The sequence below is a fragment of the Onthophagus taurus genome, chromosome 7 (assembly GCF_036711975.1).
Source record: "Onthophagus taurus isolate NC chromosome 7, IU_Otau_3.0, whole genome shotgun sequence".
In the NCBI taxonomy this organism is placed as follows: Eukaryota; Metazoa; Arthropoda; class Insecta; order Coleoptera; family Scarabaeidae; genus Onthophagus; species Onthophagus taurus.
In genome coordinates this window covers 10,198,026-10,486,383 of record NC_091972.1, presented here as the reverse complement: position 1 = coordinate 10,486,383, position 288,358 = coordinate 10,198,026, and the positions used below count along the sequence as shown (strand labels likewise).

At 32.7% G+C, this 288,358-nt stretch overlaps 14 protein-coding genes across 22 annotated transcripts in view; 7 read left to right on the top strand and 7 right to left on the bottom strand.

The window, feature by feature from the left end:
- Window positions 1–56,075: 56,075 nt before the first annotated feature.
- LOC111423826 (SERTA domain-containing protein 2 taranis) lies at window positions 56,076–72,718 on the top strand. Its single transcript, XM_023057200.2, has 3 exons — window positions 56,076–56,219; window positions 64,376–65,168; window positions 67,365–72,718. The coding sequence occupies exons 1-3, from the start codon at window positions 56,202–56,204 to the stop codon at window positions 67,616–67,618; spliced, it is 1,065 nt and encodes a 354-aa protein (XP_022912968.1). The 5' UTR covers window positions 56,076–56,201; the 3' UTR covers window positions 67,619–72,718.
- A 2,691-nt stretch (window positions 72,719–75,409) lies between these two features.
- Window positions 75,410–80,863, top strand: LOC111423785 (U3 small nucleolar RNA-associated protein 25 homolog). Its single transcript, XM_023057137.2, has 3 exons — window positions 75,410–77,386; window positions 80,411–80,587; window positions 80,640–80,863. Exons 1-3 carry the CDS (start codon window positions 75,479–75,481, stop codon window positions 80,805–80,807), a joined length of 2,253 nt encoding a protein of 750 aa, XP_022912905.2. The 5' UTR covers window positions 75,410–75,478; the 3' UTR covers window positions 80,808–80,863.
- On the bottom strand, window positions 80,854–83,837 carry LOC111423788 (trp-interacting inaF-D). Of its 2 annotated transcripts, XM_071197211.1 has the most exons (4): window positions 83,658–83,837; window positions 83,323–83,604; window positions 82,688–83,133; window positions 80,854–81,081 (listed from the first exon to the last, which is right to left on the bottom strand). In XM_071197211.1, the coding sequence occupies exons 3-4, from the start codon at window positions 83,106–83,108 to the stop codon at window positions 81,023–81,025; spliced, it is 480 nt and encodes a 159-aa protein (XP_071053312.1). In that variant the 5' UTR covers window positions 83,109–83,133; window positions 83,323–83,604; window positions 83,658–83,837; the 3' UTR covers window positions 80,854–81,022. The 2 variants fall into 2 exon arrangements, with proteins under 2 accessions (XP_071053312.1, XP_022912911.1); XM_023057143.2 differs by having other exon boundaries at window positions 83,323–83,837.
- On the top strand, window positions 81,852–86,151 carry LOC111423787 (transmembrane protein 192). 4 transcript variants are annotated; one of them, XM_071197209.1, is made up of 5 exons: window positions 81,852–81,884; window positions 84,960–85,205; window positions 85,258–85,537; window positions 85,663–85,811; window positions 85,861–86,151. In XM_071197209.1, exons 1-5 carry the CDS (start codon window positions 81,867–81,869, stop codon window positions 85,969–85,971), a joined length of 804 nt encoding a protein of 267 aa, XP_071053310.1. In that variant the 5' UTR covers window positions 81,852–81,866; the 3' UTR covers window positions 85,972–86,151. The 4 variants fall into 4 exon arrangements, with proteins under 4 accessions (XP_071053310.1, XP_022912907.1, XP_071053311.1 ...); XM_023057139.2 differs by lacking the exon at window positions 81,852–81,884 and adding an exon at window positions 84,785–84,876; XM_071197210.1 differs by lacking the exon at window positions 81,852–81,884 and adding an exon at window positions 84,799–84,876 and having other exon boundaries at window positions 84,977–85,205.
- An 88-nt stretch (window positions 86,152–86,239) lies between these two features.
- On the top strand, window positions 86,240–91,076 carry LOC111423786 (uncharacterized). Its single transcript, XM_023057138.2, has 5 exons — window positions 86,240–86,905; window positions 90,026–90,196; window positions 90,252–90,458; window positions 90,515–90,721; window positions 90,772–91,076. The coding sequence occupies exons 1-5, from the start codon at window positions 86,836–86,838 to the stop codon at window positions 91,008–91,010; spliced, it is 894 nt and encodes a 297-aa protein (XP_022912906.2). The 5' UTR covers window positions 86,240–86,835; the 3' UTR covers window positions 91,011–91,076.
- Window positions 91,051–91,590, bottom strand: LOC111423789 (ribosomal protein S29). Its single transcript, XM_023057144.2, has 3 exons — window positions 91,479–91,590; window positions 91,230–91,329; window positions 91,051–91,171 (listed from the first exon to the last, which is right to left on the bottom strand). The coding sequence occupies exons 1-3, from the start codon at window positions 91,538–91,540 to the stop codon at window positions 91,163–91,165; spliced, it is 171 nt and encodes a 56-aa protein (XP_022912912.1). The 5' UTR covers window positions 91,541–91,590; the 3' UTR covers window positions 91,051–91,162.
- A 1,299-nt stretch (window positions 91,591–92,889) lies between these two features.
- LOC111423877 (uncharacterized) lies at window positions 92,890–97,264 on the bottom strand. Of its 2 annotated transcripts, none has more exons than XM_023057260.2 (7): window positions 97,151–97,264; window positions 96,912–97,092; window positions 93,981–94,698; window positions 93,613–93,928; window positions 93,339–93,560; window positions 93,195–93,291; window positions 92,890–93,138 (listed from the first exon to the last, which is right to left on the bottom strand). In XM_023057260.2, the coding sequence occupies exons 1-7, from the start codon at window positions 97,218–97,220 to the stop codon at window positions 92,913–92,915; spliced, it is 1,830 nt and encodes a 609-aa protein (XP_022913028.2). In that variant the 5' UTR covers window positions 97,221–97,264; the 3' UTR covers window positions 92,890–92,912. The 2 variants fall into 2 exon arrangements, with proteins under 2 accessions (XP_022913028.2, XP_022913029.2); XM_023057261.2 differs by having other exon boundaries at window positions 93,981–94,695.
- Window positions 97,265–97,462: 198 nt separating this feature from the next.
- On the top strand, window positions 97,463–108,974 carry LOC111423909 (proteasome activator complex subunit 4A-like). Its single transcript, XM_023057293.2, has 11 exons — window positions 97,463–97,847; window positions 98,218–98,358; window positions 98,412–98,573; window positions 98,634–99,479; window positions 104,405–105,538; window positions 105,607–105,784; window positions 105,839–106,090; window positions 106,141–106,646; window positions 106,702–107,260; window positions 107,316–108,476; window positions 108,529–108,974. Exons 1-11 carry the CDS (start codon window positions 97,639–97,641, stop codon window positions 108,886–108,888), a joined length of 5,508 nt encoding a protein of 1,835 aa, XP_022913061.1. The 5' UTR covers window positions 97,463–97,638; the 3' UTR covers window positions 108,889–108,974.
- Window positions 108,975–110,440: 1,466 nt separating this feature from the next.
- LOC111423910 (cytochrome c oxidase subunit 7A, mitochondrial-like) lies at window positions 110,441–111,153 on the bottom strand. The gene is made up of 3 exons (XM_023057294.2): window positions 111,044–111,153; window positions 110,745–110,873; window positions 110,441–110,680 (listed from the first exon to the last, which is right to left on the bottom strand). Exons 1-3 carry the CDS (start codon window positions 111,056–111,058, stop codon window positions 110,549–110,551), a joined length of 276 nt encoding a protein of 91 aa, XP_022913062.1. The 5' UTR covers window positions 111,059–111,153; the 3' UTR covers window positions 110,441–110,548.
- Window positions 111,154–111,648: 495 nt separating this feature from the next.
- Window positions 111,649–130,490, bottom strand: LOC111423844 (dentin sialophosphoprotein-like). 2 transcript variants are annotated; one of them, XM_071198232.1, is made up of 3 exons: window positions 130,401–130,490; window positions 117,039–117,363; window positions 111,649–116,190 (listed from the first exon to the last, which is right to left on the bottom strand). In XM_071198232.1, the coding sequence occupies exons 1-3, from the start codon at window positions 130,467–130,469 to the stop codon at window positions 111,740–111,742; spliced, it is 4,845 nt and encodes a 1,614-aa protein (XP_071054333.1). In that variant the 5' UTR covers window positions 130,470–130,490; the 3' UTR covers window positions 111,649–111,739. The 2 variants fall into 2 exon arrangements, with proteins under 2 accessions (XP_071054333.1, XP_022912994.2); XM_023057226.2 differs by lacking the exon at window positions 130,401–130,490 and adding an exon at window positions 117,530–117,708.
- On the top strand, window positions 117,808–232,086 carry LOC111423845 (uncharacterized). The gene is made up of 5 exons (XM_023057227.2): window positions 117,808–118,064; window positions 121,701–121,735; window positions 203,793–204,041; window positions 213,190–213,289; window positions 231,368–232,086. Exons 1-5 carry the CDS (start codon window positions 118,007–118,009, stop codon window positions 231,997–231,999), a joined length of 1,074 nt encoding a protein of 357 aa, XP_022912995.1. The 5' UTR covers window positions 117,808–118,006; the 3' UTR covers window positions 232,000–232,086.
- Window positions 232,087–235,430: 3,344 nt separating this feature from the next.
- LOC111423850 (G protein pathway suppressor 2) lies at window positions 235,431–237,342 on the bottom strand. 2 transcript variants are annotated; one of them, XM_023057231.2, is made up of 4 exons: window positions 236,902–237,342; window positions 236,620–236,849; window positions 236,400–236,444; window positions 235,431–235,999 (listed from the first exon to the last, which is right to left on the bottom strand). In XM_023057231.2, the coding sequence occupies exons 1-4, from the start codon at window positions 237,213–237,215 to the stop codon at window positions 235,617–235,619; spliced, it is 972 nt and encodes a 323-aa protein (XP_022912999.1). In that variant the 5' UTR covers window positions 237,216–237,342; the 3' UTR covers window positions 235,431–235,616. The 2 variants fall into 2 exon arrangements, with proteins under 2 accessions (XP_022912999.1, XP_022913000.1); XM_023057232.2 differs by lacking the exon at window positions 236,400–236,444.
- Window positions 237,343–262,807: 25,465 nt separating this feature from the next.
- Window positions 262,808–271,560, top strand: LOC111423942 (adenosine receptor A2b-like). The gene is made up of 3 exons (XM_023057334.2): window positions 262,808–263,461; window positions 269,108–269,369; window positions 270,964–271,560. Exons 1-3 carry the CDS (start codon window positions 262,887–262,889, stop codon window positions 271,489–271,491), a joined length of 1,365 nt encoding a protein of 454 aa, XP_022913102.1. The 5' UTR covers window positions 262,808–262,886; the 3' UTR covers window positions 271,492–271,560.
- A 4,616-nt stretch (window positions 271,561–276,176) lies between these two features.
- LOC111423917 (uncharacterized) overlaps window positions 276,177–288,358 on the bottom strand; it is a 20,204-nt gene continuing 8,022 nt past the window's right edge. The window contains exons 1-3 of one of the 2 annotated variants that reach the window (XM_023057302.2): window positions 283,056–283,334; window positions 277,027–277,177; window positions 276,177–276,843 (exon numbers count right to left, since the gene is read on the bottom strand). In XM_023057302.2, coding sequence (XP_022913070.1) covers window positions 276,706–276,843; window positions 277,027–277,177; window positions 283,056–283,108 — 342 coding nt within the window. In that variant the 5' untranslated portion in view covers window positions 283,109–283,334 and the 3' untranslated portion in view covers window positions 276,177–276,705. Of the gene's footprint in view, window positions 276,844–277,026; window positions 277,178–283,055; window positions 283,335–288,358 lie in introns of those variants that run through there. The other variant, XM_071197740.1, reaches the window with a different exon arrangement.

Genomic DNA, 288,358 nt, shown 5'->3' with positions numbered 1-288,358 from the left:
AATACCCCATAATTTGGAAATAATTTAAAAAATATTTTTAGTATACAAAAGAAGTTTGAGTATAAACGTATAGATGGCAGTAGGAGTTCTCGTTTGAAAATAAAATCGTGAAAATAATTCATTGTACGTATGTAGACAAAATCCGTGTGATTGCGCTTCATTAATTCTCATTCATTATTTTAGCGGTTTGAACTGAAACAGGTGTAATAACTATAAATATTTAACTTTTATTTATCAGGGTTCGCTAAGCGGAAAATCATTAAATATGCAATCGGGTGTGTTAAAATTTAATACAACCCTTTCAAGTTTATATGATTTACGATAAAAAAATAAAACAAACGTTATCTTCTATTTCCAAACGTTCATTGATAAGTTCTAAACTATTAATAGATTTAGTAAGAACTTTTACTGTTTGAGAAGTTTGAAATGAACTGTAACAAAGTAAAAGTGATTCTCTTCAATGGACGTGAGATATTTTCTGGGCGCTAATTCTACTCTTTGAGTGATTATAATATTAATTGAGGCGCGCCACCCGAAGGGCACTTGTTGCGTCAAATTAATTGGCCGAATAAAATTTCCACGGAGAGTTAACCACGCTTGGTGTTCGTAAAACGAACGGGAATCCCGGTTGTATTAAATAATTTAAAGTTCAGCAATACCACTTTTTTATTTCTTTTTATAGGCTCATTAATAAATGAGTATTATCAAATTTCAAAGCACTTAATCAGATCGCTTCTAACTTCAAACAAGAGTACATACTCGAAATAGTATTGAAACAATAATTCCGTTTAATCAAACACATATTCAGAGAGCGTAGTGTGGTTATGTCGATTGTCGAAAATAAACTCGACGCATTCAAAAGAGCGATAGAGAGATAGACAGAGGTAGATAATTAGGGATGCGTAGTAGTACGGGTTGTTGTAGTACGTTTCGCGGGGAACCCACTTGATGCATAAAGTATCGGTCGACGAGCAGCAGCAACGACTATCCGTGACATTGACCCAGATGTCGCCCGCGTTATTTGTCTCCGGCGTCTGTGCGGATATCGCCCGCCAAACAGGGAATTCCACTACGTGCAACCGCCGCCGTCACCGACGCCTCCCGAGATTCCCCCCTTTCCCCACAAGATCCCCTACGACGTCGACGACGACGACGTCTACACACGGCCGTACGTCCGCTTCGGCCCATAAACATTACTTTCGATTTTCTTTATGTTTTTACCACGTCGACGTAAGGCAGCTGTTTTTGTATTCGATTTTTATTTGTGTTTGTTGATGTTTTGGTGAAATTTAAAAAAATTTCAAGGTTTTTGGCACCTAAAGCTTTTTTGACAAAAAATTTATTATTTGAAACAAAATAATGCAAGATGTCTACATACTATGAATTGGCTGTACTTCGTAATCCTAATTCTGCTCAAGAAATCAAAATGCTATGTGGGCTATTAAATAAATGCTTTTCCCATGCCAACTCACCAGATACGTTCTGCCACCAGTTAATACCATTTTGATGTTTTCAAATGATTTCAGCTTAATTGAGATGAAAAAACTTTAATTCCATGTTATTAAAAGGTAGCTTGCGGCCGCTTGCGTTGACTGCTTTTGGATATCATATACTGTTAATTATATCATAATCAGGCGAAGTCATGAATTGCTCGTCTTGATTTTAGACTCAGAATGAGACTAAAAACACTTTTTGGTCGTTTTGGATTGATGTAATAGTAGTTCTACAGCTTCGGTCACAATACAATTAATATCAAATCAACCCAAATCTGACCAATAAATTGTAGCGTCTTCGTACCATCGTACAATATTGGAAAACATATTGTAACGTCCCGAACATAAGTATCAGCCAAGTTTAGAGCAAAAAATCCATGACTCAGCTAAAGCTAAAACAAAGAATCTAGTGCTACGTTTAATTATTTCGGAAATGATTAAGTCCAATTGCTTTTTTCTACTGCTTTTGAATATCATATACTGTTAATTATATCATAATCAGGCGAAGTCATGAATTGCTCGCCTTGATTTTAGACTCAGAATGAGACTAAAAACACTTTTTGGTCGTTTTGGATTGATGTAATAGTAGTTCTACGGCTTCGGTCACAATACAATTAATATCATACCAACCCAAATCTGACCAATAAATTGTAGCGTCTTCGTACCATCGTACAATATTGGAAAACATATTGTAACGTCCCGAACATAAGTATCAGCCAAGTTTAGAGCAAAAAATCCATGACTCAGCTAAAGCTAAAACAAAGAATCTAGTGCTACGTTTAATTATTTCGGAAATGATTAAGTCCAATTGCTTTTTTCTACTGCTTTTGAATATCATATACTGTTAATTATATCATAATCAGGCGAAGTCATGAATTGCTCGCCTTGATTTTAGACTCAGAATGAGACTAAAAACACTTTTTGGTCGTTTTGGATTGATGTAATAGTAGTTCTACGGCTTCGGTCACAATACAATTAATATCATACCAACCCAAATCTGACCAATAAATTGTAGCGTCTTCGTACCATCGTACAATATTGGAAAACATATTGTAACGTCCCGGACATAAGTATCAGCCAAGTTTAGAGCAAAAAATCCATGACTCAGCTAAAGCTAAAACAAAGAATCTAGTGCTACGTTTAATTATTTCGGAAATGATTAAGTCCAATTGCTTTTTTCTACTGCTTTTGAATATCATATACTGTTAATTATATCATAATCAGGCGAAGTCATGAATTGCTCGCCTTGATTTTAGACTCAGAATAAGACTAAAAATACTTTTTGGTCACAATACAATTAATATCATATCAACCCAAATCTGATCAATAAATTGTAGCGTCTCATCGTACAATATCGGAAAACATATTATAACGTCTCGGACATAAGTATCAGCCAAGTTTAGAGCAAAAAATCCATGACTCAGCAAAAGCTAAAACAAAGAATAAGGCTACGTTTAATTATTTCAGAAATGATTAAGTCTAATTAAGGCAAAATTGCTTGTATCTATTAGTTTTGTGTTGATTAAATATTTATTATTGAGCCTCGCCCGCAAGCGACCTCGGCTTAATAAGGAGATACCATGGAACTAGGAAATTCCGCTGTTTAAAATTAATATCATATAGTCCCATAAACGAGTATCACATTGTAGCTCCTCGGCCACAACATACTTAATCACAGCTGAGGACTCTTCTCCATAAATTTGGGTTGATGTAATACTAATTGTACAGCCTCGTTCGTAAACGACCTCGACTTAATCAAGAAAAACTATGGATGCCATCACCTTTTCCAAGGTCATTTGCGACTGAGATGATGCGTTGTTTTATCATCTTAGGAATCCTATGATGTTCATTATAGAGTCTCGACCGCAAACAACCTCAGCCAAATTAAACAATAATCACACGAAGTTATGGATTCTCCATCCTGAGTTTTACCAAGGTCCTTCGTGGCCGAGACCCTACTATAAACCCCAATAAAGTGTAGTTTTGGGTTGATGTAATATTAATTGTAGAAGGATTTCCTCATGGTGTAAATATCACAAAGCGGAATAGGTTATCACTTTTAAGGATTTTTGGCATCCATCAGCTATGGATGAAGAAGTTCAAGCCGTTTTAAAATCAATTATCATCTGAGGTAACTTGCTTCACTAGACTTGCTTCATAGATGCGTTGGCGCGAATACCCAAAATAATAAAGAAGCATGTGAAAGTATGCATGTGTTTGCCATTTGACTCCTAAACATATATTTTCTGGGAAACACATAATTGAAATTGCTGCTTATTGTGCTTTCTGCAAATTCAATGAAGTATTAATACCTACCATTTTTGAAAATCAATTGTTGATATTATTATTGGCAAAGAAATAATAGAATTCGAACAGCGGAGTGATCAAACAGAAGTTGAGTTGGCTAACCCACGTAGCTCTATCCAATTGAAAGAAAGCTAAACTGACCATAGAAAATTAAGATTAGGAGAAAACAATGCTTATAAAGAGGCAGAGATGGTCCCGACGCGCTTTTCTCAAAACAGCATTTTTTGACCTGGTACTCAAGATTAAAAACCAATCAAGCTAAAATTTTATATATTTCGATGACAATCCTGGAATGAAGCCATGGAATGAAATGTGATAAATTCCAGAAAAATACAACTCGGTTGATGAAATCATAATCATTTTCAAGGAATGCTCCCCACCTTAAATGTTTTTCGGGCAGGAACAGAATTTGGTATTAGGGTCTATTAAAACAAATAAACTGTAAGAATGAGAATTATAAAGTGTGATATGATAGCTTTTTTACATTGCCAAATTTATTTATTTGTCTAAAGGAACACAGGAACAATCAGAATCCTAAACTGCACTCTGAAGTCTGATAAAGATCTAAAGAAGATTGTCAGAAACATATACACAATCTTATTGTAGTGAAGAGATATGGCCATAAAGTTCTTCCTATGATGTTTTCACATAAGGGCATAAAACTGTTGGTACAGTGTCATTTGAGTGTGGTTGATAAATGAATATTGATGTAATGTAATATGAGAGGTGTTCATTTTCATGAAACATGAAAATATATCTATATTTTTTCAAAATGGTGATACGAAGCAGAAAATGGAAGAAAGGTGTATTCTCCTATGGATTTAACAACATTAAACCATAAAACATGATCTGAACAATATTTTGATTCCAGTGTAGAGAAGATAAAATTCAATTATAAATCTAGTTCAATAACGTTACATTGGTTCCTTGTTTAACGATGCATTATATAACGACGAACTTGATTGACCACTTTTAAATAAGTTACCTAAACTGTCCAAGCTAGTATAATAGATAACTTTATTCGTAACTCATTTGACTGTGAAGAAATTCGCTGCCAATTAAACATACTTTGGTTAACGACACTTGATTAGAATCGGGCTTTCCATTCTCAACAAACCCATTTGATGCACGAAATATAAAATGAATTTGGAACAATCTCAAAAATTTTTTAATTTCAGAAATGAATCTCCAATTACTGCACTAGATATCTTAATATTGTTTTTAAAATGTTTTGAAATATAAATCTGTCAAAAGAATTCTCCATGAAATGTTAAATCGACCACAATTGAATGTATAATATATATTCTATTCTACCTGGACAAATTTAGACTGCTATACAAACAAGATCAAGATTTCCCACCGTAGAACAACTTGTAAATAAAGCTGAAAAACAATCCCCGACACACACTGAAAATAGAAATTGAAAATGGACAAGAAACCACCGTAAAAGGATAATCTCACGAACGGACTCAATTGGCACACACACACAATGTACTAAGAATGAAACGAAACGGAACGGCCGCTGAGATTGTAAATACGAGTCTTTGGATTCGAGTCTTGAACAGAACACAGTTGGAAAATATTATTCATTGACAATGCTGTTGAGGAGCCGATCCATTCTGTACGGTGTGTGTTGTTAGTTGTTGTCCAGCGTAGGTTCTCCTTCGGCACCGTTTCAAGTAAAGTCGCAGCCTGAAACGTGCCCCGTTCGACCCGTTCGTCTTAACCTACATCGATTTCAAAACACTACGGCACCGCTCGCGTACGGTAATAGTAGCGAATTAGCATTTACCGAACGACCGCTATTTTAACGCTTCAAGCGTTTTCTTTCCGTAAATACATACCTAACTTAAGATAATACTTAAAATGTCGCGAATTTCACCACTTTTTCTAATTTCGCATAATATTTCAATTAAATATGTATTAATACGCTACTATCATAGCCAGAAACATTTTATCATTACCAAAAAGAGTGTTAGCATTAAGGTCATCACTTCGAGAAGAATACATTATGTGCAGAAGAGAAGTATGAGATGCAGAAGTCATGTTATAGTTATTTCCAGAAGATAACATCATGGGCAGGAGCAAAATATTATAGCCAGAAACATTTTATCATTACCAAAAAGAGTGTTAGCATTAAGGTCATCACTTCGAGAAGAATACATTATGTGCAGAAGAGAAGTATGAGATGCAGAAGTCATGTTATAGTTATTTCCAGAAGATAACATCATGGGCAGGAGCAAAATATTATAGCCAGAAACATTTTATCATTACCAAAAAGAGTGTTAGCATTAAAGTCATCACTTCGAGAAGAATACATTATGTGCAGAAGAGAAGTATGAGATGTAGAAGTCATGTTATAGTTATTTCCAGAAGATAACATCACGGGAGGCGAAAAATATCATAGCCAGAAACATTTTATTATTACCAAAAAGAGTGTTAGCATTAAACTGATCATTTCTAGAAAAATACATTATGTTGATATAGCAATCAAATATAAAAATTAAATGATGCGCTACATCGAAGTTTTACTGTACCTTGAAAATTGTCCTATTCAAAAAAAAAAGATTTGGAAACTCTTTCTAAATTGACCGTTAAAGTTTTATTACCTCTAAATCATTTAACTCTTTCTAGCTTTTAACCTTTAATCTCTATCTAGACAATTAATTTTTTTCCATGAATTGTTTCTATTTTAATTTTGTGGTCAATTATTTTTTATGGTTTTTCAAAAGAATTCAGATTTTTTAATTTGTTATCAATGAAAAATGGGATATCCTTCAACGTCCTTGGGATTCTAAAATATCAACTTCCCTTTCAACTACTATTAAAATAATTACCTTTTTTTAATTAATACAAAAAACGTTAAGGTTACAAAAAAAAAACAAGATACATTTGCATGCAACAAAAAAGGTAATAAGCACTTGGTCTAGAACTAAAAAAAAATTGTGTGTGGTTAGAATCAATATTTCGTTTCGATCTTTTTCTATGATAGTCCCCTACACGGTTACGTCTCTTGCAACCCTCCCAGTAAAAATATCGATTTCGCGGGGCAACCCTCTCTCTTTCTCTCTCCTGCACCACCACCACCACCAACATTACACCACGGAGAGAGAGTTAACTTTGCTACGGAACCGTATCGCCACGTCGAACGTCGGAAACAACGTCCGTAATTGTTTTCTCTCGAAACAAGTTATAATTAAGGACTTTTACCCCTCATCCCCCAAAACAGACAACGATGTACCTAGTTTTTACCCCACCAAAAAATAAAAGGAGGTTATTAACCGAGATGTAAACAACCTCAATTACTAACTGTAAAAGTGGTAGTTTTTTATTCCGCCTGTTATTGTTAGCTTTTTTTGTGTTGTATCTGTTGTTTTTTTTTTCAAGAAGTTAAAATGGGGTTGATTAATTCGAGCGAGTTAATAATAAAAGGAACAACGGTCGTAGATCAATCGCGCAGAATTTGAACAGCGCGCAATTCCACGGATCCCGTGGGCGCCACGTACAGGATCCAATTAAAATCATGAATATTATTGTTCCTAGCTTACAATGGGACTACACACATCATATACAAAGTCGCTGTATAGACATATTTAAGGCTTTGGATTTCAATCAGTTAATGAACATATACTTTTTTAAATTATAATTATATTTATTTCAGGGTGGATGAGATATAACGATCAATTAACTGTAATGGTTAAAAAACAAGGCATAAACAATTTGTTGCAATTTCACATGTATTTGAGTGATGTAACCACAACAATTTGTTTTTCCACAAACTCTGGTGCATGTTCAAAAATACAAATCTTTTCTGGGAACGTTCCTGGAAATACAAATTCCATGAAAGGATCGAACTAGTTATCCCAGACTTTTATCGAAACGGGTGGGTATGTAGCTCTCTTCTATTAAAAGGTGCTATCATCGTCTTCTGCAACTTGATAGGCGGAAATCTTTTATATAAATTTTACCACAATCGCAAAGAAACATCTCTCGATACTATTTTAACAATTTTTTTGCCAAAAACAATATAAAGGTTGTCGAAATGTTGAAATATGTTGGAAGAGTTGCAGGAGAATTTTGGAAAAGGGAATCTTTGAAGAGGCAGAAAACTGAAGAGTCATATATGAGCTGCTGTATATTACAGAAATGAGTCTAGATGCATGTAAACAGTATGCCACAAAAATAGTGGTGAAACATTATCGAAATAAAAAAAGCGTACAAAAAATCAAATATTCTAAACGTAATACGAAGCAATCTGTGGTGAATCTATTTAAAAGTTAATTTAATCGAAAGGCAATGTAACATCATAAGGAGGGAGGCAAAAGCATCAGTATCAAAAAAGATATCTTTTCAACTTATACATCTATTAATAAAGTAAAGGAAAGATGTAATTTAAGATGTTAAGCTGAATGTTATATGAAATTTAAAAAACCGGCCAATAATTCCAAAACCAAATAGAGTTTGACAAGACTAGAATAGCTACCTGGAGCAGCTACAACTACTACAGGATGGCAAACCTATTGCCACAAAAATAATAACAAACAAAGTTTCAACAAAGTAATAGTCAATAACGTAATATGAAGGTCAGATGAGGCTGGAAAACATTGGAGTCGATGAAGATATAGCCTACTCAACAATACATTAAAAGTTTCGGAACCAAAACTAAAGTTATGAACTTTAAACTCCTGAGATTACTCCTCGTTTAAAATATCAATACTTGATAGTTGCAAAAAGATTATTATCAATACGGAAAGTTGACCGAGTTGTTCGAGTGAATGCGTCGCGATTTCTGTAACTAGAATATATGAAATAGCCTAGGCAATAAAAACGATTTAACATCCAAAAATACTTATATTTAAGTCAGTTATAGGTCTTACCGGAATCTAAATTGGCGGATATGAACGTTATGCAGGTAATATTATAGTTGACTAAACAGAAACCTATAGGAATTCCTATTAGTTGAATAAGAAGGGCTTCATTTTATTAGCTCTATGATTAAACTGTGGGTGTATCATAAGTATTCGTTATTTTCTAAAGAATGCTCAAGAAAGTTATTAGACAGTTTAATTATTTAGTTTTAAAACGAGCAGTTTCGTTTAGCAAACTAGATTCTAAACGTACGTTAAATACTACTTTATTATAGTAATTCAGACTTGTTTCTACAATCTTGTAAAAGTTTATTGAACAATTGAATTCAATGAGACCACTTACTACGTATGTAATCATGGCAGCTGGAGCCTCCTTCGTTAGAGATTAATGAGCCAAGGTAGATGAACGTATTGATTGTGTCGATATTACCCATCTACCTTATTTCAGTTATTTTATGTCAATTATCATAATTTTAGTTTTCTTTTTGTTCTAGTTTAGACCGTTTTCATTGCTGCTTAGATGACTCGTCCGATGAATTCATTGAGTTCGTCTTCTGATGCTGCAATTTTTACATCACCTATTGTTACCCTCCATTCCAATCTTCCAAGACTTTCCCCATGGTCTACTCGCTCTAGATATTGAACCTTGCTTTATACCTTCTTCCACCTGGAATGGGTCAGTTAGCTCATTCTTAACTCTTACGTACGCTGTGTTCTTCTCGTAGAGACATTTGATGATGGTTATGAGGTATCTTGGTACGCCCGTTTCATCTAGGATTTTCCAGAGATTGTGCCATTGGACGCAATAGAAGGCCTTTGTGCATAAAGCATAAATAATCATATTAAATTCTCTGGTTTATTTTATGATTTGTTTTATGTTCAATATTTGTTCCATCCTCTAGCATAAAGTCTGCTTGCTCCGGCGAGTTTTGACAATATGTAGTGCTTTAGTCGTTCTGCTATTATTTGGAGCATCACTTTGCTTGCGTGCGAGATGAGGGCAATTGTTCGATAATTGTCATATACCTTTTTTATGGAGCGAGAAATATATCGATTTAGTCCAGTTCTCGAACAATCCACCCTAATCCCAAATCACTTGGCATATTCTGCGCATAACGTCTATTCCCGGGTCTCCTAGTACTGCTATCATTTCGGCCACGACGTTATCTTCCCCTTGTGATTTGCTGAGTTCTAATTTTCTGAGTGCAGTACTTACTTCCTCTCTCATAACTAAGAGCTCCCTTTCTGTGTACTCTATTCTTTGTTGTTGGTTATCTCGGTTACTATTTGTTGACATTAGTTGCTTGCAATAACTTTTCTATCTTTCCTTGACCAGAAATTTGTCAGCCAATAAATGTTTTTAATAACCTATGTTAAACATCATGGAAATAGGTCAGAACATTGAAATGAAGTATTTTGGGTTGTAAAGCAAAAATTGTCCAGAAAATTGAAAGCTTCTAATCTCAATTTTTTCCTTCTTAGAAATTTCAAGTCCTATTTAATTTGTTTGCTTCTTTTTGACCTAAACCGTTAGAAATCATAATTTGATAAGTTTAACAGGAAATATTGTCAAATTAAGCTTACTAAAACGTTTTTTAATCTTTTATATGACCTCTATACTCGATATATGGAAAAAAATAATAACCGATTTTAGTTTTTTCCATTTCAATAGAGATATAATAAATTAATAGGGGTGACTCCTAAAATAAAAAATCACGGTCAGGGTTAAAAAGGGGATGGGATCGGGTTAAACGCAAGGGCATCACGCGAGGATTTACGCCGGATGGAATACCGCGGTGGTGCTTTTATTTTTTTTTTTTTTTAATTTCGGGTACTGTTCGTAGCGGGACGTTTTCAGCCCAGTTTACGACCCGATTTGATTCCGCTAATGTAACCTGTTGATATTTTTACGAATTCTTTCCTTTAACGTCCCGTTAAAGGTAAATATTGAGACAACGTGCGTTAAGGAAATTTACCTCAAAAAAGTTTAAAGTTTTAAAACACCTTTAAAAATAAAAATAAATAAATGAATAAATAACTTTGTCACTTTGACTTCGTTGTTTTTAAAATTTACAACGGCGTGGTACAATAACAATAACGTGTGGATTTAAAACCGTTCGTAATATCGTTGTTGAAGGTTGTAACGGGTTTTATGATGTGTCTGACATTTTCGTTTCACGTTCTTTTGCATTTTTCTCTAAGAACTTAAAAGTAATGACAAATAAATATAAATATAACAACCAGTAAACCAGATTAATGTATTTTTTTTTGTTTTCTTAAACTTTTCTTTTTCTCGCCGGATAATAAAGAAAATATTTTCTGGTTTTGGCTTAAAATAGGTCTTTAAAGGAGAAAATACATTTTTTTTTCCTTGGTTACAAAGCTCGACGCTAACGCCTTCACGGTCTTCGTAGAACGGTTTTAAAGTTTCTCTCTGCCTCTGTATCGGGTCTCTCTTGCGGGACTAAGGAAGATTACCGTTAGAACGGTTTTAATGAAGCAGCAAGAACTGATGAACGCCTGAAAGTGGAGATACGGTAGATTCCGGAGACCGGCAACATCATTTCATTTTTTACATATTCGATGCGATCAATAATAATTATTATCTATAGATTATTATTAGTTAGTTAATAGATTCGTGGATAAAAAATTGACTAATAAAGAATCAAATTACATTTAGTTTTCCTATGTAATAAAAGAAAAATTACAACTGAATCAAGCGCATTTAACAATTTCCTTCTAAACTCGAACTAGTCCAGGCGTTTTTACCGTTTCTACCAAACAGCATCCAGTTCTCTGGCAGCTGCAGGAAAGCAGCAGCAGCGTCCTGCAGCGGCAGCGCCGGTCTCCACGGAACGTTTGAGCGATAGCAGGCTATTTTTGCGTTTAAACTACTGACGTCACAAGTGCGACAAAGACAAACAATACTCGAATCCACCGCGAAAGACAAGGATAGAAACGGACGCCGCTGCTGTGGTGGTCATATTGTGAAGCGACGCGGACGTAGTCCGCCAAGTTAATAGTGGACCAGTCCGTTTAACCAGGAAGAGGAGCGCATGCGCCACCTCTTTGATTTGCAGCTACAGTCGACGCCAGCGCCGCCGCTACCATCGGCGGACGTCGACTTTCTAGGTGGAAGGGGATGAGATAGAAACTCTCGTATTTTCGTAGTTTGAACGGTGGTTTTACAACTTTGGAAAAGAGCATTTCAAAAAATTTAGATATATATAAATTAAACTTTCTCTAATTTTATTATATATATTAGAAAAAAATGTCATAACAAAACATTATAATTTTGACGCAAATGTATGTCACCGTTTCGGAATTATTCTTCGAAATTGCAGTATCATTAGCCATTAACTGCTATATACTATTCGCCTTGTGTAATCTAAACAGCGTGCAGATGACTATTTGGAACGTTATAAATGACATCATCACTAGGTTTCTGCTGAACGATTCGTAATATTCCATATCGCTAAGATGACGTGTCTTCAAAAATAAGATTGTAACGGTGTTTGTTGACCAAGAGTAAGTGTAAATTCTGGGAAACTATATTGTAACAAACATGTCTTGTAAAATATTGAAGATTAATAAAAATTGAGAACTAAAATTTGTTTCAATCACATAATATAGATATAAATCAGTCAGATATAAACATTTTATGCCTCGAATTAAACTCTGGAAATCGATTTATACCACATAATCTCCTAAAATTTGTGCTCATGCTTTCCTATCGTATGATATTTTGCTTCTGCACATTATATTTTATTCTGTTCATAATATTATGATATCTTTGACGTACCTACTGTTCGATATGCTGTTGTATCATATCTTTATTGCTTAATCATATTGAACTACACTACACGATAACAACATATTTATAAGGTACAAATAATTCATAAATAAGAATACACTATTTCTATTGCGTTTATACGATACTTTTGAGCATATCTTTTCGATAAATTGAGATACTGATGCTTCAAATTTTAATATAAAGCTTAATTAATAAGATTTTCAACATGATATGTTTCCATTTCAACATTTAGAATAATTATTATTAGGTTATTAGTTATGGGTTGAAATTGAAAAAATCAAGATATTTTCATGCAAAATTTCTTAAGAGAAAGCTTAAGTACTAAGAAATTCAAAGGAATGTGGCGAGTTACATTTGAATGACTCAATATTGGTAAGGTCAGGTTAGTCAGAAGTTGGCCTATTCCATCTTTAGGATCTTTAGGAAATTAAAATACCTCGACTACAAGTTAAATTGACGAATATCTGGTTTAAGAAAAAAAAAATGATAAGTACACAGGTATAAAAAGAAACCTAAAAAGTCTAAAGAAAATCCAGAAGAATCAGCACCAATAAATTTTTGAAAAGTTCCAGCAAAAATTTCAACAGATTCAAAACATAAAGCAAAAGAGAACAAAAATCTGAAAAGAATTTCCAACAGCATCCTCAGTGGGATTAGATAATATTATCAAAGAATCTCCGGGAAATGAGGAAATGGATATGGCGCAAGAAGAAATTGAAGAAAATCCGAAGCCGAAACAGATTAGGAAATCATAAAAATTTCTTTGGGGAAAGAACCTCAAAATTTAAAAAGTAGCATTACCTGAAATTCTATTCAAATATTAACAAGGATCCAAATGTGATGAATAATCTGAAGAATTAACACTGAAAACCACCATCCGTGCCAAAAAAAATGTCTAGAGCTATGCGAAGTTAGCTACCAACACTTACTATTCGTGCCAAAAGTCATAGCCCCACTTTATAGATTAATATTTTCGCAACCGCTCTATGAAAAAAATTGTGGTAAAGTTTGTTGTAATCACTTAACATTTCTATGTAAAATATATGAATTTGAATGTTCGGCCCGACGGTTTTTTTTATTGCGAGTTAAATAAAAAAATGACCCGATTTTTGAGGTTGCCGACAATTTTGCCAAATTTACGATTTTTTTTCTCAAAAACTATATCACGAAGAAATATCAATTTTGAACAGATGGTAGTCTAATGTGTTCTCAATGAAGGATATATTTCATTTTTTCGATATTCCATATAGTTTCGCGGAAAATCGCGGTTTAGTAGGATGCGGTTATGTCGAAAACGGTTGGGTGTATTCTAGACCGGACGTCGCGCCTTTAGTTTACTTACATAAAGAAATGATGAATTGTAATATTCCATATCGCGGCGATGACGTGTCTTCAAAAATAAGATTGTAACGGTGTTTATTGACCAAGAGTAAGTGTAAATTCTGGGAAGATCTATTGTAACAAACATGTCTTAAGGTGCAACAAGAAATTGAAGAAAACCCGAAACAGAATCGGAAATCATAAAAATTCCTTTGGGGAAAGAATCTCAAAATCTAAAAAGTAGCTTAACCTGAAAATCTATTCAAATATTAACAAGGATCGAAATGTGATGAATAATCTAAAGAATTAACACTGAAAACCACCATTCGTGCCAAAAAAAATGTCTAGAGCTATGCGAAGTTAGCTACCAACACCTACTATTCGTGCCAAAAGTCGTAGCAATTTCCGATTTTTGAGGTTGCCGACAGCTTTGCCTACTTTACGAATTTTTTTCTCAAAAACTATATCACGAAGAACTTTCAATTTTGAACAGATGGTAGACTAATGTGTTCTCAATGAATTTTTCGATATTCCATATAGTTTAGTAGGATACGGTTATGTCGAAAACGGCTGGGTGTTAGTGTGTGTTCTAGACTGGACGTCGCGCCTTTAGTTTACTTACATAAAAAAAATGATGGCCTTTTCCCCCTCTGGGAGAGGACTTATTTCTGTTTTCTTCCAATTTATAATTCGCGTAAATCGCTCTAAAAAATTAGAGAGACACAAATATTCAAATTCACAATTTTAAAAAGATTGGGTGATTACAACAAACTTTACGTCATGTTATCAATAGTGATAACAATATAGTTCATATATGTACTGATAAAAAACTATAGATTAAAACAATGTTTATTTGTGATTCTTTCAAGTACTGCTTTTCTGATATAATATATTGCATTATTTCAAGTAGAAGTTTGTACGAAAAATGTTCAATATGGGTTCATATCTAATTCGCCCAAAAATGATACAGATCTACAATTTCAATGCAATAACCACATGCCTAATTTCGTCACCGCAGCTAATCAAAACATACATATGTACATGCGTACATACAAACATAATGCTGAGAGTAGTCGAAATGGGTTCATTGACCCTTAAAACGTTGAGCCAATAAAATTGAGTTTTTGTATCGATTACATAATAATTTCTATATACATTGTATGTATGTATATAAATGTGTTTCAATACAATATTAAAACAATAATATCCACAAACAATGTTTTCCATTACAGTACTATTTTTTTGTTGCAATCAAGGATTTGTTGAAATATTTCTATTAAAGTTGATTCAATCATATTTCCAGTGTTAAGATGAAGATCGTGATTTGACACAAATTTGACACGCAATGAGTATAAACCATCCAATAATTCAATTGCATTCCTCTTAGTTCCTAATCTATTATTGCAAAACAATCAATAGTCAACGTAATTTGTTGAGTATTCACGCAAAAAATTTGTATATTCTAATACAATTTTAGTAATTGATAGATTGCAGCTTTTAGGTCATGCATCAATTGTCATATGTCAAGACAACCAACACAAAAATAACAATGAAATTATGATTCCTAATCCACAAGTTGTCTTTTAAATAGATATTATCAAGAAGTTTTATTGATCAACAAAAGTATCTCTTTTAATATAATGTATGGTTATTGAAAATTCAAGATGGCTTCAGATAGCAGCAAGAGCAGCGGCATCATCAAGCGTTGTATCATTCGTTGTTTTGTCTTTTAAGAGTAGAAGGGAAGTGTGTTTTTGCCGGCTGCGTCCGTGGCCGCCTGCAACTTCTTTGCTGGCTGGGTTGTGTGCGCAGCAGAGAGCCTCCTGCGAGCGTTCGAATGAGCCAGCACCAGGAGAGAGTACGGGGAAGTGAAGCGGGCGTGAGAACGACGTGAAACCGGCTCCCGCTCGTTCGTCGAGAGACTCTGCCTTGCCTCGTCCCTCGTCGTTTCGATAGAGGACGCCACAACGAAGAAAGACAACATCGTCATCTCTCTCGCTTCAACCAACACAACGTGGCAAGAGAACGAACCAAATCTCCTCTTTCAAACAAAATGAATATAACCGAGAGAGTTGGTATACGAAATATGGCAACTACGCAACGATTTTAATTATTTCAACAACTTAAGTAGTTTATTTTAAATAAAAACTTGATTTTAAAAGTTAATCGATATTAATAATAAATTATTTAGGTTTTAAAAATTTGATGATGTCGATTAGAATAAGATATTTTAGAAAGTGGAACTCCATGTTGTAGCCCTTTTGAATGTAGAGGGAGCGATCCACGAGCGTCGCGACGCGAGACTATTTCGGGAGGATGTTAAATTATAAACTAGACGACTATTTACGTCTTCAACGCAGCCGGTAGCGTACCCAGTTTACCGGTTTTCCTACTACTATTTCTCTATATCATTTTCTTTCATTTTTGAATCCAATTTATTAGATCCGTACAACATGATTAGAACCGAATCAAGAATTCGACCACCCGCATCGCGAAAAACCCACAATAAACCCCAACTAAGCGTTAATTACCACAATAGATGATGATGATTAAGAATCACCACCGAAATGAACTCTAAAACACCTTTTGCGTTGCGGTCGTGATTGTCCATGTTGTCGTTTATCGTGTTTTCTTGTCTACTCAAAGAAGATCGTCTTCTGCTTCTTCTGAAAATAACCCGGGAGCAAACCTATAAACCGCCCCAACAATAAAATTGCGAAACCAAACATCCTTTTGTTTTGGGTGTTCATCGGCGCCGCTAGGGGCGTACTATACCACTTGAGGCACTGAACAGATATATAGACTTGAGGTGAAGAACTCTGCGGTTTATAGAAGAATCGTGTCTCGTCGTAAAACCTATTTTTAGATTTCAAGTAGATTGCGGACTTGTTTTTTTATTTTGAAAATTGCCGCGGCTTAATCTCGATGGAAGAAAATAATTAAATGCCGGTTATTAGATGTTTTTCAAAGGATCTAAGAACTAAATTAGTTTTTTTATGACAGAATAGGTTGATTGACATATAGTTGTAACCAATGAATTCTTGAAGTATCCTTCTAAAAGCCCATTAATATGACCTTCATCTAAATAACCAAGCCTAAAGACTTGCCGATGAAAATGATCAGGTCCAGTAACTATGTTGTGTCTTTCAACTAAAACATCATGGAGTTCCATTCATTGCTTCATCGGGTTTTTGAGAACTTCTTGAAGTTAAATATCTCCTGTTGCAGTCTAGGATGTATTTATAAACATCAAAACCAAATCCCAAGGCTAAAAACTGGTGAAGATGCGGTTCTTATTTTGAAAATTTTGTTGTTGAGGCAATCGTAATGGAAGCAGCATGGACAAGTTTCGTGTTTTCTGTCTTTTTCTCGAGAACTCGAGACCTCAGCAATGATAAAGATTGTTACATTTGTAGTGAATCACTTTGTATATTGCAACATTGCTCTGTGCAACTCTAACCAGCTTTGGAAACTCAAAACTCAACAATTACTATGTTACATTGAATTGGTACTGAATTAAGGTTCTACCGATTTTGTAAGATAGAGGTGATCGATTCAATTTCCATTAGGTACATACAGTAAATTTCACTTAAAAAGCAATATACAAAGATATATTTTGATAGAAACCAGGGCGTACCTACTTACTTTGTCCCACATAAAATGATACATGTCTGAATGTTTCTAGTTCTAGGTCTAGTTTTACATTATAATAATAATAATCTTTATTAATGAAAATATGCTATTAAGCATTATCACAAGTCAGTAGTACAAGATACAAAATGCTGTATAGTAATGCACATTACTAGTCATAAATAACCTACTTATATAGATACAATATACAGACTTACATAACACGAGACTACTAGAACGCGAAAAGGAAAGCAAAAACACCACATCAATATACATATAGAGACCTGAGGAGTACAGGCAACGGATAACAAAAGCAACAAAATTATACAAGATCCCTAAAATCATTATTCCTGTATTCATCTATGTGATAAAATATTTTCTTTAAGAAATAGTTTTTAATCTTCGTTTTGAATGTGTTTGTACCCAAGCTTTTCACGTGATCTGGTAATAAGTTATAAAAATGTATGCCGTAATAGTTGATTCCATAATGCCATTAGTTTTGTAATTATTAACTATTAGTTTTATGTCAAAACATAAAGACAAGGAAATGTCAATGTTTTGAAATTCAGAAACTCATTTCTGAAGCATTGTCTGTACCCAATGCCACTCATCACTCTGAGGCACCTCCTTTGAGTTTTTAAAGTGGTAAGAGTCGAATGACCCCAACATAACATGGCATATGACATATGACAGTGGAAGTGGCCATAATATGCAACAAAAATATACTGCGATTTAAAGTCTTCTTAAGACTAATTATATGGTCCTTCCACGTCAAGCCCGGATCAAGAATAATGCCAAGATATTTAATAGAAGTCGTTTTAGCTGACAAATTTCTCAAGGTGAAGTTTACCATTTGAGTTTTTGTTTTACGATTATGGGAAAACCATGTCTTGTCATTATGGGTAGACTCATCGACTTTTTGCTTCAAATCAGCTTCTGATGTCGCACTACTAAGAGTACACGTATCATCAGCAAATAAAATAAATATACTACTATTAGGTACATAAAATGACAAGTCGTTTATAAAAATGAGAAAAAGTATGGGACCCAATACTGAACCTTGAGGAACACCATATTTTATTGGTAGTTTAGAAGACGTTAGATTCTTATAATTTACGTATTGTTGCCGATTTGTCAGATAGGATTTTATTAGTATATATATTATTAGGTTTACACTGTCCGTGGCGAAGTTAAGCTTATGCAACTATCGCAATAGCATGCTGTGTGATACACAGCCAAATGCCTCGGTTAAATCATAGAACCTAAATCATAGACCTGTGCATATGATTTATCCTCAAAACAATCCTGAACATAACCCGCCAGACAGTTCACCGCAGATGTAGTAGAGCAGTTCTTCCTAAAACCAAATTAGCACTATCATTACAACTAACACAAGACCTAGAACTAGACTAAGCTAAACCCGAATGTTTCTAGTTCTCGGTCTAGTGTTAGTTCTAGTTTTGCACTAGCACTATTAACAGAACTATCACAAGTCCTCGAACTGGAATCATTCGGGTTTAGTCGTCTTGAGAAACCGGCCGAAAACTCAGGATTATCATAAGGACGTCACCTTTTTCCAAGCAAAACTTTTCTTGTGCAAAACTACTCAATGCCTGTACTATTAAGCTATGTTGAATTTTATGTGAGACAGTGCAAGTGCACAGTAGGTTTGTAATTACGATTACTGCAGTCATATATTGCGAGTTATATGGAATTCCCGGTATAAGTTTTAGTAAAGAGAAGGTTAACATAATGGCACCATAACTGAGATTCGTATAGTAAGAATCTGGTGCTAATACAAATCTGCGAGCAATCTACAGCTAGAAGTGTCAACGTGGAGTGAAATTGCACAAAACTTAATCTTTACGCATACAAAAATATTGATAAGATGGCTAAAGGCTGGTGATCAAAGAAATTATGTACATTCTGTACTGTTAAGTATACAAGTGTACCTTAATTGGGATTGGCGAGGAATTGGGTAGTCTTGGGGTTTCCATGTTGAAGTAGCCGTTGTTGATGATTTCCTGTAAAGTTAGATATTGACTTATCAACACTTTCTACGTTAAGATCATCCGACTTAATATACCATCTGCTGATTGAAGTCTTAATTTGGTCTATAGATAATCGCTCACTGAGGCCATATTTCAATTTTGAGAAAGTCTCATCAATTTTGTCCATTTTTGCTAGGAATCTATGAAGTCTCTCATTCATTCAGCGTCAATACGTTTTGCTTTTAAGGGTTTGCAATGGCTCCAAATTGAATTCAATGTCTTACATGTTTACTGGCTCCAATACATTACACTTTTAAAAACTCTCTATATTTGCCACTGGCTCTGAATAACTTGCAATAGCTAGCAAAAGCTGTCAATACTTTACATTATATCATCCAGAATCTGGCTATAAAAGCCAATAATTATGGCAACACATCCAGAAAATTTTTCAAGAATGCAGAAATATTACCTGAAATAACCTATATTTAATGGAACACCTGCATGGTAATCTCCAAGCCATTTCTAGTGACTATGAATTCTTCTCATCTATACATGTAAAATCAGTCTACATTTAAGTGTCTAGAGTGAAGAAATGCTCCAGCATCAGGAATAAAGAGTAAAAGGACAACATTTTGAAGACAAAAAGGAAGAAGAAGAAGTATATGGATTGATACGAACTTGTCGATGATGATGATGATAGTAATGATGAGGTGATGTCGAGATTGTAGTAAAAACAATCAGATCGTTTGCCAAAATTGTGCTGCATGTTGTATGTTGCATTATACTAAATGAAGATATAAATAAATATAAGTATAGATTTTAGTAAAAAAATATTTATACAATTTTTTTTTTATTTTGTCTGTTAAGGTCCAATTTCAGACGCCTATTTTTATCCTGTTTTAATTTGATTTGGGTTGACTACTTAATTCCATTCTCTATACGTCACCGTCTTCTCCCACTCTCTCTCTCTCTCTCGCTCATTGTTTCCGACGTTCATTATAGACATTATCATGTGTCGCCGTAACGTGCGAAATCAGCTTGTCGACTCCGATTCCTGATGGACGTCCTTCGACCATTTTGACACTTTACCCGGTCAATTTCCCGCCCTTTTAACAGCGCAGTGGTGCGGGTGCGGTGTCGGCCTGAACTTAATTCGCTTGAAAACAAGTTGAAATCGAAATTAGGAAAAAAAAAGGCAAAATTTGTTTATTAACCATTTGGATAAAATTGTCATCATATTTCCCCGTTTCCATACGCGGAAACGAAAGAAGTGGCAATTAAATTAGAAGATCCCATTTTCCTGCACACGATTTTTAAACAACGATGCCACCACCACGGCAGTTTCTCGTATAATAATGATAATAATAATACGCCCACGAAAAGGATTCCCGAGAAAATCGGTGGGAGTTGGAGGCGTAGGATCCCCTCGTGCGGAGTCTGCGTACGGACAAAAAAACACGTGACGAATCATCAGTAGACGTAGCGGAGCCACCCTTCGGAGGAAACAAAAACGGGGGTTTCCCCTTCGGCAACGTTCGTTTTCGGGGGACGCTGCTCCTCTTCAATGTTCATTTAGCTCGAGCATCGGAGAGACAACCTCACCCTACTCACACTCATTTTTCCCTCTCTCTTTGAGCACTTTGCATTTTTAATTATACAACTTCGCTATACCGGAAAATTTTAGTTGTTTTTTTTGTTTGTAATCTCTTTACCTCTAAAAATTTTTGAAAAATTATTTTATTTGCATTAAAAGTTTATTGTTAAGGAAGAGTTTTTTGATTCGCAAAATTTACTCTTATAGGTTGACATGGTTTGATACACTTAATTAATATTCTGTATTCTAAGAGCTTTTCAAAACTTTTCTGCTCTCACCTAATTCTATACCGCCCGTTGGCTAAAAGTTCAACATTCCGCTATGGAAACAAAGCAATTACTTTCGAGCAATACTTATTTATGCATTTAGGATATAATTATGAAATTTATGACACGAGGGTAAATGAAGCCCGACGCAATGCGAGTTGTTTTTATTTGTAGGAAGGCTTTTGCGGGGTGTTTATGACCATGTAGACACAGTGATTTATTTTGTTTTTGGTTCGTTAAATAATAGAAATCATATTTTAAATGAAACTTGACACAAACTGTCAATGTAATTAATTTCATTGTGATATGTTGGTGCATCTATATGGTAGAGATTGCTTCTATTACGTTCTATATAGACTTTATAGTTCTTCCTGGAAATTGTTTCGATGATTTCTTTTCATTTCACTTCAGTAATCTTTTTTATTACTCGTCACATTCGTTTATGAATGGGTAGGTTTAAAGTGAAAAAGTACCGTATTTTCTTTAGAGAAGGATTTCAATTATAAATCGTGAGGTTGATTGTGGAGAAAGCGTAAAAAAGCTTATGAATGAGTGTAATGTTAGTGAACACCATGCGTGAATTAATTAGAGGAAAACATATTTTCAAGTATTTGTGTTGTCCTGAGTATGTTATGAAAAAATCTCTTTGCTCTCTTTGAATGTGTTTGAATCTCCGATGTGTTTTAGCAGCTGTATCTTCAACAATGCCTACATTTTTCGTCTACGTTGCAGGTTTTATGCACAGCTTTGTCTAAATCCTTCATATCAATAGAATTTCTCACAGCTTATTTGAAATGTTAAGTAAATTAAGTCTGGAATTAATAATGACTAAAATAACTAAAATCATACCACTAAGAAAAACAGTTCAAAAATTGGTCCAAATATGTTGATAATAAAATATACTGCCTAAGAGCAGCAAGTAAGCCTAAGAGGCGCAGATGTGGCTACAGACCACTTCTTAGTCATAGCCAAAGTGAAAGAGCGAATATCAAGACAAGGGAGAGAAAAACACCTAGATAGCTTGGAAATGGAGGAAGATAAAGGACAATATGACAATGTCATAACTGAACGGTTGGACCAGGAACTTGAGGAAGATACCAGTACAGATGAACTGGTGGAAGCAATGTAGAACAATATAAAAAATGATATATTATAATCTGCTCAGAAGACCATAGCCAAAAAAAAAGCAAGCAATCCAACAAGGAATGGTTTAATGAGGAATGTAGAGAAGCAACCATGAAAAAACAGAAAGCAGGAACTAAAATGTTACAGAACAGGACAAGGAATATATTTAATGAATATATGCAAGATAGAAGAAATGTGTATAGGGTATGTAAAACGATACCAGGAATATGTATAGAACAGTAAACGAAACCAATGGCGAATTTCAGCCAAGAAACAACATATGCAGAAACATAGAACATCTAAAATATGCGATAAAAGCGAAATTAGCAACATACGGGCACAATACTTTCAGAAGTTCCTTGATGAAACTGATGAGACCGAAGTAAATGCCGATGAGGGCCGGACATGGGAGGTCTCCATGTCCGGCACGCGAGTGGAGGTAGTGCTGGAGAGAATGCAACGAACATCATGAGCACTGAGGAACCTTCCTTAGAAAAAGTTCGGGGAGCGGTTAAAAAACTAAAACGCAACAAAGCCGCGGGAGGCGACGAAATTCCAGTAGAACTAATACAAGTCGGAGGAGAGAACTTGTCGAAGGCCATTCATGAATTGTTTGGGAAAATATGGAAGACGAAAAAGTTCCCTAGAGAATGGAAAACCGGCATAATTTGTTATGTATTCAAAAAGGGGGATAAACTAATTTGCTCGAACTATAGAGGAATGAACCTTGCTTGTGGTTATCTACAAAGTATACATGCAGATTGTCCATAGGCGGCTACTAACTCCAGTGGTAGAAACGATCATAGGAGATTACCAGACTGGGTTTAGAAGTAATCGATCCATATCCGATATTCATAATAACACAAATTCTAACAGTTTCAACTACAACAAATTTGAAAATACCGGAAGAGTGGCAAATACCTCTAAAAATATGAAAACTGATAAGAACTGCAGTGGAAGAAACGAAGAGTCAATGTAAAATAAGTAACCTTCTGTCATAGGAGTTTGAAATTAAACACGATCAGAAGCATGGGGACGTCCTATCGCCGCTATTGTTTCAAAATATGATACAAACCTGGGAGCATGGAGACAACTAATGAACTACGAGATAAGATAAGTGCAAGAAGGACCAGAACTATCAACATAGATTAAAACCCAGAGACTGAGATGCCTGGGACACGTTTGTTAATTCCGACTCACTCAAACACCAGATGGCCGTCGACCAAGAGGAAGGCCAAGGGGCGATGGATGAACAATGTTAAGGAAGACTTAAGCGCCCTGCAGGTGCAGAATGAAAGCCAACCTTCTGTTACCCATGATTTAGTAAGAACTGTTTTTATGAGAACTGAAAGTTATGTTTGACTTCTTATGTCCTTGAGAATTGATTTCAATCAAGAACTGAACTTGTAAAATTTCTGTAATTCCTAAGACTTATAGATGATCAATCTGCTTCATCTTTTGTAGAACTCAATCAATACTCAACACTGATGAAATATTTGACATTTTGTTGGGTGTAATCCTTCCATATGAAGACGTACTCATGATTACGCATAATTATTATTTATTTTGCACGCCTCAGTATAAAACAAGTATTAGTTGCCTTGGTCACGAAGTTTTGCCTTCATCGACGGAAAGACGGGCAGTTGAGAGATTAGTTTATACTCATCACATTTTTTTAGAAGACATTAATCACAAATTGTTAATATTTTCCAAAATATCCAAAATGTAAAATACCTCAACAGCGTTTTATGCTTGGCAATCTTGATTGTAGCTCCTCGGCCAGGCGGAATCCCAATTATAATGCATCTATGTCATAAAATTAAAATTATGCGATTTTAGTATAAAAATAACTATTGATTTGTAGCTATTCGGCCCCATGCGATAGTTTTTTTCTCCTCGGTATACAATAATTAGCATATCAAGGTCACGTAGTTTATCTTCAACGATAAAGAGATCGTAGTCGAGGACACTTACGGCCGAGGCGCTGCAATTGAGATGTTTCGCATTATATATCAAACATTAAGTACAAATTAATGTCATGACCAGTTATTGCGACTTTGATATATGTACGATATACAGGGTGATTTATTAGCTCACTATCAAACTTTGACATATGATAGCTAATCCAATTACCAAAAAAATGTTAATAAATATATGTCCTATTTCAATTATTTACGAAATTATAACACTTTAAAGTTTTAATTTTTCATAATTAATCATATCATAAATAACTGCCACATTTTTTGTTTAAACACATAAAAATTATAAATATTGTTCAAAATAGCCTCCTTATACATGCTTCACAACGATGAATTAAAGAGTTCTTCAGCCGAATTAAAATGTCTGGTTGATTTCTTATTTCAGTAGCAGCCATTTGTATTCTGTTTAATAAGTGGTCTCATGTGTTAATTTCCAATTGGTACACTATTTGTTTCATTTGACCCCATAAGTAGAAATCCAATGGATTAAGGTCGGAGGATCAAGGTGGCCAAGCAAATGGACCATTATTACTCGACAACTACTTTTCCGCGATGAGGTGGGGCAACTTCGTGCTGGTACCCCATATTTTGAATTACCTTAAGAGTAAAATCAAGTAAATCGAAAAGTTTATTGTTCAAAAAAGATCTGCAATTTACAGCGTTCAAACGTCCATTAAGTACATGCAAATCTAGTAAATTGTTGTTAAATATTCCATCCCAAACGTTGATGCTGAAACTTTGTTGAAAATTCCTTGGTCTAATCGCATGCGGATTTTCTAATGTTCAGATATGTTCATTATGGTAATTATTTATGCCATTTCGTATAAAACCTGATTCATCTGTCCAGAGAACATTTGAAATGAAGTCATTATTTTGGACATTTTGACTTGCAAAATTTTGACTTACATGTATGTTGTGTGCTACTCTTCGAGTGCTGATGGAACGATTATCAATGACAGCATTAATTACAGCTTCTTCTACATTAACTACATGCAGTCGAATAGCTTTTGCTGGAGCAATATTACCTGTTTCTCGAAATCTACTGAAGGAATCGCTAAAAACTGAATAATATGGCAAATGACGCTGTGGAAATCTTTCTTGATATTCTCGTACTGATTGTCGATTATTTCCATTGCAAAAACCATACACGAAAATTATATCAGCATACTTTTACTTAAAGTGTTATAATTTCGTAAATAAAAACACATATTCATTAACATTTTTTTTTTGGTAATTGGATTAGTTGTCATATGACAAAGTTTAATGGTGAGCTAATAAATCACCCTGTAAGTTCCGCATACTATTCACAAGGAAGAGTGTTAATTTTGTAGTTATTTATTTTCTCAATAACAGTTTTTGAGGATATAAAAATTATAATCCTGCAAGAAATGTTGTTAGATGAAGATAATTTTCCTGGTAAAATTATGTACTGTGTCAAGTTATAAAATACAACGTTCAAAAAAAAACATTGTAAAAGCGATGAATTTTGGATTAATTTGTTAGATTAATGATGCTCGCGCTTTGTTGGTGTAACATCGTTTATTCGCCAATTCTAGTTTGTTTATTCGACTATATATACGAATAATAGGCGTACTCGTTTCCGTAACTCAATCCATACCAATAATGGAATCTGTCCAGTAAACTGATTTCCCTTTTGCGCAATTTTGAATGTTTCCTCTTAAATTATTGTCTAATAACATACACGCGAAACGATCATTATTTTAATATGGCTCATTAAAATTCAATATATAAGTCAATTTATGATTTACGATTTCAAATAACATCATCTTAGTTAGCATTTACATTTGAAAAAAGTTGTAACAAAACTGTTTTCGCCTGCTTAATTAATTTTAATTTTTGTAAAACGAATTTTGAGATGACGAAAAGTTACAAGTAGCGTCTAACTACTACTACTAATACACTAATATTAATTTACGGACACGCGGAAAGTTCATATAGAAGAAAAACGGGTTTGCTGACGGAGGAGAATGGTTGGAAGAGAGCGCCTCGGCAATCGGGCCATATAATAGTACCGTCTCTCTTCATCCTGTTGAAACCGGCTCTCGAGGCCGCCGTCGACGCCGCCGCGCGCGGTAATCGCGTTATAAAAAGATCCAGCAGCGTTGTGCATCGATCGACGACGGTGGAATTTTTTAAATTTCGCGGCTTTCCTTCGTTCTACCGGACGCTCACAACGCCGTGATCGAGAAATTAGCGCGATTATACATACATCATTCCTGTTTTATACACTTCTTATAAATTGAAATAAAATCCGGTTTAAAATATTACTTTAAACATTTTTCTCCTTCCTTTCTCTCTCTCTCACTCCAATTTAAACGTTTTAAAATTACAAAATCATTTAAGTTACGTAACGAAAAAAAAACAATAATAATAATAAAAACAAGTAAAAAGTATTCGGATAATTTTACTACAAGTTCATTATCACATTTTTTTACTCATTCATTCATAAAAACAGCTGTTCAGTTGTAATTATAGTAAAAATGTCGAATGGTTAAATGAGGTAATTAAGTCGCGTTAAAATCCTTTTTACAAATGACCCGGTTAGTTTCCATGAACGTTATCTAATCTTGGAAGTGTTTACTTTACAAATTGATAAGGAGTACGCGGTATTATTTTATCCGGCACGATATAAAGCGTATAATTTTACTTGCGGCATGTTTCATTAAAATTATCTTGTTTGGATTCGTTTATGCACAGGTTGGTTACGAACAACGAAAATGTTTCATTTTAGTCTCAGTTAATTTTGTCTCATTTGGTTATGACATGATGTTTTTAAGAATGTATACACGTGATTTAGTCCACTTAAAGAAATTCTACCACAACCATATTTATAAAATAGTTTAACTACCGCTGAATATTTGCAACTATGCAGGTTCGAACACAGATCGAATTTCAATTCATAAACCATCACCACAACTAATACACGTAAAATAGATAAAACGAATTTTATTCAATGGCAACATTGCTATTTTAGACTTACATTAAGTATTGTATAAATTTTAGCACTGCAAATGAAACCATCCTTAAATTTTACCTATCTTGAAGATCACTTTCTTGAATTTTTGTGCCATCTGCAAAAATTTTGTATTTTATAGATGAAGAACCGTACAGTGGATGTAGCAGCAACGAGTATCTTCTGCCAACATAAGAAAAGAAAGTAATTCTACTTCTGCGTCACCATCTAAACAACAGATCGTTGATAAAATGGATATTAATAGTTAAACTCAGCCAAATGCATTTATTTCACAACCTAACATAGAGATGTTGCAAGAAATCCAGAGGCTGCTACGAAATTTGTTGGAAAAACAAGAAACCGTTCATCAGAAATATAGAAATGTAATGATAATGTAAGATTAAGTATTCGAAAAAAGTTTGTATCAAATTGTAGATGATGATTTGAAAACAACTAAAGAACAAAACTTACATCTATGATGATGTTTATGAGTTAAAGATGTTGCACATAATGATAAGAAAAATACAAAAAGACGTGGAAATTTCGAATATTCTGATTGGGCGCATAGTCAACATATAAATGTATGCTAGTCTGCATTTCTAACCATTCTTGGAATAAAATTGGTAAAAAAGTCTTCAACCCATTGCTAATCATCTTAGAGGTTGACATAAAAATCGTACTTATCCTTTATCATCTGAGATTTTAGCCTCAATAAGAAAGACTTCCCATCAAGAGAGCCTGACAATAAACTCGAACAATACTTAGATTCTTTTTTCTCCAAAGCACAACTTCACAAGTTGTGTAGTAACCAAAACCCACAATGAAAGAGTCATACGGGATGTTGTGTAAAGTATTTTTATAAAACTTTAATTATTCCTTTGGAGTATTTTGCAAAAAGTTGAATTAGTAGAAAAGTTCTGACGTGATCATAAAGCTACATCATTGAAAAGTCGAAAACTTCATCACAACCATTTTAGAAGTCTGACAGATGTCAGGGACAATGCTAAGAGGTATATTAGAGACTATATTAAAAGATGTCAGGAGAAATGTTAATAAGTGACTAGACATGAACGAAAGTCAAGATACTGTGATGATGTTGAGGGATTTTATTAGCGATGTTGAAATATAGGTAAGTCAGGACAGCATTTCCAGATCTCAGGCACGATGTTAAGAGGTATCAGATGTAATGCTAAGACATATCAGAAAGTATGGTGAAAGATGTCAGGATTAATAATGTTAATAAATGATGGAAAATGTATTAAGGTAAGCCAGGACACTATTGAGTGATGTCAGAGATGATGTTGAGAGATTTTAGTAATAACATTGATATGCATAAAATGGAAATATATTGAGATAGGTTAGGACAATATTCAGCAATCTCAAAAACAAACTTCAAGTGTTAATCGTTGCTCATTTGTTTCATGAAATAAAAACAATTGAATTATTATGGCAAATAAAATATTAAACAACTTTTGTATAAAATGTTTTTTATAACGTTGATACCTACCAAGATATATACTATATTCCATACATAATGGGCATCCTGTATGTTTATCAAAACCAACCCAACCTAACGCAACCCAACCCAACCTAATGCAATCCACCCCAACCGATTTTTTCTCGATGGAAGTAGGAAATCTGCTTAACGGACATCCGGCCTTTTAGTGTTATCAGGTCAAATAATGTCGGGGTTGCTTCCCTCTTGGGATCGCAGACCGACTACAACCCTTTCTTGGTCTCTCTCTGCCTCTTCACTCACACCTGACAGCTTTTTGTCTATCACAGCGGAATTACCATATATACGTCCTCTCCATGGCGAATTCCTCAAGGTGAGGTTCATTAGCTCCCATTTTCTCTCACTTTGCAGAATGAGTATCATCATATTATCAGAATTTAACGTAGCCTCGCACTTCCCGTGCCCACTTAAAAGCTTGTGCCAGAAAGTGGTCCACATCGCCCCAATCTCTCGACACTCTCATCTGGAATGAGCTCTTTGTTCATCCTTCCCAATTAATCCATTTCACCTACTATTTTAACACCAATCTCATTTTTTCTATACTGTAATTCTTTCTTCTCCTTCTAAAACTTAGGAATAATACCAATGTGGAAAACCTATCTAATTGAGACTAACACCAATTACTGTTCCTCTTTTGAACAGAGGTCGTAGCGTTAGCCTACGAAATCTATGGATAACAGCAAAGACAAGATTTAGTGTTGTACATGGATACAAAAATTTTACAAACCTATTGACCAACAAAGCAGAATAGTAGCTAGAATGAAGCACAACTTTCTTTTTGAAATAAATAAAGCAATGCGATTATTATGTCATCCTTCAACCATTTAATGTCCGTTAAATATTTTGATCATATATTATTGTGCTACTTTAAGATGTTTTAGTATATGGCTGAGTTGCAGAAAGATATCTTTGACATTTTCGCATCAAAGACCGTCTCAAGGACTCATCAAAGATATCTTTCCGCTAAGACTTCCATAAAGGACACCAGATCTACTATAATTACCGAGTTATAGCAGAATATTGGCAAACGCATTAATTTAGTGTGTTTGAGCTCTCCTTTTAGTGATTTTCTTAAAGATATTGCATTGTGTCCACCATTATGTTACCCATGTATCCACTGAAGCAACTTCTATAATGTAGTTTATGCACAATGGTACATAAGTTTTTAAACATAACACATGGATGTCGCTGAATTAGCTTTTTCCTCATGAAATATGAGACTACATGAAAAGATTAGAGTTCGGTGGTCAATGTAAAAAAGATTAGATATATGTATCTCAGGGCAGTCATTTTTAGCAGTGTGCGTGTATATTTATAGTTTGTTTATCGTTTCTTTATTTTCATAACATATCCTAAATTAAGAAAGAAATATTTTTGTGTTCGAAAAGCTTTAATAGACTTGTTATTTTCTTGTACGATAAGAATCGTTTAAAATAACAATAAATATTGCTTAATTAGCAGTTAGATATAAAAAAATCTTAAAATAACCACACCAAAATCGCCCCTCGAATTTTTATTCAATGTTTAATAAACACTTGAATAATGTACAGTAAAAGTATAAAACGGCGTAACGTTTCATATATTTCAGTATAACTCTTTAAAAAACAATGATTTCGTTTTTGAAATCGATACGAACACACAATTTTCACACCTATAAAGTTAAAATACTATGAAAGAAAACAAAACAAGAAGAAAAATATGACCCGTGATTGCAAACCTATTTTATTTGTTAATTTTAATTTTAATCATTTCTGGAATTATGACAAAGTTTCTATTTCAGGATCATTTCGCTGATTTGCTGCATCATTCTAGACTACGAACATTGAACGGGGAACCAACTGATAATTTCTCGCGTATTCTATAAAATGCGCTAATCAAGACACAAACAGAACGCTTTAAATCAAATTAAATCAACATAATAAAGTAATAATTTCATTCAAGAAAGTTCATTTTTACAAATCTTTATTATTGAAAATTGTATTTTTTGATTAATGTCATTTTTAAAGGAGATTTTAAAACTGTGTTAGTTTATTAACATTTATTTGTATAGATTACAAAAAATGGGAAATAAAAAAAGGAATAGTTCACAATTTTTGGAATATATTTTATATTGACGTTCGCGTCGGGCTGTTTAATTTGCGGTGTGTATTTATTACCTGGTGATTGATTGCATGTCTATAATTCGTTTATTTGGTCATTTGTAACAAATTTATTAGCGAAATTGTCAAAATCAACGTTGTTCTGAATATGATTTACAATCGAACCAGTTTGAATTTACTTACTAATTAATGTAGAAAATTAAAAATAATTAATTTAAGATCATTTATTAATTTTAATATGCTGTATCAGAAGAAATTGCCTATTTTATAGAAAAAGTTTTCTCTTATTAGATTGCTGAACTACTACAAACGCTAATACATTAATTAACAACCATTATGACAAAACAAAAAAAAACTGATTGAATGATTTGATTCGATATTCCGATAAGCGTGCAATCGATCGATTATACATCGTCGTAAAACGGTAGTACTACTACTAGTATTTGGTTCGAGTTGGCCGTTGGAGCGAAAAATGCTCCACGTCTCCGCTATTAACATCCATTGACTCGGCTCGCGGATTGATTTATGCGTCCCGATCAGCTGTTTCATAAATTAGCCGGCGGCTGCGGGGCTTTTTACGGGTCGTCGGTGGCGCCTCCGGCCTCTCGACCACGAAGGAGTGAGTGAGAGAGAGAAAGAGAAAGAGGCGAGGTGAAAAACGACCGAGCATTGTTTACGAACGTAAACATTGGCACGCGACCAGCCGATTTGATCGCTTAATGCTTTCATAATCGGGCCGGGCCCCACAGTTCGCAGACGTTCCGGCGTCCGTCGTGCGACCTTCCACAACCAACAGATCTCATACTTTTATCTACTTAAGATCATCCTCTTAATCTTTTGTCAGATAAATACGTACGTTTTTGGTAACTTCTTTTCTTGTTAATATCTAATTTATATGAACGGTTTATTTGTTTACTTTTGACTTTTTCAAAATACTTTTATTGTTCCTTAGGCACGCTTGGAGTCATAGTTGCCTCTGAACATGGAATTAATTCCAACTAACTTAGCCAACCAGAACCTGCAGCAATAAGTTCTACTGTAGAGTCCTAATAGTCACAAGTAATATATGTTTACCAATACCAACCAAATATTCTGATTCCTGGGTTATGGAAAGATGCGAAAGTGTCAAAGATACTTGGATACCACAAAGGACGCCAGATCTACTAGAATTACCAAGTCATTCCAGAATATTGACAAAAGCATTAATTGCTTTTGAAGCGATAGCGCTCGTATCCATATATGTGTGTTTAAGCACTACTTTTACTGACCAATGTGGTTCATGCACGATAGTACATAAATTCTTAAACACAGCACACGGATGTCGCTGAATTAGCTTTTTCCTATGAGACCACATGAAAAGATTAGTATAGTTTTCCAGTCGAAACTAAAGATTTGAGAAACCGAATGATTGGATGGGTACAATGGACTCCTCTGAACATGGAGTTAATATAAGAAAACTTATATTAAGAATTTGTTACTCCAACAAACATGCTTGACTTGACATTTCAACTGACGTGACCAACCACAGATTGCAGGAACAAGTTCTTCTATAGAGTCCTAATACGCACAATTATTAGCAGCTGTCTGTTAGCAGATTATACCCTACATCGTAAAAAAAGGGTTGGGTTGCGTTAGATTGGGTTGAGTTTGGTAAACATATATTAATTATTAAGGCCTGGGGTGTTGGGCGGCCAGATAGTGTGGGGTTGGGGTCGAAAACCCCGACCCACTAAAAACCCCTTTCCTCGTCTTCTCCGGAATCCGCCGGGAGGCATTTCTTTTCTCTCATCTTCCTCCAGCACGAAGTACTACTTCTCATCCCTCAGTGGTAAACAATGACATAGGATTCCCTTTAACTTTTTGCATGTTACATTATGTAATACATACCGGGCAGGGGGGGGCCGGTTTGGCTCCCTCTCCTCTTCACGTTCCATCACCTTCTCTCGCCCATCAGCCTTTTTTCTCCTTCCTTCGTCTCTATCAGTTTTCTCATGTATTTCTCAATTGCCTTCCAGTTTTCTTTTTTGTCCATCATGGTATTTACACAGTTTTCCGGTGTTATTATTTCCCGATCATTCTATTTACCATCGTCCTCTCCTCCCTCCATCGGGTACATCTGAAGAAAGTGTGGTCCACGTCTTCACAGTATAAGCACCTATCATCGTTTGCTCTTTTGTATTTGAAGAGATATTCCCGAAAACAATTTGCTGTACCCGTGTCTTCCCTCCATCTAGATTCCCAATCTTCTATTAGTTTAGTTGTTGTTTCTGTCTTTTCGGTCTGGGTTACGGTTCTTCTTTTGATCATTTGGTCTATTGGTGGTGTACTTCCCATCACGAGTAGTGCTTCCGTAGATACCGTCCTCAAAACCTTACCTAACGTAATGCAACCCAACCTAACCGTTTTTCTTTCGACGGGAGTAAGAAATCTGCTTAACGGACATCCGGGCTTTTAGTGTCATGAAGTCAAATAATGTCGGGTTTTGTTTCTTCTTGGTCTCTTTCTGCCTAGTCACCCACACCTGATAGGTTTTCGTCTATTACAGTGGAATTGCCATATATGCGTCCTCTCCATGGCTAGTTCTTCTAGGTGAGGCTCATTAGCTCCCATTTTCTCTCACTTTGCCGAATGAATATCACCATATTATGAGAATTTAACGTAGCCTAGCACTGTCCCCGTGCTCACTTAAAGCTTGTGTCAGAAAGTGGTCCACCTCGCCCCAATCTCTCGACACTCTCATCTGGAATGAGTTTTGTTGTCCATCCATCCCAGTTTTTGCATCTCTTCTACCATTTTCATCAATCTCATTTTTTCTATTCTGTAATTCTTTCCTCTCTGGTATAGATCCGTTCTGTTTTCTATCAGTAGGTCCATATACGGTATTCACGCTATAACCTCTATAGCTGCCATGGAATCCGTTCTATAAGGATATGCTATTCTTCTGGCCAGTGTCCTATTAATTGTAACTAACATGTGTCATACTAATAAAGCTGTATACTGCCAATGTCTACATACGGACTTGAAACCATGTCCTTGACCAGGAAAACTGCAGAACAAGTTATTGTAACCCAAAGAGCGATGGTACGAGCAATGCCGAGAGACGAGATTCGAAATAGCGACATTCGCAGAAAAACTTAGAAGAACAGAAGTGATAGATGTTATGAGTGGAGTAGCGAGGTTTAAGCAGCAATGGGTCAGACATGTGGCAAAAGAAAAAACAGAAAAATGGACAAAAAAGAGTATAATTTTGGAGATCACGAGAAACTAGACGAAGTGGACACAACTTAATAATCACAAAGATATAGAACATTAAAGTTGAATTAATGGCCGAGCATTTCTTACCATATACGGTATTACACTACGGCTATTTAAAAATTTGTTACAACTCTCAAACGCTGGTGTTTGTTTGCTGAGAATCGCTGATTCTATGTTTTTATTGATGCCAATCCAGCTGATTTGGTTACTTAGCAGCGGACAAGTATTTTAATTGTTCTTTACTGAATATCAGTGGTTCTCAAAAATGCACATTAAGTTATTTAAAAAATTAACATGCTATATCTAAGTAACTATTAAGTTTTTAACAAAACGTTATTAAGAAAATCTCTTCAGTTTTACCTCTAGTACCTAGCCTTTTAGTCTGCTCCGTATGTTATAAATCAACCTGTATAGTTAGTAGTTTAATACTGATGAAGCACACCACATTGCCTATGTTGCTGTTGTCAGAACCTCCAATATTTAGCATCACTCTCGTCAGCATGATTACCATTAACGAGGTTTTATTCACGATCGCAGAGATATGTTTTATCATTGTAGGTAGACGCCAGATACTTGATTGTGTCGGCTATGATCACCATCGACCTCCAGGCTCATATCAAGCAGTTGAAGTTCCTTCGGCTACGATCCGTTATATTCTGTTTCTCTGTTTGTTGATCGACTGAATAAACGATTTGATTCTCTGATTGTGAGTCCTATTGCCATTACAAATGCTAAAACTTTCTAATTTCCGAGCTAAAGTAGAAGATAAGTGTCAGAACAAGGCAAAACGAAAAAGTACAATTGGACGTCCATGTCAGGCCGCTCAAAGTGATAAAGCTGCTGCTGTTAGATGGCCAATCAATACCAGACAAAAATGGATATTTAGACATATTTTAAACATAGTTGCTATATACAACTAACTATGCTCATTTGTTGATTAAGCCTGTTCCGTTAACTTTAGATTCAAGTGATATTCAATCTTAAAAAATAGTCATGGTAGATGAGACTCTTATTGCTGCAGAGATTCTTGATTATTGTAAACGCTTTCCCTTGGTAGAGAAACTTTATTTTTAGAAAAATCTCAATCTGAAAAAGAGAAAACGTCAAGTTTTTGAAGGGTGAATATAGTTTTTCGTTATCTTTCAGAACAAGATATGAAAAACAAGAGATTAAATTTGTTGTTGAGCGGTTCGTTAAAACTTAGAAAAAGGTAGGAAAGGAAAATGAAAGTGAACCAGACGCCGTCAACCACGTGATGAAAACAAACAAACAGTTATTACAATTTATCAATCGTGTTACGTAAGGTCGGATCATGGACGTCGTCGTCAATTAAATTGAACTGTTGTAGTTGTGACGGAGCCCCTAGCGGGCTTGGTTTTTATTGTCGGTGTGCTTTATTAATTTATAGTTACTTAATAGTGCACGTGCGGCGCACCAAACCAAACAACGCCAACCACACAGGGCACAACAATATACTACTACGGCAGCTACTACTACGACGGGTCGGGTTCATTCATAAAACTGGCCGCCCGTCGACATTGTGTATTTACGAGCGTATTTAGGAAACGCCGGTAATTACGGGGACGGCCCGCGACCACAGCAGCACAGCGCCGCGCGACGGAACCGCGGTGGTTCCCAAAAGTAACGATACGACCGACGAGGATGGCACGAACGAGGAACGAAGCTAACGATCGATTTTACCCACAACGAAACTCTTTTTTCCGCGGACGCGTATTACGGGAGAAGGAAGCGCCTCCGACCAACTGTAATTAAGTGGTTAATTAATTTTCGAAGAACCGGACGCCTTGTTATCGTTTTCTTTTGGAGAGGGGGGTTTAATTCTACCACCGATTCGTCCTTCGTACCAGTAACACAGTTTTATCCCTTTAAAATTACCTCGTTTTTTTTTCGTCCATTCATTTACTCGCCAAAACAAAAAGCAACTTTTTAATAGTTTAATGAACTACTTGTTGCTGTGATGTTACTTGATTATCAACACTTATCCATTCATTAATCATTTTGTACAAACCCAACTCCAACCTCAAACAACCTAACATTTAGTTCATTTCAAAGGGGGTGTAACCATTTAAAGCTTGTTATTAAGGGTTATTACACTGACTTCCGGGTTAATTACACCATCATCTAATAAACTTGTGTTTTTAACTTAAACAACTTCTTCTTATGTAACTATATTAACTGATCAAATTCAATCCTTTAGTATAATCATATAATCCTTTAGATCCACTTGAAAGCACCACTTCTCAAAACGCCCCATTTTACCCCTACGACTCCCAAAATAAGGATTACCGTCGTCGTCGTTGCTGCATGTCGAGAGAGTTCCAGTTCGCAAAACTTCCTTCCTGCTTTTACCACCAGGCGAATTCATCCATTCATCCCTTCAAAGTACACATATCATTCGGGGACCGATACCCCGCAACAGGTAGTTCCATAACCGGCAGACAGTTTAAACACGTTTTATACACAGGTGCGCGATGTCAAACGGGGTCTCGAAAATCGCGTGCACGTGCCCCGAGAACACTTTTTTTTATTTTTGCTTTCCCTTTTTACCGGTAACCATCGTTAGATTCTTTCAATTAAAAACAAACTAAAAGAATTGATATCGATCTCGATTCACGTTTCCTTATTGCCACTATGAATTGAATCGACAACGAAGTCCGTCTGGCATGACTCGAATCTGGGTTAGATAGGCATCGACCTTGCGTCAAGGTCAAGATTTCGATAGAGGAAAATTGCTCCGGGTCATTGCCTGATAACCTTGCGACATCTGGAATTGTCTCGCGTTCTTAGAAGCACGTTTGCAAAGTTGTTTTCAAAACTTGCTGCTTTAAAATACAACATACCAAGAATTATGAATCTTTCTTAAAAAATTCCATCCTGTAGAATTTAATGAAACTCAATTTTGCAAAAAAATAAAGTCCAAAATAAAGTTCAATCGTCAATAACAAACTAGAAGCTAAAAAATAATAAACAAGATTTTTTAGTTTGTTATTGACGTAAGTTCCTGATGATGATTTTGTAAAATCGAAACCGGTTAAACTTTATTTTAGAAATATATCCATACAAAAAAGTACACAGTTTGATTAAATAAAAACATTGAATTCCTAAAATATTCTGTTAATCGATTTAAAAAAAAATGTTAAAACTATTAACATAATAAGGAAGTAGTACACACCTAACGTTTGTAAATAGCATGTAAATATTAAAAAGTTTATCGTGTGACGAGAGTCATTCATAAAACAAACGGTCGAGCGCGCGTTAATAAAAGTGAAATATGCCGTGGATAAAGGTCTATTTTTAAAGAGACGGGCATTAAAATAATACCCGTCCTTCTAAAAATAACTCAATCACAGGAGGGACTATGACCTACGGCACAGCGATCGTAATTACGTGTGAGAGTCGAGTCATAAAACCGATAAATAAAAATAGTTATCGAGGCGGTTTCGGTTTAGTGACGTAACATTAAAATACAACAATTAATTTTGCGTGTAATGTATTTAGTCGCAGTTTGTTATCACCACTTTTCATGCTATTCGAGATATTTGACGGGAACCTGTCGACGAGTTTATTTACGATCGTATGTAAACATACATTGGACGGGATTCCTTAAAAAAATGTTTATACATTTTTATAATAACCTGTTTGTTTGCAAAAACAACGTTATTTAATATAAATTGTTTTTTCTTACTTTTTGTTTTTTTATTAACAAATTAACAAAAAAAAAAGAAAAGTTATTGTTTAAAACCAGGTATGAGCATAATAAAAATACATAAAGGAGAGCAGATGGAGAACCGTGCTGATATTTTACCTGGAAGCTAAAATCGAAAGGAAGGGTCTTACCTGGGCTATTGTGAGTTCACCCTAAGTGTAGGGTCGACCGGCAGTCCCTTTAAAAAGGTTCCCCTTCGTTTTCAGAAAATCGCCACCAGTTAGCTAAACTCACGTCTTTGGTTCTTTTCTAAAAGTTAAAACAAACAATAAAGCGTTAGTAAAGAAATCTACCTTCTTTTTCAAACAATTCAACCCAATTTCAAATACTAACACTAATTCATAATTAACTAAAGATACGTTTATTTAATTAGATTTCAAATTTGGTAACAAAAAATCAACATCTTGATATATTCTTTTTGAAGATGTTACAAATCTAGTTTTAATATCTTGTTAAAACGATACTTAAAATTAATTAGTTTACTTTTCATCGAATTTGGTAAAAAATTTTGTTTACCGGCCAAAATTCGTTTTAGCTGTAATCATGAAATTGGATATAAATTCTAGAAATAAAACATTTTTTTATATAAAATTACGTCACTTATATTTTATACATTGCCCAAATGTATTGGGTTCTAATGCTTTTAGGTACAACTACCACAAAATGGTTTGTTTACATATGAGTTTCCATTGCTGAAAGTTTAACAATTTGTGGTCGGTAAAAAATGAGGGCAAAATTTTGGTGCCCAAATTTTAATCATGTAAAAGCTAGTAGTAAAACAGCAATTATATATCTATCATTTCTGAAGTGATACCCTACATTGCCACATTATTGCGATATTTGAATAAAAATGAAATTAATAAGAAACCTGATAAGATATGTTAACTTATTTGGATCCAAGATACAAAATGAACTCTTTTGATGCTGATTTAACTAACGAAGCAACTCTAAAAAGGGGATACTTTAATTAATAATTGGCGATATTTCCATAAGAATCCTTTAAGAAATTAATTTTATAGAGAATTTTGAAAATTATCGATGAAAATTGCAACATCGCAAACTTTATCAAAACTTCAAATATTGTTTTCTCAAAAACTAAAAGTTATTTTTTAAAACGGGTTGGTTCACTGGAAAGAGGACACTTTTATTAACACCTTGGGACATTTTCATACTCATATTCCAAGAAATGGATTTTATACGAATTTTTAAAACTTAAACGGCGAAAATTGCAAAATACGAAAAAATTGTAGATTATTTCAAAAATTTATTTCTCAAAAACTAAAAGTGATTTTTCAAAACGGCTTCTTGCATTAAAAAGGGGATACTTTAATTAATAATTGGCGATATTTCCATAAGAATCCTTTAAGAAGTTAATTTTATAGCGAATTTTTAAAATTATCGATGAAAATTGTAACATCGAAAATTTTATCAACACTTCAAATATTGTTTTCTCAAAAACTAAAAGTTGTTTTTCAAAACGGGTTGGTTCATTGGAAAGAGGACACCTTTATTAACACTTTGGGAAATATTCATATTCATATTCCAAGAAATAGATTTTATACGAATATTTAAAGTTAATCGACGAAAAATGCAAAACTCGAAAAAATTGTCGATTATGCCAAAAATTTATTTCTCAAGAACTAAAAGTGATTTTTCAAAACGGCTTGTTGCATTAAAAAGAGGATACTTTAATTAATAATTGGTGATATTTTCACAAGAATCCTTCAAGAAATTAATTTTATAGCGAATTTTTAAAATTATCGATGAAAATTGTAACATCGAAAATTTTATCAAAACTTCAAATATTGTTTTCTCAAAAACTAAAAGTTATTTTTCAAAACGGGTTGGTTCATTGGAAAGAGGACACTTTTATTAACACTTTGGGAAATTTTCATATTCATATTCCAAGTAATGGATTTTATACCAATTTTTAAAACTTAATCGGCGAAAATTGCAAAATACGAAAAAATTGTAGATTATTTCAAAAATTTATTTCTCAAAAACTAAAAGTGATTTTTCAAAACGGCTTGTTGCATTAAAAAGAGGATACTTTAATTAATAATTGGTGATATTTTCACAAGAATCCTTCAAGAAATTAATTTAATAGCGAATTTTGAAAATTATCGATTAAAATTGCAACATCGAAAATTTTATCAAAACTTCAAATATTGTTTTCTTAAAAACTAAAAATTATTTTTCAAAACGGGTTGGTTCATTGGAAAGAGGACACTTTTATTAACACTTTGGGAAATTTTCATATTCATATTCCAAGTAATGGATTTTATACCAATTTTTAAAACTTAATCGGCGAAAATTGCAAAATACGAAAAAATTGTAGATTATTTCAAAAATTTATTTCTCAAAAACTAAAAGTGATTTTTCAAAACGGCTTGTTGCATTAAAAAGAGGATACTTTAATTAATAATTGGTGATATTTTCACAAGAATCCTTCAAGAAATTAATTTAATAGCGAATTTTGAAAATTATCGATTAAAATTGCAACATCGAAAATTTAATCAAAACTTCAAATATTGTTTTCTCAAAAACTAAAAGTTATTTTGCAAAACGTGTTGGTTCATTGGAAAGAGGACACTTTTATTAACACTTTGGGAAATTTTCATATTCATATTCCAAGAAATGGATTTTATACAAATTTTTAAAACTTAATCGACGAAAATTGCAAAATACGAAAAAATTGTAGATTATTTCAAAAATTTATTTCTCAAAAACTAAAAGTGATTTTTCAAAACGGCTTGTTGCATTAAAAAGAGGATACTTTAATTAATAATTGGTGATATTTTCACAAGAATCCTTCAAGAAATTAATTTAATAGCGAATTTTGAAAATTATCGATTAAAATTGCAACATCGAAAATTTAATCAAAACTTCAAATATTGTTTTCTCAAAAACTAAAAGTTATTTTTCAAAACGGGTTGGTTCATTGGAAAGAGGACACTTTTATTAACACTTTGGGAAATATTCATACTCATATTCTAAGAAATGGATTTTATACAAATTTTTAAAACTTAATCGACGAAAATTGCAAAATACGAAAAAATTGTAGATTATTTCAAAAATTTATTTCTCAAAAACTAAAAGTGATTTTTCAAAACGGCTTGTTGCATTAAAAAGAGGATACTTTAATTAATAATTGGTGATATTTTCACAAGAATCCTTCAAGAAATTAATTTAATAGCGAATTTTGAAAATTATCGATTAAAATTGCAACATCGAAAATTTAATCAAAACTTCAAATATTGTTTTCTCAAAAACTAAAAGTTATTTTTCAAAACGGGTTGGTTCATTGGAAAGAGGACACTTTTATTAACACTTTGGGAAATTTTCATATTCATATTCCAAGTAATGGATTTTATACGAATTTTTAAAACTTAATCGGCGAAAATTGCAAAATACGAAAAAATTGTAGATTATTTCAAAAATTTATTTCTCAAAAACTAAAAGTGATTTTTCAAAACGGATTTTGCATTAAAAAGACGATACTTTAATTAATAATTGGTGATATTTTCACAAGAATCCTTCAAGAAATTAATTTTATAGCGAATTTTGAAAATTATCGATGAAAATTGCAACATAGAAAATTTTATCAAAACTTCAAATATTGTTTTCTCAAAAACTAAAAGTTATTTTTTAAAACGGGTTCGTTCATTGGAAAGAGGACACTTTTATTAACACCTTGGGACATTTTCATACTCATATTCCAAGAAATGGATTTTATACGAATTTTTAAAACTTAACCGGCGAAAATTGCAAAATACGAAAAAATTGTCGATTATTTCAAAAATTTATTTCTCAAGAACTAAAAGTGATTTTTCAAAACGGCTTTTTGCATTAAAAAAAGAATACTTTAATTAATAATCGAAAGTGATAAAAGCGACAGTTCTGTTAGTAATGAATGTGATGATGAATTACAAGCGAAGAGAAGAAAACTAGACGAAACTGCAACAAGAGATTTTATATATCGTATTGAGATTGTTACAATGAGGTTGCTAAAGACAAACCTGATATAAATAAAGTTGTATTCAATGAAAAAAGTCCTATTGGAGTTGAACTTGATTATTATCTGCAGTGTCCAACACCTAAAAGAGATACTAATTATTGTGAATGGTGGAGTACTAAGTAATAGGTTTTTAATATCCGACCAAAGCCGAATATTTGGTAACTATCCGGATAGTTGCCGGAAATCCGTTCCACCACTAGCTAAAATATAAGCTCATCATAGCCATTGCTCCAACGTTATTAAATAGAATGAGTTTATAACTTTACTATCCAGAAAACTAACATAATATAATTGAAGCTTAACATAACAAAATGATTATGAAATCTGTTTTAGGTTTAATATTTAATGGTTATTCAACTTAAAGTTTTCTGTAAAATTTAATTTCATTTACACTACAAATATAAAAGATGTTTTTACCTATTAAACTTCAAATAGTTCTGTGAGTGTTTAAAGCACGTGACTATAACACGTTTGTACTACAAATTGAGGACATACAAAGCTCATGGGAAAACTTACGAGCTTTAACTTCTCCCCAAAAAAAAAAAAGAATAAAATAAAATAAAAAAGAAACCAACGAGCTACTCGAAAACTTTTTAAACGTCCAATGTCACAGTTACGTAGTTGCGCATAGCTCGATATTAGTAAAGTTTCCGTTGCGACCTCAAAACTGTTTCACATTGGAGGACTCCCGCTGACTCTTTCTGTACTTTCCGTCGCGTGTTTTGCATTAACCATGCAAAAGGTGAACTCGACTTTACTACTACGTTCTTATTTTTAAAACAACCATTATCAATGAATGAAATTGAAGTTTTAATAAAGTTAAAAGAAAATTAAATCTTTATTTAGTTCTTATTAAGTATGACTTTTTAATAAATTAAAGTTAGAATGATTTTCAAGTAACAAAGTATCATGGAAATTCCCGCGGGATTTGTTAGGAAATAGTGAGTTCCGAGAAAGGAAACGAAACCGAGCGAAAACAACCGTTCGGTTTTAAAGTCAACAAGGTTCAAGCTAAATGTTTGTGCAAAACTATGTTAAGTTGAGTATCGTTTTAATATTTGATAAGAAAATTTTGAAATTGAATAAAGGTTCATTTAAATTTTTGAATCTTAGTTAGATAATATCTTTAGTGCCGGTAGCCTTTCATAAAATACATTTTTGAATGAACTCACTGAGTGTCGCCTCCCGCAGACATAGAAAGGCCCACTTTCACTTACCGAATGATACAATAAGAGACTGACGCATAATGGTTTCCTGCTGTTAAACACGTCAACTCACTAATTACTGGCAATTTATCCAAAAATTATATTCCAAACAAGATTTCCCATAAAATATTTAGTGGTTGACCATTTTGACTGTTTTTGTCAATCATCTGTCATTTTTGACAACTGTATAGGTTAGAAAATAACGTCAATAATGACAAATAAAATATTAAGCATTTAATAGTTTATACATCAAAGTATTTAACCATTTTATATCTAAAAGTATAAAAGAAATCTTATATTTTTTATGAAATCGTTTAAAGTTAATTGATTTTATCACGTATAAAAACATCTGTCAATATCGGCGTTCCTACTTTACCTACATATTTTACACTGTTTATAAAATTTTTGCTTTTTTGCTGAAATAGTTTATAACAATTATAACAAGCATATATTTATTTATATTTATAACAAGCATCGATTTATTAGCAATTTTGATAATTTCATCGAAATAATATCCATTTTGCCTTTTTAAATTTTATTTATTTATTTTGTAAGCTGTCACTGTCACCTACATACAAATCTATAAGTGATACCAACCTAAACAAATTGCAATTCAATTAAATTATCAATTATCAACGGTTTATATTGGTTTTAACTAAATTACAACCAAACCTCACTTTTAGCAAATTCTATTCTATTTGGCGAGTATTTTGACCAGCCGTCCTTATCATTCCAATCATCTTCTCCCAGTCCTCTACTTTTCATCTGCAAATTGATATCCTGGATCCATTTATTCCTAGGGTTACCTCTTTGGTTTTTTCTGCTGGACCCCAGTTCCAAACCTTAAGATGGGTTTTCTCTTTACTCATTCGGCGTAGATGTCCATACCTGTCCATTCATTTATAGTGTCTATTATAGAGTTTTGTGTCGTTATTCTTTCAAATTCAATCTTCATCACTTCATAAAAACTCACATCAAAACTACCGACTAAAAGGAGGGAATATTGAGTGTACTGATTTAGCGGGAAATTTAAATTTTTTTAAAAAAATTTAAATAAATTGATTGAATTTTAATAACAATTAATATCAAATTAGATTAGAATCAATAAAAATCGATAAAAAGAACAACAGGAAACAATAATACACCTGTTATTATGTTTTGAACTTAATAATACGAAACAACCTGTAAAGTACCAACCAAAACGCGCCCTCGTTGATAAATGGCGATAACCTACAGGTGGTCCATTGACATTGTAAGGTACACATTAACAGGTAGCGCACACCACACACACGCACTCACTCACTCCAAATAAAGTGCACAAAACGTATACGGAAAATACGCATGGTACCGTTATACGTACAAAAAAAGATCCAGGGGCATCCTGCCATCCATGGTTTACGTTTTATATACACCGAGAGTCTTTTGTTCGCGATGTCAGGGTGACGACAGCTAACGTCACGGCGGAATACCACAACGGTGTTTATGAGAGGACACAATAGGGTTGTTATTATTTTCGACCAGAGAGGATTGACAAAACCAAAATTTACAACAGGTGAGAAGAAAAAGTCAATATATGGTATTGAATGTGGTTACAGGTTAAGAAGTTTTAGGTTAGAAAGGATGGTTTGTTTTGATTCGGTATTGTTATTATGACAACCGTCAACTCCGATAAACCAATGATACTAATGTTATTTTATTTTCGCAATCTTTAAACTCTATTAGAAAACAAACTTTTGTGATTATTGCTTTCGTGAAATCCACAAATATTGTTTATCTGTGTAATATGCAGGTAGGTAATAAATTGTTTAAAAAGTTTACCAGAGATGTACTTTTCCCAGATTACAAAAATACGGTCCAGCTGTCAATTTCAAGAGTACTTGAAAGATTTACTAGTTATACAAGAAGTGAAGACAAAATGAAAACAAGGTTTCTATGTTTTTTTCCATGTTTGCAAGATATTGCAGAAGACTGTGTATGATGTTCAAAAATAAGTTGAAACTGTAAGTCGAAACTATAGGTCACACTGCTATCGTACGATGACGATGCTTGAGACGAACCTGAGGCTAACAACTTAAAAAAAATTACTAGCTAAGTATAGCTAGTAACATCTCGGCAGTGAGATGGTAGAGTGGGAATTACCAAAATGTTCAAACGCTGTAAAAACAAAGATTGAGACTAAAATTTTCAAAGAATTACATTAAATCGTAGAGTCGAGAATCACATCATTAAAACCAACATCAACGCAGAGGTAACGAGGGATGTGATGAGATATCTATGGCGAGATACACAATGTTATATTTACATTACCTGGTGAGTTAGATGAACTGGACGAGTCATTCTAGGTGGTGTTTCGATCTCGAGCAAAAGCGGAATCGACTTGCTAGGTCGTTGAAAACGTTGCTGTTAATGATCAGTTGTTGATGTTGTTTCTGATTCTGTTGGTTGAAGTGTTTTAATTAAAACGACTTCATTTTACAGACGAATCAATTATAAACGTGTATCACTTGTATCAGCCTTATCTCATAGTGCGCCAGAAAATAGAAACCATAAAAACCAAACATCTATCTAATTAATAATTATGGGCTTAAAGACTTATGTTTAGGGCTACAATTAATGTAAATTTTTTGCTAAGTTGAAGAAAACAATATGAACAAGTAGTCGGTAGCTTTAAGAGATAGATTTTATGATTAGTTGAGAAATGTACGTTAATATTATAGCAATGAAAGTGTTATTAAAAAATCTTGCAGTCCAGGTTCTCACTTTCTGCATAAAAAATGGACTAAATTTTGTTGCCTTTTTTCTACAGTTCTTTGATATTGGTGATCTTGCTTAGTTACGAGTTATTCCAAATAGCTTAACCGATGTTATTTTAATCTTATTTTTACTAAAAATACCTTAACCCCATTGTTATGTTTAATATAAGTATTTACAAGAACTTCTAATTTAGATTTGGCAACCATCTCGCTGAAAAATAAGCGCATTAAGTATTAAACTAATTATAAGCATAATGTTATTGTTAAATATTGGTCGGAGTAATAACGTCAATGATCTTTTATTTTTTAAGTTATATCAAATATATATGTATGTATTACAACCACTTCACATATTGGGCACTTAGCTCACGAAATTATTTATTGTGATTATCACTGTGATTCCAACGATAAATACTATATAATATTCTGTTCTTTATTTGCAGAAAACCTGGAAAAAATGCAACATTTCGCCAATACATACCATATAATTTTATTGATACTAGAAGAGGAAATGGAAAGAATTAAAAAATCGCATATAAATACATTTTATAATGAAGTAATATCTTAATTGAATCAAAAGATATATTTTTTAATTAAAATTATTGATTACTTCTTGTAACTATGTTCCATGATATAATATAGTTGGTTGTAAATTGCGCGCAATCCAGGTTAAAGTGCACCAAAGTGCAAACCTTTTTAGAGAAGATCTTAACGATCACCTCGATAATAAGTAAATAACTCATATTGAAAAGAACATTACACTTAGTAAAACCTGAAAGTCTTTCAACATACAAAACAGATTAAAGTAACTTGTGATGAAGACCGAGAGGTATCTGCGTTCTAAAAGCACTAACCCAGATTTGGGGAAAGTTAAAGCCGCGCTACGCGACATATTTAAAGTAGTTAGCTAACGGAGCGTGAAAGGGGGTTGTCTTGTTTACAATTATTATGGTCAGTGGGTAAAATTCTCCACTAAAGCTACTACACACACAAAGATCCATTCACTGCGTTGGAAACGTGTCACCAGGATTTGCAACTCGTTCTCTCGAGGACCTGTTGCTACCCTTCCAAACGCTTAAAGAGATTACCAAGAATTTGCCTATTTTAGATTTGTACTGTGTGTATAATCGATACAGCGCGGTTCGTTTTGAGCGAATATAAAAAGGATTTTATCGGCGGGTAAAAGTCATCGTATCGAATCGACGGCTTCCTTTCACATTTTAAAAGGGATTTGCAAAATTACTTCAAGAGAAATTTTTGACACAATTTTTATTACCAATTCGGACTAATTAGTAAAAAAAATAAGATTATATTAAATTTTACCGAAAATAATATCATTTTATACTATTAAACGGACATTAAACTTAAAACGGAACGAAACACACGCGATTTCAGCGATGGTATTTAGTTCCTCGGACGAGATTCTTAAGACCATTGTGTGGTAAACTATCACCGATTGCAATGTGAGTAAAAGAGGTAATTTTACAGTTACCCATTGAGGTAGACCGCACAGATTCGAAGTCTTTTTTTTTGTTTATAGCAATGGAAAACTGGAATGCCAAAACTGCGGTTTATGATTTATGTGACTTATGGCATATTATCTTTATTTTTAATGTAAAAATTTAAATTCTACCGGTTTCGCCGAAAGAACATCTTTAGGGTGTCTTGATAGCGCTAATTTTGTTATATATATAAACCCGAATGATTTTAGTTCTAGGTCTTGTGTGTTAGCTCTAGTGATCGTGCTAGTGCAATACTAGAACTAACACTATACCGAGAACTAGAAACTAGAAACATTCGGGTTTAGCCGCACGTCTCTCAAGACGGCTAAATCGGAATGATTCTAGTTCTAGGTCTTGTGTTAGTTTTAGTCATAATACTAGTGCAATACTATGTACATAGAACTAGATCGAGAACTAGAAACATTCGGATTTAGCCGCACGTCTCTCAAGACGGCTAAACCCGAATGATTCTAGTTCTACATCTTGTGTTAGTTCTAGTGATAGTGTAAAACTAGAACTAACACTCTTTAGACGCACGGCTAAACCCGATACTTTCTAGTTCTAGGTCATGGTGTTAGTTCTAGTTTTAATTCGATAAAAGTATGCAACATAGTAATATCTTAGAACTAGAAACATTCAGACATGTTGCATTTTATGTGGAACAAAGTAAGTAGGTACGCCCTGGTTTTTCAGTCAATGTATATGTCGTAGGCAAATGGTTAATTTAGGTAGATAGCATTTTCCTAGTCAGATACTGTCTGCGTAGGCAAACAGTGGTTCGTTACAGTTTTGTTATTAAATGTCTAGACAAATGCTATTGGACAAGACAAATAGTTTCTGTCTAAGCTTGTTTTAGGCAAATACCATTTTTTCGATACAACAATGCAATATAGAGTAGGTACCTGTTCACAATAAAATAAAGTAGTTCCTATCGTTATCAACCTAGTTTTCTTAAATTGAAGTTACTTGAGTGTCAAACGAGTCAAATTATTTGCGTATCATTTTCAAATAATATGTAAAAAGTATAACAGTTTTATATACTTTAGATTAAGTTTAATAAAGATACAAATAAACGATTTATTTCTTGAAGACTTAAATACTAAAAACAAAAATTTACTTCTTTTGACAATTGTTGCTGGAGTGGCATCTACTATTGCACATCATCTTATTTTTACACTTTTTGCACACTTTTTAAAATTTCGAAGGCTAGCACTGGCATTTTGACATCGCTTGCCCAGAAAACAGTGACTGTGAAGTGCAGACCTCTCTTAAAGAAATAAAGCATTCCTGGGGTTGGGTTGGGTTGGGTTGATTTAAAGAGCTATTTGCCTGAAAATATTTTAGCCATATGCTATTTGCCTAGAAAAGTAGAATTTAGGCTGAAATAAATGGAATAAAACTATTTGCTATTTAGGAAAAAGCTATTTACTTGAAACAAGGATTTGCCTGCGACATATACAGGGTGATTCAAAAAACCGCTGACAGACTTTATACATGGGGTCGCAAATGCCTCCTTAACGAGATATAGCGGGTCAAAGTTTCTTTAAAATAAACATTATTTGCAATGAAAAGCTCAATTATCTATCAGTTGGTCTCTTACAAAACTTTGATTAAAGCAACACTTTTCGATTGGATTAACAAATTTTCTACAAACGTGTTTTTCTTAAAAACTAATGCTTTGATCAAAGTTTTGTAAGAGACCAATTGATAGGTAATTGATCACTTTACACGAAAATACTGGCCGTTTGACAAAATTAGCAATGGCGTAGACAATATTTTTAAAAAAAGAGCTTTTTATTACAGATAATGTTTAATTTTAAAGAAACTTTGACCCGCTATATCTCGTTAAGGAGGCATTAGCGACCCCATGTATAAAGTCTGTCAGCGGTTTTTTGAATCACCCTGTATATTAACGTAACGTTTTAGTGAAAGTATTTATCAGTCATAGAGTGTATACATTTACTAGTGAATGTGTACATAAACTAGGCAGCGTATGCATTTGTTAACAGATGTTAGTAAAAGTTATAACAAAGAAAATGTACGGTATAACTTTTTTAATGGAAGAGATTGCATGTGATGCAAGTAGTAAGTAAGTAAGTATAGTAGTAAGTATAGTAGGTTGGGTTGGGTTGGGTTGGGTTAGTAAACGTACTTTAAGCTTTAACTGGGCGTCATTAGTAATTGTATACATCAACTAGTAAAAGTTTACATTTCGTATTTTATATATACATTAACTAGATAAATTAGTTAATCTATGCATTGAATAGACAATGTGTACATTCACGAAATGAATGCTTTAATTGTAACATATACAACACATACTTCTCCATCCGTGAAGCACTACGCATTAGATATATAATAAACATAAAAACATATAACATAGATATATATATGTATGTATAGGTTTAAGTCATAATATATACATATATATGTAGTTTTAAGTTATTATATTCAATATTGATGATTCTCAACCTAAATTTCTAAATTCGTTTGACCCATTTTTCGTATAAAGATAACCTCAAAAGAGTCTCAACATAAATATCTAATGTGATATTGGTGTGAAAGTGGAAATAAAAGATTTTTTGAAAGAATGAAGTAATTTATTGAAGGTGTTGTAATATTGGGAATTTAGGCGCGAATAAAAGAAGGGGGTAGATTTGAAAGTTTCGAGTAACCATCGGACAGTTGAGGCGGAAAATACTGCGCGAACTTTGAGACGCCCTCTTCTTTTCTGAACGTGCATTTCTTTATTCGGATAACAAAGAGAAGAAGGCGTCGCGACGCCGCCACTATCCTCGTCGTCAAGAGACGCGATCAAATACATAGACAAATAAAATAGAAAAATATATAAACTACGACGTTCGGGCCGCTAATTCTCGCGATCGCGGCCGTACGCGCGCGAATTTCGATTATCTTATTTCCATTATTATGCTTGAAATACAGAGTAGAAGTTTCGAAATTATCCATTCCATGGTTATATGTAACTAGACGTAACGACCATCGATCGCGTCGACGTCGACCGCTTTGTTCGTCGCGACGGTGACGTTGACGATTTTGTTGGTCGATTGTTCGAGTGAAATAGAGTGGAGGGTCGGAGCGCGGGTACGTTCCGTGAAAGCAGCGCACGGTGTAGCCGAGCGGTGACGTCAGCGGAGTGAGAAGGAGCGAACTATAACAATATAGGAGCAAGCGAGATGGATACAGAAGAAACTTGGAGGAGTGGGGAGACCGAGGGACCCAACCTAACCATACCCCGGCCGGTACGCGAATCGATCCGAATGCCGGAATAGAGAGAGAGAGCGAGTATGTTTTATGCATGGTACCGCTTGGCAAACCGGCCGCGAACGACTGAGTCACTGTAATTGATAATAAGTTGGCGATTGCCGTATATACACACGTATAGGACGGTTGTGTGCGAGTGGGGCACCAAACTTGTTCGATATTTCGCGTGCACACAGTTTGAAACACGCTGACCACGGGTCTTCAAAGAAAACGATCGGAAACGCTGGGAAAACCGAGGGGGCTTTGGAAAAAAATGTCACCGCGAAAACGATGGTGGCGCCGCACCTACACATTTCGTATCATCATCAATTTTTAGGGAAATTCCCTAAAACTAACCTACGATTTTAAACCGATTTAAACCAAACTAATCGCCGATAATTATAAAACAATTAAAATTAATTTGTTTACCACAAAAACCATTTTCAAGAATTTCAACAATTTAAGAAAATCACCTAAGAAGCTTAATTCTAAATTCATGGTTGATTAGAAATCATAGAAGCAATAAACATTTTTTGCTTCAATTTTAGCTAAGCCAATAATTGATTTTACCTTGATTTAACTTTTTATATCGTCTCGAAATGCGTCAATTTAATTTATAAAATCATCAAGGAAAGTTAGACTTAATTAAAATCTCTTCTAAGTTTATCCAGAAATAGTATTACTTCAAAACATTATAGAAACTTTAAACTGTTTAATCGAGCTTAATCTTAAAGATTATTGTTGGGGTTATTTTTATTAACAAGTTGGTACCACCATAATTGTGCAACATAAATAGCTGACGTCAAGGACTTTTCTATACTACGCGTTTAATATTTTCTTAAAAGGTTACGCAGCCGTCTTGCGATAGATTTAATTCCGTGTTAGTTTTCATAAACAATATCGCGATGCTTTTAACTGTCCCTTAACTACGCCTCAAAAGTGAAGTCGTTATAACCTACTAATTCACCCCATTACCGTGAGGGTGAGGAACGGTCGTTACGAAAGCGATCGGTCCGTCGCTTGTTTGACGACCATTAAGGTAAAGCAGCGACCTCTGCGACGGCCTCTTGCCTAACGACGACGACGAGTTTCGGGGAATTTGCTCTTATTTAGTTTCCCTATCGGCCGCGGCGTGCGCGAAATCAACTACATACCCAACTGACCAACAACTACTTTAGCATAGGGGGTACTTTGAATCGCAACGAATAACGACGCACGTCGTGACGCCTTTTCATTTCGTGACGGTTACACATAAAACATATTCAAAGAACTAACCATCAACTATAAAAAAAAATTAAACCGTCTTTAAGTCTTTCTTAAATCAATATTTTTTTATAACCATCACTTTAATTTAGGTAATGGATGATTAAGAAACGTAAATGTTAAAATGGCTTTGTGTAAACACCTGTTTGGTAGTTCGTCAGTAGTTTTGCATGCATACATATGTCGGAACGTTCGTAGTCAATCGACGACTATTTGAGACCGGCGAAGACGAAAAGGCGTCGCGACGGCACGCGAAACGTCCTGTGAGAAATTTGAACCATTCGAGTGGGTACCTTATCTAATCGTCTTATCGTGGATAAAGACTCGAAAATATCTCGAGGCTGTCGTCAGCTATTTTTTAACCACTTGTTGTTGATTTTTGTTTTAATTGTTGCTATCATGAAAAGCTTTTTCTATCAAGAAAATCTTGTCAATACAAAAAACCTGGAAACATTTGAAACTTTGATTATATTTAGACACTATTATTGGATATACCAATAAATAACCACCGACTTTTTTCACTACGATTTCAATTTATGATAATGAGTCTATACGCCGAATATAAGAAGTGGAGGATGCATATAAGCTTAAAAAAGACAGAATATCACTAGATAATAGTATATACACAAAAATTAATCAACTTGAGGAATTTAAGTATTTGGGAGTAATTATACATAAGAATGGTGTAGGGGAAAGAGAGATAAAACATGAAACTGAAAGCAGGAAAATTATAGGTGGGACAAGAACATAAGAAAAGGAACCAAAGAGAGACTAGGAAGAACACTAGTAGACTCAGTTCTGGGCTATGGTAGTGAGATATAGGTAGTAAATGCAGTTCTAGAAAGACGGCTTCAGGTGGTGGCGATGGACAACTTGAGAAGAAGCGCCAAGGTGTCAAGAATGCAACGAATGACGAAATTCGAAATAATAAGAGATTTACGGTGGTTTGGACACCTGATCTCGCACCTGTTCAATGCGAGAAAAACAACTCAAGGTATGGGATATGCAGGATAGAGAGATGATGTAATTTGATATGTAACATTTGTTAATGTGTACCATCTGGCTTAATATATATTACTATTATTAATTAAAAAGGATTTGTAAAGATGAGATATGTGTGGAAGAGATGTCATGATAGATAAGAAATTTGCTAAAATGTGTGTAGATGAATAAGGATTGAGTTAGTACACGTATGTATATGGTTTTGGCAAAATTATATATGATGACCATAAAAGTAGCAAAATACTAATGCTGAATGGTAGAAATGTTGGTTCTAAATCATTTTTACCATGTTCTCTTTAAGCTAACTGATGATTACTGCTTTACAACAATTAATCACGATCAAAATTTTTTTGTTCGAAAGCGTTTTGTAAATGTTATATTCAAGTTGTGTACTAAAGAGTGATATTACGCAATGACTTTTTATAGTCCTGGTAAGTTGAAGAACAAGTTGTAACCGCATAGATCGTTTTTGACAAAGTGCGCGCAAAACATCAATCCGATGTTTAATGCGTAGGATAGTTTATTTGAATGATAAGGAGTGTGCTAAAATGTGCGTACGATAAATAAGGAACGTAAATGTAGTAAAATTATTAAAAATGGGTGAAAAATGAGGATGGCGTCGAAGCCAGGGTGGGAAAAAATCACGATTTTTTTAACCTTGGTTTTGATCTTTTCACGTAAATACGAACGCATCATTCAGGGTCATTTCTGGGGAAGAAAAAATAAAGTGTTTTGGAAATCTTTAACAATAACTAGTGAAGATGGAAACGCATTCTTATATGAAACAACAGATAGATCTGGTAACCCAAGCGATTACTTAACAAAAATTGCTTATGAAATAATTTCATCTTGTAAAGCAACATATAATCGTAATATAAAGTCATTTCTGACGAATATGCGCAATATGAGAAAACAAATCAAAAGCTTAAGCTTTTTGCAAAGACCTTAATTATGTAAAGTCAAAGAGCATGTGATCCAAATTGTGAAATATTTGAGAAACAATCACCTGGCTAGATCTAAGTATATGGCTTGTATATTGTCTACAAATATATTTAAGTCAATAGGAAAAACTGTCAAAAGTATGCGAAGAAAATAAAAAGGAAAAAATTCCAAATAATATACCAAAAAGTATCTAATATTGATCTCAAACGAAGATCAGAAGATTTAACTATCTTAAAGGCAATATCCCGGGGAATTGACAAATTGCAAAAAAGGTGCTTCTCTACATGAAGGACTCTAGGAAAGACGAAAATTAAGTCCAGTTAACGAAAAATTGGAATTATCACTGTCTCAAAAACAAGTTTATCAGAAATTTTACAAACAGAAACTTACGCCTTACCATTCACTTGTATTTACTTTCGATGTAACTAACAGAAAATATAAATTGACGATGGAACACACTAAGGGATATGTACGCTAATACTGGATTACTACTACTAACAGTTAAGCTAGAAGCGAAAATGGAACAATTTTCTGCAAAGAAGTTATATCTAGATTTCACAAAATAACCTTCCTGATATAAACTTCTTCCAACTGTAAAACAATTGTTATGTGTTTTTTGTTCTTCAGCTTCAATAGAGAGGGGTATTCATAACATTTAAGCTCGTCCACATCAATGTGTGCAACAAATCAACTGATTTAAATCGGATGAACTATGGTCGAAACTAATGCTAAATCTTCTCTTTGAGTAAAAACAATGACTTCACTATCATTCCACAACATTTTCATAATAGTTAGTGTTTCATAAGTGTTAATTAATCAAATATGTCAAAAAAATGTTTTTCAACAAATATGAATTACATGATATTGTGAGTGTTGTAGTGATATGTTTTGTTATTGCCGGTTTGTTATGGTGTACGTGGTGATTTTTACTATTTTTAAACTTCTACCTTTCTTTATTGGACCAAGGGACATTACAAAACATTCTCATTGAGTAATAACATAGACTAATACTATCATTCATAATAGTTGATTAATCAAATATGTCAAAAAAAAGTTTTTATTTGAAAACTTTTCGTAAAGACTATACTTAAGTTGTTATAGTCCTGGTAAGTTGAAAAACAAGTTGTAGCCGCATCAAAAAACATCAATCCGATGTTTAGCGTTTAGGAAAGTTATTTGAATGATAAGGAATGTACTAGAATGTGTGTACGATGAATAAGAATTAAGAATGGTTTTATAACGGTTTTGGCAAAATTACGTATGATGATGACCGTAAAAGTAGCAAAATCATTAAAGATGGGTGAAAAATGAGGTTGGCGTCGAAACTAATGTTAAATGATAGAAGTATTGGATAATTCTCTTTACTATCATTCCATAACATTTTCATAATAGTTTATTAATCAAGTAATATGTCAAAAAAAATTTTTTTTGTTCGAAAACTTTTTGTAAACATTATACTGAAGTTGTGTACTAAAGCGTGATATTACGCAATGACTTTTTATAGTCCTGGTAAGTTGAAAAACAAGTTGTACCCGCATAGGTCGTTTTTGACAAAGTGCGCGCAAAACATCAATCCGATGTTTAGCGCTTAGGAAAGTTTATTTGCGTAGTTAGCGCGCGCGATTTAAAAAAAAACCGCTGGTACACAGCCGAAAATAATTTCGGTACGTGGTCGTGATAAAATTATATCTACACGCGTTGTGTTATATTATTAAATGCGGTTCGTTCGTTGGGAATATTTTCTGCCAAGTTTTCGTTTCGAGAACGAGCGTCGACCGACGAACGAACGACGCCGCTACACTCTCCCCACCTCTCGGAGCGGAGCGTAACCGCTCGCTCACTATTTTAAAATATAAGTAAGTTGACCGTGTGGAAAAAACTTTATAGAGGTCCTCGAATGATAAAATTCATTATTAGAATGATATTTTAAAGATTAACTTGATAAATTTATATTTGAAATTGAACGATAATTTGAAATTATAGCTGTAAAATAGAAAAATTTGAAAACGAAAGAAAATTATTTTTGTTAGCGTATACTGAAAATAATACGAGTACGAACGAACTGCGCCAGCATATTTCTAGAGAACCTAACCTTTCTGTTAAATGCAGGTGGGGCGAAGCGGTCCGATCTGAACCGATGTTTCACGAACGCGCACAGACCGGTCTTGAGCGCGGTCGGGCTTTAGACCGTATACTGCTCTGTCGCACGATAGTTGATGTCCCGTGTGAGTGACAGTGGATACTTCATGTGACATGTTGCACCACGCAACAATGACTACCCGAAGCCTCAACTAATCATGTGGTTTGAATCGCAGGTAAGCAATTTTTGATACATCTCGGTTCGTCCTAAATTTACCCTAAAAATAATCGGCTCGCTCGGGAGCCCCGATTTGCCCGTTTTAAACATAGAAGATCCGTCCGAAACCGACACGGATCCGTTGTGGAACGTTCTCGGAACCCTCTCGAACGGAAATCTACGCAAAACTTAACAGTTTTCATTTAGAAACAAACACTTCTTCGCTACACGTGACAACTGTCAAACTCGAGCTCGTTACCTATGCTATCTCCGCATGTGTTTTGTTTTGAAACGCGGGATCGCAGTGCATTGAAATGGTTTTGTGCCCAGTCGACCAAACGAAATAATGCGCGTCGCCTTATCGACGCTATGCGCACAACTTCGAGCCCTCGCTTTGGCCGACTATACATTTGTCTTGCGACCGAAGACGAACGATGGTGGTGGGGGAAGGCGCCAGTCAACTGTTTACGATTCCCAGCGCTTACCGCGATTTTCCAGTTTTTGAAAATTTTTCTGAAAAACTTTATTAAATTCATATTAATTTTAAGCTTTTCATATTTTTCAAATCTCTATATATATATATATGTTTTTTTTTTTTTAATTTAGTAATTCATATCTATAAACGCTTACGTACTATACACAGTCGTAGATAAGATACCGAACGAGGATCGTCTCGGAAAAATAAAATAAGCTTCGCGTCTCCTTTCAAAACTTTGTGCGTTTTCCGCCAAAACGAGGCGCTTTCGGCTTCTTGAGGTTGCCATGGTGACGACCCGGCGTAGGTGGAACCTATTCGTAGCTGACTCGAGCGGCACATGTTTTCAGATCACCGTCGTGGACGGAAAGCCCCCAATGTGAATGTCTATGTACTAAGATGACGCTTACTCGGGCTATATATCCTGGATCGTTCCAGTCATATACAGGGTGATTCATAAATTTGTGAATCAATTTCAATCTTGTTTTGGAGGGAAATTTTATTTATTTTATGATTTGTTGTTATTACAAACATTTTATTTGACCAATCAATTCAAAAACCGGGTTTCTCGCTTATTGGGACAAACTTACTGTAAATTATAATGATCGATGGAAAAAATCCCATGTAACAGTACTTCTGATCAAGACCTCACATTGCCTTATGTATTCTAATAACATAAAATCGTGTTGTGATAATACACGATGTTGGTGGTGGGGGGGGATGGTTTAGTTGAAGTCCGCGGCATGCTCTCCTGACAAACGGGGTGGCTAATTGACGCAACTGCTCCGAAACTCGCCGCGAAGTTCATTGAGAGCAGCACACCGGCTGCGTAGGGGGAATGTGAGGGGATAGGAGGGCGCGTAGTAGTAAGTAGTAAACAGAAGTTGAGCGAGCGGGTGCATGCATGCATGCACGAGAGGCGCGCGCTTTGCACGTACATATATCCCCGGAATACGTTTCGTATCTTTTGTCGCGCCGGAATTTCATTCACAAGCCGTCGAGGCACGGCGAAGAACGCAAACGTAACCCCTCCACCACCCCCACGGCGGGGGTTTCCCTTCGGGGTCGTCGCCTTCTCATCCTTTTCGATTGTGAGCGGTGTGCATAGATGGGTATGTCAATTCTCCACTTGCCACTATAAACTGGTGTGAATAAATCGAAATTGCCTTTCAAGTATCGTTTGAATTATATAGGGCAATAGTGTCACTACAATAATTGTATAATGAAGTTTATATTATCATAATCATGGTGATTTCACCACCAGTTTCGATCGCGACATTACCGGCCGGAACACGAAGGAGTATCGTTCGTCTCATTCATCGGGGCGGGCCTTGGGTCAGGTCAGTGTCGACTTTGATCCCGGTGATTGATGGAAGCCGCCGCCGGATCGCCGATTTATGAGATGTTTTTTATTATCGCCAGCCGGGGTCTTTATTTACCTCCCGCCACTGTCAGGGACCCGGTAGTAGTAGTAGTAAACAAACTGTACGCACTCGATTTGTGCGAGTTTCGTAGTCATTACGTCATACGCGAAACGAGGAGGGAAAAAAAGAAGCGAAATGTAATTAGACTGCTGACCCAGTCGCGCCGCTGACATCGTAATAGTCCGTTCGTTGTAATCGCAGGAACTCAATTTGTTGTCATTTCACTCTTTTTTTCCTTTTAAATGTTGAATCCACGTTAGTCATGAAACTGGTTTTGAAAATTCTATGGTGACTCAAAGATAGTTCATTAACATTACAAAGATCACCTCTACAAAGAGAACTTATCAGTTTTAATAATAAATCCAGAAAAGTGTTAGTTTGTAATTTTTTAACATTCCATTGCAAGAAATCCGATTGCAACACGTTAAGTCCCAAGTTCACTTCAATTTACTATTCTTTTCGTATTCGAGTCTCATTGAGGCCATGGCCAACTTCGCCGTCCGTGTACCGCTAGACACAACCTCTCTCTTTTGTGCTTTTCAACATTTTCCAAATCTCTTTTACTAAAAATACTTCCATATATAGTATGTAGAAAAAAAAAAATTATTCGTGGATGGGAATTCCTAAGCTTAGAGACTAAAAAGAATACTTCGTATTAATCTTATTAAAAACAAATTCGAAAGGTTTGAAAATTTTCCATTACGCGAGGCGTACTCTAGCGGTGAGTCGAACAATCGAAGCAGCTGTCATGTGAACCGAGAGAGGCAGCTTGGAAAGCCACGTGGTGTGGACGTCCAACATCCAACTCGGTCGAGCAGACGACTATCGGCCTTACGATAATAGCAGCCGCATCATCCCGACCAAAGTTATTTTTAGGTTATGAGTCTCGACGCTAACGGGCAATGAAATTTCGTTTCTCTTCGAAGCCCGTAGATGCGGGCCACCCAATCAACCGCAATTAGCAAAACGCAGTAATTCCCCCCGTACTTTGTTATCTACTCGTCGTCGTCAATCCGAATGCGGACGATCGAAAATCCCATGAAATAACAACAAAAACAACGTGTAGAAATCGATCCGGGGCGCTGCTGCTGTTGGAACTTTTTTGCGCTACGACGACGTCGGATTCGAGCGAGGAGGAAGAACAGGAAAGCTGAAATAGGCGACCATCTGCGCACTGCGCGCAACGTCTCTCTCTACACGGTTGAGAATCGCTCGCCTCGCGCATAAAACAATTGTGAAACGCCGTTCCCCTGCTCGGGCCCCACGGCACGCCGCGAGATAAGAGAAAACGAGGCGGCGTTTGCCTTGCTCAGTCGGCCGCTGGATGGCGACGCGATCGCTTCCGAACTCAGCCGATCATAAGATCGTAGAAACGTTGTATAGGAAAAAAACAACTGCCAATCTGTCACTGCCGTCTATGATGTCGAGAGGCGCTGTGGAACGTCACGTGACCTCTCACTAACTCACTTGTTTGAATGCGTACACGTGGATTGGAGCTTGATGTACAAACACGCATATTGATAATATGATTTGAAAATATGTTGCTCAATTTGGAAAATTTTTTAGTAAATACTAAATAAACTTTTTGTGACGAATTAGTAAGCATTGGAACAATGGCTCTAATTATTACTTTATACAAGTTCTAAGGTTTTATGTTATAACGTAAATGTTTATAAATTCTTTATGCTTCGTTAGCTCTTTTATAAAACAACCCATTTTGTTTTCATGGCGGTAGACCAAATATAATTTTATATGTGTAATTTTCATTTCGGACAAATTGATCATCAACAGGATGATTAAATGATAAAAAATCAAATTAGTAAAGCAATTACAAAAAGTGAGGTTATGTGATAACCGCGTCAATTAACATCGGAAATTTTTGAAGTTGATTAATCGCAATCTCCCTTAGTTTTTAGGGATACTTTTACAATCTTTTTTTGTGTCTATCTTTTTGTATGGTGAAATAGACGTAAATGGGGAACTTCATTCTATCCACATAGTCTAACTGTGGTATGTTGGTTGTTTAATGTTTCTGTTCTATTCCGTTTTCCACAGTTGGAGGGTTCGGCAGTATTGATATCGGATATTTTGGAGCGAGTAGGCGTAGCTGCGCAGAACATAGACGCAAAAGCGGCGTCGCTACGCCGACGTCGTCATGTACACTTTGAAAAATCCAAAAACCACGCTTTCGAAAGGATGTGGTGGTCGTCTAGCTTTTTTCCAGAGGGATCGTACCGTTTTTCGAGGACTACGTCGAAAGCGCCTTATTATTTTTCTCGTCCGATAGACGCTAAATAAATTAGAATCGCGACGACCGCGCGGCGGCGTTACTGGCGCCGACGCGGCGTTGGTGGGGGGACGCCGACATCGCCATTGGACGGTTGCCATGGCGACGCGCCTACTCGCAAAAACAAAATCCGGCCCTGGCCCGCTAGATTTTCTCCGTTCGAAACGTTCTACACGTACGGAGCGCGCTTTCCTCCTTCTTTTTTTCTTTTTTTTTACGTAATTACTTTTCGTTTATCTTTCGTGCGACGTGGGAGACGTTTTTGCCGCGGAGGGGAAGGATAGAGGGCGCTCCGAATATATTTTCGGACTCACTCTACGACGACGCTGTCGTCCCTCCTTCTCGTACACGAATGGATTAATACATCGAAAATAACAACCCGTGGCTATTGAGAAAAACTTTTTTATTATTCACTTCGACTTTAACCTTTTTTTATTAGAATATGTCATCAAATATATTGCAGCTAATCGCACCTCCTCTACATAAATAAAAATCATATTGTTTATGATTAAAATGAGAATCGATTACTATATTATATATATTTTTTTTCTTGTTAGTCAGCATTACAGAGAACGTTGTTATCGACCGCTGAAATCCATAACCTATTTTTACACAGTACACAGAGCGGTAATCGATAATATTAGTGACGTAATGTTGGTTCAAAAATTTAAATAAATATAAACGAGTACAATGAGAAGAGGGTTGATTCGATATTTTTCTGAAGATTCGAAATATGACGAAAAACAACGGAAAACTTTATTAATTTATGGAAGGAGCGTCTCGTGGAAAATTTCCACGGCTGGCAACCCTCCGCGCATAAAGCGCATGCGCTTATTTTACTCCTCCCTCTTTGCTTTCGTGGGTTTCTGCTACCCTTATCTCCGTCGGTAGTCCCCAAACTGTGGAGCCTCTTCATCGTGGCGGATCGGAGGGCCGTAAAAACGGTTATTGCCGGAGTTTTTGTTTTGTGTCTTGAAAAAAGTTTTTCCGGCACGAAATTGAATCTTAGTCGTCTACCGTTTTAGTTTTATGGACAACATGAAAACGCCAAATGAATCCCTTCTATACAAGACTAAAATGGCTTTTTAATTACTATGATGAAGAAACTATGAATTTAATATTTTATGACAATCTTGTAAATAAATAAACTTAATTCAAACAACTTATTAATGACTCCATCATTCAAAATCTACTGGAGGGTGAAAAGATCTTCAATCCCTTGTGATTATAAGGGCGAACTGTGTAGTTCAAAAACAGGAAACAGAAGTCGGGAGGGGTTCCCCTTTTTGAGAACCCCTGTACGATTTAGAGATAGAGGACGTCGGTAGAGAGAGGAAGGGGGCGCTGTCGGGGAAAAGGGGGCGCGGACCCCTCGTAACCGACTGCCGGGAGGGCTGTCACCCCAACCAGGGCCCCGGACCTGGGCCCCAAATGTTAATCCCTCTCCGCTGCTCCCTCTCGTCCCTTATCCGCCACCGCCGCCCCCTTTTCCCGTCGCGCGTTTCCCTCCCCGTTCGACCCCTTTCGCGCGCGCTCTCTCCCCCTTTTCACCCCTCCCGCTCTTCGCAGCCCCGTAATGAAAATACTGTATTTTAGCTTTGACTCATTTCGAAATTCATCCCTCGCCCAGAGTTCTGGGGACGCGTTCTAAAATGTATTTTATTTCTGTAATTCGTAAAAAGACACCGCACCCCCATCCAGAAACTGGGGGGCGCTCTACGTAATTCGAGAAATAGAAAGGAGGGGTGGATTAGGAAAAATAAGTTTTTGTTTGATGGATAGTTCTTTGTTGCCTATGCATATATTTAATTTTCAAAAATTATTTGGATATTTATTCGAATAGGTGTAAATTTATATTATCCATAGATAATTTTGAAGTCATTATAGATCGTTTAGTTCGGTTAAACTCAAATTACGAATTGGTTTCTACGAGTTTAACGCATGATTAATTTCGTATCATCCCTCAATTAGCTCATTTAAGATAAATGTTCCGCTGAAATTTCTGTTGGAACTTTTAAAAAGTAAAACTGGTTTTTGAATTTTTTTTTGGGTCTGAAAAGGAAAAAGGCTGATTGTTGCTATTTTCGAGCAACCCCTATATTTCCTGGTGTGGCATATGGCCTGGGGATTGGGAAGAAGAGGGATCCTTTTTTTTTTTGAATGACACTCCGTATGGGCCGAGGCAGGCAACAACTGTCGTCGTCCTCGACGCCTGAGGACGACGTCCCGCTGAGAACGCTTCAGAAGCGGGTAGAAAAGGGACAAAAAATGTTTTCGGATCCCAGATGCCTATGCGGGCCTCGGTCTTCTCTCGAAAATTACCTGTAGCCTTCTCTCCTCTTTTGACCGTCTCCTCCTTACCTGTGGCTTCAGGTAGAAGAAGATTTTTTTTGATACGCCGCTTTTACAGTCGCCGGTTTGGGATTTGAGTAGGTTTTGGGGTACACTTATAATTTTTCTTTAATAATTTTATAAAACCGTTACATCATTAGGGTTTTTCAGAAAGTTTTCAGAAAAGCCCAATTTTATAAAATTAAAAAGTGAATAAAATTATAATAAAAAGAATAAATTTCTATATTAAAATATTTTCTCATCGTTATCCGAAAATCTCTCCAGGAAACTAAGACTTCATCGTTTTATATATAAATGAAGAAAAAGAGTTGTTGGGGGACCTGTACGTTTCGGTTGGTTGAGTCTTCGTCGTGCGAGAGAGAGAAAGAGAAAAGGGGGGTCGTCGGTCTCCCTTTGGTTAAAAGAAGAAACGTAGTTCGGTGTTAAAGGCAAAAGACGACGAACGAAAGAACGAAACGAACGCTGGCTGCTTCGTTATAGAGCTATAGATAATTTCACAAGGTGTGCTGGAATAAGCAAGCTAACCTTGGACGGTTTCTCAGGCGGAGTGAGCGGCCTTCGGTCGACCGGACATCGCATCGCAGTCTCGGGCCACCGGCAGGAAAACAACTCCGAATAGAAAGCTGCGCCATTATATAAAGCCGTGGCAGCTAAATCCAAGTCTCTTTCGTTGTTGTTGTTGGTACAAGGCGGCCCACTCTACTCTCTAGAACGACTTTTGCCGTTTCGTTCGTTCCTCGGAATCACATTACGTTGATTTCGTTGTTTATTAGAAAATCAATCATGAGATTAATTTCTACTTTTATTATTTATTCGCATATATTAATTCGCTTTTTAGTACGTTTTATTAACATGAGTTTAACGATCTTTTGGAATATTAATCTATATTAGAATTTACTAGTTTTACTTGATAACATTGTGGTTGATAAGCTATAAATAACACTTCTAAATTATTGTTAATTGAAGTTCTACGTCCATTTTTGAAACATTTTCAATAACATAAAGTAAATGTTATTGATCCTCAAACGACTTAGTTAACATGAGTTACCAAGGAATGTGTAATGGTTAAGAATTCAAAGGATTATTTTTAATATAATAAAGGAAGAAGATAGAGATCATGAATTTGGTTCTAGATACAAACCCTCTCTTTACCTTGGGAACAACTATATGCTTGGACCGCACAATTAATTGCTGGCGTTTATATCTTTAGGTTTTTAACCATTAAATATGGACTTACAACAGTTATTTAGCATAAACATGTAACACCAAAATACTTTAGTGACACCAAATATCAAATATCACCAAATACTAAATCGAAAATTTTATGCCTATTTCAAACTGCTTATATCAAACCTTATTTCCTTGAGAAGTTTCATCTTAAGTTGATTTCAGAGTTTTTGAAAGTTTTTAATCAATAAAGAACAAATTAATTAACGCTGAAATCCGCGAAATCGATATCGGCTTAATAGCTGTAATAGAATAATAAACACACTGTGTAACGCAAATAATTACTCGAATTTAGATCTAACGTCAACTGGGAAAAGCTAATAATTATTATATCATTTGTAATGACTGACCAGTTTTCTAGGGTGTTATGCTAATGAGGTTGAAGTAATTATTTTTGGTTTTTTTTTTAGAATTGTGCCATGATGGGTTTGCAGGCGACAACAGGAAAACGCAAGTTAGAAGCAGCAACAGCCCCCGGTGAGTCAAGTCCAGCAAAGTCAGGACGATGGGAAGTGGAAGATTGTATAGCAAGGCTACAAGCGGTGGCCGTACCGAGCGACCCGTGGCGTTCACCAACGCCAGCATTGGCGGCCACCCTCCTTTCCAACGACGACTTCGACGACGAAGACGAATTCGACGACGAGCTTTCGGACGATGGTACCAGCGTACCAGATCCGGCCCATTACAATGCTCAGCAACCAACCCCAGCCCCGTACCATCGATACCATCACCATCATCCGACCAACGATTACTACCATCAGTACTACCAACCTCCGCAACAAACGATACGTTGCGAGGAAAACGGAAAATCGTACCTGGAGCTGGGCGCTTCGCCTCCGATTAGGACGCGGTGCTGTGACGGTAGGACGCATTGGTGTCATGTGCCCTGCTACCGTCAGCGGCGGCTCGCTGTGTTGAACCTTTCGATGTGCAAACTGGCGCGGTTTAGACAGTGCACGGACCCGTCGTTACGACGATCGGTGCTCATTTGCAACACCCTGAGGAAAATCGAGCGCGAGATGGAATCCGAACCACCCGAACCATCTTCCTGCTATCAAACCCTTCCCGAGATGACGCCGCCGAGTCGACTATGTCCCGTACCCGAAGTTAATCTATACGAACAAAGTTTAAGGGAAATGACTTCTCAATCTGGACGGGCAACACCTTTTCCACAAAATACAACTGATACAGATTCAGGAATAGGTAAGAATCAAATAATTTACTTTTTAAAAATAACTTGTAAAGTAAAAAATGTTACATTTGAATTACTTATATCAATAAAAAACAGTTTTTTGAACTAGATTTGATTCAGTAATGCTAACATACTACAACAAAGATATGCTATGATATGCTATGTTTGATTTCCAAGTTCTAAGCGCTTAACGCTGTAAATAATGTATCTAAAAGCTTTATATGCTAACAAATCAGTCCATATACTAATGAAAATAAAACATTAAAAATTACATGTAAAAGAATATCCAAAAGAATTCTCCATAAATTTATCATCGTTTATTTTCACATTACGAGGGGTAATAACTACTAATGAGATACTAATAATAATAGTGGTTTTAAGAATACTTGTCCTTTTTTCATTATTTAAGAAAAATTATAAGAAAATCAATGCATTATGTGTTGCCTAACCGATTGATAGATTATTTAATAAAAGTAATTTAACATTTTCTAATTAAAGATTTAAACATTAATTCACTTTAAATTGTTAGTGTTTATTATTTATAATACTAAATATAAAAATGAGTATGAAAAAAGTAAAAATTTAAAAATTTGAATTATTAGTGCGCCATCTAATGTTTCTTAAACAAACTACTAAACGTCCTTTCATTTTTAATAATTACTTTTTATGTATATTAATTATTTGTAATATAAAGGTAATTAAATCGATATCGAAAAATAGAATTTTTTGATTTAAATAAATATATAATTCGTTATTTATTTCTATGTGAAGATAAAGTTTTTTTACGTACGCCATCTGTCGTTTTATGAACAAACTCCCACGCGTTATTTATTTAAGATTTTTAACATTTTCTATATTTTTTTTAGCTTTTTATTTATGAACGTATTTAGTTATTGCGCAATCAATACAATTGTGTATAAAAAAGTTATTAAGCGGAGTTATTAAATTTAAAACTAAACGTCAATTCATAAAATATGAAAACACACAATACACAATTTAAAATTTTTTGATATTCAAACTTTTTATTTATTTATGTACTCACAATATTTATTATAAAATTATTCAATCAAAAAAAATGATTTAGTAAAATGAAGTTTTTTAATTCAATGATAAATATTCAACAATTTAATGCTGAATAACAACTAAAACTAGAACTAACACTATTAATATTAGACCTAGAGAAGTACAGCTAAATCTGAATTTTTCTAGTTCTAGGTCTAGTTTTAATTGTTATTAAGCGCTAGATATTCTAGATTCGAAGAGAATACCTTCGTATTGATTAATAATTTTTTTTTAATTTTGTAAATTTCTTCTTTATGGCACATTACTCACCCCATCTAGCGGCAACCACCTATAATATTAAATAGTATCTTTGACAGTTTAAAATCGCCGTTTGTATTTCTTCCTAAAATAGTGAATTTTTAAAAAGATAAAGAAAATGAAGAAAAATTTTTAAAAGAAAAATGTTATTGAATCAAATCAACCCATCAAAATACATTTTTGGACACACATACTATTTATTTAAAGTGATTAAAGTTCTTGGTAGAAATTATTCTCAAATTTGTAAGTAAAGAAAACATAACCTCCCGTCAATTTGAACTATTTGCGGATTTAAATAAACAGGGGTGTTTATTAAAACAAAAATACAGTAAGTCGATTTTTTCTAAGCATAAAGTGTTTATTTATGAGTTGTGTTTGGAAACAACATTGATAATTAATTTTTTTTCTCAATTTTTTATATCTGTTAGTCACCCCATCTAGCGGCAATCATATCAAGCTATATTAATAGTATTTTTGACAGTTTACAATCTTCGCTTGCGATTCTTTTTAAAATAGTGAAATTTTACAATTAAAAAGTGTTATTGAATCAAATCAACTCATCAAAGTACGTTTTTGGACTTTTCATACTGTTTACTGAAAATGATTTAATTCGGATTTAGCCGTTTTAAGAGAGACATACGGCTAAACCCGAATGTTTCTAGTTCTAGGACTAGTGTTAGTTCTACTTTTAGTAGAAGGAGAGGATTTATGGTTAGTTCTAGTTTTAGTTCAATGATAAATATACAACAATCTAGCACGGAATAGCAATTAAAACAAGAAATCTTCTCTGGGAATACCCCAAGTTTATCTATGAACTGGGAATAGGAACAATTTGAGGAATGACCTAAGTTGGATTCTACCTAAGATAGAACTTTTTCATTTTTCAGGTGATGATGAAACAACTAGACCTATAAATTGGAGTTCTGTCCTAAATTTAACCTCACAAACAGACCTCGAGTCTTTGAACAACAATGATCTGTACGCCGAGTTGGGACTCGGCGGAGATACTCAGGAATGGTCGGCGTCCAGCGGAAGTCATCTGATGACGACGACGACGACGTCCACGACGATGGTAACGACGCCGAGTCGACAGGAGTACGAATGGGATGGTTTTATACAGGTCCTAGTAGGTGGCTCGTAGCGCCAGCCGTTTTAGAGCTATTCAGCTCTCCACTCAGGTTGTGATTTAACTTAATATTACATACTAAAAAAAGACTAGTGCAGTACAGGAATTGTGCAGCTAATTGTTGACTGTTTTTATTTTTATAACGTTTTTTACGGTAGAAGGAACGGTCGGTCATATTTGATGGTCACTTTAACACATTGTGTGTGTAACGCACTCGATGATTTAAAAAGAAACCCAAGAAACCTTTTAATCCATTTAAGCATTAGATTTTTTTAAGAAATTCTGGTGCACTGGTGCTACGAGACGCATTTTTCTTTAACTTTTTTTGGTTCTTTATTTTAATTTTTGTTTCACTCTCTGATCTCTAATTATTATTGTTTTTGTTTATAATCCTTAGATTACACTTTTTAAATAATCTTAATTTGAATATAAAAGTGTTTTACTCAAATATTTTTTTACATTAAAAAAATTTACACTTTTGTAATCAAATTCAAACAATTCTTTTTAATTTTATACTTTAAAAATACTCTTTGAAACTAAAAAATAAACAGAAATTACAGTAGTAGTAAAATGGCTGTGTTTTTGTATAAAAAAATTTTAAAAAAACCCAAAAAAAATTTATTAAAATTAATTAATCTAAGGGTTATAAACATTTTTCTTTGTTTTAATTTAAATCTTAAATGAGTAATAATTTTTTTGTACCGTAAAACCCGCTCAAACTTGGAAGATGATATTTAAAAATAGTGGTGTTACTTGACCCATCCTGGGCATTCCTGTTGTACATAATACTGTAAAAAAAGTGAGAGAGATTTGTAAAAGTTGTAAATAAGAGAAATGGAAGAAGTAAAAAAACACTTAATAGGCTATATATATATGTATATAAATCTATATGTTACGATATATATTTTAAATTGTGTGAATTTTATCGTTACGGTAAAAAACGAAAGAGAGAGTAATGAAGATTATACAAGTTAAAACAATTAATGAAAATCATTTTTTTTTTCGAGGAAAATCTGCGAACAGTACCCCCTACTTTTTACTCCCAAGCTGCCAAAATCTTTGTTGTCTTATAGCTTAAATGAAAAAAAAAGTTTTGTTTTAAATAATAATGTAATGTCTTCCGTAAGTCAACATTGTGTTCCTGAACTTAATTTTTTTGTCACACTATTTTTGTAAGATTTTTTTAAGGTCGATAAATACTTACAACAATCCTAAAAAATAATGTTCCAATACTTGATCGATTTAAATAACACAAAATTAAATTAGAAGTGATCCTTTAATACCATTGAAATTAAAGTTTAACAAAAAATGTAATGGTCATATTTCAAATACAGTTATTATTTTATACTTTTGATGTTTATGTTAAATTTCGTTTATATTAAAATAGTAATTTGATTATATTTTAGGAAATTTAGATTGTTTAAAAAAACGAAAATAAGTACTTTGTACATAAAGTAAGGAATAAATTCGATTAAAATTCGCGGAATATGCGGACAAAAAAATCCTCAAACAACCAAAAGAAACCATTTTGAAACGGCATATGGAGTTGATTATAAAGCTCAAAAAATGGTTCAACAATATGAAGAGAAACAAGTACTCTAGAAGTTGAAACTTACACAGTAACTGTATTAATCAATCATCAGTAGAAAGTGGAGAACCAGTGTTGGTGAAGTTAGTTTCATCAAATTTTAGTTCGTTAGAACGGGATTTATGCAAAAAGAGGAACGAAGGGAATTTGATACAAATTTAAAACGGTGGTAAAAACAACGAAGGAAGATATTTATATATACAGGAGTTTCTAAATTGATACGAAAGATTTCAAGGGTGATCTTTTTGTTCAAAACCCCTCCTTATCCAAGTTATAGCCCTCTAAAGTTAAGGGAAAAAATCTGCAACTTTCTTGTCTCTTGACATTTTACAACTAACAAATTGTTAGTTTGATCAAAAAATAAAATAATGCTGAGATTACAATTTGACATAACTTCATTTCTTTGAACCAATCTCTGAATTAATTCACTTGAGCCTATTTTTTTCTAATCAAACTAACAATTTTAGAAGAAAATGTTAAGACACAAATAAGTTGCATATTGAATCCCTCTATTTAAATCAAAAAGTTTTTAAATAGCAAAATGTAAACGCATTAAAAAGATGTGATGCGAAGTATTATAGGGCTTATTTTTTCAGCCCCTTGTAATAACATTTTCCGGTTACAAAAATCGTCAAAAAGTGTCATTTTCTTAGAAACTAAATTTCATTCTTCTAAATTCCTCCACAGTGGATTTATTAAATAAAAACAATTTTTTCCCCTTAACTTAGAGTGCTGTAACTCGGTGGGGAAGGGGTTTTGAACAAAAAGTTATATGAAAGACACCTCTTAATTTTTGCTGAAAAGTCGCTCCTTGAAATATGTTATTTTAATTAACGCTTATTTTTTGAGATAAAATTGGAATGTACAGGTATCCCAAAATTGAGTTACATATTCTGAGTGTTTTTCATGTAGCACACCCTATGTTGGTATTCAGCTGTCTTTGAAAAATAGCTGTTAAAAAACTACTGTTATTTTATTTCAGTTAAAAGATAACATTGTTTTATCTTAACATTCTAATTTTCTACTAAATTAAATGCTGAAATCGAACCCCTCATGCCTGGTGGTATACCAAACAATCAAAAAAATACATGTTGGACCCTAATATTGGTTCTTCTAATTCTACTTTTTAAATCGCAAAGTACTTCAGGTTTAGTTTTGTATACAATATTTTTGAGATAACCCCATAAAAAATAATCCAAAGGATTGAGATTGGGGGACCTTGGTGGCCATTCAATTGATCCACAGTTTCCAATCCATCTTTTGGGAAATGCTACTTCATCGAAATATTGCTTAATCTTAACTGCATAAAGTGGTAGTGCATCATTTTGCATTAACCTTAAATTATTGCCATTTTTTTCAAAGACAGCTGATTATCGATATGATAAATCATTCTCATTTAAAAATTTCAACTTAACTCAATTTTATCTCAAAAAATGCGCGTTAAATAACATAACATAGATGTCTGTATGTTTTTTGAAAGAATTTTCCCCGAATTTTAAACAAATTTATTCCTTACTTTATGTATACAATGTATAAAGCGGTAAATGTCGTTTTTGATGAGTCATCAAAATTAATTCTATGGTTATCAACAATATTCCCAGAAAAAAAAATTGTTGTGGAACACTTTACACAAAGTACTTTGGTTTATTTGTGTTTTTTTTTTAATTATCATCAACTTGGAAGTGATGTCACACTTTATGGCAATAAGTAGAGCGACATATCCGCGAATTCGTTCAACAATCTAAGTTTTCTTTACACACAGTTATATTATTAGATAATTTAACTTTTCTTTTTGCTTCTGCCAGAGCTCATACACATTTTCCATTCATTTCTTGCTAATTGAACGTTCTGACCAAGTTCACAGTACTTTAGGTAGATTCTTCAATAAAAATCGTAAAATTTTTAGATTATTTCTTTAATTGCTAATAAAGAATCACTTCAAATACTTTTTAGTGTTATTTAAATACAAGATCTTGTATAAATTAATCTTAAATCAACCATTTAACATAGTCACCATTTACTTTATCACAACCTTACCAACAATTTTTTTTTAATTTGATTTAATTAATTTTTTGCAGATTGTTGTAAGTGTTAAAATTGTATCTTTAAAGTTACCGTCAATTACTACAATCTTTTTTTATGTGTAACTTACAACTTTTAATAAATGTATCCTGTAAGGCAGCATGGGAGCGAGCAATTCTAGTCCTTATCATTGGCCATTAAAAGCTAAGAAGTAAGTGAGCCAGTATTATTTTGCTAATAAAAAAGGGTGTTATTGAGCACGCCACTTTTATTTAAATAAGAAGGGGATTGTCTATAACGTTACTTAAATTATTTTAGAAAGTAAATTAATTACAAATGATACTCGTTCAAAAAAACCGTCCTTTAAAAAAAAACTTCTTAGATAAATGGCGTCAATGATTTTTTTTATTAAGATGATGAAATGAAATAAAAAAAGTAATATATCTGATAGCGTACACCATAGGTAGTTAATTTTTTACGTTCGTTATTAATTAAAAAAAAATTTGAGAAAAAAAATATTCATTCTGTCTTGCCATGACCACATTATTTCCTAATTAATAATAATTGATAAGAATCGGAGATGTTTTTTTTTTAATGTTTTAACACAAATTTTAAGTTCTTTAAAAATATCTTCGATTCAAAAATATTAAAAGGCTATAAATAAATTAATTGAATCAAGTAAGAAAAATAACAAATAGTTTAAAATAAAAAAAAAACATATTTTGGAATTGCATTAAAATAAAAAAACGAAAACCTACTTTATAAAACAATTAAAGAAAAAGAAAAACAATACAAGGGCACAATTGAAGTTAAAAAAGTAAATAAAAAAGAAAACTGTTAATATATAAGAAAATAACAAATTGTTGTGGTGCATTAAGTAAAACTTTACTTTGTTGAGATTGCAATTTTATTATTACAAAAAAAAATAATTATAAAGTAATATGGAAATAGCTTGGAAAAGAAAATGATAATGGGAAAACATAAGGCAATCAATTATTATACAGTTTTTTAAAGACAAAAATAGCTGTGTTTTTATTCTAAAGATGCGAATATGAAAAAAAGGTGAAATAAAAGTGTGGAAATGAGAGAAGAAAAAAATTAAGTAAAAAATTAAAATAATATATGCACAGAAAAAGTTTTAAAATATTTTGATAAGATTGCAATAATTTGAAACGATTGTTTCTAAAAAAAAGAAAATGGAAAAAAAAGGCGTTGCGTCGAAAGAAACGGTCCTGAAATCGGGAATCCGCCCCCCAACTTTTTAAACCAAATTTATTTATTAAGAGATATAGACACAACGATATTCGCACGGCGGCAATCTTTTCCGGACCGTTTCGCTCGACCGTGGCATTTAGGCGTTTAAGAGAATTAAAAAAGTACTTGTACTTCGTCCCACATCGACGTGAGGTCAATAATAATTACGTACAACACTCAATGTGTGCAAGTAACATGTGATATCATGTAATATGTTAGTGTTAAAAATAAATCGGTATATATACATATTATCTCAAAATTCTTTTTATTAACCTTAATATATATCAATAAGGGAGTGCTTTCACCTTAACAAAAAATTGATTCATGATTCAGGTAAGTATGACACAATCATAACCCAACTAATACAGAAAGCCCTACTATTTACTACCACTTGGTGCAGAAGCAGAGGGCTTGAAGGCAGAACGATTAACCTCAAAACAGAAGTCAAATATCTCGGGGTAATACTAGACAGGTGAGGAAAAAAGCCATTATTGTCTAAATCTGCCGGAGGTCTCTTGGGAATACGTAGCAATAATCAGACCCTTGGTCGGCTATGCCTCACTTGTTTGGTGGCCAAAAACAAATCATAAGACAGCACAACAACAGCTAGCAGAAATCCAGCGGTTAGCATGTTTTAATATAAGGGGTGCAATGATATCTTGTCTCACATCATACTCGATCTCATATCACTTCATTTATACAAAAGGACGCAGCTTTAAGTGCCTTATCACTGAAAACATGGTCTTCACTCAAGTTGATGCAAGGTAATCTTCCCGAAATTCTCAAAAACCCATGTCTAAACCACTTGATTGAAATTGAAACGTCGTATAAGGTCATATTTAGAAGCAGGGATGATTGGACGAAGGGTGAGTCTCAACTTAAAAGAGGAGTCCTTGTCTGGTACACCAATGCTGCAAAGACAGTTGGATCTGGAGTAGGTATGGGCATTAGTGGACCAAATAGTCGTATTAAATTGCCCCTCTGTTCGGACATAACCATTTTTCAAGCAGAAGTTCTGCACCGTTTTGAACCTAGAAAAGGAACTGATCAGAAAGTGTATCATATCAGCAAAATGAGAGAACTCGCTAGGGGCGATGTTACTCTGTGGTAGGTTCTAGGTCACAGAGAATTGAGGGCAATGAAAAGGCGGACAAGCTGGCCAAAGAGGCAGCGAAAACGTCCTTTATAGGACCACAACCCGCTTCATCAATAGTTGATCAAGGTCTCCCATCAATAGTTGGGAGACCTCAAAGGTAGCCTTACGCTGGAAAAAACTTCCAGCTTCCAACTTCCGGTGAGGAGACGGTTCCACTCCCGGTAGCAATAATAATATTATATCAATCAATTTAGTTAATTATTTAAAAAGAAATTCTTCTTTAATGCCTTAATGACTTTTTTCAAAACGTTAGCAGACATTTCCGAAATTCTAGAATGAATAACATCATTCCACAAAGAAACCGCTTCAACTTTCTTTCTCTGATCATTACACATCCTAGTTTTACGATGTTTAGTACACAAAAACGTTTTCATCTCCGTACTAGTGTTACTTCTAGTTTTTATTGTCGGAAATGCTAAGAGATCTATAAAATTCGTGTTCTCTTTCTTGGGTTGGGTCGTTAGCTTATGTTCTAAAACTTCTTCTAGATCTGAACCTGAGAAATAATGATTCTCTCGATGAAGAAGACTTGGAAAGAAACCGTGAAGGTAGTTTAGAAGTGGACGGTTCAGGGATAGGAGATGGTGCATGCATATACTATGTATAAGCTTGAAGAAGAATTGTTTGCAAGAAGAGTCATAGCCAGAGTGTTGTATTGAATATTTAAAACATAAGTATTTAACAAACTTCTTTTGAATTCTTACAATCCTGGATATGTACGTTTGTTACTGCGAGCACCAAACGACACTGCAATAGTTAAGAGTACTGTAAACGAAAGCAAAGTGCAGTATTTTGATTGTAGTAACACTTGTAAAAGAACTTGAGGATCTCTTCACAAAACCTAGCATTCGCAAAGCGTTGGATATCATCAAATTGATATGTATAGGCCTGGACTTCTGCAGTTCCGAACAGTTCTGAAGCAACATTTAATAAACTCAACATTTCTTCTACTCTTGTATGTATGTAGTTTTACGTGGGGGTGAGTTTCTTCACAGCACTTAGGCCTCAGCGGGCCCTACAGTTACTGTTCATTCAAGGTCAGAAAACCAGCCCAATCTTTTCATGAACGTTAATATAGAACAGAAAGATATGTTCCTTATATCCGAAATTTGGAGCCATGGTACTCAAAAAATTGATTCCATTAAGTACGCGAGGTTGGTAAAGTCACAAACAATCTGTGTATTCGCCAGCTTTATGTAATACATGTGCTTACGTAACCTGCAGTGTCCGGTCAGGAAGTGGATGAGAAGCATCAAGTCACTTTTTGATTTTCCCAGAAATTGAGTAGATCTCTTCCGGTCAGGGTAGAGCAGAGTTTTCTTAGCAAAGACACCTGCTGCTGTCCCATCCCATCTGTTGCAAAAAGCTCGATGGGAGATGGAGTTTCTTCTTCTACTCTTTACAAGTGATCAAAACTAATTGGGATTGGAAATGATGGTATTCTCAACATCACGCAGATAATCCTTGTAATCCAATTCAATGAGTACTTAGCTCTATGTCTTCAAATAGAAAATGTTAAATAGTTAGATTTATTCCATCGACCAAAAAACATTTATAGTTTCCTTCGAAAACGTCACAAAAGCGAGCTTTATTAAAGTTGAGTATAACTTGATCCTGCGGCGGTAAATTGCTCGACATAGTTATTGAACACGTTAATAACACTAAAAAACGTAAACGAAAAAGATATTACGAATTAAAATCAAGATTTGAAAATATTTATTTTTTTTAACAATTAAGTTCCACTACTCAATTGTAGATGGCGGTTAAGGTTATGAATCAAATGTTGGTATTTTAACCTAACCTAAAAGTCATCACATGTCAAAATAATCAAATAAACAGTACATTTTAAATCAAAATGGGTAAAAATAAGTTTAATAATCGTAAGAAAAAGCGAAATCAAAAAGGCAAACCTAAAAAAGAACGAAAAACCTATAGTTTATACTCAAATAAAGATCAACGTCGAAATTTTGGAACTAAACGAAAAGTTGAAGAGGTTAACGAAGATGTTAGAAATGAAAAACGAAAGAAAGAATATATCGAAAATACTCCAGAAACATTTTCTTCGGATAGTGATGATAACGTTGATAATATGCAACAACTTTTATCAACATTTAAACATTACTCAAACGAAAAAAAAATTGAGAGTAACGAAGATGAATCAGGCGATGATTTAAATGATAGTTTTGATGAAGAAGATTTTGTAGAGGAAAGTGATTATAAAGATGAAAATGAATTGATTGAAACGAATCAAGATGATGAAGAAATTGAGATAAATGATGATGTTGAAACACAAAATGAAGACAATGATTTAGAGTCATGTCAAGATCCGTTTAGTAAACATTTATTGTTTGAATTAAGCCCTAATTTATTAAATTCAGTTCAAAATCTTCCTACTACATCAACAACAACCATAGAAAATTGGTCAAAATTGAATCGATTAATCATTCAGATACCACAATGTAATGAAGAATCAAAAAGTGATGAAAATGTGACATCAAACACAATCCTTGAACAAAAAATATTTGCTTTACCAGGTGAAATCCCCAAAAAAATTAATTTAAATAAAGAAACATACGAAACTTTATTTATAAAATCACAAATTAAAGATAATTTAATTAGAAGTAATACTTCTTTATCAAGTAATGATAAATTAAAATCAATACCTTTAACTTCATTGCAAGGTGAAATTTTTTCTATAATAAATAATTACCAAGATTTTTATTTTCCTGGGAGAACTTTTGATAATGCAGAAGAAATCCGATTTGTTTATTGTTTACATGTTGTGAATCATATTTTAAAAACGCGAACGAAAGTTTTACATCATAATGCGAGGTTGTCTAAAAAAGATGATGTTCCTGAAGAATTTAGAGATCAAGGTCTTGTTAGACCTAAAATTTTAATTATAGTACCATTTAAATCATCTGCATATAAAATTATTCAATTATTAATAAATATTTTAATAACTGAGGATAAAGGAAATGTTATAAATAAAAATCGATTTATTGAAGACTACACAGGTAATGAATTACAAATGCCTAAAAAGAATCCAAAACCTGAAGATTATGAATTAACATTTTCTGGAAATACAAGTGATGATTTTAAGATTGGAATCACAGTAACAAAAAAGAGTTTAAAATTATATGCAGCTTTTTATTCTTCTGACATAATAATAGCGTCACCTTTAGGTTTACGTACGATAATTGGAGCTGAAGGTGAATCAGAACGAGATTTTGATTTTTTAGCTTCAATTGAATTATTAATATTCGACCAAATGGAATTGTTTCTTATGCAAAATTGGGACCATGTTCTTCACATTATGAATCACATCCATTTACAACCAAAAGATTCACATGGAACAGATTTTTCGCGAGTTCGCCACTGGAGCTTAAATGGTTGGGCAAAATATTATCGCCAAACTTTAATTTTTTCATCGCTCATTTTACCGGAGATAAATTCGATATTTAATAAAAAGTGTTTTAATTATGCAGGAAAAGTTAAAGTGGTAAATGAAATTCAATTTGGGTCTATTGGCCAAGTCTTTGTTCAATTACCACACGTTTTTCAAAAAATCAATGTTAATAGTGTTGAACATTCGATTGATGCCCGATTTGATTTTTTTATTAATAAGATTTTACCACAACAAAGAGATCCCTTGATGAAACAGACAATGATTTATGTTGCCAGTTATTTTGATTATGTGAAAATTAGGAATTATTTTAAAAAGGAAGATATTGGATTTGTACAAATTTGTGAATATTCAAAGGTAAGTAATGAATCTTTGATATCTTTATATCATTATATTATTTTATTATAATTTATATCATTTTTGACATCATAATTAACTTTAATAATCAAAAGAAGATTTTTTTATCCTCATCTAAACTTATTAAAGTCATAATACTAAAAGCTTTCTCATTTTACAATGTTTGCATCATATACTTAGGACCAGTTCCACAATACAGGGTAATTCAAATTCGACCCCCACAAATTATATATAATTTTTTCAAATTGTCATCTGGTTTATTTTTTTTTTTTTGAATAATTCAATGTTTTTTTAAATGAAATACATTGTGTGACATATCATTGAAATCGGAATTAATTATTCTATTTTTTGGTGTGAAAATCAAATATGGCGTTCATAAGAAAAAGTAAACCTGATGATAGTATCACAAAAACGAAACGTCTGAGTAAATTTGTGGTTGTGTCATTACATTTTTCATAAAAAGTTGCTTTAAAAATGTTTTTTCAGATTCACGAAAAAAACGAAAAATAAAGAAGTTATAGGCAAAAAACGAAAAAGTCGCTTTTTTGTTTTTCGGCCATATTTTAAAAATTAAAACGGCTGGATCCAAAAACTTTGTTGAAAACTGATGAGCTCTAAGATACAAAACTTTGCCCCCATTTAACCATTTCTGTATCTCTTATGGTTTCTGAGATCCCAATGGTGGGGGTCGAATTTGAATTACTCTATATACTTGATAAATCTACCTGACAACCATCCGGCGGATAAACTTATCGGAAGGATAAATGAGGCCGTCAGCGCAAAATGGGGATTTTAAATTTGATAAATATTTTTTTGAATTTAACTTCTTTTGTGAACAGTATTTTAATTGTTTTATTTTTAATTTATAAAAAGAAGTTTCAAATTTACAATTTCTGTGTATTTTTGTATTTATTAAGTTAATATTATAGGAAAAAATGTGGGTAACATCACTTCTGCATTTCTAATATTTTGGTTCAATTTAAAATAATAAACAAGTTACACCACTTTAGGACAAGTTTATACAAAAATCAATCAAAATACATAGTACAAGAGCTATTCATCATCTGTCTCATCATAATACACCTCTTCTCTGTCACTGTTGGAGCAATTCAGGTTGTTATAAAAAGTGCGGGATGAAGTGCAACTTTTTCTTTCAGCTATGGTTGATTTTTCGAATGCATATAGTTGTGTTATGGTTACTGACTGCCTTTTTTTAACACTGACTTCGTTAAAGAGAACATCTTCATTGTTAGAATACTTGTAAAAAATTGAGAATTGATGAATTTTATGGAATCTTCGCCACTGAACTTTTAACCACTCCATCTTGGTGTTACTAACCGAAATTTTTCTGTTGGTTATATTTTTTCCAGCTATTTGGAAGAGAAAAAATCACTTCCACTCATCCGTATTATCTTGAATGATTGCTGTTTTAATTACTTCGAACCAGTTTTCTGGAACTTATATTTCTGTGAAGAATTTTTTATTTTTTTCTATTAGACCAAAATCTTGGTCACATGGTAAATATGAATGTCCACTATCCAAAAATGTATGGTCTATTTCTTCAATAGTAAAATCCGGGTGAGATACAACATACTGACAGAACAACGACATCTTTATGTTTCTATTCTGTCCTCCACTTTGGTCAGAATACATGACTACTTTTTAGTAGCCACAAATTTTTAAAAAGGTAACTTGTTTGATTTACTAATTTCTTGGGGTCCTCGCGAAGCATCAGATTCTTTCCAAACAAGCATGCAGGCATCATCTGTCCCCATGTTGTGAATTCCAAAGCAAAAAGTCCAAAGCTGTCTCTTGTAATACACTATTCCAGTACTCAACACATGGGTAGGTAGGGTTTTCATTAAGTCAAAGGTGATTACAGTGACGTCAGATGATTTTGCCAAGGTCGTATCGTCTTTTAATCCTTGTCTGGCATTTCCTCTGGTGTAATTCTTGTTCACGTTGCAATTCTTGTTTTAGCTGTTCACTCACAGCACATTTAATTTTCTTATGAAAGAGATCACATCTTTTCCAAGAATCACTGATGGGTGCATGGAAACGTAGGTAAAAACATTCATTAAAAATTCACAGGTTCAAGTGTATTTTCTTTATAAAGAGAATACGTTCGTCCAAGGGTCAGATCCAGTGAAAGATATCTCCTATCCTAGCCGAGATACAGGAGGTGTCTGAAAATCTGAAAAAGGTTTGCGCCATTGTAAGTTTCACAAAAAAGTAACTCAGGTTCGCGAAAGCCGCAACTTTCTATTTTTCATAATAACTGAGATGCCCTGCAAGCCCATCGAAATTTGGACACCCTGTACTGATTTGTATGTTAGTAAGTTGTTTCTTCCCACTAACATTTTTATTATACCGCATTCTTCTCCTGTTGAAAAGAGTCTGCACTAACCCATCTCCTTGTTTCAGACTTTGTGTTATTTTAAAAGTTGCCTTATAGAGCTTCTTTCTGTGTATACTGTCGTACGCCTGACGAAAATCAACAAAGCTTCACGTTGCCAGTTTTCCATAATCGCTTAGCCAATCTTGAAAACACTTCTCGAGAAAAATGTCTTTCTTTGTGAAAATTGCATCATCAAATATGATACAATTTCATCATATCATCAGTATACTATATAATCTAAAATATTTTGATGGTTATTTGTATGGTTAATCATATATCTTCTTGCTTTCTTGTACAAGGTCCGGTGAAACTTTCTTATTTCAATGAGACGTGCATGACTGCAGCTAGTTGGAGCACGGTAATGTTTTTGTATCTTAAACATTGTTAGCTGCCAAAATGTTTTGGTTGAGAGCTTATCGTGGGTGGAACCAGGACCACCGTTAGAACACATACAAACATCAACGCAGTCCGAGCTTCATACTGCTCTAGCATATAACATAGCACATTAGTGTTTATACAACAAATTCGTGTTATTCCTTATTTAAAAGATAATTTTCCTTATGTGCTTGCAATAATCCATGCTGCAAAAGTTTATAATTAATTAGATTATCTCTATTTCTTTGTAGGAGGCTAAAATAGCAAGAGCAAGAGATATTTTCTTCCACGGTGATGTTCAATTTCTCTTATACACAGAAAGACATCATTTTTTTAATCGAATTCGTATAAAAGGAATACGTCACATCGTTTTTTATCAACCACCAACTTTTCCACATTTTTATTATGAAATATGTAATTTTATGCAGGTATGTCTTAGTGTTTTAAAAAAATGTTGGAGTAATGTGTTAATGTTTTCAGGAAGCTAATATGAATAAAAAGATTGGAAGCATGTCCAACATGACAGTAACAGTTCTTTATACAAAATATGACGCCCAACAATTAGCAACGATAGTTAGTACAGAAAGAGCCGCGAAAATGATACAATCGGAAAAAACGGTTCATATGTTAGTAACTGATGGAAATTAAGTTAAAAATATTAAAATGTTAATGTAAATAAAGAAAAATAAAGACGTACATTTTAATAGTTATAATTTAATTCCTATTTTCTACAATTAAATAAATACAATAAATAAGTTACTGAGTATCAGTAAATATAATGACAAAATAATGATCAACATTTAGTTTTTGGTCTCAAATTGTTTTTAGACCTAGATAATGTTTGGTTTGGAAGTGTAGATTTTTCAATTGGTGGTACAATTTCCTCCAGATGTGTCTCTTAAAGGTTCGTTTAAATTACGCTCTATAAAAAAGAATATCTCATTAAATTGTAAAAAAAAAATTACACATAAAAATAGGTTAAATGTTCTCATTAGTGAAAATTTATTTAGAAATCTGATCGTTGTACCTGATTGGCGATCATAACCGACCTCTTTAGGATAACCTTTCCACAAAAAAATATAATACAACGACAACATAATCGCGGCCAACGATACAAAAAAAACGTACGCAACAACTGTTAAAACCCTCACTAATTTTTTTTTATGTTTTGGTTCATATAAACGATCCTTCGCCTCTTCACCAGCTAATTTTACACTTGTATCAACCGAACCCGCTTTCAACCACGCACCGGGTGGGTCATTGTTCATTTTCAAACTGTTATTAGATATCTTTCCCGACATTTTATCTCTTTTAAAAAAGTTTAATTTAAAAAATTTTAATACTAATTGCGGAGCGCGAGCTTTTGCGACGCCGATCGTCCGAAAATAGGTGAACGTTTACGTTTGTAGCACTTCCAGAAATATGGTTTAAACATGTTCGATGGGTTGTGTCGATTATTAACGTTTCTACGAGGTCAGTACGCGAATTTAGGCCGCATTTATTTTCATTCTTTTTTTTTATTTTTATTTCCAACCTTTACGAATCGATAATTCCTCGATGTTCTTTGTGCGCAATTCCTCTTGAGGGACATTTCGAATTACAAAATTCAAAGTGTTTTAAGATTTATTAACTATTTCAAATTATGAATTAAAGTTTATAACATACAGTTACTTTGAAATTTAAATTTTTGGTTTGTATAAAAGATTGATGAAAATAAATTTGATGGTGAGTAATTAATTTTTTGGAAAAGTTCCAAAGAAGGAAAGGTTTCTAAAAGGTAGATACAGTAAAATATTTTTAAGTCATACTTAACCCGAATGTTTCTAGTTCTAGATCTAGTGTTATCTAGTGTTGATCTAGTTTTACACTATCACTAGAACTAACACAACAGCTAGAACTAGAATCATTCGGGTTTAGCCGTCTTGAGAGACGTGCGGCTAAATCCGAATGTTTCTAGTTCTCGGTCTAGTGTTAGTTCTAGTATTGCACTAACACTATCACTAGAACTAACGCTAGACTTAGAACTAGAATCATTCGGGTTTAGCCGTCTTGAGAGACGTGCGGCTAAACCCGAATGTTTCTAGTTCTAAGTCTAGCGTTAGTTCTAGTTTTAACTGTTATTCAGCGCTAAATTGTTGTACATTTTTATTAAACTAAAAGTAGAACTAACACTAGATGGCTAAATCCGAATGTTTCTAATTCTAGACCTAGTGTTAGTTCTAAAGCTAGAGATATCCAGAATTAATCCGTTATAGCAAGGATTTATTGTATTAATAAATTAACAAAGTGATTCTTTACTTTGTTTGATTTGTTTTATAACTCTTCAAAAATAAATAGATTTGTTTGGTTAGGTTAACACAAAGAAGGTAAAAATATAGGTCAACGGAACTCGTACATATGTATGTCAACCCTTAATTGGATTGGCATTAAAACACCTCTTTTTATTCCTGCCACAGGTTTCCCTCAACCGTATATTTGCCATCAAATATTGACTTTCGAACTTTAACAGCACCAAAAAAAAAGCTCACCTTTTTTATTATCTTGTTGAATACCTTGGGTTACATCATTTGTTAAAATATCTTTTTCCGTCTCTCTTTCACGTTCCGTTTTTAATGAGTCAAAAGTAACATTTATATAGTTTTTGGTAAACTCCTCAATATTCGCAGCATCAGATTTATTTTGCTCTAATTGTGTTTCTTCGCGAATCATTGATGAATGACCAATCATAGATTCCATTCGAGGATCAGTTCTCCTCGCTAAGCTAGGTTGTCCTTCCCACATAAAAATGTAATAAATCGAAAGAAGAATTGCCGCCATTGAAACAGACGACATGTACGCAAAAACTGTTAAAATTCTAATCAATTTTGGTTTTGATTTTGGTTCGGAATACAAATCATCTTCATCTCCTTCGTTTGTCTCTTTGTTTTCATTTCCTTTTTCTTCAGGCATTTTTATTAATTTTTATCCCAGTTTTCTTCAATTTATTTAAAAATTATTATTAAAGCACATAAGTCCAAAAAATAAACAAAATAATATTTTCAGCTTAAATTAGCTTAATAATAAACAGTTATTTTTTATTATTATCTATAAAATGCATTGAGCTTCAATAAAAAAATAATTTTTTTTTTTTAATAAGCCAAAATGAAACTTTTTCGAAACTTACTTCTAAATTGAAATTTAATTTTCTTTCGTTATTATTTATTTTAAATTCAACAAGCGGTATATCTTGCGTTTGTTGAAGCGCACCATCGACTGTGGACAAAAACAAATCGCGACACTACATCGAATTTTTCACCGAGGCGGAATGAGTTTGTGACGGCGAAGACATCGTCAAAGCTTTTGGTCATGCGTTTTGCGACCTGGAAAACCATATCAACCCACTCCTAATGTAAACTACTCCGGAGACAAAAAAGTATTTATTTTTGAAAGACAACATGTTTTTCTCCTAGAAAAAAGCGTGGTGTAGAACATGATATGTTATTTAATCAATTTTCATGCCTGCAGTTGTTGTTTTCTTTTTTGAGATCTTTTTTGATCAAAGAAGGGAGTTTATGGCTTTTGTTATGTTTTTGCCCCGTTGACTATAACTTCAAATCTTCCATTGTGGTTCATCTTAGTCCCAAAATAAGTGCACACTTCGCATCCTTTAATTAAGATCTTTTGTTTCTCCCCCCATGCAAAGATACTGTGTTTTTCCTACGTTCGTAACCAACCCCCATAGGTCGTATACTTCGATTAATTTTTTTGCCATATATTCAAGGTCTTCTTCTTCTTGAGCTGCTACCTCTTGGTCTTCAGCAAAATGTAGGCTATACAGCGTTGTTTGTTCATCAAGTTCTACATTTCTTTCTGCATTCATCAAGAGCAATCTGCACATATATGTTGAATAATGACGATGTGCATCCTTTTCAGAGCCCTTTGGTGATGTTGAAACTTTCTGATATTTGTTTATCTTTACTGCTGCTTCTGTCCCTCTGTATAATAAAATTCTTGTACCGTCTTGATTAACGTGACATTTATTGACGTTTGCGATCAATCAACAATTTGTCATATGCCTTGGTGAGATCCACAAATAAGAGATGTGTTGTTCTTCCTGTAGCTACTAAATAATTAACAAATATATAATTGCATAAAAGTAACGTAACACAAAAAAATGTATAAATCGTTAAAATGAATTAAGCTAATTCATAAAAATTGCATCAAGAAAAACAATAATTTCTATTAGATTAAATTTAATCATATTAGATCACCCTTCAAGGCTAAAACTCTTCAATATTGTCTCAGCAAGAGACGTATTACGCAAATAAAAATCAAATCGATACTTCCATAAACGAAATTAACTCAAATTGCTTCAATTTGTAATATTTCGAAGTTCTCGTTATAAAAGCTCAAAGTCCAAGATAATGAGGACGACGGAAAACGTTTATTTCTGCCTTTGGATGGCGATTAATTGTTATGCAAGTACCCAACGACAGCTTATATCATGATTATTTTTAAACCGATGCATAAACACGGACAAAATGCATTGAAATCCACCCATTACAAATTTCAAGTCATCAGAGTAGTCATAGCAATACGAAGATTTCTTTTTTCTAACAAAACAGATCATTTTACAAGAAATCTAACATTATTTTATCTAAAATAAAGTTTTCATGATTTTGATCCGAATAATGATAAAATGGTTAGTTTGACGCGTAGTTTAAACACGAATTCGGGTGTAAGTAAAAAAAAACTGACTTCGTTTTTGACAGTTCCAAAAGTGAGGTTAGGTTTATTGTTATCTTTTTGTGTTTGGATTAGGGAGCAACGTTTTTCAGTGAATCGCAAAATATGGATGAAAGGGAATATTTGGAACCGATTTTGGAGTCTTATGGTGTTTTTAAACCGTTGAGGAGTATCCCGGTAATAACGTTACATCTAATTACGACTTTAGGACTTGAAATAACAGCCATTATTTATACTATAATTCACCCGGAAAAAGATTCTAATTGCCGAGAGTACTTTACGTTGATTTATATTGAACTAGGATTATGGCTTTTAACTTTAGTAAGATTTAATTAGCTAAAAAAAAATTTTTTTTTTAATTTTTTTTTTTAAGGTTATTGATCAAATATTACGAATGAAACATTATGCTTTACGAATGAATGGTTATTTGGATTTTTATAAGAAAACACAAGTACTTTATAGGTTACCATTATACATGGTCAGTTTGATGGTTGCTTGTGTTGCATTATTGCAAACTTTGATGCAACATTATTATGGAGATAATTTCACCAAAAACTGTTTAAATGGAACTTTTTTTTCACCTATTGGATATATTTGTCTTACCTTGACCGTTCAGTTTTGTGTTATTGCTTTAATTGACATCAGATACATTGGTAAGTCACTTTTAAATTTGACAGTTAATTAATAGTGAAGTTAGCATATTAGGCAACTTTGAAACAAGAAAAAAACTATTTAAATCAAAATATATTTTTATTAATAAATTCAAATTTATTTTCAGTTCTTGTTGCTAAATTTAACGTTCAAAAACCTCCTCCTGATGTTCAAAAAGAAGAATGGAACGCTTGTTCATCAGTTGATTCTTTTGCTCATGGTGAAATAGGTTATAGACAACGAGGGGATAAGTTTTTTGATTTCATTGAAAAACAGGTTTGTTTCATTCATTAATTATAAAACATTACTTAATTCATTGTTTTAGGCTGATTTAATAAGACATTTAAAAGATCACAACGCGAAATTGGGAGAAAAGCTGATGATTTTAAACGCCCAAATGCAAAATAGGGCTCGCTCTGGAACCAGTAATGCTTAAAATCCAAATTTTTAACCATTTTGTAATTGTGATATTCAAGTTGTTTCTTGAGTGAATTTGTATTGATTTTTTTCAAATTGAACATAATTTATTGTATAAAAACGTAGCTATTTTCTTTAAATGTTTGTAACATATTTATACAGATGTCATGTTAGTTAATAAAATTGTAATTATAATTAAGGTTTAAATAGTAATGGGGGGTAACACACAGATATTTTAAATTAACTGTATAATATATCCGTTTGTTGCCCTTGGAGGAAGGTTTAATTTTGAAATAACACCCAATTTTAAAAAATTTCAAAGAAACGCTTCGTCATTTTGTGGTGATATAGTTTTGAAAGGAACACAAAAAAAAAACGTTACTTGCGTATCTGATGTAATAAGCTTAGCGTGGCTTGGTGAAAGTTTTGAATCATTAGTGTTAAGATTATGTCTTTCAAAAGACTTCCTATTTTAAAGAAATGTTCAATCTTTCTATTTTATAACCACATGACACAGAGAAAACATCGTCTATTATTCTCAAAAAATCTTTGAAAACCACGAAATTAATTAATTAAGCATTAAGCAATAAAAAGCTTTTTTATATAAATTTCAATTTAAGAAAACAACTGACCTTAGAAGACCAAACATAATCCATTGCATAATCGACAAGTATTTACGGTTGGTTGGACGTTTCTTAAATTGGCTGAATACGGACAGTTTCTTCAGAGAGGTGGAAGATAAGAGGTGCGTAACAACGTCGCAATTTCTCGCAAATAGTTCTTCGTAAATAAATATATAGTTTTGAGTGAGCGCGAAAATTTATCCTATATTTATGGATCTTCGAAACATTAATAAATTTGCTTTAATAAATTTACATTAATAATGAATTTCTGTGAACTATTTTTCATCATTTATTTTAGTTTCGAGTTATGCGCCAGAGCACTATCTAAAGGTAGGAAAACTATTCAAATTATATAATATTATTTTATTAAATAGATTCAATTAAGAAATATTAGGAAGTGTTACTTCCTTGTTAGTGTTTAATAAATAATATACCTTTCCTATTTAGATCAAGGTAAACACGGAGGAGATACATTGCATACTTTTAGTGAATGTATTCACCTCCAATTCATATTTTTATTTGATAACGATAAAAATATTTAAATTATAGGTAAGTATTAATCAAATGATTTATCGAGGAAAACTCAATTACTTTACTTCTCAATTTAAAATCGCCATTTATATAATACGCTATGTACTTATATAATTATTATCGGTCTATATTTACTGCTCCGTGTGGCATAGAATTTAGCCATTCTGGTTTTTGTCGTTTACCTTTAAATAAAATCATGGGTGGAATGGCTTGTCTTAACGCATTTCCACAAGCTACTACCGTCTCATTCTCAGCATGCTCTGGAGCAATGATGTGGACTCTTTTTGAGTAAACACTTGTTGCTGTTAATCAATTGGGGTTTATTTGTAATATTTAAATTTATTAGACTTTGTTTCAATTTTTGAAAGATTTAGCTACTATAGTTTTGTTTACTTTTTAAACTCTTGTAGGATTTAATAGAAAAAAAAATTAATTAACATTCAGTTTGTGAAGAAAAACAATGTTTTAACTTAATTTGTTCAGCAAATTTTTTATCATCACATTCATTACTAACAACTGTCGCTGTTATCACTTTCGATTATTAATCAAAGTATCCTCTTCTTAATAAAAATCCGTTTTGAAACATCACTTTCAGTTCTTGAGAAATAAATTTTTGAAATGATCGACAATTTTTTCAATTTTCGTCGAATAAGTTTTAAAAATTCGTATAAAATCCATTTCTTGGAATATGAGTATAAAAATTTCCCAAAGTGTTAATAAAAATGTCCTCTTTCCAATGAACCAACCCGTTTTGAAAAATAACTTTTAGTTTTTGAGAAAACAATATTTGAAGTTTTGATAAAATTTTCGATGTTGCAATTTTCATCGATAATTTTAAAAATTCGCTATAAAATTAATTTTTTGAAGGATTCTTGTGAAAATATCACCAATTATTAATTAAAGTATCCTCTTTTTAATGCAAAAAGCCGTTTTGAAAAATCACTTTTAGTTTTTGAGAAATAAATTTTTGAAATAATCGACAATTTTTCCGTATTTTGCAATTTTCGCCGATTAAGTTTTAAAAATTCGTATAAAATCCATTTCTTGGAATATGAGTATGAAAATTTCCCAAAGTGTTAATAAAAGTGTCCTCTTTCCAATGAACAAACCCGTTTTGAAAAATAACTTTTAGTTTTTGAGAAAACAATATTTGAAGTTTTGCAAAAATTTTTGATATTGCAATTTTGATCGATAATTTTCAAAATTCACTATAAAATTAATTTCTTGAAGGATCCTTGTGGAAATATCACCAATTATTAATTAAAGTATCCTCTTTTTAATGCAACAAGCCGTTTTGAAAAATCACTTTTAGTTCTTGAGAAATAAATTTTTGAAATAATCGACAATTTTTCCGTATTTTGCAATTTTCGCCGATTAAGTTTTAAAAATTCGTATAAAATCCAGTTCATGGAATATGAGTATGAAAATTTTCCAAAGTGTTAATAAAAGTGTCCTCTTTCCAATGAACCAACCCGTTTTGAAAAATTACTTTTAGTTTTTGAGAAAAAAATATTTGAAGTTTTGATAAAATTTTCGATGTTGCAATTTTCGTCGATAATTTTCAAAATTCGCTATAAAATTAATTTCTTGAAGGATTCTTGTGAAAATATCACCAATTATTAATTAAAGTATCCTCTTTTTAATGTACAAAGCCATTTTGAAAAATCACTTTTACTTCTTGAGAAATAAATTCTTGAAATTATCGACAATTTTTTCGAATTTTGCATTTTTCGCCGATTAAGTTTTAAAAATTCGTATAAAATCCATTTCTTGGAATATGAATATGAAAATTTCCCAAAGTGTTAATAAAAGTGTCCTCTTTCCAATGAACCAACCCGTTTTGAAAAATAACTTTTAGTTTTTGAGAAAACAATATTTGAAGTTTTGCTAAAATTTTCGATATTGCAATTTTCAAAATTCGCTATAAAATTAATTTCTTGAAAGATCCTTGTGGAAATATCACCAATTATCAATTAAAGTATCCTCTTTTTAATGCCACAAGCCGTTTTGAAAAATCGCTTTTAGTTCTTAAGAAATAAATTTTTGAAATAATCGACTATTTTTTCGTATTTTGCAATTTTCGCCGATTAAGTTTTAAAGATTCGTATAGAATCCATTTCTTGGAATATGAGTATGAAAATTTCCCAAAGTGTTAATAAAAGTGTCCTCTTTCCAATGAACCAACCCGATTTGAAAAATAACTTTTAGTTTTTGAGAAAACTATGTTTGAAGTTTTGCTAAAATTTTCGATGTTGCAATTTTCAAAATTCGCTATACAATTAATTTCTTGAAGGATCCTTGTGGAAATAAAAATCAAAATCACTATCCGTTCCATCACTAGTTTCCATTATAAATCAAGAATATGGGGATGCTAATTTCCAAAGCTTGATGGTAATTTGATCCCCAAATATTACTAACTCATATCTTTGCCTCATGAACTGTATAGACTTTCTTTTCTCCTTGAATGGGAGATTTTAGCAGAGTACCAGAATAAATAGAATATTCGTTTCTTTATCTTGCAAACTCCTCTGAATAACATGAGTATTGTGCTATTTGCAGTGATTGATCGAAATTACAACTTTATACATGGAAAAGAATGTGAATATGATCTATTTACTTCTACCACCAAATACCAATTAATAATTGTTACTAAATGCGAAATCTAAGCAAAAATTCACTAATTCTAAGAATATGCTGAACATTAAAATGAAAATATAATTTTAAGAGTTATTAGAAAATGTTTATCATTGATTCAAAAAATTACATAACTTCCTGTACAAACAATAAAACAAAGCAACACTCTTTCAAAAAGATGTTATCAGCAAAAACTTCACTTCAAACAAACGGGATTAGCACACATAACTGAAAGGCCTCTTCGTTGTTTAATTACTCTATCTAACAAAAACTTTCTCTTTTTAGAAGAACAAAATGAAGCAATTTCAGATGTAAAGCTAACATGTCCAAGTAGAAAGATACCAGTGCCCCTTTTAGCATTACCATGCGATAGCAACAATGATTGTCGAATTATGGGGGCTGGCCCAACATCATTGTGCTGCAGAACTAGGTGTTTAGACGGAGTTCCATTAGAAAGTAATAAAAAAAAAAGAAAAACGTTAATCAAATAATCTTTAATTTCATTTTATAGGTAAAAATAGTATAAGAGATGCTGGAAGATATACACCAAAGAACATTAAATTAGTTTGTCCAAATCGTTCAGCTTCATTACCATTTTTTGCTTTACCATGTGATACAAATAAGGATTGCAGTACGCTTTTAGGACTAAGTTACGTTTGTTGTAAAAAAAAATGTGTTCTAGGAGTTCCACCACCGGAAGTTGAATTATCACACGAACGTACACGAAAATTAAACTAATTCTGCAAATATTGTTGTTAATAAATTTGTTTTTAGCGATTTTATTCGGACTTGTCGAAAGAATTTGTCCATCAGATCCAATTCCTGAATTATCAGAAATTAAGGAATGTGGGTCTGATCTAGATTGTGACCCAAGAATTTGTTGTCCAGAAAAACCGAATGTTAATGGAGAAGTTAAATTTTATTGCCGCACAGCTGCCCCTGATTTAGATAAAATACCAGCACCTAAATTAATTATTGATCGTAAGACAAATAAAATCCCCCCAAATAAATCTTTTATTTTAATTTTTTAGCTTTAAAAAGTGCTGTAAGTTACATGCAATGTACTCCACCTCCACCACCAAATCTAGATATTTTCCCAAAACCCTGCGAATCCAGCTTTGACTGTTTTCCAAATTTATGTTGTCAAGAAAGTGGAAGGAGATATTGTAGACCACCGAAACGGTCCCTACTGGCTTTAGTAGCTGATGTAACTCAACGACTTGGAACATCAGAATTTGCAAAGAAAGCAATAGAACGAATCACAACTTAAACTACTTATTATTTGTCAAGTATTAATGTAAATAAAACAATTATTAAAGTTTTAACTTAAAATAAATGGTGTTTTATTGTGAATTTCGCAATTATGAACCTACAATAAAACAATCATAACATCTTAATTGTGAAATTCTTGTTGGTGATCACTTAATCCAACTGAAACGCAAACAAAATTAATTAATATCTTACATGGGAAAGCAAAAACAACCCTTACCTTCTTAAATCCAATATCGTTGGCGTACTCCCTGAAGCACTGCCTGCAGATATTTAAACCGTATTTACGGATTAATCCGTGTCTATTCGAACATGCTCGGCTGAAAAATAAGATTAAAAGTAATAAAAAACATCGTTTTAATATGAATCCACGTGTGTTGTTCATTTAGAGGTTAGGTTTTTTATGTTAAGCTGTTTACATTATTAAATCGTTTGTGGGGTGAAAATAATTAATATAGTGGTAACTTACCATGATCTGGACCCTTGTCCGTATTTTCTGGGGTGAGAATACCAAATATTTTGATGACCCATTGCGAACTTTGCGAGCTACAACTGGAAAAGAAGGAAATATGGCCGCTCGGGAAACAAAATTGTCGATGCCATCTATGATGAATTATTGGAAGTTATTAAAAAAGGAGAAGGGGGTGTTTTTAAAATATTTTTAAATAAATTTAAATAACTCAATATGGTTTAAATTATTTCGTGTGATTTTTTGGGTGGAATTTATAGTTGTTTTTGAAATTTATAGTGATTTATAAAAAAATGGTAAAAATTAATGATAAGGAAATAACATCGCTCATGCCATCTATTATAAAATATAGGAACTAATCAACGTTTATGAATTTTTGTATGGTATTGATATACAGTCAATATTTCTCAACTAAAAATACCAAATTAAGATTAAATTTAAAAAATGTTCATTAATTGCAAAATAAGTTGGGTGGACTAATCCGCCCAACTATCCAAGGTGAAGAAATCTCATTCTTAAAGGAAGTCAAATATCTAGGAGTAATACTAGATAAAATCCATGGAATGGACATTTGCAGGGAGTTCTACCAAGTTCTACACAAAGCTAGATTATCCTTGTGGACTTGTCGTAGTCTTTGTGGAAAAACTTGGGGTTATTATCCCTGAAAGCCTATACTGTCTCTATACTGTGATTGTGGTTGGTGATGAAATTAGATAATATTATAATATAAATCCACGTGTATGTAGTCCCTCAGAATGATTTTGAACCATTTCCACTTTTGTATTGCACGCAGTTACAACCACCACTGTTTTATTGTATTATATTGTACCATATCCGGCTACTAGAGAACGTAATATTAAGCTAAGAGAGCCAGAATTATAGAAGTTACTTTGTACCAAGTCCAACACAGCCTTATTATGTGCAATTATATTGTACCAAGTCCTCTGCCACTGCTAACAGAGCATGCAACAACATGACATAGGGCTTGGTTCAAAATAATAGTTCCAATTAGTTACTGATGTATCCTGTCAGTACAAGTTAATGATTGTGTTTTAGTGGTAATTAGTGGAAAAACTGTAAACGTATTGCGCTAGGTGCGGCATTAGATTAAAGTCGTTGCCATGAACCTCAACCAGAATGTTCCTGGAATCGCCTTCTCGGCAATCAAATGAGAATCGAAGAGGTTTGGGATCTTCTTCAACACACCCTTCTTTTTGGCGCTTCAATTTGAAAACTAATAATTTGCTACTAATATTTCAATATTTTCTTTTTATATAATTTGTATATGTGAAAAGAATTTTACTATAAAATGTTAATCAAATATTTACTCCATATAGGAGGTTATTTTTTGATAATTAAATTAAAAAATAATTTTATTTCAAGGTTAGGTGTCATATTAACGTATAAAGAGTTGCCTATCTTAACAACATTTTATTATGAAAAACTCGATATTTCTTCCATATAATTTGTTTTTAATTTAATTTGTTCCATAATATAAGGTATTTTTTCGAAATCCTGACAATTTTTGAATACTCCTAAATCAATCGGAACGACGGCATAACCTTTATCTTCTAACATTTTAATTGTCAACATTGTAGATGCTTTCATTATTTTTGTTCTTACAGAATATCGTTGATTAGAAAGACCTAATATTAAAATCCTGAAAAAAAAATTAAATAATAAATAATAATGCGTAAATATATTTTATATTAGTACATTTGGTTTGATGAATCTATTGGTATATCTTCTAAATCGAGACTTGATTGTTCTACATGAACTGGAAATCCACCTTTTCTTAATACAATAACATGATCTAAAACATAATTGTTTAAAATTTTATGAGAAATATGTGATTATTACCTATCATATGATGCATTTTGCTTGTTACGTTAGTACGAACAAAATTTTTCCCTCCAAAAACTGTGTGTAAAACACCTTCTAAAGGAAACTCATTACCAAAAAATGTATTATTTCGTAAAGTTCTCAACCATTCATTATCAGGTAATAAATCTTTAAATTCCGGTTTATACAATTTTATAAGTTGAGATAAAAGAATAATATTTTCAACATCATGAACAAAACCTGAAAATACTTTATTAATTCATTTTATTTAAAGAAATAAATCGAAACTTACGTTTTTGATAAATTTTATCTAAATAAACTGGATTAAAAATCTTTTCTAAAACAACCCGTGAGTAATTACCTAAAATACACAAAGAAGTCGCGTATCTTAGTAAATTTTCACGTTCTGGAAAATTTTTTAAGAAATATTTATGGTTAAATCCCATTAAAATTTTCTTTAGGTAGTCTACATTTTCTGATTCATAATCTGTCAAAGCAGCCGTACAAATTAATGTGTAAACATGAAGCGGATCCCCTAATTTTAATAAATCAGAATTTTCTCGACACGATTTTAAAACGTATTCGAAAATATTTGGATTAAAATAATTCTAAAAACAAAGATTAATAATAAAGTATATTTTAATAATAATTTTTTCTTACGGTTTTTAAAACTTTTCTTAAAAAGTGAGTACCTTGTTCAAATCCAGTATCATTATCTATGATATAATTAGCACAAAAATCATAAAATTCTTGATTATAATAATACGGATTTCTGTTTGAAAATCGATTTGTTAATTTTGTAAGAGTCGATTCTAATTCATCGTAATTATATTCACCCAAATTAAACATGATATTTTTTAAAAGTTTTTTCAATAACGGTTCAGTATAACTTGCGGGTTGTAAATCACATACAGACCAAATAACACTCAAACTAATTCTTGGATTCAATTTTAGCCTTAATAAAGCTAATGCTATTATTTCAACACATTGATTGCTTACGTTATTTCTTGATGTAAATTGTAAACAATCGGCTAACAGTTTTGTATTGGTCCTATCTAATTTTAATGGAACCATTAATTCGAAAGCCATTGGTAAAGCCAATAAAAACGCTTCAGATAAAGGAGTTTTTTCAACTTTCGTCAATAGAAAATGTAGGAAGATTATTTGATGTAAAGAGAACTGATTTATGCTGTGTCTTAATAATTGAAGTAATGTTTGATAAATTGTACTATTGGATGGTACATTTAATAAAGTTAATACTTTTAACGCATCTAACACATCCCCATAATCAATTGTTCCGGCGAAAACTGTTAATTTTGAACAGAGTTTTTCAAATGTTGGATCTAATAAAATCTTATTAGGAGATGATTTGAATCTTCTAAAACAAAGAAAAAAGTTTTGAATTTATTTTTAATTAGTTTGATTTCTTGCGACATAAATATAGTACACTTGCGAAATAGCCCCAGTAAATTGATGCATAAGTGGTTTTAGAATTCGATAACATAATTATGTACTGCAAATTTTAAGGTGATTACACTGCTATAGATGTAGAAGATTTGGACAAAAATGAGGCAGTAGATGTGTTTCCGATGCAATTCAAGTATTGAATGTAGCTGCAGAATGGTCAAATCAAAATTTGACCTTGAACCTCAATTCCAGAAAAAGCAGTTATGGTCAAAATAATCCTTCCATCCAATGGCACTACAGTCCAATTCTGTCGTCTGTCCCTCGCTATCGCTTTCCAATTATGCACCTGTAGTATAGTTCGTCCATCTCCACTTTATTCCGCCAGCAATCACCTGGTCTCTTGGCCCAATCTTGGCACTTTTTTGGTCACTCTTGAAACGTCTATTCTTTCTATATAACCAGCCCATTTGAGTTTTTGCAGTTTCATATACGTTGAAACGCTAGCTTCATTGTTCGTCTTCTTTGATCGGACCATAGATTTTACACAGAATCTTTCTCTTGAAAGTATCTAGGTTTAATTCGGGCTTTTGTGACAGTGTCCAAACTTCACTACCATAACATAGGGCTGGTCTTATAAAGCTATATCTTTGTTTTTCTTTAGTGGTGCCAAGATATACAAAATCATTCACGACTTCAAAATTCCACCCATTTGAGTCTTTTTTTAGTTTTATACAGGTGTTTCTGTAAGTCGTGGCATAATTTTAATCACAAATACAAAAGTCAAAATGATGATGTTTCGTGTAAAAATGTTTGGCCTAAACCCATAAATGGCTAAGATATGGACCTTCAAAGTTAAGAAATTTTTAAATACTTTCAATGTGGTTTGTGTTAGAAATATAATATATGGCAAACAGAGCAATGTTATCATCAGAAATCGTTTAAGATCACTTTTGAAAATATGCAATCACGGGATCAATGCTATACAGGCTATTCACAAAGCCTATATCTTTATTATGTCGTAAACCCTTAAATTTTCCAACTGATTCTATAAGCCTATTTCATTTTAAAATGATTTTCACTCTTAGAAAATTTTGATTAGTCGATACAATCTTGATTTTGAAATGTTTTCATTAATGTTTTGCCATAGTATGATGGAAAGATGTACAACTGATGCTGAATTTTTAGAAAAAATGCTTTTACTGATGACCATTAATTTGAGAAATTGGATTGAAGAAAATTCAGATTTTACACTACGTTGGCTAATAACTCTACAAACTGCTTTGCTTACGATTTTTTTTCATGGGCACCCACAATTTATGACAGTATTTCAAAAAACGAGGTTGTATCTTTTTGCGAATAACTCGAAAACGATAATATCTGTTCTAATTGTCTTATAAAGCTGTATCTTTGGTTTTGTATGGACGTTTCAGACTAGAAAAGGTTGGACAAGGTGTAGTACGTCTTCTTTGTGCTTGTAATTCTTCTGCGTAATTCTTTCATTTCGTCCTTGATATTGGGTATAGTGGTGCCAAGATACATAAAGTCATTTACGCCCTCAAAATCCGATTTCCAAACGTTAGATCTTGCTTTCTCATTCTGTTACTTCTTCATTGTATGAGCACCTTGGTCTTGCTTTCGTTAATCTTTAGGCCCAACTCTCCTGCTGCTTTTTCCAGGTCTGTGGTTTCCCTCATTCACATTCTTCCCCATTATGTTAATGTCATCCGTATATCCTACTAGTTACTTTGACTTATGTAATAGTGATGAATTAACATCAAAAATTACATTAATTAATTATCGTATCCGACGTCATCATTGCAAGTATGCAACCAATATCACAGTATTGGTATTGCAACACACAAATCGCGTATTATAAAATAAATACTGTGATATTGGTTGCATACTTGCAATGATGACGTTGGGTATATTAATTAATATGAACATTACTAAGAGTTAAAAAAACACCCTTATAAATATGAACGACCCACTATATTTTTGTGTCCACACTATCGCAAGTGTAATATATTAAGAATTCAAAAAATGTTGTTGAAAAACAACAATGTTTTTATAATCTAATAAGTTGAAGACGGTTTAACTTTGTTTTTAAAGGATAAGGTCAGAATCAGTGCCAAAATAACATCTATTTATAAGGAACAAAGACCATTTCCTTCTGAAATAACCTACCTTTCCTGTTTTTGTAACGTAAATATCGTATTTAAAGCGTGCATGACATGGTGCGCATTCATGATGGTATAATGGCTATTTACCAAAGAAAAAAGTTCATCGATCGAACTAGATCCTTTGAGATTATTCTCCAATAAATCCACATTTTGATTATTATTTGGATTACTAGCTTTGATAACACCTAAAAAATAATATTAATCAACACTTATAACTTAAAGCTTCTTAAAGGATTTTTTTACCTTTATTAATCGAGGATGATAATAGTCTCAAATTATTATAAAGTTTTAATCTTTTCAATAACATAGACATTTTTATTGATATCTGTAATAAAAGAAATTAAAATGAGTAACATATTTTATTTTTATATTCAAATTGATTATTCAACAATAAAAAGTTTGTGCAATAAACATTGTTTAAATTATATTCCGAATTTGTACGACCTTCGATACACATGTTTAAATTTGGCGCTATTCCAGCTTATACGTCATTGGTGGAAATCCAGCGCCAGTCTTTCTGCTGTTTCATTTAATTGGTGGATGAGAAACATGACTGTTGGAATAAAGTATGTCTGCAAATGACTAGTGCAAAAATTGAAACGTAACATACAACACCTAAATAAGTTCAAGACATCTTTATACATACAATAAACAAGTGTCAAGTGTTAAACGTATTTGTATGTGATTGTTTTTGTAAAATTTAATGTTAAAAAAAAGTGATAAGTGACGCAATGGAAAATATGGAAAAAGATGAACGGTTTCGAAAACTTGGTTTCATACCGCAAAAGGAAAACGTTTATAATAAACTCTTACCATATGCTGATAAATTAGACGATGAATCAACTAAACTATTTCAACAAATCAAAACTAACCTAATCAAATCGATTTTGGCTAGGGAAATGAGACCAGGTTGCGCTTTGTGGACATCCAGATTAAATAGGTATAAAATGAATTAATCAATTTCTTTAATTTAAATTATTTCGTTGTAAATCTTTGTTAAAAATGAAATTCATTTTTTCACTATATGAATATTGACAATTCACTCAAAGCCTCACTGACCCTCACGTGGTGACGTAGAGGGCGCTGTACGAATCTTCTGTCAATTTAAAATTTAATATAACTAAAACTTAATAATAATAATAATAAATTACATCGAATAAAACCATTTTAAATTACTAATAAATAGTAAATGTGTTAATAAATATTTTGTAAAAAAATGTATTTGATTTTTAGAGAATTTAATTTAATAATTAATATCAATAGATGGCGCTGTATACAAATATTAATTTTTAAAATTTATTTTTTTTCAGATATTTAAAAATTTATGGACTAAAGTTTTCGAAGGAAGATCATGTTATTTTAATTAAACTTTTTTATGAACTATTGACTATTCCAAATTTGGAACCAGCTAGAATAAGTAAATTTGCAGTTACTTTAAATCTACTGTTAAAGTAAAATTTAACTTAAAACATTGAAATATGAATATTAATCAATTCTTTTGTAGAAAATCGTATCTTTTAAAACAAGATGACTTGCAATTAGAATGGAGACCATTGTATGATCTTTGTGTAAGGGTTTTAGAACAAGGGAAATCTGGAATAGGGATGTATAGATATTCGTCATCTTTAGAAAATTCGTTGGAAAATGTTATTCGAGCGGCGAGATTGTGAGTTTATGATTTATTTATTATAATCTGAAAGTTTTTGTTTAAAAAATAATTTATTAGGTACTTTCCGGTGAGTGCAACTCAAGAAATTCTCGACGAATTTCGACCAAAAATGTGTCCTTATAGCAATAATTTTATAAGCGATGCAATTGGTTATTTAGAAGTTTTTTTACCAGTTGTTACCAAGCCGGAGGAAGCACATTCCGGTTATAATTTATGGTTTGAAGAATTTATGAATCTATGGGAAGTTTGTCACAACGCAAACTTATGGGAAAGTGATATGGCTGTTTTAATGGGCAGATTAGCAAATTTTAATATAGGTTATATTGATTGGGAACCCTACATTCCGATAATGTATGTTAGGTTTCTGCGTACTTTACATTTACCTGTAGGATACAGAAAAAAACAATCTATGAAGCTTTATAAAATTGACATGTCAGCAATGACTCTTTGGATCGTCGCTACTTTAGGAGGAGGAAGCGAAATAGCATATTTTCATTTAGAAAAGTTTATGCAAACGCTCGACTCTTATTTCCACCCAGCAAACGCAGGAGTTTGGACGATGAAAATACGCGAATTTCTACGCAAAATTTCGTTTTATTTCGTAGAACGCGTTCATAGAGAACGTTATAAGAAAAATGATTGGAGACATAATTGCCGACCATCACATAACCTCACTAATGATGATATCGATAGATTTGTAAACATTTTAAAACCAGCTTTGGAACAGGCGATTTTTTGCAAACAAGGGATGCAAGATATTATGTTAACCTTGAATTATTTAGCTGCTTTAAGACCAGAAATTATTGTTCCATTGACCTTGGAGAAATTAGATGCCTCTTTGTTTAGCGTTACAGAACCACATAAATTAACTAGTTCAATGATGAGTGTGGTTTCAGTTTCAAGGTAAGTAGAAAAATCATTGATTTCAATTAACTTTAGAAACCAACCAAATGAGAATGATTCTCAACGTAATTTGGACCGAATCTTCAATACATTTGTCAAATTTGGTTCTGGAATTTGAGTTTTTTAAATTGTTTTTTTGTAATTCGCTACGGTAATGAAAGCTATAACAGCACTCAAACGGGTGCAAAATAGAAACTTTGAATTGACAATTAGAAACTGTCAAAACACAAAATATATTCACCTGAAAAAAATGTTTGATGTACACCTCCCAAAATAAGTGAAATTGTTCAGAGTCAATGTCCTCATCATTGTAGACCTTGTATTCGATGCTAAGAACGTGTTTAAACATCCATAGACAAAAATTGTCACATTGACAACTAAAAAAATTAATGATCCAATGTCACCAACTTGAACAGGTTCCATAAAATGTTACTAAAATCTCATTACAGCATCGGATGCTGTAAGGAGTCTCATTACAGCACCCGTTTGAGTACTGTTAGAGCTTTCATTACCGTCGCGAATTACAGAAAATATATTTTAGTGATTTTGCAGTATACAAAAACTTTTGTCCACGACTACCTTATAATATATACCTTATGAATGAGTTTTCTAAAACAAAACGGTAGTTATTTTTCACGGAGTGAATAATAGCGGTGAATAATAATTATTCACGGACATTCACAGGTACCAACTTGACAGACTAATAATAATTATTTAAAACGTTAAAATTTCAAAAAACCTCCATTTAACTCAATTTTTTAGGAGTTTCTAAATGTTTGATATTAAAAAAACCTAAACACATTCCCTTTTTCGTATGATTTAAGCATAAATTAATTAATTTTCGTAAAGAAAACGACGTTTTATAAAATTGACTTTTAGTTTTGACAAATTGTTGTGAAGTTGGTTACAGTTATACTCTGTTTTTAAACCAGGAGGAGTAAACGCGAAAGTCAGATTTACACTAGGAAAAATCACCAGAAAATATCACTAGATATTTTGGCGGTAAATTTAAATTAATAATTATTATTATTTATTTATTTACTTATTATTGTATTTATTTTCGTTTGTTATCGTCAACACTAAACATACAAATTAACATTGAAGTTATGAGTGTATTTATTTCAAAATATAATAAAGAAGGGTTTAAGAACACAAAATTTACAATAATGACACGAAACTGTCGAATTGTCAATAACCCTTTGATTATATATAATATGGATTGAGCCAACGAGAGAGATAGCTTGCGCAAGGTGATCGAACCGAGATAGACATAGAAGCGTACTGCCATATAATGGGTGTACTGATAGAAGTGAGATAGATATAGAAGCGTACTGCCATATAATGGGTGTACTGATAGAAGTGAGATAGATATAGAAGCGTACTGACATATAATATATCTATCTTTGTTACACTTTCACATTATCGCTTTCCATCTGCGTCTATTCACCTTGAGCAACATTTTTGTTAGTAGATATATTCAGTTAGCTCAATCCATATTATATATAATCAAAGCAATAACCTAACCTTCAAATTTAAAATTGCCTGTGTGTGAACCTTCCTCGCATTCAACCAATTACGTGCAAGGTCAATCTGGTGACAAATTTAAAATACTCCTGGTTTAAAAACAGAGTATAATTGCCAAAGAAAACTTCAAGGTATAATTAATGTTTGTAAACCATTGAGATCGTATATATAATCTAGAGTACGTATGCTGTTGTCCCCACCACGCCTAAAATGAAGCCAGAAAGGTCGCCATATTAGATGTACCAACTTAGCGGGAAATTCGAAATTCTTATATATAGTTATGCAGAATTTACATTATTATAAACTGGAAAGACAGAAAATAATAACCAAAACAAAATACATTAATTTTTTATTAATAAATAATTATTAATTATATAATATTTTAAAAGAACTTAATAATCTTTAACAATAACCCTTATAATTAACATAAACTAAGAAGAAAATATTTAAAACAATTCTGATTGATCACGTTAACCTTTTGCTTATAAATAATTGTTAGTTTATTTTAAAAGAACTGAATATTCCTTAATAATAAACTGTACTTGAACTTCATTGTTAATTTCAAGTCAACTAACCAGAAACATTTTATGGACTGTTGTAAATAATCTTCTAACTTACCAAATTATAAAAAACATATGTGAAACAAAAAGAATTCGAAAACCTTCAACAAAAATAAAATTTTAATAAAAATAACAATGTATTTATGAGAATTGTGAGGTTATAATTGCAGGTACAATAGAGACTTGAAACTATAGCTAAATTCAGGTCGGTACATCCAACATGTCTGACTTTCTGATAACCCCCACCACCACCACATACGCACTCTAGATTATATATAAGACCTCAATGTTGTAAACAAAACTAACCTTACCCTTTGATTATATATAATATGGATTGAGCCAACGAGAGAGATAGCTTGCGCAAGGTGATCGAACCGAGATAGATATAGAAGCGTACTGCCACATAATGGGTGTACTGATAGAAGTGAGATAGATATACTGTACTGACATATAATATATCTATCTTTGTTACACTTTCACATTACCGCTTTCCATCTGCGTCTATTCACCTTGAGCAACATTTTTGTTAGTAGATATATTCAGTTAGCTCAATCCATATTATATATAATCAAAGACCTTACCTAACATAAGGAAGGCCAAAGAAAACTTCATGGTATAATTAATGTTTGTAAACAAAACTAACCTTACCTCACATTCCTTCACGCTATAATTGACATTACAAAAGAAAACTTCACGCTATAATTGCCATTACAAATTGCCAAAGAATACTTCATGGTATAATTAATGTTTGTAAACAAAACTAACCTTACCGAACATTCCTTCACGCTATAATTGACATTACAAAAGAAAACTTCACGCTATAATTGCCATTACTAATTGCCAAAGAATACTTCATGGTATAATTAATGTTTGTAAACAAAACTAACCTTACCTCACATTCCTTCACGCTATAATTGACATTACAAAAGAAAACTTCACGCTATAATTGCCATTACTAATTGCCAAAGAAAACTTCATGGTATAATTAATGTTTGTAAACAAAACTAACCTTACATCACATTCCTTCACGCTATAATTGACATTACAAAAGAAAACTTCACGCTATAATTGACATTACAAATTGCCAAAGAATACTTCATGGTATAATTAATGTTTGTAAACAAAACTAACCTTACCGAACATTCCTTCACGCTATAATTGACATTACAAAAGAAAACTTCACGCTATAATTGCCATTACTAATTGCCATTACTAATTGCCAAAGAATACTTCATGGTATAATTAATGTTTGTAAACAAAACTAACCTTACCTAACATTCAGCGTCTGAAGACACAGGGCTAAACCCGAAACTTAAAAATATACAACTTAGTGCTGAATAACAATTAAAACTAGAACTAACACTTGCACTAGAACTATACTCTGTTTTTAAACCAGGAGGAGTAAACGCGAAAGTCAGATTTACACTGGGAAAAATCACCAGAAAATATCACTAGATATTTTGGCGGTAAATTTAAATTAATAATTATTATTTATTTACTTATTATTGTATTTATTTTCGTTTGTTATCGTCAACACTATACATACAAATTAACATTGAAGTTATGAGTGTATTTATTTCAAAATATAATAAAAAAGGGTTTAAGAACATAAAATATACAATAATGACACGAAACTGTCGAATTATCAATTACCTAACCTTCAAATTTAAAATTCAAAATTGCCTGTGTGTGAACCTTCCTCGCATTCAACCAATCACGTGCAAGGTCAATCTGGTGACAAATTTAAAATACTCCTCCTGGTTTAAAAACAGAGTATAGTAACATTGAATTTATGTCACATTGACGTTTAAACTTTATTCAAAAATTTATTTAAAAAATAAATTTATGGAATCAATTTCAATAGTCGTGGACAAAGTATAGTATTCTACTTGCATATAATGAGCTATTATTCACTCAGGTTAATTATGCCTGTCGCTACGCTTGTGACATAAACTTAACCTTCGTGAATAATAGCCCTCATTATATGCTGATATAATAATATACTATTATTGCTAATATAAGAATAATACATTTTTTATTATGTTAGAAAATAAGTAACACTTGTTTTAGCTAAATCACATTACGAATTATTCCTTTGAGTGGCGTACAAATTACTTTGGAAGGTAATATCTTTCATACAGTTACCCATCAATGTTAGAAAATAATCTGTAGGATTATTGCAACTTGCAAAAGTATCACCAATTATTCACTTTGGATAATCGTATCCTAGTATTTCAGTCTGTTTCTCCCGTTTTCTCCATTTTCTATCAATTTCTGCCTTGTTTTTCTTCTTGGGCCCTTTGTCACGTATATATACTATTTCTCATTTTGATTTGTAAGTTATTCTCCTTCTCCATCTTCCAGCATAGGTACCTCACTAGCACTAGTAGTAATAATGTCATCTTCTTGATTTTCTATGTTTGTTTGTTCAGAATTATCCAACGGGAGATTTTCTAATTCAACACAAATTTTTTCAGCCTCAACCAAAAGTTCTTCATCAGTCAAAGCTTTGTTCAAGTACCAAAACGTATCTGTATTATTCGTTTGGCACATTTTTACATCGATCTCAATATTGTACCTGTTATTATCCTGATGGTACGAAGCTGCAGGCTGTAAACAATACACAAAGCTACTTACAAATCACACCTAATAACCATTTAATAACCATCACTTTAAGCTTTGTTGTATCACATTTAAGTAAACATCTCAAAAACTAGAACTAATCTTAAAAAACGAATTGAATGAGTTAGATTCGGATTCCAGTTTCCTTAGGTTACTCAAGTTCAAAACCATGTTTTAGAAAAAAATAATAATAAACTAATGTGGATAATTTTATTTTAGATATATGGTTCAAGGACCTAGAAACAAATATCCTGATGGTCCAACACACGTTATTCCACTTTTAATGAATATTTTACCAGGAATTGATCCAAACGATATGAGAAAATGTTTTTTAACATTTAATTTCATAATAAATTTTTGCACTTTATGTCCTTTAGTAAACTGTTCCGAAGCAAGTACATATTACGATGATTTAACTGAAGAGGAGCACATAGTTTGTGAACAAACAGCGGATTTTGAGAATTTTCTCATGCAATTTCTCGATAAACTGTTTATGTGGATCGAATCGAATTCGTTAGAATTTACAAGAATGGAGTTGAGCGACCAACATTTTAACGATGTTAAAAGTAAATCTGAAGGTTTAGCTGAAAACGGTTTAATACAAGTTATGACAGCGGTTTTGACTCAATGTCCGACCGATTTATTTATAATGGCATTAAAGAAAACGTTTAATTTTGCAACAACGCGTATAATGGAGTTAAATATTTCCGCGAAATTAGTTGCAACGCTTTGTAGATCTTTTTCTAAAGTGAACGCCAAAGAAACTTTAAAACTTTTCGTTCCATATCTTTGTACTACTTTTGAAAGTTTAGCCGCAGAACATGGCGATGTTAAAAACGAAGAACGCCTTAATGGAGAACTTCTTTATAACTTATTGTTACTGTCTGAAGTTGTTGACGGTCGCGGTAATTTATTACCATACATTGATGATTTAACAAACATCTTAGATCAAGCTTTATACATAAAATGTACTGAAGCAAATAAAACAGCTTCTCATTTATTATACATCATTGTTAATTCTCTTTCGACAATAACTCCCGAAGAATATCGAAGTTTAACTCACACCTTTGACACTCCAATAAAGGATTCTTTAACTGTTCGATTATGGGGTTGTCCGGGCGATTTAAATAATCTTAATTTGAAATGGTACGTTCCTGGTGAAAGAGAAGTAAATACCGTGGAGATTTTAATTCATAAATATCTGATACCGGAGTTGGAAAAAATGGAAAAAGTATCGAACGGTGAATTGATTTTAACAAGAGATGATTTAAGAAAAAGTTTAAAAATTGTTATGGCTCTTCTTGGTGCACAATCTCTTATGCCAATTTGGAATGATGAACCAACACTGAAATTGTTAGTAATTTTATTAAATATTTCACAACTGGTAACACAATACTTATTAATTTATCAATATTTTTAAGGGGAAATACTTGTTTGGAATTATTACCTTTTCAAGTAAACATTGGTTATGATCATGAAATAAAAATGCCAGATGGTTCAAACGTTAGAAGAGCTATTCTTAAAACCATTCGTAAGCTTCAAAATTACATACAAAGAGCTGATGAAGGAGATACAAATAGTTTAAAAACTATTGTTTACGTAAATAAATTAAAAATAAATGTTTGTATTCTTATTTTTTTCTAAATTTTGTAGATTTACGATGTTTTATTATTCAACAAATATAGAGGTAACGATTTTGAATGGCACTGGAAATCATTCCACCTTTCAAAACGAACCATGGAAGATCGACTCCATCAAAATAAGAAACATATGAGACATATATTAATTGACAGAGTGATGTTACATCAAGAGTTTAGAAATGAAACGAGATTACGTACTTTTACAGAAACGCATAAAGAAATTTTATTGGCTTTGTTTGATCTTAGTGTCTCGCGTTATAGCCAAGTAAATAATCAGTTATTTAAATATAAACTTAATACATATTATTTTTTTAGGTCAGATCATACGCTCAAAGTAAACTATTCCTCATAGTTACAGTTTACCCCCTTTCGTGTGATATTTTAACTCCTTACATAAAAGAAATCCTCGAAATGGATAGCACAGAACATCACGAGAAATTCAAAGGTTGCTTATACCTTTTAAATGGGCCCAAATCAACTCCAATGATAGCAAGACCTTATTGGGGGTTTTTAAAGGAACTTTGGCCCGCTTTGGTGAAATCAAAACCTTCTGAAAAAATTTCTATAGTTAACTTAATGAGTAGTATAGTTGATGGGATTAATAGACATTTTCCAACACTCGCAATCAAAATTGAAATGTCGGAAAAATCGCGAGAATTAGCTCACCATCTTTCAAAAACAATAACTGACTTTAACCTGAATGGGTTTCAATCGCATATTGATAATGGGGCGAATAAAGAAATTGAATTAGTAACGAATAATACTAAAATATATAACGAACTTTTAGAGAATTTACTTCAAAGTATTATTAACGGGTCTTTGTAAATATTTTTAACGTTTTTATTAAATATAAATTTTATTTTATGATTTTTTTAGACATTGGAGACATCATGCAACGTGTTTAACAATGATCCAATTCTTAGTTCACCCTGATATAAAATATAATTCAAACGTGATAAAATACTTCTTAACAGCTTCAATCAACGATTCAATAATAATAAGACACACCGCGATTCGCGTCGTTTTATATTGCATGATTCAAACTAAACCGAAATTTTTAAAAACCGATTTAGATCCGTGGAGTTTTGCAAAAACGAAAAAGAATAAAGTGATTCCCGGGATTCGTACAGATAACGAGTGGCTACTTTATAACGGGAAAACTTTGCCGAAAAATGAAGAATCTTGGAATGAATTAAGATACGTTCATGACCCATACACCGGTTTTTATAGTTGGCCAAAAACTCTTAAAGTTTATTTACCACCTTCAGAACAGCCACTTTTTGAAACCAGACGAAATCAAATGAGTGAACAAGAAAAAGAAATTTTGGATTTTTTTAATAACAAAGATAATGTAGATACGTTAATTAAGTTTTGGTCGATGGAAGAAAAAAAAGGGAAGGATACATTTAACATGCATCGATTTTCTGTGATAAAAGTAAGACGAAAAAATTTTGTTTAATATCGATGATTTTAATTTTATTATTTTTTAGAATATTTTTAAAATATTCGATGATTCTTTATTAAACTTATTCATTCCACATATAGAAAGATTAGTTAATGATAGACAAGAACACAATCAACGTTGCGCTGCCGAATTATTAGCGGGAATTATTCAAGGCTCAAAACATTGGCCTTTCGAAAAAGTTGAAAAATTATGGTCAATTTTACTCCCAATAATACGCACTGCCTTCAATAATATGACTGATGAAACGGTGATGGATTGGAGTGTTTGTATATCAGTTGGATTGAATAAAAGGGATCCAAACAGATTACATTGGCTTTTAGAATATCTTATGAACGACCCATTAAATGAACCAACATCTTTCGTCAGTTGTTCGAGGATTTATCTCCTTCAAATCGCTTTGAATCAACAACCATGGCGAAACTCAGAATTAATTAATCGGCTGTTGGAATATTTTAAAAATCATTTATCGCATCCGTTTCAAAACGTCCGAGAAAAAATTAGTTCTTGTTTGGTCAGTTTGTTTTGTAAAGATATCGTTTTCCCCGATGGGAATTTCACAAATTGTCCAAGAGTTGGAGATTTTTTCGATCAAATCATGCCAAAGTTAAACCAATTATACACAAACATGTTAAAAAATTTAGATCATTCCAATAAAGTTAATTCGAATGATGTTGAAATCGCGACAAATCGTATAGAAAAAATCGATTTAGAAGATAACAAAGAAGAATTTATACGCCTCTTTAAAACCGTTGTTAAATATGTAACTGGAAGCGTAGCTCGAATGAATTACTCAGCAGTTACAGAACATTACAATTTATTACCTTTAGCCTGTATTTTACAAAGTAACGACACCGATGATGAACTTAAAAATTTATGCTGCAATTTATTAGCTATTTTGGGTTGCACAATAATTTTAAATAAATACCTACCAGCGGCTTTAGAAGCTGCAAAAATTGTCTCAAAATGTCCGTTTTGGTCCGCAAGATCTGTTATAGCCGAGTTTATTTCTGTTTTGGTTTTCCATAACATGGCTATTTTTGTGGCAAATAACGAATACATCATGGAAGTACAAAGTATTATTTTAAATTTGTTAGAAGATGTTCAACCTGAAGTTAGAATTCAAGCTGGAAAAGTACTTACTGGTTTATTACATTGTAAATTTATACCTGATCCTTTAAAGTTACTTGTAAGTAAATAATTTAATAATTTACAATTATAATAAATTATTTGTTTTCTAGCAATCGTTCAAATTAAAAGCGAAAACAAAATTAAAACAGTCCAAATCTAATTTACAATCTAATGGTAATCAAAAAAGTTATTCAAATGAAAGTTTAAGTCAAAGACACGCTGGCGTGTTAGGATTGTGTGCTTTTATAAGTGCTCATCCTTACGATTTACCTGATTATATACCAGGAATTTTTGATGAATTGGGGGCTCATTTAAACGATCCTCAACCCATCCCCGCAACGATACGAAAAACACTGGGAGATTTTAAAAGAACCCATTACGATAATTGGGAAGTGCACAAGTTGAAGTTTACTGAAGAGGAATTATCAGTTTTGAGCGATTTAACAGTACCTCCAACATACTACGCTTAAAATTATTGTTTTTTTTATTGTTTAGTGTTTTTTATGTCTTAATTTTTATCTTATGTTGTTGGTTTTTTTCATTTAATGTATAAGTAGTTTCAATTGACGTGTCACAAAAAAGGTGTGGGTATTTAATGTACCATGGTTTTTATATTTTATTAGTGACTAATTGGAGTGACTTGATATTTATCCAAAAAATGAAATATGCACTTTTATATATTATTACTAGGTGAAAATAAAATTATTATTTTCCAATTATTTTAATCATTTATGTGGTCCTACGAGTTTTTCCGTTTATTATACAGGCAATTATGGCAGTGTACATTGTAAACCTCGCTTATCTGCGAGATAAAGAATAATAATAATGAAATAATAATAAAAAGAGGAGATTTGAAAATAGTGCTAATGGCTGAGGAAAATATTCCAGCAGATATTCCGCCGGTTGCGCTCAAATTCTACTAAAAAATTTTAGAAAAACTCAGAGGAACAAACGGCGTTCAGAAAAAACAACGGACAGGAATAAGAATATATATTAGGCCTTCCTAGACCTAAAAGCAGCTTTCGACCACAACATATGTATATGGGAAGCTTTAAGCGAACTGGGGACAAGTCCAAAACGAAGAAGAGCAGTCAAAAGCGTATACCATAACGTAATGGGAAGGGTTAGACTGACTGGAAAAACGTCAGAAGAGTTCAGAAAGGAAAAGGGAGTGAAACAGGGTGACAATTTGAGCCCACTACTCTTTGCAGCAACATGGACAGAATAATAAAACAAGCCAAAAGACAAACTACGCAGACGAGATTGGGGTACCACAACCTAACCTCGCGAACAATGTTCTACTAATGTCAGGTAGAATAGAAGTCCTACAAAGAACATCCAAATATGGAATATCTGGCTATAAGAAGTATAATGGTAATAAACAAGAAGAAAAGTAAGATTCTACACATCACAAAAGAAGAAGAAACGGGAGGAAGAACGTATTGACGTAAGAATAGAGGGACAACGACTGGAGGTGGTAGAAAACTACGAATATCTTGGAACCATAATAAGTAAGGTTGTAAAGATAGATCAGGAAATGCGTAGCAGAACAGCAAAAGCAAGTGCAGTCTACTATCAAATAAACAACACCCCCATAGGCAAGAAGGAACTGAACACTACAGGAAATATAATATATCAAATCATCTATATACCCACACTTGGAAACTTTGATGATGTTGGACAAGCACAAATAAAAAATAACAGCAGCAGAGATGAAGCACCTACACAAGATATTTGGGAAAACCAGAAGATATAGGGTTGCGAACAAGAATATCAAGAATAAACAAAAAAGAAGAACTAAGCATAAACCCCCTAGTACAGGAAATAGAGGGAAAAGAACTAAGTTGGTATGGTCATCTGAATACCTAAAAAAATATTCAACATGAGGCCAGATGGAAAAAAAAGTGTGGTAGACCAAGAGCCCAATGGGAGGGGGAGATTCAGAAGATGGTTGAAACAAGTGGGATATAAATGGGGGCAAGAAAAAGAAGAAGACATTGTATATCAAAAAAATTAAAAAAATCAAAATAAAAATAATTTATTTAAACGAACCACATTTAATAAATTGTTAAGCTATCACTGTTCTGTTTTTTTTTTACATCTTTTTACTACATTTTGTCTTTATTAATATTACTTAAAAGATAACTTATACAACACTTCACCACTCATACCCAAACCAAGCAATGTTAGCCCTACAGTAGCTATATAAATGATTTTATCTCCCACTCCTCCTTTGAGGTATACAGGGACATGATCTTCAATCTAAATATGTTTAATTAAAAAAGAAATTACACAAACTATCATATTTTTATATCTCATATCTTACCCCAAAATGTTTTTGGGCTTGCTTTAATGCTGGGAATTTGGTAGAGGCGGTTTCACCAGTAACGCTTGAATTACGGGCAGCCGTTTGTCCGAAATGACGAACAAATCTTTGTGCTAACACCAAAGTTTTCTGAAAAAGAATTAAAACTTAATCTGGGCAATGATGTATTATGTAATTGATCCTAACCTATACAAAATTATGGGGATAAAAAATTATTATTAAAAAACGTGAATTAAAGCTTATTTTTTGAACTTAAATTCTTTAGGCAGTTTTGAACTTCAAAAATGAACAATACTTACCCCGGAAGTGTTCATGGTTACTTAAATGCGAATTCTAGCCAAAAATTACTTTATCTAGGATTTGGGAAATTCCAATATGGTGGCATTCAACGTGAAGTTAGTTTCATATTAATCAATATCTTCCTTATTTCTGATTGGTTTAAATTTAAATCAACATCGTGAAGTTAGTGGTTATCCAAAATATGGATTGTTGGTTGTCAAATTATCGAAATCACTTAAGTTTAGAAAAGATTATTTACGAGATATCACTATGATAAAATATGTGCAATTGATGAATATCTAATGATATGCAACCATTTCAAGAATTAAACAAATTGTTACGTCAGTTAGATTAGCAGAATTTTTACTCACAAAAAATATTCGTCACTGGGACTATAAGAAGCTCTCAATTGCTTCTTATAATGCCTAAAAAATGAACTTGAGACCAAACTTCTATATTAATCGTGTTTTCTCTACCATTTTAAATAATGAAAATTGATACATATACAGTCTCTTCAAACTTTTTGTACGTTTTTTTGATATCTTGTACCACAGGGGAGTATTTAAGATTCCTTTAGTAATGAGATTTTAACAGAACACAACAAAAATAAATAAAACAAACAAAATAAGCATGAATAATAATATATTAAACAAAAATGAAGTAAGTATAAGTATTAGGAATGACAGGTTAATCTAAATAAACGAAACGCTACCATTTTAAACAGCTCTCTTGCTCCTCAAAAGAATCTTGGAATCCATTCGATCAACCCGCCCCATACAATGAAGCATTTGATTTTTGAAGTCTTTTGGATGAAACGAAGGAACTTTAGAAGATCCAGCATTCTGATTTCCCTTCTTCTTAACAATATCCATCTTATTACTAACACGTTCTCTAGGAGAAATTGATTTCATCTCCCAAGAATCTGTACTGATACTAGGTACAACTCTTTTAGATCTTGTTGCAGTTTTAAAATTACGATTGGGTAAAAGTTCATTGTGAGAACTTGGTTTCGCTTCCCAAGATTCATCTTTAACATTTGTGTAAGGAAATTGGAGTTTTTTAGATTTAGTTTTGTTTTTATTGTCAGATTTGGATAAAATATCTTGAAATTTTCTTGGAATTTCGGACAAAGACGGAACAATTTTATCCGGACGAACTGACCAACCATCGCAAGATTCTATTTTTTGTTGTTTTTGTTTTGGTTCATCTTCGATTGGTTTTTTTATTTCTCGCTGTCTTTTTTGAATTGGCTTTTCGTTATTATCATTTTTATTTAAGATTGCTTTGCTTCTAGTTTGTATTGGGGTCTTTTGTTTGTTTTCTGAGTCTTTTTTAACTTTTTGCTTATTTTCATTCATAGATATTGTTTGGGATTCAGTTTCATTTTTGTTGATTTGTTTTAATTTCTTTTCCTTTTTCGGTTTTAACTCTTCTTTGGTAATTTCTTGATTATTATCATTTTCTTTATTTTTTTTAGTTTTATTTCTTAATTTTTTCTGTTTAGTTGGAGAAGGAGACTTGTTATTTTTCTTAGGACATAGTATATCAATATTAAATTCATCTTCTTTTACATCAAGATTTTTCTTACTAGGTGTTATTTTTGTTGATGAACCAACATGTTCTTCAAAATCATCTTGAGTTGGGTTAGATTTAGATGGAGACAATGAAATTGGTTCAACATTAACTTCATCATCGTCAGTTTCAGTAACTTTTCGTATTTTTTCAGGTGACATCCCTTTATCAACATTCGCAGGTTCCGTTGACTTTCTTTTATTAGTTACAAATACTTCATCATTTGGGTCTTCTTCATACCCCAATGAAACATTTAATGATATATTACCAGTTATTTCATTACTGCTTTTAATTCCAGTACAAAACATTTCAACAACTTTAGATATTCTTTCAGAAAGATTACCATGTTCAGCTTCTTGAAGTGAAATATTTTCTTGAATAGTAATTGATGATTTCCTCAATGAATTTCTTCTCGAAGTATTCATTGATGCATTAAAATTGTTTGTATCTTCAGTAACAGTGGCTGCTGGCTCATTTTCACTTTCACTGTCATCAACGCAAATAGTAAGAATCTCCTTGTCTTTATCATCTTCAGCGGGCTTATCGACCGTTTGTTTTTCAACTGGAATAAGTTCAGGTTCAACTTCTTCACTACTTGAATCATCATTTTTAACAATTCGTGAATATTTCTTATCAACATCTCCTCTCTGTCTTTTTTCTTTAATTTTAAGATTATCATCTTTGAAATACTCTTCATTCCCAGATAATAATTCGTTATTTTCTTCACCATCATCAATAAAGGAATCATTTCCATAACAATCACTTTCTTCATCGGTATCTCTTTCAGTTGATATTGTATTTATTGATTCACCATCATCTGGTATATCATTACTATTGTCAAAAGCATCAATTTCTTCATCATCTACTTCTTCAGCCATATCATCAATAAATTCATTTTTGTTTAATTCTTCTTCATCATTTTGTGTATCATCTTCATCATCATCCTCTTCTGAATTTTCATCATCATCTGTTTCGACATCTTTATTCTTTTCTGCAATATCTTTATCATTCGTTTCAACATCATCATCAAGTATTTCAACATTAATATCTTCTGTTTCATCACTTTCTTCATCTGATTCGTTATCATCAGAAACTGATTTTTTATTTTCTCTAGATTTACGTGAATTAATATCTTCATTGGTACTTTTTAAAGTCGATTCTTTATCATCAGAAATTGATTTTCTATTTTCCATAGATTTACGTTTTATTTCTGAATTCCTATTTTCTTGAATTGATTTATTACCTTTATCTGGTTTCAACGAAGATCTTCTTTTCTTGATATCATCCTTAGTTGCTTCAATATCAGTAGCTGCATTACCTTCAACTATGGATTCTAATTTATTTTTATTTTCGCGAACAATTTTACCATCGCCCGACTTTGTTGATATATTTTCTTGAATAGATTTCAATGAAGATCTTCTAGGTTTGTTCAAACCATGAGAAAAATCTTTCATAAATTGACTGATTTCAGCTAATTCGCTTTCATCAATTTCTGAACTTAAAAGAGATTCTTGACTAGAACTTTTTAATGATGTTATTGATTTATTCGATGGTTTTCCCTCATCTTTTGATTGTTCAGAATCGTCATTCTTTGAAGTTTCACCAAACGATTTTGATGTAAGAACATCATCTTTTATAGATATATCATTTTTTGTATCTTGTGAAACATTTTTATCTATCTTTGGTGATTTAAAATCACATTTTGAGACAACAACATCATCTTGTGATACATTTTTTTCTATTTTTAGAGTTTCATCATCTGATTTTCCACCCGCTTTTGTAGTTTCATTATCTGATATCTCAACTTCTGACACAAAAACATCATCTTGTGAAACGTTTCCATCCGTTTTCGAAGCTTCATTATCTGATATTTCACTTTGTGATACAAAAACGTCATCTTGTGAAATGGTTACGTTTATTTTCGTAGTTTCATTGTCTGATTTTTCACTTTGTGATGAAAAAACATTATCTTTTGAAACATTTTTAGCTACTTCCATAGTTTCATCAATAGATTTTTCATTTTCAGATACAAAAAGATCTTGAGAATCAGTATTTTCACTCCCCTTTTCATTATTTTTTTCAACTTCATCTTCTTTTGATTGATCATCAAGAGATTGTGATTTTTCTTCAATAGTATTTGATTTAGAATCAGCAATATTTTCGGTTAATATTTCTTCATTGCTAGTATTAACTGCATCATTAAAAGCTTTCTTTTGCAGTTCCAATTTCTTTGATTCTATCACTTCTTTAGACACATCTAGGTCTTTTTGAACATCAATTACTTCAGTTTCAACTTCTTGTATTGAATCTGCCAAAGATTTATTATTTTTTGATGATTTATCAGTTTCAGGCGTTTCAATATCATCAACACATATTGTCGACATATCTCCTAATTTTTTGGATGATTTATTCGGCGTTTTGTCTTCATCACATTTTAAAGGTGGTTTCATTGGAGTTATTAAATCGATTATTACCGGTGATGTTAAAATTTCGCTTTTAAAAGACTTCTTTAGATCACTCTCATCTTGGGATTTATCCATTTTTTCAGATTCTTTAGTATCAGAAATAGATTTTTCATTTGGTGTAACGAAAGGAGATTTATTATTAATTTCTGTCGATTTTTTATTTCTCGTCATTGGCGATTTATCAATATCTTTAGGTGTTTTCGTTTCAATATCTACAGTTGATTTTTTTAATGGAGATTTATTAATATCTTTTGACATTTCAGTTTCAACACTTTTAGTTGGTGTTCTTTTTGGAGAATTATTAATTTCTTTAGATATATTATCTTTTACAGTATCTGGCGTATTTACAACAGATTTGGCTTTATTTTCATCATTACTTTCTGAATCAAAAGATGGGCTAATGGATTTAAATCTTTTACGAATACCATCGTTATTATCAGGTTTAGTACCACCTTCAGACTTTCTTTTTGTTAAGCTTGGAGACGAATTAGATTTGTTGGCACTAAATTCGGATGTTGAAATATTAAATGTTTCTTTAACGTTAATATTTTCTTTATCTGAAGAACCACTGTTATCAAGTTTCTCCTTTGTTTCTTCATTGTTATCAATTTTAAGTTCTAAATTTAAATTTGACACCTCAATATCAGTTTCATCCGCCACGTTTTCGTTATCATTATTCTCTGTAATTTGAACCCCCAAAAATTCAATGGAATTTTCCTCTACAATTACATCTCCTTCTTCAATTACAACATCAACAACTTTATCTTTGATACGTTCCATGATTACAACGGGCGATAGGCTTTGCATTTTACCTATCACTTCATCTTTATTAACTTCTTTAGTCGTCTTTATTTCCTGTTCTTCAGTTGCAGTTTCGGATATTGTTTCCATATTGGTTGTTTTTCCCTCGCCTTTTTCTTCAACCACTTTTTCTAATGTTGGTTCAATTGAAGATGATCGCTTTCTGGTCGTTCTTCTTTGCGGTTTTGGAGGTTCACTTGCTTCCTCAATCTTGTCTAATTGCGGAGGTTTATCGCTGGTTATAGAACTTCGACGTGTTACACGACGTGTTGTGGGTTCAGTGGATGTTGAAGGTGGGTTATTTTCTTCATCCATACCAGATCTAGAAACTAAAGGAAAAAAAAACGTACAGACTTTAGTTTATTAAGAATTTGAGGCATTACTTATCAATAAATATTTCAATTCTTTATAAAGTTATTTAGTGGTAAGAATTTAATCATATAGTTTCAAGATATACAAAATTTTAGTTTTTACCTCAATTATGTGGAAGGTGAACTGTGCAAAGAGAGTCAGTGATTGGAGTTTTTGACATCAACACAGCATTTGAAGAGGAAATTATGGGGGGGAGTAGAAAAAGTGGGGTCAGTTGGACAACTACTCCCTCTAACATTTAACAAGGCATTAAAATGATATCAAAGTGAAGCAAATTAATCGCGGTTTTACAACTTTATTGGAAATTAGATAATTGATGTTGATGTGTATAGTCAAGCTCACATAATATTCCTGTCTTGATCCAAATTATATTTTATAACATAGACTTAACACAATCAAACAAATCAACATGATCCAATAATGAGCTACAAACAAAAGGAAATTCAAAATTAATCCAAAAGAAAACCACTTTTAAAGTACTATATGGTTATCTAACTAAGATATTTGATTTTATAATCAAAGATATAAACAATGATGTTGATGACTATATAAAAAGCAAATGGCATTTCTTTATCAATAATTAATAATTTTTAGATTGGATTTAAAAGAATTGAATCACATTGTAAAATATATAGATTGTATGGAAATTTCCACCAAACCAGGTGTTATCACCCTTCTTTTCTATTTACAAGAACCCTCATTGAATACACAGGTAAAAGAAAGGTGACTCAAAAAAAACAGCTGTTCTATTCTTATAAAAAGTATAACATTTTTGGTGTTATTTTCTTATAAAAAAGATTCTAACCTCTCCGTGTTCGGGTGGTGACAACTGGAGTTGACTTGTGACTATTTTCCATGAGTAGAGTCGTAGGGGACTTGCTCGCAGATCTAGTGCTTCTTGATGGAGTGTGTACCTCCTTATTTTCTTGCAATAATGTTTTTCGCGATAATGATTGACTGCTGGAGTCGCTGCTGTTAGAATTTCGTCTAGTAGTGATTTTTCCGCCAGTTGAAACACCAACTGTTGGGGTGCTGGTGGCTGCAATGCGCGTGGACCGTCTGACGGGCGATTCCACGACATGTTCTTCATCTAAAAGCTCTTTTACGGGAGTCCTTCGACGCATTTTAACCTATAAAATCGCACAGAATAAATAAAGACAGTTGTTATGAAGTAATATGTTCAAGTTTCAATCGATATTTTTTTGGAGACCGGTAGACATTGTCTTTTTGTAAAGGTTAAGCATGCGGTTTTTCTAAAATAACCCGTAAAATAGGATAAGACAACTTATAAATTACCTTTAATTACTAAAAAAACTATATTTGAGATTAATACAAACAGATTAAAACCGATGGACTGTTAAACAATTTCGACACAACGATTTTACAAACTGTACGTTAACGTTTACAGAAATTACACGTGCACTGTGAATATTTGAAATGACCGTTGACTGTGGTCGGGTGCTGCGCTTGCGTCTAAACGAACATATTTTCTACTGCTGGAGCCTGCGCATAAAGTAGTTGTAAAATATTGGTGTAATAAGGGTTGCAAGACTTGCAAGGAAAGGCGCACGTTTAGTCACGTTTTGACTACTATTGGGGTGGTATCTCGTGAGCGAATTTTTGAGAGTGAACTCTCGCGTTCAGTCGCAGTTCGTGTTGTCTAACTATTTGCGCCGCGAAATTTAATTATGTTAAAAAATCGAATATAAACATTACTCATTTAAAGCTCATTTAATATTCTTCCCAAAAAACTTTAAAAGTTTATCAAAAAAAATGTATTTTCGATACTTTGCGGTGGTTTGTTTTGTGTTTGTAAACATCGTGAATAGAGGTATGTATGTTTGTATTTAATATTTAAACTATATTTTTCTTATAAATTGATTTAAAATTTTAATTTCTTTGTATTTTTAGTTTTTCATTTACTCTGTTTGAAAAAAACAGTGTAAATAAAAAAATAGTTTTAATTTAAAAAAAAAATTTTGACGGCTATAATGACAGATGTCAAAATGAGGTTAAATATTTTTGAATCTATAGTGATACAATAAAGTCTACATACACCCCAGAAAATGATAATATCTCAGCTTCTGAAATGTAATTTAATCAAATTTTTAAACGAAGGATTTTAAGTATAAGTCAATATTGTTTTAATATTTTACATAAAAAATGGTATTACTTAGGACCTTTATAAAATTTATGTTGTTTTCCTGATATTTAGTAACATTTTCAGTAACTAATGCAGTACATATTCATTATAAAAACTTGATACAAACTAATGAAATACAACAAAACACTTTTTCTAGGTAAACAAATGGCAAATAAACGCAAATTTCTTGCGATCATTTCGTCAATGTGACATATTTATTTCAAAACATGATAAAACAAAACTCCCTGTTAATTTTGCCAACTTTACAACAATTTGACAGGTATTATAGAGAAAAAACGAAATGTATAACTTATTATTTATGATGAAAAACATAAAACATTATCATATTCAAGGAAGATTGGTGGCTACATTTTATCAGGGAATTTCAAGATATTAAGATTCTAGAAATCGCAGGAATAGTTCATAATCAATTATACCATGATAGCAGTGTTCCACCAGATTATGACCCGTCAGTTGATAATCTCCAAAATGGTAATGTCATCAACATCCCTATCCAATCCAGCCATGGATATACATAGAGGCTACAGCGCAAGGCAGGCGAGCCATAGGGAGACCGAGAAGAATATGGGAAGAAACAGTGATGTAGATTGCGGCTAGCCGAATTCAAGCGTCTTGCTGGAGAGAGGGAAAACTTCGGAAGAAGGATTCGAGGACATCTCCTAACCACACGATAAGGGCACTCTGGGGAAGAGAAAGAAGAAGAAGAATCACAAACCCGATCACAACTCAGGCCACATAATAATGTCAAAATTTAATTGTTCAAAATCACAACCTAACTTATGCCAATCCAGATTAATTCCACCTGGTCTAAACACATCTGCGATATTCCTGAAAACCTTGAGAGAGTCATAGTTGCAGTTCTTAGAAACCTTCCATTCGTTTTCAAGTGGTAATAAAGCAAATGTTAGAACTATTCACACTACCATCGTACACAAGAAATTATAAAGACATCATGGGGGTTTCTACTTAATGACATGAACGTATAGTTGTTTATTAACTAACTACATTTTATTGTAAACCTCATGCTTTAATAGTTTGTAGTAAATCGTAATATATCCGTTATTCTTAATTGTACGAATAGCAAATATCATTAGTTGTATCGTAGTTACCAGTATTAAATTAGCTACGACGCGACGTTCTGGTTCCTATTAACACAATCATGGATAAAAATCATCCTTCAAAATGTATACAAAAGAATAAAATGTAAACAAATTTTATTAATAAAAATATAAATATTAATTTAACATTGCTACTATAAATATAGCATATTAATTTATTTTAAAACAACATTTGCATCCATATTCAGATGCGCATACACCGTTATTAACAATATTTATCTTCAATAACTTGATTCCTCTCTGATAAAAATAACCTTCAAAAATGCTTTTAATTTAATGAAAACTTATCGTTATGTTATATGTCGAGCATGTTGTACTAAATCGTTTAACCCATTCTTTGATGTACATGAATATACTCGCATTGTGGTGAGCTGCCATCGAATACATTCACCGGTCTAATTCCACTGCTCGAAACGGAAATTTTCACGTGCGATGTATCATCATGATGTCCATTACAGGTTGATTATTATTTGTCACCTCACTCTATAAGCAATGAATTTATGAAGCTTTAACTGTTAAAGACGAATTCATTCGCTGATAATTGATTTTATTTATTAATGCACACGAATAAATTTTTCAAGAAGTCGTTGCTTCTTTATCTCGTAAAAATGTTTAAGTGTTAGAAATCGATGATGAACGAATAGCTTTTAGGAATATTGGTAAACAGTGACAGTGAAGATGTTATTGCTAGTGGTTATAATTTTATCAACGAACATTGCATTTAAGTGTTATCAAAAGTTAAAGCTTCACAATAATACATATAAGCCCATCTTGCTACTGGTCATGGCGATAGAAAGAAACACAGCATATCCAAAAAAGGAGTTTTAAAGCAAATTTTTATAGTGAAATGAACTCCAAATGCCAAATGACCTATTAAACATGCAGACCAACAGCATATCAAGATCAACTAATCAAATTTGTAATTCTACGTCCTCTTTGTATCAAGCAGACTGAAGAAGTAGCTTATCAACTAGATGATATATTCGCCTATTTGGAGCACCTAGTAAAGTACATTCTGATACAGGTTGGGAATTTGTAAATTTTGTTGGTTTTTTCTATGTGGAGTGATGTTAAAATGGCAAACTTCGACATAGCCAGTCACTGAGGTCAGGGGAATTTGTTAACTAAGATATTCAAAATATGATCACATCTTACAATTAGATCGAAACCAAAAAGAGATTGATCCGAATCCCTAAGATTTATTCAAGCAATCAAAAGCAGACTCCCATGAAGTCATAAAACGTTTACCTTACGAGGTAGTGTTTGGATATCCAATGAAACTGGGTCTAACTAGTTCAAAACAACCATCCACCATACTCAAGAGCTTGGAAAGTGTTCTGACATATGATTCTGGAAAGGTGTTTTGCCAGCTGATACATTGAAAAATGTATAGCAATGACCATAGGCTATAGCGGGACATTCGGTTTATGGATTTTATGTTATCCATATATCTTGGACAACCTGGTTTAATATTTCTAAAAGATTAGATAGAACCATTTTTATTAATAGGAACCTCCACGCTTTATCCTCCACTAATTGAAAACGATTTTTCTACCTTTTTTGCATATCAAAATTGAAAATCTTTAACATTTACATCGAGCTTTATTCCATTTATCACTTTGATATCTTTTCAATAAACCCAAACTCGCACATCCACACAGGATTTGCTCCCACACGACTGCCATTCGTTGTAACACGGCATTTCGCAAAATTAAACGTACACGATACGCTTTGTCCGAGATTGTAGCTCGACGCGAGGTAATTGGATTGGAACGCAATTACGATAGCAATTACCGGAAATAGCTCGCGATTGTTTTGCGAAATGACTGCAGAACTTCCGGTTCCCTGAACCACCTCTATCTGGTTGGCGTTCGTATTGCTAAAGTGTTTGTTCGGAAGCACGATCCAAAGGTTCTGCGGAGTGGGCGACAAGGAGGCGGGAAATTTGAAATTAAACAAGTTGCTAATGGTGTGTGCCGTCGTTGTGTTTGTTTAGGAGTGTTTGGAATTACCGGGGACGGCTTCTCGACATATAGGTTACGTATACAAACGCTTTACTTAGGGGGATACAAGAAGATTATAAAGCAATTTTCATTAGGTAATCGGATTTTTTTTACTTTTCTTTTAATCTTTTTAAATTTTATCTTTATGTTAATAATATATGTTTTTATTTTTTGTATTGCAGCTGCGTACGCGGATAAGGAGGATGCAAGCGAGGAGGTAAGTAAAATTTATTACCACCGTTGGGATAATTAATTTTTTAATGTGCGACGTCGTTGCTTACGCCCGAGAGCACATTAATTACACATACTATGGCGGCAACGAAAATATTACCAAGTTCATAATACCGGTACAATCGAGTTAGGCTCAGATAAATTAAAAGTGAGGTTCATGAGAGCTATCAAAATAGATCGTGTCAACTTTACAAATTCAATTATGACAAAACCTATCTTTGTTTATCGGCTACAATCATATTATGTATAACTACAGCTACAATCAGTTTCATGAAAATTGATTTTCATGGAAAAAAACACCGAAACTGGAATTACAGTACATATATAATTTACCACAATATTGATAAATAACATATTAAATGTTATTCATAAAAGTATTGCAATTAATTAGCCGAATTAATCATTAGAAGGTTTTGATTTGCCATCCATTGAACTTTTCGAACGAATGCCCAACCTTTGAACTCAGCAAATATGTTAACGCTAAAGCATAGAGAGAATCGGGGAATTATCCAGCGTAAATTAAACCGACGTAAATGTAAAGCTACCAATATTTTCAACAAGTATTGGAACACACTTTATTTAACATTGTGTGCAGATACGAGATCATCCTATCGCGTGTCACACTGGATACCAATAAAAGCAACAAGTCAAACATGTCTATTGTAAATTCTGAACTATTTTTAACCAAATAATAATATGTCAAAACAATTCGCTATTCAAACATTTTTGTTAGCTCGACAATCTGACACCAACTTGTGCGGAATTATGACTCAAGGTGTGTTTTTGCTCTATAGTTTTCGTAGTAATTCTATCTGCATGGAACTTCCAGTGTGAGGCAATTGTTGATTTGAATTGACTCTTGATTTGATTATTTTGGTCTGTAATTAGCTGAATTGGTGTTGGCTCGAAATGAGGAAATTGGTTTAGTGGCTTTAGGCGTTCTTGAAGTAAAAATATTAGAAGCAACTAATTCATTCAATGTTCGCTCTGAGGCAACATCACATGGTGAATACATTCCGTGGGCAAACCATAGACTGCATAGATGAGATGTAAAATTGAGGTTGGATATCAAATTTCGAAGCTAGAACTGTTATGGTTAAACAGAATGCCTGAACATGAGAATATCAATCAGTTGTCAATTATACCTTTGGTATCTTTACACAAAATTTAATAATTATTTATGTGTCGACATTATTTATTAACGTGATTCTTGGTTTCTTTTTTCATGTTTTGTCTTTTTTCTTATCAATTTCGGTGTGTCTTATAATGCCACATTTAATTATGTTTAAGTTGAATAATTTAGTTTTATCAATTCGATTTATTGAATTTATAAATTAAATTGTTATTAACTTCATCATCTCTCTGTAATTAATTTAATGTAATTTTCCAGATTAATATAGTATTTTCGTAAAACTTTAAGATAACCGTAAAATGCAGCAACAGATAGTGTATAGAATGAATATACTGCGAGCAAAGAGCCACACGATAACATCTCGTTAGGGGCAAATAAGATGTGCAGCTACTATAACGAGCGTGATGTTACCAAATGGAAAAAGAAAATCCCTTTGACAAAGATAAAGAGATGGTATCAATGTTACGTGTGTCGTTATGGTTTTATTATTAAATGGTGAAATTGAAGTAGCTGTTTGAAAAATATTTGTTGGTTTAAATCGGGTAATGAGAAAGGTAATTCTACGATTTACAAAAAAAAGTTAGAGTTATATTGATTTTTATATTGTAAAATGCTTCACCTAACCTTAATACAGTATAGGTAAAAAAAATCTATAAAGACTTCTAGGAGTCATTATTAAACATACTACGTGAAAATAAGACGGAGATCAAGTAGATCAAATATTCCTTCTATCGCTACTTCCGGAATTTAAGAAATTCGGCAAAGACTAATAGAAACTTATGGCTAAGACAGAAATTATGAACGTAATGAGTTTATACCGTTCTATTCCGTCTTCATCGCCGAGTCAATAATTACCAACCTCAACCATGCACTTCTTTTGCTAGTTAATTAAATTAAGATGTATTACCATTTGCAAGATCCGCATCATGGGATGATGAAACTTCGATATCAAACGTATCCAAATTAAAGTCAGAAAGATATAAAAACTCGTATAACTTATTGTAATGTAATTGAAGAATTTCATATGTTGGTCCTTCAATGATTCATAAAGTTTATAAAATTGACCATTAAATAGTCTCTGACTGATAAAGGCTAAACCCAAAAATGCCTGCATTTCGTTGTTCTTCTTTTGATAATAATCAACGCACAAACACATGTGAATCAATTATCCAGTCGATAGTGTGAAATCTCATGGTAACTGTTTAATTAAGCGATTTGAAAGTTGGACAATAATAAAGTCGTTAGTGTACAGGTGTAAAAATTTCGATGGGTTTGCAGGGTATCTCAGTTATTATGAAAGATAGAAAGTTGCGGCTTTCGCGAACCTGAGCTACTTTGAGCTACCCTGTACATTGCTGTAAAGTGAGAAAAACGGTCTATCATCATCATCTGATAATCTAGCTATAGATAACTATCATCATCTTTTTGTTACGAATTGGTTCGCTTTTGCTGGAATACATGATCTATTGTCTTTGATCTTGGTAATTCGTGACATATAAAGGATTTTCTTGTTGCTTTTTCTTCTCTGCATGAGCTATATACTTTAATTGGAAAAGGTATATAATGCATATATTGTTCTGATAGATGCCTCAATTTTTTATGGCAGATTTCGCCTGTTCTACATTTCCCTGTGCCTGCTATTCTATTTGATTTTCGCCTTTTTTTGTATTATCTTCATTTATATTTGTGACTTGATCGCTCTGATCCCTCTTTTATTCTTGTTTGCATTCATAACATTCTCCTTGAAATCCTCCTGAATAAAAAGAGTAATTTTAATCATCTGTATTTTCGTAGATATTTCAATTCAGCATCAAGAAGGTGTCAGCCGTTGCAACAGCAGTGATTATATTATCATATTTTTCAAGTATCGAGAATAATCGATATTTTATAGAAATAAGATATCTTGTTTGACTCATCTAATGTTGCACCTTCTGCTTTCAACTCTCTTAACAAATTTTCTACTTTTATGAAATAATCTTGTAAGTCATCAAACGTGCATTTTAAGTTTAATGTCCTTTTAATTATAAAAGCTTCCAAAATATACTGTTACGTTCGAAGACATCTTTTATAGTCCAAATATTTGTTGGGGATACATTAAACTGTAACATATCTTGCTTACGTGTCATTTTTAAGTTGTGCCCTAAAAATTCTTACTCTGAATTTCACAAATTATTTATTTGTATTTGTTAGTTAAGGAACAGGCAAACTTGACGAAAATTTTTTTTGATTCTTCATAATTTAACGACCTTTTACTAACTTAACTTTTCTCCTTACAGTTACATTTCTTATTTTTTACTACTTCGAAAATATTCTCTTATTGGATAGGTTAATATAAAAGTTCGATTTTCTACGGGTTTCTGTGTAATTCTGTCCAGAAAACCATGTCTTAGGGTTTTCTTAACCATAAGATGGTTTTTCTTCGGTGAAAAATGAAGGTATGTGTACACCCAGGTTTATTCAAATCAAGAATTACTTCGCTTCAAAGGAGGTGGTGACCGCACATCTTGACCCTTCTTAAATAATTAAGGAACGCTTTCTATTAATTGATTACTTGGGATGTTAACTACATATATAGGTATTAAGATGGTGTATTTATCTGACAGTTCAATATTTGCATAGCTAATTTAATTATGGGAGATTACAAAGCTATAATACACTTACAATGAATTATTTAACCAATAATATTAATAAATAATTAATGTGTAGATTGGATTCAGTAAAATATTCAGATACTAACAAGTTACAATTTTATTATCGTGTTTTTCCACCCTAATTCCCATCGTGTTACACAACGATCGGGATTTTCCGTAATTATATCACACACTACACGAACGGACGTTTCCAATTATCCAATACCAACAGATGTGATGCCATTTTCACTGTATAATTACAAATATAAAAGACAATATTTTATTGGATTTCTAGTATCAATACTATTTAGTAAATCCACCGCAATTCCAACAATATCCATAACTTTTATTATTCGCTAATACGAAGTCTGTAGTCTAATAGGAGTCGTTGTAGGTTTGCCAGGTCGTGTTAAAACCGAAATTATCCTAAAACTATCACCTATTACCGTGTGGTAAAGCTCGACGGCAAATATCTCGGGGTTGTTGAAAATACGGTTTTGGTAACGTTATCGCATTTGGCCCCACTCGTCGTGCTTAGTACACAATTGCGTTAAAGTTTCTCGCTAGAGAGAAATTGTATTCGTTAGTTTTAGAGGTCAGAGTTTGTATGTTAATTTGACGAGGGAGAAGGATCTTTACACGAAACTAAAACAAAATTTGTTACCATAACTAAATGTATTTGAAGTTTTAAGTGGATTTCGTAAAGTTCAAGATGAATGTATTAAGGATAAAAGCAACACGATTAGGTTTTGTGGTGTATACTTAGATATATTTTAAAGTTTTCGCCGAATGTATTCGTTAAGAGTTTGTATGTTAATGCGAAATGTTTGCGAGAAGTTTGGTGAATATGTTTCAAACTCAAACAGGCCCAACTGAGTATATTGAATATATGAATGAGAATGTGGGATGGAAAGTTTTTGGAAGTAATCGGTAAATAGTTGTTGAAATTTAAGGTATTCAAAAAAAATTTTAAGAATTTTAATTTAGACTATGTATTGGAGATCACGTTACTAAGAAAAGAATTTTATCGATGGAAATCGTTTTAGGTTAAAGCTTTGGCTTCATTCCAAACGCACTCAAATTGATTTTAAACGGCCATCTACCTGAAGCCAAAGCGAAATTTGCGTCGGTTACAGCAAGCACGTTGAGATGGGAAATTGGAAACGCTTCAATCGCCTTAAACGTTTTGAGATCGTGTCAAGAACGAACTCGGAAGTTCCACGTAATGGATATTGGATTTAGTTTGTTCTACAATTTTTAAATGCCAAATTCACACTATCATTAGGTCACCAATCATTAATCATAATTTTTAAAACATATTCTATCTGCACTCACAACAAAAAAAAAAGAAACAAGAACGTTATTGAATTACGTCGTTCTCCCGAAAATGTATAGACGGCAATAAAACGTATCGGCCCAAAATCGAATAGGAGGGTCAACAAGCCGTATATAGTCGGCTTGAACCATCAATCAACGTTATTTAAAACCCTCAGCAAAAAGAATCGACGACGAAATGGGGAGAGTGCGGTCGTGTTCGAGCAACAATTAATCAAACCTAATTCCCCTTTCCGCGTGTTACGTACATTGTTGTCGAAAACCCCGGTTTTACACTTACGAAATCCATCTATTTTGGATATTTTTCTATCTCCAACCCAAGTTGTTAGTGGCTTGGAAAGTTAGAATCGACAAAGCTTACGGATTCATTTGTCAAAAATGATCTGAAACGAATCGGTAGGAAATCCTCGAACTTGAAACGGAGTTAAAAGCTTTTCGTGTTAATAGATGTTTAAAAAGGTCCGATAAAAGAGACTACTTAAAGAGGTGTATGTATAATAATGTTTAGGGATGTAAAGAATGTTTTCTAGTCACGTGTCGCTTTCCACGTGCTATTGTTGAAGGATCGATACTGGTTGGGACAAGTTTGCAAACTCCAACCGAACGCTAATACAACTTCGATTGCTATTTCGTGAAGGTGAATATTATAAAATAGTTGTTGAAGTTCATGTTGTTGAGGTTCTGAGAGAAAACGGGTTTACTATTAACTTAGTCGTTTAATTTCGACATTGTCTGTAGTTTCATCAGTAACGAGCTTTCCAATTCGGTTTTGCTTGATGAAGCAAAATCTGGAATAACTTTCCGCATTTAAAGTTTAAAAGTAAATTCAGATAGTGCAATAGAACTTGATGGTGTGAAGAAAATTGGAAGACTCTCGCCCAAATAAAATTTGTAGGCTTTAGAATTTTCAAGTAGTAGGTAACATGTTTGGGGAAGAGTGTTTTCCGGAAAAAGTGTAGTACAAGTTTACGAACGGTTTACTGTTCCGACGTACTGAATATTTCAACTGCGATCTTGTGTTTGAAATTCAATGACAGCGCTATTTTAGGGGCAGGGTAAATGCTTCCGTCGTCCAAAGTTTAAAGGGGGGCCCGAGCGTTCAAAGGAAAAATACCGGAACTTTTTCGTGGAAACTTCGCCGAACCACGTCCTCTCGTCGTCTTGAGCGTAAAATTTTACCAAGTGTAGTGTGACCGAGAGCACTAGTTCCGCAATCAAAACAACAAAGATTTTCATTCTGAATACGAAGTTTTTTGATGCATATTGAAATATAGCTTTAGAGCATTATCGATATTGTCCATTGACAAAGAGTGATTTATCGGGATGTAATCTAAAATAATTGCAAATAATTAATTGCTATAGCCGTGGATATAGAGATACCGTTTAAACTAATGGTCGATCGACGTATATTATTGCTGCAGTGCATACATGAAATTAGGCATGTTATTTATTACTAGAATAAATTAAGGTACCTATTTCTGATTTATTGTTATATCATCCATTTGAAATATTATAAATATAATTCTTTTCATAAAACGTCGATTTAAAACCGTTATAGTTTATCAACAACCTGAGAAGTTCTTTCTCTCAACACTTGTATCAACATTTCATTCGTTTATAGTCCATTTTTAATATATTCCGCAGCTTCCAAGTTTCCATCACTTTCAATATTTATACTGCATTTAAATGGGTTGTAGACAACGTAGAATTTTACAAAAATCAAAAAGATGTTCGTATTTTTGAATAATGTGATGCTTTTCATATTTCACAGCTGTTTTAAATTAAACTTCTAAAAGCACCAAACGCTATTTTATGTGCAGTCTAAGAAGCTTTTGAGATCAAAGTGTTTCGGGTGCTAACAAGATTCTACTTTACTAGGTGTAGGCAGAAGGAAAACGGAAACTAGATTTATCTGAGAATGTGACTACATCTATATTATTACGAATATTGTTTGTTCTTTATATTTTGTTTTAAAGATTCAATTATGTTAGCATGAAATTTTAGAGACATGGGGGTTAGATTTGGATTTATAGGTTAACTGTATTGAACTTTCCTGGTGAGTAATCGATATAAGAACAGTTTTACAAAGGACTAACCTCTGCGGATAAAGCGGTTAGGTTAGGGGTCAGGTCCTCGAATCCGATCGGAAATTTATGGCGTGAATCCAGGTGAGGTCGCTGCGGTATCGAAAATCACCGTCGGCTATAATAAACAGGTTTACGTAAATTGATAGCTTGGCAAGTCCTTGGGCAAAGCAAATACGTCCCATTCAATCTTCCCTATGTCATAAGCAAATGCCATAATCAGAATCATCCTGTATTGTATACCAAACGTAATGCTAAATCTGTATTGATCTAATTATGTCACATACGAATAGTTAATTAAAACATAATATTTTTTTATTTTTTAAATTATTTGTTGTTATGGACATAGCGGTCGATAGGTAAATAACAAAAAAAGTCTGTCCTTAAGCTTTTGAGAGGTTTACCGAGGGTTCCTCTCGTGGGGAAAAGTAGTTTCCGAATAGACTACGTGCTCGATAATAGCATTGTCCGTGGGCATTTTCTGACAAAAGCATATTTCGACCTATCGATATAACGATGGCAGCTTGGAGAACTCGTCGATGGCGTTCCGATGGTTTTCCCTTTTTTCCCCGCGTCGACGTGATCGCCATCTCGCGGCCCGCCTGACAGAGACAGAATTAGGTGGAATTTAGCCCTTCGAACTGTTCCCTCAAAGCCGCCGGGAACAGACCCAATTTCCGCCGCGGTTACTTTTTTTGTGTGTGTGTCTGTATTTTGCCAATGTGTTTGTAGATTGCTGAACTTTTCAATTTACCCACTTCGAGGGAATGAACTGGTTTTCACTTTTTTACCTTAAACACTAATCTTTATTCTATATTTTATTGTCGTACCAAAACAAACAAGAAACATTCAAATTGATTACATTGATGTCAAAGCCTCGATGGTACAGTGTTTTTTTGGCGAAACCCATACCGTAACGATAATTGCGTGTCGGTATCGACCTAACGACCCTAAAGGCCTCGTGTGACAGGACCCCCTTTTTCGTTCGATAGCTAACCCCCCCTCAACGTCCCCCAAAACGCGATCTCACCGCTCGATGAAGCGTTCCATTGAGTGAAAAACCACAGTTTATTTCGTATAAAGTTCCATAGGGAACGAGGAGCACAAAATGAAGGTTTCAGTATCAGGCGTCGCGTCGTCCATCGATTACCTACCTACCCTTCTGTCGCCGACCGCGACGGTGTGTCAAAGTAACGAAAGGGATGTCGCCGGACCCAAGGGATTAGATAAAGCGGTACTTTTAGCGGTATTAGGAGGATTTTGCTATCACTGTTTTTTTCTTTTTCTTCTTTTGAATCTTGTATGTGAGTGGATTGTAACACCTCTACTACATTTTCCCATACTAATCCTTATCAAATCTGAGTGAACTTTTTGGATTTGAGAGAAATTTTTTAAATTTATCACAAAAAACACGTGGTATTCACCAATAAAAAAACAACACACTCAAGCACTTTTACTTTTATTACTTACATTATGTTCATCATAATTTTGACAAAGATGACATTTTCTGCACTTCCCTACACTACTCCGCGTATTCATTTAAATGTTTTTTCTAATAAAAATACAAAAAGATATCAACATAACCTACACGATATACAACGATTGTGATGATTCACGTGGATAAGTGGGAAAACGTGACGTCATCCAGTAGCGTAGATATAGCAGTGAGGTTATTGAGTTGCATCACTCCGTTCTCCTATAAATAATTGCGGTATTACTAATTTGGAGAGTGGGGCTATGATGCTCGGAGCTTCGAGGTTGGATCTTGTAGCTGGTTGAATTGCCACGTGACGAATCGTATCGATGAAATCTTAACCAACCTGCAAATGACAGGCTATTACAGGTTGGCGTAATTCAATTAATTCATGTTCAAATTTGTTCATTTATAAAAGAAACTTTTCCAATTTATTCTTCGAGTGCCATTATTGACTGTTTTGAAGATTAGTATACCAGTGAATTAGCATAAACATATCAACAAATAAATTATATTGTGTTTGTCGTCTTTAACAAATTATATTTATAATTCAAATATTTTCTAACTATTTCAAAGTTTATTTATTGCTGAAAATCCAGTTTCACAAAGATAGGTAAATGGGATTAGGAATTTCAACTCTTTTTCAATAAGAATTCAGTCAACTCTAATTGGAGAAACTTTATTTTCACGTTTTTATCACAAGATAATTCTATTAAAGATTCATTTTCATTCATAGATAAGTTCTTTGGAGTACATTATGAACAAATTGGTTTTTATCCAAAGAAACTGAAAATAATCTTTGCGTTTTTCGTTGCAACCTCAAATTTAGGATTAGAGTAATTGAAAGTATTGGATAAATATCAATAAGTGTTTCCATAAATTATATGTCATTTTTTTCAATTTTAACAACAGAACTTGGCCAGTGGTCATTTCTGAACATAGTTTTGACAATAAACGAAAGTTCAGTGCACGAGATTTTATACAGTTCACTACGAAACTTCTCTGTGAGTTGCAAAATATGTAAAAAAACAATTTTTATGGTTTCACGTTTTTGTAAGAATGAAATTGATTCGATCAATATTTCATCAGATATTAAAGAGAAAGAGCTGTAGCAGTCTACGTTTTGTAGCAAGAACGAGACAGCTATCAGAGCTGTCCTATTTTTGTGTCGGAAGGAGTTCCCTTTTTGCCTTTTTTTTTACATCAGAACAACACTCTTGCTAGTTTTATAAGGTTGTGTTATTTATGCGTGACTCAGTTTGCTTCAGTTATGAGTGTACCCAACCTATTTCATTTTGAACGTGATTTGGATAATACAGATATTGGTCCAAATAATATCTCGGAAAGCGACATAGAGGAACATAACTCTTCAATTTGTCATCATGCAGAGTGCTTCAATACATATTTTATAGTTAGTGCATATAGTGAAAATGCGTTAAGGGGGCGAGAATATCGTATTTCAGGCAGTGTGTTTCAGGCACTAGTCTAGGTGGAAATGCTATCACTGACGCTATTAAGGCTATTCTACTTAGTAGATTTAATGTACTGGTAAATAAGAAGAAGCAGGACATCCATCTTTATGGCCAAATCAGTTTATACTATTCAAAGATGTAGGCCAAAAACAGGGGAAGGATGAACTCGAGTCTACGCGGTACTTTTGAAAGAAGGTTTGTAAGAAAGCGTTTTGTTCTCTCTATAGAAGAAAAAGTCGTAGAGTAAAGGTTATTAGAATATCTACAAGAAGAAATCTTTGTATTGAAGAAAAATATTGAAACATGAAAATGTACCAAACAAAATACCAGATTATAAAGTAAGTTGATAAGCACATGCTAAGTTTTCTGGTAAATATCTTACTACATTAGATCGAAATAAATGTACAATATCTTTTTCCAGATTTACGTATTCGAAGAAATGCCGTTTTCTCCACTCCAGAGCCAAACAATACGCTCTATCATGATCTTTTAGGGATAAACGAAAATAAATACAAAGATATGGAGGAGTTGGTGGCTTTTCCATTAAAGTTTGAAATAGTGTTTTTTTCTGTTTCATTATCTACTTTCTTTATGACTACCAAAAATGTCTACTCCCAGATGTGATGATGGTAAGGGACTATTTAATGGTGTTATTCGGATTATACATCGCTATAATTCTCCTTCTTCTTCCAGCACTAGATTTTTTTATGGATTTTGGCTTGTTTCACAAAACGTTGCCATCTCGATCTATCAGTTTCGTACACCAAACCTCTTGACGGCCTCCATCACCTCATCCTTTCATCTTTTCTTTAGCCTTCTTCTAGATCTCTGTCCCTACGGTTCATTCAACAATTCTCTTCACACTTCTACCTCCTTGTATCCTTTCCAGATGTTCCAGATCTCCCAGCTATGCTATTCTCTGTGATTCTATGTATCGTACTATGTCTGCACCATCCATGAGCTTGTCTAATTCCTGATTCATTCTTTTTTTCTTCGTTCGGACTAAGGTTGAACGTTTCATGACCCAGATCCTTTCCAGATGTTCTAGATCTCCCAGTTATGCTATTCTCTGTGATTCTATGTGTCGTACTACGTCTGCACCAACCATGAGCTTGTTTAATTCCTGATTCATTCTTCTTTTCTTAATTCGGAGTAAGGTTGAACGTTGGTATATTATGTCTGACAGCATTTTGTAGATGATGTTTTGCAGTATGATGCCTCTATAATTGTTACAGTTTAGCTTGTCTCCCTTTTTATAGATGAGCTAAATGATACCTACTTTCAACTCTTCTGGAATTTGTTCATTTTCTGTATTAATTGATAAATATGTCTCCAGATAGTCTCCAGTAGTTTTTTTATTACTTTTACAGTGTCTTCTATGTCAATCTTGCTACTAACACATCATCATTTATGGTCTCCGTAACTCCTCCACGGTATTATGTTGTGGAATTTACCCTTAACACGTAATTTGCAGATTTGTTATTCTCCTGCACTGCTGTTAGATCCATATTCTATTTTTTCAGTTTCTCTGTTACGTTTTGCATCTTACCTGCTTGTAGTATTGTCCTTATATTCATGTTACCAACTGCAACGTCATTCTCTTAGTTCTTTTTCAGTGCGACATCATACTATGAACTCGTTTCTCGCGCATTTCTCTCTGGATCAGACATGCTGGTTTAGCAACCATATTGATTCTATATGTGGAACAGTTCTCATTTTTTTTATTACTTATTAAGTTGTAGTTATTTTCTGCTATACGAAAGTTGTGGTACAATATTTTCCTTCAATAATATTGAGTCTCTGTCAAATTTTCTATTAAAATAAATACCACAATATAATTGCAATTCAGATTTCGCCATGAATTCCACTCCAATGTCTACAATTTTCTACACTTCTAACCCCAAATAAGTTATTTCAAAGAATTTTGTAAACAACTCGCAGAATATTTTGCCTTTAAAAAGATTTTTTGTGTATCTGTCTTCGTGGTGTTATCTTTTAATAACTTGTCGTCCCATTTTCTTGACAAGTGTTTGAAAACTTTGAAGAGGTTGGATCTGGGTTAGAAAGATGTGAGTTGGGGTGGAAAATGGAAAGTATGACAAGATGGAAGAAAGAAAAACAACCGGAGGGTAAAGAATAAGCAACTTGTTAAAGATCAACGAAGACCGATTATCCCCACTTAAAAACTTTGTCGTACAGTTTCACTAAGTTTTCTTGCGTCGCGGGGGAATTACAAAAGAGATTATTTCGGAAATTTGTCGTGTCGGACATAAATTTCTTATGTTAATTGGGTAAATCCGAAGTTTTCTCTCAAAGGAATAAAATGAAGTTGCTGGTTATACACATTAATCGGATTAACAATAAAAAAATTAAAACAATTTTGATAAGATGAATACGAAATGTTATGGTAGCTTTAATATTTGAGTTTAAATGAGGAAAAATCGCGCTGCAAGAACAATTAATTTTAAAATCTCTCGAAATCCCTCAGTTTCAATTCTCTGTGGAGTACAAGACGTAACGATCGATCAAGCTTGAGTTTCTTTTTTTGGCCCAGTCCCTGAAGTGCTCGAGACTTAATCACTTTCGGCATTAATTTGAAACTCGTTGGACGGTAAAGCGAGGAGAAGAAAATCCGTGGAGCAGATCCTACGAATTGAACTTAAAAGTTGACACTTGTTTGTCGATTTATTGTTATCCCCAAATTTATATTATTATCTCGTACCGTCCAGTAGCCAACTCTCCATTTTCGTCTTTTCTTTCTTATGTTTTTCTGCTTTATTTTCTCGACCTTTCTTTTTTTGCGGAAACAGCGCGCCGACAAACCTAATTACAGGCTTTCAACTGGCACCGGGGTTCGCTCTTGGAAAAAGTTTCTAATTGCGTTGTAGAGACGAAAAAGGGAACGGGGATTAAAACTGGTAGTTGAATGCCGTTCGAAGAGTTAATGGAAACTGAGTAGTAGCCTTGTAACTAACCCAACAAAACAATACAATTAAGAATTTTATTAAAATTTTCTGTTTGTGTATTAGTTTAATGTATTTTGAGTTTGGTACATATGTAGATCTAACTCGTTACTTCTGGAGAAGTTATGTCATTACAGTCGATAACGTTTGTTACTGCGAATACTACACCGTAATAGCATAGCAATTCGTAACATTTCACTAAACGCCAAATGTACCTTCGTACGGACGATCAATTCTGATGTGGGCTTCTGTACAAAGTTAGAATGCACCACTTACTCTCCTCGTAGAAGGTTGGTACTACTCTCTAGGCGAATGGAGAGTGTTCAAAATTAGAGTACCCAAGCGGGGAACAAATAAAATAGAACCGCAATATCCAGTTATAAATCCAAGCTTTGGCTACTATAAGGCTATTTAACCAGCAACGCGAATTGTTCCCCACTAAATTTGAGTCGTCCCATTTTTATTTTGAAAGTTTTTTCGAAAAAAGGTTCTTTTTAATCCTTCCTCGGATAGTGGAAACGGAAAACGGGAAACAGATTAACGTTCGGAACCACCCGTTAATATGCGCAGGGCCGTCCGAAAGAAGAGCCCTCGCGGATTTATGGACCTGCGGGACGTTATCGCTTAATGGGGCCTAATCTTTCCATCTTTTGCGCGATTTCGCAAATCCGCCAACGCAGAGAGTACTAATCGTTTCCACACCGCCGGTCATGACAAATTATTTAATACCACTTTCAGTATGAGCGATTATTTAACCACCCCCCCACATCATCCGGATTTCAATCTGTGTTAAGAGCTCTTTGTTGATTACTCACTTGAATATGCACAATTCAACGCAAATTTTTTTATTCTCATTTGTAACGTATAATAAACCAATTATAATCTACATTATTTATTGCTGAAAAAAAAAAAAATAGAGACAACTTAAAATGATTAAAAGTAAACTGGAACAACCCCCAAACACATTAGGTTAATTAAAAAAATCTCCTATCGTCTAAATCGCCACCATTATGCATTATCTAAATGCACCATCTTCACGCGGTTAATGAGAACATTAGGTTTTTACGACCATCGGTTTACTGCTTGGATATTACAACTCTTTATGACTCAACGGCGGACGTGTCTAGAAATATATAAGTCAAGGAAGAAAAGATGTAATAAAAAAAAGGTTATAAGATAAGCCTTTAATTCAAACGCAATCTAATTTAGACGGGCGGTGTTGATCGGTGCTGATACTTTATTGTAATCTAAAGAATGACGAGGCACGTAATCCAAAATTTCATCTCGCCAGATAAAGTTCGGGTAGAAAAGAAACCGTAAGAATTCGTTCGTTCTATTCTTCGTCTTGGACGGACTTATTCAATTTTCCTTAGGAAGTGTCACAGGAACGAATGACTCGGTAAGAGATAGGAAAAGGTTCGGATTAGCTCATTAAGCTTGGGCGAGTGGTAATCCCCGGTGTGGTCGCGCAATCTGGACCCAATCTAATTTGGCGATATATCAAATGTCATAAAAACGAGAATGTATCCCAATCACAATCTGCGAATTGACTGATTGACTTCATTTTCAAAGTGACAAAATCATCAGCTCTTATAATCTGAAATCATTCTTGCTTTAAATTGGATGTACAGTAAAACCTCGATCAAAATATGTTTAAGTATACTATTAATATTATCTATTTAATACATTAGTATAGTTAAATAAAAATGTTAGCGCTTATAGATAGAATCTGATTAGATAGACTCTTGCATATTTCTCATTGAAGTAAAACTAGAACTAACACTAGACCTAGAACTAGAACCATTCGGGATTAGCCCGAATTAATCCGATTAATTCCCAAACTATCTAGTGTTAGTTCTAATTTTAGTTATTATTCAGTGTTAGATTGTTGCATATTTTTCATTGAATTAACAGTAGAACTAACACAAGCCCTAGAACTAGAAAAATTCACACGATCAAGATCTTTATTTTATATTATGAACCTTAAGTCTCAAACTAACAACATTACAAAATACGAATAAAATAAATTAAGCATTTGCTAAATCAAAGTGTGAAATATAAGTTGCCTATACTTACCTACGCATGACGTCACGAACGGGCCTTCGAGCTGTGTTCCCGGGATGTAGCAGAAAGTCATGTATTAATTTGTTCTTAAATTAAAATTTTATCTTTTCTTTACACCTCCTCATAGATTGATTACACCTAATACAGTTTATGTATTAGTTTATAGTATAATTTATAAAATAAACAATGTAATACATGTTTTTGGTGTGTATCCAGCGTATGTCAGAGTAATGCAATTACCAGATAGGCAATGAAGTTAGTTTATGACCTTTAGCCCTTCCGGTTGTTGTCGACTGCACACCCGAGTTGTACCGTACGCGTGATGTACGAGTTGACATTTTAATGAATTACCACCGTGTGCACACATTCCCGGCGGCGTAAAACCTGGACGACATCGAACGTAATTCAGCATTTGAATTAATTTATGTTTCATTTTCGGCCACTTCAACTTTGTCGGTACGGACAAAATTACAAAACCGTTGACATACGTATACACGTACAATCCTGTTAAACTCAGCCAGGTTCATTTGAAAATACCTCGTCAAATTTGCACGCAAATGTAACAACAGTCAAAACGTAAACCCGTTAATACACCTTTCGTTCCGGTTCGTTTCGATAATTCTGTTTTTATGCAGGATTTGGTTGAGTTGATAAGCCGAAAATCTTTTGGAAGGTACGGTACGCATAATTAACGATATGGATGATTATGCTTGTTTCGAATCCGGTGGAATTACACGGTGGAATCGGCGTGCTAGCCTCTATAATTCATTAATTACATGTTTCGCCCTATGTGTTACCGGAATACTACGTTCAATAATTACGTGTAATGCCGTATTCGAGTGTAAATTTATGTATACAAATGTGTGAGGGTATGTAATTTACGTGAATATAATTGGGGAGATATAAATATCTAAATTATTACTATTACGTTTCATAATGATATACGAATAACTAATGTGGCTGACTAAATGAGTAATCGAAGGTCCGTGGAGTGTGGCGGGGTGAGGTATTCTAAAGTTTATAATTAATTGGAAAAATAATAATTATTTATGCTCGAATTAATTTAATTGATGGATATAATAACATTAAACTGATTGAAAGAAATTCACTAAAAATCTATGCCATAGAGATCATTTCAGGAATTAAAATAATCCAATAAACAATGTTATGAAAGTTTTCACCTCGAAATTTTTGTCTGGGAGTCCAATCGGAACCAAAGATGCGTTCCAGAGTGGACGTCGCGTTTTTATTTTACCTACATAAAGAAATAAAGGCGCGACGTCCTGTCTAGAACACACACCGGTACCATTTTTCCAATTGGATTCAAATTCACATATGTTACGTAGAAATCAGTGATTACTACTATTTTCTTTAACTCTATTCTAATTTTATTTCTTTCTAAATATTTAAGCCTCCTCAAGTATTGAAACCGCTTTACCACTTTTACGGAAATTTCTAAATGCCAGTTCCTTAATAAACACGTTGGAATCGATAAAGACGTTATTTTCCCGTATGGACTGGAGGATGTGACGTAAATTGTAATTAATAATTAACCGATCGATTTCCAATAAATTAGCTTCGTTGTGAACGTGATGAAGGAAAGGAAATTAAAACTTTCCAGGAACGGCATCAATTTATATTCAAGGTTGTTTTGGACGTTTAGCTTACCTCCGCTTTCATTTGTCTTTTAAGCGCCAATATAAAACTAAGGCGAAGTTAAAAGCTTCGCTTGCAAGCTAACCGAAGGAGGTCGTCTCATTTATCACAAAACCGAGAGTACATCCGAACGATATCGGCCGCGTCGGCGGAAGAAGAACGGAAATGGATGGCCGCCCGCGCGGAGAAAGTTTATTTCGAATTAATCACAACGTTGTCTCCGATATATGGGCCATTTATCTATTATACGGGGGAAGTACGTCGCGCGAGGGACAATTTTCCCGGAGATAAATCGGGGACGACTTCGCTGCCGATGCGCCGATCCGGTCGCCGGAAGATCCGAAATAAATTTTTGAAATAGATTTTTATACCGGCGCGACCGTGTTATTGCACATATTTCCTTCCTCAAAACGTCGATGCTTCTCCAACGACCAGAAACGCTGACAAATAGCTACCTCGAATAATAGCTGATGTTTTATCGTTTTCAATCTGGGTGATGCAACGACGTCATTTTTCTTTGTCAATTTTATAGCAATAACAACTAAAAGATAAATTATATTTTATCACTATCTATAGAAATCAATAACAAATTTCTATTTTTAATGAATTAAGAGTTTAACATCGCATTCACAAATTTCAGTTGAAATCGCGTTCCGGATTTTTCAATTGGATGGCGTTTTTCCGCCCATTGTGCTTTTATACCTACACACACAAACCATTTTGGGCTACATTAACGTTTTAGAAGGGGGTAGTTCGTTAACTCGTTCGTTACAATCAATTCGTTGAAAATTACCTTACTCCCGGTTCGGTTGGCGTTTGGTTTCGACGGTAAATACGTGTCGTTTTTGTTCTCCGTTTTTGGGCGATGTATGCACGTGGTGCTGGTGCGAATTAAAAACTTAGGGAGCCAAACGTAACAGCCGCCATCGCCCCTGGCGTAAAATCGGGTAAAATTGGAAGTTTATTCAAGCGACTGTATTTTCTTTCCGTCCCGGAATCGCTTCTACTCCGGTAAATTGCACGATTGGCGACTTTTAATTTAGAATTGGAAACCCATTTTCCGTGTTTGCTTTATCTTTTTTTTTGTTGAAACAAGAAGACGAAGGTTAATGCAGTTTCGATTGGGTTCAATTTCAATTTTACGAATTTTACACGTTTCAAATGTTTTGTCTCAAATTAATTTAAAATTGTGTTTGTTTTCCTTTACAAAATCAAACAAGATCAAATTAAATTAACTGTGTATTTATTTAAATACAGTAAAACTATTCGTGTCTGTTTAGCCGTGCGTCTGAAGACGCACGATTAACCCCGAAACTTTCTAGTTCTAGGTCTAGTGTTTAATGAGAAATGTGTATTAACTGTGTTTATTTAAATTGTAATTTTTAGTCAACTAGTAACTAATAAAATTAGTAATAATGTTGTAATAGTAACAAAAAAGTTTAACTGCAATAAAAGTTAAAAACAGAATGAAACGTTCAGTTGGAAAAAGTTTTGTAACTTTTCCACGAGAGTAATATAAAACGGAATCAGGCAAAACGGGTTAGCCACCAGCAACTTATCTTCCACGTTTGCATATAAATCTGAACCTCGGTCCGTTTACAGTTTTTATGGCGACACGGGTGATTACGCGCGGTATCCGTGAATTTCCAACGGGACGTTAAGTTTTTCCAGAGAAATAAACATAAAAGTACTACTAGCCAGAGGATAACTTACGACCACCCGATATTTTTACGTGTACACACCAATATGAACGGTTGACACAGCGTCGATTTCGACGATGTTAAACCGAGCGATATATTTTAAGGGATATTTGTTGTTTTTATACTTATTAACGGTTTTATTTTATCATTACGAGAGGAAAACTTTAAAAAATCACACTTTATTGATAGTTGTTGCTATTTCGATAATAACAGAAGGTATATTGATTTATATTTTCGCAATTTAGATTTGAAAATCTTTTATATTCCAAAAGTTGTCATCAGATTCGTTATGTGAAACTGGGAAAATTTATTGATTAACTCTTATAATACCAAAGGGTCACTTTTGGTTTACTTTGTTGTATCTTCTTTGTGGGTCACATGTCGTTGTACAGATAGTTAACTTTAAAGTTAAAAGGTCGACGCACCTTTGGCATCAATATAAATAATGAGATAAATGACACCAAATGCTTTTATATTGGTATTCGAGAATCTTTAAGATCTCTCTTATCTTTAAGTGACTAATTTCTGTATTGTATGCATATCATACCTCTATCTATATCTGAAAGTCTACTAGGATATTCGGTATTATAACGTAAATTTAATGCTAACGTCTTTGTTTGGCAGATTCTTATTTTATAAATGGCCAAATACCTAATTTTCCATTAAACCACTGATTACGGCAATTATCTCATCATGAACGAAGTAGTACTTGTTTTTCTTTAAATAAGACCATTTCGCATCAACATGAATGAAGTTTGTCAATATCTTAAAAATAGGTACACCAGCAGCGATGCTATCACAATCGAGCATTATCAAGCAGTATTCCAAACGATGAAATTTATTGCGATCTGTAAGTAAGTTGTTCTCCCTTCGGTAAATTGTGCCCATTTGTGATCAAATATTAGTCTTTTACTTTTCTACTTCTACGGTTTTTCGCTTCCTGCCAACTTTCCGCGAACTTACATTTGTACTGACTGATAAGAATTAACTGCAGAAAAACACAGATTTGTATGAACATCTTTTCTTTTATTTATTTTAATCAATACAACTTGTTTACGACTACAACTATTATATAGTAACCAAAAACACTCATACACTACTACTTGAGAATGTTGATCCTCAACACTCTCCCCTCAACATCGAAAGTCCCATTCCACTTGAACAACTCTTCAATTTAATTGGTGATAGATCTTTGGTTAACATGTCTGCTATCATTTCATTGGTATGCATATACTCAATATTTTATAATTTAGAATTTACCAAATCTCTTATGAAATGATAGCGAATGTCAATATGTTTTGCTCTAGTATGTAAGTTTCTATTATTTTTAATCATAAATTGTGCACTCTTGCTATCATTGAATACAGTTCTACCAACGAGATCATAATATCCCAATTCTTCTAAGAAATTGTTTAAAAAGATGGATTCTTTTGCAGCTTCAGAAATTGCAACGAATTCCGTCTCAGCAGATGATGTAGCTACCGTTCTTTGTTTCCTGGATTTCCAAGATATTGCAGTTCCGCCCAGCGAGAAAACATAACCTGAATAGGATTTCCTATCTACCACATCATTAGCCCAATCAGCATCCACAAAGACTTTTAACTTATCTCTTTTCTTTGTAAATATTAATCCAACGTTTTGAGTTCCCTTTCTTTGCGTTCTTTCTTTGAGTTCACTTTCTTTGCTGCCGTCCAATGCTCATTATTGTGGTAATCATTAAATTGTGCCAAAACACTAACAGAATGAGCTATATTTGATCTTGTAGTTATTGCTAAAAATAATAAAGCACCAATTAATTCTTTATATGGTTTAGAAGAAGTTCCATTTGATTTCTGCAGTTTGGCACCATAAATCATCGGTGAAGATACTACATAACCCATAACCTGATAGGAATTAAATGCAGAAAACGCAGATTTGTATGAACACCTTTTCTTTTATTTACTTTAATCAATACCAATACAACTTGTTTACGACTACAACTATTATCATAATAACCAAAAACATTCATAGACTACTACTTGATATTACTACAATGATTGCTGTCCTCGATGCCAAATTCAACTTTGTGTTCGACTTAGTCTTCTGACACAATATATCGAACTAATAATGTCTCTAGCAAATAAAGGTACACACTTTGGTGTATTTCTTGCGTTAGATTAGGCCTTTTTCTTTGTGCTGCAATATATGCAATTACTTAACGTAATTGTTACTTATATTTCCGGACGTTGGTAAGTTTCGCGAAATTGGGCACTAATTTTGGTGCAGAGGGAGTACCGTTGGAGTCATTACTCCAATTACGATAGTTTATCTTGCATCACGTATTGCAAACATTAGTCCAAACGTTTCTCTCCTGAACGATGCGTCCACCGATTCGTATGTGATGATAAGCGTAGTATTTATGGTAATCCCTAATCTTTCTACTTCTCCGTTTACACGGTACTTTACCTAATTCAATGTAAATGTAGAGAACGAAGCATTCAACACTTTGTAACGCTTCTTTGCAATCGTTCTGTAATCATGACTGGAAAAAGATCGGTTGGAGTTGATATTTGAATAGTTAAGATGATTTTTACTCTAATTTGTGAAAGTAAACAGTGCAAATCAGTGTAATTTTTTTTACCGAAATGAAATCTGCACAATTTTTGATAGTGTGAATCTAAAATTTTCTTTTAGCTACGGAACGAAAAATTAAATCATCAAATAAGATTTTTAACTAGAAATGAAATTAATTACGTTCAGTCTACAGAGTTAATCAAATAATATTTTTAAAAAAATTCATGGGCGAAACTCACGCAATGAAGAGCCAACCTTTCAATTTGAACTCTCTGACTCCCTTACTTTCTCGAATATGGGCAAACTTTGTTCGTCGCCGATAAGTTAATTTCATCTGTTTTGATGTTGAACCATCACGCCCGATTCGATTAAATTTCAAAACAACCGAGAAGGCTTCTCGTACACCCCTTTCACAAACCGACTAATAACGTTATGGTTCACTAATTAAACTGATTTTGAAACCAGAGATTTCACTTCCATTAATACTAAAGCAAGTACAGTTTCTAAGAAAACGTAAACATTTTCGCTTTATATAGACACATTTTAATTGTGTTCTAAGTAATCAAAAGAATAGTGATTTATTTTGATTTTACGGATATGTTGTAAATTTAATGGAATTTTAGTTTAGTTACGAAATAGCTAACGTTGTAAACTACCAAACATATCCTTCTTCATGCAATATCATTAATCTACCAAACATCCCCAATAGCTTTAAACTAGCCAAGTCAGCCAACTGTAGCGTAACCGGACTGTATAACGTCGACGAGCATTTTGGGGGATGGAAGAGTAGCATGAGCACCCCTACGTTGCCTCTGAACACGGCACAGACATATTTGAATAATTCAGCCCCCCTTTTCCTGGGGTGGAGGAATAGAAGACCAACCCAACTTTACGCCAGCGTTCGTTCCAACGGATTAAATGATAAAGCTACTTATTGATACGACCCGTGAATACATTATTCATGCTTTTATGCGGCGCCGTTCGTCGGTAGAGAAGCCAGGAGGGGGCGGTATTACTCGGATTTTACCCGGGTCGGGAGGAAATTGCCTTTCACAAACGCGCACGGTCCGAATAAATACCAACGGCGAATGTTGCTTCGGGGGCGTCCGCTCGCGCGATATGTAAACGTACGCGTTTTCTTAATCAGCTTGGGATGGTTAATTGGGAAAGTTTGTGCGCTTTAGAGACCCGGGGGTGCACAAAAACGACTATGTTCTCGGAGCTTATAGCGGCAATTAGACCCGGTACGTTGGTTAATGAAGCGGAGAAAAACCCATGTTCCTTCTTGGATTCGTACCTTGAACGGTTTTTGAGTAGAAAATGGGGTTGCTTTGTTGAAAATATTAAATGAAATATCCATTGTTTTGAGTATTAAAACAGTTTCAATTATATCATGGTGAATCACCTTTTTGTTCGGTTAGATGTTAATGTTGTAAACATCCAGCTTTCACTAATTTATTTGTCAAGATTAGATGACATGTTCCAGTGTCAGATTAAACAACGTTGGTGTTAATTCATCCCCATGTTTTAGTCCTTGGGTAATATTAAAAGCTTTTGTTAGCTGCCTTTGTATGCATACGCTGGTTTGTGTATTACTTAATATTGCTCGTGTCAGTTCGTAACTCACTTAGGATGCGGTACAAATACTCCATGTTAATGGAATCATTGTCTGGCGAAAATCTACAAATACATATATTGTATACAACAACGTTCATATATTATATTGTATTGTTATTGGTGATATTGCGATATGAAATCACGATTATTGCTCTCGATATCGTTATAAGCTGTTAATTTTTGTATCGATATAGTATTAATGTAGCGCCTTGAAGCAACCTCAGCTTAATTCTTGATATTGTTGTAAACCGGTCAGTTTTTGTATGTGATATGGTATCAATCTTAATTACTCTTAGTATTGTTGAAAATGGGTTAGTTGTTGTGTTGATCTGGTATTGCTGTAGTGCTTTGGCCGCAAGTGGCCTCAGCTTAATCATTTTTGATATTGATGCAAATCGATTAGTTTTTGTATTGATATGGTATCAATGTAGCGCCTCGGCCGCAGGCGACCTCGGCTTAATCACTCTTGATAAAGTTATAAAGCGCTTAGTTTTTGTATCAATAGGGTATAGATGTAGAGCCTTGGCTTAATTACTCTTAACACCGTTGTAAATCGGTTAGTTGTTATGTCAATATGGTATAGTTGTAGCGCCTCGGCCGCAAGCGACCTCGGCTTAATCACTCTTGATAAAGTTATAAAGCGGTTAGTTTTTGTATCAATAGGGTATAGATGTAGAGCCTTGGCTTAATTACTCTTAACACCGTTGTAAATCGGTTAGTTGTTGTGTCAATATGGTATTGTTGTAGCGCCTCGGCCGCCAGCGACCTCGGCTTAATCATTCTTGATATCGTTATAAACCGGTTACTTTTTGTATCAATATGGTATAGATGTAGAGCCTCGGCCGCAAGCGACCTCTGCTTAATTACTCTTAACATCGTTGTAAACGGGTTAGTTGTTGTGTCGATATGGTATTGTTGTAGCGCCTCGGCCGCAAGCGACCTCGGCTTTATCACTTTTGATATCGTTATAAACCGGTTATTTTTTTGGTATAGATGTAGAGATGCGAAAGGACGATGCAAACTCAATTATAAAACGTTGAAAATTGAAGCTAAGGGACGTCAGGTGGTCAAACATCATAAGTTTAATTATATTTTTACAAAATGTAAAATTAAACCTTGTCATTTAAAGTTTAAGCTAATTTCTATAAACAAATTTCGAAACTAAACTGATATTTTATCGAAATATTCAATAAAAATAGAAGTATTTAAAGAAAATTGGCTTTCATCAATCAATCATTTACTCTATTAATTTTGTGGAATGAAAATGAACAACGTACAAAACTATAAAGCCTTTTTTTGGTGTGATTTAAATATATCGTGCAAATAACGTGCGATACTCGAAAAATAATAACCAAAAAGGCCTAGTAATGATGGGCAACCGTTCGAATTTCCACTGAAAAAATAGACCGTACATCAATTTAAAGCGTCCGTTTTGATTGATTTACGTGCTGGATTTTGAAAAACAGTCATATTTCGTTTGGTGATGGTTGGGTAAATTCAAAAATAGGACTTGTCCGTTTTAATTAAGTATGCTAAAAAAAAAAAATGAAATGTTTTCTTAAGTATTTTTGTTAATTTATGATTAACAATTTCAAAGTTGCCGGTAACGATTATTCAATTAGTTTTGCACCCCCTTTCACCTTCCAAGTCTCCGATCCTAAACCTTTATTGCTATAATAAAACATGAAGGGTTTATCCTCCGGTCATATCTCGCATGGGCAGAGCAACACGAACATCGTGCCGTTAAACTTTTATAGCACCTCAACAAACGATTTTATCGACATTTGATTACAAACGCAGCCTGGGCTTTTCAGATATGACCGGTTGATTGATCGAAAACAGCAAAGTTTCTTAAAAACAAAAGAAAACAAGGTCTTTGTTTTTTTAAGGTAAATTTGGGGATTTTTCAAAGTTGCGTTGACACCCGGTATAATGAAAAACGTAGTTTTTCTTTCACGCAATTTCAAGAGACATCGTCTTAACGTAAATGTGCCACAAGATGGCCATAAACTTAAATATATACCAGTGTTGCTCCGACATTAATTTCCCTGTTGAATACGGTTTTCGTCGTTGAAGGAAAAAAGCTTGGCACCGCTCTGCGAGAACGTTGCTTTAACTCTGGCAATAGGGTAGTCGGGGTGTAATACATCTTAATCTTAAGAGATTCATCGTTGGATATCGTTAAGTAAATGGGTTCGTAATTTTAATTTTAAATAAGGGATATAAAAAAAGGAATTGTCTTTTATATCCAGTAATAATAGTAAAAAATTGACTTAGTTAAAGGGTTTCAATCTCATGATTAATTAATGCACCAAAGTGAGAGAGATATTTCATTTAAATCCTCTTTCCCCCTCTTCAAAGACGAAAGGACATCTTTCAACGAACATTAGGATTATCGATTCGATGGTCGGTCTTTAGATTACGATTGGACAATCGCAAGCGTCCAAGACTTGGACGATTGCAGACGTCGGACGGTTGATTAATACCCGTTATTGTTCAAACTATCTCTTTACGGAAATGTCAAACAATAGAGAATATTGGAAATTCTCTAGCTTTGGTAAAGTTCTTCAAAATGATAAACTATCGAGAACTATTACAATCTTATGGATTTTTTTGCAAAAGAAAAACTAGACGCGATTTCAGTACAACGTTTTCAAACAGATTTCTAAATTAATTTAATTAAATGATTCTACGTTATCATAAAACTACAAAAGCCATTTTAATTGGGAAAAAGTTTTGAAAAGCGGATTATATCTCGAATTATCTCTGGTAGTTTCGAGAAAACTAGCCTTTTTAAGTTTGTAAGCTGGTGGATAATACAATATTTAAGCGAAATGTCCTTAGGGTTTATCTTCGTTATAAAGGTTGTTGGAAATTGTATTTGTATCATCCGAATAACGTATTTAATATACAGTAAGCCCTCTCTATAGCGAATATCGATGTAAAGACATCGATGTAAACCATAATTATGTCATAAATGTCTCCAATATACATTTTATGTGGTGCTTTTTTCATAATAACGAAGTTTTACTGTAGCTACGAACAATTATTTTATATTATTATGTGATATATAGTATAGAGGATGTTCATTTGAAAATATCTCGCCTTAAATCTGCAAATGTAGAATTTTTTAAATAACGAAGGGGTTTTTTTTTATAAAAAATTGACTTATCTATTTTAATTGCCAGCTCGGAGGTATCTGTTATCCTGTTTGTAGTTATTTAGTAAATAAAAATGCTTGTTATGCCAATTTTGAGTTTTTTGATTCAATTTGTGTAACCGAACAAATAATAATGGTAGAAACGAAAACCAGACAATAGCTTAACAAGTGGGTTCTATTAGGTTTTGTTCCTTGTTTGGAAATGCATTGTTTGTTGTTTTAGTATAAATTTTTATTTATCATTATCAACCCAAAATTATTGAAATAAAATAACTATAATGGTTTACAATTAGCAAGAAAGGGAAGATTTGACGAAAGACATCCGGATAAGAACACATCACATCCTAGATCTCATCATTGCAAGTATGCAACCAATATCACAGTATTGGTATTGCAATACACGATTTGCTTATTCGGGTAATTACATATAATTATATACAATTACCGATATATAATTATGGAGTACGATAATTAATTAACACGCTGTATATTCAAACAGGAACTGTTACGAATGTAAAAGTCGTTTCATTTCTGGTGCAATTCGTATTTTCTTGGGTTTTGTTCATAAACTTCTTAAATTTCATATATTAACAATTAATCGCGAGCTAGCTGAAAACGATTTTGACAGAGAAGTACAGTTTTGTGAAGAAAAAAACCCTACGCTTAATAATCACAATGAAGTGCAATGTTTTAAAGACCTTTACCCTGAGGTATTACTCCATATACCTTTCCATTTAAGATTTTTAACGAGGTAGCTCTCGGAAGCTAGGAGTTAAAGTAGGTTCTTACGTGTTTCAACGTTTTTTTTTCTGTAAATTCTAGATTTCCAGAAATAGTGAGAAGTTTTTAAATGAACACCTGTATATTATTATTTTAATATTTAATATGCTTTCAATACAAACTATTGCCGTAATAGTAATATTCAAACAGTCTCGTTATAACGGTAATGTTAAAAAGCTCATGATCAAAATCTGTTATTTTCCGACCTTACTCATATTTCGCAAGGCTATGTGTTAAATTTCCATTTAAAACATCGCTGCTGTAAACGAGAGTATTTTGAAAACCCGGGCATTATTCATAACAACTTCAAATTTTTAGCAGTATCATACAGGGAATTCTGAGAATGGACCTCCATCTTCATTTGTGCAAGGTTCAGCTGATTTGTTTTAAAAGTTGATAAATATACAAATTTATTTTCTTTGGTTCTTTCTAGTAGCTCTCTTCCTTTAGCTATAATTTGTCTAGATCGCCGATTGATAAATGGAATGGGAGCATCATATTTTTTTTAAAATCTTTTATTAACATATTTACAGATCTTCTTATACCTCTTTTACCTATATTTACTGTTTTATATTTTTCGTTCCAAATGTGTTTAAAGAACATTACATTTGGATTGTCTTGTACAAATTTAAAAGCACAGATTTTACTGAAATTCAGCTTATCCTTATTATCAGCCGCAGTTTTTTTTGTTATTTTCATCTGTAGGTCTTTAAAAGATAAAATGTCTTCTTGTTCAAGTATAATAACATTGAAAGGATTCTTCCTTTTTGCTTTTAAAACAGCTTGGTACCAGTCCTCAGGACAATATACTTGTTTTAAATAGTTGCGCTTGTATTTTTCTATAACTGCAAAATCACGATCAGATGGAAGATGCGTGTGACCGACTACTAAAAATCTGTGCTCTATGCTCTTAAAAAAATTTTCTCGTATTAGTTGTTGCCATAAACAAACAATGGTCCAATTTTTATTTTGACCTGCGCAATTATCGCTACATACAATAAGCTTTGTATACTGATCATTGCAATTTTTCTTAAAATGTTTGTATAAAATGCTAGCAATTTCATCGCTGCCTCGCTTGGCTACATTTTCAGGCCACATGTACATATATCCTCTATCCTCTATACAGTCATGTATTCCTAAGTTGTAAGTCCACGCTTTTCTTAGATAAAAAGCAGGTCCAACCGTTAAATTTGGTACTGGTAGAGCCTGCTGTAAATCGAAACTTAAGACGAGGGTATCTCGTGTGTTTTTAGCTTTTTCTATTTCTTCTTTGAGACTTGTTTGTAGCTCTTCTGCCCTACAATGATGTAGTTCAAGTTCAGTCTTAAAGGTGTCTGCTAATTCGCCTTTACTCAAAGCGTGTTTTATTTGTATGTTGAGAAAGTCACATGTTTTGCAAGTGTGGGTTTTAGGGAGTTTGAATCCAATATTGAACTCATTACAAAACACGTTTCTGTAGTAACTTTCTTTTACGGCATGTAAACCTTTGTCTTCACACCATTCAAGGTAATAATCATGGTACAGAGCAGAAATGGATAAGTCTTGATCTATGTACACCTTATCAGGATTTTTTTGTCTACTGTAGTGACTGGTGTATTTAGGAATTGAATTGATGTGTGCCTTCACATTATCACGATCAGCATCACTAATCTTATTTGCCCTGTTCTGGTGTTTACCACGTTGGTCACTTTTTGGGGTAGTAGCTCCTTTGCTAATTTGTTCATACAAAAGCTGAATTCTTTTTTTTGATTTTTGTAAGCCATGCACTGCAAGAAATTCTTGCTTGCACACCTTGACATCAACGCCATTAACTTTTACAAAGTATTGTATAGTAACTTTGCGTGACGATACTTCTTTTTTTGTTTTCTTAGGGTATAACCTTTTTTTCGGTACAGATTTCATTTGCGAAAAAAGGTAAATATTTTGTTTGTTGTAATCCGCTAAGTCCCAAAAAGTGTTGAAAATGTGCATCTCTTTTCCTTCTAAAGCATTTCGACATTTTCGGCGACAGTCGCACGAAGGTCCAAGTTCTCGTTCAGCTACTTGCTTTTGTCGTTTATTCACATATTTGTGACCCAAATTTCGTTTAATCTTTCTTTTATTTCTAACCTGCCTTGCAAAGTTTGCCTTGCGCTTTCTTGAAGGAATAGCTTTAGGTGGCGTGTGAAAAGAAATTCTTTTATTTAAAGAACGCGGACCTTCAAGATTAGTAAAACCATTTTCCTAAAAATAGTACTAAGTAGTTTCAGATATTTTCGAAGGCATAAAGGGATAAGTCACAATATTATTACTAAATTATTATTCTTAAAATTTCTTAAAATTATTACTAATATATTATGTATCTATAGGGTGATTCTCTATCGATGCGACAAACTTCAGCAGATGATTCTCTGTCGAAAATTAAGGCCAGTTTTTATTATGAACCATAAGCGCCTTCTGCTCCTCTGAGGACCTACGGTCCCCCAAAGAAAATTTGGTTTTTATTTTTTCTCGGAAACCATATTTTTTTGTACCAGTTCAGCTTCTAGTAGGCCGCGTTTTGACCCATTTTCTGCTTTTGATCTGGTCGTCAAGTTACCAAACGTAACTACAACCGCCGAAGTTAAGTGAAGGTGGTAGTCAAGTTTGGTAACTTGAGGGCAAGATTAAAAGCTAAAAATGGCTCAAAACGTGGCCTATTAGGAGCTGAACTTCTACCCCAAATTTCATTCCTAAGGTACTTATGGTTTCCGAGCAAAAAATTAAAACCAAATTAGAGGGGCGTAGCTCGTCAGGGGTGCCGAAATAATATAATAGAAACTGACATTAATTTTCGCCAGAGAATCATCTGCAGAAGTTTGTCGCATCGGTAGAGAATCACCCTGTATAATTTTTAAAGCATTTTGAACCAAAGAATAGGAAAATGTAACATTTTTGCATTATGAAAATATAACATCGTAATTTAAATATAAAAAAAAAATAAAATAAAATAAGTCACATTAATTTAACTGAAGAAGGGAATAAGCCACATATTTTAAAACTTACCTGTCTATATTCGTCTGAAGAAGTTTCAATTGCACTATCGTCAGACCCAAGGTCTAAGTCACTATCACTTTCTGAGTTTTCGTTGTGAAACGTTTTTTTTGAGTCGGAAAACTGTTTGACGCCGCCATAATTTAGTTTAATAACGCTAAATACGGCTTGTACCCTTTTTACATTAAAAAAACTGTATTTTAAGTTTAATGTAAAAACGATTTTCTCTATTTGTGAACCTGTCAACGTTTTTTTATCGGAAGTTTTTGTTTTTTAAGTAAAAGTCATAGCCTACTGATATAAAAAAATTAAATAACTCACTTTTTTTAAAAATGTGGCTTGTACCGTTGTTGCCGTAAGGTCTTCATATGTTCTGCATCAAAATCTCCATCAACTGTCAACCTACTACCTTGTGTACTCATAATGTCAAAGTATTATTATAAAGATAGATTATTAAGTATTCGTTATAAAGACTTGATAAGTTTTTGTTAAATCTATTTTCGGGTTGAGTCGAAGTTACATGAAGGATATATTTCTATCTCCTTCATATTACTATCTCTCTTGATAGAACGCAACTTGGAATGCCTTTCATCGCTCAGCGAAATCCGATTTAGATAAAAAAGTTACTGATGGCGAATTTTATTTGTATATAAAGTACATAAAAGAAATTCCTATAATTATTGGTTTCAAATTGGATTCTCAAAAGAATGAATTTGTTCAATAGCACTCGCAACAAATTTAATCAAAAATTTATTGCGAAAACTCTACAGAATTGCGTTCATTTTATTTAACATTTCTTACTGAAATATGATTAAATATTTTTCTTGATCTAACTTGTAAAAGTATAGTCCATTCGCTGGGTCCGCAGCGAATAGTATTATTAGCCACCTGTGTGATGTTCAATGTTCATGGAGAGTTTGTAAAATATGAAAAGCACACGGCTGTGTTTGGAGGACTCGAAAAGGTTGCAAATAGTGCAAAAATAGCAAATCAAGGTATTTCTGAAAGTTACAAAAATTCGTTTTACAAAAATCTACCCATATATTTGAATGTGAGATTAAGAATACCTCATTATAACAAAGGGCTTGTTATAATCGAGAGTTATATTACCTATATTTGTAATATATGAAGAAATTCGTTTCAATGTTCGCCAGCACCACAATCACGTCTCAAATCGTGCTATTCCCACAAAAATACCTTTTCATAAGCTGACGGTAATGGTTAGTAGGTCGTGTAACAAGGTACGTGGTTCCAACACGTTAGAACGTTATCTTTTCGCTATTCGAAGGTAACGAAAAAAAGTTGGACGGGATGCGACATGGCGCATCGATTTTATGATTTATCGCGGATGACATTAGAAAGGAAATGGAAGGGCCGAGAATGCCCGCGGAATAAATAATGGCCGTTGAAAACTGCATTTTCGCCCACTTGGATAAATTTCGTTTCCTTGCCGTTTCAGTTTCCGCTATGGATGTGCCTGGTACTTTTCGTTGTAACTCTCATAATATGGCAATTTCAACGGCTAGAATTCTCTCGCTATATTTATAACCTAGTTATGTTTGTACAGGGATGAAGTTTTAACAGAAAATAGAGTATTAAATTCGAAAGTATGAACATAGTAAATATTTAATATGTTAAATTTAAATGTATAGCATGATGTGAAATAAATTAGGCAATTTCAACGAAAACGTATTAAACGATTTTTAATTATTTTCGAACGAATCCAAAAAAATTTAGACAATGTTAAAGGTTTTCTTTTCATATATTTTTTATTTATCACAACAAAGTTTTTGTGTCTTCTTTTTGTGATGATTAATAAAGGAAAATCAAATATAAGTTGGAATGAAAACAATATCGGCCATAAACGACTTTGGGGAAATGCTAAGAATGTTTGTTTTCAACTGATTAAGCGGAGGTCGCTTGTGGGCGAGCCCCTTTAATATGTATTAAATAAATTTGGATAAACACGGTATTATTGCCAGGCTTCGCCAAGGATATTTGTTGTCGCTGCAATACAAGTTTTGGGTGCCTTGGGCAAAAGCGTTTCAGCTTAATTAGTAAAGGTTAAGCATTTTCGTACTTTGCAGATGTGTGCAGTTGAACTGTGTAGTTTTGCAATGATAAGCTTCGCTAATATCTACAGGGTGAGTTATTATATTAGTATCCCGACGGACTATAGTTGCTAAACCATTTAAGGAAGAAAAAAATGTTTTATACAAAAGTTGATGGACTCACCAATTTCGATTACGTAAAATTATTTTCACTTATACAGCTTGTTCCATTTAGGCGTAACGGAGAGTATGTAGATTTTTTTAAATGGAACAACCTGAATATTTTAACATATTATGAACAGAATGAAATTTGTTTATACAACCGTATATGTTACTAACTCATAGCATTCATAGTTCCTGAGATATCCAATTGTTTTTTCAAAATGTGTCTATTGCAGGATCTTTTTAAAAACCATATAAAAACGAGATTTTTTCCAATTTTGCCTTGAAACTATGTCGGACAATAGTCAAAGCCAGTAGCAAATGATAGTATCCAAAGATATTAGATAAGCTATACAGCGTGTTTATAAAGCTTAGTTACTTTTGATGTTTTTCAAATGGCTTTTTTGTAAATTTTTTGAACAGAACACCCTGTATATTATGTACTGGTTGAATTGTTCATCAAGTTACCTTTAACTAATGATAAGTATGTCATATATCTAACTTTAGTAGTTTTCCTGATATTTAGAATTTAAAGAATAATGTGTAATAAAATATGCATTATTGTGCTCAATATTATATTCTGTCTATTTTTATCAGTTTTTTTGTTGTTCTTTTTATTATTTGATTAATATTTTATAATGTAAAATAATTTTGCTGCCATTTACCAGATTTCAATGCCACTTCGTACTTTATGAGGTTTAAAAAGATGTAAGTAATAAAATATCCAGTTTTATTGTTCTGCCATTTAACTTAAGACTTTAGAGAAAATAAGACGTACATATTAAGAGATACCTCAAAATCTTCTATACAGCTCATTAATGCTTTACGTTGCAAATAAGAGGCTCTGGCCTCTTGTAGTTCAATTGTTGAAAGGATAAATCCGAAAAAGCTCAATTTATGCACGAGAATTCCATGGTCAATCAGATGAATGGCTTTGGATAGATCAGTGTATACAATATCCACTTGCGCACATCCACGTTCCAAGGTGCTACAGATAAACTCGGAAATCGTAGCCAAGTTGGTAATTGTAGAGGGACCGGAAACAAAACCATGCTGGGAAGCTGACACAAAGGGGCGTGTGCTGATGTACATAAAAGAATATAATAACTTTTCAAATAGTTTAGCAAAATTGGTAATTATCGAAATTGGTCTATAGTTTGAGAGGGACGTACGATCATGCTTTTTATAAACAGGCACAATTCTTGATCGTTTCCATCGTTCACGAAATTCACAGGACGTAATGGACAAGTTAATAATAAATTTAAGAGGGCAAGCAAATATATACCGGCAGTCTCTGACCATAAAACTTGGCAACAAATCATCTCCAGCAGTATGCTTATTAGAAAACGTTGAATGGTTTTAATTGAATATTGACTAGTAGGTAAGATTAAATCAGGAAGATTGAAATCTCCAACCAATACAAATAAATGGTTAATTATAATAGCCTCAAGAGCAGTAGTAAATGTCTATATCAGAAGATATATCGGGAGGAATGTAGACTAGTATGATTAAAATAGACTTGTCATTAATAAGACACCTACAGATTACCAAATCTATCATAGGTACTCTTGCACGAAAATGAGTAGTATCGATAATTTCAAATGGTATGGTATGTTTTAGTGCAAGCAAAACCCCACCGCCTCTCCCACGATTACTGAAAACCAGACATTGTAATTCGGCTAAAAAACTTTTAATTCGTCGTTGTGAAGCATGTATTCTAGCAGAAGGAGGCTATTTTGAACAATATTTGTAATATTTATGTGTTAATTAATTAAAATTTCTTTTTTGGTAATTGGATTAGCTATTATATGTCAAAGTTTGATGGTGAGCTAATAAATCAAAGAAAAAAATTAAATCACCCTGCATTAACCAGTTTTAGGTTGATGTGATATTATTTTTCGATTGAAACTAACTAGGCCCTTTTTCATTACACATTCCACCTAAGTATGGTGAACGTATGGTAAGCTCTGTCTTTCATTAAGAATCATGTCAGGCATTCGAAATAGTAACTACTCTTATTGGTTTTAATCTGGGTTATGATCATGTTATAAATGTTATCTTGGTTATCACGTTCCATTGACCCTTGTGGCTGGTTATGCTGATTTTTGTTTTAGACAATTTTGATATCACCCTATATAGAGCAAAGTTCTACTATAACATTATTTAAAAAAACTTGCAGAAATAAACAGGATCCTTTGTTTTGATCCAATGTGTTACGATGCTTTTCAAGTTGCTTGGTGTATTTTCCATTTTCTGTGCAATTTGGTCAGAGTCATTAGCGTCTCTGTGAGTGAAGGTTTCGCTTCCGGACGTTCCTCGTCCTTTTGAACATAACCGCACCGACAACGATGCTGCTGTTGAAATGCGACGCCGGCAAGCTTTTTAAATAAACCACTATGAAAACCAACGGCGACGGAGACGACGACGACGCTGTCTGAGAGCCTCCAAAACGACGCCTCGCAATAATATACGAGAGATCCGAGGCTTTGAATATCTCGACGTTGCGACGTCTTTGACAAAAGGCGAGAACGCAAATTTATGGTGTTTTAGATATGAGACGCTTGGTTGACTCTTAATAACGTAATGGGAAAAGCAAAATCACAATTTTAGGACGTTTAAAAAATTCTCATAAAAGATTAATAACATCTTTCAATAGAACTTTAAGCTCGTTATTGTAACGAGTTTTTAAGGGAATTTGAACCACCAAAATGTTAATAATTCATTGGAACCTCGATAGGGGATGATGACATTGTTCCCATGTGAACCGGAGCTTTATTAAAGATAAGGCGAAGGAAGGAAAAAGCTCGAGCTATCCAAACAATATCGATTATCGAATAAACACATTTGCGTTATCCGAGGGCCACCGTACACGCCACATTAGTCGTTAATTTATGGTCCCAAAGGGGGGTGCCTAGTTTATCACATCGCGTGCTTCTCGATAACTAAAGCAAGTTGATAGTTTAATTTCTTATTTGAACAAAAAAAAAGTTGTTTTTAATAAAATTTAGGTCTATTTCAACTATTATTTTCACATTATTAAATTTGTAAATGTTTGTTTTCAATTATTGGAATTAAAATTCGAAAGATAAAATTTTTTTAAATTCAAAGTCGATGGTATATATTGGATTTGAAGTTCACCACCAATACAATTTTGTTAAAATCCTCGTATTTTTTTATTGTAAACCAAACCGAACCCGTTCAATTTAAATTCGTAATAAAAGTTAATTATATTTTGGGAGTAGGCAAACAGTTTCCGCACGGACGAAAATTACAAAAAGCTTTTAATTAGTCGATGCGGTTCGAAAAACTTTTGCTTCGCATCGTATATTTTAGAATTGTGAAATCGTTTCGCACTCAAATTTGGAACCAATCGAAATGTAATTTAGTTGACCGCGAAGGGAACATATTATTAAATTTTAATGCGTTCGGTGGCGATTTTAACAACTTTTAACGAGGCTATCTTTATTGAACGAATACACACAAAGTACTTCCGTTAATTAATACTTTATATTACGCTCGATGTGGTAATTAAATATTTAAATCAATTTAAACTCGAAATAGAGCACGTTTTAATATGCATAAGCAATCAATAAAAATTTTCATTGTTTAGTTTTTAGAGAACGTATTTTTTTATTTGCGGAACTTTTTAAGCACATTGTTGAATTTTCGTGTTAGAAATGGTTTTAAATTTCAGTTAATCCATATTTTTGTAAAACTTGAAAACGTTTTGAAAATAATCCCTCGAATTCCTGTTTTTTTTAGTTTTATGAATTACATTTTCATGTTTCGAAGGTTCCGGCAAATTTAATAGATTTTCGTGTTATTTTGAACAATTTAAAATAATCTTATAAACCCGTGCGACGATAGCAACAAACCTCCCAGCAACAAACTTTTACCCGTAATTTCCTATTTACTTTCTTAGCTGATATCTTCCTTATAATTAGGGATAGCGAAAAACTAAATGCACCACTTGAAAGCTTGAATCTTTCCCTATCTAAAATCGGGTTTTCGTCTGCCGATAAGTTGATATTAAGATCAATAAAAAATGAAGAACACCGCGCTGTACTTAAAATAGCTCAAAATTACCAAACTTCAAGGCCTTGTGCAATTGTTACGAAACCGAATTTTAAAAAACTGTTATCACAGTCAGAAAGGGCGCTCCTTCAGCTATCTTAATCCGGGTTTTCGTCGGTCAATATCTATCGGCGTCATGCTTAAATCACCCTTAATGTCCATCCCTACACGCAGAAACGCTTAAGTACTCTTCCTCTAAACAACTTTCTTATATGAGCAAGAGAAAACTCTAGAACCATATCTATCTTATGGGAACTTTCCTGTTCTTTCTAGTGATGTATAACACGCGGTGATCACGTGCTTGCACACGTACATTTTTTTCCAAAAACTGCTAAACTCACACGTTTTAGCCATTCTTAAACCCTGTTCGGGTCGATAACTTTCTTATATGAGCAGGAGAAAACTCTAGAATCATATCTATCTTATCGAAAATTTCCTGCTCTTTCTAGTGGTGTATAACACGCGACGATCGCGCGCTTGCACAAACACCTTTTGTGCCAAAAACTACTAACGTTGTGGATTTTTCTGTTTCTAGTTAACTCCCATTTGTGACAGTCTGTCACGACGACCTGAGTGAAAATCATTATAAACGATTTATGGAAAAATCCCTGAAATCAGTCTAAAGATTTAACTTTTGTGCAATTTTTTAGTATAGATTTCAAAATTGTTCCCTCATTTTTAACCCTTTAACGGTTAGCGGCTTTTATAGAGACCACTTGTCAATAAGGTCAAATAGTTGCATTACCATAACTAAATCGTTTCTAAAAACGAAAAAATAATTTACCCGTTAAACGGTTTAACGAGTTATGACACAATCGATATTTTTTTCAAATGGCAATCCCCCATTTTTATTACGGAATACAAAAGAAGATTTTTTTCTGAATCTATACTCTGCTTTTAAACCAGGAGGAGTAAACGCGAAAGTCAGATTTACACTAGGAAAAATCACCAGAAAATATCACTAGATATTTTGGCGGTAAATTTAAATTAATAATTATTATTATTTATTTATTTACTTATTATTGTATTTATTTTCGTTTGTTATCGTCAACACTAAACATACAAATTAACATTGAAGTTATGAGTGTATTTATTTCAAAATATAATAAAGAAGGGTTTAAGAACACAAAATTTACAATAATGACACGAAACTGACAAATTGTCAATAACCTAACCTTCAAATTCAAAATCAAAATTCAAAATTGCCTGTGTGTGAACCTTCCTCGCATTCAACCAATCACGTGCAAGGTCAATCTGGTGACAAATTTAAAATACTCCTCCTGGTTTAAAAACAGAGTATAATTGCCAAAGAAAACTTCAAGGTATAATTAATGTTTGTAAACGAAACTAACCTTACCGAACATTCCTTCACGCTATAATTGACATTACAAAAGAAAACTTCACGCTATAATTGCCATTACTAATTGTCAAAGAAAACTTCATGGTATAATTAATGTTTGTAAACAAAACTAACCTTGCCTCTCATTCCTTCACGCTATAATTGACATTACAAAAGAAAACTTCACGCTATAATTTCCATGACAAATTGCCAAAGAATACTTCATGGTATAATTAATGTTTGTAAACAAAACTAACCTTAGCGAACATTCCTTCACGCTATAATTGACATTACAAAAGAAAACTTCACGCTATAATTGCCATTACTAATTGCCAAAGAATACTTCATGGTATAATTAATGTTTGTAAACAAAACTAACCTTACCTAACATTCAGCGTCTGAAGACACAGGGCTAAACCCGAAACTTAAAAATATACAACTTAGCGCTGAATAACAATTAAAACTAGAACTAACACTTGCACTAGAACTATACTCTGTTTCTAAACCAGGAGGAGTAAACGGGAAAGTCAGATTTACACTGGAAAAAATCACCAGAAAATATCACTAGATATTTTGGCGGTAAATTTAAATTAATAATTATTATTTATTTATTTACTTATTATTGTATTTATTTTCGTTTGTTATCGTCAACACTATACATACAAATTAACATTGAAGTTATGAGTGTATTTATTTCAAAATATAATAAAAAAGGGTTTAAGAGTATGTTTACTAGTAACTCTACTAGTATGGGATGTAATCATAAAGTCTCCTGATTTTTCAGCATATAATACGGTGGTGAGGGAAATTTGACGCACATTTCTGACCATCCCATATAACTTTAATTAATAATTGTTGTTAAATTAAAGTGTATAATTGTTATTAAAAGACACCATTAGAAAGAGCAGAAAATTTTGAATAAGATAGATATGGTTCTAGAGTTTTTTCCTGCTCATATAAGAAAGTTATCGACCCGAACAAGGTTTAAGAATGGCTAAAACGTGTGAATTTAGCAGTTTTTAGCAAAAAATGTACGTGTGCAAACGTGTGATCGCCGCGTGATATACATCACTAGAAAGAGCAGGAAATTTCCGATAAGATAGATATGGTTCTAGAGTTTTCTCCTGCTCATATAAGAAAGTTATCGACCCGAACAGGGTTTAAGAATGGCTAAAACGTGTGAATTTTGCAGTTTTTGGCAAAAAATGTACGTGTGCAAGCGCGTGATAGCCGCGTGTTATACACCACTAGAAAGAGCAGAAAATTTTCAATAAGATAGATATGTTTCTATAGTTTTCTCCTTATCAAATAAGAAGGTTGTTTAGAGGAAGAGTATTTAAGCGTTTCTGCGTGTAGGGATGGACATTAAGGGTGATTTAAGCATGACGCCGATAGATATTGACTGACGAAAACCCGGATTGAGATAGCTGAAGGAGCGCCCTTTCTGACTGTGATAACAGTTTTTTAAAATTCGGTTTCGTAACAATTGCACAAGGCCTTGAAGTTTGATAATTTTGAGCTATTTTAAGTACAGCGCGGTGTTCTTCATTTTTTATTGATCTTAATATCAACTTATCGGCAGACGAAAACCCGGTTTTAGATAGAGAAAGATTCAAGCTTTCAAGTGGTGGCTCATTTAGTTTTTCGCTATCCCTAATTATAAGGAAGATATCAGCTAAGAAAGTAGATAGGAAATTACGGGTAAAAGTTTGTTGCTGGGAGGTTTGTTGCTATTGTCGCACGGGTATCTTATAAGCGTTTCAACAAATTTTAAATAATTTAATGTTTCATTTTCCCTTCAAAGTCAATTTATTTATAAATCTTATTCTACATCCCGAGGTAGGTTTTAATTAATTCAAAAGAACTTTGTTTTATCTCTTTCACTTTAAGATAAATTGCCCCATTTGCGTTAGTTCTTAATGAATTCGTTCGCTTTTACAATACGATTTTCCTGATAACACGGATAGGAAAAGATAGACAGAATTTAGAACAAAATTCGTCTCTCGTTTTCGCAGCATTCGCGGAGTAAACTTAAAGCTTATTTATAATTCACACGTTTGAAACATTAATTTAAAACTACTTCTCGTTTAAATGCGGCTTTCATCCATCTGCATTCATCAATCATTCAAGAAGTCGAAAACTGCATTTAATTTGTTTAAAATTTTTTTAAAAACGGGTTGCGAAAAATTTAATAAAATACTCGTTAATAAGATGTTAATTCGTTCGATTTAGTTATTAAAAAATTTTGTGTGCAATTGAGGAGTGACTATGTAAAAGTCGATAAATCAATAATATCTGACTTTGAGGAAATGACAAAATTAGTTTAGCTCAAATCACTTTTTATAACGCTCAACAAGCAATTGGCAAACCGTCCACTGCTATTCTGCATAGAAAATAACTTCTTCATCGCACACACAGGCCTTCAACGCCATCCAAGTAGACTTTACACATGGATCAAATCGATTATATTCCTTAAACCTATGCAAAGTTAGTTCCCAATTTTTCCAATCTTTAATTAGAAAGGGTTTCATAACAAGAAATCTCTTGTTTTTGACAGATTTCATCATAACTCGTTAACTATGTAAATGATTATTATGTTTTATATCTCAATAAAAAACTTGGGTCTTGTTAACATACAAATGTCAAAGTCTTCAATTCGAAGTAGGTAAAAATTTTAATTAAACCACAAACAACAAATTAATCAAACGCAACAGTTACCTCCTTTTCTGCGAAATTATACCGACTGGAAAATTAGCTCCAGATTATAAAATACTAAAACAATTAAATTATATTGATGAAATTAATAATGCTGTTAATAATAATGATAGTGAAGCAGAACACGTTTAATATAAAAGCAATATTGCTGGATTACCGCCAAAACCAGACAACTCAAATAATGGTGTATTGAGTAATTATTAATATTAATTGTAATTAATATGTTATAATTGCCATATTAATTTAATTAAATTGCAGTATTCATTTTAAGCAGAAAATATTTGATGTATTGTATCAAAAATATTTACCGACGTTGTCAAAAACATCAGCTAATATTACAAGAACCAGAAAAATCAATTTATTTTATTTATTGTATTTATTGTTAGATTTTGACAAATTTATTTGAATTGGAGACATTCAAAGACTATCAGCGTTTAATTCAGATTCTTTCTTACCCTTTTTTTTTAAATGTTCTCGGTTTTCCGGTAGACATTTAGCATATTGTGACATATTGTGATTATTGTAATGTTTATATGCTACCCAACTCCTTCCTATTCATCTGCGGTTAATAGCCGTTAAATATTAGTATAAAAATGTGCAAAATAACAGAACTCGACAAATATGCGTTTGAAATTTTAACTGGCGGGGGAGCACAGAGCATGCAAAACAACAGCATCCTTTTATGTACTACAGTATGTACTTACATACGGAGGGCTTCAAGTATGCTTTTATTGTAGTGGTCTTATATTGGATGAACTTTTATGTAATTTGGAAGACATTGAAATATCAGACTTGAATCAAGCACATATAGCCATGATTCATCCAACAAACGCCCGTCAAGGTCAAATTGACGAGGATTCGAGTCGAGGCTAAATTTAAGGTAACCAGATTTAGAAGACTGAGAGGTTGAGAACGAGGAGGATTCTTCTTTTTGCTCAGTAGACACGTATCATTGCCCAGGAGATGCATGTTTTGAGTAACTTTTTGTTTGTAATACATGGAGCGAGCTTGTTGCAAGCGCCCTATTAAGAGACAGATTTTAATGACAAGAACTTTGCTCACACTTCCACCTTAACTCTGTTTTTAGCTGTTTCCTTCCGCTCGCATCGTCCGATGCCGAAAACAGATACATACACGAAAGACTTTTTAATAGATTTTAATTTATAGCTTACCCAGATGAGGGGTCCGAGCGACCCCTCTTTCTTCTGGCCTTCGATGTTCCACCACCTTCATTAGCTTCTTATACCCAGGTTCCTCTCCTTTCCGATTTTCTCCTGGTTGCGTGGTCCTCCGGGATAGCACAACCCAACCAAACCCAACCCAACCCAACCCAACCCAACCCAACCCAACCCAACCCAACCCAACCCAACTATCAGTTCTACGAACTTCAACCTGAACAAAGTTCTTCCATGCAAAACTTCCACGCAAACCAATGTGTTTTAATTTCCACTCCAGCGTAGTCATTTTCAACGTTATACCAACAATACAGATTAAATAATAAGAATTCAATCAATGATTACATAAATAACTTCTTAGGTTAGTGCCGTGCATGTAATTTTAGGGAATATTTTTTAGTTTTGTAGTTTGTAACATTTTTCTAACTCTTTTAGACTTTTTTGTGACCAACTTTTTTGTTAACCCGTTGTGACCCGACGGTACTTTAAAGTAGCGGTAGTTTTAAACACTCATTTTAAAGCATTCTAAAAAGAAAGCATTGAGCTTTAATATAAAATAAGTCTCATTACTTAATTTTAATAACACGGCTTCCAGGACTTTTTAAATTAGCATCTTTTTTGACACTTTTAGGTTATACGAAACTGTAAGTTTTGTTTCAAAATTTTTTTTCTCAATATTTTTCCAATCCAACCCAACAATTATTATACATCATTTTAAAGAGAAAGCTTTGAGCTTTAATTTAGAATAAGTCTTATTCATTAATTTCAATAAATACGGCTTCCAGGAATTTTTAAATTAGCATCTTTTTTGACACTTTTAGGTGATACAAAAATGTAAGTTTTATTTCAACATTTTTTTTCTTAATATTTTTCCGATCCAACCCAATGATTATTATAGATTATTTTAAAAAGAAAGGATTGAGCTTTAATTTAAAATAAGTCTCATTCCTTAATTTTAATAAACACGGCTTCCAGGAATTTTTAAACTAGCATCTTTTTTGACACTTTTAGGTGATACGAAAATGCAAGTTTTGTTTCAACATTTTTTTTCTTAATATTTTTCCGATCCAACCCAACAATTATTATACATCATTTTAAAGAGAAAGCTTTGAGCTTTAATTTAAAATAAATCTCATTCATTAATTTCAATAAATAACGCTTCCAGGAATTTTTAAATTAGCATATTTTTTGACACTTTTAGGTGATACAAAAATGTAAGTTTTATTTCAACATTTTTTTTCTTAATATTTTTCCGATCCAACCCAACGATTATTATAGATTATTTTAAAAAGAAAGGATTGAGCTTTAATTTAAAATAAGTCTCATTCCTTAATTTTAATAAACACGGCTTCCAGGAATTTTTAAACAAGCATCTTTTTTGACACTTTTAGGTGATACGAAAATGCAAGTTTTGTTTCAACATTTTTTTTCTTAATATTTTTCCGATCCAACCCAACAATTATTATACATCATTTTAAAGAGAAAGCTTTGAGCTTTAATTTAGAATAAGTCTCATTCCTTAATTTCAACAAATACGGCTTCCAGGAATTTTTAAATTAGCATCTTTTTTGACACCTTTAGGTTATACGAAAATGTAAGTTTTGTTTCAATATTTTTTTTCTCAATATTTTTCCGATCCAACCCAACGATGATTATAGATCATTTTAAAAAGAAAGCATTGACCTTTAATTTAAAATAAGTCTCATTCCTTAATTTCAATAAACACGCCTTCCAGGAATTTTTAAATTAGCATTTCTTTTACACTTTTAGGTTATACGAAAATGTAAGTTTTGTTTCAACTTTTTTTTCTTAATATTTTCCCAATTCAACCCAACAATTATTATACATCATTTTAAAGAGAAAGCTTTGAGCTTTGATTTGTTTTTGCTCAATATGTTTTTTCTCAATATTCTATCAGATTTTCTTCGTTCTATAGCTACAGGTCTGATAAATATTATATGCGAACTTGTACGCGAATATTCTATCAAATATACGCACATTTCACCGAATTTCGTCGATGTTTATCGTTCGTTTTAGGGTATGCGTAGCTTAACTGTGTTATTACCAGAAAAGATCAACACAAGAGTACACCGGGCTTCAGTCGTAAACTTTCACGACTTTAATGAATAACAGAGTAGCAACTATCCTTTTCCATCACATTAACCCTCGATCCACTATTGCAGAGATATCAACGTTGATATTATTCATATTCACCAGTGGTTAATACTGGGAATTTCATAATGCCTAATTTTGTACACGAACGATACAACAACGTGACGATCAAAATGCACAACCCATAGATACGACTATTCCACACATATTTGTTTGACGTTATTGCATAACAAATATTATCAACCATCCAATAGGAAACGGATTTATCAAGCATTGCACAATCGCAATTGAAAATATCTAATTTTGTTTAACCAGCCTTCAGATTTATTGATTTTTGAGTCACCAACAATTTTTTTTATTTTATACAGTTATGGAGAAACGCAAATGATTCAGTTATTTTTTAAGACTACCAAAAATTTTCCATCGTTACAAAATATATTTCCTTACCTTTCCGAAAAGCTTTTTCTTTTGCAGTTTAAAAGGAACACGTGCTGATAAGACCTTTTGAATTGTATCAATGCGGTCTGGAAACCTTTCAACATAGCGAAAGCTTCAGGGAGCTGCACAAATTGATACCAGTTATCTATGTAAAAATTTTGTAGGCCTTGAAAGGACTAATGTAATGACGAAAACGGAATCCGTGTGAAAAGAAAGGTGCACTGAAAAGAAACGATCGATATTTTCTAACAAGAAAATAAGCCACCCCAACGAACGCCATCTGTCCCCAAAGGATTCCTTTCCCTTCCCTATTTTTTTCCTCATCCCAGTATTTTTATTTTTCAAAGGGAATCATTTATATTACGAGAAAGGGATTCTACAAATATTTCTTTTATAATCCTTTATATTTAGAAGTAGGAAAATTGTACAAAGAACCAGCTCATTAGCTACGATTTAAACGAATCGTGGAAAACGTTGCCTGGAAATTGCGCCTGGAGTTGTTTTAGACACTGATAGGAGAGCGTCGTTAGCAACATCTGGTCGTGTACCTCATTTTGGACCGTTAATTTTTTTGCTACGTACTCCGGTGGCGATAAAAAAGAATTTTTAATTTTCTATCCGGTACCATTCCTGCAATATGACGTTATAAAATATCAAAGCACACCCAAATATACTTCAATCTTATTTAGTGATACAACATTGTTAAAAACAAACACTTTTAGAAAATCTTTTTTATCGTTTTTAGAAGCTTTTAAAATCCTATTTTTCTTTTTTCCTAAGACGTCTTTTTACACGTATTAAAAACACATCTTAAAGGTTTCTCTTCGACTTACAAAGTGCTTCTTGTTTACGTTGAAAGAAGTGATATTGGAAAGTAAGAGAAAACTCTTATTTCTTAGACGTTCTTGTATATCGTTGGAAAATTGATGGTTGCAAGGTAGAGTGCAGAGTAAAATTTGATGTTATTGATTGTTGCTTTTTGAGTTATCTGGGCAATTAGATGTCTTGGAATTTAATTCTAACGGTTCGAGGTTGTCGTTCGCGGTCCCGTCGACATTCCGTAAATAGTTCCGGGCGCAAGTAACGCCATTCCGCGGACAACCACTCGACATAATTGCGTATCCTGACTACAACGGCTCTAGCACTACCTAAATGTACCAAGGAGAAAAGTGCTCGACATTTATCCGAACGAAGTAAACTCTTCCAGAATTACGCCATCTGCTAACGGTGCGATTCATCTAAGTGATTTATGTACCGTCTTAAAGAAAGACGGAAACGTATATAGTTAATGAATAAATAAGAACTTCAGATGTGTTGCTTTCATTGTTTATTCTGCAAGGTACATTTATAGATTGTTGTGGTTTTTTATTCGTTTTGATATCGATTTCGCAACGTTCCAATTTACATTAAGCGCTCGAAGTACTTTAATATTGGAAATTCAATACCTGGAACTCTGCAGTGTTTTTTTTAAAGTATTTTTTCCCGGAGTTGTTGGAGGGTTATTAAAAACTTGTACGGTATGTTCTTTTATAGTTGTGGGGTTTTTATTTGAATTTTAACGTTTTTCAAGATAAACACGTATTATATAGTAGAGTTAACCCAATTACCTCAATGACGTTATTAAACGGCGCGTTTTGATTTGTTTGTGGTCTGAATTTGTAGTGTTTCTGGGAATCCCTACTTTTCTACTTTTCCGTTTACTCGGTTCTACGTAAAATATTTAACGCTTTCTGTAATTATGGTCGAAATAAAATAGGTTCGGTTATTTGATAAAAATGCAGACGGTATTTTGTGACAGTGGTTTAGGAAGAAAGTGAAATTGATGGTGACGGAATTTCTAAAATACGTCTGACTCAGAATTTGAAAACACTCAAAATCAAAAAATTGACTTGCAAGAGAGGCGAAACGTGATACATCGTGTGATAAAATCTGCAAGTTGCATAGAAGAAGATTTTATCGGTACTTAAAAGCACGGGAATGAAACTTTTATGACACAAGGGCGTTCCGATGAATACCAAAGCCTATACGAGGTAGTTATTGAAGTTATTTTAGAAGTTTTGGCAGAAAGTGTTCCAATACACAAAAATATGCGGTTACTACTGTTGATTCAAACTTCGAATATGTTTCCATCGGAACTGACATTGTACGCCTGTCACTACACATATTGTACTGAACCTAAGACAATTACCAACCACCTATGCATATGCGCATCTAAAATGCCTGCAAGTTTCAACCTAACCGGAACAATATAGGGGGTGTGCCAAAATGTACCTTTGGAACTCGACATCCCTCTACAGAACAAGCATATTCCTTTTCCTGGTTTATATCAGATTATCTTATTACCAATTTATAGCACCTTCTTCTGCGCAATTGTCTACATACAAAACATGTTCCAATCTTAGTGATTGTCAAGTTGGCATCTTCGTAATTTCTCCCAGTTGAGATATACTGCAATGTATTATAGTAGCGAACCTTTCAATGAGACTTGATTCGAGTACTAACATCTAGTCAATGCTTCTATCTACGTTTAGCACATACATGCCAATATCATTTGCACTAAATATAGCACTATAACCACTTCTTCTACTTGTAACCTGTCTGCATTTAATATGTATACTATCCACAAAAGAAAAAATGAGCATACTTTAGCAACTAATATTTAGAACATAGGTTCGTATTCCTTACGTGAAATTTATGGATGCACTTAATTCACAAATATCGTTAGTGAATTAGGGAAAAATGTCGATCAATTCTTCAAACATCTTGATGCTAACGGCATTAATATAATGTGATAAGCAATAACGAGATATTTATCGAACTGGAAGACAATGCTCGAGAAGTGGGTCGATTCAATAAATGCAGAGAAACCCAAAAATTTAAATAAAATCCAAAGTTGTAACCCAAACACGCTCAGGCAGAACTCTGCAAAATCTAACCATTGGAGATACTAACCTAGAAAGAGTGAGTGACTTCACATATCTGCGGGTGAAACTATTAAAAGATGGTAGCCAGGAGCCGGAATTCCAAAGAAGGATTACACAGGCAAACAGAGCATATTGTGCAAAGTCTGGGTCCTCACCAAGAAAATGACAAACTATATAATCGTGTTTGGAACGAAAATTCTAAGAAAAATATTTATTCCAAAGCAAGAAAACGAAATGTATAAAGAGATGCCTATATCCGTTTTCGTCAGAATACAAAGACTCCGTTGGGCTAGTTGCGTGGTCGGAATGGAGGAGATGAGAACGTCTAAAAGGGTACTCAAGTCTAAAATAGACCAACGCAAGCCAGCGGGAAGACCCAGAAAGAGATGGCATGATGAGGTGGAGGTATCCTCGACATCAGAAACTGGAAGAAAGCGGCTATGGATAGAGATGAATAGTGAGAGAAACTGAAGGAGGTCAAGGCCCGGAGCGGTCTGTAGCACCATTAGAAGAAGAAGATCGTTAGTAAATGAAATAGAAAAGAAATAGCTAAGCTATTATGGACACCTAATTAGAATATCCGAAGAGGCAATTCTCAAAACGGGAAGGCCAAAAATATAATGGGAAGTTAATCCATAACAAACGAAGCAATACACAGGTAGTGGCAAGAAATTGTATTTTTGATTATTGATTTTATTTATTTTCTTTTTATTTTAAAATTAACATAGATTTTGTACAAGAATATTGTAAGCTAGTTTTTTAAATTAAATAAAAAAACACTTAAAATATAAACAAAAGCCCATTATGCTTCAAGTTCTTTTTTGTTTTCTAACGTCCATTGCATCCATTGTACCGTTCTGAATACAACAATAACTGGAGCCCTCGCAGTTCCTGGGGGGTTCCCCTAAAGTTCATTGTCCGTTGTGTGTCGGAGTACACGTCATCACTAATAATGCAGTATAAGTAATTGCATATACCAGCGTCAACGGACATTAAACATTTAAATCCGATGTTGGATTGATGGCTGAGAATCGATAATACCCCGAAAGAGTACGTTTTAATTATTCCACATTATTCGTTGCGATAATTAATGCTTGAACCTCATTATCGAGACCTTCGTATTGATCATCAATCAGCCTAACCAAATAGCGCTACAATATTTGTTTCGATGTGGAAGTTGATGGAATTGTGCGCTTCTGCTGTTCATGTGAACAGAAATTACAGGAGACCTGGTCCGGGGTTAGTTAATTAATTCTAGTACAAGATTAATAATCTATGACACTGATTTAATATAGGATCCTGTCCAGAAGGGACTGCGGAGTCCTTTGTCACTGACGTGACTGTAAATGATGGGGGGGTTGGACCAAGCAATGAGCTAAACCCTTGTATTCTGACCATTTTATGTCTTTATCCGTCTGTTTTAAGGATCGCTTTTGTTTTTTTTGTACAAGTTCTTGATAAAAGATGTATACAAAATACATTTTTTGTCATTTCTATTGTTAATATTGAATATAATGAAATCGGTTTCAAATATTCGAACATTTTTGCTTTAATATTGAGTAACATTGAGTGGTGTAATAATGTAAAATAAAACTTGTATTAAATTGAATCTTCGAAAGGAGTTAAAACTGAGCGATAGATGAATTCCTCTTCTTTTTTTGTATGAAGCAGTTGCCTCGGACTTTCAAATTAAACTCGTTGCCTTTCCCTCTGTCAGCATTAAAATTTGAGCGGCCCGTTATTAAGAGAGCCATCCCTTTTTTGTCTTCTTGTGTTTCTCGTTGGAAAATTTCATTTTCAGCCGGCAACGGAAAATGAACCATTTTCGTACCGCGCATTCTTAATACGTACTTTCTCATCTTTCGCGAATTTTCTATAAGATGTTTTAATTCAAGATATCGCATACAATTCACGTAAAACATAACATTTTCTGGTTTGGCAACCAAGCAAACAACTCCTCTTAAATAAATCCAGTGGAAGTGGTGAGCTATTTGTACGAAGTAAACCTTTCAGGAGAGCCATCGATCACTTCCGGCGTGGGATTCCGAGGTTGTATATGACACCGGAAACTCTCTGTATTTTTTTTTTACTATCCCGTATATAAGAAAATGCTTGGATAACAGAGTAATTTATCTTTAAAATAAAATCACGTTTCTCGAAGGGTTGTTCCACATAAATCTTCCTGTTTATTTATGATTCTTTCCACAAAATCAGTATTGTCGCATAAAAGAAATCAAATGATATGTGGTGACTCATTAAAAAAATCTTGTTGGAACAGTACATTTTGGAGACGCAGTAAATCTCCGTGGATAATTCCTTTTCACCAGTATCGTTACGTTGGGAAAGTCTCGCTTCTAAAAGAAGTCCAATAAGGTGGACCTATCAATCAAGTGCGAACAACGAAAACGTAGAAAAGCAATTTGCCGTTGTCAGATTTCGGTGCGTCTAACGGGAAAATGCGTCATTTCGTAAACCTTATCCATTTCAATTCCGTTCATCACCGCATTAGTAGATGGTAGTGCATATCCTCTTTTATTCGATCCTGGAAAATTGAAATCCCACTCAATCTCCGATTACCTCTCATGTTCTTTCATTCCATTTTAACCCTCCCATCTAGTTCCTTGCCTCGGAATTGCATCAGACGTAATAGCCAAGTCGAAATTGAAATTTCTGCTGTATGGTTTTATGAAAGTAATACCCGTCAAGTGTAATGAAAACATTTTTATTTTTACAAATTTTTGTATACAACATCATAAAAATTACAATAACCTAAACAGACTGGAAACGTTGTTGCAAAATCTACATCTGAAACTATTTACATGAATTGTTCGGATTCAAGATATGGAATTCTCTTTCCAACCGTCCTCGTCATAACAGATGGCGGCGAAACGTTGTTGAACGCTGCCGAATGCAAATTCCCCGGTTCAGGATCGTATTGGAGATGTAAGATAAGCCAAATAACTGGTCGACGTTACGGTTTCCGTATTATAACAGAGGTTTCTGATAACGTGATCACGTATTGAGGATCGCAGACCTATCCATTGTTTGCCGTCGGTCATGTATTATTCCGATACGTACTCTGATTGCTTACGATGAACACTAAGATTAAAAGCTTTTAACTATAATGCTATACAAATTGTACAAGATTTGTTTCATAAAAGAATAAATGAAAATGTTTGAAACAAAACGTAAATGTTAAAAAAATGTAGTTCATATAATTATAAAGTTTGCTTCAAAGTATGGTAGGTTTTGTATTCTATAGTTCTTGAGGAATATTTTATCCATCTCTTGTGGGCCATCCTTTTTAAATCTGAAACTTATTGATTTATAAAGTGAGAGAGATTTTAAAACATTCGTAGTTAAAATAAGATCCGCTGTCAAGCTGATGTGTATACTTCTAGGCCTATGTACATGCACTGTGTCTGGATGAGATATTTTCTGTGACAATACACAATAAGAAAAACAAAACTGGGCATACAGATAGTGAGTCAGCTCCATTCCAACTTTGAAAAATAATTAATGAAATAATTGAAAAAGCTTGAAAGTGACAATGATTCGTTAGGTAAAGTAAAACATAAAGTGAAAGCCTAAACGTAAATAAATGTGCCTAACTGTTTGATTTATACGACGTTTTGAATGGTAAGAATGTATTTAAATGAAGTACTAATTCCTACTATACAAACTCGGAAGTACAACGTAATTACACAATTACCACTGCGAAACCAGGCCGTCGGAATTGTTTGCTACTTCTGTGAAATTTACAAATATGGAAACAACGTCATCGCTCTAATTATAATTCCAACAAAAAGTTAAGGTTAAAGTTTTATATGATGTAAATTTATTCTTTTGTACTGCACACAAGATTAAAGACGTGTGTAGTTCTGAATATAAATCTTCAATGAGGTTCTGTATTGCTTCTAAAGTTTTGTTTCATTCATAAAACTTTTTTGGTAGTACAAATTATAACGTCGCTATGGATAATTAGTTCATGTTTGTACCTTTAGCAACTTTGTTGTTAATTGATTAAAAATTAACAATTGTTGTAAGAACATTGAGTTGTAACAACAGAAAAATATCTTCTAGCTTCCTGGCTAATAGAAATAATGGAATCTTGTCATTACAATTTGCTTTTGATGGAAATTTGTATTTACTAATTTTGTTATCAACCATGCATTACTCAAAATCTATTAATCCTGAGTTAAAGAACCATGAAATTATCGTATTCTATAACTCTTCAAAAGGTGATGATGATACCTTGAACCAATTGGTGCATAATTACATCCTTGGTGAAAAAACTAGACGATGGCCTTTGAGACATTGGTACGAAATGATTTATGAATGGTGTGTATGTTAAAATTTGTAAGAATCAAAAAATCAGAGAGATGTTGTGCTAAGTCCTTTCCAGGGTTAAATCAAGTTATCCACAAGTAGCACCAATATGGAGATGGCGATGAATAAACCTGTTTATTACTGCTACGACAAAAATACTCGTTTTAGCGATTTTGACAACGAAGAATGGTATGGGTTGACAATCCACTATCAAAGGGTTCTAGTCCTGGCACTATTATGGAAAGGATCTTTATTCATATATCGTGGATGTGAAAGGGACGCCAAGGCGAAACCACGCAGACGCAGAAGAAGTTTCTCAACTCGACTTATATCCATGTCCTGAATCGAACGCACCGGCAATCCGAGTCCTCCGTCGGAAGAGCAAGTGCATTTATAACCTCTATAAATACTATAAATACTTTCAAGTTACTCCAAGGATAACCACAAGGAATGGAAATAAAAGGTATACAACCCTATACAAAACGTATAGTCGTCACGTCGAATGTTAGGTATAGTACGGTGTGTTTACTTATACTTATAAAATGAATACGTATATGTAGTACTAGTACAAACCTAGAGATGGCGCTGCGAGCGCTATTTGCAATCTGTATTATCTGCACAAAACAAAGTGCGCATGCGTGGTTATACTTTCAACAAGTATCAGTGTTTTGTTCGACAGATTCAATCATTACTATTATGCTAAAAGAGGCTTGTCAAACTGCCCAAATTTTAAAATTTTTTGATAATGTGTTTGACTCGGTGAATGGAACCTTAAAAAGGAACAAAGAAGGCAAACCACTCAAGATGGTTGTGACCAAATCGAAACTTTTGGAGATGTATGGTAATGAAATAGTAAAATGCATTTTACTATTTTTTTTTTATGCATTGTTGTTTTAGATATCTAATTTTCTTTTTTATTATTATAATATATATATTATTATATTCAGTAAATTTTAAATAAAAATATTTAATTAATAAATGTAGCTTTTTTTTATTTAAAAACAAATAAACAAAACCACTATACTATATAAAAATTATCCATTTAAATAATAGCTTATCGAAAGAAGTACTAGTACATTCCGCTAATGGCGCTGAATTTCATTTCGACCAAATAATGGTGGGGAGTAAAGCTTCTATATACATATATATAATATATTTTTCTATGGGTATAGTTATTGTTTACAAATGTCAATCATATCGAGAAAGATTGTTAGGTAAGGTTAGTTTTCTTTTGAAACGTTAATCTTACCGTGAAGGAATGTTAAGAAAGGCCAGTTTTCTCTTGAAACATCAATTATGCCGTGAAGGGATGTCAAGAAAGGTCAGTTTTCTTTTTAAACGTCAATTATACCGTGAACGAATGTTTAGAAAGGTCAGTTTTCTTTTGAAATGTCAATCATCGCAGACAGGAATGTTGAGCTAGGTCAGTTTTGTTTTGAAACATCAATAATCTCGGAACGGAATGTTAGATGGGGAGTTACCTAAAAGATCTACAATATTATATGATGAGGTCAAGGTGCTGTGATATGATAACTATAATCTTAATTTCTGAGCATCGCCCGCAAGCGACGAAGATCTTCATCAAGCCGGAGTTCCACAAGGTTCAATACTGGGGCCTCCTTTATATTGTATGTATACCATTATCAAACTCCGAGGTGCACTTCTACGCAAATGACTCGCAAATTTATTTATCGTTTCCTCCTGAAAATATAACCTCGGATGGATTAGCGCTTGAGAGTGATATACGTAGTTTGATTGAGATATCCACAGAACATTGCCTGAGTGTATATCCAGACAAATCTGTGGTGATGCTTTTTAGGAGACAAAAAACACATATGAAGTATGCTAGCTCTTTCTTCGTAAATATTAACAACAAACCAATAAAGGTCAGAGACACGTCTCGCAACTTGGTCTTAATGCTTGATAGCGATTTAAGATTCCGTGAACATATTACTAGTAAAGTTAGGAAATCGTTTGCTGCTCTGAAAATGATATATGCTAGTAGATATTTGTTAACGACATCAAATAAGATAAGATTATGTGACAGTTTAATACTTAATAATTTTAATTATGGTAGTACTGTATATAGTACTTGTCTTGATACTGATACGGCACGTCGAATAATATAATATTTACGAATGATTAGAACTTAGTGAACTTAATGAACTTAGACGATGAGAACATGTTTCTCATATGTTACAGATTGCTCTCTGGTTAAACATGGCTAATAGAAGAAAGTTCAGCTTGCTTACTTTTTATCATAAACTTTTAATGTTGCGAAAACCACGTTATTTAAGTGATAAGATAAGGTCAGAACGGATATTCACAATCTAAATGTTAGAAATAATTTCTTCTCCGCAGCATGCAACAGTACTATTTCAAAGATCATTTACTTTCACCCTTCCGAAGCTTTACAATCCCCTACCGAGAACTTTGAAAGCGGCACCACCGCAACTTGAGATATGTATTATTCAGTGAACAGACTTCGTTATGATGAGTGAGCATTATAATTACAATTTTTATGTAAGATGTAAGCAAGACAATAGAAAAAGGAATATTTTGTTTTGTTTTTCCGTATTATAGATTAGTTTTTTTTACTTATTTTAGAGTTTATAACTCTTTGTCTTTTGGTTTTATTTTTAAGAATGTATATATATTTTTTTTTTTTCATTTGATTATTAATTTTGTTTTGTTTTTTGGTTTATATTTGTGTATAAAACAGGGTTGAGTGGAAGAGAAGGACCTTAACTACGCTCTGTATACTTTCATTGTTAAGTTATAGATAATGTAATGATTTCAATTAATAAAAAAGGCATTATTATTATTATTATTAACTACAAGTTCCCGTGATACGTACTTTTTGCAGTAAAAAATTTTTGACGCGGACTGTATATATTATTATTTTACCTACACAAATAAAGGTGCGACGTCCAGTCTATATAGAACACAAACCAGCACCATCTTTTGGACAGAACCTCACTCAATTTATAGGTGTATGGGAAATTGTTAAAGTAGTATAGAACAGAGGTTGGGAGTTCCTTGACGGAAGTCTTAATTTATTAATACTTATGGTCTAGTGAGCATCAAAGTCCAAATTTGAACAAAATTTCTTTTGTGAGCATACACAATTATGTATAAATCTTTCTATTTCGAGATCTATGTAAATCATGTTGTAGTTCTAAATATTTAGACTTATTTCTATGGGGTATACAATTAACATCTCAACCCTTGAGAGAAACGTTAATAAAACTAATCTTATATTAATTATTTAATAAAATCAAATAATGGTGGAGGAGCCGGTTAATCACATCTTACCACAGAATGACATTAAAATTTATAATCAATCTTGATATGCTGATGTATAGGTCATTTTCGACCGGTTATTACGTCATGTATTGTGGTTGCAATCGGTTACCACGGTCCGTTAGCGGACTGTAAATGACGCACACACGCCAACTGTCAAACATATGCACGTACAAGCGTGAGAGGGAGTGGAAGGGCGGTCGCCCGTTGTCGTAATTCAAAGCAAAGCCCCCCGGACTGACGTCACAAAGCGTTAATACGTCGAGCTGCGTATTATAAGTTAAAAGCTCCAGTTTAAACGGACGAACGAAACTTCGTAAACGTGACGCTGCACATTCGCGGTGTAGCGGTTGATTCTATTCTGTTTACCAAACCGAACGAACTTAAGCGCGTTGCTTGTTTCAATGCGTCGTAAATGGATTAGTAATTGTTCAATGAACGTTTAACATTTAAGTTTTAATTTTTGTAATAAATTTTTTTGATTGAACACTTGAATTAATTCGCGTTATCTTGCGCAGAATAAACGAAATTAGTTATTTTTTATGTTTTTTGTGAGTTTACGTTCTTCGTTTTGGAGTTGATGGAAATGGCGTTGATGTGTACCGAGGGGTGTCGGCGACGAATTAATTCCCCTTTTTTAACGTGTCAGCTCAGTTGGACATTGCGGAACAAGTCGAGTGGCGGTGCAAAAACATACACTGTAATTAATTTTGTACCCGGCAGGGTTAATAAAAGCACTCCTTTGAAACACGAGGGGTGGAAAATGCCATTTCTCTCTTATACGTGGTACGTTGTTATGTTTCAAAGAAAAAATTACAAATTTTAAGAGAAACTTTTCAATTAACCAACAACAACATAAACATAAATAAAAATTAGCCCCAATTTCCCACAACCTCAATTAAATTCAATGGCACTTTCTGGTTTGGGATGATGTTATGCTCCAGTTTTGGAACATTCGTAACGATAACAAATGGCCGACATGTGTGTAGCGTTACGTAAGTTTAATTTTCCTTTTGCTTTACTCATCTAGCTGCATAGTAATTAGACGCATTCTGTACACGAAGGCACGTTTCCCAAAAGCACAGGATAAAGCCAACGATAACGAACGTGTGGCATTTCTATGTTCTAGTTGAATGCCCAATTCAACACCTAATATAAAGACCGACTGAAAAGCTCCCTTCATTGAAACTACTCTGTTCACATGGAAGTAGCTTAATTAACCCAACATTTGTAATTATCGCAACATAAAAGCTTTTCTATTTTAATGTATGGGTTAGCAGAGCAAATTAATTAAAACTTTGTTGAATACTAACAATTAAATTTTATTATAACAATAATAAAATTTTCATTATTGAGGTATTAAGAATCGTAGCTTTTTTGAAATAGAATAAAACCAAACCGAATGGAAAAGTGAAAGGATGAGGAAATGCATGATTATGAGCTTCCGGAAGAACGCGTATCGCAGGAAAGATAATTAATTAACTCTGGCTGTGCTAATTAAAGGAAGGAAAGAAGAAAATTGGGTTAGCAATTAGCGTAGAGGCGCATTTGAATCCCACTTCAATCCCGAACCGACGCAAGTCGTCAAAGTTATCCTCAGCTTGGTTATAACCGGAATTAAATTATTTCCGGAAGGCGAGGTCCTCTTTAAAATTAATGTACTTTTCTAAGTGGTCTCAAAATTTAATGGTCTAAAAGAAACCGCGACATTCTTACCACTTAAAAAAATTTTCTCAATTTAAAAATTCTTAAGCGTAAAGTAAATCGTGAATATGAATAAAGTAACCGCATAAAACATTAACAAAAATTAAATTTGTTCCGGAGAGGCGCGTGTCTATGCACTAAGTAAGCATTCCTTGAAAAAGCAAACCAGGACAAGTACACCAAGTACTCTGCATGTAAATGCGACTACCCAAAGAGATTTTCTCTTAGAACACGAGGCTCGGCATCTCCTCATTATTTTAAGTAAATAGGTTGGTCTTGCAAAGGAAAACTAGGTCACCGCGAGATCCCCGCAGGTGAGTGACACAATAATCCTTGTTACTTCCAGATTTCTAGCAAGGTTTAACTTGTTCCTTCCTTCACCGTATTATAGCTTTCCTCCTCTTCTACAGAGAAAGCAAGTATTTGCTCGTTGTCGCTCGTTTATAGAACGCCACAGTAATTGGTTTTCTGTTTGCGTTTGGGAAACGGCGCCGCCGACGGCACGACGTCGCGACGCCTGTATCCAATGATTGAGACAAAGCCCGACGCGAACAGAGAACGTATGGATGATATTGGCTTTGCGGAGTTTGCAATCTGGAAAGACAATTAGTTTAACACGTTCGTGAGGTTATTACGTTCTATATTGTGTTGAATATATATTTCTTCATTGTCTTAATTAGAAATTGGTTCACAACTCATTCATATAAATTAAAATCATGGAAACATAATATATAAATATATATGTTATTTTATACATTTACTAATAAATTGGCTATACTAATTAGAATCTCTCTGAGAAATGCAGAGAGAAAAAAGTAAGATCAATTTTCTTTCAAGTCGACTAAGCTGTAGCCCATAGAATCTTGACTGGAACAAAACGGGGGGGATAACCATGGAAGAATCAGAACGAGAATTCGAGAAGAGTCAAAAAAACCAATCAAATAATTCAACTTGAACATCGCACATAGATAAACAAGATTAAGGAGAAATTAAGGTAAGGGACTCAATTATGTGTGGTCGCTCCAACTCCAGTTCCAAGAGAAGAATTTTGAGTCAAGTTATGTTTAAAGAAAAGCTATTTGCAAGATACCAGTGGGAATAGAGGAATATATCCGTCAAAAAGTTGCAGGTGTATTAAGACTTAAGACCAGCAAACTACTAAAGTCTATTTTAAAAGTTGGCGAAATAAAAATATTCGCAGATATAGAATAATTTGATATGCTTACTGTAAGTGGTGATGGGCAGAAAGGTATACGAGGGCAAGATAAACACTACTAGATTCAGATACCTACAGGAGGATTAAATAGGACTAATTAACGCATATTCTACCGCAGGAACAGAGAAATCGGTAAAATACATAAGCCAGATATTCCATAGCAACCTATCGGAAGCACAATTGCCTACAAACCAGTTTCTGAAATACCTCTTAAACATACTCTTTGCATGAATCACGCGCTCACACGTAAAATATTGAAGACACTTTGTGGAATTAATTAGTAATACTTCCCTGGTTTCGCAGGACATATTCCGTAAGGTATATAAATTATCGAGAAACTCACAAGAAGAGTTTTTAAAATAATGTAATCGGCCTGTCTTCAATTATTATGTTCACCATAGCGGGAGAAAAGGACAACCTGCTACCATTTCCCAATGTTGTATTGACCAGAAATAATAATAAATAATCTAAATAGGGAGTGTACTTGAACAAAATACACACAAGTAGATACCTACAACCTTCATTACACTCTGGCCAAATAAAACTGGGAAGATTTGAAAAACGAAGAACATACTCCAGAAGAATGGTTATAACTGAAAGGTATCTAACAAGCCAACAAAGAGAAGAAGCAACAGACAATAAATATAGCCCTTTGTTTTAGGTGAGATGGAACGAATAGACAAACAATAGTAAATTTCCTTCGATAAATGGGTCAGGGTTCTGCAGATTGTTGTATAAGTGTGGGAAGTACCACGTAGGACAAATTGAACGGAACTTCGAATGTCGTACCTATTGGGAAAAATCGATCAGCAGATATATAATATGGGAATATGCCAACCAGGTGGAGGATGGGGGCCATAACACCAATATATACAGTTCGCCTATAATTACGATTATCATTATTTAATAAGTTTTCATATACACCACAACTTCAACTAATACACCTTTTGCTATTAGTAATCATCTTTTTACAACAGATTATGACAAATCTCTGGTTTATAAACACTCAACGGCATTTTCTATCAACAACAAAAAACTGCGAGAGAGGTCTCTTTTGTTAGTGTATCTTACAATTAGATAAAAAAGACATCAGGCTTTCCAGTGATGTATTTAGTATTCAGCTATTTCCAAAGATAACGAAGATATCGGCAAGTATTTGTTGTTGTACTTGCACGGAATTCTAAACGGTTTCCTTATCCTCCGTATGAGACAATCGTTATTTGAATAATTTTTAAATAAAACGCAATCTTTGCGAAAAATTCTTTTGTCTCCAAAAAGATCTCTTCTATTACGGGTGCTTTATATTAGAAATTCTGAACGCGACATAAATTTAATATTGAATTCGGATATCCTTCTTCAAATTCTGTAGATGAAATAGTTTCAAATTGAAAAATATTAGTGATGCAATAACTTATTGATAGTGAATATTTTTCAAATTGTACGATACATTTAACTTATCGCTCATTCAGTTTTTCAAACAATTACCGTGACCACTGGGATGTTTTAAAAAATAACCCAGCTTGTACAATTAGCAACAAACAAAAAGCATAAACACATGTACACAAACTTTTAAAATACATGAAAACACGCAGGGTAGTAAATGAAAAGCTACTAATCATGTCAAATGCTAACACAAAACAACGAAATTTATGCTTTCTCTGTTTTTATTTACGGCGTTTTTTTCCATTTAGCCGTGTTTGGGAATCAAAACATTTTTTTGTGTACCGGCATTTTCCATTACTTTAAAATTTTTTGCTTTCGTTTATATTTACGTAGACTCGCCCGAATTTTTGTCCCTTTTAAATAGTAGTATTTCGTCGGCGTCGTTTTAAAAATGAATACCAACCCGATGGAAGCATCCCGGATATTTTATCGTAACTTTGCGACTTTGATGTAGATATACGCGCGCCTTCGGCGTGATAAACGGCCGAACTTTTTTAATCTACCATCAGATCGTGAGCTTTGATATATTTTCGCGTGAATAATCCTCTTCCGTGAATTTAATAAGCGAGTATATACCTTAGTGCAATAACATTTTTTGCATAAAAAACTATAGTGTAGGTACATTATCCATAACATTAATATTTTTTAAAATACTAGTAGTAAAAATTTATTTCAGGAAAAGTATCGTTTACTTTTTACAATTCATGACGTAATTAATGTGGTTTTTGTTGTGGCATTCAACAATAACACATCAATTTTAGAATCTACGAACTGGTTTTTCGCTTCATTAACTTTTTGTCTACAGTCAGAATACGCAACAGTAGCTCACCACTGTTAGATACTTAAATCTACTGTCTACTCCATTCATCTCAGTATGCTTCTTCCATACTCAAACGATTTAATTAAAACTTTTGGAAAAATATCTTGAACTCTCAACATAATTTTTTTTTAGCGGGATGCACTTTTCCCAACGATGTTCAATAGCTTCAATACCTTGTGTGTAGTGAGAACTCTCGAGTTTCCCAAAATAGCCCTTAGCCGCAAACCCTACCTCGTTATTGGTCGAAAAATCTTTTACCCTGAAGCTATTTTTGCAAGTTGAGGAAAAAGATATTGTACGAAGGGGTTGTATCCGCCAAATAAGTTGCGAGAAAAAGCAATTAGAACTTTAATTTATTAAGTTTTTCCTTCACGATATGGAACGCTTTATTTGAACCACAGCTGCTTTTTATTAATTTCATTACTCAAATGCAGAAATAAGTGTGTATAATAGTAAGTTAATTTCTTCTTCTTATCGAAAATCTTATGACGATTCGTCATTCCTGGTTCTGCTTCTCTTATTATACTGATCGATCGCTTCTTATCGGTCTTTTTGTGTATGTTTCACCATTTCTTGTATATTTTGCCAGACATTACTGATCCATTCTTCATACATGTTCATTCCATTCTTCTTTGTCTCAGTTGTATCCGCCGCATACATAAGGACAAGCCTTACGAAAGTCTGGTATGTTCTAGCCTTGCTTGCGATTCATAGATGTTTATTCCTCCATATTGGGTTGGGTTGGATTGCAAAGTGCACTTGATATTCTTGTAGGTTTTCTGGCTGGCTTTGTGATACCTTGGAACATCTGCTTAATGATCTACTTTTACACTACAACTTTACATTAAATGGGTGATCTTCATGTTTACCTTGTCACATACTTCGTTGATTGCGTTTAGAAGCCGTTGTAGTCCATCCTCCGATTTTGCAATGATGATGACATTCTCTACATAGCACACAATCTTTGTTGTTGTTCATCTCAGTGTATATCCGCCATTTACTCCATTTAGGCCCTTAATTATACTATCCATAAGCATGTGAAATAGTTATAGGCTGTTATAGACATTTGGAGTTCATAGATTTGACTTGTTATCTGTGTATAGTTGTTTGATCGTTTTTATGATGTTCGATTGTATATTTTTTTTGCAAAGAGAAGTTTCAGCACGTCGGAGAGGCTTACTCTGTCGAATGGCTTTTCAAGATCCACGAAACAATGATTTACTGGTTTATTGAATTCCAGTACTTTTTCAAATGATGAAAATGGCGTCGGTTGTGGACTAGTTCTTCTAGAACCCCTGATGTTCCTATCGTTTGGTGATATTATCAGGTGTATTGTATCTTCATGGTGATATCCAACAAGAATATAGCGATTAGGGTCATCTAGCGTCTCTTTGTTGTGCAGAACAATATTTGTACTCTGCTTCCTTTGGTGCGTGCCTGGTGGTGAGGATATTGTTAAATAGTTTTTCTAGTTGATCAGTTAGCAGTTTTCCTCCATATTTTAATAGCTCATTTCTGATGTTGTTTAGGCCCCACGCTTTTCTGATTTTGATTTTCCTCATTGTTTCTTCCACATCGTTATGTGGTATAGCGTCTGGGTGTTCGTAGTGGGAGATTGTATATTACCCAGTGCCTGGTTACTTTGTGAATAAAGTTTTATGAGGTATTTGCCCATTTTCTGCTATTCGATCGTATTTAGCTGTGCTGTGTCATTCACTTTTTTCCTGAAACTTTTTGGTAGCTTCCACATCCTTTTCTGGATTCTATATAAATCAATCTCCATCTCTCTGCTGAACTCGTCCCAGTGTCTTCGTGAAACATACAATTTCACGGTGGGACGTAGTTTTTGTGGATAAAATTGGAGGTGATCTTACTTCTTTTCTTTTGCCACTGCTTTCACCTCTTCTATGAACAAAGATTTTGTGTTTGTCTTAGAGTTAAGTACTTACAATGCTTACTCTCTCAACCTTTTTAGAATGTTGGTGTCTCTTTTGATGTGGCAGGTTCAGGAGTATTGTCCGAATCTTTGCCTGAATCGAGAGAAGAACTTGACTTTACTTCTGCCGACACTAGTTCTTTTGTACACAGTATTTTGATACTCAAATTTTCATTTCTTCCCTATTTCCAAATTCACCGAAAGCATTCATTGACCAAACTAAGCGTTTTTCGATAATAGAAATTGCTTAGAAACAACGGTCCTATAGTATAGCTCAGATCGAGCATTCCTGGATTTAACCTTGTACAGAACATAAAATAGTAGTAAGAATAATACAAGACCATATAGCATTATTTAAAAAACACTCTAAATTCTATGGTATCTGCGCTAATCACACAGTGTATAAATGGAAAGGGAATAGGGTTATATCATGATTTATCGTAAATTGTCGAGAATATCCTGAGAGAATTGCCAGACCCCTTTAAATTATTTAGTAGTTTGGGAGCAGTTATTTCCTCTCTTATGTATCTTCATAGACAATGTATCGAATAGAGTTTCCGAAAACGAGTTATAGCACAAGATTTCTTACAATAATTATAACAATTCAAAAATAAATATTTTATGGAATCTGCTTTAGTCACCCAGTTTAATTTGTAAGGAGAATAGGGTTAAATCATTATTTATCGCAAGTTTTAGAGGGTACCTCAGGAGACAATGGCGAGACCTCTTTAAGTTATTTAGGAGTTTGGATGCCGAGGCCCCATTATTCCCTTTCTACAGCGTCTAGCGAATTTATTTTCGACAAAGCAACCCCCGCCGAGTACGTCGAGGCCCTAACTACTCTAAACTTTGATACGTGTTATCTGCTTACTGCGTTGTGTTGCCTTAAGGCTGCAACGTTATTCACTTATCGTTTAGTTAAAGACTATTAGTATTTTAAAGTTAAAAACTTCTTTTAACAAAACGGATTTTGGTAAAAAGTATTTTTCTAAATGACGGTATTTGGAAAACAAACGATGCTCATTAGAAGGCAAAATCCTCATGTTCTTTTGAAATGTGCAAGACTCAATTTTCTAAAATTGCTCAAGTCTTCTTATATTATCATCCGGGCGATGTAAAACCAAACGGCGCGTAACTAACCAGCACTAACCGGACGAAAACCTACCTACTCCACGGAAGGTTTTAGGATTTCAGATATTAACCTGAAATCGTACGCGTTCGTACATTACCCAGCAAACACGTGAGCAGAAAAGGGCGTCTCGTACAATTTGCTAAGCGTAATGTAATAGGGTGAGATCCGGGCAAGCCCTTCGCAATAATTACCTACTATTACCGTGGCAATTAGGACCTCGAAATTTTCCCGTTTTCTCGACACCATTAAGCGGGACCCCTTTTTTGGTCGAGATAATCAGGTCTACCTTTTGTTCGCAACTAAAAAGAATTTTCTTTTTGTTGTATTGTTGGGGCCTTTTCTATTTCAACCCGAGTAAGTAAATTAAACAAAACGAATTAGACTTTTTTCTATCCTTAAATAAAAGTACCTAAAATCTATTGTAAAATCGTTAGAATTTAATTTGAACGGACGTTAGGGACAATAATAATTCGAATGTTATCCCATTTAGTTAAACGTAGGTTATGTGACATATATCGGCCGTAAATATCATGGTGGTCAGTTGGGGTGGTGGGGACCATCTGTTCTCGGTTTTTGACCACAGACAGCTGTTTAGTTGGCGAATTTCCACGTCCAGCGAATGTGAAACATCCGAAACTTGCTCGGAATTTCGTTTTTATCAAGTTAAAGTTTAATTGGATTTTATCTTTTACAATCAATGTTTTACACAAACTAACAATCTAATTTTTTTTTTTCAAATATTTTTGTTTTCACTTAAAATTATTTTCACGTTTCAAGAAAGATTATGCAACAAACAACTTGAGGTTTAATTATAAAGTTGTCCGTTTTAATTGATTTACCTTATAAAGCAAAACAGTAATTAAGTTACAGGATGAAGTTCACTGCAGAAAGTTACTCTTCTTGTTTGTTTAATGAATTATTGGAGGACACGGTGTTTATTAAGCTTGGAGTTAACTCTCCAACAAATGCTTAAAGCTGTTTATGAACCATAATAAGTTGTTTTTCCTAAATTTTAGAAAGAAATTTGTAAAGAAAATTTATTAACATAATTTTGATTTAAAATTTACACTGTTTTTATTTCTTAGTGTATATTTAATGAATGTTTATGTAAATATTTGTCTTAATTGATTAATTAAAATAGTTCCACTCAAATACCAGGTATTATGAAATACAGAGACTTAGAAGATTACTCGAGGAATTCTGTCGTCCAACGGTTTGCTGAACACTTACAACTCTAATTAAATTAGTATTAAACAAGGTATTAATATAAATATATGAGATACGGACAATTCATATAAATTATTAAAAATTTGGAATATTTAATATCAAAACAATTAGATACCTAGCTGATAAAGTAATTAAGTTTTCTTTTCTTTCAAAGTTCCCCTTCAAAATCCCTCTTCTGTTTCAAGAACGAAATTTATTGTATTTTACATCACTCTTGACAGAACTTTGGCGATAGGTTCATTCTAAATGGATATTGTCTTTGAGTGCTTCAATAGTCTGAGGTTTGTTAACATAGACTCCTGACTTAAAAATACCCACAAAAAGAAGTCTGGAACGGTTAAACCGGGCGATCTTGCCGGCCAGTGCAAATCGCCAAAACGAGAAATAAGGTGACCTGGAAATGCAGTTTTCAGAATTTCAGTTGTGGCTCGTGCAGTATGCGCTGTTGCTCCATCCTGTTGAATTCTCTAGTCCTAATTCATCCAATTGAGGTAGGAGATAGTCGTGAAGAAGGAGCATGGCTCTATAGTCTACAGTAATCGTTTGGCCACATCCGCGATATTCTCAGCAGAACTCTTGAAAGCGAGCATCTAAACCCTGTAGTGTTTGTCCAATTTGTGTAGCACACCCCGAAAATCTGCGCCGAAATTCACGTTGCGCCAACACCAGTGACGAATTTTTCTGTAAAAAAATCAAAAGAGCGTTTGAACATCTTATGATTTATTAAATCAGCCGTTAATAGCTGAACTTCCTCTTCATATTCGTCATTATCGACTTCTGTATTATCGTAAACTGTCATAAATTCGACCAAATCGTGCTCATCCAAAGGGATATCTCGTACCAATTCATTGATGTCAGTCGTAGTATATTGTTAAAACCTTAGCAACAAATTGCATTTGATTGAGATATAATTTCAGAACACACAGCTTATTTTTGTACTATGAAACTTGACGCATGGTCGTAAATAATGATCGAGTGGCTGAATCAGCGAGGAAGTATTAGGCAAAATAGCAATTGAATATTTGGATGATCCAGCACTGAGTAGCAACGAGCGAATGTAGTTTGAATTTGAAACCTTTTTGTTTCATATATTTCTGGACTTCAGGAACAAAGCAGTTGTTGCACTAATTTGTAAACAGATCGGTAGTTATCCATACCTTCTATACGACATCAAATAAACTGGAAATTGTTGAATGTCTTTGTCTGTTAGAGCTCATGGCTTACGAGATTTATTGATTTTACATAAAATATATTATATTTTACTACAAAACAAGAACGTCACCCATTGTTTGGTCGCTTTAAAACTATTAGCTGATTTTTCATATTTTGCTATGTACATTCTTTTGTGGCATTTTCTTCTAGAATAAGCCCTTTTTGCTAGTTTATCCGGAAAGCTTTTTGCAGCATTTTCGTTTGTTGATACTACTTCTCCTGTTATTTATTTTTAAATTGTGAAATAAAGGTTTTTTGGAAAACTTTTCAGGCATCCCTCACTTACAGTAAATACGTTTCTTTGTTGCCTCAATACTTGTTGATGGGTCCAATTATTGAAGCAGGTTGTATGTTCTAAGTGCTTCCTCTAATATAATTTTTTCATTAATAGATATTCTGTTTTACAGGAAATCTTCTATCCAAAACATCATGTGTTTTTCCGTTGTCTCTAATAACGTAACGACTATAAGAAGATGTTTTGGAACTGTTTTGTGAGTTTCGATCCAGAAATTATTAATTGTTGAATAAAATTTTCATTTTTCTAATTCTTCTTACAGCCGCTTCGCTTAAACCAAAAGCTTTTCCAACAGATACATGATAATCGTGTTTTTTTAGAAAATCTAAGATTTTTAGAAGAATCTAACTCTTCGTTTGAAAATACATTGTCTATTGGTTTATTATAAATTGTTATTTGTTGTTATCAACCTAAAGTTATTTAAATAAAATAATGATAATAGTATACAGTTTTCAAGAATGAGTTGAAATTGAGTTTCTACCTGAGTTTCCTTGGTTTTATTCCTAAAATTATAAAAGTTCTTATATAGTCCATACCACCAGTAACGCGAATGACTCATCAAATAAAACAATATGATATAAAATTTGGACGTAAGGCTTTTTTTCATGATTTCCTTCCCAAAATAAGCTCCAATGATCCAATGATTATCCATCAAATTAACTAGAAATTGTTTAGTGTTTTTGCCTCTTAAAGCTCATGGCATAAGAGATAATAATAATAATATAGTTTATGATTTATTGGTTAACAGAGTTGGTTTAAGATTTTATCATCGTTACTAGAAAACAGAAACGTTCTTTCGTAGCATTTTCTTCCAGAATAAGTCCTTTTTGCTAGTTTATCCGGAAAGCTTTTTGCAGCATTTTCGTCCAATCATTATCTGTGTTAATTATCGTAACCCACGTGGCCTGTGTAATATTGGCTGCCTATCTCAATATGTAGTGGTGGTTTCGATAATTTTAAATTAATAATAATTCTACACGATGCTTTAGCCTACATATCCATCTCTACCTATATGTTTATTAGAATTGAATTGAGAGTGATGTGGAGGTAATCGAATGACTTCGTGGCAGTATTCATTGGCAAGTTCATCAATTTCAGCCTAGAGTGATGGGATTGTCAAGGATTATTAAATTTGGGATGTCTAACTTAGGAACCAACTCCATCAAGCAGTTTTTGAAAAGGTCAACGTTCATGTTATCGAGGTTCATGATTTGCGGCCGTTAAGAATAACGTCACGTACATCTTCATTAGTTCGACGTAAATAATGAAGTATGTTTATCGACATCGCCATTTCAATTCAGTACTGGATGGTTCTTTCCAAAAACTTTTTAGTGTTATGTGTTTTTTCTTGTATTAAATATGACTTTAAACAAAATTGTTGGTTTTTACATTTTATTTATAATAATAATAATAACTTGGCTTTATTAATAAAAAAAAACAAAGACAATAATTATACAAAAGCAATACGTAGGGCGGAGTTAGGAATCAAGTTCCTCTCTACCACTCAACCCTACAAACAAACAAAAAAAAAAAAAAAATTAAGTATTAATAAAATAGAACAAAAGAAAAATTAAAATTAAAACAAAAAAAATCAATGTTTACGAAATTAACAATATTAAACAAAACAAAAATAAAAAAATTAAAAAAAACTAAGGAACATATATTAATTGCAATACATATGCATGCGAAACTCAGCAACTATACTCAAAGAGCCTGGCAGCGGATTATAATATTTAGGAAGGCAATAAGTGAAGGATCGTTCAAATAACGAGGTCTCGTGTTTAGGAGGTGTAATAATACCTCTATTTCTAATATTGATATTATGAACATCTGTCCTGAATGATATTTTGTTGTATAGATACGGGGGCTTCTTCAACATGAGAAGTTTATGGTAGAATGATAATAAATGCAACTTTCTTCTGTTGGACATATTCAACTAACCAGCATCTATTAATTTATGAGACACATGATCATACCGTTTTAAACAGTATACAAGCCTGAGGCAAGCATTCTGTACCCGCTGTACACGACTTACTGAAGTGCTAGCCAAACAGGTACCAAAAACCTTATCACAAAAGGTGAAATTACTAAGTACAAGGGTATCGCACAGTTTTAACAGTGTAGCTTTAGATACTGTGTGCCTAATGCCATAAATTAATTTCAACGTTGCATATGATTTATTGGTTTTCTGTGTAATATGTGTTTTAAATCTAATATTTGAATCCTGATACAATCCCAAATTACGAAAACAGCATCCTACATTAATTCGCTGGTCATCAACTTCTATACTAAAATGAGTAGTTGAGAATGTTAAAAGTTAAAATGAGAATGTTCTTCTCGCAAACCCCTTATCTTTATATAGATAATGAGACTTGAGTATAGTATTTTTTTTTAATTGAATATTATTTATTTTTTATTTTAATTCCTACTTTTATCTTTTTAGTGGAAACCGCAACCACACATAAATCCGCTTAATATTAGAATCACGCGGTACGAATGTGATGATGATGAATGCTGGCATTCTTGCAGCTTATATATTCCCATTTCGCCCGTTTTCCGCGGTTTATTTCCTTTTATTTTAATGCGGTTGCGGTCTAAGATTTAAGAATTTTTGCGCTCGCGCAGCTAATGAACCCAACTGTAACGATGATAAATGACCAGTTTCCTTGCCGTTTAACCGCATCATTGCGTTTCCTGTACAACCCCTTTATTACATTTTATATAACATATTACTTTTATTATTTTGTTACTTTTTTAAAGAATTATTTAAACAACAACAATTGGTATACGCGATATTTTTGACAAATTTGCAGCAATAAATTTCGAAAATATAAATTGGGTTTTAGCGTGCGGAGAACTTGGGTTTTATGCGGTGTGCTGTAATTTACGTTGAACGTTATCGGGCACGAAAACGTTTAGCAGGGGTGGCTTCGTTTTTGAACTAATGCGTGCTCCTAACAATATAATTAAAATCGTTAATTATCGGCGATCGTGTGCGATTTATGCAACGGTGCGGTTTAATTACCGAGCGTTAAGCGGTCGCCGCATTTCCGTTTTGTAACGCACCGCCGCAATCGGACGAATTAATTCCGTGAAAATGTGACCTCCAAAACACGGTTCCAAATGATGAAACTATTTGTTACTGAGGTTTTCATCGAATTGCAATTACAACACACAAAGCTTTCCACGACAATAACCCATCCCTTTTTAATCATTCTACAAAAGATCAACAAATTGATTAATTTTATAATAAATTTTTTAAATAATTCTATAAAAAAAGGAAAATGTGCTGTATAAGTAGAATCGTTTTTCCATTAAGGGTAGAGTTAGAAAAGAGGGGGAGTATTTTATGATGGTCGTCAGTTCTGGAGGGAACGAATTTTTTATCCCGTTCATCCGCAACGAATTTCGTAGGCCGAATTGCGGAAATTACTTTTGCGGCGACCGCTGCGTGAGATTAAAGGGAAATTAAGGGGTCGTTATGAACTAGCGGATGCGGCTACGTTCGAAATGTTCGCCATCCCAACAAAAAAAGAATGGAGATTTCTTCCGGCGAGGTCTAATTGCGACAATTGCAACGTGAAAGAGAAATTTCAATGTATCCAGTTTTACAAGCGGTCTCATCAGACTCTCAAATTTTACTTTTTATGTTAAAAAAGTTTGTTTTACGAGCACTAGTAAAATACGTAAGAATCGATGTTCATGTAAAAAGTATATTTTATTTTAAAATTTATGAAAATTGCCTACGTTAGAGTTTAGGGAATCCGGAATCACGTCTCCCCGTTGCTTGTTCTCGCCCGTTTATGCGGATGGAAAAGTTACGTATTCAGTGTTCTATTTCGTGCGACTTTGCGATGTCGAATAGCGGAGGCGCCATCCCGATGCTTTTACGAAGTCAATTTGTAGGAGGACTGCAGAAAACTTGCCATAAAATTTAAATTGGACTTAAAAAGCAACGACATTTTTCTAGTAATTCTCAAAAGTATTTTACTATCTCCTATTTTTAAATTCGTATTAAAACCATACAAAATCACTAATCATAGTGTTAGTTCTTCTTTTCGTTCAAAAAAAAATACCACAATCTAACTAAATAACAATTGAACCGCGTTATGCATCACTTGACTAAGCGACAAATGAACAATGTTGAGAAAAACGGAATTTTCGTTTTCATCTCTCTAAAAATATGACTTTTCAGAATAGACAGGCTCAAACTATTGAAAATTGTTTGGTGCCTATCTATGTTCATCACAGAATACTGATGACAGCGATCAGAAGCACAGAATCCGCTTGGTCAGTTGTTTTACGATTATACAGGGTGTATCTGTCAAAATGCTGTTTAAAGAAAAATTTTTGAAGAAAATTATCTAGAGCAGTGGATGTCCACAAATTTTTGATGAAGATCGGCTTTTTATATAAATGTCTTGTCAAGATCGACCGAAGGGTTTAAAATCTTTTTTTATATATTTGAAAAGTAAACTTCCTTTTTTTTCTTAACTTTGTTATCGACAGATTTAGTAGATTTTTATTTCTTGTGAAATATTCATGAGTTCTTTGCATTTCTTGGTAATGCTGTAGATACCGTCTCACACACAAAACGCTTTCCAAAATGCAAATATTTGTTAAAGTAACTATTCTATTTCTCTTAAAATATTCTTTGCAAGAATCTAGTCGCTTTAATTCGAAGATAGATCTAACGCATCTTTTTTGTAGTAGGAATACTCTATTCATCGCCGAGGAAAAGCCCGAGAATATCACACCATATCTTAGTAACTGTTCCGTAATACACTGTTGGAAATAATTCACGAGCACACCCTGTATAATCTGAACGCGTGTGTCTAGCGCAATAAAATTTGGTATGGAAGTAGTACTAAAGTAGTGTAACTTACTCTCACATGGAGAGCGGCACAACTCTGCTGGGAGGAGAAACATCAATAGCGAGAGTATCCCCCGTGAGCTTCGCGTACCATCGCTACACGACGTGGCATGGAGTCTATAAGTGCCAGCTCAACTCGCCTCCTTAGCTCCTCAACGTTAGCCGAGGAAGCCGGATAACGTAGAAGTCTCCGACCAGTCATTTCCCAAACATGTTTGATCGGATTCAGATGCGGAAACCGAACTAGTCATGGAAGCATTCGTATACGGTGCTCTTCCACAAAAGTCTGTACAACACGCCCGATGTGTTGTGGTACGTTGTCGTGCATGTATAGCAGACCTGGGAGCCGCCGAACGTAGGAAAGCACAACAGACCGTAGCACCTCATCTACGTATTGTTGACCCATCATGGTCTGCTATACACACAGCGGACGTATACGTCCACCATATGTAATCGCACCCCATACCATAATGCTCGGTTGTCGGTGGATAGGGCGTTCTTGCACACACTGCTCGAGTAGACGATCACCACGGCTCCGACGAACTAAAATTCGCGCATCACCGGTGCTCAATTCGAATCTTGATTCGTCGGAAAACAAAATGTCCAAAATGAAACCAAAATGCGCCTTCCCCTGCCGGTGGCCAAATAGCTTCATGTTGCCTTGAGGAGGACACACACGACGCTAAAGCACTGAGCACAAGAGCGCGATCCTCGTGTGCTGGGGACGCGCAGGGCCGTCCCGGCCGCGGCTGCAGGTACCTATGTCTTACCTCAGACCATTCTCGCCATGCCCGTTGCACTGCCGATAACGACCGCTCCAGACGACGTGCAATTTCACAGAACGATACACCCTCAATGTGCATACCCACAAACATTCCTCGCTCAAAGTCGCTTAAGTAACGCGATCGCCATCCATTGCGCACAGAGTACGATAACAATGTGGTCCCTCACACCACACTAAAAACGACCGGTATTTTCCATCCACTTCGGTCTCCATAGCGACGGAATGTTCCACTTGGAACGGCGGCTCAGTCAACAATGCCGCGACGGAACAACTCGAAACTCCCTCATTAAACTCATCTACAGTAAACCTTTGTGCTCCGCAAATATTATGGATTTATCTTCACGCGTTCAGATTATATAGGGTGTGCTCTTGAATTATTTCCAACAGTGTAAGTGAGTAAGGCTGCACCAGTGGATGATCTAGCTTCGACTTGCTGGATAAGGTAAACATATTTGGCCATCTTAGCAGCCAAATATTCGATGTGTTGCTCCCATTGAAGGTTACCAACTGTTCGCCTGCATATCTTACCATGATCCCATCACTTGAATTCGTAATGGTATATTCTATTATTTCGGTTTTGTTCGTATTTAGTCTAAGGTTATTTGAACCAAACCAACATTTCTCGGCACACTCTATGGTATTAACGATCTTGTCAAAATTGATTCCTGTGGCACTCCTCGTTTGGTTGGACTGTAATCAGAAACACAGGTCATACCATCGTTTCCTCTCATTTTAACGCATTGTTTTCTGTCGACCAGATAAGAATTAATTAGACATAACATAATTACCCATATTCCATAATTTTTCCATTAATATACTCGTCTCTAGAGTATTAAAAGCCTTTGACAAATCCAAATACAACCCAGCCACTGTCTTGCCGTCCTCATTTAAATTCTTTATTATTTCTGATGTCATTTGATAGATACCACGTTCTGTATTGCGTCCTATTAAGTATGCATTTTGTTTTTCTGTGAGAATATTATTTAATTCCAGGAAGGTAACAATTCTGCTAGAAATGACTTTCTCAAAAACTTTAGAAATATTGGATATCAATGTAATGGGTCTGTAGTTATCAAATTGGGTGTGACATCCTTTTTTGAATACAGGCGTAACTATAGCTTTTTTCCATTGATCTGGATACTTGCCAAGTTCCATGCTCATATTACATATGTGCATAAGAGGTCTGCATAAGACGTTTAGGAGGTATTCATTAAATCTGTTTAATGTTTCTTTCTTAGTTTCCCCGTAATTCCTCATATTTTCTACTGTATTGTTTCCAAACCTCTTCTTCGGTCGAATCATATTCCACGCAGCCTTCATTTTATTATTTGCATTTTGTATAGTTTTTGAGTTGTACCACCTTTATTACTTCTTTCAGAACCTTGCTACAACTCTTATAATATGTTATATCCATTAATCCTTCTATGGTTTTTTTTGTGTAATATCTTTTTCTTTTGACAAGATATCTTAATACCAGCAGTAATCCATTGAGAGTTATGGTAAGTTTGTTCACTCAGTTTTAGAGGAAAATGTCTATTCATGTATTTGTGTAATACATTATATAATAGCCTTAATCCCTCTTTTGGATTCTTGGTGTTTAATACATCGGAGAAATTTTCACATAGATGATTCTGTCTAAAACGGTTTATGTTTGCTTCAGAAAAGTTTCTATACCTTGGATTTTGTAGTAATTTTCAAAATGTTTTACTATCTCTTATTTTTAAATTCGTATCAAAACCAAAAAGAATCACATATAAACAACGCTTTGTCCTATTCAACGATGTAATTAATATACCTATTGATCATAAAATTTATTTTGAAACACTGTTCAAACAAAATCATTCATTACCCACATATATTTCGTGGTTGATACAAATGTGAATGCTTTATTTACGTTTATTATGCAGGATTTAAAATGAATTTTAACAAAATGTGCAACCTACCTACATCAATGAATTTATTATTAAATTATACAAAAAATAATTAGAAAAAAGTTTAGCACCAAACTCAAACTCGTTAACCAATGAGTTAACAGAAGTAGAATACGTACAATTAAATTATACTCTTTAGTGATAATCCGATTTACAATGAAATAAGTTTCCAAAAATTTCCCAACCCTTATCCTTCCTAATCTGGGAAAACAGAGAGAAACCCGATGACTCAGGACACACCAATCGCGAGGATCATAAATACGGGTTCGTCATCCCTTTTAAGCTCCAACTGTTTCAGCGGACGTGCTCGTAATTCTCTAGGACTACCGTCAGATGGTGTCCTCACAGCTTCCCTCCTTATCCACCCCACCTCGATAACACAATTGAAATCTTACCCCCAGCACCAGCAACTACGAAGACAATTTTTCCCAACCCAACCACCAACGGCGCTTTTAGTTATAACTAACTTTAACAAACCGTAGAAATCGTTATTTTGAAACTGTAACGTCCCTTTCTTCATTTTGCGAATTTATCCTCGAGGAAAAGTTTTAAATGCCTGCTTAGAGGTAAATCGAGATACAAAGTGTTGCCCTCGACGTTGCAAAGTGGTCAAATTATGTTCTCATCAAAACTGAACACTCTATATAAACGATGTAGAGATGATGAGTACAGAAACGGGGATCGCATTGAGATATAAAGCCCCACTCCATACTACCTCGTCCTCTCGAAGTTTCGATTTGGCTACCGCAAATGGGTTACTTCGATAACGATAATGTCAATGAGGGACTTGCTATGAGACAATAACCGTAAAGTTGATGCAACAGGTTATTATACAGTTTGTATTAGTTTCTGTATACCTATAAAATTATTTTGTAATAATTAATACGATTCTCACATCATCAAATTCTAGAATGTATAAAATTTGCAGCCCAATACCCAGTATCAATCAGATCCATGGATTTGAAGTTGTATTTTTATCTTGTTCCTTATAGCTGTGCTATCTTTATCCACATCTTCTTCAGAGTCTTGATACACAAATGTGATTTTGAATTAACCAGTATTATTGTCAAGAATGCATTTAGACCTAAAAAGAAAACTAATATTATACAAATATTACGCATATAGAATTATGTGTAATATTTGTAATATAAGAGAATGACATTACTTAAAAGCTTGATTTTGATGTTTTTTTGAAAGTGTTGCAAAGATACCAGGAAATAGAAAAGATTTTTAGGTGTATGTCAAAATAGTACCAGTTGATTTAAAATAACTTCAGGTCATATGACAACGAGAAAGAAATTCAAAAAATTAAAGGGGAAACATATTATTCTGACCATTATTTACTATTTGAGTATTGTGTATATTTCTTTTTATATACAAAATAAATCCACATACATTTATAGTTGGGTATAAATATATCCTCATAAATGAAATAATTTAATTAATAGTTTTCAAAAAAAAAAACTTCAATCACCATTTCCAATTTACAAACGATGTGTTCGCGATAGTGCACGAGGATTGAAAAGCCATCACATCAACTATAACATTAAAGCGATTGGATCGTATTTAAATCGAGGTGTAAAATCCGTTTGACAACCAAACTGACCAGATAAATCAATTTAATTAAATTATTTTAAAACAAATTATTTTAATTAAATGTCATTACAATTCCTGCCAGCTTATAAAGTGCTAACTACAATATGATTATCTATCACCTCAGAGTAAATCGGTTCATTAAGCAATAACGAACCAATTAGTATGGATATGTACGTCAATACGCCGCCAATTTCAATTCGGCACGTACCACAAATTGAGCTGCTTCCTCATCGCGCGATGATGTATGTTCCCCGAATTCTGAAGGTTAATTACGCTCTTAAGGGGATGTTGACGACGATGTCGAAGGAGGAGACAACGGAATTTCTCGTATAGAACACGCCCGTGCGCCTGGTTATGCATATTTTAAGAGAGGAAACGCATCTTTCGACGGGGGTGTTGGGAAAATAGTAGAGGAAAAGCTTTGATGGGTTGGGTTGAGGATAAAAGTGGATAATAAATATTTTATTTACCCAAGCTCCTCGGTGCTGATGCTAATGCTATAGTTAATGGTGCTTGAAACATTGATGTAAAAAAAGATTATTTATTTATACATATATCAATTCTATAGTTATTTTTTATAATAAATTTTACGTTTTAGAAGATTTAAACTTAGAGTTGTAAAAAATGGCAGAGGGGAATTTCCTGGATTTTCATTGTAGTGCCACAAATCGTTAGAGCAATCATCGACAGACGTCGCGACGTGCTTTATTCATGGCCGGGCTAATTTGCGCCCACAGCCCCCGTTGTGGAAAGAAACGTGCCAAACGGGCCGTAAAATCCAACCATACATCACGCCGCCGTCGGCGTCGCACGTTTTCGCAGTTTTCCGGATATTTATGCGTGCCGACCGATCGATTAGCTCGTGGCCGCAATCTGATGGCCATCGGCTGCGGACGTCGCGACGTCCTTTCCAATCACTGTTGTTACAAATTGTAATCTACGTTGCATAAATTAAACGAAACAATCCCGAATTAAAATCATATCCCAAAGCTCAAAATAAACAAACTAACGAAAATGTTAATTATCGTCACCGTTAATTTATTATATCCCACAAAACCTCAAAATAAATTAATAAATGTCCTTCAGTTCAAAATTTATTTATTAAATTTTAAACTCTCATGATTAATTGGGATCGTAAAATTGGATCATCAAGATTAGTATTCCAATTTGTATACATCCATTAATTATACCTGAATTTTTCATTATAAATTAAAATCTTCTGAAGTGTGAGGGGTATGAAGTAAAATTGGTTGAACTTAATCGATAATTGATGAAGATATGATTCTGTCAAAATCCGCATGTTTCTAGTTCTAGGTCTAGTGTTACTTCTAATGCAGTGTTAGTTCTTGTATTAGTTGTTATTCAACGTTAGATGGTTGTATATTTTTCATTGAACTAAAACTAGAACTAACACTACAGCCGTCTTAAGAGACGTAAGGCTAAACCCAAATGTTTCTAGTTCTAGGTCTAGTGTTAGTTCTAGCTTTAGTTGTTATATGATTTTTGAAAAAAAGTTAAATGGAACGGTAGTGTTTACTTCACAGAACCTTAGTCACCATAAAATTTGCTAAATATTAGTGAAAACCGCATCTCGATATCTCCATCCATTCTGGAATTATAGAAGGAAATGTTAAAAATTCGTAGATCTTAATCGGATCAAATTACCTTAGCAAATAAATAAGAGAGCACAAAAATGTTATTACCTAGAACCTTCCTTCACACTTTATCCATGCTTAGAACTGGTTCAAAACTACCTTTGAGGCGTGTTTAAAAGCCAACGGCTTAAATTTTTGGCAAAAATAGCTCACAAATGTTCAAAATGCCTTCCATAAACCTCTATGCATTTATTTATTCCAGTTTCAACTAAACAAAAAAACCCTATTTAAGTCTCAGCACTGGACACGTTTCTAATGGCATTTAGTATTTTGTTTGGGAAGTTGAAATGAAACTCTTAAAGCCTCTGTTTGTTTTGTATTACATGTACTTGGTACCGGTTTCGATCAATTAATAATGATCATCATCAACCAAATCTATAAATGCGTACAAATTTATAAGATATAAATGAAATTAAAAAATCTAAAGAAAAAACAATGATGCTAAAATTACTTACAGTCAAAATTGTAGAAAATCGATAAATATAATATATAATTAGTTAAAACATGTTGATACAATTTAAAAACACATACATTTGTATAAATAAAATAAAATTGAGTGCACTTTAAACGACAATGAACCAAAATGAAATAAATGTAAATGCACATCATACAAAAAATGTGAAAAACAGGTCTTCCAAAATATTCGACCAAATGTACATACCAGAACAAAATACATATTATATATTAAATTTATAAAAGGAATAAAGAGGGGTTTCTATAAGGTTGATCTGATCATTAGTAAAATTTTTGGGTCATCTCTACGTTTGTCAATTTCGAATTGTTCGAGTAAATCGAGTTATTTAGTGTTAATTCTAGTTTTATTTGTTATTCAGTGCTAGATTCTGTCTTAAGAGACGTATGACTAAACCCGAATGTTTCTAGTTCTAAGTCTAGTGTTAGTTCTAATGCTAAAACAAAAATGAATCATTAATACAATTGTCTTGTGCTAAAGAGTTGAAAAGAGAGTTCCCTCAATTAAAGTTGAGCGACCCATGCAAACAAACAGTGAACTGTTTCCGGCACAACAAAGGGGCAGCTATGAAAGCTGTCTTCCGCCAAAACGTAGAAATCAATCGGATATGAATGATAAAACTATCGTTCTTGCACGAAAAGAAAGAGAGCAATTGAATATACAGAAACGACACATGTCAAAAACGAAAATGTTTTAGGAAATTGGAAAAACATTTAACATGATTTGTAGAAGAAATAATTTTTCACCATACGACCTAGTACTTATTATTTACTGCGTCTTTATAAACTTACAGGCTTACTATACAGGCTGGTTAAATAGTGGTACAAATGAAAGTTGGTTATTAATTAATGCCTAACATGATTAATGATTATACATCTTATACAACATAAACCTTTCTCTTGTGTATTAGGAACAATGTTTGGTGATATCAGGAACGAGTTGATCTGAGGTCACGATAGTATTGATATCATTCATAATATAAGGAGATATTAGGGACGATGTTTAGCGATATTAACAAGATGATGGAAAAGATGTTAAGAAGAAATGGGAGTTATGTTGGGATATATCAGGAATAATTTTGATTCCTTATACGATATTCGAAGTTATCTAGATCAATATTCATGCATATTAAGGACAATGTTGATTTATTTGGAGATATCACAAATAGATGATGGAAAGTGTTGAGGAAGGCCATAGATAGAATATCCCGCGTAATTTTGAAGAGATATCAGTGACAATGTTTAGTCATCTTAAGGGCTATCTTGATAAATAACGAGGAAGATGTTAAAAAAGATCAAAATAATATTGAGAAATGTCAGAGATTATGATAGAAAACATCTGGGATATGGCCATGTTTAGAAATATAGAGGAGAAAGCTGAGGAATTGAGGTTATGATGGATTACCTCTTTGGCATAAAAATAAAATGAAGAAACTTTTGATGAGTCATACTCGTCAAAGTCGATAGTGGCACATGAAATGAATCCCTAACTCGTCATTGTATGTTAAAGATTAAGTATTGTGAAAATCCAAGGATATTGAAAAATATTGTGCGTGTTGATAGTTGGTATTGATAATGTTAAGAAAGGTAGTGATTACATTAAGCTGCAATAGGAATGATGTGGAAGATGATAAATAAAGGAGAAGATGTTGAGGGAGGCATTGATGATATTGGATATTAATAAGGAAACATCTTTTGTAGACAAAATCTAAATAATTTTTTTATTCAAATAGTTCAAATAATATATATTTATAAAGAAATGATTAAACTATACTATTAATCAACAACAAGTATCAAATTTATAATAAATGTTCAAATATTTCCCCACCCATTTCAATACATTTATTAACCCTTCTACTAAAACTTTCTTTACATTTTAAAAGGTTTTCTTGGCTGCTATTTCTGCATACATTTCTTATCCACTCTTTCGCGATAAACATTATCCTTAAGGACGCCTCGCAAAAATAATCAAGAGGTGTTTAATCAGGTGATCTGACAGACCAGGAAATTGGACCACCCCTTCCAATCCATCGCCCAGCAATCCCGATCTAAAGCTTCAAGTGCAATATATGAAAAATGTGCTGGACACCCATCATTTTGCAGCCACATATTTTGTCTTTCTTCCCTGCTCAAATCTACAAGTAACGTTGGCAAGACATCATCTAAAAAATTTCGGTACTTCCCCCCATTCAGCATAGTATCAATAAAATATGGACCGATTAATTTATCAGCAATTATGCCACACCAAACATTAACCGATCAAGGTTAATGTTCATTTGCCAAAGTTTCATTTGGTTCATTTTTATGTAAAAATTATCTCATCGAATTAAATGTATAAATTATTAATTGATGTTAAAATTTATGTTAAATGGACCACCTTGTATAAAATCCCAGCACTTTCTAAACTATGTATTTGCTAGATTTTGTACGACACATGTAAACTTTTTTAATTTTGGAAGTTTTGAAGTGATATCCTTAACGACTTTACCCGCATATCTTCAACCAAAAAAATCTGTTTCTTTAAATCGTTTTTTAAATATTCGATGTGATCTTTACAATAAGAACATTGAGATCAGAAACGATTTCCTCAAATTCCATAAAAAATAAAAAATTTAATATAAAAAATTTAAGTCAAAATGTCACATGAATACCTTATAAGAATAGATACAGATTTATTGAAACGTCAAGATTCAACGATTTTTCTTTTCGGTTCGTATATCTTCAGTAACGTTTACAATATACATCAACGCAGACACAACATTTCGGATTCAAACGTTGACGTTTTCACGGCCACTTCATATTTCATGCAGACGACGCGGAATGCTCTCCGCTTTTATATTTCGCGACGAGTCGCATTCCCCTCCCGCGATATCCATACACATCCTCGAGGGTTTCGGTATCGCAGCTTTGCACACAACCCCTCGCGCGAAGAACGACCACCAAGCTTCGACAAAGCGGTAGATGCTGCCAGACGAGGTATTTGCAGATCGATTTGCGAAACCCCTTATACGTACATTTGTATCGTTCAAACGTATTTTTTTTTAAACTACAATAAAACGTACATATATGTGTATGTGCCTTATTTTTCATGGTTTTAAAAGCTTTTTGAGAGAGAAAGATTTTATTAAAGATAAATATTCAAAGTATATATGTTTTGATTTGAAAATTTTATCATCTGGGTTTTCTATGTGTATAAATGAATAATTGAATTTAATTTAATTATTGAACTTTAAAAACTAAACAGTGTAATAGTAGAGACCATCTACAGTGTGTTAATTAATTATCGTACCCGACGTCATCATTGCAAGTATACAACCAATATCACAGTGCAATACGCATCATACGCAAATCGTGTATTGCAATAAAAATGCTGTGATATTGGTTGCATACTTGCAATGATGACGTCGGGTACGATAATTAATTAACACAGATCGTCGAGTCGATACCATCTAATGGAAACACGATTATCTTAACTTATTACGTTTCAAAGCTTTTAAGGCTTTAAATAAGTCTTCACTTACCTATAATTTTCAAAGACCTTATGTATTATTGCTAGAATCGAAATAGGGCGATAGAGTAAGTTCCTTTAACCCGACTTATAGATCAAAGGCTTTCTTTCACACGGTGGAAAAACTCAATAAGCCAGTGAACGAGAAAAAATAATACAAAGTGGCTTAGTTCCACATTCACATTTGACTATAAAAATAGCTTGTAAATGACCAGGAGCGGAACCTGTTTCGTAGTCAACACTAAAAAGTATGTACTAAAATAATTGTAAGTTTTTTTGTAATGTGAAAGAAAAAGATAGGTACTCTATCCAATTAGACCAAGTTGATCTTGTCAAACTTGTGGGTAAAGAAAGTTCCATAACTATCTATATAAACAAATCAATTGTGATATGCACATCTTCGCACATATGTATATGCAAATTGGTATCATCTTTTCAAATTTTAATAAATGTTTTAAATATTATACTTGCACGCAATAATAATATTGAAATCATTTTGTGATTATAAAGGAAAGATTTAATGTTCGTGTTGCTATTATTATAAAATGAGGGTCAGTTAATATTTTAAAAGGTACAAAAGCGAATAGTGTTGAATTATTTATGTCAAACATTTCGATGTTGCATTAATACGTAATGGTATAATCGATTTTCGAAATACCCACTCGTAATCGAAAGCTTATGAATTATCTACAGCTTTAAAAACTTATTCTCGATCGATAAGTCTATATAACTTCCTATAAAGCTGTATGTTTAATGGTCGTTAAATTACCAAGTTATATAAAATAGTTTGACTAATACACTTATATTCATGCTAACAATCTTAATGTAAAATCTAATAACGTCAACTCAATGAATCTTAGTTATTTCAATCACCTTCCACTACCTTTTAATGGAAATAAACCTCCCACTAACTTTTCCTAATGTCTCGTAATGTCTGAGCACCCCAACAAAGACTCCAAATAGGTACAATAAAAAACTTTGTATTACAATTGAAGAAAAAATTATACAATACGATCATAAATCTTGAAATATCCTCAATATCGTCTTGATATCTGTCCGAGACGAAAGGAATTCGAATTTTTTACGACACAATTTCAGATCCGTAAAGATCCGATATCAATTGACCGGGGAAAAGTGTACGAAAGAAGGGGTTTTCAGTACGATCTCGACAACGTTGCCACTTCCGATTCACGGTCAGGGATTTGACGGGACCGTTTTCCCAATGGATCACCCGAAAAAGAGCCAAAAAAAAAACGATGAGCATTTTCATCACCCAACGCTTTTTCCGGTAGCGTGAATCGTAAAATCGTCTAAACAACAATGACTACACGACGTATTTTTACGAGGGGGACGCATAAAAATAACAAACGACGCAGGGTGTGTTCTTATCGACCTTGTTTCAAATGTAAAACCATCTTCAATATTTCATAAAACGAGCTCTTTTTTTTATGTTACAATACTTTTTATACGCACTTTTTCTTTGAATATGTTGTAATCGTGATACGATTCCCAAAAACTTAATTCACGAGTAAACCGTGAAGTTTATCATATTATTTCATTTAATAACATTTTGTGCTAACCGTTTAATTTAGAACTTTGTAGCTTAATACGGCTGCTTGTTAAGGGGAAAACATAGTTTAATAGAGGACAAAGAGGTTCTGCATTAACTCTAATAGTAGCTTTCTCACGTCTCGTGGATGGATTCTTAAAGTTGCCATCAAATATGTAAACAGACAGCTCCTGGGGTGCCGGAACTTGTGTTGTTGCGCAATTAACGGAAGTTCTCGCTTTAATAAGCCCGTTAAGCCGATTAGACGTCGACAAAACCGCATTTAGACAGCTCGAGAAACGACCTCCACTACGAATTTCGTTAATTACCATTTGAGGTTTTAACTTAGACCCAAATTTTAAGCTAATTAACAAGCCAGAAAAAAAACTTTAAAGATTAATTCGCGAAATTCATAACAATTTCGTTTATCTTTACAGATTATGGACGATGATTTCAGTTCGGAAATTGAGCAAAATTCAACCGTCGATATGAGGCCATTAGATTCACACGAAGCAATGAACAATCGCGTTTACAAACCTAGATTAACGCCAGCTGGTTTAACCAATAACAGAGAAAAGCGAAGTTTTGAATTTCTTCTTGGATTAGTTAATAATAATTCTAGATTACAAGTTACGGATACGGAAGAAGATGTTGATGCTTTAACGCCTGTTATAAGAAGAAGTAAGGTTAGTTAAAAATAAAAGAAAATTATATTATTTATGTTATAAATTAAGTTTTCTCAAAATTTTTTATAAATGTAATTAAGTAAAACCTCGATTTAACGGATTAATATGGGGAAGGGAGTGTTCTTTATAGCCAAAAATTCGTTATATATATGAAAAATTGTGTTAGTTCTAGTTTTAGTTCAATGAAAAATGTATAACAATTTAAGCTGAATAACAACTAAAGCTGAAACTAATACTAGACCTAGAATTAGAAGCAAGTTAGTGATGGAACGGATAGTGATTTTGCGAAAAGCCGGATACCGGATATCCGGTCATTATGGTTATAATTTCTGGTGCATTTCTGAAGTGATACCCTATATTGCCACATTATTGCGATATTTGAATAAAAAAGAAATTAATAAGAAAACTGATAAGATATGTCAACTTATTTAGTCCATGGACTCATGTCATATTAGTTTTCTTTCAAAATTGCATCTACAGAAGGAACTATTTCAAGTGGAGCTTGCTTATGCTCCAAAATCCTTTTCAAACAAATCATCTTCTTACTTGAGATCATCAAATTCAGAAAAAGTTGTTCTTATTTTACAAATATTGGCTTGGGTTGGGTCTATTTAAAATATGACAAAATGGAATGAGTCATGAAATACAAATGTCCAACAACGATCATGAAGATGATAAATAAAATCCTGTGTATCTAAGCTAAATCCAAAAGATGAAGGATAAAGATACTGCAGAAATTTGATAGCAATTATTTTCTCGGAATCATGATAATATAAACAAGAAGAGGTGAGCTGTTTGCCAACGCATAGGAAAAATAATAAATTCAAGACAATATGTCAATCAAAATTTTTCAACCCAACCCTACTAATTTTTCTTGAATGTTTGCATAGAAGAAAAATTGGTTGTCCAAGTAAGTAGGACATGGCAAAAGTATTTTTTCCAATGTTTGATGTTTTGGGGATGTTAAAGAATTTGTGGGGAAAAACTAAATTGATCAGGAACTCTGCACAACCTAAAATTTCCAAGATACAAAATGAACTTTTTTGATGCTGATTTAACTAACGAAGCAACTTTAAAGAAAGGATACTTTAATTAATAATTGGCGATATTTCCACAAGGATCCTTCAAGAAATCAATTTTATAGCGAATTTTGAAAGTTATCGATGAAAATTTTATCAAAACAATATTTGAATTGTTTTCTCAAAAACTAAAAGTTATTTTTCAAAACGGGTTTATTCATTTGAAAGAGGGCACTTTTATTAACACTTTGGGAAATTTTCATACTCATATTCCAAGAACTGGATTTTATACGAATTTTTAAAACTAAATCGGCGAAAATTGCAAAATTTTAAAAAATTGTCAATTAATTCAAACATTTATTTCTCAAGAACTAAAAGTGATTTTTCAAAAAAGCTTTTTGCATTAAAAAGAGGATACTTTAATTAACAATTGGTGATATTTCCACAAGAATCCTTCAAGAAATTAATTTTATAGCGAATTTTGAAAGTTATCGATGAAAATTGCAACATCGAAAATTTTATCAAAACTGCAAATATTGTTTTCTTAAAAGCTGAAAGTAATTTTTCAAAACGGGTTGGTTCATTGGAGAGAGGACACTTTTATTAACACTTTGGGATATTTTCATATTCATATTCCAAGAAATGGGTTTTATATGAATTTTTAAAACTTAATCGGCGAAAATTGCAAAATTCGAAAAAATTGTCGATCATTTCAAAAATTTATTTCTTAAAAACTAAAAGCGATTTTTCAAAACGGCTTGTTGCATTAAAAAGAGGGTACTTTAATTAATAATCGAAAGTGATAACAGCGACAGTTCTATTAGTAATGAATGTGATGATGAATTATAAGCGAAGAGAAGAAAACTAGACGAAACTGCAACAAGAGATTTTATATATCGTATTGGGATTGTTACCATGAGGTTGCTAATGATAAATAAAGTTGTACTAGACCTAGAATTAGAAGCAAGTTAGTGATGGAACGGATAGTGATTTTGCGAAAAGCCGGATACCAGATATCCGGTCATTATGGTTATAATTTCTGGTGCATTTCTGAAGTGATACCCTATATTGCCACATTATTGCGATATTTGAATAAAAAAGAAATTAATAAGAAAACTGATAAGATATGTCAACTTATTTAGTCCATGGACTCATGTCATATTAGTTTTCTTTCAAAATTGCATCTACAGAAGGAACTATTTCAAGTGGAGCTTGCTTATGCTCCAAAATCCTTTTCAAACAAATCATCTTCTTACTTGAGATCATCAAATTCAGAAAAAGTTGTTCTTATTTTACAAATATTGGCTTGGGTTGGGTCTATTTAAAATATGACAAAATGGAATGAGTCATGAAATACAAATGTCCAACAACGATCATGAAGATGATAAATAAAATCCTGTGTATCTAAGCTAAATCCAAAAGATGAAGGATAAAGATACTGCAGAAATTTGATAGCAATTATTTTCTCGGAATCATGATAATATAAACAAGAAGAGGTGAGCTGTTTGCCAACGCATAGGAAAAATAATAAATTCAAGACAATAAGTCAATCAAAATTTTTCAACCCAACCCTACTAATTTTTCTTGAATGTTTGTATAGAAGAAAAATTGGTTGTCCAAGTAAATAGGACATGGCAAAAGTATTTTTTCCAATGTTTGATGTTTTGGAGATGTTAAAGAATTTGTGGAGAAAAACTAAATTGATCAGGAACTCTGCACAACCTAAAATTTCCAAGATACAAAATACAGATACAAAACTCTAGAAAAAGGATACTTTAATTAATAACTGGCGATATTTCCACAAGGATCCTTCAAGAAATCAATTTTATAGCGAATTTTGAAAGTTATCGATGAAAATTTTATCAAAACTTCAAATATTGTTTTCTCAAAAACTAAAAGTTATTTTTCGAAACGGGTTAGTTCATTGGAAAGAGGGCACTTTTATTAACACTTTGGGAAATTTTCATACTCATATTCCAAGAACTGGATTTTATACGAATTTTTAAAACTAAATCGGCGAAAATTGCAAAATTTGAAAAAATTGTCGATTATTTCAAACATTTATTTCTCAAGAACTAAGTGATTTTTCAAAAAAGCTTTTTGCATTAAGAAGAGGATACTTTAATTAACAATTGGTGATATTTCCACAAGAATCCTTCAAGAAATTAGTTTTATAGCGAATTTTGAAAGTTATCGATGAAAATTGCAACATCGAAAATTTTATCAAAACTTCAAATATTGTTTTCTCAAAAACTAAAAGTAATTTTTCAAAACCTGTTGGTTCATTGGAAAGAGAACACTCTTATTAATACTTTGGGCAATTTTCATGCTCCTATTCCAAGAAGTAGATTTTATACGAATTTTTAAAACTTAATCGGCGAAAATTGCAAGACTCGAAAAAATTGTCGATCATTTCAAAAATTTATTTCTTAAGAACTAAAAGTGATTTTTAAAAACGGCTTGTTGCATTAAAAAGAGGATTCTTTAATTAATAATTGGTGATATTTCCACAAGGATCCTTCAAGAAATTAATTTTATAGCGAATTTTGAAAATTATCGATGAAAATTGCAACAACGAAAATTTTATCAAAACTACAAATATTGTTTTCTTAAAAGCTGAAAGTAATTTTTCAAAACGGGTTGGTTCATTAGAAAGAGGACACATTTATTAACACTTTGGGATATTTTCATACTTATATTCCAAGAAATGGGTTTTATACGAATTTTTAAAACTTAATCGGCGAAAATTGCAAAATTCGAAAAAATTGTCGATCATTTCAAAAATTTATTTCTTAAAAACTGAGAGCGATTTTTCAAAACGGCTTGTTGCATTAAAAAGAGGGTACTTTAATTAATAATCGAAAGTGATAACAGCGACAGTTCTATTAGTAATGAATGTGATGATGAATTACAAGCGAAGAGAAGAAAACTAGACGAAACTGCAACAAGAGATTTTATATATCGTATTGGGATTGTTACCATGAGGTTGCTGATGATAAATAAAGTTGTATTCAATGAAAAAAGTCCTATTACGGTTGAACTTGATTATTATCTGCAGTGTCCAACACCTAAAAGAGATATAATTCCTGTGAATGGTGGAGTACTCAGTAATAAGTTTTTAATATCCGGCCAAAGCTGGATATTTGGTAACTATCCGGTATCCGTTCCATAACTATTGCTAGTTCTAGTTTGGGTTTAGCCGTCTTAAGAGACGTATAGCTAAACCAGAATGTTTCTAGTTTTAGGTCTAGTGTTAGTTCTAGTTTTAGTTCAATGAAAAATATGCAACAGTCTAATGCTGAGTAACAACTACAACAAGAACTAATACTAGCATTAAAACTAACACTAGACTCTAGGTCCGAATGTAAACTCGAATATTTCTAGTTCTAGCGAAATTCAAGTGTGAAATAGTAGTTGCCTACCCATGCATGACGTCACGAACGGGCCTTGGAGCTGTATACCTGTTCACGTGATGAAGCAGCCCTCTTCGATTCTATTCTATTTTTATTTCAACAAAAATATACAACAATCTGACGCTGAATAATAATTAAAACTAGAACTACCGTTCTTGATTTATAGGAAGTAGTTTCTTGAGGTCGTTATATCGAGGTTTTACTGTATTCCAAAAAAAAATGTTATTTGTAATATAGATTTGTATATACATATAATATGGATAGTATTACTTTATACGAATTTATGATTAAATCGTATAGACCATCGAAACAATTCGTAAACGGCAAATAGAAGAATTTAAAAGCTTTCCGAATTGAAAACACGGTTTGTTACTATATATATTCATTTTTAGCCGACGTGGACAAACGATTGGCACGAAAAGGGGAAAATAAAACTAGAAGTTTTACAGGAATGGTTTTGACTGTTGTTGTGTGCGCGCTCAGCCCATTTATCAGATTACATAAACATATTTATCGGCGTTTGCAAATTGACGATGCGTACCGAAAAATAAAATATATCGTTTTTCATTTGCGTTAAATTAAAAAATATTCCGACTTGTTTAACATAGTGTGGTATATTTCCGTTTTTCGTTATTTATTATGAAACGTCCGATATTTAATATTAACATTATAATTTTTTTTTATTTCAGTTAATAATCTTTTTTCCGTTTTTAGTTATACCACAAAAAAATTTTGTTTCAAATTATATTTTAAAAATAGGTTTTTATATGAAGGTAGTTTCGTTCTTGTTGGTTGAAACTGGATTCTTTTTTTAAATTAAATTGTAGACGCTCGTGGAATATAATAAAATTTTCCACCCCTATAAATTTTTCGACACAATAACAACGTATTCTGCGGATAGAAAAGCCAATTTAAAACCTACGAGATCGTTAAGAGTGTAACTAGATTATGTTAAATTTTTAATTTAATTTAGTAGCTGTTTCGCAAAAACCGAACTAACAAGGTTAACAAATACGTTTGTCAAAAAAGTTTTTGTTAAAAATAACGTGACTAAAACTGAACTATTAACAATAACGAATTCCTTCTATTGTACGAATAATAAACTTGTGTGCTCAAAATATGTCATTTGAATTTTTTACCATTATTCTGGTAATCCTATCAATGCAAAAAGAACAAAGAAAATAGGAGAAAAAATGCACGGGGGAAAAAGTTGAAAATATGTGCATCTCGATTTATAGCAAACAGACTGTGCAACCGGTGCACAGATATCGGCTGAAAGCTAATGGTTCTGCGAAGTAGTTCGTCTGGCGGTCCGCGAGACGGTGATCTTTAAAGTACTAAATTTTACGAGCCAGCACCGTTGCCGGTTCGACTTATCGTAACGTGCAGCAGGGAAAACCTCGTAAATTTGGCACCGCGCTCACTTCGTTGGAACTGTGGTTATGAAGTCCGCAGAAGGAAGACAAGGAATTGCAATTTGAATTTTTACTGCGTCCTCATCCGCATGAAATTTGTAAATGGATGGAAAAAAAAGTAAGGAAAGGAGAAAGAAAATAATTCTTCAAATTCAGTAAAAACTAATAGTTTTTGTTGTGCAATATGGGATAGATTGTATTGCCTGTAGGTTGTGTAGTAGTTGCTATCTCAAACTGGAAACGAATAGATTAACACGGCGAAGCGAAAACTTGGCTACGAAAGTAAAAGAGAGTGAAAGAAAATCTCTCTCAGCTTTGTGGAATGTCAAGAGTAATGATTAGCAACAAACTTCTTTCTTTTGTGCCTGCAATTAAAACTAGTCTTATAGAATATTTATTTTTATCTCAACTCTTAAAACTACATACTTATTGACTAGAATTTATCCATCGATTGTTTTTATACACAACATCGTATGCTTTTCTTCTCTTTAGAATTCGGATGTAGTTACTGACACGGTTCAGAGCTGGATGTTGTAGTACCATATTCCTGCAACTTTCCAGTATACCAGTATATGTTTTAGTCTAAAGGCTGTGTTAAAAGTAGACCTAGGATGAGGTCCTAGAGCATTCTTTAGCTACTTTTTGAGGAGTCTTTAGGAGTCATCTTCTTCTAGCTCTTGATAAGTTTATCTTAAGTGGATAATTCACACCTTTGGTATTACGTGGAACCACTTTAGTGTTATGTAGGCCTTTGATTAGATAAGACATATTGTTCAGCTTCTTTTTCTAGTTGCTGACACGTACTAAGCTAATGTTTAGGTTGATTTTGTTCTGAAGATCAATCTGAAACTTTTCCAATCACTAGTTTTATCCTCACAGTAGCTTTGGCTGTCTTTTTGATCCTTTCACTTAATGTTAGAATAACGGCTAAGTGGTCCATGTCAAAATTCTCTTATATTTCTACAAAAATGGAAGATACATTTTGGTATAAGTAAGCCAGTAGATTGGCTTTCCTGTTGAGTGATAGTTGCAGTTCATCTCTTTACCTTACGTGTTTGGTGTCTTACGTGTTGCGCTTTTTTCTGTAATATTTTGGCGGGCAGTAAACTACACTGACATTCAACGTTTGTTGTTATGACTGATATGCAATTACTGTTAATTGGATGTCCTTTCTTTACAGATAACTATGTTTTAGTTAACTATGTTAGTTAGATTATAGATGGTTCTGATGTCGATAGGTGCTGATTTTGCTGGTTTCTCTTGAATGCTTTGGGCATAAAAATGCTTTCTGCAGCTCCATTGTTATTGTGCATCCTCTGCAGCTAGCTGCACATGTCAAGAAAATACAATGTGTAGTTAAGTGCGCATTTCATATAAGCTAGAGCTATTCTGCAGAATTTCGTTGTGTCCATGCAAGTGATATCTTTAACATTGCGGAATAAAGTTGCTATTCGTTACTGCTCTATTCGTTATCACAAAATTCTGACTCAGAAGTAACAGTGTTTCGTTCTGCTAATCTTTTGTGGTAGTTTGGTGGACCTAGAAGTCACACTATGCCACATTTTATTTAGTTATTGCCCCCAGTAGATTACAATACATAATTCACATAATTATCTCGTTGCCACCACCTCTCTCATCCATTTTCTCCTCTCCGTCTTCTCCCCCAGCACCTGACCCAGTCCATCACCTCCTCCTTCAACTCATCATACTCTACCAGCAGATGGTTTAAAGACTTCCAACCAATATCTATTTTCCTTTTCTTTGTTACCACACCTAAATCTAGCCACCAACCTCTTTCCCTCTCGGTCATCAAGTACTTCGAAGCCACTCTGTTACAATCTCCCCATATTTTGGGTTATATCTACTCTTCCTTATCTCAGTCTTTCTCTTTTGCATTCCCACATTCTTCTCTTTTCCTGTTCACCTCATTCGTTGAGTACCCCACCCTGCTTTCGTATCTCCCTTTCTTGCTGCCTATAACACCCTTTTCTCAATCTCCATTCGACACTGACCCAAGGTTTTACAACGAACCCTTTTTTCCATCCTCTCCTCAAAATGCACTGCTCACTTACCCGTGTCCACCCTCACCTTATTGACCTTCATTTCTTTTCTAACTATATCCTTTAGCAGCTTTTGCTCTTTCCATCCTAATATTTCCATCCCATACATCATAACGCTTTTTATCAAGTTCTCAAACATTATCCTCCTTTTTTCCACATATATCCTTACTGTTTTTATTTTCACTTTGTTGTTAGAGATAGTTCTTTTGAGTTACTTCTCAAATTTACACATAAAAATGGAACATACACTATTTATTAATTTATTACTTTTATTTTCTTTATATCTTAAATTAAGAAACGGTTAAAAGAGCTGTACTAAAAGTTTTCTTCGATAAGCCGGAAGGAAATTTACATTCTCCGCAACTCCAACAGATGAGACTCTAGAGAGGTTAACGAGCGAAAACGGCTCGTCAGAGTTTAAATAGAATTCGTTATAGTAACGAACGATCGATACGAGCTCGTTTACACCCCTCGAGTCTATTTTGACGTATTTATGGTGATGTAGCGCAAAATTTTCTTGTTTTCCACTTCTATTTCTGCCGGTGTAATTTCCATTTTCAATATTCATTCTATAATTTTTTTATTAATCAATAAATTATAAATAAATGAAGTGATTGATAAATTTAACACTGAATAGTAAGTAGTATATTAATCAAAACCGTATAATTTCTCTTGGTATTTAATCATGATGGTACCGCAATCGTCAGAGTAAACGAGGCTCGTTTATACTCGGTTATTCGATTTTAACATCAAAAGCCCTAAATAGCAATTCACCATAAATGTAACTTTATCATTTTAATCAATTCATCGTATTTTCTATCTCTTCAATTATTTATGAACTTAGTTGATATAATTAGCGCAAAATGATAAGGTTCAAAGATATTTTTATCATTCAAGAGATGAGAGAAGTAAAAAAAAATGTAAATAAATAAAAATATGGATGGACTGTTGGTAGTTATTCAGGGCGGATGCTCATGTTTTATAAATTCACCCCGTCGCTCTAATAGCTGGGGATTCTTTCGAGAAGCGGACTTCTTTTGCATTCAAAAAGTTCTCCAGTTTTACCCCTCTAGCTCTCAAAATGAAAGGATCTCTCTCGTTTCTTTATCCATTTCACGAGTTGTGCAAAAAAAAGAAGAATAAGAAGAGGTGCTAAGTTACACTGAATTATGTTTATTTTGTTTAATAAATTTTTAATTGAAGTAATTTAAATTATTTAAAGGTTTTTTTTTTTATTTCAGATTACATCGAACGATATTGGTGCGAGTGAACTTCTTTTGGAACTTTTGGTAAAAATAGCAGCACATCCCGATCAGTGGGAACAAGTACATAATTTATTACGTAAGTTCCTTTTTAGTTAACAAAAACTTTTTTATGAAAATTATGTTTTATACGAGTTATTGTTATGAGGCATAAAAAGTATATCTCAAAAACAACATAATATTCTTGTCGTTCGCTTGTTGTAGTCTGTCCCTTGAAAAGAAACTTTTTACTCCAACTGTCGTACTTTGAACCCTCAAAGAAGAGGGAATTCTCGCGCCGTTTATGACGTCCGGAGCGATAAAATGAAAGTTTTGCCGTTTCGAGAGAACCCGGAGTAATTACTTTCACTTCTAAAAACCGGTTCACCCCATCGACAGACACTCCCCGCTTCGTCTCCAAAGACTCTAACAACCCCTTTGGGGGTAGTCGAGGTTTTGGATGTCTTTTTATGTCTCCAGATCGAGATTTTCACTTTCTCGTTGGATCTTTCCTTTCGTATTCTTGCAACGGTTCGGTAATTAATTTAAACGGAGATGAATTATTAAAACGATTTATTTAAAATATTATTTAAAACAAAAGATAAAACTAACAGTAAACCTGGAACTAGAAACATTTGAGTTTAGCCGTACATCTCTTAAGATGGCTAAACCCGAATGTTTCTAATTCTAGCTCTAGTGTTAGTTCTAATGCTAGTGTTAGTTCTTGCTTTAGGTGTTATTTAGCGTTAGATTGTTGCATATTTGTCATTGAACTAAAATTAGAACTAACATTAAAACTAGAACTAACACTAGACCTACAACTAGAAACATTCGGATTTAGCCGCACGTCTCTCAAGACGGCTAAACCCGAATGATTCTAGTTCTAGGTCTTGTGTTAGTTCTAGTGATAGTGCAAAACTAGAATTAACACTAGACCAAGAACTAGAAACATTCGGATTTAGCCGCACGTCTCTCAAGACGGCTAAACCCGAATGATTCTAGTTCTAGGTCTTGTGTTAGTTCTAGTGATAGTGCTAGTGTAAGACTAGAACTAACACTAGACCAAGAACTTGAAACATTCGGATTTAGCCGCACGTCTTTCAAGACGGCTAAACCCGTTCTTGTGTTAGTTCTAGTTTTACTTGTTATTCAGCGATAGATTGTTATAGTAGACGCCACGAGAGCTGGCAGTAAATCATCGTTTTCCGCTGTTACAAATGCCATACGTAGTAAATTAAAATTCACAAACCGCTAGAGAGTAATGTGTGTCAGAAAGAGATAGCATTAGTTTAATATGTCTGCTGTACAATTCAAATAGCCACGTCGAAAAAGTACGTCTGTTCTTCTAAGGGATGTAACTCTATAATTATAACCTCAAATCGAAACGTCTTGTGAATCTGTTGGTGTTTTCACAAGCCGAAAATGAAATAAATTAATAATTAATGAATAAATTATGAACCACTGTTTAAATAAAACTTACTTAACCCTTTGTGTCCCAAGAAGTCAAACATTTTGAAACTCTGTGACAGAATCAGACAGAATTAAAACGCTGTCAAAATACACTCAGTAAAGGCCTTTGGAATAAAATTTTAGCAAAATATGCAATCCCCCTATTTTCGCATAGTCTTAGTGTCAAAAAAGATGCTAATTCAAAAATTCCTGGAAACCGTGTTTATTGTAATTAAGAAATAAAACTTATTTTAAATTGAAGCTTTCTGTTTAAATCGATGTATAACAATCGATGGGTTGAATTAAACAAATATTGAGAAAAAGATTATTGAGTTAAAACTAACATTTTCGTATAACCTAAAAGTGTCAAAAAAGATGCTAATTTAAAAATTCCTGGAAGCCGTATTTATTGAAATTAAAGAATAAGACTTATTCTAAATTAAAGTTCAAAGCTTTCTTTTTAAAATGATGTATAATAATTGTTGGGTTGGATTGGAAAAATATTGACAAAAAACATGTTGAAACAAAACTTACATTTTCGAATAACCTAAAAATGTTAAAAAGATGCTAATTTAAAAATTCCTGTAAGCCGTATTTATTGAAATTAAGGAATGAAACTTATTTTAAATTAAAGCTCAAAGCTTTCTCTTTAAAATGATGTATAATAATTGTTGGGTTGGATTGGAAAAATATAGAGAAAAAAAAAGTTGAAATAAAACTTACATTTTCGTATGTATAACCTAAGAGTGTCAAAAAAGATGCTATTTTAAAAATTTCTGGAAGCCGTATTTATTGAAGTTAAGGAATGAAACTTATTTTAAATTAAGGCTCAAAGTTTTCTCTTTGAAATGATGTATAATAATTGTTGGGTTGGATTGGAAAAATATTAAGAAAAAAATGTTGAAACAACACTTACATTTAAAAGAGTCAAAAAAGATGCAAATTTAAAAATTCTTAGAAACCATGTTTATTGAAATTCAGGAATGAGACTTATTTTAAATTTAAGCTCTATGTTTACTTTTTAAAATGATCCGTAATAATCACACCTAATAACCATTTATCAAAGAAATACCTTCTTGAACAACAAAATTCAACAGCACCATTTTTCACTAAACTTCTAACCTCACATCTGGATGAATAAGTTTAAGTGTACCTTAAAAATCCTACAGTGCGGATTGCGACGTTTTTTATACAGATTATTTCTTGTATACACTTGTATAGTAGAAAGTACAGACAGCTCTAAACGCGCTGAATAGATAACTACAGTTTAAAATGAGTGTTTAAAATTACCGGTACTTTAAAGTACCGTCGGGACACAAAGGGTTAATCCCTTGCGACCTGTAAATAACCTTTTAAAGTATTTGATAAATAAATAAATAATTACATAAATTTTATTATAAATAAATATTAACGATTTTTCGCTGCTTAACCTCTCCTAAATTTGACAATGTTTGACATATAACCTCCATTACTAACCTAACATACATTTAAATGTATGTGGTGAAATAATCTAAGTCGTACGTCCATATCTTAATTCATACCATTTTTAAACGTCAAGTCACTGCCAGCTCTCGTGGTTTCTACTATATATATTTTTTTTATTGCACTAAAAGTAAAAGTAACACTAGACCTAGAAGTTGAAACATTCGAATTTAGCCTTCTTAACAAAGGTACTTTTGGTTATAACAAACACTCCCTTTCCCATATTAATCCGTTATATCGAAATTTTACTGTATTATTGAATCAATCAATCATTTTAATTGAAAGAAAAATCCCCTTATAACTTTTTATAAAACACTTTGGGATTTCTTTCTTATCGGTAAAGGTTATTCAACCAGTTTATTATTTATGTCCGTTGCGGTTATGACGTAAACACAACCGTTGGCTGAGTTAATAGTCACGATTTTTCTGCGTCCATTCTTTAAAAAGATAAACTTGGGGAATCCTCGTCGACTTTAGAACGTCGGGGTATCCCAAAATTCTTATCGCCTCTTCGTTACTATAAAAACGTCTGGATGTTTTCGTTTCAACATCAGTCGCAAACAACTTATTAAGCAATTAATATCTCTCGACTTTTAAACTTTAAAAATTTCAACGATGAATTTCTATCGTATCTTCGTATTCGTTTTAATCGCTGTTGCTTTAATGTGTGGTCAAACCGATGCTGGATCAAAACGATGGAGAAAATTTGTAAGTAAATTTTAAACCATTTAATAAAGATTAGATGATAAATTAATTTCTTTAGGAAAAACGAGTTAAAAAAATATTTGAAGAAACCAAAGAAGCACTTCCTGTTGTACAAGGAGTGGTGGGTGTTGCTACAGCTGTAGGACGTTAAATAATTATTATCTAAAACTATTTGTATTAACAATTTAGTATGTACTTAAATTAAAATTAATTTATTTTCGATTTAACAAAAAAAATCGTATTATTTAATCCCGCTAAATATATGTTGGAGCGTTTTTAATAGACTTGAATATAAATCAAAAATTTTCTAGGGGATTCACTTTATCTAAAAGTTGTCTTTGTGGAAACGTTTTAGTTAAACAGAACCACCCATGAATAACGAATAACCGAGGGAGATGTCTTTGTGCTCGGCGATCCAGAGACATCCCTATTAAAGCTAAACCGGATATAGCTATTTAATTTCAAATGGTTTGCGGTTAAATTTTAATCCATTTTAGTTCCAAATCTCTAAGTTAATTAAAAGAATAAAGTTAGGTAGTAATTACTGGTATATTAAGATATGTACAATTGCATTAAGATTAGTGGTGGAACGGATATCCGGCAACTATCCGGCTTTGGCCGGATATTAAAAACCTATTACTTAGTACTCCACCATTCACAGGAATTAGTATCTCTTTTAGGTGATCAGGAATCATGAAAAATCACCTTTAATTCTTGACAAATAAATGTTTGAAATAATCGACAATTTTTTCGAATTTTGCAATTTTCGCCAATTAAGTTTTAAAAATTCGTATAAAATCCAGTTCTTGGAATATGAGTATGAAAATTTCCCAAAGTGTTAATAAAAGTGTTCTCTTTCCAATGAACTAACCCGATTTGAAAAATAACTTTCAGTTTTTGAGAAAACTATATTTGAAGTTTTGATAAAATTTTGGATGTTGCAATTTTCATCGATAATTTTCAAAATTCGCTATAAAATTAATTTCTTGAAGGATTCTTGTGGAAATATCACCAATTATTAATTAAAGTATCCTCTTTTTAGAGTTGCTTCGTTAGTTAAATCAGCATCAAAAAAGTTCATTTTGTATCTTGGATCCAAATAAGTTGACATATCTTATCAGCGTTCTTATTAATTTCATTTTTATTCAAATATCGCAATAATGTGGCAATGTAGGGTATCACTTCATAGATACATCGGATAAATGGCACAATCCGTTCCATCACTAATTAAGATATCCTAAAAATTTAAAGATAATAAATTAGTTAGAAGTTTACCATTGGCGAGAAGACATTCTTTTTTTTAAGCCTGGAGCACTCCAACTTTGACTGTAATGGATGAAAATGAATTCTTAGAAGAGTTGCATTTCTGGCAAAGATTTGATAACCTGAAAATAATGATTTAATCTCAAATTATTAATCATTGCATAACCATGGTTATCTTCCCTAATATCTAGAAAAAAGATGACATCCATACTATCTTAAATAGTTCAAAGAATTGTTCCTAATATATCATTTTTGATGTTGAAAGTAATTAAAAAGAAATACGAAAGAATAAACCTAGAAAATAGTGTTATGACAATACTGTTGAATGGTAAAATTCTTTCTACTAATTCTGAGTAACAACATTACAGAAACTACACAACTTGGTAACAATTTAATGGAAAATGTACCATTAGATAACAATTAAGGACTCTTTAGTACTGTAAACAAACACAATTCACTATAACAACAGTAGTTGATCGATTACCAACACAGTAAAGTATCAAAAGGGCTTTTCAAACACCAAACTATCCGAAACCATTTAAAACCAGTGATCGGATCATTATTGGAAAAAGCGGCGAAAGAACTGCCTTAATCCCAAAAATAACCCACACTTTCGTTGTATTAAATCACTTTAGTCCTCTCAAAAAAACTGTTATTATGAGAATGTGGCATAAAAATAATAAAACTAAATCTTCTTTAGGAATAACCAAAAAAATAATAATAATAAAAATAATTGACGTTTAAAATGACTTTTAATATTATAATAAATTGAAACTGTCATCTCACTTCCAGTTATAAATTTTTTACTCAACAATTAAATCACATTTAGCTAACGAAAATATTCAGCAACCCCTTTTTTGCTGTTGCAATGTTGTGTCAAAAATTTTCCTGGCGGACGGATAAATAATTTGAGAGATACAAAGCTTTTATTTTAATTTTTTTCCGGTTCAACTACCAAACTAGTATAACGACGGGACGACGGGACCTGGGCGTTAAATTTCCATTAATATGGAAGGGTTTCGCGCGCCCGTAACTGTCACCGTACACGTCATGGCAGTTTCAGGGAGCCCCCGGCCCCCGAAATTACGCTCGACGTATTAAAAGTTTAAACATAAATCAAGTCCGTTGCACGGTAGATGGTTCTCTAGCTCGCAGCACGAATTTGAACGCAAAGTTATCTCCTTTTAAACCCGTGACTATGACTGTAATGAACCTTAATGTTATTTTATTATATAGTGGAATCGAAAAGGATTAACCAAAAAATTTTTATTTCTTGTAGTCATTATCTTGAAAATTTATGGATTCCACTAAAAAAACCGATGTCATAACTTTTAAAGGTGGATTTTATCGAGGTCAGGATCGGTTAACTTCTATTTTTTAACTTTTTTTTAAGTCTCCTATAGTTTTTGACGGTAAAGCTTCTTCCGTCGTTATGCGATGATTAAAAGTCCGGTCCTGAACGGTCGAGAGTTCAAGAAGGAATTATTGCCTCGCAATCTGGAGTCCGAAGGAATTAAATACCAACTTCTGGTGGGCCACTTGGCCTTAGTGAATTTAAACGACTTTCCGAGCGACGGCTCCAGTTCCTTACGAATGCTCACCACGTATACCAACTATGACTTTGAAGAGAAGTTTTACTTTTCAAGAGTTTTATTGGCGTATACTAGTTAATACCGTTTGTGTACCCTAATATAATTTTAAAAAACTAAAAAATAAAAGGAAATTTTGATTAGATTAATTGTAGTGTGTCTTCAAAAAAGCACGGCTAAAACCCAAAACTTTCTAGTTCTAGTTTTAGTTATTATTCAGTGCTACATTGTTGTAAATTTTATTAAACTAAAACTGGAACTAACACTAGAAAGAGTGTTAGAGAGTGCTAGTTTTATAATGTTTCTTGTTCTAGGTCTAGTGTTAGTTCTAATGCTAGTGTTACTTCTAGTTTTATTTGTTATTCAGCGTTGGATTGTTGTATATTGTAAATTGAACTAAAAGTAGAATTAACACTAGACCTACAATTAGAAACATTCTAGTTCTAGGTCTAGTGCTAGTTCTAGTTTTTGTTGTTACTCAGTGCTAGGTGAAAATGCTTTTTTTAGGAAAAAGTTTGAGATATTAAGACAAAAGAAGTAACCCGACATTGGGGAAAAACGATCGACCATATAAGCTTCACATTTTCTAAAAAGGAAAATCTCAGGAATATAACAGTGAGGTTTCACGTGAAAAGCAAACGTGGGTGTTAACTCTGTGTTTGCAACGTAAGTAAAGTGCACGTTTTCAGGTCCTGAAAAGAAGGACGTAGGTACTATTCCATACATAGAATTTAAATTTAAAACGATACTGCTGGTTTTAAAAGATAAAATAAATTTAACCTGTCAATAACACAATGTAACATTAATAACTTTGAATAACAAAGTTAAATTAAATTGGTTTAAAAATAAGAGATTATCGACGTCGTAAACGTAGAAATAAAATGGTAGTTGGAAAACCTCTTAAGATTTTGGGTTGTATTTCATCAAGTTTCGAAGCAATAAGACCGGAACGAATGGCGAAAAATAAACGATTCGATGGAAGGAAAAGGGTGAGAAAATGTTTCCTCGACTTATCGAACTGGGAAAATATAATTATATCCGGATTAATGGTCCTGCCAATTAAAATTGATTGGGAAATAATTTTCTCTCCTTCCTCCTACTACCTTTCACAAAGCTTCTTTCAAAAAGCTTTCAGCAAAGAGATTAATACATTTTAATGTGATAAATTACTCAACTACGAATTATTATCACAAAAACTTTTCCAATTATGGGTTTAAATTATAAACTGTACTCATCAAAATAAAAATAAACTTTTCCTCACCTTATTTTTTTTAATTACTTCTTCTATGGGTAATTAACTCGGTAAGGATTTAAATTATTAGTGCATCATCAAAACTGCGCGACGAACTTACAACGTCCGTTGGCGAAATTATTTGAAGCGCACCAACATCGTGTTATTATATTAAAGGAAAACTTTAGCCTCGCAGGCTTCGCTTAACGATGGGCGGCCGTTCCGCCACCCGGATATATTAGGATATACACAACCTAAAAGTTACAATAGACACGATCGTGGCATAAACTGCAACCACCAGCGCACTCGTTAGTCTTGGTGGCTTCGTTGTTATGAAATTGGGAATTTATGCGAACCGCTGTACTAAATGACGTTCCTTTTTCTTATACTAAAAATATTTTAAATTAAAAAAAAAAAAATTGGCAACAAAAATTTTAGCAAATAGTAGTCAATCATTGCGTTCTTGCTAATCAAACTGTATTGCTGAAAAAATTATAAGTAATTTAACGCTCCTATTCTTATTCAGTTCCATTATTGTTTTCATCTATAGCAATAGGGATAGGAACTTAAAGTTCTTTTTCCAATTTACGTTCGAAGTACAGTGAAATTCCCTTAACTCGAATTCCTAAGAGAGCGGAAGAATACTTCGAGTTATGAAGAATTCGAGTCAGAGAAAAATTAGTAGAATTTCAGCTCTATATAAAAAAAAAATTAGAAATTTCTTTTGGCTTAAAGTGGACAACCACTCTTTGTCGAAAAATCTTCTATTAAATGTAAAGAATTATGAATATTATCTGGAACATTCTCTCTTGATAATACAAAGGTTTCAAGCTTTCTAAGAGAGGAATAAGCGATAAGTATTTCATTTTCAAGATTATCATCACGCTCATCTAATTCTGAAACAATAAGAACATTAGGTTTGTTTTGATTCAAGAGTACGGATACCGATTTTTTTTAACACTCTTCTAATTTTCATATTTTTGAAAAAATCTCCACATTGATGCATCTGGGAGCAAAAATGTCACAGACCATTGTGTTAAGAGTACAATTTGCTACAACTTTTGTTGTAAAAGTGTTTCTGTATCATGCTCCGAATACCGATTTTTTTAACACTCTTCTAATTTTCATATTTTTGAAAAAATCTCCACATTGATGAATCTGGGGGCAAAAATATTACAGACTATTGTGTTAAGGGTGCAATTTGCTACAACTTTTGTAGTAAAAGTTTTTCTGTATCTTGCTCCGGATACCGATTTTTTTTGACACTCTACTAGTTTTCATATTTTTGAAAAATTCTCTACATTGATGCACTTAGGAGCAAAACTGTCACAGACCATTGTGTTAAGGGTACAATTTGCTACAACTTTTGTTGATAAAGTTTTTCTGTATCATGTTCCGCAGTACCGAAAGGGTTCGAAGTGAACCAACCAGTTTCTGAAGAAGGTTGCAACAGGACATCCGAAACGTCAAACCTTTTCTTAAAAGACGCACGGCAAAACCCGAAAGTTTCTAGTGTTAGTTCTAATTTTAGTTCAGTATACATTAGTTATGGTTACAAAAATACTTACAAATTATAAATTACATGTCATACACTCTACAGTTTAAAAATTCTTGTGTGGAATTTTCCCGTTTTTCAATAAGAAATCTTTTAATCGTGCCTTAATTCCAGTTGGAGGTAACTGGCGCAGTCGTTGTGGCAACCTACTAAATAGTTTTTGGCCCATATACAAGGGACCGCCCTGGGTCCTCGCCAGCCGGGAAAAGGCTGGGCATAGATTTTCTTTCTCACACGTGTTGTGGGAAAGAACGTCAGAGTGTTCTCTGAGCCAATTACGATTCTCTAAAATGTACATAATACAACGCTGACATAGGTGACAAAAGCAGGTTAACAATCGTCCCTATAAGCAATTAGTATTTTAAATAATTGTTCACTTCCAGGATCTGCACCCCATGCTAGAATTGAATAACTAAGTAATGAGTGAACAAATGCGTAGTAATCATTTTTCGAAACACTCTGCGATACACCTGCAGCAAATTTGCGCAATCAATAAATATTTTTACTTATTTTAGACACCATATAATTAAATAAATCATCGGCAAAGCGCAATGATGTAAATAATGAAATACAGATGTGGTACAAAAAAAGAGGAATACCGTTGGACTTGCATACACTTAACTTAATTAATTGGAAAATCTAAACGTGAAAATCGAACAATGGTGGAAAAAGCAAAAGCTTTGATATACGAATCAGGATAAAAAAAAACATTTTAGCTATTTTTTGAACTATTTTAGCGCGTACTTTACTTAATAAATTGAATACCAACAACTACCACGCGCATACTCCATATAAAATATGGAATGGAAAGAATCCAAGCATAACAAAAATTGTTTACCTTAAAAAGTTGGTCGAAAAAAGTGAAATGAATGATTTAAAAAAAAATTACCACTACACATTCAAATACCTGATTCAATGCGGGACTCAGATGTTTGGACGCAAGGACTATATATAATGCAAAGAGTGCATTTGATGATCTAATAAGTTGGAATAATTTTGTAATTAAATAACTTTTAAAATCACTCGGAAATGTTAGGAATTTACGACGTGATAAAACAGTTTTAAGGCAATAAATTTTATGAATGGCTACACAGCCTTGTATGGAATCGATCTCATAGTAAGATATTGTAATGCTTTTGTAATGTGGCCAGAAAATAGCCCCTCTTCTTTCGAAAAGAATTATTTTAATAAAAATGACATATTAAATTTAATAATAAATTGATTTTTATTAACTTGAAAAAATTTAAATATAATTGTCGATTTATATCTCACGGTCAAAAACAGGTTCTGACATGACAACACTGCCCAGACAAACGTGCACAACTAAAGTGAAATGTTGTTGACAAAATTATCTGAATTTACTGATTATAAGAACAAATTCTCTAGATTAGTTAATACGAAGTAATATTTATCAACTCGGATATTGTTAAGGTTTTAAAAACTCGTGAATTAAATTAATTAGGGAAATTGTAATCCTAACCTCAAAATTTTATCAACAACTTATCAAGAAAACTTATCGTATTGAAGGTAATTAGTTTTTTAAAATTTTTGAATCAACAAAACAATAAATTATTAAAAAAAAATAACTTAACTTAGCCAGTTTGTTTCTATGAAAACTTCGGAGGTCAAACTAAGGATAATTTTTCTTTTCGATCAGGAACGTGTTGAATTGTTGTCTTCGATGGATGTGAACAGGAACGAATTTGATTGTTTTCTTCAGTGGTTGGACAGGAATGGATATTTTTTTTTTTACATTCGTTAAACGTCGATTTAATTTATTTTTTTGGAGAGCAAAAAAAATGCGTGTGCCTCTTCAGACAATAGAAACCACCATTATTGTTGATTAATCCCGTTTTTCAATTGTTAATTTTAAAATAACGTCTCCTGATTGGTTAAATTCATCGGTTTGAAATTTGCACTTTAGTGTTTTCAATGTCACCAACTTTGACATTTGAAATATCTCTAATTTAATTTGTCAAATTATTATTTAAAAAATTAAAAATTATTTATAATTATGCATGATATTTCGTAATTTTGATGCTCTTTTAAATCACTTTTCAAATATCTATTCATTTTCTTCTGATTTCAACGATAAATTTTCCAATATGTTCAAATTAATTTTGTAAATTTTCATCCAAATTTCATTATTCCATACAAATATTAATTATTTTCTTTGTTAACTCAGTTAAGGTTATCGTTTTCAATAGGTTTGAACCAGGTAGATAAACATTTAAATAAATAATTTTGAAAAATTTAAATTGAGGTTATCTGATATCGAGAATTTTTAAAATTACTTCGTATCGACTTTACGACTTTAAGATATCACTTATCTTAGGATTAGAACATTAAAGAACAATAAAATGTATCGAAATTCACTAGTGTATAGTATATAATATTATTTTACAATTGTTCATAAACTCTTCTACGATCAATACGACAATTAAATTATGTGTAATCGGTTATTATTACAATATATTATAAATTGATATATTTATAATATATATATTTTTAATAACATTCTATTGTTTACATTTAACGTTTTAAGACTGCATGAATTATTAAGGAGGTCTAATAAAAATATATTGTTTGCAAAACACTATTTTATTTACCTCCCATCAGGAGTATTAATTTAAAAAAATACAAAAGTTGATTTAGACATTACAATGAGAAGTCTATAAGGGTGTTTACGGTCTTGTGATTTTATTTTCAAGGGGTACTTGAACATCTCAAAAGAAGCTTATTAACGTAAAAATGTTTTAATAAAAGTTGCATAATAACAGTGATATTACTATTAAAAAAGATTTTGTAGTCTTTATTTATTTTTAAGCTGCTTTTCTTTCATTGTCCATATTATCAGGGACGAGTTTGATGATATTTTATTTCAGACTCTAGTATATTATAAAGTTCATATTTAGGGTCAGAGTTATAAACATATTATCACTCGAGAACCTTATTGAGAAATTTAAAAAAAAGTTTTTTTATTTGTTTAAAATTTAAATAGACATTAATGAACCGCAATTTAACAAAACATGTACAACTACCGCATCCCTCCATTAAAACTCAAACATTGCTCAATTGGAAGTGAGCCAATTGGCTCGAATTCCCGATACAGTACCGGAATTTCCACCCTATACAATACTTCTTTTTTGTTTTTTCATTATTAACTTTCGAGTACATATTGCGGTCGCGTTCATTCGCTTTGTTCTCGATTTGAACTATTCCGAAATTCGCAGAGAGACTTCTCGTTTATTTTTAAAAATTTAATCTACCACTCTATTGGTTGCGTATAGTGCAAATACTATCTGGTCAAATAATAACCCATCCACGACCTCTAATATCGATAAGTTTTGAGTGAGGTCGAAGGGAAAACGTTGGTAAATATTGGGATTGGTCTTCTCTCGTTTTCCACGCACACATATGTTCCGGTTCATCGTTGTCGCCCACTTTATCTCTCTCTACGTTTCCCCAAACATTCTAGGTCTGTTTGATATGCTCTCTCGTACCGGTGAGAACTTGACTATTGACGATCTGAATGTTTGAATCTGAATCACAGCAACTATTTGAGCTCTATTTGAACGTTAAACAGACACAAAAAGATTCTAGTTTATCCTTTGCATAAAAAACTTTTTGAATCAAAATTAAATAGTTATTCTTTAATTATTAAGAAGAAAATTTAATAAAAAACTTTATAAACTTGAAAGTTTTCTTAATATCGATTAGATAAAAAAAACTTGTTAATTAAAATAGTTAAGAAGTTGAATAAAAAGAAATTGTTACCTTAAAACTTTGTTTTGAAGATATTGATTTAATTTATTTCTATGGTGAAATCAAGGTAACCAGCTGTTTTATTCACCTCAATTTGCATTTCTCTTTCATTTTCAAAACACCGCGCCATCTCTCGAAGGGTTTGTGATAGTAACAACAACCGTGAATAATTTACTATACACAAGCTGTGCTTCATTAAAAAGTTTCATATCGTTGTAGATATTAAAAAGTTTTTATTATCTTTTTTTAGGAATGTAAATACAGAGTCATAATTATACCTAGATATTGCATGTCAAAATGACGTTCATAACGTAATATTAATATATATTAATATTCGACACGTCTTAAAAATGCTATTGCTAGTGTTTGTTCTACTGGCAGTAACTGGCAGCGCTAGTTTAGCTAGTTAGCATAAGATATTACTATGTTACATATTTTTATTGAACTAAAACTAGAACGAGAAGTAGAAACATTGGGGTTTAGTCGTGAAAACAACTTTTAGTTGTCAATGTCAACTTTAATTTTATTATTATATTCGTAATCTTCATAAAATAACTTTTAAAGTGAGCCAAACTTGACGCATTTATCTCAAAAAACTAAAAAGTTCGATATTAATTTTGACATATTTGTCAACTTCATAAAAAATCCTTTAAAATGAGTCCAAACTCGACATATTTAACTTTAATATTAATGGAAATACAATCACTTCCGGTTTGAAACGTCAAACGTCGAATGAAGATAGCAATTTAATTTTTAAATATTAATACCAACCTTAATTTTTTATTTCTTTTTATTATATTTTTTGTTTTTGTAATAAATATTAAGACATTTTATAAATATTAAGAATATGTCAAAATGACATTCACATTTCAAACCGAAAGTTGCTTATATCTCGAGTAATATTGGAATTAAACGTATCATGTTTGGACTCATTTTAAAGGATTTTTCACGACGATTACAAATATGTCAAAATTGAGGTTGACATTCTTAACCGGAAGTTGACCATAACTTCATTAATATTGAAGATAAATATGTCGTGTTTGTACTCATTTTGAAGGATTTTTAATGAAGATTACAAATATGTCAAAATTGAGGTTGACATTTTAAACCTGAAGTTACAAATGGACAACTTCATAATGTTCTTTCATGATGTATTTTTTATTCAAAACTTTTAAAATGATTTCAAACATGACGCACTTATCTCAAAAAACAAAAAAGTTGGAATAAAAACCGTTAAACCCGAAGTTAGCAACAATGAAGATAGCAATTTAATTTTTAAATATTAATACCAACCTTAATTTTTTATTTTTTTAATTATATTTTTGTTTTTGTGACAAATATTAAGACATTTTATAAAAATTAAGAATAGGTATGTTAAAATTGACGTTGACATTCTTAACCGGAAGTTGACCATAACTTCATTAATATTGAAGATAAATATGTCGTGTTTGTACTCATTTTAAAGGATTTTTAATGAAAATTACAAATATGTCAAAATTGAGGTTGACATTTTAAACCTGAAGTTAGTTATCATATAATAGAAGGTTTATAACTGAAGTTAATCTAGTGTTAGTCACTTTTCCGCACTTTCTTTTTATTTTTAACGTTTTTTTTACATTGATTAAAAAAAATCGTCGATCTTTAAGCCACATGATGATTTTCGAATTTTTCCCAAGATTCTTAATATTTCTTTTGTTAAAAAAGAGTGTGTTTAAATTTTAACCTGTAAACTTGTAACACTTCGTCCTTAATTTCATTTTACAACTTTTTAAATTTTAATTTTGCAAATTAGTAACTAATAATCTGATTTCGACATTGATATGTGAACTTTTTTAACAAAACAAAAAGAAATGTTAAGAAACTTGTTTGTAAAATAGATAAGATGAGAGATGTTAATCTATTTGTAGAATCTCTGAAGATGGCCAAGGTCGAAACGGTTTTGGAGGGGTGTAGCTCCTTAGGGAAGCCGAAGTCACCCATGGTTTATATATTAAAGTACCCTTAAAATTCACTAAAGAATCGCCACTTGAAGTTTGTTGCAGTAATTCAGATACACCCTGTATATGTACTAATATATTAAATAGATCATATTAATACTATGTCTTAAAAATATTTTGTTCGTTATAGTCCCTTCTAACAAGGTTTTACTGTATTATAATTTCAATTAATAAACATTATCCATTACTTGACAATATCTATTTAGAATATTAACAAATTAATTTGGATATTTGTTGGGAGAAAACCCAATAGAGAAATCTGACAACCAACAAGCATCATCCCAGTGAGTTTCAAAATTTCAAAGCTCAACAACGATCATTCTCGACCAAAAACAATTATTTGTGGAACCGCGATGCGCTTTATACCACCGTCACATCATGCGTTCATTACGGAATTGAAAAAAATCCATATGCAACGTTGTCGGTTCGTTTCCGACGTTGCAACCGGATACCGTATTTCGTTGTTTACAAACGGCGCGCGTTTGTTATTTAAATGTTGCTTTGTACTTTTTTTAAAACTGTTTTTGTTTATGTTTTATGTGTTTTTTTTTGATAAATTTTGAATCGAACACCATTTGACCTGGGGAATCGTTTTAAAACGTAAATGCGACAATATTTTTTTATGTACAACTGTCGAGAGAAATAAACAATGCATTTTACATTTCGATGGGACGTTGACGGTTTTAACGTTTTCCGAAAACAGAGGGCGATTAAATTTAATTATTTTAACGTTGAAAAGGTTTGAATTTTCATCAATCCAACAATTAAATTATTCAAAATCTGTATTTTAAAAATTGTCATTGCTACAGATTTTTTTTGGGAAGTACAGCACGTTTAAAGAATTGTAAAAAAATGGAAATATTTTAAAATAAACTAAAATTTTTTGCATCACTTGGAATTTTGTACTTGTTTTAAAATTATTACGGTTTTAAGACCGCAGATACGAAGTTTTGATAATAAATAATAATAATAATAAAAGCGTCAAAAAGGTTGAACTCATTTCGCGCGTATCTCCCCTCCTTTATTGATGTTTTAGAAAGAGATGGCCTTTCGCGGTCCCGAGTGTATTTATTTATCTTTCACCAAACCAATTTACGTGAATTGTTTACATTAACAAAAGTTTTTTAACTACTATAAAAACAAACAGAAATAGCAAGAAAATTTTAATCAATATGTATCAAAACAAAGTAAAATTTGCGATTTTGTTAATTTTATGACAGCTTTATGATACACTTTTGACCATCATGGCATTCATGGCTAATGATTATATGAATATTTGTACTTGTATCTTTATACCAAACCATACAACCCTGTCACAGAATAACATCACTGCAAAATTGATCAGTGTCCAGTCCCTTCTATCGATGGATAATTATACACATACACACTATTGAACTACGCCTCCATTCAACTCGATTTTGGGCTAAATTGCCCAAGTTCTGCACCTGCAAGGCGCTAAAATCCTTCCTAACATTGTCCATAATATTCGCCACCTTGGCCTTCCTCTTGTTCGATGGTCCTCTCGTGTCTGGTTCTTCCTACAATTCTCTTATCTCTTAGTTAATTAATTGTCTCCATCCTCCCAGGTTTGAAGATGTCATCTTGTACAGCCTTTTTTGATAGCCTCTTGTGAAAAGTTTAGACCATAGTAGCTTGTCATAAACACTGATCTATTCCCTGCTATTCAAGATTCCAAGGCTGTTACCCCAATCTAAATATTTACTGCTCCCTATAGAGGTAAACTACGTCCTGTAACCATATATCTGTTTTTGCCTTCACTTATTTGTAGACCAAAGGTGTTTTCCAGCATCGTTTAATTGTTCAAGGGCTTCCTCTAACGCTGCTCTACTTTATCCAACCATCATCCGCATACGCCAGTATTTGAAGTTGACGATTGTATATCATAGGTTTCAGTGCAATTCCTCGTATTACCCTTTCCAGGACGAGATTAAACAATAGCGACAATTTTCTGTCAAAATCTATCTTTCTAGGACATCCCTGTTCACCTATCAATGTCAAATAATGCATCTAACACAGGTATGGGAGCTGTTGTAACACAAACCATCAATGGAAAATCTAAACCATTAGCATTCAAATCACAAACTTTTTGTATCGTTTTACAATTTTATGCTCAATTTTGGCCAAACCTAAAATCTTCGTAATGATTTTATGTGGTAGTCGAAACGCAGAAATTTTTAATATAATTTAACTTAGAGAAACTCCTTTATTACTTGCCATAGTTATTGGTATCGTTAGCAATATTGTTACAGTAACAGTAAGGTTTGGGCAAATTTCAACTTTACAATTAAGCTCAATGGATTTCTAAAGTTTCCTTTTTGCCCAAAAGTGCGGATTTTGCTGAAATTTCCTCAGCTAATTCTATCCCATTTAATCAGCAGTTAAAACACATTCTAAATTCTTCCAGTGTTTTAGTGATATTTCTATGGACATGGTATTTAGATAATTGAATTCAGGTCGTATAAAGTTAAGTATTCAAGTATTATTCTTCCATTCCTTTTCGAATGAGACATTCTAGTAACGCAAGTTGTCAGTGTATACATGGTGTTTGCACAGAATAATAAGATGAAGCCACAGAGTTGAAAAAAAGGGAAAATGACTTTACTCTGAGTGATTCATGTTAGTAAACTTAAAATGATTATAGCTCGATAAGAAGAGTTTGAATTATTTTGGCAAGGTTTTGGCATCACTCTGTATATGTAGAAATAACAAACTGATACTTTTACCGTATTTTTCCCATTTAAATGTTAATATTAAGTTTGTATAATAGGAAAAGCAGGTTTGCATATTTCATGAGTCGGAATTGAAGAAGTTTGCTTTGCTAGTCTTGGGATAAAAGAGGGATTGCGGGAACCGATGGCGCTGGAAATAAGTTACGGATCAATGCGTTTTTAGTGTCGCCGTAACGGGCAGACCGGAGTTGAGAAGTAAAGTTTATGCAGATCGTAGGTAAAGGGAATTAGCCTGTAATCCGGCTCTTCGAATAATTACCTAAGTTTTCCTTCTCGTGTAAACATCTTCCACGAAACTCGTTTTAAAGAGACATTATTTAATGCGGATTTAAAATTTCAAACAAAACCATATACTTGTTGTACACCTTCATTGATATTCTTTTTTGTTTCAGAGAAAATCGATCGAGATTTAAAAACATCGAAGAAAATTTTCAACCAAATGCAAACGTTAAAAGTAAAGCAGGAAAAATCAAAGAATAATGATGAAATTAAGAAGAAAAAGCAAGGCTTCACCACCAAACAATATTATTCAGAAAGTACATTAAAACTCACAACTCCAATTCCGGAAACGACAACCACCAACAACCTATACCAATTTGAAACCAAGTCAATAAGTACTTCCACACCTCCTAATCCTACAAGAATAAAATCCGACGATGATCAATGGCTATATTCAAGATCCGATAATTTCCAAGATACGAGTACAACAAAATATCCATGGGAAATACCATCAAAATCGATTAAAAATGAAAAGTATCCAAGAAATTTTGCTTATCATCGAGTAACTGGAAATCCTTCGTATCACACTAACATGGACAATAACCCGAAAGCCTATATAGCTGTGTCGGTGATAGCCCCAAAACAAATGGAAGATCGACGACCGAATGATGCATTACTCTTGGAAAATGAATTGCGACAATTAAAACCATGGACGCATAATCAAAATTTGAAAAACATGGCTTCTTTAAGATCACGTTGGGTTATTCAATCGGAAGATAAAAATAAATCGACGTATACAACTTAAAATGTGTGTATAGAAAGCAAAAAAAAATGAAGGGATATTTTTTAAGAACCAAAGCGATAATAATTAAAAAATAAACAAAAAATTTAACGATTAAAATTGTAAATTTAGGTAGATTTTCGACCTAATTTTTATTATTTATTTTAAAATTTGATTATTAATTGATTAATAAACACATGGAAGGTGCTGAAAGGAGATAAACGTTTAAAAATATATATGAATTCTTCGTGATTTTTGTGATCTGTTTAAAGCATATCATTTTAGAAGGCAGCCGATTAAAGGAAAAATAATTAAAAAAAAATACAAGGAGAGAGAATTAAAGAAAAATCACTCCACTTAAACATTAAAGTCGTTTTCTTGCAGAAATTGTACAATGTATAGTGTTTATTATGTGTTTGTGGGCGGATTTAAACGTTTAGATGATAAAAGAAACGTGGTTAGCTCTTTTAAGACAACGTATTTTACATAAATTTAAGCAGAATTGTAGCTTTAGTGTTAACAGTTATTTATTATATCTTAAAAAATAAATATTGCAAGAATATTATTGTTTGCTTATTTTCAACTTTACATTAAATAAATTGCTCAAAAACTTTTTCAAACAAACTCAACTTATTTATACTCAGGTAATTAAATTAAAATATTTAATTAATTAATATAGCGTGTAACAAAAGTATAGAAATGCCTAATTTATTATTTTTCTGATATTACGAGTATGTTATTTCATTATTGAAATCTACCTTTCAAAACGAGTCTTTCTACTCGAGGTTGTTAACTAAATCTGTCAATAGTTTGACGTGTTTTGGAGAGTTCTGCGAAATATACTGTGAAGCACTTTAAAATATTGGAAGCGTAAAACACTCAAGAGGACGTACACTCAACTAACAAGAATTTCGTTAACAAGGTATGCTTTACGGAGATTGCGACCTTTATATTGTGTGGGAATGTAAATCGGCATAAAAGAAAGTATTGGAAGGACGTAAATTCATGAAAATCGTACTCAAAGATCATAAAAGTTGATTGTATGGTTGGGTATAGTAGGGATTCAGTTAATTGGGTCTTTATACAACGAAATAATATATGACATTTTATAGATATGAAATTAGAAACCTTTTTGAAGCCAAATTAAATCAGATATGGTTTCACCAAGAGTAAACTCAATTTGGCGTAAATTCTCGGCGTTCTAGATGATGTATTTCCTAAAGAATGGGTTGGTATACGAGGAAACTCGCCGGATATCAACTCTGTTAGACTTCCAAATTTAGTTTTATAAACTCGACTTTTCAAATATCTCCAATAAAAGTTGTGTTTAGGATTAATGCAACGAATTATCGAGGAATAATGGAGGAAAGTAATCTACCATCGGCTAGGATACTCCCCAAATTAACAATGAAGCACATTTTGAACACTTAATTACCTAAGCATTTTGTATTTTGACTGCAGCAAAAATTTAATGTTAATTCTTTAATAAATAAATATAATTTTCTTATTTTATTTGCGATCTTTGACTACATAAAATCTTAAGGGTGAGATATAGCCTAACTAGTATTGAAGGATAAATTCTAATAATTACACTATATACATCGTGTTACAGTAAATCTGGTAACATTGCAAATGTTTCATCTGACATCCCTATATCCAAAAATGGGTATGTGGTCACTTTTTATTTAGTTACACAGTTAAAACGGCATAACCGCTAACAAACTTCAATCTGATGTTTTCTGTTTCCTGAAAAATCGAGTAAATGTCCATTATGCCGTTTTGACTTGGCAGCGTCGATATATCAAATAATGAAGAGAGCGAAATTTAGGCGTTTCCAGACTTTTGTTGCAGATTAGTCTATACAGGGTGAATCAGGTATGAGTAAAAAAAATTGAGGGGTTATAGGTCCCTTTTTTATAAATAAAAAATTCTTATTACACAATGTCCCCTTTTAATATAAGTTCTAATAAAGTTTAAGTACTGCTGTATAAAGAATTATACTAACAAAGCTTGTAAGTTGGCTTTGCTTATGTATATAGTTTTAATTTGACACATAAAAGTCATTTTTGAGATATTTTTTTAGAGGTTGTTTACTTTATACGAATAAATTTATCACTTTTTAATGTGAAAATTTACAAAAATTTAGGTTTTAATAAATAAACTTGCTTATTGTATTAAAAACAACAAAATTACAAAACTAGAAACAAATTGCAAAGCAAAGTCTGCTTAGTATAATTCATTAACCAATAGTACCTACTCAAACTTGTGAACCTTAACTCTATTGTATTATAGGAAGAAAAGATCACAGAAAGAGGAGACCTAAAACCCCTCAAATTTTTTCTACTCATACCTGATACGCCCTGTATATAAATTGAGAAAAACGAATTCTGTTTTAAGCCGAAAACATGGTAATAATTACCTAACATAAGCAAAACATGTAAACCTAACCCAAGAAAATATTGTTATTAACGACTATTAGATTATTAGCCGTTTAACGTCATTATTAATCAGCTTTTCTTAAAAAAACGGGGTCATATCTTTATCCTTATTCTATCCAAGGTTGTTTTATTAATAAATTTATTCAAGGTTTACAGTATCAAGTTTCTTTTTCGAAATTATCTTGTATAATCTTTCATTTTAGTTTTTTTATTACATAATCTAGGCGAAAATATCTATGACATTATTGTAAAGATGATCACTATCCTTCTGATGGATATTTATGATGCTCAATCCACTCAGTCCATAGTCAGTTATTCTTTCCTCATTGTCCTAAAACTTCTTTCAACGTGACAAGTCGTTGGCGGAAATGCTAGAAAAGATTTAGTTTCCTTCAAAGAGACATGAAGTGTTAAATCTATTAGAATTTGGGCTTCTTGCAAACATGGTAAGTGTCAACTTGTGTCAGTTTCTTTACAAAGATTTTATATAGAACAAAATTTATAGTTCAGTCATCAAATAAAGATGTATTTGGATCTGATTTATATTTTTGTTGATGAATAATGTCCAGCATTTCAATTATCTCTTTTATTTAATTGGCTATTTCACTAATTATATTGCTAATACATACTTGTATTGGTTTCCTGTTCCTATGTGCTGCTTATCGCCAGTAAAATATATGTTAATACTTTCAAGAGCATTGACTTGTCCATTTTGCACTGCGCAAAATTGGTTCTGAATAATGATCTGCACCAGAATGTTTCATATTTTCGTTTTCCATTAAAAAAATATCTATAGATGAGTTTAATCGTCTTGTATTTATATAAAATATAAATTAATCTGGTATTTTCTTGATTATAGTTTATTTGCATGAAAGAATTACTTCAAAACTTTCATATTTCCAATAATGAATGCATCAACTGATTGATTTAATATCTACTCATCTAGAGATACGATTTTTTTACACACAAACCTATATTTTTAAACAAAAATTATTTTAAAAATCTAAAAACAAAGAATAAATCTCCAATATTTATTTTTATTAATCACATCAATTAATTCTTATTTAGCAATATTAAGCGTCATTTTATCCGTTAAAACTGTTTTGTGGCTACAGCAAAAATCCCACTCCTTATTTGTTAATTTTATATATATATACAAATGTATTATATTTTTAAAAAACTTTTAAAGCTTGACAAAACTCTTTAATCCCTAGTATAATTCATAGGAGTATTTGGAGATTGATACAACGGTCTACTCTGTGTTGTATAAATGGCAGCAGCTGGTGCTGGAGCTGGTTGATATTGAGTCTGACTCCTAATTGGATACCCAGCGGTGATACTACCCGCGTTTTTAGGTTGTGCGGGACTAATCGGAATCGATGTTCCATGTAATAAATGAGATGGTTGAGAAGCCAACGCATAATGATCCATTGGTTTTTGTTCGATGTAACTCACTTGAGCCCTCGAATTTTCATACAAACCCCGACTTGGTTCTCTAGATGGTAGATAATGCGGTGAAAAAATCGCTAAATCTTGTACTGGATAATAACTTGGATGAGTTGTATTCGCACAATATTGCGGAGTTTCTGAAAATAAAATAAAAAAATTTATACAAACCAATAATTTTAATTTAATAACTATTTTTTAGCAATTTTAAAGCATTGATTGGGTGATTTACTTTTTAGTTTAGGATGACACATTTTATGTTAAGATTAAAAATAGACATGAATTTAAGTAACAAGAAATTTTATACTTTTTAGCAAATAATAAAAAAAAAAAAAAAAAAAAAAAAAAAGTTTAAATCTTAATCATTTTTTGATAAAATTATACTTTGTTACTTATTTCAATGTAATTATGAACACTGGCATAGCAAAAGGTATTTGGGACACACAATAAACATAAAGCGGGATAAGTGCCCCATTTTTCTCTTTTTTTTAAGAAAAAGAAATCTCTGGGTAAGCTTTAATTAGTGAGATGTTAACTCACTCGTACGTAATACAGTCCTTACTAATTCGTGTGTTCGGCTATCTTCTGCAAATAAAGACATTTTATTAGTATTTTATCTGAGTTTATATTATCCTTTTTGATTCAAAACCTAAATTATCTTGGGCTTAATGTGATTTCTAAAATTAACTTGTAAATTCATCAATATATAATGTATTGTTTAAATTAATAATTAACCCATTTTTAAAAAAATGATACTTACTTTGGGGTGAATGATAAGTAGGATTTACAACAGCCGGTGCTTTATAATTATAACCTTGATGATACATTGAAACTGGAACAGGTGGAGGACTTGGACTTCTTTGCCTCTTAGTTTGTTTAAAGCCAGGTTGTGGAAGAGGTTGAGCTCTCGGTTGTAACGATTGATTAATTGGTTGATACAAATGATGAGTTTGATGTGGTAATCCAGGTACAACAGGCATAGGAACATCGCTAAAAGAAATATTCATCAATACAACCTTTTAATGTTAAGATATAAACTAACTTTGCTTCTTTATGTAATTGTTTCCTACGATTATCATCCTCATGCAACACTTTTTTCAACTGCAAAAACAACTGGTGTTTCTCCTCCTTCAACGATACTAATTTCGCCTCCATTTCAGCCAATTGATCTCTAGTTTCACCCAAAGTCATCACGTTTTGGCGTTCACGAGCTTCTCGTTCTTTACGTAGGCGTTCCTCTTCAACTTTCGCCTCGCGTTCTTGTTTTTTACGTTGTCTTTCGCGCATTATATGCGCTTTCAACGCTTTACGCATCAGCTCATCGCGATCCGGTTGTTCCGCGACCGCAGATGGCATATTCACGGGTTCAGTTATGGCTACAAAGTTTAATAAAACACAAATTGATTAAAAAAGAACGTTAAATTAAATGAGAACTAATTGTTTTGGTTAGGTACGTTTTGACAATTCATTGACAGGAGAGTTGTCGAATGTCAAATAGATCGATGTGGAAAGGGAAATATGTGTTGTCTTTGTTTTACTTGTTAAAAAGTAAATGGGTGTCTCTTTCTACGATGGAGGAATCAAACTTATAATGATGAGTATGAAAAGGTTATGTTGAGAGTTGCCAACTTTATTTGAAATGTAACTAATTTGAATTAAAAAGCTCGTTTTTAAAACTTTAAAGTTTGATTTATGTTTATTTTTTTTATTTTAAAATGATTATAAGTCTCAAAATAATTATTTAAAACTTAAAACAAAAGCATTTATAAAAATATAATTTTGATTTCAACTTAATTAAAAGTGATGATTAATTAAAGCTTATAGCTTAACACCTTATTATATAAAAAAAGTTTATGTTAATTTAATAAAAAATTGTAGATGTAATAAATAAAGTTATTAAAATAATCAATTTATTTAGCTGTTCAGTTATACTTTATTATTAATTGACAAAGCTCTTGATAGAGCTTTTATAACATCATGGATTACTATGGAATGCAACCCTTGCACTGAACATATGTTTTGCAAGAGTCCTTCGTTGAATTGAAGTGGTTAGTTCCGCGATAAAACTAACTCACGGCTTAGATACACTGAACAACCAATATTAACTATATTGTTTGTTTAACATTTGAAGTGTTTTTGTCTATTTTTACTAAAATAACACCTAAGTAAGTAACAATGATTAATGAAGGAGAATAAAGCTAAGTATGTTAAATTTATATATATAAAAAGAAAAAACATTTTAATATTACTTCCTTTAGAATTCGATGAATAGGTGCTTGCGGAGTTTTCTTCTTTGGTGATTACGGTTTATTAATAACAGTAATACGGATATCCTTGTATGAAAAAGGTTGAACGAGGCCACTTACCCCGCGTGTTAAGAAATAAGGCGAAACCTCGAGGCAACATACAAGAAAAATGAATTTAATAAGCCTCAGGGATCGAGAACATAAAGAAAAACCTCGCTCCTCCCTGTAATTTCCATCGGATCGTGTCCTTGTCGGTTGTGGTGCGTGTGTTAAAGCTCGCGCGACGCCGGCGTCCCGACGCACGCGCTTCTTCAGCCGCAAAGATTACAGTTTGCCGGTTTGCGAACCAAACAGTCGTGCTTTTTGGCCCGTTTTGTGCAGACGGTTTCCGGGTGGTAACTGTTTTACATCCAAAAAATAAAAACACGCAAAGTAAGTACATAATTTCAAAATTATTAATAAAATAATATATAAAATAATTTTATATATAACACAAATTTATTTAAATAAATATTAATAAATAAAATATTTTTCAATATTTTACTTTTAATTAAAATAAACTTAAAACTCATTCAATATAAATTAAAATTTTTTATGTTTATTTCTATATCTAGAATCTTTCTATTTTCTATCTTAAAAGTAATATTATAATATATTCATGCACGGAAATAGTGTTCTCTTCAAAGTTTCCTATCATATTCTTGAAAGCGACGACGAGGAAAACGTTCCAAGGTTTTGCTTAAAGGAAACTCCCGTAACATTATTTCGCTTTATACACGGTTGCAAAAGGTAAATGGGAAGCAGGTGTGTTAACAAAGAACAATGAGTTTATCAAACTCACTCGGGGTGCATCTTACTTAATAAATACGAAAGACTTGTATATAGAAAATCAATTCTAACGGAGATTTAATTTAGCTACATTCACTATGTCTTTATAACATTTTCATTGTAAACCTCGCATAATTTCAAGTTAATTCATGAATATAAACGTAAAGATAACAAAGAACTTAGTTGTTAACATTACAATTTAGAATTTAAATTAGAATTTAGATACTCAATCAGCTAAAAATTAATTATTAGGCATAACGTTTTAATATATTTAACTTTGACATTTTATCATCAATTTCATCACCAATACTAATATTAAAAACAAACCTATTTTTACGAATTAAACAACATGTCCGTATTATGTTATTATTTTTATTGATTTTGTATGAGAGCACGTGGAATGCTTATTTGATAAATTTGCTTTTGTGTAGTTATATCGACTGACGTACTTTGATGTAAAATGTGATAATTTGGATCAACAAATTGTTATCGTAAAATTAAACAAACAACCAATTAGAGAATTTTTCAATTTCAATGTGGATGTGGGTCATATGATTCTTGAATGATTCTAGTTTTTGTGTTAGTTCTAGTGATAGTGCTAGTACAAAACTAGGTCTAGAATTTCCACCATCATCACATCACTTGTTATCTAGTTCTAACCATTCTAACATATTCTCCTCTGCTACTTCTTTTCCAATGTTCTTTTATATAACGATACAAAAATTAGAAACTTGTAATCTTTCTAAATCAATATCTGCATCTTGATCATCATATATTTCACACATATTTTGTTTTCGATTTCTTTTCAAATAGCTGCGAAATTAAAAAAAAGATCACGTCTTTTGAGAATTATAGTATGCAACGGAATTGTCTTTTAAGTTAGTCTGAAAGCTTGCGTGTTTTCAGGCAAAGCACGCCATAATGGAACGTTTTCGATGTTCAGTATAATATTCCAGTTTCGGATTAGCTCCATACAATCCTCTCAATTAATGTTGGTCTTATGACGATAAATTCTATGGCCACTCTAGTCAGCCACTGGTGGTAGTGACTACTCCTGGCAAAAAAAATTTATGTGGAAATGTTCTGCGACCACTGACTGCTCTGTTTTAAACCTGTCTTAAACCTTTGTTTGTCATATTTCCGTATTACTGCAGCCATAACTTTGATTTCTAAGAACTGGCTCTAAGGAACAGCTCCATGTAAGAAGTTTTATCGCCAACATCTAATGATAATCACGGTTATCCCTCTGGTATGAGTTTTCGTTGTCGCCTTTCACGTAGTGATTCCACGTCGAAGCTGACTAATATGTCCTATAGAGCCAAGGAAATATTGCCAATTAATTCCACAAAATGTGTTGAATTTTTTTCCTTTGTGAGTTCGTGCCTTTTGTAATGGGCGATAATATTTTGGAGAGTTGTTTCGCAAGCTGGAATGTAGCTAAATTAATTGCGCTTACGACAGGTCGCAATAGCATATCGATTTTTGGTAAACCATACATTCTTGGACCAACTAGTGCTAATGACTCTTGATATCAATAAATTTGATTGGTGTCGGTAGACTTAAAGATTCGCAATAAATTTGCCTATTAAAAATTTTTGAATAAAACGTCAGAGTCATTCGTCACTTGCTGGGAATGAAATTACATTCATATTATTTGATAGTTCTACATCACGCATTAAACTAAATTTGGTTAGTTTGTCTTTGTTTTCAAGTTTCCGAAACAGTTAACTTTCGTGTCCCATATTGATCTTATGTTCGAAAAACAAATATTGTAGTCTGGTGTTTTATTACTTCAAGTTTTTGATTTATGACAAAATTAATTCGTTTTATTTTATCCATATTTCAAACGTGGGATTACAACGGTATTTTAACGATCTTTTAATTTACATTTTAAACGATTTTAATGAATAAGTTTAATGTATACATTAATTCGAGCAACTATCCACGTTCAGTACACATGCTTTGACATTTATACATCGAATAGATAACTCGGTGAATACGAGGATTAGAGTATTAGATTCGATCTATGAGCCGTGATATTTAGATTTAAAGCAATATAGGCATGGCATCCGAAACATCAAACATTTTTTCAAAAATTGTTGGTTCACACCAGAAGTAAAACTACTAACTCAAGGAGAAAAGAAGGTCCATAACGTATAAATCCAACAAGACACCAAGAAACTACATTAACCATATTTGCAAAGGAATGGAAAATGCTCAGAGCAACAAAAAGATAGGTCTGTATACAAAAAGAAAAGGTTCGCCAAAGGACAAAAATTAGAAAGAGCAGATGCTGAGGAAATTGAGGAAATAGAACTATGCTGTAGATAAAACAACTAAAAAATGGCAAGTCACCAGGTCCGGTCAATATACCCAATGAGGACTAACCGAACAACTCACAGAGCTGCGTAACAAAATGGTGCAGATCGTACAAACTCTAAAGATCTGGAGAACCAGTATCACTATTTCACTCTTTAAGAAAATAACTTAATATAAACAATACGACAATTTAAACAAAAAACCTTAGCAGGCCAACAAGTCAGTCAGAATAGTAGGAGTACTAAACGATCATCTGGAGAAACAATTGCATATCTACCGAGGCTAAAGTAAGGATGTACAAAGCCTGCATGGGGGCTATAATGACATATTATGCCAAAAGAATGGCTCGTACTAACGAGATGGCGACGCGGGAGGAATGTGAGACGGAAGATGTGGTAAGATAAGAAAGGAATAGACTGCTCGAAGATTGCTACAGATTGCAGCCCAGCATCCAAAAAGACAGAAATATAGCTGTTTGTCCGCATCACAAGAAATACAAGCAGAAAGGGCAAAACACGCTTTTATGGCTTCAGCAAAGAAGATGAAGAAGTTATTACTTCATGGGAACTAATCTTGGCCTTATCTCGAGTTGCTCTAATACTTCAGCGTAAACCACGAACTACATGCTGTGTTTCTTCTGGCGTTAAAGATGTTCTTGTTCATGAGTAACAATTTCAGATTCAGACATTTCTCTAATTATGCTACCTGTGAATTCAAGATGGACTATTTCTAGAATAATTAGAATCTCCTTTTTCTCTCGTTGTTTGTTTTTCAGTTAGGCTAATAAATTTGGTACAATTTCAGTTATACTAGCTGCCATATTTTTATTTAGTCGTACTATTGTGGTAACTCACCAACTATATGCACTTACTGTATGTGGCAAATTAGACATAACATATCTAGTTAATTATTTCATCGATATTGCAAATTAGGTAGATACATAGGTGGAAATGTAACATGATTGTAACGTGAGTTCGACCGTATCAGGTGCATTTGGGAAATGTCCGACTCAGTAATAGATATCGTAATTGTTCGCTTTATTTTACTTTAGTTACTTATTATACGGTCTTTATATATTTTTTATATATAAGAGAGTAAGAAGGAACTTTTTTTTTGCTTCTCATTAAATTTCGAATTATTTACTTTCCGTATTTCAGTAAAAGCTCCCTGTATTTCGTTTATTATTTATAAGACAAACGATTCCCGTAGTCACCTTTTAAATGTTTGGGTCAAGGTTAAATCCTGGAAAAAGGCTTCGCATTGAAAGCGTCGACGAAACCTAATTAAAAATGATTTCTTTTGTCTTCTTTATATAACCTCAAACAGTTTTCTTTTTAACGTTTCACTTTTAATTTTATCAATCTACTTATAAAATCTCCTAAATAAAAGCGATGCTTTTAAGTAAATAAATTACGATGTATAATCTTTCATAGATTCTTAAAAACTAAATTTTAACTAAAATTTGATTAAATGATAACGAATTTCATACAAAATAGTAATTACAATAAATTTTTTAATTTAGTTCGAAACATAATATATGTGTTATGTATATTTCGCATCTAGGGCCCTGTCTTCATTTAATTAAGTTCATTACGTTCGAGTTTCGAGAACAATATGAGCATATTCAAACTTTAAACTGTAATCGAACGTTCTAAACAGCATCTTTGTTGGGAAGCTGAAATGTTCAAACACACTGTTCTATCTATGAAGGATTATATGCTTTTGTTAATGGTTAATGAATTTTCTTTTGAAATCTTTTGAACCATTTTTATAACAAAATTTATTGTTAGAGTTTTTCAATATGACTCGTCATCTTTGATATTACAATATCTTTATCATGTGCGTCATTTTAATGTGAAAATTAAAATACCGGGAAGTTATAACCATAAATTGGGGTACTTTATTACTATTCATATGGTTTCATTAGATTTTTATGTTGTTTACCTACAATACACGGTTTTATCAGGGGATGAATAGATTTTATCTACCGACTGAGTATTTTTGGAATTATTACAAATATCAATAGAAAAATACATATATATACATATAAATATGTATTATAAAGAATCCTCGATATTAAAAATAAATGTCTTTAATATTACTGAAAGCGGGTTCTATAACTGCGTAGTATTTACATCAATTTTCTTTCGCTTTTATTTATCATTTTCATTTTTTTTAATTAAAGTAAAAGCTCATCGACCCAGATTTCTCAGAAAAATAAATAATAATCGTAATCGAATCATATTAATACAATAAAGGAGGTAAAGAGCCGAACAATAATATACGTTTTCGTAATGTTGATTTAGCAATAATTTGCTAAATGGGAAAACAATAAAAACTGAGATATTAACAAATCGAAGGTTATCGTAAACCACACATAATATAACGATTAACGTCAGAGAAAAAAAAGATTATTAATTGCCAAAAAATTTATTTTATTCGGATTTTTTAATTTTCTATTCGCAGCGGTATAAAATTTAACATTTACTACATTTTTTCTAAAAAATAAATAGCTCTAAATCCCTTCTGGGTATATTGGTGGGTATCTCAGTGGTGTCCCCTCTTAAAACCTGAGTGTAGATCTTGGAAAAATAAATATTTACAATATATAGTAATATAACAATATGTAGGTATAAAGAAAAGTATTTTGATCATATTCAATTAACCAGGAACTGGGAGCTGGAACTTATTATCTAATATTACATTTACTTGTCAAATCAAGCTCAATATATGGCCATACTCTGGCTTATTAATATCGTCACAACTAAAGAAAATCGATGATACCATATGCGACACCAAAGCACATAATTACTCGTTTAGCAGGAGAAATGATTCATTTTCCTGAAAGATCGTTGCTAATCATGATAATGCATCAATACGATACATTCAAATTCTTCACTACATCTTGAAAATAAATAGATACAAATAGAATTTGAGATAGGAAGAATTTTGGAAAAATTTGAAGAAGAAGATATTTTTTATCTATTCATGTCATTAATATATCGTCAAAATAGACATAAAAAAATTGTACGATACTCCTTCCCCATTTAGGAGTAATCTAGGTATCTCCAAACTTTTATTTTACTCTGTATACAGTTTTCATCTTATGCATTTAATACAAATATTCAAAGTAAATCTAATTTAATGATAGTTCAAGGTTTCTTCTTAATATGGATGACTACTTTAGATAATGGAGATAATATATAACTTTGCTACTATGTACTCCAATAATGTATTGAAACCTTCAACCTTTCTATATGCACATATTCATGCATTAATATCCATATTATATCCGACATGGCCTCTGTGTGACATCATAATGGATTACACCATATCTTGTCGATTTTGCATACGAAAGGCTTCGATGTAAGGTCACAAATTTATAATTTTTTTTTCATGAAACGTGTTCGTTTTTCCATGGTTGTAAGATATTTACTTTTCCACACGTAACGCTAGCTTGGCGTATTTTCTTTCCCCAGAGCTTTCCATTCTCACAAGCCGGTAAACTTAATAAAGCCGGCGACGAGGAAATAACGCCCCAAGGTCCAACGGAGGAAGGGTTTATGAATAATTAAGAACAATTTGAAACTGATTTTACAAAGGTGAACTTATAGCAACGTCAAATTTTCTCACATTGTTTTAGAAATAGTGATGAAATTTCAAATGAAATAGTACTGTTGCAAAAACCAGTAAATGCCACCTTGAAATGATTTAAATTCTAAATACTTTTGATATCGTTTCAAATTATATTTACACTAAACAAAGAAAATAAATAAAGTAAATATTTTAGTTGAAAATTGTTTTAAAATTCTACAAATTTAAAAAATTATAATAAATATTTGTTTTTAGAAAAACATTCTTCTAATGCAACAATTACATAACAACTGAGTTTGCGTTTTTTAAATTCTTTTTGGTCGGCTTTTTCTTTATTTTTTGTTGCAATGTTGTAGTACAAAATAAAAATCCATTTGTTTCGCGTTACATTACAAATTTTTTTATCAACAATACTTTCTTCTTTTAGTTAAGAAGAATAAGTACTTTAATAATCATTGTTTTTTATTTTTATAGAATATGTGCCACATTCCCATAAGAAAGGTAAGAACAAAAAATAATTTTTCTGTTATTCCAATTTTAAAAGAGAGCTTTTGGTGAACGTAATAAATTGTGTAACTGAAAACAGAATTAATTCGGGCGTTCTCATTCAAATAACTAACCATTCAGAATCGAAACTAAACTGGGTTAACCCTAAAATAACTGCACTTGTTGACTATATGCTCCTAGCGTTACGTATTTGTTCCTTACGTAAACAGTAAACAAAACCATACACCTACTTAAGTAGATGCGAGTAATTTCCATAACGTATGAGTTTATAACAGCGTTTATAAATAACAAAATTTTAGTATAAACGCACACTTGAAACTAAATTAAACAAACGAAAATTAAATAGTTAAAATAATTAAGAATTTTCTCCGCGTTTTGTAGATTGTCCAAAAAGAAATTAAGAAGATTGTATCGTGACGATGGTAATTTTAGGTTAAGGACTTTTCAGACGCAAATCTTACTTAATCTGTAAGATGTTGGACAAGGTTCGGGATCACTGAAAGTAATTAAAAGGGTAATCAAGTGATTACACAAAACGACCGAAAGGTATCCACTTTCGGAGTAATTGCAGGATTTAATTAGATATCTTTAGTGAAAGTTAAAGTAAACTCCTTTTTTTTTGTAAAGTTTAATTTCATTAGTTTAATTCTCCCAATAAACTCAGAGATAATCATTTACAAACAGTTTGAATCACTTGGTTAATATTTTTTATAATTGTAAAGTTATTTATTATTACAAATTTTTTTTATTTACAAAATTCTAATTTAATTCTAATTGAAGTAATCATTCTTGTAGAGAAATTGAGGAGAATTAATTAATAAAGTAAATAAAATGAGTGCCTCAGCTTGGATTTTGGCACATCTTCTCCGAATTTCAAAGATTTTGTTCAATTTATCAAAGATAAAGAATAAAGTAAATGTGTCAAAATTTTCGTAAATGTATCAAATATTCTTGTGCTATGACATTTATGTAGTACACACGTAGGGAATTAGTTGACAACAAGTAATAATGATACACACCTGAAGAATTCGGAATTATTGTTACTGCTTAATCATCATTTTGCAAAATGTGCACGAACAATTATGCGTTTAGGTGAACGTCTCGTGCAAAATGGATCCACTATAGATACTGATTCGGCCGAAAATATTGCTGCTGCAGCGGGGACGTCCATAAACATTAAAGAGCACACAATTCGACATCAGCAGACGTTTTGGTGAAAGATATCAAGATGTACAAAGTTCTAACTGTTCACTAATTGCTGCCCATTGACTGTTAAATTAGGTTAACTTACTCCCAGGCTCTGATAAACTTCAAGCAAGAAGACGAAATTATAAGGAATACCCGGAAAATGCACGAATAACCTTTCAAAGTGACTGTTTGATGCGGCATTTGCAATGAAATAGTGATTGGTACTTAGTTGAGAACGCTAGCAGTTCTTATCATTACTGTAGTGATGGCTACAGACATATGTTGAAGGATTTTTTTGCCGCAGTTTGCTTGAGTTGGGTTCGAGCAATATTAGTTCCAACAGGATGGAATAACCGTTCACATAGCTCGGAGAATGATGAAGATTTTGGAACATCACTTTCTGGGTGGCGTAATTTCGTTTAGACAATTTGAACTGGCAGATCAAATCCTCGGGTCAGACGACATGAGACTTCTTTCTTTGGGGTTGGGTTGGGTTGGGTTGGGTTGGGTTGGGTTGGGTTGGTTTGGTTTGGTTTGGTTTGGTTTGGTTTGGTTTGGGTTGGGTTGGGTTGAACGCCAGCAGTTCTTATCATTACGGTAATGAGGGCTACAAACAGATGTTGAAGGATTTTTTCTGCCGCAACTTGCATGAGTTGGATTCCAACAGAATGGAATAATCGTTCACATAGCTCAGGGAATGATGAAGATTTTGGAACATCACTTTCTGGGTCGCGTAATTTCGTTTAGACAATTTGTACTGGCAGATTTCTTGTGTCAGACTTCTTTCTTTGGGGTTTTTTGAAATCTCGAGTTTATCGCAACAAATCATCAAATCGTGCAGGTGTTGAAAGTCAACATTGAAGACGACATTGCCAATTTAAAGGTAGATGTTTTGCGTGCAATAATTCAAAATGCTCTAAAACAAGCACAAATATCAAAGGAGATTATTTGACTGACATAGTACTATGTATACAAGGTGAGTTATCCCGGCGGTCGATAGATACTAAACCGTTTGAGAAAGAAAAATGTTTTATACAAAAGTTGTTTGACTCACCACTTTCTATTACGTAAAATTATTTTCACTTCTACAGGGTGTTTCATTTAGGCGTAACGGGGAGTATGTAGATTATACGTTACTAACTCGTAGCGTTCATAGTTCTTGAGATATCCAGTTGTTTTTCCAAAATGTGTCCATTGCAGGATCTTTTTAAAAACGATGTAAAAACGACATTTTTTCCAATTTTGCCTTGAAACTATGTTAGATAATAGTCAATGCCAGTAGGTAAATGATATTATTCAAAGATAGTAGATACGCTATACAGCGTGTTCATAAAGCTTAGTTACTTTTGATGTTCTTCAAATAGCTTTTTCATAAGTTTTTTAAATGAAACATTCTGTATATTGTGTGCTGGTTGAATTGTCCATCAAGTTACCTTTAATTAATGATAAGTATGTCATATATCTAACTTTAGTAGTTTTCCTGATATTTAGAATTTAAAGAATAATGTGTAATTGTCGGCAATCATCGGCAACTATCGTCCGCCGGATACTAATAACTCACCCTGTATACTTTTTTAAAATTGATGTTATCAATTTTACACCTTCAAATCACTCCATGAATTTTGCCTCACCCAGTACAAGATACTATAGTTCTTATAAATTTTAGTATAATTATAGCTTTTTATGATTGAACATAATCAAAATCTTTGATATGTGATATATAACATTTTTGCTATCCAAATAGTGTCACTTGAGTTATCTAAAACAAATAGCTGATTTACATGCTAAACAATTCACGTTAATTAATTATGACAAAATAAAATACTGTCGCTGATTTGATAAAATCCTCTTTTATAGTTTAAAAGGGGATTTCAAGGTTCAGTTAATTAAATTAAATAAATTGAACATCGGTACAACCCGATCCAGAATTCATTCGACATCCCGATCTCTTCAGTACTCCGTTGATGAAATCCAAATTTCAATTTGCAGCCGAGAAGTCCAATCTAATCTATAAACACAAAGCTAAGTTTTAAAATCTACCTATTACTTAACTATTTGGTAATTGAATTTATTCACTTTATTGAATCTTTCTTTTAAATTAAAAGTTGTTTAAGTCTTTATGAATTACTCGATGGCAAAAAGAATTAATTGTTAAAGTTACTATCTAACAATGTAAACAATGTTCAAAATATGTTTGTGTTCAGCAAAATTCTCACATAATTTTTCCAAAACAATTTAGCCTAATATTTAGCCAATGTAAATACCTCTTATATTAGACACACTGGTTTTACATGAATGCGTTGGTCTATCCATTATGGTGCTAATATGCGTGAATGCACATTATCCCCTGAGGTGGATAGGACGACTCTGCTGAGTTAATCGCCAATTAGAGGTAAATAGGTTTTGGTGCTAATCAAAATCTACCAACCTTAATGTTTAATCCTGTTCAATAAAAAAAATAAGGATTGCGTTACACCATTCAAAATATTGAAGGAATTGATACAAAAAATAGAAAAAAAGTTTTTATGATCATAAAATGTTTTTACTCAGAATTAAATTGGCAATAAATTTTAGTAGTTGCTTATTTCTTCTAGTAAAATTTCTTATAAAGCCGTACAGTTAGTTAGGGAACTAATTTAAACTTTATCGTTCTTCTTTTCATTTTCTTAACAGATTGCTCGCATCTTGAAAAGCCATTGTCAGTTCTACGTGGTGTACTCGGTATTTTATTCTTATTAAAGACCTTTTGAGTTTATACGAAAGTTTAATAGTTAAACTTTAGTTCCGACTAAATCTAATTTCATTCAATACAAATTAAATAAACATAAAATTATTTAGCCACTTACATATATTCGGCAAAACATCAAAGGTAATTTTCATTATATTAATAACGTTAATTTAATTAATAATGCAGGAAGGATTAAGATTCTATTTCTAGGTAGACTTGATGATTGATCGTTTTAATACTTTCAACAGATTACGTATTTGTTGCGTCATATCTTATTCAAGATATGGCTTGAATGAACTCCCAAAGTTCATTCATTCACAACACTTTCCCGGTTGGGTGTTGCTCATATCGATTTTCCATTCCACGGAAAAATTTTGGCAAAGTGCCATTGGTTTAAAAAGGCAAAAATGTATAAGTTCTTATCTCGTTTATATCCTTTTTGTTACACCCAAAAGGATTTCATAACAAACATAACTTAATAACTCAATCTTTTTAAATTGCTTTGTAAAGATTATTTAAGCGGAATAGTTTTTTTGTCGTTTAGTGCTCGTATTGATTTATTAACTAAAACTTGGGGGTCACTAGGGTCAAAAAAGAGATATCGCTATTTAAAGGGGATGGTACATTTCGCTTTTAAGAGGTATTTAAGGCACGACGTGATAAAATCTCTTTAAAAACTCGTTTAAATCAAGTTTTTTATTTGTTCCTCTTTTTGAGGGTGTAAAAAGAGACGGTAATATCTTATGTAGATATAACGTTAATCTTGTAATTTTTTCGAAATAGAACTAATATTTCGATTTCCAATAACTTTCTCGCGTGTTATGAAAAATTCCTGCTACTCTATATAGGGATATTTTCAGTTCACTTTGAAATATCGTTCAAATTAATCCTTGATGTTTTCCAATGAAATGTGTTTTTCGGGAAATTATTAATTAATAAATACATCATTATGACATGTATGGAATGGAATCGAATGAATTTCCTTCCGGTTTTAGATAATTCATGAAATGGCTCGTTTCATTAAATTTACTAAGCTCATTTGATAATCCCGATTTGCGATACGGGCGATTCGGCCTTTACTTTGGCCTCGAGTTTAATAATCCTTGAAAACGGCAACCGGATCTCGATTACAATTTAGTTTACGATTATGTTGCGTTTCTATTCTCCGCTTTGACAAAATCCCTTTTCACTTGCATAACATAATCTCTTTCCGAATTCTACAAGAGTTTCCGTGACGTGTATTTTTCGATTTTCATTCAAGGCGTGAATTCTAATAATACATTTTCACGAGAGACGATTTGAGTCCACGTACGTTCAGAATTTTCTTCAGCGTCCATATTTTATGGACGTATTGTATGGATATTGAAAAGAGAACGGACGACGAAGGCATTTTACGTTTTCAAATTCCACGTTAAATCACGTTGTGACCTATATTTGGTAAAGTGTTAAAAATTTATAGATGTTGGCTTGTTTAACGAGATATCAAGAGGCTTTTTTGAAATTATTGAAAATTCGTTTAATTGTCTGAGTAGTAATAGTAATGGAAATAATATTATGATGAAATAGTTTGGTTATTAAAAGTTAAATCGATTATATACAAAATTGAAAACACAAAAATAAACAGTGCGCATTTATTGAAAAGCCAATTTCCATTTTCATTATATTCAATATATCCACGTCATAATTGGAACCTCACAATAAGCTTAGAGTCGATATTCCATTTTCCAGTTAACAGTTATCAAACACGTTTGAAACTGATTAATTAATTTTATGAAATGATTACGGATACATTTTTGTTGTAATGCGGCTATAAAAAAACACATTTTATGTTATTTCGTATTATTTCTTCTTCTTTTATTATTTCTTTCTTAGCAACGATATACCCAAACCGTAACGAAACTGGCACGAGGTTATGACTTTCCATTCCGATTGGAAAAACCGTGAAATATGAGAGGACGAAACGTTAACCGGCGACGTGGAAGCGAGGCCGAAACGGCTGGAAGAATTATTAGTTTCGGAAGTTGATGGTCGGGGATGGGATACAATCTGCTTGTTCGGAGGCGAAATAACACTAACGAAAAAGAAGATCGGAATAACACTCCTACATAGTCAGAATGAATAACCCGGGTGGAAAATTTAATTAATGGGGATGTATGAAATATACGATACAACTTTGTAAATATAAATATATAGAAAGTTTTTTGTCATGCTGTTTCTACACCTACACACTATTACATTTATATCTTTTAATAGATATTTTAATAATTGTATCTAAATCCAGAGTAGACGATAACATATTATAGTATAACCTCAAATCTCAATCAAAAGTATGAAAGTAACACTTAAAAAGTACAACTGAAGGTAAAATTACATTTTTTCTTGGGCATTAAACAATTATTTGATCAAATTTGGTTGGATGGATTGAAATTCAATATCATTAAGCTAGATACTGCAATATCTCAAATCAATCCTTATATCTTGATTAATAAAAAAACTTTTTGATTTAAGCTTAAAGATTCTAGTTTATGATGTGACATAAAAACTATATGATAATATTATTGAAATTTCCAGGAAAAAAATATTAAAGAAAAATTTGTCAAATTATAAATCAAAAATAATACAAAGTTTTCAAAAAATCATATCTGCCGTGTTTTTAAGAATTATGATATGATATGTATGTTAAATTGAAGCTTAAAGATTCTAGTTTATGACGTGATATAAAAAGTATTAGATAATATTATTGAAATTTCCAGGAAAAAATTATTGAAGAAAAATTTGTCAAATTATAAATCAAAAATTATACAAAGTTTTCAAAAAATCATATCTGCCGTGTTTTTAAGACTTATGATATGATATGTATGTTAAATTGAAGCTTAAAGATTTTAGTTTATGACGTGATATAAAAAGTATTAGATAATATCATTAAAATTTCCAGGAAAGAATTATTAAAGAAGAAATTGTCAAATTTATAAATCAAAAATAATATGAGATTTTCAAAATATCATATCGGCCGTGTTTTTAAGAATAATGATATGATATGTATGTGAAATTCAAGCTTAAAGATTCCTTTTACGATGTGACATAAAAACTATATGATAATATTATTGAAATTTCCAGAAAAAAATTATTAAAGAAGAAATCGTCAAATTATAAATCAAAAATAATACGAAGTTTTCAAAAAATCATATATGCCGTGTTTTTAAGAATTATGATATGATATGTATGTTAAATTGAAGCTTAAAGATTCTAGTTTATGACGTGATATAAAAAGTATTAGATAATATTATTGAAATTTCCAGGAAAGAATTATTAAAGAAGAAATTGTCAAATTTAAAAATCAAAAAAAATATGAGATTTTCAAAACATCATATCGGCCGTGTTTTCAAGAATAATGATATGATATGTATGTGAAATTCAAGCTTAAAGATTCTAGTTTACGATGTGACATAAAAACTATATGATAATATTATTGAAATTTCCAGGAAAAAATTATTAAAGAAGAAATTGTCAAATTTATAAATCATGAATAACACGAAATTTTCAAACAATCATATCCGCCGTGTTTTTAAGAATTATGATATGATATGTATGTTAAATTGAAGCTTAAAGATTCTAGTTTATGACGTGATATAAAAAGTATTAGATAATATTATTGAAATTTCCAGGAAAGAATTATTAAAGAAGAAATTGTAAAATTTATAAATCAAAAATAATATGAGATTTTCAAAACATCATATCGGCCGTGTTTTCAAGAATAATGATATGATATGTATGTGAAATTCAAGCTTAAAGATTCTAGTTTACGATGTGACATAAAAACTATATGATAATATTATTGAAATTTCCAGGAAAAAATTATTAAAGAAGAAATTGTCAAATTTATAAATCATGAATAACACGAAATTTTCAAACAATCATATCTGCCGTGTTTTTAAGAATTATGATATGATATGTATGTCAAATTGAAGCTTAACGATTCTAGTTTATGATGTGATATAAAAACTATATGATAATGTTATTGAAATTTCCACGAAAAAATTATTAAAGAAAAAATTGTCAAATTATAAATCAAGAATAATACGAAGTTTTCAAAAAATCATATCTGCCGTGTTTTTAAGAATTATGATATGATATGTATGTTAAATTGAAGCTTAAAGATTCTAGTTTATGACGTGATATAAAAAGTATTAGATAATATTATTGAAATTTCCAGGAAAGAATTATTAAAGAAGAAATTGTAAAATTTATAAATCAAAAATAATATGAGATTTTCAAAACATCATATCGGCCGTGTTTTCAAGAATAATGATATGATATGTATGTGAAATTCAAGCTTAAAGATTCTAGTTTACGATGTGACATAAAAACTATATGATAATATTATTGAAATTTCCAGGAAAAAATTATTAAAGAAGAAATTGTCAAATTTATAAATCATGAATAACACGAAATTTTCAAACAATCATATCTGCCGTGTTTTTAAGAATTATGATATGATATGTATGTCAAATTGAAGCTTAACGATTCTAGTTTATGATGTGATATAAAAACTATATGATAATGTTATTGAAATTTCCACGAAAAAATTATTAAAGAAAAAATTGTCAAATTATAAATCAAAAATAATACGAAGTTTTCAAAAAATCATATCTGCCGTGTTTTTAAGAATTATGATATGATATGTATGTTAAATTGAAGCTTAAAGATTCTAGTTTATGACGTGATATAAAAAGTATTAGATAATATTATTGAAATTTCCAGGAAAGAATTATTAAAGAAGAAATTGTAAAATTTATAAATCAAAAATAATATGAGATTTTCAAAACATCATATCGGCCGTGTTTTCAAGAATAATGATATGATATGTATGTGAAATTCAAGCTTAAAGATTCTAGTTTACGATGTGACATAAAAACTATATGATAATATTATTGAAATTTCCAGGAAAAAATTATTAAAGAAGAAATTGTCAAATTTATAAATCATGAATAACACGAAATTTTCAAACAATCATATCTGCCGTGTTTTTAAGAATTATGATATGATATGTATGTTAAATTGAAGCTTAAAGATTCTAGTTTATGACGTGATATAAAAAGTATTAGATAATATTATTGAAATTTCCAGGAAAGAATTATTAAAGAAGAAATTGTCAAATTTATAAATCAAAAATTATATGAGATTTTCAAAATATCATATCGGCCGTGTTTTTAAGAATAATGATATGATATGTATGTGAAATTCAAGCTTAAAGATTTTAGTTTACGATGTGACATAAAAACTATATGATAATACTATTGAAATTTCCAGGAAAAAATTATTAAAGAAGAAATCGTCAAATTTATAAATCATGAATAATACGAATTTTTCAAACAATCATATATGTCGTGATTTTAAGAATTATGATATGATATATATGTCAAATTGAAGCTTAAACATTCTAGTTTATGATGTGACATAAAAAGTATATGATAATATTATTGAAATTTCTACGAAAAAATTATTAAAGAAGAAATTGTCAAATTATAAATCAAAAATAATACAAGGTTTTCAAAAAATCATATCTGCCGTGTTTTTAAGAATTATGATATGATATGTATGTTAAATTGAAGCTTAAAGATTCTAGTTTATGACGTGATATAAAAAGTATTAGATAATATTATTGAAATTTCCAGGAAAGAATTATTAAAGAAGAAATTGTAAAATTTATAAATCAAAAATAATATGTGATTTTCAAAACATCATATCGGCCGTGTTTTCAAGAATAATGATATGACAAGATATGTATGTTAAATTGAAGCTTAAATATTCTAGTTTACGATGTGACATAAAAACTATATAATAATATTATTGAAATTTCCAGGAAAAAATTATTAAAGAAGAATTGTCAAATTTATAAATCATGAATAACACGAAATTTTCAAACAATCATATATGCCGTGTTTTTAAGAATTATGATATGATATGTATGTCAAATTGAAGCTTAACGATTCTAGTTTATGATGTGATATAAAAACTATATGATAATATTATTGAAATTTCCACGAAAAAATTATTAAAGAAAAAATTATCAAATTATAAATCAAAAATAATACGAAGTATTCAAAAAATCATATCTGCCGTGTTTTTAAGAATTATGATATGATATGTATGTTAAATTAAAGCTTAAAGATTCTAGTTTATGACGTGATATAAAAAGTATTAGATAATATTTATTTTACCAATTAATAAGAAACCTAAATGAACCCAACCCAACTCTTTCTTTTTGCTGAGAAAAACACATTAAGGGCGCAGTATACTTGAAGGTGTCTAATGTATTATACTTTTAATAAAATTTAATAATTCTCTCATCTTTTTAACAAAAGCTGCTTTTTAATTAAAAACGATACTGGTTTAATTTGGAAGTAATAAGGATTTTAAATGACATTGTTCGTATTCTTGGATAAAGCAGAAGAGACGAGGATGTATTTTTAATTAGTTTTGTTGAAAAGATAATCTCAGTTTTACACGAGACGATGAAATTATCACAGACGAACTGTTATTATTTGAAAATAAGTATTTTATTAAATTATTTTTCATCTTCCAACTTTGGTTGTTATTAAAATAAACGTTTTTCACTTTGCTTTCGAAAAGTGGTCGCGTAAATCAAATAATAAATTCGAACTCGTTTAGTTTGTTATAAAACAAGAATAAAAAACGTTTACGCGTTTAAATCGATCGCAAATTTAAACATAACATAAATCGAACTTGATTTATTTTTTTTTTAAATAGCTTCGATCACCATTTTTTTTATAGACGCGTTAATAGTTTAGATACTTTTTCCTTGGATTTATTTTAAATTAAATTGAAAATTGAATGGATTACTTCCCTTGGTGTGCTGATAATGATGTTGTCAAACGGGGCTTTGTTGTTGAATAAACCCTGAATTTACGAGAACCTGTCGAAAGTTTCAAACCAACAGACAGTTCAAAAGCATTTACACCATGAACCGACGATATCAGTATTGCATTGAAAGGGGTTTCTAAATATAATTTCACTTATGAACAGATCCTGTTCATGTAGATTGATCTTAATTTAGACATTCAGGTCAATATATTTATAGACTTTCAATTTAGTTAAAAACATTTTCTGTCATTTTTATTTTGTTGTCTAACAAACGATTCTTATGAAATATTTATTTAGGGTAACCTTCTAGGTCTAGATTTTCCAAGAATAACAGATAAAATAAAATTCATGAACTCCTTTTTGCTTCGTTGGCGTTTTAGAGCACCAACATCATCAAAAATAATTTTATTTATCACCAAACCAGCCCTCCTAAAACTTACGCTCAATTAAGTTTCACTTTCAATTAGCGTTTTAATACCGACCACCTTGACATGGTTATTTTAAATTTAAGCAACTTGTATGTCTGTCATCATCTTACCAAATTTAACATCCCAGAGTAGAGTTATTTGAGTGAGTTTAAGAATGTTTTTTCTTTCAATCTTCGACAGTTGTTTTGGCAATATCTGTGAAATCAATCATGCTAAAAATAAATTTTCAAATATATTATTATTTGATTTTCTATTTATTATTTATTATTATATTATATAAATTTAATTGTAGTAAAACCTTTATATTACGGGTTAATACGGAGACATTTATAACAAGGACGATAGAATCTAAGAGGGTTGCTACATCCCAAGAGCAGGTGTGCAGCTTAAAGGCCCGTTCGTGACGTCACGCATCAACAGTAGCACTAAAACTAACACTAGACCTAGAACTAGAAACATTCGGATTTGGCCGTACGTCTCTTAAGACGGCTAAAACCGAATGTTTTTAGTTCTATGTTTAGTGTTAGTTGTAGTAGTTATTCAGCTTTAGTGTAGCTTATGTTTTTCATCGAACTAAAACTAGAACTAACACTAGACCTAGAACAAACCTGGAAGAGGAAATAAACCAGTTCAATTTACATCTTCGTGTATAGATCATCAACGTGTTGAGGTTTGAAAACGTTTTTGCCAAATAGAAAAAGCATACATAGATGTTCAAAGACCTGAAATTGGGTTTTCCTATCATAAAATAAAAGCATGGTGGTGATATTTAGCAGATATGCCCATGAAACATAACCTTGTAGAGTTCCATGAGATATAACTACCGCTCAAGGAGTGCTAAATAAGAATTTTGTATTGGTGTTGTCTTTTCTTAGTTGTTGACTAAAAGGAAGCTTGTATTACCTCAAACCATCTACCAACATTCATTAGAATTTTAAGTTAGTGATTTTAAATAATTATACTAAATAGAATCAGCTTGCATTTAACATATATTTATTGTATTTACGATGGCATTACTTAACCAAACAACATTTTATTTTTCGTTTACAATTTTCTACCATTCTAATTTGACGATGTACGAATTTTTCCACATTCCCACATCTATAAATTTACATTTTATAGCCATAGATAACGTCTCGAATCGTTTTTCCGCTTAATGGCTGTAATTAATACACGATAAATCTTAGTTAAACGACCGCGGTACGTACTCTGTGGAAACCTATCCGATTGCGAACTCTAACCACAGCAAACAATTCATTAATTATGGACGGGTTTTTGATTGAACCGTCCACGCGTTTCACGGTTTGCATTCTGCATTGTTGTTTTTTTTTTGCTTCGCGCATTTCCTGGCTTGGAACGATGCCATATTTGTGAATTAATTCTGATTTCAAACGGAAAAGTACATTCCACCGAGAAAATCGATGTTTTGTAATTTTACTTTTTAAGGTCAAACACGTGCGCATGGAATGATTTTATATATTTTAAGTATGAATCGTATAAGTTTGTTACTAGAAATAACAAACTAATCAGGAATGCAAAACCGCAGGAAATTGTTGGAGGTTAAAATATGGAAGGGACATGGAAGCTATCCAAATTTAAAGCAATTTCTCTGTAGAGCGTCAACGGTCAAACGGTTAATTTATGGTAGTAATTTGTGTGGTTCTCGCGGTCGACGACACACAGTCGTCAAATGTAAATTCCGTTGGGTTTAGTCTGGTTTAAATTTTGGAATTGTCTAGAGGAAAATATGGATCCTTTAAAGGGGTTAAACATTTCTGAGCTAATTTACACGTGTTGCTCGAGCGTTCGCGGTTCGTTGACTCGTCCACGATCGATGGTAGCCTTTTTTAAAAATAAAACTATGTAAGTAGACTATTCGTCAAAATGGAATATTAAACTTGATTAAAAAGAAAAGTTCTGATTAAATTATATATAATTAAAATACCTTATTATTCAAACTCAAATTATATTTGTAAGTCCACGTGTCTCCGATGTGCGAGATGCAGTTACAAGGTCTGTTTGTTTTTTGATCCTCGTTTCAGTTTAGGTGGACGTGCCGGGGATTAAGTCGATTAACGTCAACGTTAATGTTTACTTGGATAAGGGTACATTAACTCTGCTCTTTCATGTGTAATTCGTTGAGTTCAGTTAATCCAATATGAAAGCTCCGTTAACCTCTAATTGCGAATAGTTGTTCTTAACAAGGCACGATTACGACTTTTATAAAAGCTTTTGTTAAATAAACTGGAAATCGAACATCGAATTGGCTTCTACTCGTTAAGAAAAGTGTAAAATGTTATAAACGATTTTAAATGTTTTATGAAGTGAAAACGTGTTTTATTAGTTAAAGTGGATTTTAAACGTTTATATCTTTCAAAAGTTGGATGGTTCATATAAAATTAACTGTTGAAGAAACTAGGTCCAGAGTGACATAAATTTTGTCTTATTATCCACGAGCACACGGCTTTTACCATCTTCGGGCGTTCACGTGGAAAGAATAAAACCACAAGGTTTATAATCCAAGGACCGTTTTACGATTCAAGCTGATGAAATGTCCTAAAAGCAATGAAAAGGTCTATTTCAGAACTAAATTTTCATGATTGTTCCAATTCAGAACTAGGTTAAACAGCTTATCTTTAGAAACCGACCAAGTTCGTTATAAGCAATTATACTTTGAAAGTTTAACACATAAATAGAGTAAATTAACATCTTTCAATTTATCTTTCATTACAATTTTAAAATAAATGATGTGGTGAAATCTTAATATAACGGACCTAAGGTCTTAAGGTGGTCGGTTTAAGTTGCTAGATTGTTGTATATTTTTATTGAACTAGAAGTATAAATAACACTAAACCTAAAAGTGGAAACATTCGGGTTTAGCCGTCTTAAGAGACGCACGGCTAAACCCGAATGTTTCTACTTCTAGGTTTAGTGTTAGTTCTAATGCTACTGTTACTTCTAGTTTCAGTTCAATAGAAATATACAACACTCTAACGCTCAATAACAATAAAAACAAGAACTAACACTAGATCTAGAACTAGAAACATTCGGGTTTAGCCGTCTTAAGAGACCTACAGCTAAACCCGAATGTTTCTAGTTTTAGATATAGTGTTAGATCTACTTTTAGTCCAATAAAAATTACTTTTAAGCATAACAAAGTACCTATACATCGTTTTACTTCCTCTTCAGCACATTTAGGTTTAAGGCTAGGTACATAGTCTCGACAAAGTCGCGGCGACAATGTCGTGTCGCTGTCGCTAGTAATTGAAACTGTCCGCGACACGACATTGTCGAACAAATTCGTCATGTAGTGCAGTTTGTTGGCAATTCAAAGATGGATTTCGTTGATGATGCTTGTGTAGCATTACTAGCTGTCAGACATTTAAGAAAGAAAAGAAGACAGAGGAGATATTCTGTTCATCCAATAAATAGAAATAGATTTACTAACGGACAGTTTCACACGTTACATATAACATTACGCGAGAATGAAGATAAGTTCTTTGCTTATTACCGTATGACACCTAGTACATTTGATACATTATGCAATAATGTTAAAAATACGGTCTCAAAGAAAAATTGGAATATTATGCAAAGAATAACTGTTCAAGAAAGGGTAGCAATAACACTCAGGTAAGTAATAACGAAAGCATTTATTAAATATTATTATAAATGTGTGTACATATCATATATATCGGAATCCATTGTCGACGACGCAGCTGGACTAGGAGATTCAAAATTTTGTGATGAATGGCCTGTAGATTCACAATTAAAGGGTATAATTGAATGTCGGTTAATTTGAGGTGTTGATGGTCCGACATTTATTGCATGAGAAAGTTGACCGACATTTAACCCCGTTGTAGCTTGCTGCATTATTTGCATAAATTGCATTTTCACCCAGTAAAAATATAAACATGCGGAATAGCGAATTTTTCAACTTTTTTTAATATCAGCGACACTGACGCGATAGCATGAACACAAATTTTACGGCACTATTTACGTTACACTAGGCTGCGTATGGGTGCGTTTTTGTCGAGATGCAACTAAGTCGCGCACAGCCGCGACAATGTCTTTGTCGCAGTTACTATGAACACTACATGCATTTTATACTGAATGCGACTTCTTTGCGTCTTTGTCGCCGCGACTTTGTCGACACTATGTACCTAGCTTAATACCCAGACCTTGCAGTTCATGCAAATTAGTTTCCTGTGGTGAAAACAAAAAAGAGACACATTCTAGGGGTAGTGATAAATTATACTAACTAGCTTTTACTGTATGTCAAATTATATTGATATGTTGCATTTTACGTGGGACAAGTAATGTAGGTTTCTATGCAAATATATTTTTGTATATTGTATCTTAAGTGAAATTCACTGTATACCTTATCGTAAACCATGAACTTTTATTAGCTTTAGTTTTTGTGTAATTTGATAATTAACATTTCAATATCTATAAATAAATCTCCGTTTGTTTTTAACATTTTATCTAACAATTTTGTCCAACAATATGTTGTTTACAACTGCTTTTACAACAATCGAACAAAGCCTTGAGACCAATAAAATCCATTTATAGCTTCTTATTGGCCATGTTGTTCCAGTACATTTCCCCAGACGATTGACTAGTAAATCTTAGCTGTAAACCTCAATCATAACACACCACCAACGCAATTTAAAAGCTTTACAAACCTTTTCCATTGTGTTTTCTGATCGTAACATTTCAACCTTTTTCACAGCAAACAATAAATTTCATAGCATCTCTACAGTATCCAATCAAAAAAAAAATCTAAAAAGGAAACGTCCAGCGAAATCCCATTAGAAAGGCAACATTGTTTTGTAAAGGAGCTTATAGAATCATTATCGGTACGGAGAAATTTATGTCCTTGGCCTACCCCAATTTCAGGAAGTATAGTAACAAGAAATCCCATATCTTACGGTCACCTCCGGAGGGGGGTTGAGAACGTGTGGAAGGGTGGAATAGGGGGAAAGTGTAATAAAGCTCTTGGTGACCCAGATTTCCTGCGGTACCGAACGCTGCCGGCAATCATCGGGATTTTCTCTTTATCCACGATCCAACAGCACACAAATTTACCTTGAACACGCGCCCTCCGGCTATCGATGGTATTAAAGGGATTTTTCTCGCGATGTTTTCAAGACTTGAATGTCCACTAGATCTTATTGCTATGTATAACACCTACAGGGGATAACGTGTTCTTTGAAAGAAGTGCAATGTCCTTTATCTCTTCGAGGTAATGATTTTTCGGCACCTTCACAAGAACTTTTAAAAACACTTGATCTCGAGAAGTTTAATATCTTCAAAGTCATTCTCTAGGTACTGAAATAGTTTTGAACGAAAGCTTCTTTGAAACTAATTATAACTTTCGAAGCAATTAGAACCAGATTCAATTTAACAAGTGCTTCTGTGAAACCTTCCTTCCCACTTTCGGTTAATCATTGGTACTATTACGTCACGTTCTTAGACGACCTTACAAAAATATTTCTTCGATCGTTGTTGATCATATTATTTATAAAAAGTGATTTAGAATAATTTTTTTTTGTGTACATCGTATTTATTATTTATCATCTTATGTAAATAATTAAATATACATCAATTGAAATGTTTCAATAGATTAAGTTAATAAGGGTTATATTGTATAATGAATATTATTCCCTAATGGCGCATTATCTAGAAACTGAATCACCGAATGAACAATCCAGGTTGCATTGAGCATAAATTTCCCGGGAATAGAACATTGAATTAATCCTCGTATATCCGGAAACGTACAATTCCCATGTTCAAATAAACGTCACGGTTAATCAAATTTAATCGAATATTCCCACTTTAGTTTCCTCGGAAATCTTTGCTTGTCCGTGCACCAAATAAAATGCACCTTTACTTCCAGCCACAACCTCTTTACGTCCAACAACACACCAAAATGCATCGCCCGGTTCGTAAGTTTGCTTTCGAGTTTATATTGTCTAGCACCACTACCGTGGATGGTTTCGTTGTCGGAAATCGCTAGAGCGAAAGCTTAAGTGCTAAGTTGACATCATTTTCAGTTCGCCTGAAAGCTACACGATCTCAAAGCAGGTTTCGAGTACTTTTATGGGCATGATTTACAATTCTCTGTATGTTACTTTTATTCGGTTAATTTTTTTATTTCATTTTGTTTCAGATGCTACGTAACACGCTGTAACCTTTTTAATCATTGTAACATCAATAAAAGAGTCTGATCCTAATTAAAAAAAGAGCAATCACGTCGTCATTTGCGCTGCCGTCTCAATTACACAACATCACCCCCAATGTATCTATGGAGGCAACTTTGTTCAACCACAGTCATCAAGCTCTGGTTTACACCATCGAAATGGATACCTCGGAAAATCATTCAATCATCGGAGTTGACGTCACCAGAAACATCTCCAGGCTGAATTCACCAGTTTCCGTTACAATAGCGGTACTCTTGGTGTTCCTTTTCTCACCGATGATACTAATCGGAAATTCATTAGTGTTGGTCGCTATGTATCGTTTTAAAAGACTTAGAACTCCAAGTAATTACCTCGTGATGAGTTTAGCAACGTCCGATTTAGGAATCGGAATGTTTATGCCGGTCGGGATGTATTTAGAATTAGGTGGAGCCGAAAATTTCACAAGCCCTAAGGTGTGCCTGTTTAGTTACGGTGTTGCGACTACACTGTGCTGTGTTTCTGTGTTGGTGATGGTCGCGATTGCCGTTGATCGATTTACATCTATAGCAAGACCTTTAAGATATAACAATTTAATTACACATTCGGCCATCGAAAGATATATCATCGTCTTTTGGATTTATTCATCATTAGTTGGATTTACACCACTTGGTTATTCAATGTTATATGAAAATTTAGATAGGTAAGTAAAACATATAATATAAATAGTAAAATCTCCACATAACATTCGTTAGAACGGACTTTGGATATAACGGATAAAATATTTTTAAGTCATACTCTTTCATAGATAGAATCCAACTCGGGTTATTTCTCAAGTTGCTTTATTCCATGTTTATTGATAAACTTGGGGTATTCCCCTATCTCTATAACAAGACGGCTAAAACCGAATGTTTTTAGTTCTAATGGTAGTGTTAGTTTTAGTTATTCAGCGTTAGATTGTAATATATTTTTCATTGAACTAAAACTAAAACTAACACTAGAACTAACACAAGACCTAGAACTAGAATCATTCGGGTTTAGCCGTCTTGAAAGACGTGCGGCTAAATCCGAATGTTTCTAGTTCTCGGTCTAGTGTTAGTTCTAATTTTGCACTAGCACTATCACTAGAACTAACATAAGACATATATTTCTCATTGAACTAAAACTAAAAATAACACTAGACCTAGAAGTAGAAACATTCGGGTTTAGCCGTGCGTCTCGAGAATTTTTATTGTTGTGTCAAATTAGAATGGTAGAAAACTGTAAACGCTAATTGAAACTGTGAAATAGTAGTTGCCTACCTATGCGTGACATCACGAACGGTCCTTCGAACTGAACACCTGTTTTCTAGATGAGGCAGCACTCTTAGTTTACACCGTCCTTGGTATAAACATTTCATATAATGGACTTTTGGCAATTCCTTCCCCATATTATTCCCGTTATATCGTGGTTTTATTGTAATTATAAATACATATAATTTAATTAATCTATAAAAGATTTTATATATTTGATACATAAATTATCGAGTCAATTCCATAATTTCGATTGGAATTCATTTATTACGTTGTTTAATGGTAAAGCGAAGTGAATTGGAAACGATATTAACGTTTGCAGTTAGCAGATAAAATATTTTATGTTCGTTGCACGCGAACCTGTGGTTATGTTTTAATGGAGGGAGTAGGTGTGTACCTAGTGGGGTTCGAGTGCCCCCGTTTGCGTGTTCTATTAAATTACACTGCCTTCGTTACGTGTGTATACCTAGGGTGCATAGAATTTCCTAGTGGAGGAGGGTCATTGCCATGGGGGGATACTGCGGAATGAGCTCTTTACAACGTAGAATAATATCCCGGATGGAATGTGATTAAATTCTAAATAGAATAATAAAGTAACGGAATTTTAAATTTTACTATAATAACCGGGCTAAACCTTAAGCTAATCATAATCTTGATTACAATGTTCGAAAATGCTGGAAATGCAGATAACATCGATCCACCATAAACTATAGCTTGAAACGTATATCTGCCATGTGCATTCGCCTCACCATATAAATATTCCGACAGTGTCGGCTGGTACATTCCGGAATCGCGCAGCCTGAATGCAACTTTAACCACAATTTATGTTCCTTTCTACCAGGAAACCTCCAGTTATAATCTCCAGAGTAGGAATCCACTTACAATCCTAAATACCAACATTGTTATAAACTTTCCTACCAATTAACTAATACATTAACACGAACATAACAACTGCTTTCATTATAATAATTATTAACCACCTTAAATTCAGCCGAGAATTAACTCAGAAAACACTTTGGGGACGGAGAACTCTATCTAATAAAATAATGGTGGAGGCGCCGGTTCGATAACAAACTTCCTTTCGCCTTTTTTTTATTATCCGTCGGGTTTTATTCTATATCCACCGAGTTTACGTCGATCTAATTACACGATACTGAAACTACCCTTTCAAAGAGATTAAAACCAATTGTTACGTTTTTGGACGTTGTCTGCACGTCCAGCGGCGTAACGATGGCGCGACGTCGTAACGATGAAACAGGCTGAAATTGAAAGGTGAAAGAGGAGAACGAGATCCGTTGCGTTCTAGAGAAGCTTACGATGTCGTAAACGTCTCCATAACATATATCGTAACTTATATACACCGGACCGGGTCTTCGGGGAGTCGTTCGTTACGCAACGAAAGATAATATCAATTCAAACCCCTCCGTAGCGATGGTGTAACGACAGAAAAAAAATAATGAAAGGTTATCGTTACGAATGAATTGGTTATTATATGTCAATGTTAGGTAGAATAAGGAATAAAATGTCCGATTTTAGTTTCTCATTTTCTTTAGTTACAAATATATAGCAAGAAGAAGTTTGAAAATATTATTTTTATTAAATTAAATTGATTCATTTTCCAGAAAAAGTTAATGTTAATAATTTTTTTAAGAAATCATCATTTTCTTCAATTTATTTTACGCGACATTTTATCGTTTTTAGAGATTTTCTTGCTGTCTGGTAGGTAAAGGTGTAACTTATCTTAGAAATAATGCAGAATACCGAAAGAATACCTAAAATACCTTTTGTTTTAAAGGATAAAGTTAAGCGCAAATCACGTTATACGATTTCAAGTCCGATTTATATCATACGTCAAAGAACCGACTTAGATACGACACTTAAATACACCAAGAAATTCTACAACAGAAAAAATTGATGAACCTACAATTTCTGACCAGTGTCGTTTTCTAGATGTTAGTATAAAATTAAAAGTTTATATCTTTTATTTTATATAGAATTTAAGTCTAACTAGTTTCGGCCCTTGGCCATCTTCAGAGACTCTACAAATAGATTAACATCTCTCATCTTATCCATTTTACAAACGACAACGGTAGGTAGCGCTAGTTAGCATAAGATATTACTATGTTGTACTAGTATATCGTTATTGAACTAAAACTAGAACGAAAACTAGAAACATTCGGGTTCAGTCGTGAAAAAACTTCCAGTTGTCCAAGTCAACTTTAATTTTATTATTATAATCAAACTTAACGCATTTATCTCATAAAACCAAAAAGTTCGAACTTTCAACTTTTAATTTTGACATATTTATCAACTTCATAAAAAATGCTTTAAAATGAGTCCAAACTCGATATATGTAACTTTAATATTAATGGAGATACAATCACTTCCGGTTTGAAACGTCAACGGCAATTTTGACATATTTGTCATGTTCATTAAAAAACGTTTAAAATGAGTCCAAAGATGACGCACTTATCTCAAAAAACAAAAAAGTTGGAATAAAAAACGTTAACCCCGAAGTTAGCAGCAATGAAGATAGCAATTTAATTTTTAAATATTAATACCAACCTTAATTTTTTATTTTTGTTTATTACATTTTTGTTTTTGTGACAAATATTAAGACTTTTTATAAAAATTAATATGTCAAAATGACATTGACATTTCAAACCGGAAGTTGCTTATATCTCGAGTAATATTGGAATTAAACGTATCTTGTTTGGACTCATTTTAAAGGATTTTTAATGAAGATTACAAATATGTCAAAATTGAGGTTGACATTTTAAACTAGAAATTAGTTATCATATAATAGAAGTTTTATAACTGAAATTAATCTAGTGTTAGTTACTTTTTCGCACTTTCTTTTTATTTTTAACATGTTTTTTGAGTCATTTCACATTGATTTAATGTGGACATAAAATCGTCGATTTCTAAGCCACATGATGATTCTTGAATTTTTTTAAGAATAATGAATTCGTCGTTGTTTTATTCATTTATTTTCGACATTGCCTTTCTATTTCAATCATCATAATATTGTTGTTTTTAAGAGTGGCTTTCTCTCAAAACACGACGATTTTTACAGTTGCCCTGATGTTATAGTTACTTAGAACTGCAGTAAAAATTTTAAAAAATCATTTCATAAACTCATGTTTGAGGAGCAATTGCAATCAATTAAAAGACCTTTTAACTATTTAGCTTTTGACCAACCCGGTAGACCCAGTTGATTCTCATCGAAGACATAAAAATCACAAAATCATGCATATATTCTTCTTCCTCTTAATAAAGATTCCTCTATTCTATACGACCATCTTTGTGGATTCTGTTCATATGATGTCGATGGCCATACGAAAGTATAGGCTAAACTTTCGGGGGTTTTCCCGGTGGTCTTTTACTGTGCAGCCAAAGTAGGATACTTTGTCAATCTTTGCTATTCTGTTCTCGTCCATCCTTCAACATGTGAGTTCAACATCTAAATATATAAGACATCTAAATCGTTCTCAAAATTTACTTCGTCTTACTTGTTTGAGCTCCGTATGTCAAGATAGAACGTACTGCTATTTTGTAAATACGTGGTTATAGCTTTGTTTTTCCATATTACGTCCCGTAAATACTCAGATATTCTTACAGCTTTATTCGATAGAGTGCGTAAACAAAGTTTATGATATTTTTAGTCATTGATTTTGTTTTGGATGTGATATTTTTATGTTATAGTGTTTGGCTATCTGGCAGATTTTGTGAAACAGGCGAAGCATAATATTTTTATTGTCAGCTTTATCTTTGCAGCTCCTAAGGTATATTGTTTTGCAAAGATTCCTCCCTTACATGACCTTGTTCATCAGAATCGATGTTTCTGTAGTTTTAAATATTATTTTCATTCAACTCCACAATAGCCTCCAGGAGTTTTACGTACACTTTAGAATTTAAATATCTGTAAAACATCAATTGGGGATAAATCCACCGTTCATTAACATTGCCATTAAGATACGCTCTTTCCATTGTGTGTTATTTTATTTTGAAATAATCACAAATATGATGTCTCATGATGTAATTACGTAATATTCCACCCCAAACATTTATTTTTTTGCTTATTTTATTCTAAAATCGCACGTTTTAACGGTGATCGGTTACATGTTGATGCTATAGTAGTGCGTTTTCATAGATCGAGCAATACTCTTCACAAGTTTTCGTAAATTATTTTCCAGTAATGGAATTTTCCGGAAACCGTTCATTAAACACTCTCTCTGTTTCATGCAGGTTTTTGTCACTTGTGGTGAATATGGACGAGAGCAAAAAATTCCGGTCGCTTTCAGTCTGTACGTAACAGATTTTTTAAATCAAAAAATGTTACATTTTATTCTTTTTTCTTTAATATAGAAAAATAACATACCAGTACCAAATATAAATATTCAATAAATAAATGTATGTACAACATTGTTTATCATAAATATTAATAACGAAAACTGAAACAAAATAGGTAATTTATTTACAGGTAATGATTGTAGTATTTTTAAAAGCACATAAAGCAACATCGCATTATTTACAACTAAAAGTGATTGCTTTTTGTTTACCGTGTGTGAAACAAACAATACAATGCTTTATTTTTTTTTTGTTCGTACCCGGTTTCGTTGGGAAGCTTAGTGGGAAATCAATCAGTCTTAGTGGAAAACATCCGTCATTTGATTTGATGGTGCCATAACTCCTTGGTTTGATTTTATAATATTTTGAATCAAATCTTTAATCAACTTTTTCAGAAAGTCAAACTCAAAATCTAATAATAAATAATAAAAGATAATAAATATAAATTTTATGAGGGAGACCCTTTTTTTACGCGAACTGTGTAGGTATATTCGTCATTAGATTGCTTTCGCTTTTAACTCTCTTTAGTTCGTAATTAAAAAACATTTGATAAATTAAAAAGATGTAATAATAATCCTTACCCTCAAAACCTAAATTAATTACTTTAGTCAGTTTTGCGTCCTAATTATTCCGATATCCTAATTAATTCGAACATCCTGAAAAGCTGATCAAATGAAAATATGACACCGCGATCGTTTAATTTTCAGGTCGAACGACTGCTCCTTTAGCTCACTGGTGGCAAGACCCGTACAGCTGTTCATGTTTTGTGCCGTATACGGCCCTGGGGCATTAATCCTACTAATTTGTTACGGGTACATCTATTTCGTCGCCAGGGGACACGCCCGAGCCATCCTCGAGGTGAGACATTCTGTGCAAAATGGTCCCGCTGGTATTTCGGGTCCTCCACGGTATGGATTAGCTTTAGCCATCACCAGCGGAATGTTTCTTGCTCTTTGGCTCCCATTTCAAGTAAGTTTGTTTCTTTGTTATCTATTAAAATTGTACAGCTAATTCTTAATTTAATTTACTAAACAATTTGTGCGATCGAGTTTAATAAAAGCAGAATTATATTAGCTCTAGAGCGATAAACGAGAAATGTTCCATTTGCGTTTAAAACGTGTTTATTTTTCCGTTACGTGATCTATTTTCACAAAGCTTCAGAGTATCGATGTAGAGTCAGATTTCCTTCCCTCATAATTATTCCAGTCACGTTTTCGGATACAGGGATTTGAAGGGAATGCTTTTGGCATTCCTAATCTGGTACTTAAGATTCATGTAGGGGTTTTAGACCAACGATGAAGTAAACTGAGTCGGAATCATGTTTATTAGATCACCGGAGCCCGACGGTAAACTTTGACATTTAACTAATGACTAGACTAAGTGTACCTTAGTAACAATTTAGATACATAGATATCTCTTTATCAACTTATTTGAAATAAAAAGTGAATTGGAACTTAGTCGATTTATGTGTTAAAATTCAATTTCAACAAAATTAGGTTTCGGTTTCGATGAGTTTTTGAAATTGGATTGGTGAAAGCACCAAAGATAAACGTTTGGAAAGTAACTCCTTGCCGACATTCCGGAAACCCGTCGCCGCTCGTCCATGTTGAGTATAATAGGGTAACAGAACAAGCCATAAATGTTCTCGACTCTTATGGTCGAGCGAAGTAAAATTGTATTTGGTCGAACTAAATCACTCTTTTCCGCGAAATTGCGTTCACGTTCGGTTAGGTATTCCCATAACAGCCCTGAAATACGACCATTTCGTCGCGCACGTTTGTCGGGTACCGCCTGTTACGACTCTTAACGTTACAGGAATATTTAAATTGGGTTCGTACATGTCCTCACGGTATTGTTCAATTTAAAATGAATTGCTTTTATATTTTTAGACATTTTATCGATTACTATTAACTAAATTTATTTTTAAACAATTAAAATACTTAAATCTGACAAAGGATGTTTTACATCTTCAATTTCACGTAGCCCCAGACAGTAGAGCTATCAAAAGCTCCATTTCGACATCTGATTACGAAACCCTTCCTTTGAGCACAGTCATATCGTGTCGTTCCGGTAAATTGAACGGAATCTCCTAGCGGTGTAAACTGCAATTGTACGTGTCGAGACAGATAAGTAGCATCTGTTACCAGAGGACACCGCCCTTTACAATATACAAAACATTTACTTCGTTGTCGTATACATTTTATGGACGTTAGACAAGCCATTACACTGGAAGAATACGATTTTGTTTAATAACATCACACGAATTGTTCGTCGAGAAGTTAGTAAGCACTGGTTGGATTTCAAGCGGAGGCGTTGGTTATAACTTCGCGAGAACATGAAATTTGAAATCAAGTTCTGTGGGAAACGTTTGTCTTCAAAGCTTGAACTAGTTGGAACAAACTTCTCTTGTCGTTCCTCACGGAAATCTAACCCGCATGTAACACTTTAACTGATTTCCTGCTCATAAATTTACAATCAATAAACGTTTAAACTATCTAAACCTACTTATCTGTTTAATTTTTTCTTTTATTTATTTTTTAAATGATTCGTATTTTTTTTACAGACTTGTATGTTAATGGATGTCTTCATCGGTACCAACATCCTTTCGGAATGGGTTACCGTTTACTTGGCTTTACCCATTTTAGCAAGTAGTGCTTTTAATCCTTGGGTTTACGGCTATAGGAACGCAGAACTTCGTGCAGCCGTTAGACGAGTCGTTGATGATTTTTTAACAGCATTAGGTTTCACTTATAGAAGTCATCAAACATCAGATCCGATAGCTCCAAGTGGTGCTGCTACCGTTGGAGATCATGCTTCCTTCATCCACCATGTTCAAAGAGATTACTTCAGCACAAAACCAGCGGGAGATTTTCTTCTAGTTCCAATGGCGCGACCGGAAAGTTCTGACGTTGAATCAGAACCGGCAAAACTGTTTAAGGATCCACCTAGGATCATCTTAAGCGGTGATAGACCGATCATTTTGAAGGGTTCTCGGAGTATGGTAGATAGTTTGGCTATTTCAAAAGGTTCGGATATTGTTGTTATTAAGAATGGTAGCTGTGGTATGATGCACGGTGCTAGTATTGTATGAGATTTATTTTAGTCGATTTTTGTGTAATATTTTAGCGAATTTATTTATTTGAATAAATCCTTAAATATAATACAAAAGTTTTGTAGATTATGCAAAACAAACTACGTCGGACCAGAAAAGAAAGAGTATAACAATAAAAGATCATAATGTATTTTTTATACCGCTGAATAGTTTTAAATTATCATTGCCAGTGAAAGATGTGAATGAAAAAAAATACAAAGAAAGAATATTTATATCCATTTCGGCTATGTATATACGATACGCGTGTAGTTTAATAAAAATAATTGTAACTTTGACAAAGTATTCCTATAATAACATCATCCAATGTGTCATCTATCTCATTTCTTTGTGATAATACATAACCGGACTAACTGACTCATATTGAGTTTTATTTTTCTCAGAGGCCATTTGTGTACATTCGTAAACTGTAAATTTAAATTAATTGTAATATTGTGTAAGGCAACGAATTGCGCCTACTATGTACTGAAAAATAATGAAGAAAATGTAAAACCCGTTGAACCAAAGAAAATAATTTAAATCAAGATTAAGTATATAAGAGACGTATTTATTCGTTTGCGTCAGTGCCAAGCAGCAACACCGTCAAGATCTCAACATCCGTTTTATCTCTGGTTGTAATTTATTGTGTACTTAATTTATCTGTAGGCTGTGACCGAATTTTATTCAAACAAAAAGAGAAATAAAATAAAGTATAAAAAGAATAAGATTCAGAAAAACATGACATTTTCATATTTCCTTTACCTGCTTCCTTATATTTCTAATAATTTGTTTATTATGGGTAAGATCGTGGAGATGGTAAGTTTTTGTTGACATCAAAATATTTTCATCTTACATTTATAAAACTAGATTAGTGTCAAGTTAAATGAATCGAATACACTAATTTCTTAATCAACTTGATAAACGTTTAGATTATTGCTATTCTTCTAGAAGTAAGTTTGTCATCGGTAAGTAACGATTCACAGAGATTACGGTCCTTTCACCTTTCCTCTCTACCGTGGACGTCCTGTCGCGTCCTGCGACGATGGGATATAAACTCTCGGTGCTAGATATGAACAAGAAGCTAGATTATCAAAGGGGGTCTAATAGATATCTTTACACGAATTCATATACTGAATTATGCTGTTCTTATTCCCAATAGTATTACAAGCTAACAATATTAAAGACGTTGGTTTATGTTAAAGATACATCAATATAATTTACATAATTTACAACTTTAGTTAATCAAAAATAAATTTATAACAAAACATTTCACTTATCACTAACAATACTATATGAAATCCTAATCCAATAATCCACTTTCTTCATTTATATCAAAGAAAGATCCATCATTTTTCTTCGTTAACTTTCGTCGTCTCAAAACCGAGTCATTCCTGACGCGTAAACATCTTTTTGCGATTTCCTCTTGTGAATTCTACGATTTATTGCTGATAAATTACATCATTCACGAGCACTCGTTTTGGGTGTTTGTAATATAAATACTTTGTTGCTTATGTTTAAATTTATTATGTACTTCTCTTTCGCTTTGAATAACCGTTTCCTTATTTTGAAATTCTCTTGCTTAACAAGTTTTAATATCTAATCGAAAGTGCAAGAAATTTGCGTTTTAATTTTTTTTTCTCCATATGATCTCAGCGTTATTCGCATCTTTAGGGTTAGTCCCATCTGGGTTAGATATCGAAATTTGTATCCCATAAAACACCCCAAGCGGTAACTCTATTTTCATACATCAAATTAAGTGGTTTTATTAATACCATCTAAAGTTTCTGACGATTGTCAACTTTTGCTTTCAAATTGCTCGATATATTTTATTTCGCCTCGTTGGATAGAGATTTGTTTTCATGGTCATCCAATTTAGAAACAGATTAAAAATTCATTGCGAACATTCTGATATAGAAGTTGTCATCAAAGATGCCCCAAACTTCTAATAACAGTTATGTGATATTTTGCTATAAACCATAGTAGTGAATATTTATCTTGTTGCTACCAGAAAGCAAATGCAATTGGTTTATGGTCAACAGGATCAAGATATGTTGACAGGTTACTTGAACTAGAAGCAGTGCAATGTAATCGAGTTCCTTTCGGTTTCTCTTCAACAAAATTGTTAAGAGTTGCTTGGAACTCGCTCACTATAGTAACTCTGGAATAATCCGTGATGGCAAGGCTTTCTTCAAGTAAACACTTCAGACCATCGCTCGATCTGCAAAGTTCTTAGCTTTTTCATAGACGCACATAGCAGCATTTAATAAGATACGGAACTATCTCAATGCGCTCTAGTCGCAAGAGCACAAAATGCTCTTTTTTCGACGAGGTTGCAGATTTGTGCAGCTTTACGAAGGTCAACAGAGATAAGGAAATTCAAAAAAAAAAAACGAAACGTGTCGTTAATTTCATTTTCGGTGTGTCCTCTTCCACGCCATTTGCAAAAAATCTTTAAAAATTGTTTAGATATCTGTCCGATACAGTTCTAGCATTCAGGAACCATATGCAGAGGTGATATATTTGGAAATCACCTCAAACATGGCGGCTTACACTTTCAACTTCTTTTTCTTAAGGAGCCTATTCGATTCGAATGTTGACAATCATATTGATAATTATGATTTTGTTAACAGCAGCTCGAAACAATTCTTTTCCCAAAGCAAGTTCCAAGATTCCTCAGTCACGAGATTCTTCTTTTGTCAAGTCTTCTTTTTCCTTTGATTTCCCTTGAATTATGGATTGGAGCAGGAATATCAGTATTGATCAAGAATTTTAATTTGTATTGGTATGATAAGTCACAAATAAAATTTGATATTGCAAGAGTTAAGTAAGCCAGAAGATTTAAAATAAGTACTTTAGTGGCATTCATCTCCATCTTTTGCTTGTATTAGGATATCTATGAGAAACTACCCAACTATAATCGTAATACCGGAACTGGTCAATATTTCGATGTTAAATAATTAGCTTCCTATTAACAATGATCGAAGTTTGTCAGCAATAAGAGACCACGCTATCGGAACCGCGGTAATTATCCTATCATGCAACTTTCGTTTGAGACTTCCCAAAAACTAGGCAAAGAAATAAATCAACAATAAGCAATCATTTCACATCGACTTTTCAATTCAGTTGTCAATAAATTTATTTTTATTAATAAAAATACCAGAAGAATATAACATCAAACATAAAGTATATTGTTTAAAGAAGTCATTTTGTAGATTAAAACAAGTAGTGTACTACTTCGATGGAATATCAGATTAACAACCTTCTGGAAAAAATAGCTTAATGCAAATGTAGGAGAAAGCAGAAACACAACATAATTTTTGACTTTGGATTAATTCTTGGATATATCGTGAAAAATATAATACCACGTGTCGGGAACTATCCAAATTCTGATGTTAGTTGAAAAGTCCATCTATTGCCTTAATATTTTAAATATCTTTCACACGTTGTGGCCTCGTAAAAAATGAGAGACAACGTTGCTGCGACTTTAATTTTTTCCAAACCTTGACCTACCCATCACAGGTTTGATACGGATAAACGTGGTAATCACAAAAACAAAGCCATTTTAGCACTCTCTAGCAGCATAGCTGGATAAATTGTAGCAGCAGCTAGAATGGCCTTGAAAAAGTGAATTTCATAAAAGTTTTCATAATGGACTTCGGAAGTAGGGAAATAAAAATGATCTTGAAACCTATAAGAGTATAACCCTACTGAAAACTACATGCAAGTTACTAAGGATAGTTATAATTAGCAAAATATCGGACCAAATATGGAGGATGATAGATGAGCAAAGTGGGCAAAGGAAGAAAAACGATGAGTTCTTAGTAGAGTATGTAAGAGATGATATGAAAGCTGACAATCTGCATTTCAACACGCTTAATAATTTATAATAGAAAACAAAAGACTTTGCTAAGACCCCAGCAATGTTCTTGTAAGGATAAAAGATATCTATATATGATTGAGGTTTTTAACTTATTACGTGAGTTGCATCAAGCAGAATTATAAATTGCCGTTGGTGTCAGCGTGAGAATGTTGAAAAGAATAAGTTACGAACGCTATTATAAATAAAATCCATTTCCAAAATTGGGCAAAACCTCCAATTAGTCATAAGAAGACTGATATACGATTATTACTTTAATTAGAAACGAAGTAACGAGTTTTCCACCTTTTCCTTAAAAACTTTGGTTAACAAATTACGCCGATTTTAATGGAACACTCGAAGTTGCTAAGTACAGAGAAGATATTTTAAACTAAACTCTGAATTAACTTATAGAATAGGAGAGAGAATCCCTTTATTTCCTTCATTTAACTTTGATGAATGGGCCACAAATTTTGAAATTCGCCAATGTTGGTAGTAATGTTCAGAAATTATAGGTTATCGATCTTTAAATTAAGGAGCCAAACTTAATGAACAATTTGAATTTACAATTTCTTAATGAATTATTTTATTGTATAGAAAGATAAGTGGAATCTTAGGATTTTTTTGACAATCAAAGCACGTTTAAAAACAATTTTCCTTAAATATATTTTCTCTGGATGATTTGTTTTTGCCGTATTCATCGTGAATTGAAAAATACAATTGATGTTGGTGTACAAAACTTGTTATGATATTCGTAACACTTGTTAAGAACACGTGTACTCACTTCGACCATACTTCTTTTCAATTCAGGTATTATATTAAACACTCAACGCTTTCTTTATTTAATATATAGATATATTTATTTTCATTTTTCCTAAAAAATACTTATGCAATCTATTTAGAACGTATTACCAGTCTTACAATGACCACCAAAAAAATATGAGCCAATCAAAAAATTAAACAAAAAACAATTTTAAATTTTTAAATTGCAAAATACTGTGAATTTTTTTAATATAAACAATTTACACGTTCGCTAAGTAATTATTAACATTATACACAAAACAAAAATAACGAAGATACGAAAAAATATAAACATAGTGTTATAAACTAAGAAATCTATATCTAATTAGGCAATTATGATTTTATTTTTCTGTTTCAAAATGAAATAAAATCGTCGTAGTCATAATAAATATATCACAAATGCAAGTTTATATGATCTTCAAGTAATAATAATAATCATTTTTTCCGGTGAAGGCACAATCACACAATGACTAACTGAAGTATGTTGACCTCGTTTTTTGTGTATTAATTTTGTTTTTATCTTGAGTATTCTTATTTATAATTTTTTTAATATTTATCTATTACGACGTAATCGGTGTTGGCGTCAATTTATATACATTTGTATGGTGTTCTTGCTCTATCTTTTTCAAATTTTCCACGACTTCCCTGTGTTCGTCAATCAATTTCCAAAATTCATTTTTCCTGTGTTCAGCTTCTTCCTAAAATGTTTTAATAAACAAGATTAGTCATTTCGTTTTCTTAAATATTAAAAAGGTTTTCCAAAGGTAAATATCAAAGGAAACGAGGGAGATGTATTATGAGAGGATACTTGTTAAAACGACAAGGGGTCGTCTTAAGTATATACTTCAAAGGACCCATTTACCAACCCTGAGTTTACTCACCAGTATTTTTTTTATTGAAGCATCTGACGATTGCCTGCTGTAGGGCCTTTGCTGCGGTTGGTAAAGAGAAATCTCAGCCATTTGACCATCTTTACTATTATTAACGTTGTTTGATGATTCTTTTGCTGAATCGAAATCATCAATTACAATACTGGAACAAATAAATAAATATATCGTTAATTCAAAATTTTGATTCTGAATGAATTTTAAGCGCGTTAAAAACTTTGTTGTTAATAATAGATTTTTCGTTTCAGATACATAGCAAAGTGTGAATGAAAACAAAAAGTTCAATTCAAAGCATATTTTCGCGTACACATGGATTGTTATGAAAACATTTCCGGGCCGGGAAATACGTTTTACTAAAAACATTTGCTGAGGTTGATTTCAAACAAATGTATACAAAAAAAAGAGGAAAAGTGTAGAATTTAGTCGGTTTCTCGCTTTAGCAATATATACATAACCTTGTGGCATTCCAATCCAAATGCTTAAATTTACGAAGAAGATGCAAGAATGCAAATAAACCAATCGACACAGCGCAAGAGTGCGTTCTTTTTTTAAATAAACCGCCCAAATCCGATTTGGGTCAATAACGTTTGTTGCCATGTGTTCTTGTTTTTGCATTCCAATCTGTTTGCACGTACAGAAAAAATAAACTACAGAAATAAATGAAAAAAAAAAATTAAGTAACTTGTGTAGATGTTTTTAGTCGCATTTTTAATTTGGAATTTTTTTCAATTTCTTTATGATACGTTCAAAATTGAGTCTCTTCCGGTAAAATGAGTAGCTCGTAAATTTTGAGGGCCATCACGGTTTATTTACAAAAGAAGCGTTTGGAGTTTAGACGAACCGGCTGTTTATAAAATTGACCAGATAAGCTATAAAATCAGAGAGTAGTCCAATGTCTGGCGGCAAAGTTATTTTCGAAGAAAATTGGAGTCCATATTTCAACGATTTTCTTAGAATTTATATAAAAATCTCACAGAGAATTATATATAACGTTGAAACGAAAAATATAACCCAATTTATAAAATTCCTTTTAAGGAAACAAGTCGCCAAGGGAAATCGAACCTTTCAACTATTTTAATTGGAGAAAAAGTAAAAATAACCAAAGTACGTCAATAGAACGCTGAATAAAACAAACTTTTTATAAGAGTTATATGTGGGTGTTGATTTTATAGATTTTTTCTAATTATTCCATCGATAAGTAGGTTTAAAAGATTTGCTCTAATTTATATTAACTATAACATAACTTGTTGATCATGAATTTAAGAAAAAGGAAGCAAAAATAAATAAATTTACCGGGAGATTTACCGCACGGCATTAAATAATTGTATTGTTTTTGTTGGCCGAGATTCTTCGTGCGTAAGTCTTCGAAATTGACGTAGGTTTTCGATCTAAATTAAAAACGTCGTTGACGCTCAACCAAAACGAATTAAACACCATCAGAAATATTTATATAATATTTATATTCCCCGGGTTGTCTATATAATGTATAAATCAAAAACGTGTTAAAAGTTAGTTCTAATGCTAGTGTTAGTTTTGATGGTTATTCACCGTTAGATTGTAGTATATTTTTCATTGAACTAAAACTAGACCTACAATATATCGATACTTTCTAGTTTCTTTCTACTTTCTAGTACTGAATAACAACTAAAACTAGAACTAACACAATCACTAGAACTAACACAAGACCCAGAACTAGAATCAATTGGGTTTAGCCGTCTTGAGATACGTGCGGCTAAATCCGAATGTTTCTAGTTCTAGGTCTAGTGTTAGTTCTAGTTTTAATTGTTATTCAGCGTTAGATTGTTGTATATTTTTCTACATACAAGGCTTTATCTAAAATGTGAAGAAGCAAGTGGAGCCAGGATTTAAAAGCGGATTTGGAACCAGAGAAGCCATGTTTATTCTCCAGACACTGGTGCAAAATTGCCAAGATCAAAGAAAGGACGTTTTTATGTTCTTCATCGACTATGAGAACGCAACGTTAAAAACAATCTTCTGATAACATGCCTTAAAGATCTGAGACTGGATGCAAATGATATAAGACTAATTGATAATCTATAATGGTACCAAAAAGCGGAAGTCCAAGTAAATAAAGCTGGAACAACTGTGGATTTTAAAATCAAAAAGGGCGTTCGCCAAGGTGTATCTAATCCCCGATGCTTTTCTACAGCTACGTAGAAAGAGCATTCTCCGAGTCAACCTCGAATTAGTCCCTTTGGAATTAAAGTAAATCTCTTAACAATATCCGGTGTGCTTTTAGATACTTGGCTTGCATGATCAATTGATGGATCAAGAGATAAGAGAGATAAGAACCTTTCTAAGACTTTGAAAATTTCTTACGGACGAACCTGAATTTTGGCCTCAGATATAGGATGATAATGTGCTACCTCTGGTCCATTCTCCTATATAGGGTTGAGACATGGCTAAAAATATCAATCGTCAACAAAATCGAACCCTTCGAAATGTGGATCCTGCCGAATTTTTTTTATAAACGGACTTTTGACTATAACGGACACTCCTTTCCCCGTATTAGTCCGTTAAATCGAGATTTTACTCTACTTGAATATGTTATGAAATTAATAATAAACATTTTTTTTAATTTATAATCATCTTAAAACTTCTTAACAACTCAACAAACTTCTTATTTCTCAAGTAAACTTTTCATAAGTCCTCTTCTGATCGACTTGTAGAAAGCACATCGACCCTGAAACGTGAAGAGAATCGTGGGGGCGCCAGCTGTGAACGTTACAAGTTCAAACCGGCGTCGTCGACCAACGTGGATCGATTCCTATCCCTGGACTTAACTATTTATGGTTGTCCCGCTACTAAATATAGTTTTAGTGCTTTCTAAACATAACGAAAAGAGAACAGACGATATGTAAAGAGAGAAAACGCGCGCAGAAAAGCACTTACAAGAAAATGAATATAAATTCGCACCCCATGAACCCCTTTTTCTCAATATTTTTTATTCCAGGGATTTCCCCGTAACTTGAATGACGTCAGAAACGCCCCCGCATCGATTTCCTTCTTAAAAGGAGAATGAAACACGAAAATAAAGTGACGTTTCTATTTCTGGTTGGGTTTCGCATGTAAAGACGTCATCTAAAGATTAAAATAGAGTTAAATTAAATTGAACTTAAATTTAAAATTTTTTGAATAGATATTAAGACATTAGTTCGATTTGACTTTATGAATCAATGACCAAAGAGAAAAGAACGTTAATTTTTAATGGCTTGAAAGTAGGAAGAAGGAAGATCATAATTTAAGTGCATGACTTGACTCGTTAAGAGTCTTAAGAGTCGTAGTGGGTGGTAAATCCTTGAAGGCGCCGTTTACAATCTTAGATATTTGTTATTCACGTCACGTCGAAAAGAAAAAATATAATTACTATCTTGATAATATTTATCTTCAATGTATCTTCATTAGAATTTTAAATTTTAAATAAATCTTGTAATTTATATCAACACATCTTAACAGTTTTAGTTCTTTAATTGTTTTTCTATATTTTTCCAAATATTTAGATGGGCTGTCATAAACTATAATATTTTAGCTTTAATTAAAGACTTAAGTCATTTCCCAACATCCAAAAATAATCCAATAGGGAATTCTTCAAATTTGCAGTTTTTGCTCAAAACTTGTTGTTCTTTTTGATTATACGAAGTTATGCGAAGAAACGATTTAGACATAAATTAATCTAAAATCTGTTAGTGAAAGCTATATGAAGCCATCACTTATAATTACAAATTGAGATAGCCAAAAAATCTAAACTTTTCAAAATAGATGGTTTTAGGAACAAAATCGCCTATAAATTTAAATAGGAAAGTTATAGGGAGAAACTGTTTAGATAAAAAGTGTTCTAAAGTAGCCTCAAAAGATATTAACGAAAGTCTATTGGCGCCATCACTGATGAATACCAATTTAGAATGCATAAAATTCAAAAATTTCCAAAATTGGCAGTTTAACGATAAAAACACGAATAAATTTAAAATGAAAAGTTATAAGAAGATACTGTTTGGGCCAAACAGGTTCTAAATTAATCTAAGAATCTATTTATAAAGGCTATTTGGAGCTATTGCTGATTGCAAAAAAATCGAAAATTTCCATAAAATGGCAGTTTAAACAACAAAATCGCTTATACATTTAAAAAGAAAAGTTATGGAATGAAACACTTCAGATAAAAAATGTTCTAAATTAATCTAAAAAGCTATTAGCAAAAGTCAATTTGAGCCATCGCTAATATTTGCGAAATTGGAAAGCTACAAATGCGAAAATTGTAAAATTAGCGAGTTTAACAAAGTTGCTAATAAATTTAAAATAAAAAGTTATATGAAAAAACAGTGTTGATAAAAAATGTTCAAATTAATCTAAAAAACTATTAGCGAAAATCATTCGGAGTTATTAGAACTAGTTGCCAACTTAGAAAGGTAAATAAAAATTCAAAATTTTTCAAAATTGGCAGGTTTAAGATCTAAATCATGGGAAGAAGCGGTTTAGGTAAACAATTATCTAAATTAATCTAAAAAAAGCTATTAGCGAAAACCAATTGGAACCATAGCTGATAATTGTCTACTTAGAAAGCTGAAAACTTCCAAAAATGGCAGTTTCATCAAAATCGCTAATACATCAAAAATGAAAAGTGTCTAAATTAGTCTAACCACAAAATCACTCACAATTTCCAACTTAGAAAACAATGAGAACAAACTTTATTGACAAAATTGATAAAAATAGAATACAATCGCATGGACCTTGAATGTTCAGCTGAAAAAACTACCAATATATAACTTGATTATGATATATGAATCAATATCAAACCACCATAATTACTTCAACCTTCTCCTGTCAGAATAGAAATGTTTAAAGAAAGATAATCAGCTCACATTAAATAGGGTTTTTTTACGTCCAAATTTTTCTTCTTCCTTTCTCCATGAAATCAATCCAACTATATTGAATAATTTATTTTATAATATTTAGATAATTAATAAAAATTCAATAAAACGTTTTTTTTTTAAATTAATTTCTATTAATGGATCAACTATTTTAACTTAACTAGCTCAAGATCATTAATTTACCATCTTAGGCATACAAATTAACCATCTGCCAATGTCTTCGTTAGAATTAACCTCGAAACGCTTTTTGCATTGAAAAAAGAAATATATATATTTTTCTAAAACGTGCTCGACCTTTCTTTACAGCAATTAAAAGTACGATAAGAAATCATTGAGGACATAAACAACAAAGTAAATGAATTAATCGTTTTAGATGGGAAATCCTCTAATAAATAATCAATACTATGTAAATTTTACTCGGTAATAAAACAAAAACGTAATTGACGGAAAATTCCAGGAAATACAACGTCTAGCAATTATCACCAATGATCATCCCAAAATGGATAGGTCAACGTGTTGTGATTCTCCCTGTTATTAGTACATTAATTGTATATTCACAGATCGTCGCCGCCGATCTCATTTTCCGACAGCAAACACATTAACCCATTTCATTTCGACGAACGAAATAGTGTCATAACGTTTTGTAAACAATCCAATTTTAGTCGTTCATTTTTACCACGCAGCTTTCATTTATGGTATAATTAACATTGGAACCTTTTCGAACATTTAGTATTTAATTACAATTTGATTCAAATTCAGGTTATTTATAGTTTTAATGTTTTGGTTTCGCAACTAAAAATATTATATTTGATAAACAACATGATAAAACAATAAATATAATAGAGTACCTTTTTGTTCTAACATATTTTTTAAATATTTTTACAGTCTTAAGATATAGATTATTTCGATTAATTGTTCATAATACGAACGAGATAATAATTGAGACTGTTTATGTCTGGAAATTGTAATTTTTGTTTTAGATTTCGATTTAAAACACGTGTTGTTTTAGATTCGTTTAAATCGTTAAAATCGATACATTAAATATTTGACTGAAGAAGGAAAGCAAATTATATAGGTGGAAAAGCACGTGTTCTATTTTCTAGATAACTAAAAAAAGATTTTTTATTTAATTCTTACCTTAATCCAGGAACTCTGCAAGAAGAATCCACGTTATTCTTTTCTGATCTCATCTTGATAGTGTTAAAATAATGTAATTTTGGAAACGAAAACAACCGCAAATATGATTTAAAAAATGATTTTTTTATTTCCCTTTAAATCGGAGTTGAAAATGTGAGAATTTACGATTGTAGTGCGACTATGACCGTACCACACTGCCTTCTATATAACCGTGCGTGCGGTTGTTATAGATTAACACTGAGCCACGGTAAGACGGACATGCGATAAAATATTCCCAACGGTGCTCGACGATGTTTGACGTTGATAGCGGATACGATTCTCCCCACTCTACACGACAAACTCAACTTGGAGTTTCGTATCTCGAACATATAAAGTTTTTTTTGAAAAACATTTAAAAAAAAACTATTTGTAAAAATTGCTACCCAATAATGGTGTTTAATATAAAACGTATTAACATTGTTATCACGTAATTACGTTATTTTTGCTTTCTACGCAGTTTCAATTTTAATTATATTGATATCTAAAAATTTGTATTTATGAATATAAATAAAGATGAGATTATGATATCACATTAAACACTTCCAACTAACAAGTTCTTTAATGTGCTATGCTACTGGAGAATTATATGCAATAGTTCAAGCACTGTTATAGAATAGTATGAATCATTTTGGATTCAATGAATAATTAGTGATTCACTTACTATTAGTAGTAACAATTATTACTAGATTCTTTTACAAATAAAATAATGGTGCAACGAATCTTTACATTATCACAAAATATCTGGAAATTTTTATTCCACGAAATATTACAGAAAGTGACACTAATGAATATGACGTTAAACTGTAATATCTTATGAAAACTTTTTGATTGGGCATTGCCAAGGTATTTCTGAATGTCTTTTCTGAGATTAAGATCTGCATAGATATAACTTTTATACAGGGTGAGTCTATATCCACTCCCCAGCCCTGGTGTGTGTTCCACAATGAAAAGTAATACAAAAATGAAGAATATGCCAAAAGCTGACATTTTAGTCAATCAAAATTGAAACAAATTTAAATTAAAAAAAATAAAATAAATTTGTTAACAAACTAAAAAGAAAACTCAAAATTGTTACAATTTTCGTTAACACACCTACTACTAAAGTTAAAACCAACAGAATTGGAATTCTCACTGGAATGGTGGTTGTTGATCATTGTGGAATTTCCATTTTTGATTCAAATCGTTGGTTCAAATCGGTGTACAACACATCATGGAAAAAATCAGAGTTATGGCCTATTTCATTTAATACTGCTGTGCAAAAATTGACCTTCAACAGATCATTTCCGAGTTGTAGTTACTATTATGATGTTACTATTACAATTATACATAATTGTTCAGAGCTTTTTTATAAAAATAGAATTCCGTTGAAATTCTCAGGGAACTTCAGAGAGTTGTCTAGAGTTGCCAAAATTATCTCGTTTGTTTTCTAAAAAAATTTGAATTGTTCGGAGAAATTGTAGGGAGAAACCATCGATGAGAAGGACAACCAATTTACTACCTAAACAAGCCTTTGCTTAATGATGGTCATAAAAAAAAGAAAGTCTGGGTAGGTAACTAAATCCATTCAGACAAAGAGGCAGACATTTGTTGAAAGTTTTGTTACGGGGTTTAAAATTAAAAAAACCAGTACGTCCTATACTAAAATAGGGCAATTTTTGTTCTAGTTTTGTCTTCTTCATTCTTTCCAGTATCATCTGCAAAGGTAGCAATTACTATATCAGATAATTGGGCTGGATTTGAATTTTGCAATATTCATTTTCAAGTTTAACTTTTAAACAAATATATATTTTCAATATAATCCCTTGGTGCTAGACTTTATGAAATGCTTTTTGTACATTAAGAAAACTGAGGCAAAGATTTTCTTTTCTAATACCTTATCAATAGTGATGGAACGGATAGTGATTTTGCGAAAAGTCGGATACCGGATATTCGGCATTCCTTCAGCCGGATATCCGGTTATCCAGCATATCTATCCGGCCATTATGATTATAATTTCTGGTACATTTCTGAAGTGATACCCTATATTGCCCCATTATTGCGACATTTGAATAAAAATGAAATTAATAAGAAAGCTGATAAGATATGTCAACTTATTTGGATCGAAGATACAAAATGAACTTTTTTGATGCTGATTTAACTAACGAAGCAACTCTGAAAAGAGGATACTTTAATGAATTATTGGCGGTATTTCCACAAGGATCCTTCAAGGAATGAATTTTATAGCGAATTTTGAAAATTTTATCAAAACTTCAAATATTGTTTTCTCAAAAACTAAAAGTTATTTTTCAAAACGGGTTAGTTCATTGGAAAGAGGGCACTTTTATTAACACTTTGGGAAATTTTCATACTCATATTCCAAGAACTGGATTTTATAAAAATTTTTAAAACTTTATCGGCGAAAATTGCAAAAATTCGAAATAATTGTCGATTATTTCAAAAATGTATTTCTCAAGAACTAAAAGTGATTTTTCAAAACGGCTAGTGGCATTAAAAAGAGGATAGTTTAATTAATAATTGCTGATATTTCCACAAAGATCCTTCAACAAATTAATTTTATAGCAAATTTTTAAAGTTATCGATGAAAACTGCAACATCGAAAATTTTATCAAAACTTCAAATATTGTTTTCTCAAAAACTAACAGTTATTTTTCAAAACGGGTTAGTTCATTGGAAAGAGGACACTTTTATTAACACTTTGGGAAATTTTCATACTTATATTCCAAGAACTGGATTTTATACGAATTTTTAAAACTTAATCGGCGAAAATTGAAAAATTCGAAAAAATTGTCGATTATTTCAAAAATGTATTTCTCAAGAAGTAAAAGTGATTTTTCAAAACGGCTTTTGGCATTAAAAAGAGGATACTTTAATTAATAATTGGTGATATTTCCACAAGGATCCTTCAACAAATTAATTTTATAGCGAATTTTTAAAGTTATCGATGAAAATTGCAACATCGAAAATTTTATTAAAACTTCAAATATTGTTTTCTCAAAAACTATAAGTGATTTTTCAAAACGGGTTAGTTCATTGGAAAGAGGACACTTTTATTAACACTTTGGGATATTTTCATACTCATATTCCAAGAACTGCATTTTATACGAATTTTTAAAACTTAATCGGCGAAAATTGGAAAATTCTAAAAAATTGTCGATTAGTTCAAAAATTTATTTCTCAAGAACTAAAAGTGATTTTTCAAAACGGCTTTTTGCATTAAAAAGAGGATACTTTAATTAATAATTGGTGATATTTCCACAAAGATCCTTTAAGAAATTAATTTTATAGCGAATTTTTAAAGTTATCGATGAAAATTGCAACATCGAAAATTTTATCAAAACTTCAAATATTGTTTTCTCAAAAACTAAAAGTTATTTTTCAAAACGGGTTAGTTCATTGGAAAGAGGACACTTTTATTAACACTTTGGGAAAATTTCATACTCATATTCCAAGAACTGGAATTTATACGAATTTTTAAGTCTTAATCGGCGAAAATTGAGAAAATTGTCGATCATTTCAAAAATGTATTTCTCAAGAACTGAAAGAAGAGGATACTTTAATTAATAATCGAAAGTAATAACAGCGACAGTTCTGTTAGTAATGAATGTGATGATGAACTACAAGCGAAGAGAAGAAAACTAGACGAAACTGCAACAACAGATTTTATATATCGTATTGGGATTGTAACAAGGAGGTTGCTAAAGGCAAACTTGATATAAATAAAGTTGTGTTGATTTATTACCACATGCTTGTTTCTAAAGCGAAATTGATGGTGCACTTTTTTTGTTTCTAGTATTAGGGTGAAACTTTTCAGAAATACTCTTTCAAAAGGTTTAGATATGCTCTGGAGTATTAAGATTGATCTTTCGCAGCTGATCTCGTTTGGAGGTTTTTCTGATTTTTGACATATTTTAACCGGAACGTCGTGTTAATCAAGTTAATTGTACGATTTCTTTTCTTGGCAATTGTTTTAGAGTTTTTCCAAATATTAGATCATATCCCGGACCTTTTCTGATGTTGATCCTTTTTATTTCTTTTATTACCTGTTTTGAACTAACTAGATCAATTTGTATCTGTGTCCCATTAGTAATGGACCATCCTGTATAATGGATAGAAAACTATCATTACTCATTAGCATTACATTACACAGAGGATAATACGACTATTTTTGGTATCGTTAATATATTTATAACGATTTCAAAAAAATATTATAATCTTTTTTTTCATCATATTTTATCTAAAAAAATTCCTTAAGTACTTAAAATAAGATAAATTAGTTTATCAGTGCCACGTAAAATGCAAGAAAAATGTACTCCAGTTAATTTTTTAAGAAATTAACTTGTCCAATAAAAATCTATTGATAATAACCGTAAATTACAATTAATTTTCTTCAACTACTTTAATTTGGCGTACTCCGATATCGAAATAAATCATAACCTTCTCAACTTCGCACTACAATTAACAATTAATTATTATTTAAACAAATTTGAATCAAAAGTCTAACGATTTTAATTACTATTAGTAGTTTATGTTTTAGTTTCGCTTTTAGATATTAATATTGTAAATGATTTAACAGGATTTTGTAAAAAAAAAACATTTTGCAATTAAGATATTATAACTAAATTATAAACGACGTGCTAAATAATTACGCGTTTTTAATTTATTTATTTGGGGAATTTTTAAATAATAATTTCGAAGAAAGGAAATAAATCTCAATGTTAAATTTAAATTGGAAATTATCGAGATAACTTTTTCTGTTAATTATAATTATCAATTTCTAATTAAATATACGATTTCCATTTCAACAATAATTGTTTGTATGTTTGTTTAAATATATAAATATCTCTAATCACGTAATCCTATTTGCTTACAGTTTAACTAAATAAGCAAAACAATTTGTGGACGTGAATAAATAGTAAACTGTAAATAATATAATCCCGTTTGTGTTTAATGGTTTGTTTAATTTAATAGGATTAGTTAAATTATTAATATCTCGTTGACTAATAACAGCACATCCATTTTAGTAATTCATAAACGGTATCGATTAGGGTTTATTTGGATGTGAATAAATAATATATTTGTTGTAATTGGAAGATTAAATTGATTAACAGTTACATATACAAGAAAAATAATCCATCGTTTCGTCTTTTAATAACTACAATTAAAAAATTTATTTATAATTTACGATTGCTCATTTCGTTGGTATTCCAAGTTGTTAAATTAAAATTGTTGTTTTCACTTTGATGTGTTTATAACCGCTAATTATT

What these genes read in the sequence shown, in the direction of transcription:
- LOC111423826 (XM_023057200.2), top strand. An exon ending in TGATACAGATTCAGGAATAG is followed by an intron (nt 65,169 to 67,364) that starts GTAAGAATCAAA and finishes TTCATTTTTCAG; the next exon opens with GTGATGATGAAACAACTAGA.
- LOC111423785 (XM_023057137.2), top strand. Translation starts at nt 75,479, where the DNA reads ATGGGTAAAAATAAGTTTAATAATCGTAAGAAAAAGCGAAATCAAAAA. An exon ending in AAATTTGTGAATATTCAAAG is followed by an intron (nt 77,387 to 80,410) that starts GTAAGTAATGAA and finishes ATTTCTTTGTAG; the next exon opens with GAGGCTAAAATAGCAAGAGC. An exon ending in AAATATGTAATTTTATGCAG is followed by an intron (nt 80,588 to 80,639) that starts GTATGTCTTAGT and finishes TAATGTTTTCAG; the next exon opens with GAAGCTAATATGAATAAAAA.
- LOC111423788 (XM_023057143.2), bottom strand. Translation starts at nt 83,108, where the DNA reads ATGCCTGAAGAAAAAGGAAATGAAAACAAAGAGACAAACGAAGGAGAT. An exon ending in TCAACAAGATAATAAAAAAG is followed by an intron (nt 81,082 to 82,687) that starts GTGAGCTTTTTT and finishes TCTTTTTTATAG; the next exon opens with AGCGTAATTTAAACGAACCT.
- LOC111423787 (XM_071197208.1), top strand. Translation starts at nt 84,838, where the DNA reads ATGGTTAGTTTGACGCGTAGTTTAAACACGAATTCGGGTGTAAGTAAA. An exon ending in TTGACAGTTCCAAAAGTGAG is followed by an intron (nt 84,924 to 84,976) that starts GTTAGGTTTATT and finishes AACGTTTTTCAG; the next exon opens with TGAATCGCAAAATATGGATG. An exon ending in GATTATGGCTTTTAACTTTA is followed by an intron (nt 85,206 to 85,257) that starts GTAAGATTTAAT and finishes TTTTTTTTTAAG; the next exon opens with GTTATTGATCAAATATTACG.
- LOC111423786 (XM_023057138.2), top strand. Translation starts at nt 86,836, where the DNA reads ATGAATTTCTGTGAACTATTTTTCATCATTTATTTTAGTTTCGAGTTA. An exon ending in AGTTGAATTATCACACGAAC is followed by an intron (nt 90,459 to 90,514) that starts GTACACGAAAAT and finishes ATTTGTTTTTAG; the next exon opens with CGATTTTATTCGGACTTGTC. An exon ending in ACCTAAATTAATTATTGATC is followed by an intron (nt 90,722 to 90,771) that starts GTAAGACAAATA and finishes TTAATTTTTTAG; the next exon opens with CTTTAAAAAGTGCTGTAAGT.
- LOC111423789 (XM_023057144.2), bottom strand. Translation starts at nt 91,540, where the DNA reads ATGGGTCATCAAAATATTTGGTATTCTCACCCCAGAAAATACGGACAA. An exon ending in GGACAAGGGTCCAGATCATG is followed by an intron (nt 91,330 to 91,478) that starts GTAAGTTACCAC and finishes CTTATTTTTCAG; the next exon opens with CCGAGCATGTTCGAATAGAC.
- LOC111423877 (XM_023057260.2), bottom strand. Translation starts at nt 97,220, where the DNA reads ATGTCTATGTTATTGAAAAGATTAAAACTTTATAATAATTTGAGACTA. An exon ending in ACGTTACAAAAACAGGAAAG is followed by an intron (nt 94,699 to 96,911) that starts GTAGGTTATTTC and finishes TCTTTGTTTTAG; the next exon opens with AAGATTCAAATCATCTCCTA. An exon ending in ATAGATTCATCAAACCAAAT is followed by an intron (nt 93,139 to 93,194) that starts GTACTAATATAA and finishes TTTTTTTTTCAG; the next exon opens with GATTTTAATATTAGGTCTTT.
- LOC111423909 (XM_023057293.2), top strand. Translation starts at nt 97,639, where the DNA reads ATGGAAAATATGGAAAAAGATGAACGGTTTCGAAAACTTGGTTTCATA. An exon ending in TGGACATCCAGATTAAATAG is followed by an intron (nt 97,848 to 98,217) that starts GTATAAAATGAA and finishes ATTTTTTTTCAG; the next exon opens with ATATTTAAAAATTTATGGAC. An exon ending in ATCGATTTTCTGTGATAAAA is followed by an intron (nt 107,261 to 107,315) that starts GTAAGACGAAAA and finishes ATTATTTTTTAG; the next exon opens with AATATTTTTAAAATATTCGA.
- LOC111423910 (XM_023057294.2), bottom strand. An exon ending in AAGCCCAAAAACATTTTGGG is followed by an intron (nt 110,681 to 110,744) that starts GTAAGATATGAG and finishes AAACATATTTAG; the next exon opens with ATTGAAGATCATGTCCCTGT.
- LOC111423845 (XM_023057227.2), top strand. Translation starts at nt 118,007, where the DNA reads ATGTATTTTCGATACTTTGCGGTGGTTTGTTTTGTGTTTGTAAACATC. An exon ending in CTGTTATAAGAAGAAGTAAG is followed by an intron (nt 204,042 to 213,189) that starts GTTAGTTAAAAA and finishes TTTTTATTTCAG; the next exon opens with ATTACATCGAACGATATTGG. An exon ending in ACAAGTACATAATTTATTAC is followed by an intron (nt 213,290 to 231,367) that starts GTAAGTTCCTTT and finishes TTTTTGTTTCAG; the next exon opens with AGAAAATCGATCGAGATTTA.
- LOC111423844 (XM_071198232.1), bottom strand. Translation starts at nt 130,469, where the DNA reads ATGAATACGCGGAGTAGTGTAGGGAAGTGCAGAAAATGTCATCTTTGT. An exon ending in AAAATTATGATGAACATAAT is followed by an intron (nt 117,364 to 130,400) that starts GTAAGTAATAAA and finishes GCGATTTTATAG; the next exon opens with GTTAAAATGCGTCGAAGGAC. An exon ending in CACCACCCGAACACGGAGAG is followed by an intron (nt 116,191 to 117,038) that starts GTTAGAATCTTT and finishes TTTTTCCTTTAG; the next exon opens with TTTCTAGATCTGGTATGGAT.
- LOC111423850 (XM_023057231.2), bottom strand. Translation starts at nt 237,215, where the DNA reads ATGCCATCTGCGGTCGCGGAACAACCGGATCGCGATGAGCTGATGCGT. An exon ending in CAATTACATAAAGAAGCAAA is followed by an intron (nt 236,850 to 236,901) that starts GTTAGTTTATAT and finishes TATTTCTTTTAG; the next exon opens with CGATGTTCCTATGCCTGTTG. An exon ending in AAGGACTGTATTACGTACGA is followed by an intron (nt 236,000 to 236,399) that starts GTGAGTTAACAT and finishes TTTTATTTTCAG; the next exon opens with AAACTCCGCAATATTGTGCG.
- LOC111423942 (XM_023057334.2), top strand. Translation starts at nt 262,887, where the DNA reads ATGGAGGCAACTTTGTTCAACCACAGTCATCAAGCTCTGGTTTACACC. An exon ending in TTATATGAAAATTTAGATAG is followed by an intron (nt 263,462 to 269,107) that starts GTAAGTAAAACA and finishes TTTAATTTTCAG; the next exon opens with GTCGAACGACTGCTCCTTTA. An exon ending in CTCTTTGGCTCCCATTTCAA is followed by an intron (nt 269,370 to 270,963) that starts GTAAGTTTGTTT and finishes TTTTTTTTACAG; the next exon opens with ACTTGTATGTTAATGGATGT.